Here is a 235,550-nt window from a genome sequence, read left to right on the forward strand (position 1 = left end):
GCAGAGCAAAGATAGCCCATTGTGTAGCTTTGTGCTTAATTTAAAACAACAACACGTGTTTCAATTTAATGATCATTTTCTTACTTGAAATAAAAAAGTAAGATATAAAGTCTGGATTTGTTGCAATTTTTTTGTTATTATTTCGATTAAAAACTGGTTACGAGTCCTGTTAGTGTGCTCATATAAAATGTATCACTTCATACCGGGATAGAGATGGGTATCCTCACATTATTGGTTAATTAAATTAATTTAAAATTAAGAAAACAATTACAAAAAAGGCGGAAATCTTAGAAAATGCTCGAAACAAAAGGCTTAGCCCTTGTTTAAAAAAGAATGAACTTCGGATTTATTTCGCGCGTGTTTCAAGTTTTTCTGAATAAGAACTTAAAAAAAAAACTGAGTCGTTTTTGCGTTCAATATGTATTCACATTGACTAAATTCGTTTCAAAACTTGAATGACTCAAGTTTGAAATCTTGACCCTTCCTTTCGTGTTTAATAATTTCTTTTAAATATATCCATGTATATCAGTCGTATGAGCGTTTGAAGTAACAAAATAATTTATCTACATTGGACATTGCCAGGAAACGGAATATATGATCAATACTTAGACCAAATGATTTAAACTGTAATCACACATCTTAGTTATTCAAACTGCTTCTTATAAATTGCCTGTAAAATCTTTGGCTCACTGCCTCAGATCAATAAGCAGATAAGTATATAAATATAGGACTAACCTAAATCTCCTAAGAGGAAGGCGTCTTATGTAACATTATCAGGATTATAACAGAAAGTACTGTTAACACTGATGAATCAACGAGGTATTAAACTATATATATTTTGTATTCGGTTGATTTAGTTTCTTATCTATTTAGGTATATTAATTGTATCAAGTCAACGATGATTATTTTGTATAGTGAGAATAAATAATGTTCTGTAGAGGTTAAATTGTTTAAAATATTATTAATTATATTGTGATGTGACATCGTAAAACCTTGCTCCAAAACAAGGGGGGCACAGTTTTGGTGTTATATATCCCATAATGTTCAGTAGTAGAGACGATTACTTTATAAACCAATCCGGCTCTAAATATGTTATTGGAATAACGGGCTGATAGTTTACATTATAACACACCCAGAGTGATCAGCATTCTATTGCTAAGAACTGTATATGTATCATAAAGTGTGAAAACTGCAAAAAAGAAAGAAAGAAAGAAAAAAGTGCGTATTATTCTGCTTTACGGTGAAATAATACATGTGTTAACTTTCTAGCCATTAGATTTTACTAATACTTTAAAGTGTTTATAATTTATAGTGTAATAATACAGGTGTTAACTTTTTAGCCATTACATTTCAGTAATACTTTAAAGTGTTTATGCTTTAGAGTGTAATAATATGGGTATTAATTTTTTAGATATTATATTTTTCAAAGGTCGTTGCTAAGTAGCTAGCTTGCCCGATTATTTGTGGTTCGCCACCTCTTGCAGCAAAACACATCATCTGAATTTGTGGTCGCGGGAGTACTGTAACCATCAAATACCACCACTGTTCCACCAGACAACAGCAGCGCACTGTTTGTTTGTGACTAATTAAGCAGAAAGCTACACGACGGGCTAGTTGCACTCTGCCGACAAGTGTACCGAAATACGATGTTTGTCGATATAAATCCGCAGTCGCACCACTGTGTCACTAGAGGGCAACACTAGTGCAAGGGTTTGGTAACTTTTTTCCGTTGTCAACTTAAAATTCGAGGCGGTTAGATGCAGATCTCTTGTGTAGCATTGCGTAAACTTCTAAAACAAACAAATTCAGTACTAACAGTATAATAATACGATATCTCTATCTTAAAAAAAACAATAAAAATATTCTAAACTATGTAAGGTATAACACATAAGACTTTTAAGTTCTGCACCTAAATTACAGAAAGTACACACAGATTAATTACGTATTTTCTTCACTCGCTGCTGTTTTACAAATTAATGTACTTAGAATGACGTTCTCTTTAACTTCAGTACAACCTTAAAAAGAAACTACTTTCCTTGTATTACTTAAGTGCTAAATGATGGTGTAATTATATTACAAACTCGACTTTATTTAAAACTCGTCCAATATATTTCATCTCTTTTCTTGAAGGACAATGTCTATTTTTAAAGATAAATCTTCATATCTGAAATTCAATTCATAATACTTTTTTTTTTTATCTGGACGGATAAATAAGTTAGTAAAATATTTATAGAATGGCAGATATTAAACCAAAAAATATTTGAAGTACGAAACGCTTATTGCAAGTCTCCAGTTTATCGAAAAACTTAACTCAAACACATACACGGAGAAGATGAGCAAATAGTAAATATGAAGCATTTCAAAACCAGATTTGCAACACTAAAATCAGAGGTTCGATTCCCCTCGGTGGACTTAGCAGATAGCCCGATGTGGCTTTGCTATGACAAAACACACACACTTCAAAACAGTTTTTAATTTTTTTCTTTTGCCGATAGCAGTGCTCTTATAGGTAGACAAAGACGCTCTCTAGTTCTACTCAAAAGAGCTGTTTACCAACTATCTCAAAAGATTTTGTTATTATTAAAGGACTCACTTCCACGATCAAGATCAAATTATTTGAGTGCTGTCAACGACTTATAGCCTTAAGTGGTCTTCCTTCGCGAAACGTGCAACGGTAGAGAAAAGAAAGGTGGATAGATATAGGAAGTTTGTTTCTCAAGAAACTGATGAGCTCTGTGAGATGAAAGTCTGTTCTACTCAATTATCGTAAAGGGTCTAACCACAACATAAAGATACAATATTGAACCGTAAGGGTCTCTCTTTACTCCGCCCCCTGCTGGTACAGCGGTTTGTCTCCGAATTCACAACACTAAAAATTTACAACACGTGAAATTCTTTTATTTCAAGAGTAAATAAAACCAGAATCAAAACTCACCTTTTTTTTTTAATTTCTTGCTTTGAAAGTTCGCACGCCATCTGGTGTTTTGGCTTACAGAATGTAAAATTATTCTTGTGATTCATGGCATGCACACGTTTTGGTGACGTCACGACAAACACACATTGCAGCGTTAAACGTCCTTTATGTGACGTCAGTTTGGTGCGCACTGATCTAAAAACAAAACCTTTTAAGGAAAGGTCTCACACTTTCCTAAACTGGGATGTTCAGGGACAGTATTATCCACCGGCGCCGCCCACGCGAAAGTGATATCTTTTTGATTGGTTTGTTTTGAATTTCGCGCAAAGCTACACGAAGGGCTATCTCTGCTCTGCCCATCACGGGTATTGAATCCCAGTTTTTAGCGTTGTAAGTCCGCAGACATACCGCTGAGCCACTGGGGAACGTGTATCAAACAGTAATATTTTATTGTGTATTAAAGTTCGATAATATTTTATTGCGTTTTAAAATGTAATGATATTTTATTGTGTATACAGTATAACCATATTCTACTGTGTATTAGAGTATAACTATATTTTATTCTAGTGATATTTTAATGTGTATTAGACTATAATGATAATTTGTTGTGTATTAAAGTATATTTATATTTATTGTTTGTTTGTTTTTAAATTTCGCACAAAGATACTCGATGGCTATCTGTGCTAGCCGTCCCTAATTTTGCAGTATAAGACTAGAGGGAAGGCAGCTAGTCATCACCACCCACCGCCAACTCTTTGGCTACTCTTTTATCAACGAATAGTGGGATTGACCGTCACATTTTAATGCCCCCACGACTGAAAGGGCGAGCATGTTTGGCGCGAACTTATGCGAACCCGCGACCCTCAGATTACGATGCGCACGCCTTAACGCGCTAGGCCATGCCGGGCCTTATATTTATTTTATTTTGTGTTAGAGTATAACCATATTTTATTGTAGTGATAATTTATTGTGTGTTATTAGAGTATAATGATAATTTATTATGTATTAAAGTATATTTATATTTATTTTATTGTGTGATATAATATTACCTTATTTTATTGTAGTGACATTTATTGTAGAGACAATCAACTCGTAATGTGAGGGTCGCGGGTTCGAATCCCAGTCACACCAAACATGCTCGCCCTTTCAGCCGTGGGGGCGTTATAATATTAGGTCAATCCCACTATTCGTTGGTAAAAAAGTAGCCTAAGAGTTGGTGGTTGGTGGTGATGAGTAGTTGCTTTCTGGCTAGTCTTACACTGTTAAATTAGGGACGGCGAGCGCAGATAGCCCTCGAGTAGTTTTGCGCGAAATTCAAAACAAACCAGAACCAAACCAAAGCCTTCAAACGTAAAATTGAATTAATAAACACTGATAGACATTTTATCAAATTTTCTTTAAAACCGAGCACCCATTAGAATATCTGTTTGGTTATTTTTCCAAATGATACAATTATTAGGAGTTCTCAATTTGAGCCATTCTGAGCTTTAATTACCTTTGTGCGAGTAAAGCGTATTTCTTCGGGATAGGCACCGACCCGACTTAATCCAGTTATGTTTGAATTAATTTAGCTGTTAGATAGGTAGTTAGATAACAAGGCCTGAACTATACACAGTATTCTAAGTCAGGCCTAACTAGTGAATTGTATATGGAGATAACTACAAGATTTGATTTGTAATCGACAGGAATATAAATACAGCTGTACAAGTCAACTAGTTTTACCATTAGCAACAGAACACTGCTTCAACATGTCACTACATTACCGTAGTGTTACCTCAATGGTTTGAATAATTTATCCATCTCTATTTCAAAATATGTTTTCTCTAGCACGGCATTTAGTGGATCTCAATTTATATGAAACGTCTGATACAAACTATGATACTCCAATGCACTACTCTGCATTAATTATAATTAAAGATAATTTGTTTAACATTTGTGCAAATTACAAATTAATTCAAGTCATTCTCTGAAACCTAAGCATTTTTTATACAGTTAAAAATACCCACTAATATAATTTTGTCAACAAACTATACTAATTTACTAATAATGCCTTTATCAATACCACTTATACAAAAGAGAAAACGTAAAGCCACACACAATGATCACTAAAGCCCTCAACCAGAACCAGGGATTCAGTTTTACAGAGCCTCATTAATACAATAATCTTTTGCTTTTGTTTGAACAAATGCATTACTGTGTAACATCATAATAATTCGAAATGCCAATACTTCTAGTTAGAGAATTGAAAAATATCTGTACAATTTGAAAATTGATTCATGGAACAATTTTATTCCAAACCACATTTTAAAAAACCTTATAATGAGCTAAGCTTTTATGCCTACAGTATTTGAATCAGTAAGGAAAAAAAAAACTATCAAAATATTTTAAAACGAATGTATTTTACTGCTTTTCAGAAATATCTCAATATTTATTTTATTGCTAGCTGGCTTATTCGACTCTCTTTGAGTTCAGATTGGTTCTGAAACTCTGATATAAAATCACTAGCGACCTTTAATAGAGTTTATAGCAGTCGAATTATTTCGTATAGATACATAAATTTATTTAGTAATTATAGTAGACTGGTTATGTTTGAAAGCTTAAACTGATTTTTATTAAAGTATTTAATTCCCTGTTTAAATATTTATCTTGTTTGTTTGTTTTTGAATTTCGCGCAGAATTACACGAGGGCTATCTACGTTAGCCTTTCCTAATTTTGCAGTGTAAGACTAATCATCACTAAATTGTGATCAAGACTAAATTGTGGTTACTCTTTTATCAACAAATAGTGGGATTAACCATCACTTATATCGCCCTCGCGGCTGAAATGGCGAGCATGTTTGGTGCGAGGGGGGATTCGAACCCCGAATACAGAGATTACGAGTCGAGTGCCTTAACCACCTGGCCATGCCGTGCCAGTTCGAAAACAAACACCTTAACGTGTATGCATTTAAAAATGTATTTTATATTTTAATTTAAAGAACCATACTTTTATTGAAGATATTCAAATATATTTAACCTTTCTTATTAGTACTTTACGTTTAGGATAAACTCATTAAAACACATTGTCTAAGAGAAATTTCGTTTGATTTTTTTTTTGTATCAGTGAAAAATTACACAATGGACTAGATATAGATAACTGTATCTTGTCTACCTCTGAGATCAGCGTTATGAGTCCCGGGGACGAGTTGAAGGGGCACAAACATCTAATCAAGGTTGGGTAATGTAACGTTATTTCAATATCACGATTTAAAGTTTTTACTTTAGTTTTCGTGATAGACGTGGCCTTGTAGCTAACATGTTAGACTTTGAATCCTTTTATACGAATAGTGTAACCAAAGAGTTGAATAGTGGGCGCTGTTGGCTACTCGCTTTCCATTTACGTTATAAATTGAAAATTAGGGACACTTATCAGCTATCTTCATATATAAGAAACAAGTAACTTAATTTCTAATCGCATGCCTTATAATAAATTGAAAACGCATGTTTCATAAAGTCAAGCCTTTGTTTGATTTCATGCAAAGCTGTGTCAGAGATATTAGTGTTAGCCTTTCTTAACTTTGAAATAGCAGCTAATCAACATTATCCACTGCCAACTCTTGTGATACTCCAGTGAGATTTAACCATCATTCTTATAATACTCCCGCGGTCCTATAGTACGATTTTATTTTAGTAACAATGAGTCACAAATCATACAAAAACCTGTTCCACAGTTGGGCACACACCAACCGTTGGAACACACATTCGTCTATTGTCTTTCAGGGCCGGACTTGGCCAGGTGGGTTAAGGCGTTCGACTCGTAATCTGAGGGTTGCGGGTTCGCATCACCATTACACAAAACATTCTCGTCCTTTCAAGACGTGGGGACGTTATAATATAACGATCAATCCCACTATTCATTGATAAAACAGTTGGCAGTGGGTGGTGATGACTAGCTGCCTTCCCTCTAGTCTTACACTGCTAAATTAAGGACGGCTAGCGCAGATAGCCCTCGTGTAGCTTTACACGAAATTATAAAACACACAAACAAACAAGCTGTCTTTCGTACTGGCTGGGTTTAGGGCATAACGTTCACATATTTAAGAACGTTGCTATAAAGCGTTTTATTTTACTTGTACACGTTACTTGTCTGAACGACTCGTTTATGTGAACGTACATAGGGTTTATTGAACTCTTTATGTCAAAATATAATTTACTTTATGTTTCTTGAATAAAGTTCAGAGCACCCTCCCCTTGGACATTTCTCATTTTTATTTGCATATCATAACACTTATAGATGCAGTGTCATAGATCTATTAATAGACTTGCCCTGAATTTTCGTGGTTCTATCACAAAAAGAAAGAACTCATTTAACTATATATATTATCTTCAATTTTAAATTAAATTAGATAACTTCTAAGTGTTCATATTCTGTACAGCAAATCGATCTTACATTACTCATAGCTTAGTTTTTATCACACTGTATGCTGTTTTAAGCCTACTACAGAATTATGATAATTTATGTAGCCATAGTTCCAAAAACTATTGAAGTAAAAGGAAAGACAAACTCCTTCTCTCTTTCTCATTGAAAAAAAAATGTAATTGAAAACTCATTTATATTAATATATGAAACAAGTTAATTTAACAACATTTTCGTGGTGAAATAAACTCTGGTATTTTACATATTTCGCTCACACTACTAAAAACCGGGTTTCAATACCCGAGGTGTGCTGATCACAGATATAACTCATTATGTAGCTTTGTACTTAACTTCAAATAATTAATCAATCAATCAATACATATTTTGTTAATAAAATTTGCCAATCCTGATACAAGAGATACAAACCAGCATATGATGCAAAGAAACTATTTTGTTTTTTTTTTGTTTTGATTTTACTCGAGAGCTATCTGCGCTAATTTCGCGCAAACTCACCGCTACTCTTTGGGCTACTCTTTTACCAACGAATAGTGGGAGCTATAACGCCCCACAGCTAAAAGGGTGCATGTTTGGCGCGATGGGGATGCAAGCCCGCGACCCTCGGATTACGAGTCACACACCTTAACCCACCTGGCAATGCCGGGCCAGAAACTATTTTCACTCAGTTTAATTAGGGTATTTCAATGTTACGATAAAAATGTTTTTTAGCATTTCAGGTACTTGTGTGTATGATTGATGAGATAAGGTCAGTTAGTAACTCAACGCCCATTCATTCATGAAGTTTTTTGGTACCAAGTATACCAATGCACGTTTTAGTTGACTAAGCGTCGGCGGTGGGAGAGCACATAATTTTCCTATTATAGTGTTTATATCACTGATTCGGTTTAACCTATGCTAAGCCCGGCATAGCCAAGCGTGTTGAGGCGTTGGACTCGTAATCCGAGGATTGCGGCTTCGAAACCCAGTCGCACCAAACATGCTCGCCTTCCCAGCTGAGGGGTGTTATAGTGTGACTGTTAATCCCACTATTCGTTAGTAAAAAAGTAATCCAAGCGTCGGCGGTGGGTGGTGATGACTAGCTGCCTTCCCTCTCGTCTTACACTGCTAAATTATGGATGGCTACCGCAGATAGCCCTCGAGTAGCTTTGCGCGAAATTCAAAAACAAACGTAACCTGTGCTTTTATTCAGACACGACAACTGTTGGTATTTAAGAACAAAGCTACACAGAAAGGTATTTGTGATCTCCCACATCCCACTGGTATCGAAACCCGGTTTCTATTGTTGCAAGTCCACAGAAATACCGCTGTGCCACTGGGGGACTACAAAACAACTCAACTGGTCGATCTTGAATAAAACATCTGTAAAATAAATGTTTTCCACAATATATTCTAACACTGATTGGAAATCATTTCAATTGAAATAATAATAATTTTGATGATATGAAATTGCTTTAATGTAAACCAGAAAAAATGATGTATAACTAAAGAGGTAATAATTTAGTGTTTTCTCACAAAATTAAAATATATTCTATTTAATATTTACTGACGAGAAGCTAAAGTGTTTCGTAAACTGTAGAAGGTATTTTATGTGTTTTAAAAGCGTTCTAGTTAATATTTTCAAACCTAGATGGCAACCTATTCTGACAACGGAATATAAGTAATAACATTTTGAAATGTAGATGGCAGAAAGCATTGTTAATTCAGAATACTATATATGTGAGCAACTTGACTGTAAATCGGCAAGTAATCTGCTAAACATGAAACTAACATATTTTGAACTATAAGTAATTTTACGATGAGGAAACTAGAACATTTTAAATGGTTAGTATTATAATTAGGTTAAAATACCTAAGTTTTTAAATGGTTAGTATTACCAATTATCAATTTAATATAACAAAAGCACAATGTTCATTAGATTTTGTTGGAGACGTGAATAGTCCTTGGTATCACGAGTTTTATTTGTATCGCAAATTGTAATTTAGCACACATTTTCAAATGTTTCAGTTAAGTTAACCAAAAATTATTTTCCTTTTAGAATGACAATCAGAAATCTTTGGTAATATTTTGCAATGCTATAACACTGGTATATTTTACTTAAAAAAAGATATTTAACTATAAAGTAAAGTCTCCCCACTATCAATTGCTCAACGGTAAGGTTATGTAACACAAAATTTTGGGTATTGATCCCTTCCATTGGCACCATGCAACTGTACAGATTTGCGCTTAAACGAACAAGCTAATCAAATGCAAATTGTTTCGTAACGTTCGTCTTGAATTTTGTGCAAAGTTACACGAGGACTATTTGCAATTTCCGTCCCTAATTTAACAGTGTGAGGATAGAAGGAAGGCAGCTAGTCACCATCACCCACCGCCAACTCTTGGGCTACTCTTTTACCAACGAATAGTGGGATTGACCGTAACTTTATAACGCCCCCACTGCTGGGAGGTCGCACACGTTTGGCGTGACGAGGATTTAAACCCGAGACCCTCAGATTAGGAGTCGAGTGCCTTATCCACCTGGCCATGCCGGGCCGTTTTGAACGTAAATCGCTTGTAACTAAAGTTCTATCAATATAAATAGATATAACTTTTAATTTTCATTTTTTGTTTATTGAGGAAACAAAACTTGTGATATCAGTTTTATTTTTCAACACGAATTGAAGCTTCTAGTAATGTCAAGAAAAACTGATAAGAATACGTTTTGGCGATTTTATAACATTGCGTAATAACGGGATTATAGTTTTTTGTTTATTGTTTCTAATTTCCCACAAAGCTACTCGAGGGTTATCTGTGCTAACCGTCCCTAATTTAGCAATATAAGACTAAAGGGAAAGCAGCTAGTCAACTCTTGGGCTACTTTTTTACTAAAGAATAGTGGGATTGACAGTAACATTATAACGCCTTAATAGCTGAATGGGAGAACATGTTTGGTGTGATGGGAGTTCGAACCTGCGACTCTCAGATCGAGCGCCTTAACAACCTGGTCATGCCGGGCTTTAAAACTGGACGTCGCTCTTGTTGTGAGAAAAAGCTAGGCCAAAAAGCTACAATTCAATATTTATTTTTACATCAAAAGTTCCTTTAAAACGTTCATATTTTTATTAAAATTGGCATGTTTTTTAAAAATATAATATTTTTGTGTGTGGGGTGAGTGTACAGAAATTAGTAAATACGAAATTGAATTGTAAATATACATTTATTTTTGTGACAATTCGTGTATTAAGAACACACGAATTTATAAACAAAGATGGATGTTCAGAATGTTGATGAGCAGTCACTTTAAATTCCACAATAACGCTGTTTTGAATTAAGGACAAAGCTCACGATGGGCTATCTGTGCTCTGCCACGGGTATCGAAAACCCGGTTTTTAGTGTTTTAAGTCCGCAAACATACGCTGAGCTACTGGAGTTCAAATTGCACAACCAACAGATAAACCTATATATATATAATAAATACAAACTTAAAACCAATGTCTAAAATAACCAGCTACAATATGAAAGTTTTCAAAGTGTAGGTCAACGTTAGAGGTGTATAACGTAATGCATCTCACACAGTGGTAGGGATATGCTGTTTACTGTAGTTAATACCTAAATCGTTAGCATAATAAAATTCATATCTGAAAAATAATAAAGTATAAACAAATATAAAGAACAGATAGGAGTATCGAGCACAATATAAATTTGATATTCTTATTATTCGTATACTGTTTCCAATAACAGAATATTTCTGGGTTTGCACTATTAGTGAACGAAGAGCGTCAAAGATATTTCTGCAATTAATGAACCTTTTATTTCAATTCAAGTCACTAGATGGCAGTAAAGTCAGAAACTTTATGGAATAAATTGGTTTGTTTTGAAATTCGCGCAAAGCTACACGAGGACTATCTGCGTCAGCCTTCCCCAGTTTAGCAGCGTAAGACTAGAGGCAAGACAGTTAGTCATCATCACCCACCGCCAACTCTTGGGCTACTCTTTTACTAACAAAAAGTGGGATTGGCTATCACATTATAACGCCCCAACGGCTGAAAGGGCAAACATGTTTGGTGGGACGGGGATTCGAACCTGCAACCCTTAGACTAGGAGTCGAGTGCCTTAACCACGTGTCTATGCCGGATGTGTTACGACCTCATAATATCAAACTTAGAGTATTTAGTCTGAAGTTGTTTCTTTTAGTTTGTTTTTTCGATTCATGCGGATACGTATTCAAAAATTTTCATATACAAATTTAAATTATTTATAGAACATAAGAAAGATCACCTAAAGATCCAGGAAAGCTGGAACGTATAAGATTCTAGATAAGTAAAATCTTAGACATTAGTTTGGTTTAGTTGTTCTCAAGTGCAAAAACTATACGGCAGGCTCACTGTGCTTTTCTTATTGTTGGTATCTGAACACGATTTTTGCGTCATAAGCCTGAAGACCTATCGCTCAGCCAAAATGTTCGACTCACTTAACCATTAATACTGCTCTATTTAGATTAAAATTTCAGATGCTTGAAGACAAAATTTTGGACGTGCTCTAAGAACTAACACTGCTGTATTTTGGACTCGATTTCTGTTAAAAGATACATTTTCTCTAATATAAGGTTAGTCTTTCAACCACAAACTGTCGCTGAACAAACCTTCTCGATACGCTGACAAACATCTCATGACTTATAATCGTCTAGTTTCCTCAACCATACAACAAACCAGTTACAAACCAAATTTTGTCGATAGTTCAAAGAGGAATTCCACTCTACTTTCGTTCTTAGTCAACTGCAACTCTTTCTTAGGGTAAGGGCCCGGCATGGCCAAGCGCGTTAAGGCGTGCGACTCGTCATCCGAGGGTCGTGGGTTCGCATCCCCGTCGCACCAAACATGCTCGCCCTTTCAGCCGTGGGGGCGTTATAATGTGACCGTCAATCCCACTATTCGTTGGTAAAAGTGTAGCCCAAGAGTTGGCGGTGGGTAATGATGACTAGTTGCCGTCCTTCTAGTCTTACACTGTTAAATTAAGGACGGCTAATGCAGATAGCCCTCGAGTAGCTTTGTGCGAAATTCAAAACAAACAAACAAACAAACAAATTCTTAGGGTAAGAAACAATCGTTGTAACATAAACTAACAACGTGTCTCCAGAACTTAATAATGTGTGAAATGTTTCGGGTGTAATATATTTCTTTGTAAACAAAACCAATAATGTATCTACAGGACTTAATAATGCGTGAGATATTTTGGGTCTACTACACTTTTTTTTTTGTCAACGTGAGCAAATAGCGTGTCCAAGGGTTCAATAATGCGTGATATGTTTCGGTTTTAACACACTTGTTTATTAACAAAAACTAATAATGGGCCTGCAGGAATGTGTTGGATATTTTGTGTTTATTACACTTTTTTTTTTTTTTTTTTGTCAACGTGAGCCAATAATGTCTATAGAACTTAAGAACGTGTGAGATAGTTTGGATTCGTTTATTTTAGAATTCTGCACGAAGCTACACGAGGACTATCTGCGCTAGCTGTCCCTAGTTTAGCAGTGTAAGACTAGAAGGAAAGCAACTAGTTATCAAGACCCACCGCCAACTCCTGGGCTACTCTCGAATAATTGGATTAATCATTACTTATAACGCCGTCACTGCTGGAAGGGTGAACATGACTGGTGTGACGGGGATTCGAACCCGTGACCTTCGGATTACGAGTCGATCGTCCCTAACCACCTGGCCATGTCCGGCCTATTTACAGAGATAACATTTAGGTTATTAGTGATATAACAACAATACTAAGCAATTTACAACGAAATAGCTTTGATAATTTATGTTGCAAACGTATATCAGATGAAAATTAAATTTTTATTGAACTATAAATGAACTTAATATCGACTTCGAAATAATCGTTACTAAATTTATTCCTAAATATTCTTCAGATAATAAACATAAATATAAACCATATGTGAACTAAGGTTGTTCCAAGTAATTCAAGTAAACATAATTAAACAAAAATATCTATAAAATGTTGCGTAACTTTTGAATTTCTACCTCAAAACTGCAATAAGTCAAAAATCTTTTTATATTGAACTGTGATGTACGAAAGGTAGAGTATATTATACTAATACGATTTCGAACATATCAAAAATTCACGTTACAACCAAAGCCGATATAAAGTCACAGTGGAATAGAATGTATCAGGAGTACGTTTTTATACTGTTTAGCATTTCATAGATAGTATGATGCTACTGAAAAGCGATGAGTTTGATAAAAATATTCATAACTATTCATAAACATAGGTCATATATGTGATTTCAGATTGGGGTTTAAAATGTTCAATATAGAAATATCTATTGTCAATATTGAATTGGAAAGCAAAGGAAAATTAATAAAGCTGAGAAGCTTGAGTCAACCAGAAAGTGACTTATACTCCAGCTCTGATAAGCACGACACAAATTAGCAGATGAGAGTTCACAAAAACAAAAGTTAATATAACAAGCTGTCCACATGTTCTAGACAATAGTGGGAAACTTGGTCAAGAAGGATATCCATCTGTATAGGTGACTCATATACAAGCACCTAAGTTGTTTTCTCGACAAATATTTTTATCCGTCACATACATCAAGCAACTTGAGAATGGAGTAAGTTTGCGTATTTGTACTATTCCGTATGAATACGTACAGTCTGTTGAAACAAGTGTCAAGAAACTTTTATTCTCGTATTCTAGATGGATTATGGAAAATAAGCAGGGAAGAGTGGTATGCGCTAGACAAAACAGCTTTACGTCGGATCCTTTTACAATGGACAATTTGATGCATTGTTATGTTCAAGATGCATAATCTTTAAAGAGAGCACGCAACACGAGGCAACATGGTGAGTTTCCAATATCGTGTCAGTACATGAACATAATGAAATATATTTTAGCTTAAAGTTGGTTATGCGTATTTTGATCTATAAATATAAAAGTATTACAACATCACTTTATTTAGTCCGTTAATTTCTTAATTATTTAGGTTTACATAAGTTTTTGTTATGTTTTTTGTTTTTTTTTACAGTTGTTAAGCACAAAGCTACACAATGGGCTATTTGTTCTCTACTCATCACAGGTACCAAAACCCGATTTTTAACATTTTAAGTCCTACTCTTACCGCTGAGCAAATAGGAGGGCTTTTTCATAAATGATAATATTTGTTCGTCGGGGTGTTATAGTGTGATGGTTAATCCTACTATTCGTTGGTAAAAGTGGATTGGCGGTAGGTGGTGATGACTAGCTGCCTTCCCTCTAGTCTTACACTGCTAAACTAGGGACGGATAGCACAAATGGCCTTCGAGTAGCTTTATGCGAAATTAAAAACAAACAAACAAACTAACATATAACAGCAGAAGTGTCTTATTTTATTGCGTAAATGTTAAGATTATTTGACTTATTTTAAAGTTTATATTTTATTGGACACATATTCCATATATTCAGTTAATTTTGTTTTTAATAATAAATGTTTGAAGAACAACCAGATGATTCATTAAGTTTACGTAACGTTATTTATTTCGTCAGTTATTTTTAAGTTATGTCAAAACGATAAAAATATATTAAAAAGAAGGCCAATATAGATAGCAGCAGGAACTTCCACAACATCAACCAAGACTGAACTACCTCACATAAGCCTTTTCTCCCTAGGAGTTTTCACAGTCGTGAGGAACTGTTATTAGAAAGTTCCTTTACAAAAATATACAAGTTTTTAATACATTTACATATTCGATTACAGTGCATCTATAAAAGTAGGGTTAAACGCTAAATACATCTAGATTAAAACTTCGCACGACAACAATATAATCACTAAGTAACGATAAACAACACACGTTTCAGTAGAACACAATTGAATGTAACGTCTACAAAGTAGGAAAAAACTTCATTTCGCTCAATTTGACGTTTCGGACAGACGTCCTTCATCAGGCCTGGCAACAATAGAGTCTAGAATGACAGTTAAGTTTTGACATAGATTTGTGAGAGGAAGAATCGTATAGCATTGCGTGAATAGGTAAGAGAAACAGCAGTAACAAAAAGGATTGCCCATCAAATTTACATTTATCTTGATGTCAGCTGTTAGTAAAAGACAAACGATCTTGACAAAACTAGTAGATAATCTAAGAATGAGTGATTTGAGAACAAAACCCAAAGCTTTATAAACTATTAAAAAGATAAGAAACATAATAAAATATGAAAATAAAGGAAACAAATGAATCAAAGTCAGAATCTCGAAGGGTAATAAATTTTCTGAAAATTAAGACTGCAAACACTTAACAAAATTGCTTATATTGCAATTAATATAAATCCTGCAATATTTCCAGACATTTTGTTTTATTAGATGGGTTTATGTCTTTGACGATATCTTTATAAAGCAGTTTTCTAAAAAGCTCTCTGATTGTATATATTACGAATCCATAGAGAGTCTCGCCTATCTCGGTTACAATCTATTTTCCCCAATAGAAATTAAAGTTGAGATTCAAAAATAAAATAATGACAATAATTAAGATCTTGTACCTCTGATAGAGATATTTTTATTTTTTAAGAGTGAAACTGTTCTGGTAATATTAGTACAGGGGTGAAGCCAGAATGTTCAATAAAAGGAGTTCTCTGAAAAGCTGAAGACTTATTGGAATTAAAATTTTTCTCAAAAACCAGTTCCTGACACTTCCCTTTGGTCTATGCCGATCAGAAATTAGCAATAGAAACGAAAGTGGTTTCGTGCTTCCATACGAGAACTTTTTTCCTATTATTTTTGGAACAGACTGTTGTAATTAAGGTTTCGAAATGTCCCTGGAATCAACTTACATCCAGCGCTGTTCACTTATTGGCTACAGAAAGGAATGATTTTTTTATTTGCACCAATAAAAAAGGGTTCTTTTAAAAATCCATATTAGGTTCTAAGACGATCAGAATATGTGCAAGAAAATACCCTTTAGGGTTATCTTCAACCATTTATACATTGTGAACAATCCATATCTCTTTCATATATGAATGAAATAATTAATTAACCAGGATGTTTTTTATAATATTTTACCCTTTTTTAATGTTTTTTTTTGTAATTAAAAGGGCTCCAGACCCTTGGACTCCCCTCGGATACCTCCTTTTTGTGCCAAGACTTTAACAAAGAAATTATACACACAAGACTTTGCACACAGATTTAGTCAAAATTGAAATCCAAAAGTGATATATTCACAACATGTTGCGCCCGGATTAGGAAAATACGTCAACGAAACAGTGATACACAACATTTTGATCCAAAAGTAATAAACACAATGTTTTGCACATGAATTCACCCAAGGATTCAAATAACAAGTGATATACATAAGTCTGCACATGGATTTAGGCTAGACTTCAATGAAAAACGTTACACATAACGTTTTGGACATGGATTCAGCCAAGACATATAGTAAGCCTTAAACCTTAGTTATATATATATAAAAACAACTACAAAAGTGCGTCATTATTTCAACTGACGTATGACTAAAGTAGTTTTGAATGACTTTACTTTAAACAACCAAGCTTCCTCTAATATTTATATTACACCTCTAAGTGTTTTATTTCAATGTAATAAGTGTGTAAGACATTTTTACTTCATACTGTAAATACTAAGTTCAATAACGAAACAACACTTTATAAATGCTTAATGTGCTCACGTGAAACGTTGCGTGATGGCTCTACAATACTGTTCACGTGAAACGTTGCGTGATGGCTCTACAATACTGTTCACGTGAAACGTTGCGTGATGACTCTACAATACTGGCAATACACCCCCGTGATCTTCTTGTCTCAAACTCAAATGAGTTGGATCTCACAGTTTACTGTTTACTGCATCTGTTGCTCTAGATGTGAGCTCCTGTAGAAAAGCAAATTAGATGACTAAATGATAAATTCCAAGACGATTAACACCTTTTTGCATGTGAGTTTTTACTGAAGAGCCAATGATAAAAAGTGATAGAAGTGAGTTCGGACTGAAAACCACGAGCAGATTCCGTGAGCACCGACACCTTGTACATGTGAGTTTGGACTGAAAAGCCAATGAGATGAAGAGTAGACTGATTCCGTGAGCGCCTACACCTTGTCCATAATAGTAATGGTGATGATTAATCTTCTTCAAGCCACTATAGTAAAAATATAATATTTCATTTTGAATCCATGCTTGTCACAACAAAACATGATGTGAAAGACACAAACACCACCATCATCATTATCGAGAGAAACACCATTGTTTTATCTTTAGGTTACTTGCATCCAGTGCCCGGCATGGCCAGGTGGGTTAAGACGTTCGACTCGTAATATGAGGGTCGCGGGCTCGCATCCCCGTCGCACCAAACATGCTCGCCTTTCTAGCCATGATGGCATTATAATATGACAGTCAATCTCACAATTCGTTGGTAAAAGAATAACCCAATAGTTGGCGGTGGGTGATGATGACTAGCTGCCGTCCCTCTAGTCTTACACTGCTAAATTAGGGACGGCTAACGCAGATAGCCCTCGTTTAGCTTTGCGCGAAATTCAAACTAAAAAACTTGAACCCCATATCAAAAACTGCATAAAAAAATAAATATTTGAAAACTAAAGCTGCAAGTTTATTTTAGTTCGAAAAATACACACCCTAGCCCCCAAGTGGCTGAGCGGGAAATTTACAGGCTTACAACGTTTGAACTCGGATTTAGATACACGTGATTTGCAGAGTTTAGAATTGTGTAGCTTTGTGTTTTACAACAACTTATCCAAAGCTCAAGACGCCAAGGATTTCATGACGTTAATTCTCAAGTAACACAAGGTTTATATTGATGGTAAGAATTATTTAGTATCTTCTTGATTTCGGAGAATATTTACTGAGATATGGAAACGTAACTTCCGGCTCGTGAGCGAAGCTCCACAGAGGTTTCAATGCCTACAGGAAACTATCGTGTGTGTTTTATTGTTTGGCTTTAACATTCTCTTATTGTTTTGTCAACGAGATCAAAAACTTTGTGTTCTCCATGCATGTGTATTACACACTTGACCAGTTAATTTATCATTGACGGCTTATTGTTCACTTACCTGAAAGAAAACTTATTTACATATAACAATACGGTTTTCACTAAATTCTGAGGTTAAGAAACGATCTATTATCAAAATGTTTTCAATAGAGCTTTGATTTTTTTGTTCATTCTGCATTAAGCACAAAGATACACAATGGGTTGTCTATGCTCTGCCCATTGAGGGGCTTAACGGAACTATTGAATATAGTTACCTAACATTAAGTTTAAGTTGAATTACCTAACAATCTACGATAACACGGTATATATTAAGTCACTTTGGTTTGCAAGAATAACAAAGGTTTGAATATATTTTTTAGGTTTTAAAATTCAATAGCTCAGCAGTGATTTTTTTCTGCGTTTGCATAATTCTTAAATATTAAATATCACGAGGAAGCTGCCAAGAAAACAAAGTTAACATTGAGTCGAATGTACACCTTAGAATACACATCAAAAGAAGAATCTTAGAGGGTCATCCAAAGGAAAAATTGTCAACAGTATTTGAAATTAATAAGTTGAATGCTTAGTTATTGAAGTTTGATGACGTAAGAGCAGATATCCTTAAATACTAATAGTTATATATTAAACCAGCAGCACGTGTGCGTGGCGTGTTATTGGCCGATAATAACTCACAGTTAAAGTTAATGATAGTTTGTTGTTTTCTAAAATTATTTGAAGAAAAACTAAAAGAAAATAAATTAAAGACACACAGAAACACTTGATAATAACCGGTTTGATAAAACGAAAAGGATGGATATACAGTAATGGCGTGTCTCCGTTTCTTCCTGTTCTGTAATTATTTATTTTAATATTGGTGCCTCAACCTATTGTTTTCCAATCTCTATTACGTCATGCGGATTTCAAAGTTTTCATAATGACGTTTTTCTGGTATTAACAGTTCAAATTCGTTTTTAGAAGCAGCCTCTTTGTGCACATTTGAGTCATTTCAAGTGTATTAAACACTCTGTAGAGCAGGACTGCTCATCAATCTTATTTGTTATGAAGCACAAAGCAAAATAATGGGCTGACCGTGCTCTGCCCACTACGAAAGAAATCGAAGCCTGATTTTAGTGTTACAAAACCTCGAACTTTCCTCTAAGCCACTGAGGTTACTTTTTTTTTTTTTAATTTCATGCAAAAGTACACGAGGGCTGTCTGCGCAGGCCATCCCTAGTTTAATATTGTAAGATTAGAAAGATGGCAGCTAGCGTGTGTGTATTTTCTTATAGCAAAGCCGATTCGAGCTATTTGCTGAGTCAACCAAGGGGAATCGAACCCTAGATGTCAGCATTGTAAATCCGTAGACTTACCGCTGTACCAGCATGGGACTGCAGCTAGTCATCACCACCTACCGCCAACTATTGGGCCACTCTTTTACCAACAAATAGTGGGATTGACCGTCACATTATAATGTCCCCACGGCTGAAAGCGTCAGCATGTTTGGTATGACAGGGATTCGAACCTGCAACCCTCAGATTGCAAGTCGAGATCCCTAACCACCTGGCCATGCCGCACCCTGCGGTTACTTAATAAGTCTATAAACAGGGTTAAAACAAGGCCCAATTAAAAATATTTTTCTCAAACCGTTATTTCAGTTTAAAATGTGGGCCCAACAAATGAGTTTACCAGAACAAGAACAGTAAAGTAACTGATAAAAGATGAACGACTGACTGTTTTTCTTGGTTTTTATGTAACGTTTATATTTGATTGATGGCAATTATTATCGAAGTAGCTAACCAAACTATTGAGTTGCAAGTCTAAATTACTATCTCAAATTGCTTTTAATTTAGGTTTTCTTTCTTTTGCTTGAAATCTGGTATGTTCGTCTGGCGACTCTGATAAAGAGACAGATAATAAATACAGCTTCTCGAATTCAGATTTCTCAGAATTCACTTCATAGGTTATTAAGAAGATAATTTAGCCAGACTCTTGGGGCATGTCATTTGTCTTGTAAAGAGCAGAATGTATTCATTGCTATATTTGGTTTTCTAAAGTATAGATACATTAAAGTCTCGAATTGATAATTTGTATCGAGTTTAGAGCAGCGCGAATAAACTGAACAAACATTTAACTTCTATAACAAAATATCCAAAATATCACATACAAAATACACTTAAAAACAATTAAAATAATGCAGTAGTTACTCAGGAGAAAACTAGTTTTAGTAATTTGAAGTATGCTTTCCTTCCTGAGTAAGTTTGTTTATTTCTAACTTTGCACAAGAGTCATCTGTGCTATCTGTCTCTAATGTAGTGGCAACGGGAAGGCAGCTAGTCAACACCACTCACTACCAACTCTTAAGTTACTCTTTGTACCAGCTAATAGCGGGAATTAACCATAATATTATAACATCCCCATTGCTGAAACGGCGAGCATATGTTTAGTATAATAACATCTGGTGCGGCCTAGTGAATAGCGTACAAAACAATGGATCTAGGGTTTTTGTCTTTTTACCAAAAAATCGAGATTTGCATTTTAGGACCGTAGGTGCGTTAAAAATGACGGTGAAAATTGTATTTAATTGGAGTGACTTAAGAGTTGGCGGAAGGTGTTGTTGACTACTGTCGGTTATCAACTGAAAATTATGAAAAACTAGCGCAGATAGCAAATGTTTGTATAGTTCTGATTGAATATTCGGAGACGTCAACCAAATAAAATGTAATATAAATTCTATAGTTGAGTTTTAACCGTATGTGTGTATAAAATGTATGCATTTATTTTAAAGGTAAATCCTAAAACAGTTTTTTTCGGCTTCGTTTCTTATCAACAAATATACACACACAAAAAAAAAACCTCTCGGAGTTAATGAAACGTAAAATAGGGACATTGTATGTCTCAAGTCGCACTCATCTGGTCGGGGGATCGAGATGTCATCGAACATACTCGCCCTTTCGGTCAATCCTAATTTCCATTTCTGAAGAGTAGTTCAATAGTTGGTAATAGGTTTTGTTTACTAACTACCACGCTTGTCACAATTACGGAAGACTAGAGCGCATGTAGGCCTTAAATAGTTTTCTAGAAAAACGAAATCATGAAACGGTTATACACACTGCTTGTGCACACTATTTTGAAATCAGTAAATGTGAGTGACTTTACATTTTTTATTTATTCCAAATGTGATAAAACATTTATCGTGTTATGCAGCTTTTTATTTTGATTTTTGATATTTTCATAAAATGACATTAATAATTCCACATAAAAAGTCCTCAGAGCTGTGCGACCTACAAAATAAAGAAGTCGATATTTTGCTATCTTATCCACGAAATTTTTATTCGGAGTAAGACAACTAAACAGGTCAATATGTGAATACTATCTCAGGTTACGAAGAAGCAATGTGCTCGCCAACAGTTCGTTGTGTTTGTAATCAGGCCCACAAGAGAACCTACTCCGTGTTTTCTTTTACTGGTGATTCTCAGGCTAGATGTTGGAAGGAATAAATTTAAAAGGTAAAAATTTGATGCTTATGTTTTCATATCATAGTTATTTTCTTATGTCAATATTGATCTAAAAAAGCAAAACCGAGCCAATGTAATAATAATATAATATCTAAATTTTCTAGAGTTTATGTCGTGTGTTTGTTTTCTTATACAAAGTCAAGTTGGGCTATCTGCTGAGTCCACCCATGGTAATCGAACCCCTGATTTTAGCATTGTAAATTCGAAGACTTACCGCTATACCAACGGGGGACAGAGTTTATAGAAAACAATGTTCTTCAAAAACGGTAGGTAGCATTAAATTTGTCTATTTATTATTTTAACAAAATGTGGGTCCCGGCATGGCCAAGCGTGTTAAGGCGTGCGACTCGTAATCTGAGGGTCGCGGGTTCGCATTCCCGTCGCGCCAAACGTGCTCGCCCTTTCAGCTGTGGGGGCGTTATAATGTGACGGTCAATCCCACTATTCGTTGGTAAAAGAGTAGCCCAAGAGTCGGCGGTGGGTGGTGATGACTAGCTGCTTTCCATGTAGTTTTACACTGCTACATTAGCGACGGCCAACGCAGATAGCCCTCGAGTAGCTTTGCGCGAAATTCAAAATTCAAATTCAATTAACAACAAAATGTACTTTTTATATCATAAAGACACTTGTCGATGATATTTTATTTTTGTATCAGCAAATTTAGCCCCCCCCCTCATTGGCACAGCGGCATGTCTGCGAACTCACACCGCTGAAAACACCCATTGTGTAGCTTTGTGCTTAATTCTAAACAAATAAAAAAAGAATAAATTTAGCTTGAACCAAACGTCAGTGCACACATGGATTGTACAGGATTAAGTCGGGGATAAGCACACACTTGTCGTCATCTACCGCCACAAAGCTTTAACCGATTAATGGGACTAACTCTTATAACGCATTTCCTCGACTGAAAATGTGGCGCGCGCTCAGAAACGTTCCACATCTTCAGATTCTCAGCTAAGAACACTGACTTTAAGCCACAATGAGCACAGCTTCTTTTATAAAAAAAAACCCAAAAAACTACGTGTACATAGTATTACTACAAAAACTTAAGTTTTGTGGGGCCTGGCATTATATCCAACACCATTTACCCACATACAGCGTTGAAGATAAGACCTGTGTCTAAGAATAGTTTCTTCTGGGTCGTAGTTTGTGTTTGTATTTTTTATTTCTGGAAACGTTACTAAAGCTTGTATGTGTATTTTGGTGCTAAGCTACAATGGGCTATTTGCTGAGTCCACTGAGGGGAATCGAACCCCCTATTTGTGCGTTGCAAGTCCGTAAACTTACCGTTGCCCCACCAGAGGAAGCTACCGAGGGGATTAGTCAGCAGAATCCTACCATTCGCCATCCAAGCTAAGATAATGACTGTTGCTCTTATAACGCACCCTAAGTTTAAAGATAGGTGAATGTTTTGTGACATCGCACATATTAGAGCACTGGTCATCAACTCCGAAATCTAGAGTTGTAGCATACCACAAGGTTAACCCACAGTCTCCGTGAAATCAGTAAAACAAAACAACATTTCTAATTAGGCTACTTAGTGCTATAATGAAATTCTCTGCTGTGTTTTTTGAAACACGAGCATGGTTACAGTTGTTAGCGTGCCTGACTGTGGGCCTAAGGTTCTGGAGGTCACAGTCCGTTACTGCACAAAAACAAATAATTCACGCTACATAGGTGCGTTACAAGAGTGACAGTAAAATTCTATTATTTAGTCTGAAAAGAGCAGCTTTAAAATCAGAGGTGGATAGTGTTCAGTAGCTGACTTCCTCTATTCCTTCATTACAAAATTAGGGTCTGATAAGCAGGTAATTTTTGGCGAAATCCAACAAAATTAATAAACATATGATTAATAGTGTTTTAGTTTAGACGACGGGTGGAGTTTTTTACCTGACCCAAACTATGAGTAAATTTATTTTTTCCAATAAGGCATGTTTTTTTTTTTTTTACGCGATTGCTTTCGCTAGTGGTACGTGTTATAGGGTTTTATATAACAATTTCAATTATTATTTGGTGTCATGCCTAGTAATATTGAATCTAACACACACAAAATTACTTTATAGATAACGGAGAGGTTACTGATTATAATTATAATAGCTTAAAGAAGAATAGATTTAGTCCCTGGAAACTGGTGTCTTCGAGTTCCTCATGAAATAATATTCTATGTAAAGTACAGTAATTTATATCTTAAAAATAAATAATTTTCCATGGAATAGTGGATATTTTGAATTTGGCGCAAAGTTACATGAGGACTATCTCCTCTAGTCATCCCTAATTTAGCAGTGAAAGACCACCCATCGCCAACTCTCGGAGTTGCTCTTCCACTAACGAATAGTGGAATTGATCATCATTTATAACGCCCCATGGCTAAAAGGTGAGAGCATCTTTGGTGATGGGGGAAATCGATCCCACCATTCTCAGACTAGGAGTCGATCGTCCTAACCAATGTGAACTGTAATGAAATGTAAACTGCATTTATCATCCATTGAAAATGCGGTTTTGTGTTATACATGTGACGTAATAGAGATAAGATAAAGGAAAATAGGAATTAACACAGGTTCTTCTCTTGCGTCCGTTCAAACAGTAACACAAAATTAAATCGAAAGAATATCAGTTAACACTTGATATGAAACCGATTTTCAAAAATCTGATAAAGCGAAAACACGCAACGTCCGATTTTATTCTGTTTCACTTCTGATGAGTATTTTGTCAAAATATGTAACATTCATTTCGGGCCCGGCATGGTCAGGCACTTAAGGCGTTCGACTCGTAGTCCGAGGGTCGCGGGTTCGAATTCCCGTCGCACTAAACATGCTCGCCCTCTCAGCCATGGGGGTGTTATAATGTTACAATCAATCCCACTATTCGTTGGTAAAAGAGTAACCCAAGAGTTGGCGGTGGGTGGTGATGACAAACTGCCTTCCTAGATTAGGAAGGCTAGCGCAGCGCGAAATTAAACAAACAAACAAACAAACATTTATTTCGACATGCCAAGGTTTTTTAATGGCCATGTAAAGACTTATCTCGAAAAATTGTGATGAACCTGCCATACCTGTTTCAAAATGTACACGTAAAAATGTTTAAAGTGTGTGGCATAGCGGTATGTCTGCGAACTAACATCCCCCCAAAACCAGGCCTCGACATCCGTAGTGGGCAAACCTGAGATAGCCCATTGTGTAGCTTTTTGCTTAATTCTAAACAAACTGTAGGAACTGTGCCATTATTCGCTTCTGGTGTCTCCTACAGACTATCAAATCATTTTGTTGCTAACAGTTATGACAACAGATAAATACAAGTATACGACGTGTGTGTGTGTTTTATCATAACCTAGCTACAATGGGCTATGTGCTGAGTCCACTGAGGGGAATATGTATAAGGATTAATAATGTTTATTTCGTGTGCTTACTTGTTTAAAATTAAGCACAAAGTACAATGGGCTATCTGTGCTATGCTCACCACTGGGAATCGAAACCAGGATTCTAGCTTTGTAAGCCCACCTACATATCGTTGTGCCACTGGGAGGAAGAGGGGAGGAGCATATTAATAGCTAATTATCTAAAGTACCGATTTAAAATTTCTAATTATTTATCTTATTGTATTATCAGCTATTGACTTTGCTACTGTGATTTTCTTATTAAGCACAAACGGTCGTAATGGACTGCCTGTGATGTGCCAAGCAAGGGCATTGAAACCTGGTTTTTAACGTTATAAATCTTTAGATTTACCGATGAGCTGCTGGGAAGCTCTTTTATTATAAGTAGTTTCTAAGGAAACGTTCATATAATTAATCAAACAATGTGTGAAAATAATTATATACTTTTGTGGCTTTGTGTTTCTTATAGCAAAGCCACATAGGTTATCTACAGAGCGCACCGAGGGGAATCGAACCCCTGATTTTAGCGTTGTAAATCCGTAGACATACCGCTGTACTCGCGGGGTTTTTTTGTGGCTCTCCACCTAACGTTAACAAGAGACTTGCAATTTTAGACGTTTAAAATATTCGTGTGTGGTAGTGAAGGTTTACAATTTGTTTATGATAAAAAATAATTCCATAGCCTCAAGTGTGGCGACATATGAAATAAATTAAAACATTACATCTCAGGTAACATTTATTGGATTAGAATACACGAGTATCGTGTCTCCAATCCACAATTCTCTCATAATTTGTTTCTTTTTTATTACAGAAAATACAGTTATCGTGTGATGTTTGATCTTGTTTTAAAAACAATTCTAGCTTTAAAATAACTGAATTAATCTCACAATCAAATTTTAAGTGAAACAAATGAGAGGTTCAAGTGGCTTTTTTCGTGGGACAACGGTAAATATACGGACTTACAACGCTGAAATTCAGGGTTCAATTCTTTGCGTTGGACACAGCGGATAGCTCAATGTGGCTTTGCTCTAAAATAAACGTTGAAGCATTTTAGAAAACAGAACAACCTGACTAGTCATTTTAATCCTTGACAAGTGACGTGTGTAGCTAAAATTTATCGTTAAACGACTGTTGCGTTTGGTTTTACGTGAAGTAATAGTCGGCTATATCTTCACAAGTGTAAATATTAAGTGCATTATAATTTATGAGCATGCACGTTTCAAACCCCTTACCGCAGAAATTAGCCTTAGAAGTTTAATATATTTCAAACTGCATTCATTTATTTGCGAAATGACTGGATGAAAGTCATAATTTTAATTTGGATCCAACAACGATATAAAAGGTCTTATGAGTGAGCCTAGAGACAGTTTAATATGCGCGTCTGCGATATAGTAAAATATACACAAAATATCGACGCTTATAGTAAAAATTAAGTTGCTTTTAGAAACGAAAGTTATAGCATTCTTGTGGAGAAATGGTTATGATAGGAACGATAGTCAGTTGGCGTCTATTTTTTTATATTAATTTTCTGTTGAGGCATAATAGTATAGAGTGGGCGGTTTATATTGCCTTTTAAAGTACATCTAACTAAAAAAATATTTTGCGAATTTATATAAGTTCACTGTACCATTAGTGCGAATCAATTAAGCTATTCAATATTTTCGATGTTCTGACAGAAGTATAACGCATACATTTTGACCCGGCATGGCCAGGTGGGTTAAAACGTTCGACTCGTAATATGAGAGTCGCGGTTTCGAATCCCCGTTGCACCAATCAATCATGCTCGCTCTTATAGCCGTGGGGGCGTAATAGTGTGACGGTCAATCCCACTATTCGTTGTTAAAAGAGTAGCCCAAGAGTTGGCGGTGGATGGTGATGACTAGCTGCCTTCCCTCTAGTCTTACACTGTTAAATTAGGGACGGCTAGCGCAGATAGCCCTTGATTATCTTTACGCTAGATTTAAAAACAAACAAACAAGCAAACTTTTTAAAGATCGAATGTTGAATACTGGAATCGTCTCTTCTAATACTGATAATTTCTCCTTTAGCATTCTGTTTCAGGAACTCCTTTGTAAACCTTAGGCTCTTTATAAAATCATATTGTCATAGTTTAATAGTTTTCATCACATGGCTGATTCTTAAAATGAAAATAAAGTCTAATAAAATTTTCTTGTTCCCTTTCGCTTGATATGAAAATAACACCAGATGGAGTTTTCGTTTTCAGTTTCTATTGATACGTAAATAACGCCAATTAGTTTTCTTTTTCGGTTTTTATTTACATGTACATAACATTAATTAGAGTTTTCGTTTTCTGTTTCAAATGCTACAAGTTAATTTCGTAATTTTCCCTTCGTATGTTGACAAGATTCATACTGAACAATATTTCGTATTTGTGCGGGTAGTAGTGCGTTACTTTTGCTCATGATAGTTTATCATCAGCATGTTATCACGCGAAGAAATACAACCCTGTATACTAATTACTTCACGTATTAACCCTGGATAGTTTTTTTTTTCATAAGTCATTAATTATTTCGGGACGTTCTCATTTCAGAGCGTTGGAGAATATATTAATATAATTTAATTCTAGGTGCTTTATAAAATCAAAATAAGATAAAAAAACGAGATATTATTTTACTTATTACATCAATATGATACAAGAATAAAGCTCTTTCAATACCTTTTTCTACTCGCATATAATTTAAAAAGTTATTCGATGTTATAGCACTTAATGGTAACATACTGCTAGTTAAAGGGAATTTCGACTTTACGGGGTGAACAAATGGCTCAACTAGCACTTTTTGTTTGGAAAGTGTAGAAAAGTACTTGACTTGCATATGAATAAGTAAGTTACATTAGGGTTGATTTACTGATGGGTGAATCTTCTGTAGAGAATGAGTAATTATGCAGGTTGTTTGATAACCTTATATTAATAATTATTATTAATTATTTGTTTATGAGCAAATACACAATTGGCTATGTGTCGGAACCAGGCGTTGTTAGTCCGAGGGACAGTGTTGAACGAAGTTGGTAACAATATGTTTATACTCATTGTGAAGTTGAAGTTAATACTTTTATTCATCTAGTCTTGAACATGACCAGTTGTTCCACGAGAGGGTGATATTAAGAGCACCTGTAGTCATGAGACCCAAACAATGAAATGACATATAAACAAGCTTTTATTTTGTCTTGTTCCGAATCAGTTGGGCTAAAATACCTATATATCTATATAAATACTTTTTACGTAATTAAAATTTAAATCTAATTAGAAAGTTTTTGTTTGTTTTTCGAATTTCGCGAAAAGCTACTCGAGGGCAATCTGCTCTAGCCGTCCCTAATTTAGTAGTGTAAGACTAGAGGAAAGGCAGCTCGTTATTACCACCCACCGCCAATTCTTGGGCTACTCTTTTACTCACAAATAATGGGATTGACCGTAACGTTATAACACCCCTACGGCTGAAAGGGCGAGCATGTTTGGCGCGACGGGGATGCGAACCCGCGACCCTCAGATTACGAGTCGCACGCCTTAACACGCTTGGCCATGCCGAGCCATTGGTGAAAGAGTAGCCGAAGATTTTGACAGTGAATGGTGATGACTTGTTGCTTTCTCTAGTCTTTCACTGCTATATTAGGGATGACTACCGGAGATAGCCCCCGTGCAGGTACACTCGAAATTCAAAAAATAAAACAAACCGCCTCATGCCAGATGCTAAAATTTAGACACTTTATGGCGCTACACGATCATCAATACGATATTAAAGAAATTTCTACCGTTAGATTGGTCTTCAAGAGGAACCTTACTCACCATATTACTACACGCATTTGATAATCGAATTGAGAACAGATTACCTAGGGTTATATTGTGTTATTATTACAACTTATATTTCATCTCAGAGATTAATTACTTTTAACTAACTAAGTTAAAGTAAAATCCAAAAAACAATTAATATTACAATTTGCAACGCCAAGGGTTAGTAAAGCAAGGAAATCAATATGATTATCTATTTGTTGTTACATGCAAAGCCACACAATAGGCTATTTGTGTTGTACCAATAGAAGGTATCGAAACCTGATTTTTAGCGTTATAAGTTTAGAAACTCCTCATTGGACCATTAGCGGGAGATAAAGTGTGTGTGTGTTTTTTTTTCTTATAGCAAAACCACATCAGGCTATCTGCTGAGCCCACTAAGAGGAATCGAGCCCCTAATTTAATTGTTGTAAATTTGTAGACTTATGGCTGTACTAGCGGGGAAAGGGGCGGGGAGATAAATGAATAATTAAAAAAATGTTGAAAATATACTTGTTCAGTCAGATTTAATGTGGTTTTTATTAGTATCGTTAGGCCTAACGAAAAATCGTATTTTTAAAAAAGAAAACTAATAAACAAACTTAGTAACAATAATTAATAATAAAATAAACAATAACTTCACTAGATAAGATTTACCTTTCTTTTTCTAGTTATTCTTGTTGAAACATGAGATGTCGCTTTAATAGTAATTGTAAAGAAAAAAATAAATATTTTCTAATATGCGTTTCTCTTTGATTTGGTTTTTGGTGCAAAGGCTAAATTATGAAAATATGCAAAAGTGAGCTTCTCGACAGAAACGCTGTCATTATTTATAAGTATTTATTTATTATTTTTAAACATTCAACCATTACGAAGTTTTGAGACTTAATATTTGATGAAAATGTATGATCGAAACCCAAGTTGAGCGTTTGACAAAAATTAAAGATAAATAATTAAACACTCGAAAGGACAGAGCAAGCAATCAAACAGCTAACGTAGTGTTAATAACATACAGTTTGTCTCAGGTATTCGTTTTATTTCGAAAAAACAAATATTAAATAAAACTGTATTGATACAGACAGTGTAGCCTAAATTTAATCTAATTTAAATTGCTTTTTGTTATTTGCTATCTTTTATGAAAGTTTTTATTACCATTTCAATGGAAAATTGTGTTAGTTATACACGGATCCTGGTAATAGTAACCATAAGTTTTAACTTTCCGGTGTTAATAATTCCTTGGAATAAAACATTTATTTTTATACAGAAAGTAGAATATGCGATACGGCTTGGGTAATTCCATATATTTTCGTACTTTTTTATGAATTTGTTCTGAACTTTTGAGGAAAGTTTCATTAAAACAGTTTAAGTGTTTTGTTTTAACGACATATAACAATAAGGACTTGTTATTTTAATACCACCACCACCCAAAGAAAAAAAAGGTTATGCACAGTATTCCAACACTCTGAATGTAATAAAATTCTTATAACTGTCAGTCGTTTGATTCGTTTACATCAACTATTAACTTTTATTAAACAGTTTGCTAAAAATTACTATTTGAGGTAGATTAAAACATGCACAATGGTTGATTTTAAGTTATAGAAAGAGTTTTTTAAGATATATCGCTATATTAATTTAAATACTAGGTATCAACTTCACTTATTAAGCATCAGTTGTATTTTTCAAAGTGGGATAAACATGTCTCGAAGTTTCTATCGCGATCATTTGTAACCGGAGTTGTTATCTACCTTAGTTTCTTAACCTCTCTCTTGGTGTTACTAAAACATTCGTTTGCATTAAATAATATAGTCGACACTAATTTCATTATCTCATAAACTACGCTAACAGAACATAAATTAAGCAATATATTACCCTTATGAGTCTTTCCTTATAATATAAAATATATTACCCTTATGAGTATTTCCTTATAATATAAAATTAATAACTTCTATTCTTAAAGTGATTATCAACCACAACCAATTTTTGGACTCTTCTTTACCAACGAAAAGTTGAATTGACCATCGCAGTATAACACTCAAACGAAAAGGTGAGTATTTTCAATAACGGGTTTCAATCCCGTATCCAACAGAATATGAGTCGAGCCCCCTATCCACTAGGCCATGCCAGGTTCTGTGGTTTAAAAAATGGTACTAACTGTACGGGAAGCTCTTTGGAGATGAGTCGCGTCTCTTCAGGTTTCTCCACACAATAAAGAGGTCTCGGAGATAGCTATTTTAGAGACATGGTCGAGGACTTTTTCCTACACGTTGATTTTAAGCTTGCAACATCGGAGTCAAGCTACCTTGGGTTTATGTTCATGATCGTGTTATATTTTGAAGTAAAGTCATGAAATCAACTCTGGCACGTAGTCATTTATTTTGACGTAGATTGGATGACTACTAAATTGTATTTTAAAATATATGACGGTTTTTCATAATCCTAGTTTTGAGAGAACTAATCTGATTAACTAACTGTAACAGGAGTGGCTTTGCCTTGCCATGGCTAAAATACCATAAATTTCAGCTATTCTTTGATGGTTTCTTTTGTAAATTACCTGATTTTATCAACTAACGCTAGTGTTATTTTTCTCTTGCGTTACTCAATGCTTTATTTTCTATTCTCGAAGAATGAAATAAACGTAGTATTACTATGAAATGTGTGTTCGTTTGTTTTTTACTAAAGCCACAGTGAGCTGTCTGTCGTGTCCGTTATCTGGAATCGAACCCATAGTTTTAGCATTCTAAGTGCGTATACTTACCGCTGTTCCACCGTAAAACATTGTACAATGAAATTGGTATCAATGTTTTTTTATGTCAACTGTGCAGTGGAAGTTAATGCTTTTTTATTGACAGAGTCTGGAATCTGCCAATAAACATTTCACTTCAATGTGCATATTTTGTTTTAACAATACGTATATATGATTATGGTGTGTTTTTCATCTGTTTCTCAAGTGGTGTAAAAATTCGATAACCGCCCTCGTATGTTGTATCAGGAATTGTTTGGGAAACCATTAAGAAATGAAAAAATTCATGGTCAGTAATCCGAATATGAAGTATATATTTTTCTCTATTGAACATTAATGTCTTAAGTTAGATAAAAAAAAATGCCTTGTTATTAAATCGATATCTCTACTCACGTACGATTCTGTCAAAATAAAAATAAATAAATATCCTGGTTGAGCTACAGATATACAATGTCAACATCATACCACGTTGTCAGCATTTATTTATTTTAAACGAATTGAAGTAACATATTGAACTCAGTGCTAATAATATTGTGGTATATCCTACATCACTGGTTGTTAAGTGTAGAAGAACATAAAAACGAAATAAGTTAAAATGTTTCGTTAAAAAAAAAACATTTTATGTGAAACCATTATCAGGTTCCCAGTGCGGGAAGAATTACGGTTATATATTTTTTTCTAAATTAAGGTTATGTGCAATTTTATATTTACCGTTACACAGTTGATAGGGTGTTTCAACCAAAGAAAATCAACCAATTTATTTTATGTTGTTTGATTCTTCGAAGTTGAGACGTTCGTTACACGTGTAAATGCAATGTGCCTTTGAAATTCCCCGAAGCTTTCTTAATCGATACGTAAGCATTTGACCTAAGTAGACGTGTGTAAAGAGAGTTTCAAATTTGATTTTGTCTTGTTTTTGTGTCTGTAATGATTTTATTTTCTTATTGTGGCACGTGTGTTGCAAAATTACCCAACAAACAAACTTGGACGCCCTAGTAATTGGTAGTGAAACGATAAAAAAAGCCCACAAAGTGTTATAATTTTTCCAAGAAAAATGAATCGTGCATTCACCAAAATGTCGGAATAACACAACTTTTTCCAGTTTACTATCAGGTGTAGGTTTCAACAGTAATTCTAATGAAATATACGATAGTAATTCATAAATATATATTAATAAAGCTAGGGTGGGAGTTACACCATCAAGTGAAAACTAAATACACAGCTACACAATGGAATATAAAACTAAATACACAGCTACACAGTGGAATATTTTGTGCTGTGTTCACCATAGGAAATTAAACCCGATATTTTAGCGTTGTAAGCCCACAGACTTAGCGTGTTAGGGAGGGTTTATAAAAATATAAAAAAAATGGTGCTTTTGACATTGTGAAAGTAGATAGAGTAATAGTGAGGTTGAAGGTTACATATTTTGCTTGTTACTTTAACAAGCAGGAATATTTTACTGTTATATCCGATAAATCAATACTGGCAGAGAGTTTAGATTTTGTTTTCGCTCAACCGTGTTATAAGGAAGAGAATGGCTTGTTATTCTTCGTAAGGAAAATATGTTACAACTAAAACAAACCAAAAGACATCTTGGATTGCAGAAAATAACTTTTCTCATAATCCGCTATCTGGTCGAGACGCCCTGTTGGTGATTGTCAAAATACCATTTCTTCAACTTGTTGAAACACATTGTAATTCAATACCACAACATTATTTCTTATGGAGAACGTGGAATATTGTAATATTTACATACAACGGCTAACGATATAAACGTATTTTTACTGTTAAAACATGTGAACAATAATGATATTAGTACAAACAAATTATTTCTTTTTTAAAACTATCATATAGAAACTATAGTATTTAATAATAACATTTTTGTAGTATAGCACATCACATAAGAATGATAATAGTTTAAATAATTTTGTAAGCATAAGTAGTTAAAATGCTATTGTAAATTATTTGTACTGGAATCCTGCGTCAAACCAATAAGAAATGATATGATTGATATCACCAGTCACATTGTGAATCTATATATCACGCACATATTCGTACTAAAACGAAATATCTCGTTCGCTAAGTTCTTCTACACTTTGAAAAAAAGATCCTCTCCATCAGTGGCATAGTGGACACATTGTGGGAAGACCACAGATAGCCCATTGTTGTGCTTTGTGCTTAATTTCAAATAATCAATTCACCAGAGCACAGATAGCTCATTGTTGTGCTTTACGCTTAATTTCAAATAATCAATTCACCAGAGCACAGATAGCCCATTGTTGTGTTTTGTGCTTAATTTCAAATAATCAATTCACCAGAGCACAGATAGCTCATTGTTGTGCTTTATGCTTAATTTCAAATAATCAATTCACCAGAGCACAGATAGCCCATTGTTGTGTTTTGTGCTTAATTTCAAATAATCGATTCACCAGAGCACAGATAGCCCATTGTTGTGTTTTGTGCTTAATTTCAAATAATGGATTCACCAGAGCACAGATAGTCCATTGTTGTGCTTTGTGCTTAATGTCAAATAATCGATTCACCAGAGCACAGATAGCCCATTGTTGTGCTTTGTGCTTAATTTCAAATAATAAATTCAATTAAACAAACAGAATGAGTTTTAACTTAAGAACAAACATATATTTCTATTCAAGATAAAATTATTAAATTGCTTAACATCCAAATATTTCTCCTTTTCTTTCCACTTTATTTCAAAACTCGTTTTCTTTAATTTATTTTATGGTTTAAAATTTCAAAATAAAACATTTTATCTTGTTTTATGCCAGATTTGCTCGATATCATTAAAATATACCAGTATCAAAGTATTTGATCTTTAATTGGTAACCATGTTTTTTTTCTGATTGAATTAAGAGCTGAAAAGTATTGAAAACGTATTCTACAGCTGTGCTCGTTTATTCTTCTCGAAAACCTTATGTCATTAATATTTATTTTTAATAGGAGAAAATGTGCATGCTAATTTGAAAGTTATATCACATATATGATATTTACTTATGTGAGATAATTTCTTTGCTCACATAATGTCAGTTTTTTTCACTGCAGTTTGGGATTTATGAAAAGATCAAATTAATGAAAACTTACCTGACATTTTATTTTGTGTGTAATAAAGATGTTATACTTAAAGAAGTGACTTACTTATCTTACTGAAATTGTAAGATAAAATTACTACAATATCTCCTCCTGCTATCAGTGGCACAGCGGATTGTCTGCGGACTTACAACGCTATAAATCGAGTTTTGATACGCGTGGTGGGCAGAGGACAGATAGCTCATTATGTAGCTGTACTTACTCTCAAGTCTTATGCTGGTACAGCGGTAAGTCTACTTATTTACAACGCTAAAATCAGGGATTCGATTCCTTTCGGTGGACTCAGGAGATAGGCCGATGTAGCTTTGTTATAAGAAAACACACAAACCTCTCTCTCGCACATTTCGTAACTCTTAAATTTGTATTGTAATTATTACCTTTAATTTCCAAGCGTAAAAATATATTTTTAAAGACATTTTAATTATCTTTTAAACATTTTATTTACGTGTGACCAATCGCTATTGTGCCATTATAATAAGTTTAATTCTACAAGCATTACCCAAAGATACGATCAAATTCAGTAATCCTTTCATTAGGTTCAAACATAGAAAATAGTGATCCATGTGACGTAAACACTGGTTTGATTTGAAGTTTTTTCGAGATAGAATAGTCCGGTACAGATGATGTTTCGGATTTAGCTGAATAATAATAAGATAAAAACATTGTTTAAAAAAACATAAAATATAAATAAGCCATTAATGTTTGGATCATTAAATCGATAGTATTTCATTCTTTGTTCATTGTTAAGCACAAAGTTACACAACGTGCTGTCATGAGTATTGAAACGTGGTTTTTAGCGTTATGAGACTTTTGGATTACTGCTTTACCACTTGGGGACCACCGATAATATATACGAGGTATTTTACCATCAACGTTTCACCATTCTCTTTTGGGTTTACTTTAAAGCGAAGCTGTGAAAAACACATCAAATACAATATATATCCTATTCCCAGGGTAAGCTTTGAAGGGCTTCACATATAAGCACAGTAGGTTTTAAGATTAGATTAGTTTTACTATTTTTAGACAAAACGTAAAAAATAAACTCATGTTAGCTTTCAGGTTGTCCAAGAATTCGTGTTTCGAAATATTTTGGTAAATATATATTTACACATTTGACCTGTTATTTTATGGGACATTCCATGAAGCATGTCGTAATTATTTTAACCATTTGGGCAATCTACAACTATTTTTTTGTTTTTTTTAAACAGTTGGTAAATCATGAAAATATATTATGAAACAGTCTTCATTGCAGCGGGTCGAGATGCTCTACGTTTATTGGTCTATAAAACTTATAAGCTTGTAGTAGGCGGGGCACGTTTTAGAAATTTAACGAAGAAAGTAAAAATCTCCAAGAGCACAAAACAGAATGTTCTCTCATCTTTTTTAACATTTAGATTACACATATCATTTATGTTATTCATTTCGTTTTTTTCTCTAATTAAATGCTAATGACATATTCTAATTAAATATTAATCAAACACCACACTTTGAAAGCGTAAAACAGTCGCATGTTTTTCAAAAATTTGTAAGTGAATAAAAACATAAAGACGATGAAGTAGCGACTTCGCCTTTTATTCTGTGCTGATAAAAATATTTCAGTTATTATTGGAACGTGTATTGCATATCTGGATAAAAGTAGTAAATAGCTCCATCGGGCTCTCAATACTATTGACTTAAGAAGATTGGCTTTATTCTCGTGATACAATTTTGAAACATCTAGAAGGTTTTAGCACTAGTGCTGAAACACAAACAGATGTCCTTCAGAGATTTATGTGGGACAAAGGTTTTTGGCATGTTTGTTCTAATTCAGTCTTTATTAAGACCAATATTCTTCTAACAATGGCTGTCAAGTTTATGGTGTCAGTTCTTATGGATAGCTAACATCACTTGCAATAGCGGTTGTCAGGACAATCTCCACGGATAAAAATAAAATAGTAATCATGAGTTTGGGCCCCTATTTCCTTTCCATTTTGTTTTCTTAAGTCATTACTGCGGCGTGCCTTCTTCAGATAAATCCTTTGGCTAACATAGACAGACCTTCAGCAGTTAACAGAATGAGAGCTTCTAGGCCACAACACACAAAAATCGATGTTCACGGAGGTTTCTTGAAGGTTAGCGGAGTCGGGTTTTCTGGTTAGTTTCTGTTTTGTGTTTATTGCGGTCACCATATTTATCTCAATTCTGCTCTGTTGTAAAGGCATAAATTACTTATCATACCTGTTATCGAAACGTATGTGTGACGAAATATGGTAGATTCGACAGTTGACTTAAAAAAAATACAACTGAAAACCAGCTGGTGAAATTAACCCTGGTTATTATTTGAAAATTTCAGGCTTCATTTGTCGAAGCTGAAATGAATTTTAAATTGTTTTTCAGACTGTATATTAAACCTATAAATTAACCAAAGCATAAAATAACGGTTCTGGTACTTTGTGAAAAAAAAACAGCAAAACATTTCGTGGCCACAACAGTAGCTCTGGGCTTGAAATATAGAATATAAAGTACAAATTTTTAAAGCTTGTCATAAAAGATTCCCTCCCCCGCTAGGAAAGCAGTAAGTCTTTGGATTTACAACTTTAAAATCAGGGGTTCAATTCCCCTCGGTGGACACGACAGATGGTACGATGTGGCTTTACTATAAGAAAACACACATACAGAAGCCCCCTTCAGTGGCACAACGGCATGTCTGCAGACTCACACTGCTAGAAACCGGGTTTCAATGACTGTGGCGGATATAGCACAGGAAGCCCATTGTGTCGCTTTGTGCTCAATTCCAGACAAAGAAACAAATTCTCATAGAAAATGCGGGCCGGTGTAGAAACCTTACAAAACAAAATGAAATGACAACAAAATCTTTTCGAGTAATTTGTATATCAATAATAATATATTGGGGTAGTTTATAGTTTTACTACTGTGAAAATTTAGTACTTTAAACTGGTTTATTCTGAAAAAGAATCTTACTGGAAGGCACAGTTTAACAAAAGAACCCTAACAGAAAATAGAGAAAACAGTAAATTCAAAAGTAAGGCATACTACAAGCACTAATACCGCACGAAAACTATTCATTAGTTTTATGAGCATATCTACTCTGATTAACATTGTCGACACTAATACCACAATAAAACTAGACTAGTTTTACTACTACTTTTACTCAGATTAACATTGTCAACACTAATACCACATTAAAACAATTAATTTGTTTTACTACTCAGAATAATATTGTCAATTATAAACAATAGCCACTTGTTAGCGAAGCAGTTAAACTGACTAATTTCATTCTAGGTCACTTATATGTAGCAGAATTGGCGAAAGTAACGTCGAATAAATTGTCATGTTCAAAGTGGACTATCTAACGCTTGGTGTGTAGCATTATGTCTGTACTTTTTTGTTTTTAAAACCGTGTGTTAAGACGTTCAACTCATAATCTGAGAGTTGCAGGTTCGAATCCCCCTGTCGCACCAAACATGCTTGCCCTTTCAGCCGTGAGGGCATTATAATGTTACGGTCAATCCCACTATTCGTTGATAAAAGAGTAGCCAAAGAGTTGGCGGTGGGTGGTCATGACTAGCTGCCTTCCCTCTAGTCTTACACTGCTAAATTAGATAGCCCTCGCGTAGCTTTGCGCGAAATTCAAAAATAAACAAACAAACAATTATAGAAGTAATTAATGATAATGATGGAAATTCATTAATAGATTGGTATATTGTATGTTTATTTGTTGAGTGTCACGCGAATCTACTTGAGGGCTATGAGAAATAATACACTACAAGAAAAACCAACGTTACCCATAGCCAACGTTTGAGTTACTTTTTATTAACGAATAGTTGAATTGAACTTCACTATATCACCTCTCACAACCGAAAGATGAGCATGTTCGGTGACGGAATTCAAACCTACAGATTGCGAGTCGCATACCTTAACCACGTCAGACCTTAAATTTTTTTTTAGTAAAGAAAAACACAACAACAACAAACATTACTTTCACATTACAACAGAGTCCTACTTGCTTTGAATCACACTTCATTTTTACACGCTACATAGAGGTTTACATTAAAACGCCCTCGCTGAGACAGCGGTAAATCTTCGGATTTACAATCCTAAAATCACGGGTTCGATTCCTCTCGGTGGACACAGCAGATAGCCGATGTGACTTTGCTATAAGAAAAGAAACACGCGCTCACACATCCTGCATTAGAACAGGTTGCTCTCAGTTACTTATTGTATGATTTGATTTAGTGGTTAGCGTGTCAGTGTGTGAATCTACGTGTACATGGTGCGTGTACCTTTGCCCCACGCTAGTACAGCGGTATGTCTCCGGATTTACAACGCTAAAATCAGGGATTCGATTCCTCTCGGTGGGCTGAGCAGATAGCCCTTTGTGGCTTTGCTATAAGAAACACACACTCGTGTACCTTTAGCACAAAAATAATCTTTTGCATTCTGTGACCGTGGGTGAGATATAAGAGCAACAGTCAAATTTTACTAATTAATATGAGTAGCCCATGAGGGGCGTGGTGGTGCTGTTGTCTGGTTGCTTTGCAATTAGTTTCTTCGTCCATAACTTAGGACGGCTAAAACAGATTACATTGGATACGTTTTTCCATAAATTTATCTTTAACGATTGATTAAAGTTTTCTTGTTTAAAAAATATCATCATTAAAAACCTCTTAAACGCAAACGATTTTGTCAAAATTTAACTTCCATGTTTTACATTTGAGTAAAACAGTTTTGAATGTACTGATCAATAGGTGATGAGATAACAATAGCCCGTATAAAGTTGTGGTTAAATAACACGTATAAGAACTATATTTAACATCGTTTGGAGTTTAGGGTAATATGATGCCATTGAACATTGATCGTTTTTTGCAAGAATTTGTGACAGCTCTTTTTATTGCAAAATATACAATAAAGTTGTAAAAATATATTCAGGGAGGAGAATTAAAATTTTCAAGACGGTATATTCCTTGTACTTGATTTCAATTGGATAACAAGGTGATGTGGATCATCTTGAAGTGTCAGAACCATCAAGGAATAGATCTGAAATAAGTCTTTATACTTCAGCTGTGTTATTGTTAAGATGACCGTCGTCAGAAGAGTATAATTGGACGTGGTGAGGCATCAAATTAGTTTTATTATAACGTACTCAACCAATTCTATAATTATATCGTAAGAAAGAAACGAAATAAAGTAACAAAGTTTAATTATCTTTGTCTTAATGCTGTGATATCATTATTTGTCTGCAAATTAAATCAGTTCATATTGGAGAGAACAGTTGTTGCGATCCACGAAAAAGTATACATATATTCATTGTCTTAGTGAGCTATATCACAATGAAGTTTTTAGACCGTTGTTCTCTTCATCTTATCAAATAGAAGAACTCTTTCGTTTAAGGACATCATTGGATGATTGATTCTTTAATTACGGATAATCTTTTATTCACCAAGGATTATCTCCCTTGAGAAAGTAAATCATTAGGCGATTAGCAAGAGACAAAATAATGGTTTGCTGTTCGTAGTCAATATCTTAACTTGAATATTATCTGATGTTTTATATAGTTATTACGAGGCTGATGTTTGTGTGTGGTGAGGTTAGAGTAGTTAATGAATAACATTTTGTTACGTACTCGCGCTTTAAGCAACTAAAGTCAGCTACAAGTATTTGACAGGAAAAGAGTGACCATTACTGTTTAAAGTTCTAACATCAATATTAACACTACAGCTATTTTCAGTTTTGAGAAAGAGAGGTTTACCATTATTTTTTCTTTGCTGGAAAGCCAAAGTTGTTTTTTGTTTCTTCTTAAAATAAATGAAGTGATCAATTTCGTAGAAGCAAGACACAATGCAGTTGGTAGTTTTTTTAAAGCTTCAATTGTGCATATAAAAAAAACAAAGAAGAAAACTTTATTGTTCGAAATTAAAGGATCTAAACAAAGGCTTCTTAGAGTTTTTCGAGTAATTTCTTCAAGTTACGGACGACTTTGAAATTTCATCAGTAATTCCCCGTGGAGATTGAATAGTCTTGCTTGTCTGAAGTGACTGCGATGATTAGGCTTAATATTTGGCAAATAAAAGCCTCAATTTAACTATGATGGTTTGGCTTAATATTTAAGAAATAAAAGCCGTAATTTATTTGAACCATAAGAAATATCGCTTCTCTGTTGGTGGATGCACTTTAGCTTCCTGAAACCAAAAATTACTAAGATTGGAAAAAATAAACCACAAAGTATTAATTTTCCTTAATTTTAAAACTGAAAATTTCAGGTTTTCTCTTTGTCTGTTATTAAGTACAAGTATAAGCAAATGTGAAACATACTACAAATTTGACACACCATTTGTTCAATGAACTCTACGACTTGTAGGTTTATTAATAAAAAGCCAGTATGTTTAATAATGTTAGAGATTACTCTAACATTGCTGCTCTTTTGTTTTGTTTTATTTTTTTTTTAGATGTTATATTAAAACTTGAATGCAAAATCGGTCAGATAAAGACAAGAATGATATATTTAATGGCGATGAATCGGAAAGTATATAAAAGAAGAAAACTGGGGAAGTTAACATTCGATATAAAATGAGTTGATTTGTTTTTGGCAAGGATTTCTACCTCCGCCTCTAATTTTGAAATGCCGACCAGATGGAAGTAAAGATAACCAACCGGCAGCGTTCATAACCGGCTATTGGGCCTGTCTATTAAAGAATAGTGAAATTGATTGTCATGTTATAACGACTCCATTGCCGAAAAGTGCGGATTTCGATCTGACGACACGCATTTTGCAAGTCGTGTGTCCTTACCACCAGACCTATAAAATGGTGAGAAATCAATAAATTGTATTACGCTTATTACATATTATATTAAAAAGGCTCAATAAAAAGATATAATTCTGTTTCAAGTATTCAACATCGTAAGACTGTGTTTTCAGAGGCCAGTATGTACAATGGCGACTGAACATAAGCCTCGTAATATATATATGGGGACATCCCCTGCTTCTCAGATACAGAAGTGTAATATCCATGTTATTCCCGTAACTTTTCTATAGGTTTTCGATTCATTATAAGCAAATTAAAAGATAAGTTAAAGAGGTGAAGTAATTTAGCCATTAAAATAATAACACTATGTAACAAAATTTTTACCTTTTCTTGTTCCTGCGCAGAAAGTGCTACTTCCCAATTGCTTATGCCTAAAGCAAATGGAAAAAGATCTATTTTTCTCTTCAAACTTTACTTCTGTGACCTAGCGCTGATTCAGCGCTGAGTAGCTGATGGGTCTCCAAGGAGGATTTACTAACCTTTCCTGTTATCTTTGACTTTGGGACAGCAGGGACACCGCAGCGCACTACAACAGGAAGCACTTGCCACAACGGACCGAGTTCTCTGTGGGGAGGCACAATGTCAAGTGTGAGCCACTAGTGGACCTCCAGAAGGTGTTGTTCCCACAATTGCACATGAAATTGGGTCGTATGAAACAATTTGTCACAGCTCTTGATAAGGAGTCTGCAGCCTTCAAGTACCTTCAATACTTCTTCCCTAAGCTGGTGTCTTCGTTAGACCACAAATAAAGAAGATCCCGGAGTGCACAGGATTTCCCAAGAAGCTCAGTAGGAAGGAAAAAAGCTTGGAGCAGCTTTGTCGGAGTGGTTCGGGGCTTCTTGGGCAATCACAAGGCCGAAAATTATGTGGAACTGGTTGAGGCTCTGATGAAGAACTACGGCAAAATGGGCTGCAGGATGTCCTTAAAACTCCATATCCTTGACGCTCATCTTGTTAAGCCCCCCGCTAGTACAGCAGTATGTCTCCGGATTTACAACGCTAAAATAAGGGTTCGATTCCCCTCGGTGGGCTCAGCAGATAGCTCAATGTGGCTTTGCTATAAGAAAAAACATACAAACTCACACTCATCTTGTTAAATTCAAGGAGAACATGAGAGCATGCTTAGAGGAGCAAGGCGAGCTCTTCTACCAAGACATATCGGACTTTGAACGAAGCTATGAAGGATTATAACGAAAACATGATGGGAGACTATATTTGGGGGCTGATACGTGAAAGTGATTTACATTACAGTCGCAAATCTCGAAAAAATACTCTTTTTTAAACATTTTTGTATAACTTTAGTATAAATACATCTAAACCTTGATTCACATGTTGTTTTATTCAGACCTTATGTAAATTTGCCCGTTTTGACATAGAAAATAGGTTAATTTCTAAATTTCATTATCCAGGTCATAAAAGCAAAGTTTGAAAGGAATAATGGCCATTTTCTGTACTTTTACAACATAAGCAATTAAGAAATAACACATACTATCCAGGAACAAAATGTATGTTAGATAGTGTAATTTCCATCTTAATTTTGCTTGAAGTTATCCATAAATTTCATCGTTACATCAAAGTAGGCCCAATGTTCTTCGATTCACTCCATTTGTCTTTCCCTAAACTAGAGGAAGGCAGCTAGTCATCACCACTCATCGCCAACTCTTTACCAACGAATAGTGGGATTGACCGTCACATTATAACGCCCCCAAGGCTGAAAGGGCGAGCATATTTGGCGCGACAGGGATGCGAACCCGCGACTCTCGGATTACGAGCCGCACGCCTTAACACGCTTGGCCATGCCGGGCCGAAAAGATCTATCATTAAAAACATTGTAAGAATTAACCTATGTTTAGAGGACTTGGCATCAGATTTTGAGAAACAGTTTGAAGATTAATATTAGCAAGTTACAAAGGTTTGAATTAATATGACATAAATTATTTTATCAGCTCTATTACATAAACAAAGCTTGATGCAATTCATTTAATTTACTTTTAGAAAAAGATGTTTTTCATTTTCATTGGGAAAAAATCAACAAAGAAATAATCTGCTATCCTTATCTTTACTGCTGACTTATATTGCTTGAAACCGGGTTTCGATACCCTTTGTGGGCAGAATACATATATATAACAAACAACAACCTTGAAAAAAAAAATTTATAGTTACGAGGCCAGGATATTTTCCAAACTTTTGACAGTGGCGCCCCTAGCTCATCGATGTTTCCGTCGTCCCAAGTGACGACAACAAAATCAACCTGTTCTTTACTTGTATTTAATATTTCTTTTTAACGAAATGTGCTTAGAAGTGAGTAAATGCGAAAGAGAGAAATAAAAAAAAATGTTTTGAAAGCAAAACGATAGTTTTGTTAATGGCGTCTCTAACTCTTCTGCTTCTTCCATAGTCATTTTTGGGCTTTCTCGTCAAAGGCTTTAATAGATTACCATGTAGATCTTCACTTAAGCACTTTCACTAGAAACAAACAGTTGTATTCGAGTATTTTTTTCTTAAAGTACTGTAAAGGAGCTGATAAAATTATTTCAAAACTGAAATTACTTCATGTGACGAATTTTTTCACGCTCAGAAAAGGTGTTTGGATACCAAACCACGTGATTAATCAGGTAAAACTATACAATGTATTATTATTGCTTACATAATAATTATCATATGTGCAATATAACGACACTTAAGAAAACAACGTTAATAAATAATGATATTTATAGAAAATAAATTGAAAGTTGCTTCCTGGACTTCAATAATAAATTAGGTTATTCATTTTTCACTTTGACAGCTTCAGAAGATAAGTTTTACGTCACTAGAGCATGGTTAGTTTTTTGGTTTTTAATTTCTTTGTTGACCAACCAGGTTTAAATGTATGTGGTACGACAAAATATACCACACGTTTTAAGACGTGGATATCTTATAAAAGTAACGGTTAATCTATTGGCGTAAATGATGGATGATAGAATGTTGTTGACCAGTTGCATTTCTTCTGGTCATTTGTCCAAAATTAGAGAAGGTGGTATCTCGCATTATTAGCTTTGCTATAAATATTAATTACGAATTACAAACTACTAGTTTTCACTATGTTTATAGTTTGCTTTAGTAATTGTGTTTATAATGTTTGTTTATGTTTTATTCATTTTTTGCTTTATTAGGGGCAACTACCTCCTCTTGAGTGACTACGGTTGATACTGTGGACAGTCAACATTAATATCGGATTCCAGTGTTTAGGTTTAAGTTTTGTTTCGCATGTGAAACTTAAGGATAGAAGGTAATAGGTTTTAGGAAAACTGTGTATCTTCACAGCTGCGTAAATCCTATCTATTTCGGCTACTACTCTTATATGAACACATTTTATTATTCTGTTCGCTGGTGAAGACGTTTCAGATAAAAACAAGAAAATATTTCATGCAGGGTAAAGAGACGTTATTGTATTATACACCATAACGCTTTTAGTATTTTGTTGTTATGGAGTGTTCGATTTTTTTTATTTATGTTTGAAAGTGCATTCCGGAGACCAATCCTATTTTGAATTCATAAAAACGAATGCATTTTTTTTCCAGAAATAAAACATCTGTACACGAGATGCAATCCCTTACAATAGAAAGTTCTTGTTTGGAAAAGCAACAAATATCTATATATTGAAAGACAGTTGTTAAATTATGCTTACAATAAACTACATACTGCTACTGCTCGTGCTGACGTTGGAGCTGATTTCGAAAGCTTTTATATGGAATATAATAACAAATTAACGTCACAATCATGAGTTAGAACATGAACTTTACTGGTGACACATAACAGTATGAGACAACCAATAAGTGTGACTGACACAAACATATGCCCCTCAGTGGCATAGTAAACGTATACATTGTTAGAAACCAGGTTTTCGATAACCGTAGTTGGGAGAGCATAGACAGTCCTTTGTGTATCTTTGTTCTTAAATACAAAAAAAACAACAAATACAAATATAAATAATTAAGATGCTACAACACACAATATCTTTCACGTCTTTTTAATTTCTAATTCTAGTGACTCAATGCATTTCCATAAAACTGTTTTTGTCACTAGCTAATATCTGTAGAAAAAATTCCAGTTCATGAATTGGTTTTTCTGAACTAATGTTGATCAAGAGTGTAAACAGATGTGTACAGCTAGTGCGGAGCGAGAGTTGATGTGGTTGTGAAGTTGAGAGTTGAAGATAGTATATCACTAGATTGAAACAACATCGACAGAGATGCGAATCTTGTTGGTTTAGTTGAAGCACAACGCGAGCTTACCCTTTCCTGTATAAACAGCGCTCGCTAATCAATGTTTAACATAACCCTCGTCTTATTATAATGGTGCTTACGACGTACACGTTCAAAACTCGGATCTCACAAACTACAGCACCGATCATCACCAATATAACATTTGTAATATTTTTTATAACTAAAAAGTATTTTTATAGCTGAGCAATAAAAAAAACAAATAAAATTTTCTTTAACAATGATACGTTTCAGATTTAACCAAAAACAATTAAAAATAAAAATGGAGTAAGTTTGAAATATAAAACAATCAAGAAACAAACTTAAAAAATATTTGTTTCTCTTTAGTGATAATCTCATGAGCATTGCTACAGAAAAGCAGGACACTTTCATTGGTAACTGCGTCTACATAGAAACACTTCAATACAATCTACTATGCGATGTAATGCTGTGATGGTAGATCCTTTTTTTATGGATCGTGAACATTGTTGAATGACAAGTTCGAGTGCAATGTTGTAGAACAGTTAGACAATTCTAGAGAAAAGCCTCAGACCCAATAACCTTCCGACAAGAACAAGCAGTTAACTGACAACTGGACATAATCTTTATAGAATAAATAAAACAAAACGATACTTGACGTAACAGATACAGTGTTAATAACGCACACTAGACAGTATTTCCTACATGAATAATAGAAACAAATATTTCATGTAAAATTTACAGCACAAATCAACTCATGACAGATTTGTTTTACTGAATAAACAGAGTTAAACAACATAAACAACACTGGTCAAAACATCCTTAAATATTTAGCATGATTCTATGTATGCGTATATGTATGCACAATATATGATATATGGTTTTATGTATTAACTGCGCGTACGAGCCAACACTTGATGATGTATTTACCGTATAAATCACGCGAATACTTGATATAGCGTCTTCATTGTAAACAACGAGAACCAGATCTTGAAATGCTTATTCTTGTATCAAAAATACATAGCAGTAATTAGCATAATTTTCGTTGTTTAGATACTCTGAAATAATACGTAATATTTCCTATACAGGTATAACGTTTACCAATCCCTGAAGTATTTATTTTTTAAATAACGTCATTGAACACCTGATATAACCTTTTAATTATAAATAACGCCATTGGACACTTAACATAACTTTATACTTATAAATAACGCCTCTGAACACTTGGTATAACCTTTCTTGCACACATAACGTTAATAAACATTTCACAATACTTTTTCTGGTTAAGCAATATAAAACATCATTTGACATTATTTTTTATATATGATGAACTGCATTAAGACTATATAAGAAACTCAGTACTCGTATTGTCCCAAATCCCTTTGTCATTTTATAGAATAATCGATGCAGCAATATAAAGTAATGTTTTGCATTCAGTACTTCACTCGCAAATTGCGAGTTATTGCCATTTATATTGCTCTGAGTAGATAATTTCATCCTGTTTGATCACATTAAATGGATTCAGTCTGTTATCTTTCAATATAAAATGTAATAAACTTTGTGTCCCAGTTTCTGTCTTTATGGCATTTCTGTGATGATAAAAGATTTACGACTTCGCTACTTTGTATGACATTTTAGTCTATTCAAGTAAATGAATGTAATAAACAAAAATATATTATTATTATTGTTTACAAAGAAACCTAAGTAGAATGATATGATTAATGTTGTGGATTAGTTATATTTTTCCATGTTATGTTTCTTTGTTAATCTTAAATGTTGAGGCAGTCTTCATCTTTCAAGATCAATCACTTTCCTCTATCAAGATCAATCACACTGCTCCATCAAGAACAGTCACACTGCTCCATCGAAATCAGTCACACTGCTCCATCAAGATCAATCACATTTCTTCATCGAGAACAATCACACTACTCCATCAAGAACAATCACATTCATCTATCAAGATCAATCACACTGCTCCATCAAGATCAATCACACTGCTCCATCAAGAACAATCACACTGCTCCTTCAAAAACAATCACATTCCTCTATCAAGAACAGTCACACTGCTCCTTCAAAAACAATCACATTCCTCTATCAAGATCAATCATATTCATAAAAGAATCTGAAGATCACAGGTTTGAATACCCGTCGCACAAAACATGTTTGTCTTTTCAGTTGCGGGGGTTTATAATTTAACAGTCAATTCAATTATTCGTTGGTAAAAGAGTAGCCCAAGAGTTCGCTGTGGGTGGTGATGACTAGCTGCTTTCTTTCTAGTCTTACACTATATATGCAATAACGGCTCGTTTGGGTTGAGAAAATATTTTATATAGAAGAGCGAACAACGTTTCGACCTTCTATGTAAAATATTTTCTCAACCCAAACGAGCCGTTTTTGTATATATATTTCTCTACAAGTGGGTTTTCTCGACATCACTGATTACACTGTTAAATTAGGGACGGCTAGCACAGATAGCTCTCATGTAGCCTATGTGCGAAATTCAAAAAACAACAACTTCTAATTATGTGCTGGAATAGCTAGGCTACTCTAATCGAAACTGTGACTTCAAATGTCAGTCTAAATTAAGGGGTTAGATGTAATCCTTTCTTACAAAGGACGTTTCCCAAACTTTGGCATCGTCCTCTTTTGAGGTAGCATAACTAAAGGCAAAGATTGGATACATATTCCTATAGTGTTTTGGGCTGATGTTTCGAAGCTGCTAATACACTTACATCGTTTATGTGGGAAATATTTCTTTCTTCTAATACAGTAAAACAATAATACATACGTAAAAACGGCTGGTTTGGGTTTGCATAAAAAAGTTTCTCAACCCAAACCAGCCGTTTTTACATATATATTTTCCTCTTCAAGTGAAAATGGTGTTAAAATTATCTTTAAAAAATAGAATTCTGACACAAAAGATATTACATGTAAAGATATTCTACACTGTACAGCTAAATGCGTAATCAACCTAGTTTAATTAGTTTCAAGAACCGTAGTAAACAATTCTCTACATTCGTATAGTAAAAAAAATTATATGGTTAATAGGTATTCAAAAATAGGTAAAGAAATACTACTGTCGTAGAGTAACCTTTTCTTAGTTGCAGTTATGCTGTACACATGGAAAAAATATGCTTGGATAATTTTGGTGGTTTTACACCTTAATATTGTTTAAAGTTGTATAGTGTAACTTGGAATATACACCATATGGTCAAAAGTGTGTGGACGCCCCTTCTAATTAGTAGGTTTGGCTGTTTCAGCCACACTCAATTCTAACAGGTGTATACAATCAAGCATAGAGCCATGCAATCTCCACAGACAAACATTGGCAGTGGAATGGGTCGTACTGAAGAGCTCAGTGACTTTCAACGTAACACTGTCATAAGATATTACCTTTTCAGCAAATGTGTTCATCAAATTTATGCCCTGCTATAGATGCTCCAGTCAACTGTATGTGCTGTTACTGTGAAATGAAAAAGTCTAAGGGTAACAACAGCTCAGCCACGAAGCGGTAGGCCATACAAGCTCACAGAACAGAATTGCCGAATGCTGAAGCGCCTAGCGCGTAAAAAAATCGTTTGTCCACAGTTGTAACACTCACTACCAAGTTCCAAACTGCCTCTGGAAGCAACATCAGCACAAGAACTGTTCGTCGGGAACTTCATGAAATGGGTTTCCATGGCTGATCATCCACACACAAGCCTAAGATCACCATGTGCAATACTAAGCGTCGGCTGGAGTGGTGTAAGGCACACCGCCATTAGACTCTGGAGCAGAGAAAACGCGTTTTCTGGAGCGAGAAATCACGCTTCATTATCTGGCAGTTTGACAGACAAATCTGGGTTCGGTGAATTCCACGATAATGCTACTTGCCTGAATGCATAGTGCCAGCTGTAAAGGTTTGTAGAGGAGGAATAACAGTTTTGTTTTGAATTTCGCGCAAAGCTACACGAGGGCTATCTGCGCTAGCCGTCCCTAATTTAGCAGTGCAAGACTAGAGGGAAGGCAGTTAGTCATCACTACCAACCGCCAACTCTTGGATTACTCTTTTACCAACGAATAGTGGGATTGACCGTCACATTATAACGCCCCGCGGCTGAAAGGGCGAGCATGTTTGTTGCGACCAGGATTCGAATCCGCGACCTTTAGATTACGAGTCGAACGCCTTAACCCATCTGGCCATGCCGGGCCAGGAATAATGGTCTGAGACTGTTTTTCATGGTCTAGGCTAGGCTTTTTAGTTCCAGTGAAGGGAAATCTTAATACTACAGCATACAATGACATTCCAGAGAAATGTGTGCTTCCAACTTTGTGGCAACAGTTTGGGGAAGGTCCTTTTTTTGTTTCAACATGACAATGCTCCCATACACAAAACGAGGTCCATAAAAACATGGTTTGCCGAGTTTGGCGTGGAAGAACTTGACTGGCCTGCACAAAGCTCTGACCTCAACCTAATCGAACTCCTTTAGGATAAACTGGAACGCCGACTGCAAGATAGGCCTTCTCGTCTGACCTCAGTAATGCTCTTGTGGCTGAATAACGGCGAATCCCCACAGCCGTGTTCCAAATCTAGTGAAAAGTCTTCGCATTAGAATGGAGGCTGTTATAGCAGCAAATGGGGAACCAACTCCATATTAATGCCCGTGGTTTTGAAATGAGATGTTCAACAGCACATGTGGGTGTGATAGTTGGGTGTATACATACTTTTGGCCATATAGTGTATTTTTTAATATTAAGACTTCGAAATTGAGGACGCTAAGGTGTAAGTATGTTTTGAGTTTCCAGTTATTTCAAGACCTCCACTTTCGTTGAATGTAAAAATACAAACTAATGCAATCTTTTTAAATATGAAATATGAATAATATTAGTTTTTGTACAGTAACTCACAGAAAAATGCTTTAATATAATGGTTTTGTAACAATGAAATGCAATTGCTCTTTTTTGTATCATTGTTTGTTTACTTACAGGCAAATCTATACAATAGGCCATCTGCGTTTTGCCTACCACAAGGATCGAACCCCGATGTTTTGTGTTATAAGCCTTCAAGTTTACCGCTGTGTTACCCTTTTATTCAAAACTCACTTATTAAAAAGCTGTACTTAGGGAATAAACATAACATTCACGGCATGTTTTTTTTTTAACACTTAACTTATTCAATGCCGTAGACGAGATAACTCATAGCCGATCGGTAACACAGTGCCACGGATGAGTTAATTCGTTCTCAATAATACCTAACTTCAACGATAGATGTCAGCACCATACATGCATTTGACCTACTTACAAATTGTTTCACTTTCGATCCAAAATGGCGTCACCAAAAAGTTATAAAATAAAGATGCATTGGAGTTGTATTTTGAACTTGGTTCAGAGTTGCCGTATCAGCTGAAATACTCGGCAGTCAACAGGTTAATGAACATCATAAAATTACTTAATTGTTATTTTAGTTCTTAGTTTCGTAAATACTTTCTCAGTCTCCGCCAGAACCTAGGATACATTTTATATTCCATATTATAGTTTGTATTCTAAGAATCATTTCGACTGGTGCAGCGTTTATGATAATATAATTAGTCAGAGGTTTGGATTTCCTGTTTCTAACGCAGTTGTTCCTTTTGACTTTGTTTTATTGTACTACACTGTTCAGTATTAATATTATATATGTTTATGTATGTACATAATAAGGAACTTATTAAATAAGGTGGCCTGCTTTAATTGGTTAAGTTTGTTGCCCACTTTCTGTATTAGAAATCGTCACATACTACTGTCGTTCAACGATCGGATGCATCCATTGATCTCAAAACCTCGACGAAACAATGTAAAGATTGTATCTTGGACGACACCTTAAATTCGTTAAAAGTGTGAAATCTGACTCTTGTATACAGAGCGTGGAAAAATGAGGCCTACGTTAACTACAATGATGACAACATTGATTTGCAAATGTTTGAACAAGACACACAGACTCAAGTGTACGATACGACTACACGATAGAAGAAGACAAATTATACAAAACAAATAAAATCAAACTTTCTTGTTAGATACAGACCCCAGAGAGGGCTTCGATATAAATGTGATGATAGATCTTATTACTTTCAGTACTTTTGAATTTAATGCATTTATCCAATATATTGTAGTTTTAAATGACTTCTTTTTTTAGCGTCATTGACAGATAGTATGTTAATGATTATCCAGGTCATTAGTTTAATGTCTCATTAGTTGGGACACTTAGTAACCAAAGAAACAGAGATATAGGAATATGCAATGTTAAGTCTCTAGTTCTAACTTTCTGTACGATTTCCAATCCTGTGAATATTGTATTAACTTTGTAGTACTAACCTTAAGATCTGCTTTTGGCGAAGTAAAGTAAAACTCACTTGTGCTATAATCTAGTTCTCTATTATGATATATTGGATGGTAAAATACTGAGTAATATTTGTAGGTTGCAAAACATAGCGTAATTAATCACCTAGGAAATTAGGGTTAAAGTGGAGCAGCCTATTTTGGTACATTTAACTCTTCTCAAGGTCTCAGTGCAAGTCTGTGCGTGGAAAACTAAGTCTTCTCCGTTATTTCTATGATTAGCACAGACTGAATCTTTGTCATGTGTATCCTGATACATGTTTACAATATTCTGTACAATTGGTTTGCTCTTAGTTTGTTAACGTCTTGGTAAAAAAAAATAAAGACATGGGAAGTTGTAAACTTGTGCTTACAGTCCGCCTAAGACATAACGGTTGATAAATAAAGAGATGGGAAGTTGTAAACTTGTGCTTATAGTCCGCCTGAGACATAACGGTTGATAAATAAAGAGATGGTAAGTTGTAAACTTGTGCTTATAGTCCGCCTAAGACATAACGGTTAATAAATAAAGAGATAAGAAGTTGTAAAGTTGTGCTTATAGTTTGCCTGACACATAACGGTTGATAAATAAAGAGATGGTAAGTTGTAAACTTGTGCTTATAGTCCGCCTAAGACATAACGGTTGATAAATAAAGAGATGGGAAGTTGTAAACTTGTGCTTATAGTTTGCCTGAGACGTAACGGTTGATAAATAAAGAGATGGTAAGTTGTAAACTTGTGCTTATAGTTCGTCTGACACATAACGGTTGATAAATAAAGAGATGGTAATTTGTAAACTTGTGCTTATAGTCCGCCTAAGACATAACGGTTGATAAATAAAGAGATGGGAAGTTGTAAACTTGTGCTTATAGTTTGCCTGACACATAACGGTTGATAAATAAAGAGATGGTAAGTTGTAAACTTGTGCTTATAGTCCGTCTGAGACATAACGGTTGATAAATAAAGAGATGGTAAGTTGTAAACTTGTGCTTATAGTCCGTCTGAGACATAACGGTTGATAAATAAAGAGATGGGAAGTTAGTTGTAAACTTGTGCTTATAGTTCGCCTGACACATAACGGTTGATAAATAAAGAGATGGGAAGTTGTAATCTTGTGCTTATAATCAGCCTGAGACATAACGGTTGATAAATAAAAAGATGGGAAGTTGTAATCTTGTACTTATAATCAACCTGAGACATAACGGTTGATAAATAAAGAGACGGGAAGTTGTAATCTTCTGCTTATAATCAACCTGAGACATAACGGTTGATAAATAAAGAGACGGGAAGTTGTAAACTTGTGCTTATAGTTCGCCTGACACATAACGGTTGATAAATAAAGAGATGGGAAGTTGTAAACTTGTGCTAATAGTCAACCTGAGACATAACGGTTGATGTGTAAAGTCTCATACTTGATTGATCCTGTTTCTGTCTCGTCGTTTCTCCGGAATGAGAATCGAATTATAGTTTGAGGGGGTTATGGAGACGTGTGGAAGTTATTACAGCTGGAGCTGCAGGTTTATCTTTCATAAGTATGTATAAAGGAAATGATCGATGAATTAGATAATAAAAAATATTGTACAAGAAACTTATTATTACTTATAACAGAGGTTCCTTCATGATTGATGTTCGTTTCTTCGTATCAGATAAACGTGCTTCCAACCAATGCAGCGGGCAGAAATTAGTGATAATAGAACATTCTAACAGGCAAGATTTTCACAAAAAACAGGAAACGGTAGTCAAGTTTTTCCTTCAAGAGAAAAATAAGGAATTTTAAAGTTAGCTGGCGATCATAGTTACTTTAAAAAAAACTAATTAAAGTGATAGATGAAGTAATAAAATGAGTATTAATATTTACTTTATGAGTGATGTTTCTGTTAGTGATTACAGCATAACTATTATTTTTCGTACACTTTCTGCCTGTTTTAGTGTGTATTATATGATACCTGTGTCAATAATTCTGTTCAGCACTATCAATTAAAACGGTGTTTTCACGTTCTGCCTTTTTAAATGTGTAAACCTTAATTTCTTAATTTCTGTCTCTATAATTCTGTTCATCACTTTATGTTAAAAGGGAAATATAACATGCAACTCTACAGCCACTTACTTGACGCCAATCGCATGTTAATATTAGATATATGTGTGATATTTTTATTTACTGTCACATGTTCATTCTAACTTTAGCCTTTCTTATCGTCTGTCCATGTAGTTCTTTTGTTATCTTTCACTTAAGGTTTTCTGAGGTTTCTTGCTAGTGTCGATATAGATATGGATTTAAGTTTTATGACTCCAGATTTCTATAAGATTTCTGATCATCCATCTACAATTTCTACAGGAAAATAAAGGAAATTTATTTGCCATTTAATACCAAAGACTGTTATATAGTTGATATCACACTACTTGGTGTCCCCCAGTGGGATAGCGGCACGTCTGCGGACTTATAACGCTAGAATCTGGCTTTAGATACCCGTAGTGGGCAGAATACAGATAGTCCACTGTATAGCTTTGTTCTTAATTACAAACAAACGAACAAACACTACTCAGTGTAAAATTATGGAAGAAATGAGTGAGGATGTAGCGGAACCCAGCCCAAGTTAAAGGAACAAATTACAATATTTGTAATAGTTTTTTGTGACGTGACACATATTGTATCAGAAATTCTGTAAAGAGCGAAGCCATTGGTATAAAAAAAACATAAAACAGTTTTAATACTTGAAAACGAAAGGTGGAAGACTTTCGAAACGTCGTCCTCAACACTTGTGTCAGTTGCCGTTCATTCTATAAAGTTTCACCACGAATACTCTGCTTAACCAATGTATCAAAGTTTTAAAATTTGTTTTAAAAATCAAATCAAAAAACGTATCAGATCCATAGGATCCATAGGATTTGAAGTTAAAGAATTGAAACTTATGTTAAAACTATCGATAGTGAGATGTTTATTAATGGAATGTGTGACTATCAGAAGCGTTATTTAGCTGTTTTAAAGATCGAATCACTACTATAATTTCAAGACAACTTTTGAAAAAAAGTTTACGAAAACAGTCGTGCACGACCTTCCTACCAAAAGCTTATCAGTGTAATTAATTTTATTTGGAAGTAATATGATACGAGCTGTGTTTTTTGTTTGGAAGTAATATGATACGAGCTGTGTTTTTTGTTTGGAAGTAATATGATGCGAGCTGTGTTTTTAATCTATGCGAGCTGTGTTTTTATCTATGCGAGCTGTGTTTTCTATCTTAATTTCATAGTGCAGAATGTAAAACATTGAATTAAAGTTTATCTAATTTAACTTTTTATTTACAAACTTTAAGGGACGAAACTTTTTTTGGCATTATGACAGAAAACAAACAGTTACAACACTAATAACGAAACTCTCTCGTTATTTCGTCCTGTGACTCTCTATACTTTGTAAACAATAATTATTTGTTTGTTTGTTTTGGAATTTCGCACAAAGCTACACGAGGGCCATCTGTGCTAGCCGTCCCTAATTTAGCAGTGTAAGACTAGAGGGAAGGCAGCTAGTCATCACCACCCACCGCCAACTCTTGGGCTACTTTTTTACCAACGAATAGTGGGAGTGACCGTCACATTATAACGCCCCCACGGCTGGGAGGGCGAGCATGTTTGGCGCGATTCGGGCGCGAACCCGCGACCCTCAGATTACGAGTCGCACGCCTTAACGCGCTAGGCCATGCCGGGCATAAACAATAATGAACTGACAAATGTAATTTATATTTCAAATACAACACTTAGTGTGTTGTTTTTTTTTATCTAATGTCAGTTTCTTGCTTTAAGCAAGTACTAATACACAGTGTTACTTTATGTGGATCGTTTATTTTATATATGCATATGAGAGAAGCTTAAAACGAGTTTAATAAATCAGATACTATTCAGTTCCTGACTTGAAAACGACCGCCTAACATAACTTATGATTAATATCACTAATATGAATTATGACGTACTACTTCTCGTCGAGTAACATTGTGGATACCAAAATCCATCTTTTTATAATTACACTTTATAATCAGAGTAAGAGAGGATCCAGTCTATTGGATCATAAATTAATTTATCACATTGATTAGAAGGTATTTTTTTACAATTTATTTTATACGATTTCCATATCTTAAAAACTTTAAGCAATAGGTTTGAATTTATATTCCGTTAAATTCACTAGTACCTTTAAATTTTTTTCACCGATCGAATTAATAAAAATAAAACTATTAATTTCCTCCACATGTGACTTAGATATCTCAAATTGTCATATTTCATACAGAAAGTTCTGGCTACTTAAAACACAACACACCAACCTTTCAGTTGTAATAGTTATACAAATCGACTAAAGTGTCTTCTTCATGGGTAGTTATTTATAATCTTCTTACAGATAAAGTGTACTTTACGTGTAAATACCTGTAATTATCCTTCAGATAAAGTGCCTTTTTCACGTGAAAATATTTGTAGTCCTTGTACAGATAAAGTGCTTTCTTCACATTTAAATATTTGTAATAATTCTGCAGTTAAAGCACCTTCTTTACTTGTAAATGTTTGTATTTTTGCTTAGATTATGTTGCTTAATACATTTCAAAGCATTACGACTCATGCTAACGTAAGCCTTCCGATAAAGGTAATTATTAATTTATTGTGTATTTCTGGTATATGCCAGGTGGAATTCTTCAGGAATCTGTTGTATCACACACAAGTACTCTGAAAACCGGTGAACAAATCTATTCATAACAAAACAAGGCATGATCAATATTCTCAGAATCTTGAGAGTAGACGCTGTATTACGGGATAAACAAAAGGTTTGGGTTTTCTTTTTCCCTGTTTTTCCGGAGTATTTTCGATAAATGTATAGCCCAAATAAAAGGTATATATATATATAGAAATAAAGAAACTAAAAAATAAAATGAAGTTAAAATTATTAAAATGTATCTTTATCGAACCAATGGAAAAGCAGTTGAAATGATACCATGTAAAATTAAACTTTGTTGGTGGTAAACAGTTTCTTATATACTGAAAAAAAAATGTTTGGTTTGAATTTCTCGCAAAGCTATACGAGGGCTATCTGCGCTGGCCGTCCCTAATTTAGCAATGTAAGACTAGAGGGAAGGCAACCAGTCATCACCTCCCACCGCTAACTCTTGGGCTACTCTTTTACAAAGAATAGTGAGATTGAACGTCACATTATAATACACCCACGACTAAAAGGGAGCGCCCGTATGTTTGGTGTGATGAGGATTCGAACTTTCGACCCTCAGATTACGAGGCCAGTGCGTTAACTACCTAGTCATGCCAGGCAGAAAAAATAAATAAAAGAAAAAGTGATATATTTATAATTCCGTTGTAATAAATATAGAAGTTTTGTTTTAAATTTTCACAATTACAATGAAAAAACGAATGTCTTTTGGATTAATACTAATTTAAGTATAAAAGTTTATGTTAGTAAATTATTTTTTTACATTGCTATACGTATTGTAACGGATTTACCGCTTTTTATTTATTCCAATACCTGCGGTTGTCTCAGTGTAGTTTTCCTTTTTGCATGTGACGTAGTTTGTTGATTATGTATTGCGCAAGTCCCACCTGTTATGTAAATTTGTAGCAGATTCTTGAGACTAAGAATCAACAGTATTTGTTTTACGAAAACGCTATAGACAGGAAGAACATTATTAGTCGGTTACAGTTAGTGTACTATAGGCCTATGAAGTTATGATTGTGAATAACGCCTGTTAATCGGAAAACTACATAATTGGACTAGGAACGTTTATAAATTTTGTACATTACAAACCGTTGAACTTCAGTGACTTGCTTCAGATGTTATTATTTTTACATGAACATTAAATATCTTCCTCGGTAAGAAGTGAACTGATAACCGGTGTATGGCCAACCGAACTAGCTAGGTCAAGAGAGTGTGACTATATCAACTGTGAATTACTTTGTTCGTCATAGACCTGGATCGTCGATAAAATATTCAACTCTAGACTTGGATATAAGAATCCGTACTGTTTGTAAGTTTATAAAACTATTGAATATAAACCATCATTTGTAATAACTATTAGTAATAACCGTTATTTTTCGTTTGTTTATTAAAATATATTTGTGTTAAAAAATAGAAAATTGTTTGTATGAATCTTGTTGGTAAATACCATAAACGTGATATACATTAACATTTAATTAACTTCTAAACTGAAATTAAAATTTCTGGATATTTGAAATAGTAATACATTAACATACGTTACATCGGAGACTCGTCAGGAGTAAATCATAATGTGTCACAATATGTATATATAGATATAGAATTTTTAGCTGTTTCTACATGTATGTATGTATATATTGGAATTTTTTCCGGCTTGCTGGTATTACAAAGATACATATAGCTTTAACTTGATTATAGTTGTCGCGAAAATACATAGGAAACCCGAGGGCGTAAAATAGGATTTTAAAGTCAATATTATTTTTTTCGAAGAATAAGCGAGAAACAACCTCGAAACATTTTATAGTAAAAGGTTCCTCCATTCTCCTGCTCTCTGTAGATATAGAGACATAAAGGTTTGTGTTTACTTTGATATATTTGAATTGAAGGTGCTTTTAACCTAGCGCGTGCAGTGTAAAACTGACTTTGCTGTGCACTATGAAGTCTGTAAAATGAAAACTCGAAGAAAATTTAATTAGTTCTTCTTAGAGATACGGGTTTATCAAATTACAAAATACTAAAGTTATATTTAATTTACGAAAATATAAGGTAATGTTGAACTTCGAGCGAGAGCTTTTTAAGGTTGCAAGAGGCAAATGACGATAAACATAAAAGCATGACCCTTTTCTCAGTAACCATAACAAAAGAATAACAAAGTTTTAAAGTAAACATCGAGTGGATATTACACGAGGCTAAAAGGAAAGGTATACGTTGAACTTTTTGATCAATCCTGGAAAGCGTTGAGAGATCGAAAAGCAATAATATTAGTGTAAAACAGCTTTGACCAACAGCTGCATGTTTAACATACATAGAAGTTACTGGTATATCTTTGACATCAAATATATATATACATATCTAATCAGAGTCTCTAGATAGAATAAAAAATAATTATATTATAACCGTAAATTTTAAGTCAAAAACAAAACACATTAAAGTTAAACAAAATACGCTGCATATTTTTAAAAAGATCCTAAAGTATAAGGGAAGGCAGCTAGTCATAACCCTCCGTCGCCAACTCTTCGACTACTTTTTTACCGATGTATAATGGGACCAACCGTCACGTTATATCGCATCCAAGGCTGAAAGGGCGAACATATTTGGTGTGACGGGGATTCGAACCCGCGATCCCGAGATAGCCCTCTTGTAGCTTTGCGCGAAATTCAGAACAAACCAAACCTAACTTTATTATGTGTTTTCACAAAAGCTAGGTATTACGTAGCTTTACTTTTTGGTTATTCAAATATCAGGGTATTTGTCTAGTTTTGATTTACCGTTTGGCCCAAATGTTTCGTTAGAACCAGCAGTAATGCACTGCTTTACTATTTGTTTCCACATATGCCAGGTTTGTTTTAACGCTCTTTGAGCATTTCAAAAGAATACGAGTATTGAATTATTCAAAAGAACTTTAAAAATAGTATAAAATCACGAACAAATAGATTGTATGATGTTTCAGATGCTATTACGCACTTTGTAATTTAAAACAGTAATTAATAAACAATATAAATTTATTATACTATAATGGAACTTTTGCTTATATGATACTGAAAAAAGTTTTTATTATGCAAAATGCAACCTCCAACTTCGCGGAATTTTTATTCTGTGTTTATGTAGATTTGCAATAGGGGGCACAATTTTCCCGTTTTGGCTCCTTTTACTATCACAGAGAACTTTATTTTTCTCCATTCTCAGGGTGCAGACATAATGCGCTGAAGCCATCTATATAAATATAATAGTTATGTCTGTTGTATGTACATGCAAATAATTCTCAGGGTGTGGATGGATTTTCACCAAAATTGATATAGAGGTTAGAGGTTTATTTGGTTCATGGGAAAGTACATATAAAATCTCAATTTTTGCATTATGCAGTTTGTAGGAGTGTTTTGGGGTTTTATTTTACCACGACTTCACCCCTGTTGATGGATCTCCACTAAATTTGGCATGAAAGTTTGTTGGGTCGACGAAGAGATACATTTAAATTTAGGGTTTTACATTTTGTGCTTTGCTATTTTTATGGGCGTTAAGGGTTTTTAAAGTATATATATATAGATTAATAATTATTTCATTAATCATGAATTTTCATAACTTCCGTCTGGGATACGTGTACCCCATCTAGTACACTTAAGTCAGACATGAAACATTCTCCTTTTCTCATTTATCGCAATTTCGAAAACCCCAAGAGGTAACACTGTAATCACACGTTAAAATTCTACACTGAATAAATTATGGCTTAAAATAAAGTGAAAATGAAACATCTTATTCAGGTTTAAAAATTGAAAGCTAATTAATCTGGAATTCAATCCATCAGACACTTAGATAAGACCAAAAACATACGAAGTTTATTTACTATTATTTATTGCTTATATCACACATGTTCAATTTGTGTTAACCAACCTATATTAATATTTCAAGGACTCAGTCCTTTGCAAGATTTAGAATAAACTAAAATACAAATAATGAAGCTAAAACGAATCTGATAAAGGCATAAAATCCTTTCTTTTTATCCCAGATTTATGAGTTATGTTGTTTAAAAAATATAACATTCTCAATTTAAAAGATATGTTCAAGAGTAAATTCTTTAAAAACATTTGTCTGTTATCTGTGCAGAAATCCGCCCAAGCTACACTAGGGCTATCTGCACACAGCTGTCCCTAGCCTTAAACTGGTAGTCTAGAGGGAAACCAACTAATAAATAGCTCCCATGACCAATCCTTGAGCCACTGAACAGAAGAATTGAGTGTCATTCTTATCACTCTCGCACAATCTCAATGTGTAGATCATATTTTGGCTGCAGCAAGTCTCGGACCACGAATCCTCAGCTTCATTTATAGTCCGCTTACGGGATCTCGCTCAGTCCACTGAAGAAGCGCGCGTGTGTGTTTTCTTATACCAAAGCCACATTGAGTCCACCGAGAAGAATCGAACCCCTGATTTTAGCGTTGAAAACCCGTAGACTTACTGCTGTACTGGTGGAGGACTGAAGAAGCACAATACGCTATGATATCTTTTGCAACTGATAATGAAAATGTATTGTCAGAGAGAATACGAGTCCAAGAGACTCGTGGTAGAGCTATTGAAGTAGAGCTTTATAGTTAGCCTATGGTATATTGCTCATGAAATAAAAAACCTCAGAAAGGCTATATGTATCTCTCCTCAATAAAAGAGTAAAAAAATTCTTGTTAAATTTGCCCTCGGAGAATAAAAAAAACTTTCTCCTGAGTGTAATTTTGTAACATTTATTTCTATTTCTGTAACAAAAGTGAACACTTTTTTACTTGCACATGAAGTGAAAACGTCACCCAAAAGGCCAATTCTAAAAGTTGACTCAAGATTTACGAAACAAAGGTTAGAAAAACAGACTTACAGTATCGTCATTACATGGTTTGATATTCAACTGTAAGACTGTGAAATACTGTTACTTAGGGCTTCTACAACGTCATTGGTTTACCTCCTACCGAATCATTGCTCTTACAATCTGTAAAAGAGTAAGATTGTGAAGTACATTTACTTAAAACCTTTACCATGTGGTTCATGTAAATTCTTCCAAATAATTATCTTAGAAATCTCCAATCTTTAGGAATCTCAAGTACACTTGCTATAACTTCAAAAGATGCAGTTACAATCCTTTAGTGTGTGGAACTTTTACGGCGTGATTCATGTAACTCCTCCTAAGAGATGCAGTTACTATATTTCAATCTGTGGAACTTCTATGGCGTGATTGTTGTAACTCCTCCTAAGAGATGCAGTTACAATCATTCAGCGTGTGGAATTTCTACGGCATGATTCATGTAACTTCCTCCAAAAAATGCAGTTACAATCTTTCAATCTGTGGAACTTCTACGGCGTGATTCATGTAGCTCCTTCCAAATGATTCAGTTACAACCTCTCAGTGTGTGAAACTTCTGCAACGTGTTTCATGTAACTTCTCCCAAAAGATGCAGTTACAATCCTTCAGTGTGTGGAACTCCTAGGATCTGACTGTTCTAAGTATTTCCAAAAATTACTTACAACTTGTTCGACATGACTCAAACAACCCTTTAAAATATTATAACAGCTTCTCAGTAATAAGGATTATGTTATAATGTTACGTCGAATTCTTGGGGTTCATACAAATCCTTCGATGATAGGGCTGTTGAGAATTCTTCAACTTTTACCAATTCTGAACCATGGTTTCGCAGAACTCCTAAAACGCTAATAATCCCTCCCCAAAAAACTTTGAAACAGAAAGTTTTAAGCAATCAAGTTTAAAGAAAACAAACTATCATATACAGAGAAGTTGTGTATTTTTATCGTAGATGTTTCGACTTTTTTACTCCCTGTGAGCCTATCAATTCTATAAATGTGTTTGCTGTTCCTTTTTAATTTATTTTTTACTATTTGTTCTAGATATTAGGGTCATGCATGGCCAGAGGATTATGGCACTCGACTCGTAATCTAAAGGTCAAAGATTCGAGTCCCTGTAACACCAAATATTATCTAAAATATTTTCTTACGTGAAATTGTATAACTGGTGGAAGCAAGTAGAGTATGACATCGTATTCTTTGTAAAGAACATATCGTTTCAACCAATTCCAGAGACATTTAAGAAAAGAACTTTGGAAAGCTGGTAGAAAATTTGTATGATATAAATCTGAATAAATTCAAATTGTAAGCATTTTAAATGAGTTTATATTGTTACATTTATTACAAGTTTTACGCCAAACAAGACCAAAGATGATAGAAACTTTAATATTATTGTTCCTTATATTTTTGTTATGAGTTATGTAGTAATGAGTTTTGCAGATAGCTTGTTGTTTTGTTTTCTAAAAGCCGGCCTACTTCACTTAGGTGTAATTTCGCACAATCCAAAAAGTGTTGTGTTTTAGGAGTTAGTGTATACTAACTGACAACTTATTATTATATAGTGGTGCGAATGGTTAAAACAGGTAACTCATCCAGGCGGTTTTTGACCCCATTGCGGTGAAAAATTGAACCTTATCAGGGTAAAGATTAAAGTGACCATTTTCATTTTATGGACAATATGGCAGTACAAACTTGAGACTATCATATGAGGTGGGTGAAAAATTCGTACACACATTTGAAAGCGTTTAGGTTGAACTAAATCTCAATACTTGTGTGTGTGTTTTCATATAGCAAAGCCACATCAAGCTATCTGCTGAGTCCACCAAAGAGAATCGAACCTCTAATTTTAGCGATGTAAATCCGTACTCTTACAGCTGTACCAGCAGGGTACAGTCTCATTAAGATGAAGGTTTTTACTTCAATTTTGGGGCCCGGCATGGCCTAGCGCGTAAGGCGTGCGACTCGTAATCCGAGGGTCGCGGGTTCGTGCCCGCGTCGCGCTAAACATGCTCGCCCTCCCAGCCGTGGGGGCGTTATAAGTGACGGTCAATCCCACTATTCGTTGGTAAAAGAGTAGCCCAAGAGTTGGCGGTGGGTGGTGATGACTAGCTGCCTTCCCTCTAGTCTTACACTGCTAAATTAGGGACGGCTAGCACAGATAGCCCTCGAGTAGCTTTGTGCGAAATTCCAAAACAAACAAACAAAACTTCAATTTTAAGTAACGGTCATTCGAAAAGTTATTTTTACTTCTGAATACACAAATATTTGATCCTAAATAAAAAATAATGTGTTTAGAAAGGTTTCGTCATTCGCTGCTTTCAACTGGTGTTTAACAGACTTAATTCTACCATTGTGTCCGTATATGTGTTGGGTGGTGGGTTATCTTTCAATACTTCCAAATTTTACAGAATTAATCTTTGTTAACTGATCACATTTCACAAACAGAAATACTCTCTGAAGGATAAGAGATTCAGGAGTGTGTGACGCAAATCCCGATATAGAAACTGAGAAAAGTTGTTGACACACTACTCCAATCCTTTCTAACATGACATTTGTTGAATCAGTGTTTGACGTCATTTCGATGCTATTTCAGAGTAATCTGAGATAATAACATTCTCCATTTACTCAGTTCATTGGACTGGTGCCACAGGTAGCCTGTAGAGTAACTGTTTCGTCTGATAATGATGTCAAAAGAAAAAAAAAAAAGAATCGAACGCACTGTTTCAACTTTTGTTTCATGCAAAACTTGGTAGAATGTGTAACCATACATTATTATTAATATATTCCTCTAACGCGTGAATTCGATAATCTTTGGCTCACTCCTTCGTTATTTATTAGAGAGAGCCTAGTATATTGGTTAAGCATGTTCAGATCGTGAATCGGTGGGTTTAATGTTCTTGGCCCGTTGTGACCACAAAGTGCTTATACTTTGGCGACATTGTAACAATGTGACAATGGAATCCTCTGTTCGGTCGAACAAAAACTGCCAAACAGTTGGCAGTTGTTCCATTAACTAGCTACCTTATCGCTAGTGATTAGCTTATGAGACTATGCTTATATAGCCCCATGTGAGAAAAGAGTGAAAAAAAACCAGACAAATATAGTAATATTTATTCTATGTTCTGGTGTTCAAAACATGAAAGAGATAATTACTTCTACTTTACAGCATGTGACCCCCTGGTGAAAAAAAAGTGGTAAACTTGCAAACAACGTCAACATCCTGGCTTTGATTCCACGCGATGGACATGGCAGAACTGTTAACATGACCTTGCTTTAAAACGAACAAACAGACAGACAATACAGCACATGTTCAGATGTATAAACATACATTTTTATGTTGGTATGCGTGTGTTTGCTTTCAATTTCATGAAACAAATAACCTCAGGAAAAAGGATTTGAAATACGAAAATAATTTCATACGTTTTCTCTTGAGTTAATTATACAGATGGCCAAGTGACCATCATAAAATAACAGCAGGAAAAGAAGGGAGTGAACAAACACGTAACAAAACTCATTTCAGATGAAGATGGACAAGTTGTTTTCTTTGTGTATTGTATTATTTGTTATGTAAAATCCTTCACTCACATGGTTTCAAAGCGAGTTCTGAGAAATTGTCAATGTCCATCGCGATTATTTATGTGAAAAATGAAAATGATTTGTCAATTATATTATTAACTATGTTTTACATATTTTCCCCTAGGTGGACTTAGCAGATAGCCCTATGTGGCTTTGCAATAAGAAAACACGCACACATTTTCCAGCTATTTCATGACTTTTTCTTTCTCATCTTTCTCACAAAAGCTATGGTTTATGTATATTTCTTTCACATCTTCGATTAGTACTTTTTGACACGTTTCCCTCATTGACTTCTTAGGGTGAATCATAACGACTATTGTTTGTTTTTGAAATTCATTCAAAGCTACACGAGGGCTATCTGCGCTAGCTGTCCCTAATATAGCAATGTAAGACTAGAGACCATTTACCACCAACCCTTGAGCTACATTTTTTACCAACTAATAGTGGGATTGCTGTTACATTATAACGTCACCACGGCTGAAAGGGTAAGCATGTTTGGTGTGACGGTGATTTGAGCCCGCGACTCTCGAATTATGAGTCGAATGCCTCATTCACCTGGCCATGCCTGGCACTGATTTAGTTGAATCAGCTATTATGTGTTTTGAAGACATTGTTTTCTTGTGTATTGACTTTAAATTCAAAGTTTAAACATTTTTCATGATCAGTAAGTTTCCAATGATACAAAAATATATTCTTTGTCACGTATTATCGCAAAATACTTCCAGCTGTGACGGTGTTGAATTCTGAACAGATGGGGCGTGGAACCTCTACTACACACAAGTAGCATTTCAGGAAGGACTTTGGGATCAAATAGATATGATAAAACTATCAGGTTTTGCCATCAAAAGGAACGAAAGATAAATTATACTTTTGATTGTTTGTTTGTTTTTGAATTTCGCACAAAGCTACTCGAGGGCTATCTGTGCTAGCCGTCCCTAATTTAGCAGTGTAAGACTAGAGGGAAGGCAGCTAGTCATCACCACCCACCGCCAACTCTTGGGCTACTCTTTTACCAACGAATAGTAGGATTGATCGTCACATTATAACGCCCCCACGGCTGGGAGGGCGAGCATGTTTGGCGCGACGGGGATGCGAACCCGTGACCCTCAGATTATGAGTCGCACGCCTTAACACGCTTGGCCATGCCGGGCCCTTTGAAATAAATACCCAGTGTACCAGTGAGAAAAAATATAAGAAGAATTATCTTAAGATCAACACGATTCTGATTTAATCGATATTGTCTGAAGTAATAGATTGTAAGAAGAAGGTCAATCTGTGGCGTAAAGTTAATCTAGACTTTGAAATTTTCTCTTGGATCTAATAAATTTGTGAATTTGAAAGATATATTTCGTAACGATTTACTACAAACATTTCTATGAAGACATGCTTATGTGTGTTTCTCTTTTCCTTATAGCAAAGCCACAAAAGGCTTTTTGCTGTGTTCACTGAGGGGAATCGAACCTCTCACTTTAGAGTTGTAAATCCGAAGATTTGTCGCTGTCCCAGAAGTATATGATCCTCAGTTTTTACACGTAAGCAGTTACTTTCGTAGCTTATTTTGTCTATAGAAACGTTTACTTACAGAAGACCTAGATTATAGCGACTCATAATTGTATTATGAATTTTACATTATAACTAAATACACTGGAGTAGTGGTTAAAATAATGTTAATGAAGTATTCAACACAACGGTACAACTGTTTAATTGTTCTTCAATACGTGGATAAATAATAGGTTTTGTTAATGAGAAGATTATTGTTGCTGCTTTTCTGGTACAAAGCCAAACAACAGGATATTTGTACTTTGACCACCACAGGTAATCAAACTCAGAATTTTAATATTATAAGTCGGTAAACACGCCTCCATCCCTAGTGGTCATCGGAAAGTTTTAGGGCTTATACTTTAAAATTCGGAAACTAATATTTCTGATTTTAGCTATAATAAATTAAAAGTAATTATGTGATACTAAAATACTCTATAACCCGAGCACTTTGAATCTACGTGTATTTCTAACATCATGTTACTAAGATACTGTGTTGTTTTTCTACTATTTATTGCTGGTAGTGGTCGGTGCGAAGTAATATATTCTTAAGCCTATTTCTCATTGTATGTGTGTGTTTTCTTATAGAAAACTCACATCGAGCTATCTGCTGAGACCACCTTGTCATTGTGTTTAATATGTATCATCTTTGCTTTGAGGATGTATGTTCGCCTTCAGACTCACCGCCCACTTACGATGGGCATTAGTTTAGTAACCTCTAATGCTAAAATTAGGAGTTTCCCTGCGGTGAACACAACGCAAATGTACCATTGTGTAGCTTTGAGTAACGTTTCTTTTTTTCTAACATTTGTGACAAATATGGTATCATACAATACTTTGAAATAGGGTTCCATGTTCAGAAAGCTATAAAAGTATCAGTAAGTTTAGATCAAAGCAAAGATGACACGTGTCACAGAAAACGATAAATAAGTGTAAGTATACATTACTTCCAACGAATGCGACCAATAAATATGGAAGAAAAGTAACACAGTGTGTTATGGTAAAATAATGACGTTTTACTTAACATGCTAAAGAGCAGAAATGTTTTGAAAAAAAATCTATAAATCTTGGACGGAAACTATGCTCGCGACATTAGTAGCTAACCATTGTTTCTTATTGCATGCTGAATCGAAAACGAATAAGGTATAATATGAGGAAAGAGAGAATTTCTCGGACGTTGATTGATTGAGAGTATTTAAAACAAATCGACTTTTTCTTCGCGTCGATCGAACAACTTTTGACTTGTTTTCTCATTCGAGTCTTCGCAGAGGCATTACTTGAATAATACAAAGTCAGCATAAATCAACAGTGATGATAGCCTTATAACCTAGTAATGTTCAAGAAATATTTATAGAATAATTTTATTTTTAATAGTAACATGAGCATAAGAATCTCACACAGCCCTAACACTAATAACAATTATAATGGCAATTGTAGTTTGATCAGGTCTGCCCGGAGAACAATATTTTAGCTCTCGCGAATAATTAAAAAATGTTATATTGATTATCAGGAGAACATGGTTTGTTCGTTAGTGTTAATCACAAAGCAACATAATGGGCTATCTATGCTTTGGCCACCAAAGGTATTGAAAGCCGGTTTTTAACGTTATAAACCTTCAGGCTTACTGCTGAACCACTGAGAGACGAGACTTATGAGGAAAACTTGGCTAGTTACTCACACAAAAGTTTAATCTTTTCATTACATTTTTATTTGAATAAGACACTATTCTTTTTCGAAGCTGTAAAGTTCACAATAAATACAGTCAGAATGTTCAATTATATCCAATCGTTTTCATCAATCAGACTTAATGTCATTACAATACTCGTTTCTTTTCTAGTGATTTTGTTTCACATTCAGTATTTCGGTATTTGTGGTTTGCATGTTCTGTCGACATTGTTAAAACATTTGCGAATAAAGAGGTTTTACAGTCATAAACTACCAGTTAAAATGGTTATATTGGCATAATTAATCAATTAATAAAACAATAAGAAAATATAATAAAACGATTGTTTTCATCTACCACATGCATGTCTTTGGTCCTACACCTTTCATGATCAGGTGGTTAAGGCGTTCGACTCGTAATTTGAAGGTCGCGGGTTCAAATTTTCGTCACACCAAACACATTTGCCCTTTCGGCCATGGGAGCATTATAATGTTACGGTAAATCCCATTATTCGTTGGTAAAAGAGTAGCTCAAAAGTTGGCGGTGGGTGGTGATGACTACCTGCCTTCCATCTAGTCTTACACTGCTAAATTAGGGACGGTTAGTGCAGATAGCCCTAGTATAGCTTTGCGTGAAATTCAAAAACATATCAAACCGTTACATAATGTCGGTATAAATAAATACTAAATGATCCAGAACAAGGAAAACAGAAATGTCCAGAAATTAAAGACAACCAATGAGTGTGTGTGTTCAGCCCTTCGACATCCTAGTTTAAATTATTATATATTTTGCTCATATCTTGTATACGTTAAAGTCAGTCCTAAATTTTACAGTTTTCTTAGTTTCGGGTTTCAGTTGACTATTACTATTCTTTATATGTAATATTTGTACTATATAAATATTTCTCTGTAATATGCACTCTCTTTAATATCTAAAACGTTAATGAGCCTTTTTTAAGATTTAAAGACCTCTGGGTTGACTAGTGTAAGGTTATAGACAGTAAAATAATGTAATATGCTAGATATCACTATAATGTAACATATTTCAAGAAATCTCTATAATATTGTAGAAAATTCTAGTGTGTAACATGGTGACTGGCACTATAAGTAATACTGATTCTAACCGTTATTTTTGTTAACATGGTGACTGGCACTATAAGTAATACTGATTCTAACCGTTATTTTTGTTAACATGGTGACTGGCACTATAAGTAATACTGATTCTAACCGTTATTTTTGTTAACATGGTGACTGGCACTATAAGTAATACTGATTCTAACCGTTATTTTTGTTAACATGGTGACTGGCACTATAAGTAATACTGATTCTAACCATTATTTTTGTTCACATTCTATTAACGTTGAGTTATTTCTATGCCATTGATTACAATAGTTCAATCCTCGTGTTTTCTAAATGGTGTATACAACAGAACAACGTGAAGCGTAGTTTGAAACATACATAATTTCGTTTGCAACATTTAACCAACGGAGAGGCTAAATTAGCTACATTAAAAATCGTGCTTACTGGTTGGTCTTCACGGCTATTTACTTTTAAAAGATGATGTACAATGTCATCCAAAGATGACGCCACATCCTTACCACGTAATCAAAGGCAATAAAACCGTACAAGTTCACGTTAGGAAACTAAACCTATACAATGACCAGCATAAAGTGCAACGTTTTAGAAATGTCTAGTCTAATCAGTTTATCAAATATAGATGATAATATTGGTGCTCGCTCGAGCTTTATGTAGCTTTCGACCTAGAAAATAGATTGTAGTGTTTTTATGTGCACACATAACTTCTTTATACAGTCAAACCGTATCTCATCAATGCCAAGATAAGTGTTTATATATATATAATATAACTACATCCTAAAATACCAACGTTAGCTCTCGTCTTTATAAAAGTATGTTTATCTACAAGCTGTACAAACTACATCTTTCTATAAACAACATGAACTCTTATCCGTATAAACGTGTGTTTTTATCTTCAAAACTTTTATGAAATATGCACTTAAATTGCAATATTAGCTCTTATTTGTATAAAATTGTGAGTTTGTTAGAAATCTATACAGACAATACTTTAATATTACAATGTTAGCTCTATCGTTTGTATAAAGATGCACATATATCTAAAACTATACAGACCACACCTTTATTTAGCAATATCAGATCTCAACAACATATAGGTCTGAAAGTTTGTGTATTTATCTAATAACTAAACACACTATACTTTCATATCATATCTATCATTTTTATGATAATTTAAGTACATCTGAAATACTATACTAAACTAAGTCATTTCTTAACAGTTAAAGAAGCTATCTAAAGATCTACTGGCACGAACCTCTATCGACCTAACTGGCTCTGTGATAGTTAACAGTGTCCGAACTGCTCTCTTAGATACTCATCTATTGTGTTAGTGTTTCATCCACTGTAATCTTTTACGTCTTTGTGTTACACCTCACCAAGGTGCAAAGAAATCTACACTGTTGAAGGTAGCTAAAATACTCACAACCTCTCTTCCGGAATGCAAGAGTGTGATGTCAAGTGTGTATTAAAATGACAGCAAAATAGAGATAAGGGTTTGTCGAAAGAGTTTTAAACCGTGTAACGTGATATCAAAAGTTACACTTTTTTTACTGAAATTGTATTTTCCTACGTGCTGGAAATAGACATGTCAATAAAAATTAGTTCAGTATTCGTTTTTCAAAAGATAAGTTTCCAATCTTAGTAAAACGAAGAATTACGTGGATTTCCTTTCGTTTAAACTTTGTAAGATAGCGCAAACTATACAGACACTGATTTATGAAGTGGAGAGAAAATAGTCTTACCACAATCAGTGTTATAAAACATGCCTGAGAAAAAGATACCTAGAAAAAAAAAGATATGTTTTTCTTATTCTGTTACTCTTCTAGATAGTAATTTAATAATTTACAGTTCTGTGCCATCAACGTTTAACTGAAGTTAAAAACAAGCTAAAATGAAGCGAGTGTATTCACAGGCATTTGATTATTGACTTTCAGAAACATTATTAAATGCTCCTCGCTAGTATAGCTGTAAGTCTACGGATTTAAAACGCTAAAATCAGGGTTCGATTCTCCTCGGTGGGCTCAGCAGATAGCCCGATGTGGCTTTGATATAAGAAAACACACACATTATTAAATTATGTTTAAAATAATATAACAAGAACAATATATACCGTAAGAAAGGGAAAATAATTAAAGTAACGCAGTGACATTTCACGAAATTGCACTGTGCTTACATGACACGGATACGCACTTCTTATTAGAATCGGAGTATCTACTTTGGCACAGTATCATATTATTCCATTATATTAATCTAAACGGTTCTTATTTTTAAAATGTTTCGCATTCATGTCCTTTATTGTTCTTTCAAACCATGTGAACAGCAATGATTCACGACAAAAGATGCATTAAAGACTATAAACAATCATTTAGAGCATCACTAGACGGAGATACGGGCAACATTCAAAGACATAGGCTGTTCACTAGATGGCGCTTCTCGAAAATACTCGAAGGTTGATCAGCGATAGACCTGTGCAAGAGAAACACAGTTTTCCAGCTGATAAACTTGGTTACTCCTTCTCTTACATGACGATCTAAATTCTGTGAGAGAACTTACAGAACTCCTGCTATTACACGCATAGATCTCACTCTGTGCATTGTCACAGAGGCCCTGAGAAACAGAAACATAATTTAGTGACATTATGGACCTCGCAAAAGAGTTTAGAAAGACTGGACGGTAGGTAATGTTTTTCTATCATAAGAATGTTTACAGATTTAATAGTTTCTTTCGGACACTAACTTTTATTATTATCAATATCGTAAAAGTTGTTTTATTCAATTGCTTAGATAACGCAACATTTATAAGACCTCTTTTAGGTTACGTTTTCTCTTTTATGTAACTACTATAATTTTAAAACATTTATTTAGTGCTGTATTTCACTGTGAATGTTCTTTAATCAATATTTTGTTTGATTTAGACTTATTTACAAACAACGTAAAAACTCTTATTATGCTGAAGAGATTTAGTGAAAGTTGTTTAATAGAGGGCTTGCAACGTTGGATAAATTTCTTGTGTGTAAAGTCAATGTATATTTAAATATTTGTTTCTCGATAAATCACGTCTACGAACAGCAATTTCTTATCAGCGAAATACTTAACAGTTGTAAGTTACTACATCTTTAAAAACACTACTTTCTTCGTGAACGCATATATAATATACAATTCCAAATATAACAAATGTGCCAGTGTAGGAACAACCTGCCTTTAAACATGGACTCCAGGCAAAAATTGTTTTAAGAAATCCAGTTCAGGCTTTGTTTTGTAAATTGTTATTGTTTTAGTTTACAAAACTACACCTGAAATATCTTTAATAATAATCTAATAATACATAGGGTTGAGTATTTTATAGTGAAACTACTTTTTAGTGTTGGTTGTCGTTACAATATTTGTTGTGCAGTCCGACCATGTTCTATCTGACAGTTGTGCATCTTGAGGATGATTCTGCAGCGCAAGTTCGATTGGAAAATGTTCTGTGGTAAAACTATTATGTTCAGAGCATACTACTCCTTCCTGTATATTTTTGATAACACATACACAAAGTGTAAGAAGAAAATAGTTTCTTAGCTCCCGTCTAAACAGAACGATTGTATAGAAATATATAAAACCTGCGTTCGGTGGCATGACATTATGTAATCGTACGAAATAGCATGATACTTATTTTATTCACTAGCTGCTTGAAGTAAACGACGATAAATGCGAGGTATAACTAGAAATGTTATCTTGGTGAACTCATATTCTGTTGGCCTTGTTTCCATACAGTTGTTTTTATTTATATCACATACCGTTGCCTAGAATATGCGAACGACGTTTTCCACCTGTTACAACACTTCAATTGGTAACGTACTACTTATTATAAGTCTCTTTCTGGGTGGCCCTGATGCCCTAAGTTGATCCATATTCCTTTGTTTCCAATGGCACCAAAAAAAGGACATTTCTGTTTTGAAAACTATAAATCTTCGATATAAGCACATATTTATGATTAAAGTGTATGACTATTTTTCGTGGAAAAAGACTGTTACATAACCGTCTTAAAGGATATCAAGTTTGGGTAGCGTCACAGCATCCAAAAAATACTAAACAATTATAATGTGTAGTTTTGATACAAATGTTTTCATAGCAACGGTATATCGATTGTAGTTTTATGTGATTTGCTTATTTAGGCATTTAAAATTAATTTAAAGTTGGTTAATTTCTTTGTTTTGGAAAGAAGAACAAAGCTACACAATGGGCTATATGTGCTCACGGGTATCAAAACCAAATTTCTAGCGGTGGTACTGGGGGGTGAATTGTTTTAAAATAATGTACTCAATCCTATGTACAAGGATGATGGTTTTAACATTATGAAAAATAAATTATAAATTTTTTATCTGATTATTTCCCCCACAAAATCCTTAATGTTAGAAATATTCTTAAATTTTAATACACTGTATTAACATTCACCAGTCATTGACTAGTATGTAATACATTTTAGTATTTCAGTTAAGAATGTAGATATAAATAATTTTCTATTTTGTGTTGATATGACTTTTCCCTTCTCGAATGATTGGTTTGTAAACCATTTATTCAGCGCTATCAACTGATTAAACAAGCTGAATAAAAAGAGATAATAACAATTATTTATAGAAACTGTATTATTTATAAAATGGAATATGATTTGTCAAACCCCGAAGTGGAGAAAATCTGATTGGTCCATTGAATATATATTTAGTCCTTCTAATGGCCTATTATCACCAAAGTATCGTATTGGATAGAAATGTTACATTAATCACAGATAGAGTTTGTTTTCGATAAACTAGGCTTAACAATTTAACAAACATAAAGAGTTTAATATTTCGCATAGTCTATCCAAGAGAAAGCCACTTGAATGTGGCTAAAATTAAAATCAAAAGGATAATTATCTTGCGTGTTTAAGTTTTAAAGTTCATATTGCAAGCTGGTGATTTCAATTCCTTGTTAAAAAAGGAAATAAAACTAGACCTATTACTGCTGAAACCATAACTGGTTTTATTTAAGCCAATGTTTCGACATTATGGCTTCATCGAGAGAAACAAGACACTTGCTAACAGATTTAGGCTTACACCAAAATTTCGAAATAATTCGAGTTTGCGCAGTAAGGAGGACTTCGCGTGTTCAGCTACAGTACTATCTTTACTATCTAACGTGTGCAGATATCAAAGATGTTCGTTGATCCTTTCCATAACAGTTATACTTGCCACCGATTTATATAGATCCACATGTTTACATGCCAAACTGTATACTACATTCTTGTGGTTGCAGTTTGCTCTTAAACCTGATTTACAGTTTTTTTTTAGAGTAAGATAAAAGATATATAACCAGTTTGTCGAGAGTACTATTTTCTTCATTTACGTATTCATCTTTTTTTCTGATTTACACGAGTCCACAGAACTAAGAGTTTGTTTTTGATTGTTTGTTTGTTTTTTGAATCTCTTTTTTACTAACTGTTGGGCTACTCTTTTACCAACGAATAGTGGGATTGATCGTCACATTATAACGCCCCCATGGCTGAAAAGGCGAGCATGTTTGGTGTGAATGGGATTCGAACCCGCGACCCTCGGATTACGAGTCGAACGCTTTAATCCACCTGGCAATGCCGGGCCTAATATTGAAAGTAGCTCATGAACTCTCCAAGGAAGGAGATCATTTAGGTATGACAAATACATGTGACAAAATTATAAGACGTTTCTTATGGTTAAACATTTGGCAAGACGTTTCTAAGTTATTGAAAATTTTTCATACCTTTCATTTGGTTGGAAAGTCTGATCATCAAGTTCCTACTTACTGTCTCGGTAACAAGAAGGAACGGAATAAATGAGCTAATTCGGTTCAGGAGCCTTTGAGTTGGTGTTTGGGCTTTCAGTGCGTAGTATTTTGAAATTGCTGAAGGAACAATAGTTAGAAGGTGACCAAAAAGAAATGCATTTATTCGATTACGTTTCCTGGTTTCCGTGCAGATTTTTACGTGCTTGTGAATTTGTTCGAGAATATTAGAAGTTATCGCAAGTTAAAATGATAGATGTTTATGATGGCGAGGCTGACATAGGATGATAAATTCTCAAACAACTTTCCAGCGAATGATGAATCAATGTCCTAATAATCTGTCAGATGTTGGAATTTATGTTGATGATATCGTAATTTACAATGACATCTAGAAAGAACATTTATGAGCATCACTTGATGTTTTTTGAGAGGTTTCAAAACCAATCTCGCTGTAAATTTGGCAAAAAGTGACTTTTGTAAAGCCAAAGTTGTTTATTTAGGTCATGTAGTAGGCCATGGTCAAGTTTTTCCAATTCAAACCAGAGTTGATTGCATTGTGAATTATTCAACTTCTATTAACAAGTTTGCTGAGATTTTTGGGAATGTCTGGTTATTACAGGATTTTTTTTTTAATTTGCTGACATCACTGTTCCAATAAAAAAGCTACTGAAGAAAACTCAAAAGTTCAAGTGGTATAAAACATGTCAATATGGTTTTGAAAAGGTCAGATTCTGTACTTACTCTGTATTGATGACACCTGACTTTTATAAACCTTTGTCATCAGATGTTGATGCCAGCAATTGTGGTGCTGGTGTTATTGTATTAGAATCAGACTACAATGGTAGTAAACATCCTGTTTGTTATTTTTTTCGAAAACAAGTTTAATTATCACTAAAAGAACTATTCTATTGTGGAAAAAGGAACATTTGTTTCAGTGTTAGCTTTAGAGCACGTCAATGTCTATGTATCTGTATCAAAACAAGTTATTATTATTTAGATTGATCATAACCCATGAACATTTTTGAAACAAATGAAGGGCAAAAACAGAAGACTGTTAAATGGGAGTTTATGATCACAAGAATATGATCTGAAGATAATCCATGATAAAGGTGTTGATCACATCTGTGTATGAGTGTTTTATTATGGGAAAGCAACGATCTGCTGTATCTACTAAGAGAAATCGAACACCTTATTTCAGCGTTGTAAATCTGTAGGCTTACCGTTGTTCCAGCGTAGGACAGGATTATCTGTGTTGATGCATTTTTACTTGCTACGTAATTTTATGATCATTAGATTATTTGTATTAATTGTGTAAAGAGATATCATAATTACTGAAGTTTTGTAATTCTTTGACAATGTATTATATTAAATGTTTTGTTCGAAATGTACTGATATATATATATCTTAGCTAAAAATTGTCAAACACCAATTTTGAATTCCCTAACGAGGGAGGTATGACAGATTTACTATTAGATATTTATTTTAATAGTGATGTTGATTTAAGTTAAATCTACATTTGGAAATGTACAAAACATATATTGTTAGATCTGTATTGCTAAATTTCCGACTAGTAGCTAAAGCTGCAGAATATTCAACAATAAAAATCAACAATACATATACGTACTAAACACTAGTGCATCGTCTGTATTGTTGACTTCCAAGTGACACAATGGAATGTCTGCGGACTAAACCCACAATAAACCGGGTTTTCTGACCCGTGGTGGGCAAAGCGCAGATAGCCCATTGTGTATATTGTTGTGCAAGTTGAAATGTCTAGAAATTCTCCTCGCGCATATAAATCTAATCAACTCGACGAGCCAAGAGCCACTATATGTTATTAGTTTCCTTTAGTTGGTACACTATAAACACCAGAAAGTATTACTGACCAGCGCTTATGAACAGGAAACTTCAAATATTTGGCCAGGAACGTTCATAATTTTCGAACATTATAAAACGTTTAACTTCAGCAGATTCACATCGAACACTAACATTAAAAAAAATATATAACATTTCGTATATAATTTCATGGGTGGAAAAACTCGACGTGTGACCCACAAAGAAAGAAGAACACAGAGCTAGCTAGCTCCCGGATAAGAAAGTTGTCTGAATACAAACTCAAATTGAACTCGCTCTTCTTGAGCTCTCAATAACATTACAAAGAAACTTCAGACCAGATAGAAGACTCGATATTGTTTTTAAGTTTGTAAACCTTTTCTACATAAATCATTATTTGTAATAACCCTTACCGTAAGTTGTGTCAATATCTGTATGTTAAAATATATTTGTATTAAAAATAAAGAAAAAAAACTGCGTTTATTATTCTTGCTGGCAAATATCATAAATTGATACACATGAAGATTTATTTCACTTCTAGATCTAAGTTACAATTTAACTCAGTTCTAGGACATTTAAAATTGTAATACGTAACAAGAAATAAAAGTTTATCAATAATGTGACAGTAACAACTATCACTAATTATTCATTACTTACCCCCTTCGTGGACTCAGCAGATAGTCCAATGTGGCTTTGCTAAAAGAAAACACACACAAGTCCATTACTTTTACTCAAAAACTGTTTATAAAACACTTGTTTAGTCATTAGGATACTAAAGCGAAGATAAACTAATGAAAACGGAAATTATCTGTGAAGGGATTTAGATAAAATTGTTAATTGAATATCCGGAGTCAATAAATGAAAAGTTATCGAGACTGCCTTTAGCTAGGTTTCTTAGCTGGTAGAAACCATGATGATTTCTGTCGGAAAAAAACACACAAGCCGTTCTAATTTTTAAAACCAAGTTATTATGTTTATATTTAATACAAATTGAGGCTTTCAGCATGAAATAACTGAAACATGCACACTCAAAATATGCGAAAGTAAGGAAAATGAACCTTCAGAAACGATATTGTATTACTATCTGGATTGAATATATTTTGTTTGTTTGTCTGTTAAGCATTAAGTTATACAATGAGTTATCAGTGCTGTGTTCACCACAGCTATCGAAACCCGTTTTCTAGCGTTATAAGCCTGTAGTTTTAACTCCAGCCACTGGAGCGGAGAAGAAACGAGTTTGCTGTTAACGAAGTTTAAACGCAATGAGCAGATCGTTTCTTCTCGTAACATATGAAGACTTTCTGCATCGAAAAACTTCTTTTTATCGAATTCACTTAACTTGAAAACGACGTACAAAATGAGTTTATCGTTAGTTAGGAGTGCAGGTACTCTGAATGAGGTCTCAATACTTACCTGAGACGAAAGTGTGTATTACATTTAGAACTCAAAATTACCATCGGTTTTAGTATTAGTTCACAAATCTGAAAACTACACGATCAAATTACATTTTCTGTGTACCACTGGACATCTTGTGGAACAACTTTAATATGCATTTAATTAACATTAATACGTCATTAAAAGGTTTGTTTGTTTTGAATTTGGCGTGAAATTTACACTAGGGCTATCTGCATTAGCCGTACCTAATTTAGCAGTGTAAGATTACAGGGAAGGCAGCTGGTCATCACCACCCATCGCCAATTCAGGGGTTGCTTTTTTACCAACCAACAGTGGAATTAACCGTCACATTGTAATATTTCCACAGCTGAAAGGGCGAGTATGTATTGGTGCGACGGGAAGCTGAACCTTCGACCCTAGGGCTACTACGAATAGAGCGCCCTAACCACATGGCCGTGTCTGGCCTGTCATTAATTCCTTCTGCTGAAAACATAGCGTGTTATGTATGTACATATGTTGATTAACACAGATGGGTAAGTTCGTGAAAACTACAGTATCACGTATTTAAAATAATTTGGGTTCAATAAGTTTATAATAAAAATGATAAATATGTGCAAACGTTTCAAAACAGTCGACTTTTGTCTTTTTTTCCAAAGTGAATGATGTTGTCTATATACCACTGTTTCAGCTTTATCTACATTTGGCCCAGCATGGCCAAGCGTGTTAAGGCGTGCGACTCGAAATCTGAGGGTCGCGGGTTCGCATCCCCGTTGCTCGAAACATGCTCGCTCTTTTAGCCATGGGGGCGTTATAATGTGACGGTCAATCCCACTATTCGTTGGTAAAAGAATAGCCCGAGAGTTGGCGGTGGGTGGTAATGACTAGCTGTCTTCTCTCTTGTCTTACACTGCTAAATTAGGGACGGCTAGCACAGATACCCCTCAAGTAGCTTTGTGCGAAATTAAAAAAAAACAAATTATCCACCTTGTTGCCAACGAAACGTCTCCCAGTAAGATATGTTGGTAAAGCCATTCATATTTAGTTGATCTTAACAGACGAAGATGTACTAGATAGTAAATTAATCTACAATTCTACTTTTATGATTGGATAAAACGAACAAAGGAAAGAGGACCAGTTTGGAATAACTAGAATATGATTATGAAAACACCACAGGTTATGGACATTTGTAGTTTTTGTTTCACGTTTATTTAAAAAGTCAACCGGCCTGATGAGACCAAGTATTATACGAAAGGCCTGAGCAGCACTAAATGTAGCAAGTATATTTCAGTTGATACATTGTTACTTTTTTCCTTATTCTCTCCTATAAATTATTCTAATTACTAATGATGAATAACGTTAATTCAAGTAAGATAAACAAATAATAACAATAAATGAGAATTCAATGTTAATAAATCATAAATATAATTTTGATGCCCAGTGACGTAAATAAAATAAATAAAAATTATATTTCACCGAGTGAACGTCATTCCTGCTGTGGCAGATATTGTTCAGAAGTGCAATAATGTGCAATGTGTTTTGAACATCAGTGTAAGTCTATTGTATCTCATCTGGCATGACGGATTTCGGTATTGGATGAAAAAACGACGTAGGCACTGGGTATCGCAAGTTTAGTGTCATTGACATGTTATTCTATTCGTATTCACTTCCACTCACAAGTGCTTGTAATACTTGACGGTATTCGTAATTGTTAGCTTTATATTAGCAGACGTGCAAGACGTATAACGTATTATATGAAGGAATAATATTCCATAAATGCTGATGAATACAAGTATCACGTTCAAAGTGACTTTACGTAAACGTAACTATTGTACAATACGCATACTTTTACTATTGGTTATTACAGCTAGAATAAAATAATCTTAACTAGGTGTGTGAAAGGTATTATACAATACATGTACTTGTTATATAGTTATTACAGCAATGAGACGATAATCTTAACTGGGAGTGTGTGAGGTATTGTACAATACATGTACTTGTTATATAGTTATTACAGCAATGAGACGATAATCTTAACTGGGAGTGTGTGAGGTATTGTACAATACATGTACTTGTTATATAGTTATTACAGCAATGAGACGATAATCTTAACTGGGAGTGTGTGAGGTATTGTACAATACATGTACTTGTTATATAGTTATTACAGCAATGAGACGATAATCTTAACTGGGAGTGTGTGAGGTATTGTACAATACATGTACTTGTTATATAGTTATTACAGCAATGAGACGATAATCTTAACTGGGAGTGTGTGAGGTATTGTACAATACATATACTTGTTATATAGTTATTACAGCAATGAGACAATAATCTTAACTGGGAGTGTGTGAGGTATTGTACAATACATGTACTTGTAATATAGTTATTATAGCCAGGAGACAACGATAGTAACTGTGGACATGTCTTGTTGCAATAAAAAAAGAAAAAGAAAAACACAAAATCAGAGAAGTGAGCAGATAATAAGACTCTCAGTCGTACTTCTTGTGGGTTGCATGCTGATAGCGCCCTCTCACGAGTTGCATATTAAAGATGTTTATCTTGTGTAGAGTAATTTCGTGACAGGCAATTACAACTCATTGCAGGTTGTATAAAACGTTGGTTATTTTAAGATATACTATCTGCCCGTCTTTTCGCAACGCCTAAGTAATTTAAATGTTTAACTATTTTAATTTCAATAGCACATGTATGTTGACAAAGATGGTGAACTTTACTTACCGGATCGAATCGATAGTTCATGTTTCATAAACTAGATGGCCAATTATAAAAATAATGTTGACATTAATATTATTATGAATTTGTTCATTTGTTTGTCGTTTTAGCAAAATGTTTGTTTATTTCTTTGAATTTCGCGCAAAGTTACACGAGGGCTATCTGCGCTAGTCATCCCTAATTTAGCAGTGTAAGACTAGAGTGAAGGCAGCTAGTCATCATCACTCAGAGCCAACTTTTAGGCTGCTCTACCAACGAATAGTGGGATTGAGTGTCACATTATAACGTTTCCACGGCTGGAAAAGCTATCATATACGGTGTGATGGGGATTCGAATCCGCGACCTTCAGATTACGAGTCAGGCGCCATAATCACTTGACCTTGCAGGACCCTTATATCTAGACCAACTAGGAAAAAGTAAATGAAAAAGAACAAGACATTTACAGAATTCATGGGCTGGAGAGAACGTTTGTTTGCTTGTTTTGTTATTAAGCACAAAACTACACAGAGGGCTATCTGTGCTCCGCCCACCACAGGTATAAAAACCCGGTTTATAGCAGTATAAATCCACAGATACAGCACTGTGACGCAAAACAATGATCACACAGGTCTGTGAATTTAAACTTCATAAAATGTTTCAAATAACAGGTTTTCCATAAATCACCTGCGCAGGTTTCTAAAATAATGTTTATTTTTTCTATTATGTAAGGGTTTTTTTTTTTTTACAAATTGAAAAGAAAAAATAAAATTAAACCTCTTACTTATATAAAATTTACCACAAATACACCAAAAGGTGTTTGGGTAATTTATGCAATCTCTTGTTGCCATAGCAACGAATACATAATATTGTAAAGAATAAAATAGTGTCAAAATGCACTCACAAATAAATACCATCCAGAAATGACACGTCATGCGACCTGTTGATCGTTTATATACTAGTGGTGTGTTTCTTGTTGGTTTTTGAACGATCGATAAGACTCTCACGTCGCGATTGGTCTAGAGAAATCTATAGCCAGTGGTTGTCAACATTTTAAGAATAATAAAATATGACCCGATTTTAATGAGCATTATTTGTTGATATAAAACTACATATGACGCTTTGTGAAAAATATGTACGTGATGGAAAAAAAGGATACCGTTTTCGGATTCAACGTACAATAATTACTATAGAACATCTAAAGATTTCAAAACAGTAAAAGCATCGCAGGCTTGTGTTATTAAAGTACACACGGTGTTGCTTGAGAAAGTTCAGAGTAATTTATATTGATTTCGCGTGCGGGTTTGCTCATGCATTGTCAATAGCTTTTTGTGATCAAGCAAAGACAATCAAAGTTTTTATTTTACATATACAAACCTTAACCAGCAGAGACAGCTAGGGACTAAAAGTTGATTGAATAAAGGTTCCATTTTCTCAAACTACTTTCTCTAATCGCTTTAAATTTCTCTACGAAGCATTTCATGCAAAACAAGCTAGAAAAAAGTGAAATCCATTATCCGAAATGAAATTCGTGTTAGTCGCGCATTACTGTATTACCAAATAACTTAAAGCCGAACGCGGGAAGTATGTTTAGTCTTAAAACCAACAGCTGATGATAGACGCACGTAACCCTGTTGTACCAATAAGTTTATTCATAAGGCAAACCTCACATGACAGCAGAAAAGAAATTAAACTTCGTGTAAGATGTCAGAGGAACTAAGCTAACACTAGTAACAAAATTAGTTGGTAGCTTAAGATAAACCTAGGTGAGTAATCTCGAATAATAAAGGTAAACTACCAGTGAAGCGACTGCAGATTGCAATTAATAATAAGTTGCAATCAGAGTAAGCTATGTATTTAGAGATACGAAACTAAAAATCAACCTGGTTGTCATTATGGATGATTAAATATACTTTTCGCAAGTTTCTTACAGAGATTAGGATGCAATGTTTTTTCTTCGGTTGAGTGTACTCGTTGTTAGTTATAGCTTCGGCAGTAAACCCAGTATTAATTCCCGATGATTGGTCAATTTAGGTGATATGAATTAGTCTTTAAAACAGGTTTTATGTTAGCAGTGGGAAGCAATCTATATAATGAAAGTGTGATAGTAAAATACAAAAAATAATGTAACTACATTCGATATAATAACTAGTATAACCGATATTATTAATGAAATACATAATAAAAAAATCTTACTTTAAGATCAAACAAAATAGTGTTTTTCTCTTGAACCATAAGTATATTTGTTTAGAACTTTGCTCTTTATGAAAAAAAAAACCAACAACAAAAAGCAAATGAAATTAAGGCACTCAAAATATATAGCACCATAACTTATCATATTGTTATACAGCACCATAACTTATCATATTGTTATATACCACCATAACTTATCATATTGTTATATAGCACCATAATTTATCATATTTTTATATAGCACCAAAATTTATCATATTGTTATATAGCACCATAACTTATCATATTGTTATATAGCACCATAACTTATCATATTGTTATATAGCACCATAACTTATCATATTGTTATATAGCATCATAACCTATCCTATTGCTATATAGCACCATAACCTAGCCTATTGTTATATAGCACCTTAACTTATCATATTGTTATATAGCACCATAACTTATCATATTGTTATATAGCACCATAACTTATCATATTGTTACATAACACCATAACCTATCATATTGTTATATAGCACCATAACTTATCATATTGTTACATAACACCATAACTTATCATTTGTTATATGGCACCATTACATATCCTGTTGCTGTATGGCATCACCATAACCTATATGGCACCTTAACCTATTGCTATAACACCATAACTTATCATATTGTTATATAGCACCATAACCTATCCTATTGTTATATAGCACCATAACCTATCCTATTGTTATATAGCACCATAACCTATTATATTGTTATATAGCACCATAACCTATCATATTGTTATATAACACCATAACTTATCATATTGTTATATAGCACCATAACCTATCCTATTGTTATATAGCACCATAACCTATCCTATTGTTATATAGCATCATAACCTATCCTATTGCTATATAGCACCATAACCTATCATATTGTTATATAGCACCATAACCTATCATAACTGTTATATAGCACGAGAACCTATTATAATTGTGAGAATTAGATTTTGTCAAACGTGTCCATTTGGTAGCATCGACTTTCTCACGGCACACAAAAAAAAAACTAACAAAAGAAATAAATTTAACGAATGTAAATGTTATATAGAATCGGAAGAAAACAGTCAGTTATACTTACTACATAGTTCACCTTAAGATTTCTGTCACGAGATTGACTTAGCTATTCCTTGTACCAAATACTTAGATGTGAATGCAGGAAGTAATACAAAGATAATGGGACTCAGATTGTAACTAAATAAGGAAGTAATACAAAGATACTTAGTGGTATGGGACTCAGATTGTAACTAAATAAGGAAGTAATACAAAGATACTTAGTGGTATGGGACTCAGATTGTAACTAAATAAGGAAGTAATACAAAGATACTTAGTGGTATGGGACTCAGATTGTAACTAAATAAGGAAGTAATACAAAGATACTTAGTGGTATGGGACTCAGATTGTAACTAAATAAGGAAGTAATACAAAGATACTTAGTGGTATGGGACTCAGATTGTAACTAAGTAAGGAAGTAATACAAAGATACTTAGTGGTATGGGACTCAGATTGTAACTAAATAAGGAAGTAATACAAAGATACTTAGTGGTATGGGACTCAGATTGTAACTAAATAAGGAAGTAATACAAAGATACTTAGTGGTATGGGACTCAGATTGTAACTAAATAAGGAAGTAATACAAAGATACTTAGTGGTATGGGACTCAGATTGTAACTAAATAAGGAAGTAATACAAAGATACTTAGTGGTATGGGACTCAGATTGTAACTAAATAAGGAAGTAATACAAAGATACTTAGTGGTATGGGACTCAGATTGTAACTAAATAAGGAAGTAATACAAAGATACTTAGTGGTATGGGACTCAGATTGTAACTAAATAAGGAAGTAATACAAAGATACTTAGTGGTATGGGACTCAGATTGTAACTAAATAAGGAAGTAATACAAAGATACTTAGTGGTATGGGACTCAGATTGTAACTAAATAAGGAAGTAATACAAAGATACTTAGTGGTATGGGACTCAGATTGTAACTAAATAAGGAAGTAATACAAAGATACTTAGTGGTATGGGACTCAGATTGTAACTAAATAAGGAAGTAATACAAAGATACTTAGTGGTATGGGACTCAGATTGTAACTAAATAAGGAAGTAATACAAAGATACTTAGTGGTATGGGACTCAGATTGTAACTAAATAAGGAAGTAATACAAAGATACTTAGTGGTATGGGACTCAGATTGTAACTAAATAGTTAATATATAATTTAAAATAATGAGCTTAAAAGTGTCTATCGTCTTCATGTAATAAACATAAGCATGGAATATCGTCTTCATGTAATAAACATGAGCGTGGAATATCGTCTTCATGTGATAAACATAAGCATGGAATATGGTCTTCATGTAATAAACATAAGCATGGAATATCGTCTTCATGTGATAAACATAAGCATGGAATATGGTCTTCATGTAATAAACATAAGCATGGAATATCGTCTTCATGTGATAAACATGAGCATGGAATATCGTCTTCATGTAATAAACATGAGCATGGAATATGGTCTTCATGTGATAAACATAAGCATGGAATATGGTCTTCATGTGATAAACATGAGCGTGGAATATCGTCTACATGTAATAAAAATAAACGTGGAATATGGTCTTCATGTAATAAACATAAGCATGGAATATGGTCTTCATGTGATAAACATAAGCATGGAATATGGTCTTCATGTGATAAACATGAGCGTGGAATATCGTCTACATGTAATAAAAATAAACGTGGAATATCGTCTTCATGTAATAAACATAAGCATGGAATATGGTCTTCATGTGATAAACATAAACGTGGAATATGGTCTTCATGTGATAAGCATAAGCATGGAATATCGTCTTCATGTGATAAACATGAGCGTGGAATATCGTCTACATGTAATAAAAATAAACGTGGAATATCGTCTTCATGTAATAAACATAAGCATGGAATATCGTCTTCATGTGATAAACATAAGCATGGAATATCGTCTTCATGTAATAAACATAAGCATGGAATATCGTCTTCATGTGATAAACATAAGCATGGAATATGGTCTTCATGTGATAAACATGAGCGTGGAATATCGTCTACATGTAATAAACATAAGCGTGGAATATCGTCTTCATGTAATAAACATAAGCATGGAATATGGTCTTCATGTGATAAACATAAGCATGGAATATGGTCTTCATGTAATAAACATAAGCATGGAATATCGTCTTCATGTGATAAACATAAGCATGGAATATCGTCTTCATGTGATAAACATGAGCATGGAATATCGTCTACATCATGTATCGTCTCATAAAAACATAAGCATGGAATATCGTCTTCATGTGATAAACATGAGCATGGAATATCGTCTTCATGTAATAAACATAAGCATGGAATATGGTCTTCATGTGATAAACATAAGCATGGAATATCGTCTTCATGTGATAAACATGAGCGTGGAATATCGTCTACATGTAATAAAAATAAACGTGGAATATCGTCTTCATGTAATAAACATAAGCATGGAATATCGTCTTCATGTGATAAACATGAGCATGGAATATCGTCTTCATGTAATAAACATAAGCATGGAATATGGTCTTCATGTGATAAACATAAGCATGGAATATGGTCTTCATGTAATAAACATAAACGTGGAATATGGTCTTCATGTGATAAACATAAGCATGGAATATGGTCTTCATGTAATAAACATAAACGTGGAATATCGTCTTCATTTAATAAACATAAACGTGGAATGTCGTCTTCATGTAATAAACATGAGCGTGGAATATCGTCTTCATGTAATAAACATAAACGTGGGCTATTGTTTTCATGTAATGAACATAAACACGAGCTACCTTCTTTATGTAATAAACATAGTGTGGGCTATTGCCTTTATAAATAATGAATATAATCTTAATGAATATAAACGTGGGCTTGTTGCCTGAATTAGTAAAGATAAGTCTATGGTTGTTGGAGCAGAAAATAAACATAAACAAAGGGTAGTAACTTCAGCTATAATAAACAAAACCTGATGAAGTATCTTCATGATGTGAACCTTAAACTGGGCAACTACAGAAAGAAAAATTATTTTGGATAACAGTTAAAGGTATTCCACACAAAAAACAGAACGATCGTCTTCAAATTATGAACGTCAACCAACAGGTAGCAGGTGTTAACATAGAGAAGTGAACAGCTATAGATATCAACGGTTAACCTGGGTAAGTAACAAAAACATAGAAAAACCATGAACATAGTTAATTTTTTTTCCTAGTTAATCATTTCATTATATAGATGTTATCTTTAGACCCATGTATTTACTAGAATATCGTTGGATATTATCTTCAGACTCATGTATTTACTAAAATCTAGTTGGATACTATATTTAGATCCATGCATTTACTAGAATCTAGTTGGATACTATCTTTAGGGCCATGTATTTACTTGAATCATGTTGGATACTATCTTTAGGCCCATGAATTTACTTGAATCTAGTTACAGTGTTATAAGCAATAACATCATATAGAAGAGGAAAATTTAATTTTCAGTAATCACTTTATTTCTTGTTTTAAATCCAGTTCGTAAAGAATAATTAATTTTTAAAAAGTTCAGTCAATTTCAGTTAAATATGATTTCGAATAAAGATAATTCGATATTCACTAAAGGTAATTTATGTCAACAATAATTTAAGGCTGGCTAAAAGACTCGTTTAATGAAACTCGTCTTGGTTATTAAGCAATGAACAACTTGTTCATTAACTTGAAGGAAAGAAGCTATTTTTGGTATCTGCTCAAGATAATCATATTTGAGCTTATATAAAAAAGTACGGTGGAAACTAAATAAAACACAATTATTTTCTACATGCCTTATATATAACCAAGTTCTATTTTTCCTTAAGAGCACTTATTAAATCGGTGGGTTAAATGTTTAATTATCATTTAAAGCACTTAAATAATTACCTGAGTTGATTAAAAATAGTCCTTTTGTTTGCCTTAGCGTGAAGCTACACGAAAAATTAATAGTGCCTTGTGCACTGCGGGAAATCTAACCTCGAATGTTGGAAGTATATAAACTTATCGCTTACTTAATAAACTTATTGATATTTTTTAAAAACAAATAAATACCAAGAATTTTAAAATCAGCACGTGATTGCGTCATTTACCTTCCATAATGGTTTGTTTGTTTTGAATTTCGCTCAAAGCTACACGAGGGCTATCTGCGCTAGCCGTCCCTAATTTAGCAGTGTAAGTCTAGAGGGAAGGCAGCTAGTCATCACCACCCACCGCTAACTGTTGTTGGGCTACTCTTTTACCAACGAACACCGAGATTGATCGTCACATTATAACGCCTTCACTACTGAAAGGATAAGTGTTTGGTGTGACGGGGATTCGAACCCGCGACCCTCAGATTACGAGTCGAGCGTCTTAACCACTTGGTCATGCCGGGTCCTTTTCATAATGGAATGCCATTTCTTTAGAAACGCTCTTTTATCCAGTTTCAGACAAAAACTTATTACCATTTTATTCATTTTTAAGCCAGAATTATTTGTAATTTTTATCATTGTATTTTATCGTTTGGGTAAAATTGTTGCCGAGTATATAAAGGAAATTAATTAATTAGTTCTTCAATTCGTCCATAGTTTAATAAACACAAATTTTTATTAATGTATCTTTTTTATAATAATAATGCCAAAACGTATGCAAATTATATTGGAAATATTATTTATCATTTATTTAGTGTTTAACAATGATCTTGTTGTGTTTATGTAGGACAAATTTTAGTTTTTCTTGTCACCTGAATCGTCGAGTCTGTAAACGCTCTAGTTATTTTATGTCCAAACAGCATGATATGTTCTGCCAGGGCAGAATTGCGTGGTTTCATCGGTCTCGTGAAGATTTCATGTTCTTGTACTCTTGTCTCAGAGTGTCTTCTTTGATTTAGGCTTGTTTACACGAACATTGCATCCCATAAATGACATTTTTGATGTTGGTCATCGTGTTTACGAAACTAGAACTAATGTGTTTCAAGCTACCCTAAAATTGCACTAGAGAGGTTCACACATTAACATCTCAAACCCATAAAGAAAATTAACAGTCTCATAGATTATGCACCTAAAGCGAATAGCTATCAACGTAACAGAGTCACTAGTGTCAGTGTATCCTTACTGAAGAAGCAGTTGTGTTGGTATTTTCACAACTGGGTCACAGCAACGTAAATATTTCCTAAAAAAGAAACCAACTCTTTATAAAAAATGCAAATTTTCATCCACTATTTGTCAGGAAATTATCAATTTTTCCTAAGACAGTTGTAAAGTACAGGCCACCACTGCTATCAACGATAACGTACTACAGAAGTCAATTATCATATTAAAACTAAGATATCCTTAACTGCAGCTTAACCTCTCTTTTTCCAAATCTTAAACGTAAATCCTGTTGATATACTATCCTGTTGTTATACTATCTCGTTGTTATACTATTCTGTTGTTATACTATCCTGTTGTTGTACTATCCTGTTGTTATACTATCTCGTTGTTATACTATCTCGTTGTTATACTATCCTGTTGTTATACTATCTTCAAAATATTAGTGCAATTTTTTTCTTTTCAATCCCGTTAATAACTTGGAAACTATAATGAGATCACTTCTCATGATTCTTTTGTCAATATAAAATAAGTTATGAGGTCTTAAACTACTTCCATAAGATAGTTTTTCCATTCTTGCTTATAATCATTCTAATAGCTCTCCTATGATTCCTTTAGGAAAAGTCAATATCCTTTTACTAGGTAACAAAACCAAATCTTTATGCAATATTCCAATTGAAGCCTAAATAGTAATGTTTCTATTTAGAAAGATAATTTTTTCACGTGTAATCAACAGTGTTTTTAATTCGTCATATAATTATATTGGCTTTACCACCATCAAGGATTCACTTTTTTAATGGCTTAAGTGGCTTTTGTATTACTATTCCCATAATTTTTTTTTCAGTCATGCTGTTGAGAAGGGGTTCTCATTTATATTAAAAGAAGGATCGAAGTTATGTTAACTGAAACATATTACTTTGTACTTATATTTACAGATTATTTGCCTAATATTTGTTCAACTTATTAATTGATTCAAGTGATTCTGTTGTATTTGAACATCCTCAATACAGCCATAAATGTTCAAGAGTTTAATGTCATCTGAACATTTTAATAATTTAAAACGCAAACTAAAGCTGCAGGGGTTTAGTTTAGAGATAGAGAAGTCTGAAGAATTCTCTCTCCAGCTGGGATGGTCAGGAACGTTGCGGTTCCTCTTCGTCCCCTCACATGAGATGTTGTTTAACTGTACTTCAAACTTTGCCTGTATTTAATTTTTCATTCTTACTTGTTTGAGGTATGATTTTAATAATTTAATAATTGCTCCACTTATATAAATGAGGAAACACAAACACCCAAGCATTGATTCCTGAGGCACTGCACTAGTTAACAAAGATTCAGTAAATAACGTTTTACTTCCTTCTATGTACATTAAATATGTTATATAGGTGTAATAATATCACGATTTCGAACAAATACCATAACAGCAACCTTAGATATTTTCAGTAGGCTATCTTACAAGTAATAATCTTGAAAATTCGTATTCTGGAAGCTATGAGCATCTAGTTAGCTTTTAAAAAAATTGACATAGTAAATGATTTAGTGAAAAAAAAACATGAAATTTCTTGCCGTTAAAACAAAACATTTCTAATAAAAAAAGACATTAGAGATTAATGTACGTTCCTAACTTCTCTGTGCAATAAATTAATGGTTGGATGGACTGGTGAATAAAGAAGACAAGAGACATATAAATGAGATCTCAAACACATTGTTCCACTCATTGGATCACATAACCTTCAAGTGAATTAGAACTGAGTAAGTCTGAAGATAAACTAATCTAGAAACTAACATTTTCTTCTTTTGAAGATAATTTTGGATTTTTTTTCAAAGCAGCACAAAACAAGCAATTAATGTATAAGGAAGGAAAACTAACGAATACTTGTAATTTTATTTGTAGAGTTGAAAGTTTGGACAAGTTCTCAGAATTATGCTTAGGGAAGCGAATCAGAATTAGAAAGAGGGATGTCATGTGTAAAGGTAACTGAGCGTAAGAAGCTGAGTTTTCTGAAGTTTCATGGGATAAGATAAAGATAAAGTCACGCTTGTTAATTCTCAATACATGACGGTTTGTTGTGTGTGAACTTTTCTTTCAAATGTTTATGTGTTAAAAGTCTGATATTTCTAAGAAAAAATAACTTATCTTTGTTTAAACTTATAATTGTTTAAACTTATCATTAACTTATCATTGTTTAAACTTATCATTAACTTATCATTGTTTAAACTTATCATTAACTTATCATTGTTTAAACTTATAATTGTTTAAACTTATCATTAACTTATCATTGTTTAAACTTATCATTAACTTATCATTGTTTAAACTTATCATTAACTTATCATTGTTTAAACTTATCATTGTTTAAACTTATCATTGTTTAAACTTATCATTAACTTATCATTGTTTAAACTTATCATTAACTTATCATTGTTTAAACTTATCATTAACTTATCATTGTTTAAACTTATCATTAACTTATCATTGTTTAAACTTATCATTAACTTATCATTAACTTATCATTGTTTAAACTTATCATTAACTTATCATTGTTTAAACTTATCATTAACTTATCATTGTTTAAACTTATCATTGTTTAAACTTATCATTAACTTATCATTGTTTAAACTTATCATTAACTTATCATTGTTTAAACTTATCATTAACTTATCATTGTTTAAACTTATCATTGTTTAAACTTATCATTAACTTATCATTGTTTAAACTTATCATTGTTTAAACTTATCATTAACTTATCATTGTTTAAACTTATCATTAACTTATCATTGTAACAAGTATTTTGGTGGTATATGAGTTGTATATTAAACTTACCATTGTTTAAACTTATCATTAACTTATCATTGTTTAAACTTATCATTAACTTATCATTGTTTAAACTTATCATTAACTTATCATTGTTTAAACTTATCATTAACTTATCATTGTAACAAGTATTTTGGTGGTATATGAGTTGTTTAAAACATTTCGTAAATAAAACTATATGTTTAAATAATTAAAGGAAGTACCCGATTATGTTACAATTTATTGTTTTCAAAGTAATTACTTAAATAGTTTATATATATATATATTTATGATATTAAGATAAAATATACTTCTATCGTACACTTAACGTATTTGAAAAATGAATTAACGTATTTGCTGTATTGCCATATACAGTCATGTGAAAAAGTTAGGACACCCTATGAAAGCCTGTGTATTGTTGTAATATTTTTGGATATATACATAGTTAATCTCAATTTTAACAATACTGAGAGATTATAGGAATATAACTAAACAATTAAAACTGAAGAAAAGACTTTTCAAGATCTTCTGTAAATGTAATTCTACAAAAATGCATATTCTAACTGAGGAAAAGTTAGGACACCCCACATTTATTCCCACTTAAAATGGCTCAACTCACACATAGGTGTGTCACACCAGGTGCACATGATTAAAAGATCGTTACTCAGCATTGTGAATGAGGCTTGTTCTATTAAAACCTCAGACATTTAGTTTGGTGTGCTCCTGATTGTTGAAGTGAGAGTGAGCATCATGGTGAGAGCAAAAGAGCTGTCTGAGGCCTTCAGAAAGAAAATTGTAGCAGTTCATGAGTCTGGTAAGGAATTTAAAAGATCCCAAAAGATTTTGAAATCAGCCATTCCACTATCCGGATAATAGTCAACAAGTGGAGGGCTTTCAAAACAACTGCAAACATGTCCAGGTCTGGTCGTCCAAGCAAGTTCACACCAAGAGCAGACCGCAAGATGTTAAAAGAGGTCTCAAAACACCCTAACATGTCATCACGGGACCTACAACAGTCTCTGGCTACTGTTGATGTGAAAGTGCATGCCTCTACAATCAGAAAGAGACTGCACAAGTTAAACTTGCATGGGAGGTGTGCAAGGAGGAAACCTTTGCTCTCTAAGAGAAACATCAAGGCTGGACTGAAGTTTGTCAGAGAGAATGTAGACAAAGACCTGGACTTCTGGAATAATGTTCTTTGTACAGATGAGTCCAAAATTAAATTATTTGGACAACAGAACAGAGGACATGTTTGGCGTAAAGCAAATACAGCATTACAGGAAAAGAACCTCATACCAACTGTGAAGCATGGAGGTGGAATTGCCATGGTTTGGGGCTGCTTTGCTGCAGCAGAACCTGGACAGCTAAAATCATAGAATCCACCATGAATTCTACTGTGTATCAGAAGGTGCTTGAGGATCATGTGAGACCATTTGTAAGAAAATTAAAGCTGAAGCGGAACTGGACCCTGCAACACGACAATGACCCAAAAAATACCAGTAAATCCACCAAGGACTGGTTGAAAACTAAGAAATGGAGAGTCCTGGAATGGCCGAGTCAAAGCCTAGATCTTATTCCCATTGAGATGCTGTGGGGTGACTTGAAACGGACTGTACATACAAGAAACCCCTCAAACATCTCACAGCTGACAGAATTCTGCATTGAAGAATGAGGCAAACTTTCTTCAGACCGATGTCAGAGACTGGTAGATGGCCACAAGAAGCGTCTCACTGCAGTTATTTCAGCCAAAGGGGGTAACACTAGCTATAGGGGGTAGGGTATCCTGACTTTCTTTTAGTTAGAATATGCATTTTTGTAAAATTACATTTATAAAAGATCTTGAAAAGTCTTTTCTTCAGTTTTAATTGTTTAGTTATATTCCTATAATCTCTCAGTATTGTTAAAATTGAGATTAAATATCTATATATCCAAAAATATTACACAAATACACAGGCTTTCATAGGGTGTCCTAACTTTTTCACATGACTGTCAGTAAATATTAAACCGACGATTAGTAAAGTATATCGGGGCCCGGCATGGCCAGGTGGGTTAAGGCGTTCGACTCGTAATTCGATGGTCGCGGGTTCAAATCCAGATCGCACCAAACATGCTTGCCCTTTCAGTTGTGAAGGCGTTATAATGTAACAGTCAATCCCACTATTCGTTGGCAAAAGAGTAGTCCAAGAGCTGGCGGTGGGTGGTGATGACTAGCTGCCTTCCCTCTAGTCTTATACTGCTAAATTAGGGACGGCTAGCACAGACATCCCTTGAGTAGGTTGGCGCAAAATTCAAAATAACAAATAACAAATAGTAATATATATATTTATATATGTGTGTGTGTGTTTTCTTATAGCAAAGCCATATTGAGCTATCTACTGAGTCTACCGAGGGGAATCAAACCCTTCATTTTATCGTTGTAAGTCTGTAGACTTACCACTCTACCATAACAGCGGGGACGATTAGTAAAGTACTCGAACTTTTTCTCTTTAATTCTAAACGAATATCAGACTGTTTTCTGTTTTCTCATCGTGTTGATATTTAATTAACTAGAGTCATATAGATGTATTTAATCGCTGGTATAATAAATATGTACAATGCAAACAGTCTAAAAATATTGTAAATATAGCTACGTATTCGTTGTCACTTTTGGTTCTCGGGAGATTCAGGTACGTCTAACAATTTACTTTTTTATGTTACTCCATGCATCGAAAATAATTAAGGAAAGAAAGCTTTGTAAGCCTTTATGTTTATAACGCGCATACTAAGTTTGTAAACTGGAATTAGCGGCCGCTCGCCACTCACGTTAAGGGATTGACTGTTATTTTTATAACACACCCACAGCTTACAGTACTGGAAATAGTTTGTGATGTCACATGAATTGGAAGTCTGCTAGCGTGCTACAAAATCCACATAATTCTACAACAGGGCCACTCTGAGCTGGTAGTTAATGAATTTGGAGCGATTTATTTTGTCAATAATGTTTAAGAAGCTTAAATGCGCAGTGGTTTGACGTGATAATCCATATAATGAATATTAGCATAATAAGAATTAGCATAAGTATTCAAGGTGTGCACTTTAATCTCTTAGCAATAACTTAAAAGCATTAATATTAAACCATCATGATTATCATTAGGTTTAAGCTCTTAACTATGAGTAGTTAATACTAGCTATATTACAGTTCCATATGTATGGTATAACACTGAACTCTTAGTTAAGTCACATTAGCTTTTACTAATTGCTTTAATGTTCATATTTTCCATTCCAGTAACTTTGTTTTTAAGCCTTACTAATTTTGACATTGCCTGAATCTTCACATACTCAGTTCTGTGTTGTTACATTTAACACAGTTATATTTTAATTAGAACACTAATATTATAGATACCTATTGTACGATCCAGGTATTTATTTAATTTCTCATTACCTATTATTGTGTATCTTCATATACAATAAGTTTTGGATATACTAAAGACACTGTTCCTCTACTTGACTCTTCATATAAACGACAAGTTTCGTAACGATTTATCTCAGATCTAAATCCCCCTTTCAGCCGTGAGGGTGTTATAATTTGACGCTCAATCCCACTATTCGTTGGTAAAAGAGTAGCCCAAGAGTTGGTGGTGGATGGTAATGATTAGCAGTCTTCCCTCCAGTCTTACACTGCTAAATTATGGACGGCTAGCGCAGATGGCCCTCGTATAGCTTTGCGCGAAATTCAAAACAAACAAATAGTTCTAAAATTATCCTGTCGGAGTCATTTAATGGAATTTTCTTAGTCACAATATGTTCTTATAGAGGATTGGGAAGTGTTTTGCTTGTACACAGTTTTACTGATCTTACGTTGTTTAATTAACGAAAATAAAATATACGACTGTACTTGCAGCTAATAACTAATATAAGGTAAAGTAAGGTATACTCTATTCTTTACGTTTACTTCTATTAGCTCCCTCTGTTGGAATCTTTAATCTGCCTAGTTTTACTGTTCTTAATTTATTGTTATTACACTCCTATTGTTGAGATAGTTTTGCACCGCTAGCTCAATATATGGATCTATGACTGGCTTAATTACCTAAGATGGTGAATTTTGTGAGATATTATTAGGTTTATGGACAAAAATGACGTTTCCAGCGATGGTTTGTTCGTTTACTGAATTTCAGGCAAAGCTACTCGAGGACTATCTGTTCTAGTCGTCCCTGATTCTGAAGTGATAGACTCGAGAGAGAAAACATTAACATAACCCGTCACCAACTCTTTGGCTACTCTTTTAAAAATGAAAATTAGGATAGACTGTCCTGTACATTAAACATCTCCACGGCGTAAAAGGATTTGAATTCTAATCACCAGACCATAACAGCTGTGGTGTCTATCTGATTAAAAATGCTCTATGATTCGTATAAGAATGTGAAAAGACCTTGTTTGATTAGTTATACACATTATCAGGTTGATCTAAGTAAACCGATTGTCAGATCACAAATTTACATTAAAAGACGATATGCTTAAATGACTTTTTGACTTAGTTCGAAAAGCCCTTATAACAATGTTGTATTTTAAAATATTAAAATTCCATAAATAAATATAAGAATTATTTTCATAAAATACTTTTTAAATGAGAATGATTTACTTCAAATAGTTTCAAAAATATGATAGGGCCTATCATGGCCATGAGGTTAGGGCGCTCGACTTGAAATCCGAGAATCAAGGGCTTGAATCTCCATTCCATTAAACATGCTCACTTTTTCAGCCGTGGGGGCGTTATAATGTGACGTTGGTAAATGAGTAGTCCGAGAGTTGGCGGTGGGTGGTGATGACTAGCTGCCTTCCCTCTAGTCTTACACTGCTAAATTAGGGACGGTTAGCGAAGATAGCCCTCGAGTTGCTTTGCGTAAAATTCCAGACAAACCAAACCAAATCCAAGATGTGAGAGAAATACGCAAGCAGCAGGAGTCGTTATGGTTACCGAACTAATCATACGTTAGATGAATCATGCATCGTTAAGTTTATCATAACATTACTTAAGTTACTCGACCTACGTAATACATAACTTTTACTTTAAAGGCACAACTTAACGAAGCAAAATGTCATGCAGTTTGACATGTATTTTATTTGTTTTATTTTGTAATTTCGCGCAAAGCTACACGAGCGCTATTTGCATTAACCGTTCCTAACTTTACAGTGTTAGACTAGAGGAGAGGCAGTTAGTCATCACCACGCACTGCCAATTCTCGGGCTACTCTTTTACCAACGAATAGTGTGATTGACCGCCATATTATAGAGCCTCCACAGCTGAAAGGGCGAGCATGTTTGGTGTGACGGGGATTCGAACCTTCGAACCTGTGACTCTCATATTACGATTAAATACCTTAACCACCTGGCCGTGCTGAGCCCTGACATGCATTTTGAACAATGTTACATAAATTAAACAGTTAAGCAACTGTCGTATTCGTAATGAGACCATAGATTAATTGCAAAGTAAATATAGTAGGGTTAACCGAGGTTAATAACATACAAATAACAAGTTTGAATCAACAATGTTGTGTGGTTAAGTGGTTTATTCACCCATAATTGGTTGAGATTTCGTAGTCAACCCCAGAATTTCATTTATTATTTAGTCGTATTATGATAAATACTTCAAATGACTTATTCTAATTAACAATAATGTGTAATCGAGTTGTTTAAGCACGTGTAATTAGCGTAAATAAAAGTTCGTGATAAACCGTAAAGTCTGATGAATTAGTTGAAATAATTATCGTAAGATGTCAGGATAAATTAAAGAGCTACATAAATATTTAATATGCAAGTGTGATTTTCTTTACTAACTACAACTACTCCTCTCACACAGTGGCACTGCGGTATGCCTGTGACTTACAGCGCTTAAATCTGGGTTTCGATACTCGTGGTGGCAGAGCACAGATAGCCTGCTGAGTAGCTTTGTGTTTAATTATAAACAGACAAGCCGCGGCATGGCCAGGTAGGTTAAGGCGTTCGGCTCGTAATCTGAGGGTCGCGAATTCGAATCCCCGTCGCACTAAACATGCTCGCCCTTCCAGCCGTGGAGGCGTTATAATGTGACCGTCAATCCTACTCTTCGTTGGTAAAAAAAAAGTAGCTCAAGAGTTGGCGGTTGGTGGTGATGACTAGCGGTTTCCCTCTAGTCTTACACTGCTAAATTAAGAACGACTAGCGCAGATAGCCCTAGCATAGCTTTGCGCAAAATTCCCAAAAGCAAGCAAACAGACAAAAACCAATGTGTATTAGTTTCATTATTACATATATGTATTTCAAACTAATACAAATTTCTCATTTTTTTATATATGAACTGATTGGCAAGATTTAAAATCAAGAAATCTAAGTATTGAAAATTAATATATATATATGTATTTGGACAAAGATATTATATGTAAACAAATTCATTACATGTAATTTTAATTTCTGAACAAAGCTCCGTGTCTTATCAGACGATAATTAATTGTTTCTGTAATTTTATATTCAGCTTACTCATTCTACATTTGTAGATTTCTCTACACTTGAATAGATTTTAGCAGATTCGATTGAAATTTTTTACCGTGTTTAGGTTGTAATCAACACTCACAATCTTTAGTGTGCTTTAACATTATTTTTGTCGGAAATTGGTAACAATATCTACACATAAACAGCAAACTTTGGAAAAGCTTGGCTGAAATACAGCTCTTTCAGGGAAGGATACCACCTATTCAGTAGCATATTCCACGTACCTGAGAGTATCAGGACTAAATGACACAACTGATTATGCCCCAACGGTTGAAAGTGTAAAGTGCGCCCAGCCACATACTACGGGTCGAACCTTGGACCTTTTGACATAACCAGCTACTAGGCCATTCTCAACCGTTTCAAATACTAAATCATCTTCTTTTAATTTTGTTTTGTTTTCGGTGAAGTATGTTCAGAAAGGCATTATTTAAACTTTCGTAAATGACTTCTTGGTACCATTTGATTTATTTAAAGGCATTATTCAAACTTTCGTAAATGACTTCTTGGTACCATTTGATTTATTTAAAGGCATTATACATATTCATAATCACCATTAGATTCCATCTAGGAACATGGGGCCGCAATCGCTTGCAGATTCTTCAACACTGTATTTAAGTGAGTAGGTTGTTAGCCCACTGCACCGAACCGTCCCTAATTTAGCAGTGTAAGACTAGAGGGAAGGCAGCTAGTCATCACCACCCACCGCCAACTCTTGGGCCACTCTTTTACCAACGAATAGGGGGATTGACCGTCACATTATAACGCCCCCATGGCTGAGAGGGCGAGCATGCTTTAGCGCGATGCGGGCGCGAACCCGCGACCCTCGGATTACGAGTCGCACGCCTTACGCACTAGGCCATGCTAGGCCTATGAAAATATTATGTGATTATCTCATCATTCAAATGTATTCTTACTGCCTATGAAAGTACTGTCTGATTATCTTGTCATTCAAATGTATTCTTACTGCCTATAAAAGTATTGTCTGATTATCTAGTCATACAAATGTATTCTTACTGCCTATGAAAATACTGTCGCATTAACTAGCCATACAAATGTATTCTCACTACCTATGAAAATACTGTCTGATTATCTAGTTATACAAATGTGTTCTTATTGTCTATGATTTTCAAATAAGTATGAAATAAGCATCGCTGCGAAACACGTCTAGCAGTTGATTAAGAAATGTTATCTTTAGACAAATATGTACTTTGAGTCAGTGTGGGCTTAGGGTCGAATAGAAGAAAAATAAGTACGTAACATAGCTGGAGAACAAGTAATAGTTAATGTTTTGATAATATTATTAGATTTTACGAAATATCAATTAAAAATACTATAACATACAATTGTGGGATATATTGATTTAAGGAACTTCTTTTCAACAACAGTTCGTATGATATTGTTATGTATATCGTTAAGCACGAGGTTGCAAATAAGGTTATAATGGAGTTTATTGTTACATATGTTATTTAAAGGAACTGTTGTTTTCACTACAGTTTATTTGTTGTTTTGCGCAAAGCTGAAAAACAGCCATAACTGAATTAACTGTGAAATGTGTCTGTATAAAGAAATTCCATTTTAACTGCAGCTTCGTTTTTTATTTCTTGTTTGCTTTTAAGTACAGAGAATATAAAAACTACCTGTGTTGTATTCACCACAGGTGTTGAACCCTGAATTTAAGCATTATAAATTTCCAGGTTTACTTTTACCCCACAGTGAGAAGATTTCTTATGCTAATTGGGATAAATGGGTCTTGTCTTTTCTCATCCATCACTAACGTTTACTAGATTGACAGTAAAATTCGGTAAATGTTCTATTGATTTTTGTTATTAATATCATGAGTTTCTTTACACATACACTATAGAATCAGTTCTTGGTTTATAGCAGTATTCCGTGAACGACCTATTGATTTTTGGTATTAATATCATGAGTTTCTTTACACATACACTATAGAATCAGTTCTTGGTTTATAGCAGTATTCCGTGAACGTCCTATTGATTTTTGTTATTAATATCATGAGTTTTTTTACACATACACTATAGAATCAGTTCTTGGTTTATAGCAGTATTCCGTGAACGTCCTATTGATTTTTGTTATTAATATCATGAGTTTCTTTACACATACACTATAGAATCAGTTCTTGGTTTATAGCAGTATTCCGTGAACGTCCTATTGATTTTTGTTATTAATATCATGAGTTTCTTTACACATACACTATAGAATCAGTTCTTGGTTTATAGCAGTATTCCGTGAACGACCTATTGATTTTTGGTATTAATATCATGAGTTTCTTTACACATACACTATAGAATCAGTTCTTGGTTTATAGCAGTATTCCGTGAACGTCCTATTGATTTTTGTTATTAATATCATGAGTTTCTTTACACATACACTATAGAATCAGTTCTTGGTTTATAGCAGTATTCCGTGAATGTCCTATTGATTTTTGTTATTAATATCATAAGTCATTATTGTATGGATACATAAATCAAGATTAAGATTTATTATTTCTATATTCATTTTAAAACGATACGTATTTTAGAGTTATTAAAACGAGTATTGGAAATCGCCAGTATGAGTAGAAAGATTTTAATTTTATTTGATAAACATGTATGGATCTTAAAGATATGCTTTATAGCAAAATCCACGTGATCGTTTCTAATGATCAAGGGAATGGCACAATTCGAACTATTTTCTTTGTCGCTACATCACTACGTACTTCAGTTGCATTGTATTCCAGTTCTTTTGATTCATATAAAGAGTAAATATTCTACTTGAAACAGACGGGCTGGTTTTATTATACAGTTTGAATTATGAGGCTTATGAGTTCAAATTCTTGTGATAGCAAAAAATATCCCACCACTTTAATTTAATGGTGCGTTATAAGAGCAACAGTCAGTTTCTTAGTGTGGATGGTGAGACTAATTAGTTGGTTAGTAGGTGAAAAATAAGGAAGGTGGTAGGTAGTCTTACTAGCTCTATCAATACTTCAAACAATTCTTCCGTTTACTGAAATGTTAAGGTATTCTTACTTCTAGGTAAGAACACAGTGAAACGCTCGTATCACAAAACACGTTGCTCATGTATTATGCATTTCGTTTACATGTACTACTGATATATAGAAACCCAATAAAGCTTTCTGATAAGGCCGTTAGGCAGGATAAGAAACAAAATAAAAACAGCGTTATCTTCGTGAAGAAAGGTCGTTCGAATCTCATAAAATATTATTCTAAGCTGGTGGTGGCTTACGTAAAAAAATACCCCTACAAAAACAGGGGTTTTCATATTCAGTTAACCTTTCCCAACGGTGTTGTCACTACTTGGTCCTAATCATTAAAATTTTTAGTATTCCTTTAATCATCTTCTGTAGAAGGTTTCATTTATACTTGGACAATTTTCAAGCATAATAATCATTGTGGATTAACGTCTGTGCTTAGTATCTTATTGACCTAAAATGTTGATAATGAAGCAAGAAGGGTGACTGTATCTTACACTAACTATTTTTTGTACTTGTGAAAATATACTTTATTTAGGAGTTTCTGGTACTTTTGGTATCGATCATTCTGTGTTGTTTTTCTTGTTTAAAGATATGACATGTAATAGGCCAGAAGAAAAAGGTATTAAATTGGTCATTGTTCTCTATTCATCCTTAACATTACATCACGTAGTTTTTCAACAACGTCCACAATAGCGATGCTAGTTTTCTCCTTTTTTCGCTCTTTGGAAAAATAACCAAAAATCAAATAATAATAATAAGCTGGGTTGTTTGTTTTGAATTTTGCTCAATGCTATATGAGGGCTGTCTGCGCTAGCCGTCTCTATTTTAGCAGTTCAAGACTAGAAGATGGAAAACAGCTAATCATTACCACCCACCGCCAACTTATGAAATAGTCTTTTACAAACGAATAGTGGGATTAATCGTCACATAATAACGCCCCCAACGGCTGAAAGGGCAAGCATGTTTGGTGTAGCAGGGTTCGAGCCCGCAACTCTCAGACTGCGAGTCGAGCGCCCTAACCACCTGGTCATGAGGGGCCTATAATAATAAGACATCACCTCTGTTAATTCACAGAACTAAAGATAATTCATGGTATAAACATGACAAACAAAAATATTATGTATTTGGTAAGATTTCATAGCTATTTAACATAAAATAGGTTTGTCAACCTAACTCTTCATATTTTTCAATAATTACTAATTATCTTATTTTAGAAATGACATTAAATTTAATGGCTTATGCCAAAACATTCTTATTCTATACCTACCTAACCATACATATTTTTCAATCATTACTAATTGTCTTATTTGAATTATGATCCCAAACACTAACGGCTTATGTCAAAACGCCTCTTCCTACATCTTAAGGTGAATTACCGAACCCTATTTTTGTGCTTTCCGTTTTCAAAAATGCCTACAACAAAATCTTCCCCACATTATTCATCCCCTACGTTTAACTCCGTACAACAAGAAACATAACATCTCAAGGTTTCGTCAAGGTTTTACCCCTACGTTTAACTCCGTACAACAAGAAACATAACATCTCAAGGTTTCCTCAAGGTTTTACCCCTACGTTTAACTCCGTACAACAAGAAACATAACATCTCAAGGTTTCATCAAGGTTTTACTACAAAACAAGAAAGAAGTATTAGAGTAGATATGAAATAAACGACTTAAGAAAATGCAATACAATTGGGTTAATCTTTGAGCTTGCTTTGAAAAACACTGATAAAAATTTCTTGAGCTATCATTACTCAATGTGTTCACGAGTAGAACAGATTTGTTTGGTTTGTTTTGTATTTCGCTCAAAGCTACACGAAGGCTATCTTCGCTAGTCGTCCCTAATTTATCAGTGATAAACTACAGGGAACTCAACTTAGGTTGCTTTTTTACCAAAGAATAGTGGAACCAACCGATCCTTATAACGTCCACACGGCTGAAAATAGTGAGCATGCTCAGAATAAGAGTCAAAAACCTTAGCTGCCTTGTCATGTCTAGCATTTCGCTGCTAAATTAAGGACGACTAGCTTATATAACCCTTGTGCAACTTTGCGCAAAATTCGAAAAACAAACATGCCAGGTCGAGTAGGAAAAAAAGGCACTAGAAACATTAAAGGATTTATTAATTGCTTGAAATTTTGATTTGAGAAAAAAAAAAAAACGTTTCGCGTACTTTAATGTGAATAGGTTTGAAATATTCTGATCGTAGTTTAATTTCTTTAAACTAGTTTTAGAAATATTTTGATTAACTAATTTATCAACTTGCGTTTTTGAAAGATCACTTTGCGTTTTTGTTGTTTCATAATATTTTCAGAAAACTAGCTATTCACCGGAACATTTAGCTTCAAAATTCAAAACAGTGAAACATATTTCGTTGGAGGTATTTTTCATCCTTGGTTCAAGCAACATTTACTCTGAAAACGTTCACTGTAAATATGGAAAGTATCTTTGTCTTAACCTGTTTTTATTAGCTCTAATTTTACAATACATAATCGACTAACATATTTTCATTACAAATCATTGCAAAGAATCCATTGAAGAAATGATAATTAGTGGTCCTTATATTTCCGAAAGTTTGTTTGTTTATTTTGGAATTTCGCACAAAGCTACTCGAGGGCTATCTGTGCTAGCCGTCCCTAATTTAGCAGTGTAAGACTAGAGGAAAGGCAGCTAGTCATCACCACCCACTCTTGGGCTACTCTTTAACCAAAGAATAATGGGATTGACCGTAACATTATAACGCCCCCACGGCTGAAAGGACGAGCATGTTTGGCACGACCGGGATGCGAACCTGCGACCCTCAGATTACGAGTCGCACGCCTTAACACGCTTGGCCATGCCGGACCATTTCCGAAAGATATTTCAGACGAAATTAGATTCGTGTCATCTACAAATAACATTTATCAATAAGAAGAGGAGGTGGATATAAATTATAAAAAAACTTCTCAAATTGTCCTCATTCAAATGTTAATATCAGATTAACACAATTATTTTTTTCCTCATTATGCTTACATAAGCATATTGAAATTGACTCAATGTTTCAAACACCCTTCCAAAGATGTTTCGATATGTCACTACTGTACAAAAGTATTTTATGTTAAAAAAGTTCGAACACTTAATATTGTGGGTTTGGAATTGCGTTAAAATACAACGAAATTCTGTAGTTCTATGTTTCATTTTTACAAGTGTATCTGAGAAATAACACAAAATATTCAACTGCTTCATAGCGTACATCAGTGTCTCGTATAAATACAGCGGTCAAACAATATAAAATTAGATTTGAAATAATTTTATCTGCATGTACAAAAATCAAGTTATTTCTTGTATTGTTTATTTCTTTTTACAGAAAGTCATCTTTTCTAAGCAAAATATGATTTAACGGACTTGAAATTAATGTAAAAATGTCAGTTGTCATCTGTATGTCATCAATGAGTCAGTACTTCAATATTAATTCTAATACTGAATTTTGATCTCTGATTTTCTCGGAATTTCTAAGTGTAGTAGCCAGCTCCTTCTCATTTATCTGACGAGTTTCTTTCGTCGGTTGCAAATCAAACGAAAATCCATTTCAAAGTGATCTTAGCCTTTGATCAGTGTTTACTGGAAGCAGTAAATGTAAAAATGCTAAACACTACTTGAATATTACATCAGGTAAAATTAATTCAAATGTTGAGACGTACGATGTCACACCTTTAATCGTACTGTAATGTATGCGAATTTATTTTCTTAATATCCTTAATAAATGAGATCCGTTTATGAGAAAAACATGCATTTTTTTGGCCAATCGTCTTTCGTGTTAAGTGATAAGTAACAAAGTCATTGAATAACAAGTTGTCAGAAAAAGAAACAACAAATGATAGCAATCTATTGTTTTTAACTTTACGCCAAGATTGATTCTCACATTATAACGCCCCCACGGCTGAAAGGGCGAGCATGTTTGATGCGACGGGGATCTAATTACAAACAACTTATTCTAGCAAAATATTATTATTAATAATAGAAGCAAATGCTGAAATACAGACAGTTATATAATTACATTATCATTCCCTAAGTACTTTGTGGTTTCTTATAGGAACGCCACATCTGACTGTCTGCTGAGCCCACTGAGGGGAATCGACCCCCTGATTTTAGTGTTGTAAATCGGTAGACTTACCACTGTACTAGCAGGGCACTTCCCTAACTAACAAATCTTATTATGACTGATGAAATTTAGTTAATGATACAAATCGTAGATTTTAAGAAACAAGATAGTTACCATTCAGATAGTTACCAGATATATATCTTAAGATCTTCCACTGTTTCTCTCTCTCTCTTTTTCTCTGGAAAGATCAAGTTTTTCTCAGAATCAATAACGAAAGAAAGAAATTGAAAGAAATTTCAATTGCACGAAGAACACTTAGATCGTGGTCTCCCAGAGGCTTATCGGTAAGTCTGGGGACTTTTAAAGCCAAAAATCGGTTTTCGATATCTGTTGTGGTCATAAGACCCATAATCCGTTATGTAGCTTTGCGCTTAACAACAAACGAACTAAAAATTAGGTTATGGTGTATCGTGTATGGTATTATTACTGTCTAAAAGGTTTATTTTTATTTGGAAAGCTTATTTGTTATACGGATTTTCTTTTTTACGTAGTTTTGAAGTGACAGACCAAGCGAAGGCTAATGCTACCAACTAGCAACTTTTATCTTACGTTTGATAGATAAAATAGCGAAATTTGATTGCCACTTTTCTAACGCACCTCAGGACCCAAAGTGCAAAACACCTTTTTGTGTTTTGTTTTTTAGGCACGAATAAAGAATCTTCAGTTCAATAGCCAGGATTGTTAACTAGATGTCCTCCATTTTAAAATGAAACAAAGTTTCACTGTCATTATAAGAAGTTGCTGGTCAGATAATCCAATGTTCGAGTCAGTTACGTGCTGTAGAACGCACTTTGCATTTTTAGCTGCACGTATTTTATAAAAGTGACAGCCAAAGCAGCGACCAAGTTAAAGGTAATCACGTGATCTGCAGGTACTGCTATCTGCTTATATCTATCCAGGAATTTCAAATTAAGAACTCCAATTCTGTCTCGGAGACTTAGTCCATGGATTCCATGAGGTGCTGGTCAGGTTGGAAGCATCAGATGCAAGCACCAGTTTAGATTACGTTTTTTATGTACATATTCCACCCTTCCTTATTTTCAAGTGTTTTTCTATCGTGTTTTAACACGTTAAGTCCTTCAAGATGATGGATTCAGGCAGGAAAACGAGAAGGATTTAATATTCCTTACCATGACTGATGGACGGTTGAGTTCATGGGAACAAAAAGAATATCAGTATACGTGCTTGAGTTATATTAATAATCCCATAAAAATGAGAAACACACAAGATAAGAAAAAAGGAAAAATAGCATAATACATTATTCATGCTAGTACTTTAAAACTGGCGAATTTTTCCAATGTTAAGCATACTTCATTTTACCAGTTTGGATCGACAACTCCACTGAACTAAACCTCTCATTCTCTCTTGAGCTTTTTTAAAAAAAATATCATAAGCTTAAAAGATGAATATGCTTTACTGTTCAGAACAAAAAAACAACAATAACAATAAAAAAGAAATAAAGATCCCTCTGGTTCTCGCATATAAAGAGAATTTTGAAAGCAATAGGATAGTCAATTTATGGGCTATTGCAAACATTCGATATTAATCGAAGTTTAAAGCAGTTAAACAGAGGAAAGAAAATTTAAGCTTCTGTGTTTCCCGTTGTTTTACGCTTGTCAAAGTAACATTTTCTATTCCTTTCCAGTGTTTAGTGAGCACTTCATTACTGAACATAGGTGTTTGTGAGCACTTCATTGCAAAACTTGTGTTTTGTTTGCACTTTTCTGCTAAACTTAAGTTTTTGTTTGCACTTCTCTGCTAAACTTAAGTTTTTTGTAACCATTTCCCTGCTAACATAATTGTTTTGTGATTACCTCCCTGCTAAACTTAAATGTTTTGTGAGCATTTCCATACAAAACACCAACAATTGTTAATATATCAATTGCCGTACTTGTGCACATTGATTAATCAGTTCCTGCTACAGAAGATACTTTGGTGTCAAATGATATATTAATATATTATAGATGCACTGCTGAACGATACTTTGGTGTTAAATGATATATTAATATATTATAGGTGCACTGCTGATAGATACTTTGGTGTTAAATGATATATTAATATATTATAGGTGCACTGCTGATAGATACTTTGGTGTTAAATGATATATTAATATATTATAGATGCACTGCTGATAGATACTTTGGTGTTAAATGATATATTTATATATTATAGATGCACTGCTGATAGATACTTTCGTGTTAAATGATATATTAATATATTATAGATGCACTGATGATAGATACTTTGGTGTTAAATCATATATTAATATATTATAGGTGCACTGCTGATAAATACTTTGATGTTAAATGATATATTAATATATTATAGGTGCACTGCTGATAGATACTTTGGTGTTAAATGATATATTAATATATTATAGGTGCACTGCTGATAGATACTTTGGTGTTAAATGATATATTAATATATTATAGATGCACTGCTGATAGATACTTTGGTGTTAAACGATATATTAATATATTATAGATGCACTGCTGATAGATACTTTGGTGTTAAATGATATATTAATATATTATAGATGCACTGCTGATAGATACTTTGGTGTTAAACGATATATTAATATATTATAGGTGCACTGCTGATAGGTACTTTGGTGTTAATGATATATTAATATATTATAGATGCACTGCTGATAGATACTTTGGTGTTAATAATATATTAATATATTATAGATGCACTGCTGATAGATACTTTGGTGTTAACTCATATATTAATATATTATAGGTGCACTGCTGATAGATACTTTGATGTTAAATGATATATTAATATATTATAGGTGCACTGCTGATAGATACTTTGGTGTTAAATGATATATTAATATATTATAGGTGCACTGCTGATAGATACTTTGGTGTTAAATGATATATTAATATATTATAGGTGCACTGCTGATAGATACTTTGGTGTTAAATGATATATTAATATATTATAGATGCACTGCTGATAGATACTTTGGTGTTAAATGATATATTAATATATTATAGGTGCACTGCTGATAGATACTTTGGTGTTAAATGATATATTAATATATTACAGATGCACTGCTGATAGATACTTTGATGTTAAATGATATATTAATATATTATAGGTGCACTGCTGACAGATACTTTGGTGTTAAATGATATATTAATATATTATAGGTGCACTGCTGACAGACACTTTGGTGTTAAATCATATATTAATATATTATAGGTGCACTGCTGATAGATACTTTGATGTTAAATGATATATTAATATATTATAGGTGCACTGCTGACAGATACTTTGGTGTTAAATGATATATTAATATATTATAGGTGCGCTGCTGACAGATACTTTGGTGTTAAATGATATATTAATATATTATAGGTGCGCTGCTGACAGATACTTTGGTGTTAAATGATATATTAATATATTATAGGTGTACTGCTGACAGATACTTTGGTGTTAAATGATATATTAATATATTATAGGTGCACTGCTGATAAATACTTTGGTGTTAAATGATATATTAATATATTATAGGTGCACTGCTGACAGATACTTTGGTGTTAAATGATATATTAAGATATTATAGGTGTACTGCTGACAGATACTTTGGTGTTAAATGATATATTAATATATTATAGGTGCACTGCTGACAGATACTTTGGTGTTAAATGATATATTAATATATTATAGGTGCACTGCTGACAGATACTTTGGTGTTAAATGATATATTAATATATTATAGGTGTACTGCTGACAGATACTTTGGTGTTAAATGATATATTAATATATTATAGGTGCACTGTTGACAAATGCTACTTCAGTTTCTATCAAGTAAAATTGCTAAAATAACTTAATCTTCACATTTGGACACTGATTTTGACAAATAACATGTCGTCACATTGTACTTCACAGCAAAGCACTAAAGTAGTGTTAGTCAAGTGTTTATTCACTATATCTAACTGTTTTGCATCTTTTCACGCAGTTTGATATTTTCCTATGTTGTTTCTTACAGTTTTTTCGGAGAATATTATGGGTTATTTTCTCAAGGCAAACTTACAAATATACAAAAATTTAGCAATGATTTTGTTTAATTTTTTAATATTTCGAATGACGTAGAAATAGAGTAGAGGCCTCAAGTAGTAGAATGTTTACTTATGTTCTTCATTACCTTTTGTTTGTTTTTTGAATTTCGCACAAAGCTACACTAGGGCTATCTGTGCTAGCCGTCCCTGGTTTAGCAGCGTAAGACTAGCGGGAAAACAGTTAGTCATCATCATCCACCACCAGCTCTTGGGCTACTCTTTCACCAACAAATAGTGGGATTGACCGTTACCTAATAACTCTACCACGGCTGAAAGGGCGAGCATATTTGGTGTGACAGGGACTCGAACCCGTGACTCTCAGATTACAAGTCGAGCGCCATAACCACCTGGCCATTCCAAGCCTCTTCATTACAATCAAGTTATATTTTCACTTTGTAATCTAAATGGTATTTATGGTAAAGTTTAAGAACAGTACGAAAACACCTTGTGTGTACAGCCCATCAAACCATCTATAACGAGCCGGCGACAAATTAACCTGATAACGAGAGTAGATGTTCACCGTAGAAAATGAGTAAGCTGTAGGCATGTAAACAATATTTCACAGTTTATTTCGCATGTACACTGTCTTTAATGCAGTATTTTTTATTCGCGTACAAACATTTCCTTGTATAACACTGACTTCCATCCTTTCCTATGATATACAGTTTAACTATAGTTTACTAATGGTTCATCACCATTTTCTACTTTTCTTGGGACTAACCAAAATTTTGCTCTTTTCTTTTGAACGCTTCATTTAGGGCATTTATATCATTCTTCCTGGTCCACAGAAACTTAAGACGAATATTATACCTTCCAGATGGTCAGTTAAACATTTTCTTTGTTCCTGCCACTCACCAAATACTGAGACTTTTCTGATGGTTCATTGCATATAATTGTTCTCTTCCTGACCTTTATAAAACTCTCAGACCTTTCTTTAAGTTTTTAAACATTATTTTTCTCTGTTTACCACTTATGGAATACACCCACGACTGTTTATGACTTATTTCTTACATGAAGTACTTAGCGATTGTTCAGTTGATCAGAATTAAGACAAGCCTTTATCATTTAAAGTTCACAATAAAAACATACACTTGAATTGTACGATATTTTATAGCTGATTACATGGTTTCATTGAAAAGTGTTTTTCAGGTGATTCCTGGTAAGTTAGGGGTTGAAAACTCTAAAATGTGGAGTTCGGTTTTTGTAATAGGTAGAGCACTTATCGTGTAACTTTTATTTTAACTAAAAACAATACACATAATAAATAAATTGATCTATAAATAAACTTTATTTTTTGTCAACATATTAATGAGATTTTAACATCAAAGTTGTTTAAAGATGATAAGCGTTAAATAGAAAATATGTTAAATTAACATATATATATGTACAATGAATGATAATTTTAGAATTGTAAACTACCGTATGAAATGATAAAACATTATAATAGAAGAATTGAATGTTACGTGACTGGTATAATGTTATCGTAGTGTGCATTTCGAATGTTCAGTGTTTGTTCCAAAGCATACACACCTGAGATGGTTTAAATATATAAGGTAGTTTGTTTGCTTTTTGAATTTCGTGCAAAAATACACAGGGACTACCTGCGCTAGCACTCGCTAATTTAGCAGTGTAAAACTAGAGGGAAGGTTATTTACAATAACCACTTCTTTAGGTATTAAAACACTTAGAGATGAAAATAAGTAGCTCTGGTTTATTGACTTATTTTGGATATTAGCGCAAAGCTATTCACGAAACGTCTGCGCTAAAATGTTCTTAATTATTGACTGATATACCAGACGAAAGGCAGCTAGTCAACGTTACCCACTTCCGACTCCTGGAATCCTCTAATCGAATAACGTGGAGAGTGATTTTACAACAGCGGGACGCATACCTAGAACCATCAGATCCACAATCCGCCACGTCAGACACAAATAGATAACATATTATAAGAAAGATAAAGGTGAAACATGCTCATTACCCACTACATAACGTAATACAGTAAACATGATAGGTAATTTACTCTTATGACAGCTGAACTACCTTATATAGCCCGGTATGGCCAGGTGGTTAAGATGTTCGACTCGTAATCTGAGAGTTGCAGGTTCGAATCCCCGTCGCACCAAACATGCTCGTGGGGGAGTTATAAAGTGACGATCAATCCCAAAATTCCTTAGTAAAAGAGTTGGCGGTGGGTGGTGATGTAGGTTTGTGTTTATCTACACACAAATAACCTGATACCTTCAATAACTGATTTTACATTCATTGTATAAATGTATTAATCCAACACTTTTATTCCATTAAAGTCTAAAACTTTTAAACATATTGTTTAGAAAGTAACTGCTATATGCCTATTTTGGTTATTGCACTTGTTGCACCTGAAATATTAAATACAATCAACTTAGTTTACCTACTAGTGATTCACCTAGTTCAACAATACTCTACTTACCTACTCTACTTACCTACTGATTAATTAGAGTAATTTAGTATTAAATGGACAATAATTTCGGTTCATGTGAAGTTTCTGTTTTAACTATGAAGACAAAAGTTAAATAAAACTGCTAAGCCTAATCTTTGTATTTGATAACAAAACAAAAAATACTGTGTTTTTTTATATTCAGGAACTTCAAAATGCTAATTCATATATGTATTACAATATCCGTCGTTTTAATTTCAGTGTATGGAAGGGCATTACATCTTCCAATGGTATGTTTGCGGACTTCCACTACTAGAGAGTGGGTTTCGATACCCGTGGTGGACAGAGCACAGATAGCTCATGGTGTAGCTTTGTGTTTAATTTTAAAAAAGTACTCAATTAAAAGTATTAGAAATAAAAAGTAATATTTAAGATTCAGTTGAGTTTCGTCATGCGATAAATACGTGTGAGGGCCAATAGCTCGTGGAGTGTTATCATAAATGTTTAACTTCTTGTTTTTAAATAAGTTGTTAGTTACAGAAAAAAATCCTTACATAACAGGGGGCGTTAAACTCGTTCTCTGTATTTTAGTATTAAATATTTGGCTCGCCATGACAAAGTGGGTTAAGGCATTCGACTCGTAATCTGAGTGTCGCGGGTTCGAATGTCCATCACACCAAATATGCTCGCCCTTTAAGCCGTGGGGTTCGTTATAATTTGACGTTTAATCCCACTATTTTGTTGGTGAAAGAGTAGCCATTAAGGTTGCAGTGAATGGTGATGACTAGCTTGTTTTCCCACTAGTCTTTCAGTGCTAAATTAGAGACGGCTAGCGCATATAGTCTTCGTGTAGCTTTGCTGCGAAATTCTAAACAAAGCAAAATAAATTTAATACACTTGCAGATTGTTAGAATAGTGTCTCTCATGCTTTCTTCCTGAGTATAATAGATCAAACGACTTATTCGTTTGAGCTCCGCTGCGGAACAAATATTGGTACATCAAACTCCTTTTAAAACATAATGCTAGGTGACCGACAAACAGAGTGTTCACATAATGGTCTTTGATAACACGTATCGCGAATGAGATATATAGGATATCTCGCCTAAAGACAACATTAATTTGCTTGGTTTAACAAGAATATACATATGTACATATTAAAAGAATACTGAATTACCAACTCTTCATCCAAAGTTAGCCAACGCATATGCACGTTCAGCACACAGTTTTATTGCTGTCATTTGGTTTAAAGTTAACTGTGCCTCCAGAGTAAATGGGCCCCGGCATGGCCAGGTGGTTAAGGCGTAATCCGAGGGTCGCGGGTTCGAATCCCGGTCGCGCCAAAACATGTTCGCTCTCCCAGCCGTGGGGACGTTATAATGTAACGGTCAATCCCACTATTCGTTGGTAAAAGAGTAGCCAAAGAGTTGGCGGTGGGTGGTGATGACTAGCTGCCTTCCCTCTAGTCTTACACTTCTAAATTATGGACGGCTAACGCAGACCCTCGAGTAACTTTGCGCGAAATTCAAAAACAAACAAAGAAACAAACAAACCAGAGTAAATATCTGGACACGTATCCTTGTAACCTCTGTACCCTGCACATAACCTGTTCCCGAGTAATACTGATATTTTACTTATGTTTTTAATAAACTTTGTACTTTTTTCGAGGATGAGCATTATCATAAACAAAACAATTCTAAAAGTAGTTCATGCACGTGGACAAATCCACTGAATTCTGTGAAGATCGCGCGCTCTCTGCACTCCTTGATCTTGAGGATTTGTATCGCACAAATTCTGATAATACATTGAGTGACTTTACGTTTAGAGAAAATCAAAATATTCAGAACATAATATTTCGTGATGAGTTGTTTGGTCGTAGTATGATTGTTTATAATTCTAACGTGGAAGTAGCAAGAAGAGATAAAACTCGTTCTCTGAATGTGCTGATGAAGAAAAGCCACAGAGATTTTTAGGTATTTTAATTCTAATTTTAGATGTTTCGCTTTTAAAGCAACTCTTATGTTTTTCGTTAACTAAAAGCCATGTTAGTACTAAAAGAAAAATGTTAGCCATTAAATCATTCTAATGATTACAGCATGTATTCAAACACTATGTAAGTTTCCTTGATCCAGAATGTTCATAGTGATATGTATACAGATTATATGACTGAGAAACGTTTTGAACATTGCGAAAGCATAGATGCAGAGGTAACAATTATAATAATTCAATTGTAAGTATCCTCGATTAAGATGCATTTAAATGTTTAAACAACCTTGAATATTTCTCGATATGTCTTTAGGAGTTACGGTACTTGTTGGAAAAGTGTAACAACTGATTATAAAAACAAGACATTTGATAGTTTTCCTGGTTTTGTATAATCGTTATGTTTGTGGTCGCCCTGTTGCTTTAATAGCCCATATAATTACTGCACTTCTTCCGTGGTGTGTCCATTATAGGGATCAAACTCCGATTTTTTGCGTTACGAGACCTTTAGCTTACATAGCTAATTGTTGAGTATGGATAAGAGTCTTTTAAGAAAGGATAAAAATTAAAAATTTGAAATTTTATTATTTGAATGTTGGAAAGGTGAGTTTTGCTAATATCAGTAAAGTTTAGAAATAAGAGATAATGAACTAATGCTATATCGTAACTTTAAATACGGCGTGAGAAATTAGATATAAGTGTTAAGTATAAAAACTGAAAAATCTCCATTTACCCAGTTGAGAAGTTCGTTACATAAAAAAACCGACGAGTATTCTCATGATATAGATTTAACAGATAAACAATAAATGAGAAACATAATAAACAACTCAATTTATAACCTTCCACATGAACATATATCATTCTGAAAACGAATAAAATTGACGAGTCTTAAATCAGGTACAACTGCTAAAGGTCTAAAGTTTTCATTGATTTTTAATGCGATTTATCAGTGTTTTTTAGCTTAGGTCATTTACAGTAAATGTATTTATCTTTGGGTCTAAACGTGTCATCAACAACTAGAAAAAATATTTGTTTTAAAGCACTTTTCACTCAAAGTCTATGAGAGATGGGAAAGCGTTTCTAATGTCTAGCAACATTAGAATTATTATTTTAAAAATAAAGATACCTGTTTCTAAAGTTTAATTATTGTAGTCTTTTTAAAATAAATATTGTGAATCATGCACAACTTTTCTAAGTGTCAGATGATCCTGTGAACAACGACTGGTAAAAGAAACTTAGTCGGTTTGACACAAACTCTCACAAGAAATAAAATTAATGTAACGTCATGTACTTCTCAAGTTGAAATCCTTTCACAAGACAAAATCAGCATAGTATGGTCGACATCTTCAAACAAGATAAACATCAAGATAATCTAATGTATTTTTGAAGTCGAAAGCATCACCAAGATAGTTTGTTTGTTTGTTTTGGAATTCCGCGCAAAGCTACACGAGAGCTATTTACGCTAGCCGTCCATACTTTAGCAGTGTAAGATTAGATGGAAGGCAACTAGTCATCACCACCCACCACCAACTCTTGGGCTACTCTTTTACCAACAAATAGTGGGATTGACTGTTACATTATAACGTCCCCACGGCTGAAAGGACGATTATGTTTGGTGCGACTGGATTTCGAACCCGCGATCTGCAGATTACGAGTCGTACGCCTTAACCCACCTGGCCATGCCATGCCACCAAGATAGAAACCAGTATATTATTATGCCCTTTTGAAGCTAAACCTATCACAAAAGGTAAATGAGTATAGTGTTATGTACTTTAAAAGTCGAAAGCTTCACGGAAGATCAAATGACATTATCGTCAATTGTTAATGTGGCAATATTATGTTTCCACTTTCAGATAAACTTCGAAAAACAAATGGTGAATAATAATTTTAATCAACATACATATATTTTAATAACATTGATAGCGAAAGGGAAAAAGGGCAGGAATTACCTACCTAAATGTCCTGAATAATTTATTTCAAGTTGGTAAGTCTGAGAGATTTTCACCATAAAGTATTAGTTATAGTACCCTCAATACGACGTCTTTTTGTAGAAGCCGAAAGACTGAAATTAAGACGATCGCAACATGTGTTGAAGGCAGGACCGTTAAAACTATTTCAACGTTATGATTAATCAAATATTCAACACGCTACAACTGTTTAAACAGACAGAAATTTCGAAGTACATGTCAATCATTTGACATCATGGTTACGCATATTCTAGTTGCTATAGATCAATATTTCATGAACGAGAAAGAATAATAAAAGGTGTGATTTAAACTTGGTTAACTGATACACAGACGTAGTTTAAACTTGTAGTTTTGGTGACTTAATATTAACAGAAGCAGAAACATTTACATATGTAAATAGTTCATGTACTGTTGTATAACTGTAGGTGTTACTGTATGTAAATAGTTCATGTACTGTTGTATAACTGTAGGTGTTACTGTATGTAAATAGTTCATGTACTGTTATATAGCTGTAGGTGTTACTGTATGTAAATAGTTCGTGTACTGTTGTATAACTGTAGGTGTTACTGTATGTAAATAGTTCATGTACTGTTGTATAACTGTAGGTGTTACTGTATGTAAATAGTTCATGTACTGTTGTATAACTGTAGGTGTTACTGTAGGTAAATAGTTCATGTACTGTTATATAGCTGTAGGTGTTACTGTCTGTGTTTGTACTAAATTATGATCGTACTTCCTTATCATTCTATTTACCCTTCAACGGCTTCAGTACTTTTGGATAAAGGATTAGTTCAAGTATTGAAGGCCCGGCATGGCTAGGTGGGTTAAGGAGTTCGACTCGTACTTTGGGGGATGCGGGTTCGAATCCCGGTCACACCAACCATGTTCAGCCGGTCAATCCCACTATTCGTTAGTAAAAGAGTAGCCCAAGAGTTGGCTGCGGGTGGTAATGACTAAATTAGGGACGGATAGCGCAGATAGTCATCGTGTAGCTTTGCGCAAAATTGAAAAAGTAAACAAATATTGAAGAGACAGGGGAGATCACAACATTGACAAGTTTCATATTGGAACTAACGCGTAGGGACAGAGGAAACACCTAAAGGAATAAACAACAAGGTGGAGTCTGAGACACAATAGAAAAGGTGAAGCGTGCGAAATAGCAAGTGACTAGTGATGTCACAAAGATGGCGGAAGAGAGATGAAAAAAAACTAATAATGAAAAAGATTCATGTTGGTCAAAACTTCCTGGAAAGAGAGTTACGTAACAGAAAACAACATTAAAATGTTCTAAGAAATAGTTGTATAATAAACTATTTTATTATATGTATATCTTATTATCGGGTAATAAAGATTAAGTGAACGTTATCAGACTTTAGCTCTGCAAATATAGAAAGAGTAATGCTGAGATATACCGGGAAATGACAGTTTAGATTAGAGATGTAAGCTAACATCTTTAGATCAAAAATCGTGAAAAGATTGAAATAGATAATATGTAACCATCTTTAAAATAGTAAACAATTTTAGCTTGAAGCCTCATATGTAATTGTTTTGAAGTCTTACGTTTTCTAATACGAAGTCTATTTGTTTTTTACGAAAACGCTCTATGTAAGGTTTAAGAACGATTCGATAACGTTTACTTGTTGAAACTTATTTACTGAGTTTCATTTATTGAAAGAGTAAAACCTCCATGAAAATGTAGGCTTGCTTTCCATAGGATATTCTATAAGATACAATTTTATCTACCAGAATCAGATGTTAATCAAATTACCACAGAAAATTAGTAATGACCAACTTTCGTAGTGATATGGTTATGTATCAGGAACTGAGTAAATCAGCCGATTAAAACATTTTTTAAAAGTAATACAACTTAGTGAATGTGTTCATTATACTAATTCTGTGATAACTTCAAGATTGTTAAGTTGTGTGATGTGTATTTTCACACATACGGTTAATTAAAGTAGAACCTAAATAACAAAGACAATTCATAGAACCACTACAAGAAACCTATTTTTATTTTGCGATTCGTCTTCGTCCAAGATAAATTGATGATGCTACGCTATATGGGTTGGCGTTACGTTTGAGGGCTTACAACTCTATAAATCGGGTTTCGTTACCCGTGGTGGGCAGAGCACAGACAGTTCATTTTGTAGCTTTGTGCTTATGAACAAACGGAAACTGGGGATGGACGCAGTCTTAACTCAGCGACAAGTGTTGAATTGATTGCGAGTTTGAGCTGCATGTGACGTTGGAAATAATGCTTACAGGGTGGTATGAAATTGTGAGCCAAAGTGACGAAGTAAAAAAAAAATTATATGACAGCCTGTTCTTGGAAGGGTAAGTGGCGATGACATTTTGACATGTTAGTGTGTCAAAATGTCATCGTCGCTAACCTATTTCAACAGGAGGCTTTTCATATATGTGTCAAAAGCTATATGTTTGTCAACGAATTATCACCTGCAGACCACGTGTTTCCAACAAAATTTTAATTATGTATCTTTTCCAAAAATAATTGTTTCAGAATTTACAGGTAAACTAAGGTTCAGACTTTTATTACTTCTCCATGTTCTAAGTTTTAAATTGAAATTTGTTTGTTGAAGTGAAAAAAACCCAAAAAAAACACAAGAGTATAGGATAATCTGCTGTGTTTACTGCAAAGAGCCAAATCCCGGATTTGAGCGTTCTGTATCCGTAAACTCACACCTGTCTCACTAGCGTTCTACATCCGTAAACTCACACCTGTCTCACTGGGGGAAGAACAAAAATATAGAAGACAGATTCTGTTAAGTACAAAGTTACATAATGGGACATCTGTGCCGTGTCTACTATGAGTATCGAAACCTGGTTTCTAGTGTCGTAAATCTGCAGAATTATCAATCTGCCACTAGGGTCTAGAAAGAAAAAAAACATGAAAAAGTATAATAATATAACTATAAATGTAATAAAATTCTATCAACTTATGTTCCACACATAAAGTCATATAGACCTCCGTTATGTATTAATATTTCGGGCTGATGAGAGCTGACACTGTCTGGAAATTGTAGATCTTGTTTAGTTTGGTTTTGTTTCACGTTGATCTTTATATTTTATTTTCAATAGATAATCCAGTGTGTAGAAGAAAACGTAAGAACTAAATTTAGCTGGAAATAACAAAACCTCAATCTCTCTTTCGAAATGGAAAAGTATAAAATTTCTGTGTTTGTGTTTACAAAAAACACTAGTTACATTTAAATGAATGTTAGGACAACAGGATAAAATGCGATTTTAGAATTTGATTATAAATACTAGACGGAAATAACAGTGGCCTGGTGGCTAGAACACTCGGCTCGCGATCTACGGGTCCCGGGCTCGAATCCCTATCAGTGATCATGTAACAGTCAATTCCAATATTCTTTGGTAAAATAGTAGGTGGTGCTGACTAGGTGCCTTCTGTAACTGTGTAATTATGGACGAAACTGAAATCACAAAAAAAAAATAAAAACGTTCCCTACATTGTTTATTTGTTTCATAATTTTCGAGAAAAAGATATAAGTAAGTGTGCAGTTACATAATGAGCTATCTGTGCTCTGACTGCCATGGGAAGAGACTGTGTTTAGTTAATCACAAAGCTGCACAATGAGCTATCTGTGCTCTGACTGCCATGGGAAGAGACTGTGTTTAGTTAATCACAAAGCGACACAATGAGCTGTATGTTCTCTGACTTCCACGGGAAGAGACTGTGTTTAGTTAATCACAAAGCGACACACTGAGCTACCTGTGCTCTGACTGCCACGGAAAGAGACTGTGTTTAGTTAATCACAAAGCTGCACAATGAGCTGTATGTTCTCTGACTGCCACGGAAAGAGACTGTGTTTAGTTAATCACAAAGCTGCACAATGAGCTGTATGTTCTCTGACTTCCACGGGAAGAGACTGTGTTTAGTTAATCACAAAGCGACACAATGAGCTGTATGTTCTCTGACTGCCACGGAAAGAGACTGTGTTTAGTTAATCACAAAGCTGCACAATGAGTTAACTATGCTCTGACTGCCACGGGAAGAGACTGTATTTAGTTAATCACAAAGCTGCACAATGAGCTATCTGTGCTCTGACTGCTACGTGTATCGAAACTCGTCTGTAAGTCCGCAAACGTAACACTGTGGCACAAGGAAGAGGGCGGCAAGAGATTGTGTTTATTTAATCACAAAGCTACACAATGTGTTCTGACTACCACAGGTATCGAAACCTCGTTTATAGCAGTGTAAGTCAGCAGACATTGGAGGGCTTCGATAAAAACTACTCAAAGAGTTACCTGCGTATCGTGTCCATAATTTTTAACGGATGTACAGTGAAAAAGCACCGACATCATTTAAAAGTCAAGGGCAGTAGTTATATCATCTCTTTAAAGTTCAATTTATCATTGCCAGAAGTGGGATAATATTAATTCGTTTTTGCTTAGCAGAATTATAAGTATATGATACTGCTAAAATTGTTTATTATAAAATTATGAATGGTTTGAAAGAGTTTATTTTAACCAAAGAAATAAACGTAACGTATTTACAATTTTCGAATTTTACTCTTTGTATTTTATTATTATTTGCCAAAAACGTGTATTCGGCCTGTGGTTAAACTACACTTTTAAATTATCAATATCCGAAACAAATTAAGTGTTCCGGTCATAACCTTTGACATGTTGGCCGTACATAACATTGTACGGTGTGCTACAGTATGAAGATCTTTAACATAGCGTTGTTCCGAATATGATATGACGCCAAAAACATAACATTTAAATGCACAGACTGAAATAATGTTTCGTTTGTTGATATAAAAAATAATTACATGGTATTTAACTTGCGGGTTCTATGTTCGCGTTGCTTTACAGTTAAAAAATGAAGATAACAACAGAAAAAAAAAGTGGCGTTCTGCTGTTGGGGTTAAGGGTGATTCTATTAAAGTGTATCTTAGCAGTGTATCATGACTATTCTAAAGGGGTAGGGACTCCAGCAACTAATGAAGTAGGGCTCTGTCGGAGAGTCATGACATTTCCTTTTCAGGATGTGTTCATTTATTGTTGATTTTACAAATTTGGTTAGAAAACTACAGCTGCATAAAAGAAGGCGAATAATTTTATTTTATAACGTTTAAATATTTACTATTATTATTATTTTCACTCTGGCATGGCGCCAAAAATTGTTTTTCTTGTGAGGGCTCCCGTTCAGAAGTAAGATCAGGTGGCACTTTAAAAGTAAAACCAATAAAGGCGCAGCCAATAAAAATGATCTTATAAACAGACCAGAAAGATTTACTGCGATTTTTTTCAAAATTCTATTTCATACTAACACCGTACGGTAGATCAGAAACAATTATATGAAATAATATTTTTTTTCGCTGTTAACTGTTTTTGTTTTTCGCACAAAGCTACTCGAGGGCTATCTGTGCTAGCCGTCCCTAATTTAACAGTGTAAGACTAGAGGGAAGGCAGTTAGTCATCACCACCCACCGCCAACTCTTGGGCTACTCTTTTACCAACGAATAGTGGGATTGACCGTCATATTATAACGCCCCCACGGCTGAAAGGGCGAGCATGTTTGGCGCGACGGGGATGCGAACCCGCGACCCTCAGCTTACGAGTCGCACGCCTTAACACGCTTGGCCATGCCGGGCCTTCTCTCTTAACTAGATACTTTTACAACTATAAACCAATTTATAGTGTAAATCTAAGTCAAACTAGGCCACAAAAGATCTGAATTATCAAGTGCACATGATGTTGTTGAAGAGATGGCTGCCATTATCTCATTACTAACATCCAATTTAAATATTTATTGTTTTACTAAATTTTAGTTTTTATTTGACACGTTAACTAACACTTCCTACAAGGTTAAAAAGTATAGAACATTTTCCACAAATTGTCATTGATAACGAAAACATTTTAAAACAGTTTTTAAAGCAATTTCACGAAATCTGACAAAAAGCATGAACTCAATAAACAATCCTACTTCCAGACTCCTGGTAACTTACGGTTTGAAGTTAAAGAGAGAACCATAAGTTACATGCATTAGTTTTGTTACGTCTCGTTAACCTTGGCTGCTCATTCAAAGGTTAGCTCTTCTTGACAGCATTCATCATGAGAAGAAAAAAATCCGAGAAGGTACAAACAAGAAATATTCCAGCATTATTATAAGACGTTTATCATTCTCACGATAGGGCTCAGTTAATATACTTTTTGGAGAAATGTTTCATACATTTGCTAAAAGGAATCATGTGACCTATTTCAGATGCAAGTATTGGTGAAGCAATTTTATATTTTTACTCAGGGGAGATAATACTTTTATCATTCGAATGTAATATCTTGGATGAGGGGTTGAGCTCATATTTTTAGTATTATAAACCAGTAAGCTTCTTATGTTCTTTATCTGCATAGTTATATAAACATAATCAGAAGTTAAACACTCGAGCGCATCAAATGCATGTTCATGTTATCGTATTTTAATATCTTATTTGTTTTGCATTTCGCGCAAAGTTACATGAGGAATATCTGCGATAGCTGTCCTGAATTTAGCTGTGAAAGATTAGAGGGAAGGTAGCTAATAATTACCACCCGCTGCCAACTCTAAAGTTATTCTTACACCAAAAAATAGTGAGATTGATCGTCACATTATAGCATTCACACGGCTGAAAACGTGAGCAAATTTGATGGGGCGGAGATTCTAACCTGTGCCCCTCAGACTGGAAAGTTAAGCGTCCTAACCACCTGGCTATGTCGGACCTGGCAGTTAACAAGGCTTGAAATTTATTTGTAGGTTAGGCAACACGAATTATGTTTCATTTTAGAAGTTCTAAAGTAACAAATAATATTATTTGTATGTTCAATATTCCATTTATTATTTATCTCTGTTTATCTCTTGCTCTTCAGGGAATATAAAATCCTGTAACCGTTGATTTTGGATTGAACTGATTAAAAAGAGCAAGTTATTGTTTAACAGCAAAAATGTTGTAGGTAGCAGCATCAGTTGCTGATGGCTACTGTTTAAGGGTTAAGTACCGATGCTGCGGAGTGACTTATTCTAAACACGAGTGCTTAAACCAGGCTAACGTGTGAGTCATGCTTTCATAAGCCAAACATAGTATCCAAGATACAATTGTCTTATTGTAGTTCAAAGTTAAGTGACCCAGAGGACAGCATATTAGTTAGTCCGTGTTCTTGAATTTTTTTTTAAAGTTATAAAGAAGTTTATTTTCATTTCCGTTTGGTTATTTTGTTTTTTTCTAAGCATCGAGACGCAGACCTCCCAGTGGCACAATGGTACGGACTTACGCTATTAGAAACCAGGTTTCGATGCCCGTCTTGGACAGAGCACTCAAAGCCCTTTCTATAGCTTTGTGCTTAATACAAATAATAACAAAAGCAAATCGAGACTCAGTTAACAAATAAACTTCAATCCAATAGTGAATTTTCGAATTATAACTGTAATATTTCAAACCTTCATAACTGTATAGCAAATAAAATTGACTTTATTTGGTATTGGTCATTTGTTTCAAAAATCGTTGGAATAATTTTACATAAATTCAAAATGCTGCAGTTTTATCCCTGAATATCAACTCTTATTATGTAAGTGCTATTAATGGGAAAATAGAACAGCATTTTTCTCAAGAAGACAAACGCTGTTATTGATGCAATACAAAGTTCGTGTCCTCGCTTAATTTTCGTGTTTAGAGTCAATAAAAGGAAGTTGAGCAAATCTTTCCACTACAACTTGTAGCAGACGTTTTGACGAGGCCAAACTTTTACATGAAATTAAAGATTAGATTATTTACGAAGACAGAATTGTTTTTACACTAACTTTCTCCTGTCGCCGTTCTTGTTTTCTAGAAGACGTTATGAGCTCCATGTTAATTTGTTTATTAGATCTACCATGAAGAATAGCATAGCGGCAAGAAAAGTTAGAATTCAATTTCAGTGCTCACGGAGTACAAATTGACTAACTCGTCTGTGACTTAGATTGTCTAATTTCCGTTTTTTTTCCCACCTCTTTCTACTTTGCATGTAGTGAAATGTTATTGTTCAAGTTACGTGCACGCCGTCAGAATTCATGAGTTTTGAGCGTTGCGTGACGTTATGACTCATGTATTGTTAATCTCGTAACAAGCCTGTTTTCAGTTAAGCATTACGATACGACAGTGACCCAACTAACAAAGCGTTAATCATATTCTATGATGACTTCTATCAACTTTAGAATAGATTCTGTGTTTATTCGATTACATGGTTAGTAACGATAGTTAGTTGTTTGTCTCTTATTGCATCTCGTACACCAAGTTCAGTTATCGAGTTTCTGCAGTAGATACAATTTTCTGTGCCTATTGTCATTCCGTTCGTGTGGAAACATGGTGGAAATCCCTTAATGTACACCCTTGTGCAAATTAATTGAAACAAATGGTCATTTTACAATATTTTCAGCATGGCAGCTGGTGTAGGCTCGCTGGACCCGCTGATTTCCTTTAATAGTCATTTTTTCACATAAAAAGAGATTTTAAGGTCAAAGGAATAAAAGTCAGCTCTTCAACGATTCGTCGTAGGCTTCTTGATGTCGGTCGAAGGGCAAGAAGACCAGTCAAAAAACAACTTCTTACCAACTCAATGAAGAAAAAACGATATCAATGGGGTCTGAAATACAAGAACTGGATGCAAGAACAATGGGGGAAGGTATTATTCAGTGACGAGGCTCATTTCTTCGTACAGGGTCAAAGAAGTCTGCATGTTTGCAGATCTGCAGGTGAGAAACTTCGAGAATCTCACCTCAATCAGTTCGTAAAACATCCCTTGAAGAAGATGTTTTGGGGCTTTTTCAGCTTCTATAGCGTTGGAGGATCACATATCGTAGAAGTTATGATGCGAGGACCACAGTACATCGAGATTTTGCAGAGAAGAGTTGTTTCAGAATTAAAAAAGAGATTTCCAGATGGGTCTGGCATTTTTCAGCAAGATCTGGCTCCGTGCCACACATCGAAACTTGTGAAGAATTTTATGACTACAACGCGAATAAAGGTGCTGAACTGGCCTAGAAACTCTTTGGACTTAAATCCTATTGAAAATCTTTGGACGATTTGTAAAGAAAAACTTCGGGGAAAAGACTGTACTACGAAAGATAAGCTAATTGAAACCATAATTGAGGTATGGTACCACGATCTAAAAATTAGTAAAGATTGCAGTCAACTTGTGGACTCGATGCCAAAGGGATTAATGATATTCTGAAAAATAAAGGTGGTCATATCATGTATTAATGTGTGAGTAATTTTTGGATTCTCAGAAATAAAACGAAAAAAATTGAAAAAATCGTAATTTTCCGTCTTGTTTCAATTAATTTGCACAAGAGTATATGTTTTTTTTTCTATTGTGTTAACAGTGTTCCTTATATTTCACATTGTTTGCATATACGAAATGCTTATTACAAATGTCCTCTGCTTAAAAGTGTACAAGTCCTATCTTTAATACAATTTGTTAGTTATTTAGACAGCTACGTAACTGAAGCCGGTTTTTTGTTTGATACGTGATGTGTTATTACATAAATTAATTGTGAATCAATTTAACAGTGTAATTATGCGTCATCTGGTTGTGGCACAGCTATTCGAAGTAACATTGTAGTTGCGAGTCATCAGATCATGAGACAGTTATTTAACATAACAATGTAGCTACGTGTCTACAGCTTGTGGCAATGTAATTATGAGTATTCGAGATATAAACTTAATTGTCTCTCATGACATTAAAGAAACCGAGCATAAATAATAAATCAATGCGATGTATATTGCTGGATATTTATTGTGCAAGCCTGTTCTCTAAATTTGTACAAGATTCTTGAGAGTAAGAATGAATAATATGTTTTAAGGGAACAGTAGCTTATCTTTGAACATTGTTGAATGTTCGAGAATCTCGTCTAAGTAGTATAAAAGCTAGCCAAGATACAGTAATATAATATTGCTGGTCAGCTGCAGTCAGTATGCTATAAGTCTCGAAACTATAATTGTAATTTACGTTTATTAATCGGGAAAATATAGAAATAGACCAGTAACGTTTATAGCTTTCGAACATTACAAACCATACAACTTCAGTGAATTAACTTCCGACGTTAATATTTCTAGAAGGACATTAAATGTTTTCGTCGGAATATAAGTCAGTTTCTAAACAGTTTGAGACTAGCCAAGAAAAGAGAGTAGCTAGTTTAAGCGAGGTGTAACAATATCAGTATAAAAGTAATTTGTGCCTCGTGGATTTGAACCAGTGATAAAATATGAAGTTCCATACCAGATAGAAGACTGAATATTGTTTGTGAGTTTGTAAATTTTCTGTATATAAATAATTATTTGTATTATATATTTGTCATAACCGGTTTTTAAATTGCATTGTTTTTTTTTAATATTAAAGCATATTAGTGTCAAAAAAGAAAATTGTGTATATCAATCTTGTTGGCAAATATTATAAAGTTGATACATATCTACATTCAATTAACTTTTAAATTCAAATTTCCGGTTATTTACACGACAGCGTATTTATAGAAACAAACGGCTTTACAATCACAGGCCAGGCCTGTATTAACCAGGAGCAATGTCTCCATCTTCCAAATTTCTTGGTTATGAAAGATAATACGTCATCTAAATGAAATAAAAACAAAAAATAGTGATATTGTTAAAAAGATAATAAACAAAGAATTAAAGATAGTTCACAAACTTTCAACCACATCATGAAATCGATGTTTGTTTACTTGACAACTTTTGTTATTCTTTTGTCTGATAAACAAAGATGTTGCACAGCGGCATGCCAGCGGACTTGCAATGTAATAAACCAGGTTTCGATACCCGTGGTGAGCAGAGCACAGATAGCCTATTGTATAGCTTTGTGTTTAATTACAAACAAGCAAACGAAACTCGGCAACAGCTGACAAGCGTGAGTTAATCCATTGATTCTGTTTTTTCTTACTTCAAAGTGTCAGACAAAAGTTGATGCAATAGGAGTGAATATGTGCACTGATACCTAAATTCATTTGTGAAACATCATGTGACAAAGTGTTGCATTAACGTGATTAAACCAAATTTTATCAACACAGTAAAAATACTTACTATGTTGAAGTGGTATTTAGGCGCGTGCTAAAGATCTCTTTGCCTATTTGCTTTTCTAAGATAAACTAATCTTTGTTGTATAGTAATAACATAGTCTTTTGAAAGAAAGTTGAATAACTCACAGTAGAGAAACCGGAGATTTTTCTATATTCAGGTTAATAATGAACTATGTTGAAGAAGGATTAGATAACCGAATTAAATCTTTATTTATTCTATATTTGAGGGTTCTACACGACTTCGCTATAGGTTCTGCGTAACCGCAATCTGACACTTCTGTAATCTATCTGCAATACAAAATTTATTGAAATTCTCCCAAGTTTCTGCGGAATGTTTATCATGAATCTAAGACGACTGTCAGTACACTAAACTCATCAACCAAGCTTCAAGTTCTCAATTAGGTTCTAGTTCTGAGTCGATACTCATATAATATTTACCTTAACTCTTCGTCACTCAAGTCTGTGTTATGTGTAAGGAGGTAAACCTAGAGTGTAGTGTAACGTTCGAACATATAAATATTTAGAGCTGGTCTTGGCTGTATGGTCGGAAACTTATTGGATTCGTTCTCGTCTTTGATAATAATTGTAATTATCTCACTGGAAATAGTAACTACAGTTCTAGTAACTTAAAGGTCGTCTTAATATAAATGTTGTCAAGATGAGTCCGGAGTTATCAAGTTAACCTCTTCAAATAAAACATGTTTCATACCATGAATCACTGCAGTTTTTTTTTTGTTCTGTGTAAAACGTTTGTGAGCTGTATAAATCTGCGAGTTATCTCTATTTTTATCAGGCAGGTGGTAGCACTGCCTATGTAGGGTTGGGTCGGATTGTTCATCGAAACAGTATTTTACATATCTCCTCAACAGGTCATCAGAACTTTACAATACTCTACAGTGTCTCCTTTTATAACAATGTTCACCTATTGACTGAGACACAAGTTTTAAGAATGTCTGTAAGTACCGAATAATAACTTTGAAATACCGGTTTTTATTTACTTTTCTTATTTATTTACCACAGACCAACTCAAAAACCAAAATAATGGTGTCAAACAAGTTCACTGAAGCGACAGTTTCAAACATAGCACCTGATTTTATGTGTATTGTAAATAACTTGTAACAACTAAAACAAATAATAATTCTAGTGAAATCGGCGTTATAAATATCCCCTTAAAGTTAGCTTTCTTACGGATACTTGGTGATCCTTGAAAAACTTAAGTACAGGTTGAAACAGGTGTTAATAGCCAATGATAGATAAGCAATAAACATTACAGTTAGAACTTCACTGTATTTGGAACTTGGTCTTGAATACAACATTTCTATGTCTATTGTAACACTGCATTAAAATCAACAACAAGCAAACAATTAAAGAAACACATTTTAAAGAGGAAATGAATGTAGGGATGACTAATATCAGTCGTTGAAAAACAATGGAAACAAGACAGCAAGGATGGCATTCGTGTCATACCTATGTAATAAGTTAGACCCTGACTATGGTAGTTTCAAATTTATGTGATAACGTAATTACAACCTGTTCTATTTGATCTGTTTAACCGCGGTTCTGGGTGCTTTGTGATAATATTCTCAAGATATAATTGTATTACTTTTCTTTAGAAATTTTAAGACTGTTTATAAAACCGCTTCAACAATGTTCCTTCTAACTATTTTTGTTCAGAGTCTCTTTATATTCTATCCCGATTCGAAGTCTATGTCTGTGTAACACTGTTAAAACTGCCTCACGAACGGCTTCTGACTAAAGCCTTCCAAATAATAATAAAGTTTTGTTTTAGACGTTTGATTTACCAATAATAATAATTTTTTGTTCTATACATGTGTTTTATCAATAGTAATAAAGTTTTGTTCTAAAAGTTTGTTTTACCGATGATAATAAAGTTTTTATTCGAAACGTGTATTATACCAATAATAATAAAGTTTTTATTCTAAACGTGTGTTATACCAATAATAATAAAGTTTTAATTATAGACGTGTGTTTTACCAGTAATAATAAAGTGTTTGTTCTAGACGTGTGTTTCATTAATAATAATAAAGTGTTTGTTCTAGACGTGTGTTTCATTAATAATAACAAAGTGTTTGTTCTAGACGTGTGTTTCATTAATAATAACAAAGTGTTTGTTCTACACGTGCGTTTTATTAATAATAACAAAGTGTTTGTTCTAGACGTGTGTTTCATTAATAATAACAAAGTGTTTGTTCTAGACGTGTGTTTTAATAATAATAACAAAGTGTTTGTTCTAGACGTGTGTTTTATTAATAATAACAAAGTGTTTGTTCTAGAGGTGTGTTTCATTAATAAGAACAAAGTGTTTGTTCTAGACGTGTGCTTCGTTAATAATAAAAAAGTGTTTGTTCTAGACGTGTGTTTTATTAATAATAACAATGTGTTTGTTCTAGACGTGTGTTTCATTAATAATAACAATGTGTTTGTTCTAGACGTGTGTTTCATTAATAATAACAAAATATTTGTTAATTTCATTAATAATAACAAAATATTTGTTAATTTCAATTATAATAACAAAGTGTTTGTTCTAGACGTGTGTTTCATTAATAAGAACAAAGTGTTTGTTCTAGACGTGTGTTTTATCGATTTTAATTCTTTTTTCGTTATTTTTCCGTGTATTTCGGTCTTTAATACTCTATGAATTGATTATGAAACACTAGATTTAAACGTATTGATAACTGGTTAAACGGACATGTTTTTACTACAAATGGACAATTGTATAGCTTAGTGTTACATTCGAGATGTATGTAACAAAGGTCACGTATTTCGTTCATAAGTTGTTACTTATGGATAAGAAGTGTTGAAATCTCACAAAAGAAAAACTTTGAACAATGTGTAACTCAATAGCAATAAACTTTCCTCGAAATAAAATATAGTTTGTTTGTTTTTCTGTTTGAGCAAAGAGTGGTTAGTACTTAAAATAGGCATACTGACTTTCGCAGTAGCAAGTGTAAATATTTTCTTATCTGGTGGGTTGATATGAAAACACTTTATTTTAAAACACGAACCCTGTTTGAATTCAAACACAAGACAATAATAATAAAACGTTATTAATTTTGAAATGCTCAAGTACTTTAAACCTATAGCGAGAATTAGATTGGACGTAAAGCTTCGTGGTGATAAAAGGAATAATAAAGTAGTTAGACATAACATCATAACACGTTAGGAATATCTCGTTCTACGAAACAGCAGTAATATAGTCAGACAGTCTTAAAATTGGCACAGATTCGGCGGCCTTAAGAGTAGCTTTGTGCAAACTAGTACGTCATCAGAATTTTTAAACTCTTGCCTTTGGTAGTTTAGTGATTTGTGACGTTGGGGAAATAGGCACGAAACTTTTCGTATATTTTTTACACTGTCTTATGAGCCAGGAAGTTATATTGGAATTGTTAGTGTGCGAAGTGTAAGAAGCTCTTTGTAACTGTAATATAAACGCGACAGACTGTGAAAGGTTATGGTTAGGCATGATGTGTTTCATATGAACGTTGAAATCCCGACTGAATATTTCGCTGTCACAGGTACACTATATAAGCGGTTAAGTTGTTTTAGAATATCAAAGTAATAATAATGTTGTTTGCACTAGTAATTTTCACACAGCTCTAATAAATGCTTAATGACGTTTATATATATCGATATGTAAATTTAATCGAATTTCTCGTAGATAGAAGAAATGTAGGTCGTATGTCAAAAAATCTTGGATATTAAAAATCATTTACGTTTTATTATTCTTTTCTAAAGAAAATTTTGTTTCTTTGTTTTAAATTTCGCGCAAAGCTACTCAAGAGCTGTCTGCGCTAGCCGTCCCTAATTTAGTATAAGACTGGAGAAAGAGCAGCTAATCATAACCACCCACCGCCAACACTTGGGCTACTCTTTTATCAACGAATAATGAGATTGACCGTCACATTATCAGGGCTCAAAGAGCGAGCATATTTGGTGCGACGGGGATTCGAGCCAGCGCCCCTCAGATTACGAGGCGTAAAGAAAAATATTAATCTCGAGAAAATTATTTTAATGTTTTAATTAATTCTTTGTGACAAAGTGAGGAGCATTGAAATTTTGATCATTTTGTCAGAGGATAAAAGTGAGGAGCAATGAAGTGTTGATCATTCTGTCAGAGGACAAGAGTGAGGAGCATTGAAGTGTTGATCATTCTGTCAGAGGACAAGAGTGAGGAGCATTGAAGTGTTGATCATTCTGTCAGAGGACAAGAGTGAGGAGCATTAAGTGTTGATCATTCTGTCAGAGAACAAGAGTGAGGAGCATTGAAGTGTTGATCATTCTGTCAGAGGACAAGAGTGAGGAGTATTGAAGTGTTGATCATTCTTTCAGAGGACAAGAGTGAGAAGCATTGAAGTGTTGATCATTTTGTCAGAGGACAAGAGTGAGGAGCATTGAAGTGTTGATCATTTTGTCAGAGGACAAGAGTGAGGAGCATTGAAACGTTGATCATTCTGTCAGAGGACAAGAGTGAGGAGCATTAAGTGTTGATCATTCTGTCAGAGGACAAAAGTCCCGGAACATTGAAGTGTTGATCATTCTGTCAGAGGACAAGAGTCCCGGAACATTGAAGTGTTGATCATTCTGTCAGAGGACAAAAGTCCCGGAACATTGAAGTGTTGATCATTCTGTCAGAGGACAAGAGTCCCGGAACATTGAAGTGTTGATCATTCTGTCAGAGGACAAAAGTCCTGGAGCATTAAAGCGTTGATCATTTTGTCGGAGGACAAAAGTTCCCCTCTAGTACAGCGATAAGTCTACGGGTTTACAACGCTTATATCAGGGATTCGATTCCTTTAGGTGGACTCAGTAGATAGCACAATCTGGCTTTGCTATAAGAAACACACACAGGGGACAGAAATTATATTATTAATGTTGAAGAAATAAACAGGTTAAAAAAGAGAAGATGATGTTCACAATATATCAACGACTGGTTTTTACTCTTAACTTAAAAATAATTGATAAACTTTGTTACACTTGTGTGTCAAAGTTCGAGTTTTACGCGTTATCTATTAATCCTTTTTTTCTAACAATATAGAATAGTTTTTAAGATCATTTACAGGTTAAGAGCAATAAACCCAAGCAAAGAATTTTTCGTTTCTTTCACATTAAAACAACGTGAGGAACCTCATCTATTCTTGACTTTAGGGATAACTGGAAATAAACTGTTATATTGGCGGGTTTATTTTTCAACTAAGAAGGCAAATCTAGTATGCAATTTTGGTTAAATTAATTCAGGCAAGTTACTGATGAACGGTATGAGTTTTATATAGAAAAGTCAAAGATTGAGAGACAAGTATAAGACGTTAATATCTCCTGATTCAATAAGCACGTTGTGGTAAATAAACCATATTGCTGTACAGAGCAAGGCCAATTTGATAATTAGTTAACAAAATTTCATTCAAGCTATTGAATTACACGTAGACTAAAACAACCTTACCTACAACCATCGATTTATTTTACTTTGCTAATATTTAAACAAAAATTACGTGTCTATACAAAAAAAAAAAAAAAGATTACTTTCTATGTACCTGCGCAGTGTCCGCGAAAGTGTTCTGTTTTAAGGGTAAATAAAAGCAATATTAAGAGTAACGAATATTTTTATTTCTTGTTTCTGAAGCTCATATATAATGTTGTGTTGTAGCCTATAGAGAATATAATCCTTCTCTTGATTCATGACATGCGCACGTTTTACTGACGTTGCTGTAGTACAAATTGTAAAGATTAGAGTTTCTTGTGTGACGTCATTTAGGTGTGTACTGACTGACAGACAGATAGATAACATACTACTCTATAGAGGTGCGAGTGGTTAAAACAGCTAACCTTTCTTCGACCTCTCTTTCGAGTAAAAATACACTGATTGGGGTAAACAGATTACTCCGTAAGTATTTCTTTTTCCTTTAAGAAATTTAAACTTTGATTTCAAGCACTTTGACGAGTATCAATGATTTTCTAAAGGTAATTTTACGAGTAAGATCCATCACTAATTGTAGAGTTTCATCGTAAAGAAGAGTGCTTATTAAAATCTCAAATATCGCTGAACGAATTCATAGATACAAGAAAGTGAATTCAAAGTATGCATATGAATAGCTCTAGGTAATGTAAAGAAAGTAAAAGTACGTTAATATCTCGTTAATGTTGACAATTACGTCACATTAACTGAAAGGCGCCCACCCTATTACAAATCTGTTAATGTTATGAATCGTCTATGTTTGAAATTATTTCATTTTATTTCAACGTTTTTCAGTAAGTTAGTTTTACTATTTCTATTTGAAGTGTAATTTTTTAGGCCGGTTTTCATAAGCAACATCTTATTAATTGGTGCGGGCGTTATAATGTTACGGTCAATCCCACTATTCGTTGGTAAAAGAGTGCCCCAAGAGTTTGCGGTGGGTGGTGATGAGTAGTTGCCTTCCCTCTAGTCTTACACTGATAAATTAGGGACGGCTAGCGCAGATAGCTCTCGTCTAGCTTTGCGCAAAATTCAAAACAAACCAAAACCAAACTTTGTAATTGTATTCTTAGATCTCAGAGCTAGTTAATCATTTGTTAAATATTACTATACGACGGATAGAGTTCTTGAATATTTCACCTTTATTCTCTGACTATGTTAGGACCTTTTTGACATAATGGACTTACGTTAGTATTCGTGATATAACTCGTAATTTTTTAATGCCCAAGTTTCGAACTTTCTCTAAGAAACTACTGATCTGGGTTTTCAAAACATCAGTATTTATTTGGATGAAGCTTGAATTGTTAGGAAACGAATTTATTAGTTTGTCTCTGAATTTCGCGCAAAGCTACACGAGGGTTATCTGCGCTAGCTGTTCCTAACTTTGTGGTGAAATACTAGAGGAAAGGCAGCTAGTCATCACCACCTACCACCAACTCTTGCACTTTTATTTTACTAACGAATAGAGGGATTGACCTTAACATTATAACGCTCCCACTGATAAAAGAGTGAGCATGTTTGGTGTGACGGAGATTCGAACCCGCGATTCTCATATTACGAGTCGAGCGCCTTAACCACCTGGCCATGCCAGGGCAAGAATCTATTAAACGTTATAAAGCTGTTCTTGTTCAGTGAAATCTAGCCAAGTGACGTACAGTTAATACAAACTAGGATTCTTAAAATTGCCATTTCAGAGAAAGCTTGTATTTATACACTGAATTAGAATTGAACATAACAAAAAAAACAGCAGATTAATAAGTAATACTATCAAGAGGAGAAATAAAAATCAACGAGTCTATAGTGAAGACGAGAGATGGTCGTTAGGGAGTGACTTACGTTTGCAGATGGTTCTTTCACCAGTTCTCTTACTGATTACGAAAAAAAAAAAAACGGCATAATGGAATTTTGACGAAGAAACTTACATACTTATAGCTTTATTTTTGTTCTTGTAATGATATATTTTACACTAATGTATTGTTATCTTCTTTTCACTTGTTTTATATATTATGATTAGGCGTGAAATTATCTCGTTTTATAGCGGTTTTTGTTTCACTTTATCAACAGTTTGTTTGAATTTCGAGCAAAACTACACGAGGGCTATCTGTGCTAGTCGTCCCTAATTTAGCACAGTACGACTAGAGGGAAGGCAGCTAGTCATCACCACCCACCGCAAACTCTTGGGCTACACTTTTACTAGCGAAGAGTGGGATTGGCTGTCACATTATAACGTCCTAACGGCTGAAAGGGCGAGCTTGTTTGGTGCGACCGGGATTCGAACCCGCGACCTTCAGATAACGAGTCGCACGCCTAAATTCATCTGGCCTTATTAACAGAGCTGGAGGATAGATAAAATAACATACTGCGATCATTGACGCCAGCTAGTTCGGTACAGTAAATTATTAAATTAATGCTTATAAATTATCATTCAGTATTATTATGTATAAATAATATAAAATAATAATTATATATATATGTATGTGATATAGGTTCGAATCCCCGTCACACCAAAGTTATAATTAATGAATGTTAGAACTTTTAAAACTTCGATAAGCTTTTAATATATTGTTGTACAAAATGTTTGGTAAAGTATATTTGTGTCTGCCTTTTGGTTCATGTCCTTCAAAATGAGTGCTCAAGCATGCGTATTTAGGCAGTAAGGTGCTCGTGCACGTTTAGTACAGACGAAAACTGAGTATTATTATAATAGATAAGGGACATTGTATAATAGACAGAATGTTGATTTACATTCAAAATGCGTGTTTGTGTGTTTCTTCTAACAGCAAAACTACCTTTATATGTTATGTCTACCGAGGGGAATTGAGTTCCTGATTTTAGCGTTGTAAGTTCGTATATTTATCGCTGTCCCAGTGAGGGACTGTATTCAAATTTCGACGTGGTTATAATCAGTAATAAAATATTTTTTTCGACTTATCAAATTGTCTGTTAATTTCGAATGTTTGCATAAGCTACACAAGACATTCCTAATTTAAAATTGTTTGTTCGAAGACAAGCACAGAGCAACATAATGGGCTATCTATGTTCTGCCCACTACGGCTATAGAAAACAGGATTATAACGGCGTATATGCAGAAATACCGTTGTGCACTTGGAGAGCACTTCAGAGTTGACATATTTCAGGAAAGGCAGCTAGTAAAAAATATCCACCGATAACTCTTGCGTTATTATAATCAAATGGTGAAATTTAAACGTCACTGTTGGTGTCACACCAATGGCCCCAAAGTGCGGACCGTGATTTTACGACAGTAGAACAACAGCCTGGCACTCTAGCAAATTAGCCACGCCCAGCCCTAATCAGATGGAATGCTGATATTTTTGTAATTTTTTACGAAACATATCTCTTTAAATAGTGCACCAGGGAATTATTTAGCGTAAATTCAGACCAATAGATATTTCACTGTACGGTGGCCCGGCATGGCTAGGTGATTAAGGAACTTGCCTCGTAATACGAGGGCCGTGGGTTCGAATGCCTGTCACACCAAACACGTTCGCCCTTTCAGCCGTGGGAGCTTTATAATTGGACGGTAAATCCCACTATTCGTTGCACTGCAAAATTAGGGACGGCTAGCGCAGATAGCCCTCTAGTAGCTTTGCGCGAAATTCAAAACAAATCAATCCAATTTCACTGTACGAACGAACTCTTCTTGCTTGTTAGAATTGTTGAGTTTCTAATATGTGTGTAAATAACGCATCTTAAGAGAAAAGAGAGCTTTTAGATGATTCGAACAAATATCAATAGTATTTATTTGTGTCTGTACTGATAGAGTTTCTTTCTTTGTTTTACTGCTAGGCTACTACGGAATAAACATGACACCATTATATTTTCACTAGTTATGAAATACTTAAAACTGCCTTTAAGAATTTGTAAGTATAGAATATTACATAATTATTTTGTCGGAAAAAGAACTGCCGAGAAATTCGTTTATGTAGAAGATCAAATTACGTAGAGAGACAAACGTCAGTTGTAAATAAATGTAAAAGAGAAACAACGAGTCTTGTAGAACAGACCAGCTGGAATTAATTCGACGTGTAATGTAGTTTTTAGCAATAACCTACAACAAAACTTCCAGAAAAGCGAAAACCTAAAGCACTTTACGTAATTAGTGCTTATCTTTACCTAGGGCTGTCTTGACAGTCATATAAACTTGTACTCTTTTGGAATTACTCCATAATGTGTACAACACGTAAAATGTAATAATTTTTGTAATCTCTTATCTATGACCGCCGGTGGTAGAGCGAAAAGTCTTCGTACTTACAACGCTGAAATCAAGGATTCGAGTCCTGTCGGGGAACACGGCAGATATCCCAATATGACTTTGCTATAAGAAAAACACACACACCTTTATCTAATCTTGAGATTTCTTCATTTTCATAAAATTATTATGTTTGAAGATAAAGATTTCCCTTATTTTCTTGTTGTAAATAAAATCTTTTGGGTATAATTAAGTTAAGAACTGTTCAACCATTTGTCCAGAAGCAGATCCAGCTAATGTATTGTAATTTTAAACAGCAAACCAATTCAGTTCTACAAATAAAATTTCCGTTTCGTTACAACGAGACCAGTAGTTATTAGATTAAAGTGCAAGTGCATGGCTTAATTAACGGATGGAACAGAAATAATTGATCGTATTTCTAACTTAGGCATTGGATGATATAATAATTAATTTAGTAAAAAATAATTATACGAGAATTGTATTTGAGCAGACGTATTTAAATTAGGTTATTTATAACAGCAAAAGATCTCGGAATATGTGACGTACTTAATATTTGAATAGTTAGCAGCTACGAGATGCTTATAATAAATACTTCAGTTCAAGAGATTACAGTTTTGACATTAAAAAAATCCCCAAAACTATTGGTAATTATTGAAAAATACTGCAATTCAGAAGACGTTGAAACGTAGAATCGCCATTTCAGGAAAAGCTGGAATTCTTCATTTTTTAATCCCCGATGTCTTTAATGATCTGAAAGACATGATATTTTGAAGTATGCCATTTTTCGCGTTGTGACTTTTATGTTTATTATTCATTGAACATATATTTCTTTCATTGTGAAATTTATTTGATGAATTAGAGACTTGCAACGTTAAAACGTGGAATTCGATTCCATTCAGTGAACAGAACGCAGATAGATAGTCCATTATGTAGCTTTGTGCTAAAGGAAAAAAGCAAAACAAAATAATAAAGAATAACGATTATTGTGAAAGAAAACCTTTATCATTGATTATTGTGAAGGATTACCTTTATCATTGATTATTGTGAAAGAATACCTTTATCATTGATTATTGTAAAAGAATACCTTTATCATTGATTATTGTGAAATATTACCTTTATCATTGATTATTGTGAAAGAATACCTTTATCATAACTCTGAAGGTTTATAACTTTAAAAAGCAGGCTTCGATACCTTAGGTAGACACAATACAAACAGTTCATTGAGCAGCTTTGAGCCTAACTACAAATAAACAGCGAGAAATAATGAATGTGTTAAGTGTTGGAGTTCTGAATTAATTCAATAGATTAAGTGAGAGTATTATGGTTTCAGTAATGTTTAAACAGGAACTTAACTGAATGAGATAATAGTCAAAAGATTTTAATTCTTGGAGGTGAAACGGAAAATTACTATTCTGTGTTTTTAACAAGACTATTTTTTCTTCTATAATGCTCCCCAGTGGAACAGTGACGTGTCTGTGGACTTACAATGCTAGAATCCAGGTTTCGATACTATTGGTGGGCAGAGCGGAGATAGTCTCTTATGGAGCTTTGTGCTTAATTTCAAACAAACAAACCAACATTCTATAACGCTTTGCGTAATATCTTTTTCTGCAGGTGGCAGTACTTTTAGTTTCGCCACGGGGTATAGCGTTTCACTATCACACAGTGTATTTTTTTGTTTGGTTTGGTTTAAGCGGATACACTGCTAAGCATGGCGTTCACAAGTTTATAATATTGTAGAAAGGAAGGTTTAAAATTTCAACTACACGTTGTAAAAAGAGGTTCATGCGTTGCAGTACGAGGTCTGTTAAAAAAATACGCGGACTGTTTGAATTGCGCGGCTCCAGTTGGTTCCAGGGGAATCCGCTTGGTGTCGCTAGGTTCGCAGAGATAAGCTGATTACGACGCCATTTCCCGGTTGCAGATATCTTCATTTGTGTATTAGCTACGCGGTTTTAAGTGAAGTGCGATTTTTTCGTTTGGCGGATTTCAGAATGAATGACCTGAAGGAGCAACGACTTGTTGTGACATTTTGTGTTAAACTTGGAAAATCTGCGACTAAGACTTTTGCTATGCTTAACACGGCTTACGGTAATGTTGCTATGAAGCGTGCGGCATGTTTCAAGTGGCATGAACGTTTTAAGGATGGTCGACAGTCCATTGAAGATGATGAGCGTCCTGGACGTCCTTCCACGTCAACTGACGACCCACACGTCAACAAAATCAACACCCTGGTGCGGACAAATCGACGTCTGACTGTCAGGGAGCTTGCTGTAGAGTTTTGGATATCAGTTGGATCTTGTTACGAGATTTTGACCGAAAAATTGAAGATGCACCGCGTTGCTGCGAAATTTATGCCTCAGAACTCGTGAGTTTTTGGCCAAACACTCAATCACTGTTCTTCCCCACCCCCCACCCCTACTCACCTGACCTTGCTCCTTGCGATTTTTTCTTGTTCCCCAAACTCAAAAGACCCTTGAATGGAAGAAGATTTGAGACGATTTCCGAGATTAAGGCAAATGCGACGAAGGAGCTGGAGGATATTACAAAAGAAGTGTACCAGGACTGTTTCAACAAGTGGAAACACCGTTGGGATAAGCGTGTGCGTTGGGGAGGAGAGTACTTTGAAGGGGTCCCAGACCTGTAACTTCTAAATAAAGTACATTTTGTTTTATGACGTCAGTCCGCGTATTTTTTGAACCGCCCTCGTATTTTGTCCTTTTGCTTAATACCCTGTATTTATTTATTTATTCTTTTGGTTGTTCCTATGTAAGAATACGGGTTGGGTTTTCAAGGAAAAATCTATAGGATCATATAACAAGCTGATGACATTTATTTCCTGTCGATATTATACGAAACATAAAGTAAGCACATTAAGAGAAAACTAAAAGTGACTTTTACTGTTACTCTTATTTTATCAATATGTATGTAAGAAGAGTAAGTACGTGAAATACTGAATTAAAACATAATAATAATAATAATAATAATTAATAATGAATTAAAACATTCAGAAAATTCTCCACTGTAAAGAAAAGAAAACATATTTTCCAATAACACGAAGTTCTTTATCAACCTGTTTAACTTAACACAACCTTTAAGTGGAACGTGTAGTCAGTTAACCATTGATCAACTTAACACAACTTTTAAGTGGAACGTGTAGTCAGTTAACCATTGATCAACTTAACACAACCTTTAATTGGAACGTGTAGTCAGTTAATCATTGATAAACTTTGCACAACCTTTACGTGGAACATGTAGTCAGTTAATCATTGATCAACTTAACACAACCTTTAAGTGGAACGTGTAGTCAGTTAACCATTGATCAACTTAACACAATCTTCAAGTGGAACATGTAGTCAGTTAACCATTGATCAACTTAACACAACCTTTAAGTGGAACGTGTAGTCAGTTAACCATTGATAAACTTTGCACAACCTTTAAGTGGAACATGTAGTCAGTTAATCATTGATCAACTTAACACAACCTTTAAGTGGAACGTGTAGTCAGTTAATCATCGATCAACTTCACACAACCTTTAAGTGGAACATGCAGTCAGTTAATCATTGATAAACTTTGCACAACCTTGAAGTGGAACGTGTAGTCAGTTAACCATTGATCAACTTAACACAACCTTTAAGTGGAACATGTAGTCAGTTAACCACTGATCAACTTAACACAACCTTTAAGTGGAACGTGTAGTCAGTTAACCATTGATAAACTTAACACAACCTTTAAGTGGAACGTGTAGTCAGTTAATCATTGATAAACTTTGCACAACCTTTAAGTGGAACATGTAGTCAGTTAATCATTGATCAACTTAACACAACCTTTAAGTGGAACGTGTAGTCAGTTAATCATTGATCAACTTAACACAACCTTTAAGTGGAACATGTAGTCAGTTAATCATCGATCAACTTAACACAACCTTTAAGTGGAACATGTAGTCAGTTAATCATCGATCAACTTAACACAACCTTTAAGTGGAACATGTAGTCAGTTAATCATCGATCAACTTAACACAACCTTTAAGTGGAACATGTAGTCAGTTAACCATTGATCAACTTAACACAACCTTTAAGTGGAACATATAGTCAGTTAATCATCGATCAACTTTACACAACCTTTAAGTGGAACATGTATTCAGTTAATCATTGATCAACTTAACACAACCTTTAAGTGGAACACGTATTCAATTAATCATTGATCAACTTAACACAACCTTTAAATAGAACATGTAGTCAGTTAAACATTGATCAACTTGCACAACCCTATTTCGAACGCATAGTCCTGTTTCATGAGCAACTTATTTTTGATCGGTGAATTTCAAGTTGATCTTTAAACATACTTTGCAGATTAGTATGAATTATTATTTTATATCAAATTATCGGTAATGGTCTGGAAAAATTGTTCACTACATGATATTTCCCACCAGTGGGTGGCACAGCGGCATGTCTGCAGATGTACAACTATATAAATCGAATTTCGAAACTCAATGTGGGTAGAGTACAGACACCCCATTGTGTAGCTTTGTGCCCAAGAAACAAACTAAGATATACAAGAAATTTCACAGCTTACTACAGGCCGATTCTATATAAAAGTACTTAATATGACTAATAAGTACGTATGTAATACACAAGGTAAAGCGTATCTAGGTAACGGATAATATTGAAGTTGTAACCGAAAATTGGTTTGTTTTTTAGTTTTATTACTCTATTGAGCATGCTTATAAACAAGTTTTTCAAAGAGAAAATGAAGAATTTGTTGCTTTTGCTGCTCACAAATAGCTTCTGTTTGCTTAAACATGAGGCAGTTTAGGATTGCAAGCCGACGGAAAACATCCATGACTACCTGCTTAGAAAATCTAATTTTTGAAAACTGGGGACATCGAACTTCTAAACTGACATGTACTATTAAAACTTAACTTCAGAAAACCCTGGAAGAAACAGCGTTACAAGATAAACAAGTAATTACGTGAATATAGCTAAAGGGTTAATCAGCTTATGATTGTATTATGTTTACCAAAGATATGTTTTAAATCGTTATTAACTTATTTGAGTAGTAATTGAAAAGTGCCAAGATTAGTCCTATTGAAACTTCTAACTTAAGACTGCGGTGAATTTCACGTACAATGAAATATTGACTTATTTGAAGTAACAATACAGGAGTTAGTAATATATTAATTTCAGTATTTATTTAGTATGAAGAATGCATCTCAGCAGCTCAGTGGTAAGAATGTTTGTTTTTAGAGCTATAATAGGCTATCTGCTAAGTCCACGACAGTGAATCAAACTCCGGATTTTAGCTTTGTAAGTCATTAGACTATCTTTTGTCTCACTGAGGGACTCAAGGGTAAGTATGAATGTTTAAATAAACCTTTCAAACCTGGAATACGAAACTTTGCATTTTGGAAGATTCACTTGAAGAAGAAAAAAATGAAAAGAAAGGCGCCCTCCATAAACTAACAGTGGTTTAATAAATGATTGCAGAATAGTGTTTGCCATAACAATAATATTGTATTTGCTTAAAACAGTTTTTTGTATGAATCATTAGTTATCCTTAAAGATATATGCATTATGAGAATAAGAGGTCAAAGGTATAACTGGTTGGAGAGTTATTTAAAAAGCAGTTTCCCAACAGATTATATTGATAACAAATATTCTGATGAATTAATAAATACCAGATTTGTTCTCCATAGCTCTGTTCTTGGTTCCACTGTTGTTTTTATTATAAGTTATTGTTTGATATAAAAACGATTTTATTTGCAGAAAATATTAAAAGTTAATTTTATAATAAGTTTTCTTTAATTTCACGCAAAGCTACAAGAGGGCTATCTGCGCTAGCCGTCCCTAATTTAGCAATGTAAGACTAGAGGAAAGGCAGCTAGTCATCACCACCCACCGCCAACTCTTGGGCTACTCTTTTACCAACGAATAGTGGGATTGACCGAAACCTTATAACGCCCCCACTGATGAAAGGGCAAGCGTTTAGTGCGATGGGGATTGGAACTCGCGATCTTCGAAATACGAGTGAACAGCCTTTAACACACATGCCCATACCGAGCCTTGTTGAAGTTTTATTTAACTACTTTTAATATATGCAAATATTTGATGGAGAAATTCGTCGGAATTTTATAAAAAATAGTTGTTCTTGCTTCAAAAAAGCTCTATGAAAGTAGATTTGAGTTTCAACTATCGAGATTTTATATTTCAGCTATTCCATAAATATTACGTATTAAATACCTAGGAAGGATAAATATTTAATATGTAATTTGTTGTTTCTGATAATCCAATAACTATACAAATATGTTTATCCTCTGTTCACACTTATTTTAACAGTAATCAAATCGATCATGTGAATAAATACTAAGTTACCACGTTTTAAGGATATCAATAGATGGATTTTGCATAACTTATGTAGGGATTCAAATATGGAATGCCATAACCAATAATACACAAAAAATAACTCTTTAGAAAGTTTGTAGTATGTTTAAGAAACTGTTATTAAATTTATGGTTTACTGAGTTATTTTTATAGATAATTAAAAATACAAATGCCATGATAACGTTTTCAGTTAATGTTATTAAATGTATAATATACTGTAACTTTTTATTTAAAATTCGGTATGTGTTTAGTTTCACGAGACGGCGTAAGAACACCGAGGCCCGGCATGGCCAAGCGTGTTAAGACTCCTAATCTGAGGGTCGCGGGTTCGCATCCCTGTCGCGCCAAACATGCTCGCCCTTTCAGCCGTGGGGGCGTTATAATGTAAAGGTCAATCCAACTATTCGTTGGTAAAAGAGTAGCCCAAGAGTTGGCGGTGGGTGGTGATGACTAGCTGCCTTCCCTCTAGTCTTACACTGCTAAATTAGGGACGGCTAGCACAGGTAGCCCTCGAGTAGCTTTGGGCGAAATTCAAAAATAAACAAACAAAATGAACACCGAAACATGTTTTTTAGGGCTGGCCTCCGTTTTTAATAAATTATTTATTGTGTAATTATTTTAGTATTGTACTTTTTTATTGTATATATCTTTATATATTACTGATATTTACACTGTAGTGTGTGCATGTATGTACATCATTGTATATAAAAGTCCATGAAGAGGTTCGATACTTAATGTGTACCTAAAGTCCCTTTAAACTTAATGGTTTTATATTTACACTTATTAAAACAAATTCATTTGAGCTTAATGGTTAGTATAAAACAAACAATCTTAACTTTAAAAGGGGCAAAGAAGAAATGTCTCCACACTCATTTTTTTCCTCTTTCCTACGTTGCCGTTCAAGGATTGCTGGCCCTTGCATGGACAGGTGGTTAGGGCGCTTGACTTGTAATCTTTAGGGTTGTGGGCTGGTATCCCAGTCACACCAAACATGTTCGCCTTTTCAGCTGTGGGAGCGTTATAATGTGACAATCAGTCTTACTATTCGTTGGTAAAAAGAGTATCCCAAGGGTTGGCGGAGGGTGGTGATGACTTGTTGCCTTCCCTCTGTTTTACACTGCTAAATTAGGGACAGCTAGTGCAGATAGCCCTTGTGTAGCTTTGTGCGAAATTCAAAAACAAACAAATAATCAACGAGTGCATCTTCTGCTATGTATCCCTACATTCCAGTTCCGAAACGAGAGCTCTTGACGTTCCACCGGTTTTGTATCCCGCATACCTAGAAATTTGTTATTTCACCACCCAAACATTTTTAGTTAAGAGTTACAGTAAAATCTAAAGAGAGGTAAATAGTTTATTATCTGGATTAACCTATTCATATGTATATTATTTGTTTTTACTTAAAAATTGCATTGATCTAAGTTGTTTCAACACCACAGATTTAAACAGCACTATGATTGTTAAAGCTAGCAATGGAAGAATGTAAAACATTTGTTGATGTTTTATTTGAATGGTGCGACTATACACTTTGTTTCATTCAAAGCTGGCTTCTGGTACGTCAGAAGTAAGTTTATGGACTTTGAATAGTTAAACTCAGGGTTCGATGTTCTGCGGTTGAAGTAGCAAATATACCTTATTGTGTGGACTTGAGCTACACATTAGTATTTGATTATTTCTTAATTAAAATTAAGATTATATATATATCAAAAATAGTTTTCCCTAGAGAAATAATATCAACGTCCTGTAACAATTCGAGAGAAAAAAAAGTAGTATATATATATATATATATCGGTAATGCAATTTTCCATACAAATTGGATAATAATTGTCAGACAGAATACAAAAATACGATCATAGTTAAATGTATATCCAGTAATGAACATACCTAATTAAACATAATGTTGAAACTATCTTGATTATAATGAATTTTCTCATTAGTTGAGTACCCTTGCCGTCAGCGATATTTTAGGCTGTAAACACAATATCTCAAGGTTCAGTCAGTCCAGGAGAGCTAGGTTAGCCCTAAAATCATGAATTATACATGCTATTCTGTGACTTAACTGTAACAGCTCTTTTAAAAGCAGGTGTGACTGTCACACTGATTCTGAAAAAAATATATATTAAATTTAATCTCTGTAATAATAACTAAGTAATAATAACTTACAAAGATTTAACTGTTAGTTGAAGAGTAACCTTTGTAGTCACATGAACTCCAAATCAACATAAGTTGAAACCTTTCCTATGACAGGAAAGTATTCAGACTTACAAAACAAAAAACCGGGTTTCAAAATCTGTGGTTGGCAGAGCAAACATACCCCATTGTGTAGCTTTTAGCCTGGCTGAACCAGGTGGTTAGGGTGCTCGACTCGTAATCCAGGGTTCGAGGTTCGAATCCCCGTCAAACTAAATATACTCGCCCTTTCAGGCATGTGGGAGTTATAACATGACAGTCAATCCCACTATTCGTTGGTAAAAGTGTAATCTAAGAGTTGGCGGTAGGTGGTAGTGACTAGCTGCCTTCATTTTAGTCTTACACTGCTAAATTATGGACGGCTATCGCACATAGCCCTCGTGTAGCTTTGCAAGGAATTTATAAACCAACAACTTTAGCAACAGTGTTTGTTTCCAATTAATTATAGAATTTCTTTCATTCTGAGGTTGGTATCTTTTATTCAAATTATTTGTACAATGTTACAAAAAGTGACAAACAAATCTATGATAAATATTTATTACACACAAGATGTAATTATATATCATAATATTTAGATGAACACTTACACAACAGTGCTATAACTCCAAACTGTACAGCGACATTACCCAATCTAATCTAATTCATACACTTAAGTTTAACTAAAGCGTGAGGATACTGTCCAAACAGAAATTTATGTGTCGTTCTTTTCACAACGAGTTGGTTTGTTTGTTTGTTTTGAATTTCGCACAAAGCTACACGAGGGCTATCTGCGCTAGCCGTCCCTAATTTAGCAGTGTAAGACTACAGAGGGAAGGCAGCTAGTCATCACCACCCACCGCCAACTCTAGGGCTACTCTTTTACCAACGAGTAGTGGGATTGACCGTCACATTATAACGCCCCCATGACTGAAAGGGTGAGCATATTTGGCGCGATGGGGATGCGAATCCGCGACCCTCGGATTACGAGTCGCACGCCTTAACACACTTGGCCATGCCGGGCCCACCACGCTAAGAATTTCGAAGAAAACATCTGTATTAAGACATTCAATTTTTATGTTCGGGATATTAAATTTGATATATAATAAAATATTTTTCTCTAAAGACAGCTGTTCAAATATATATTTGACATCTCTCCCTCTGAAATTGAACTACTGATGTTTCAAGCGTGACAGTTCCTTATAAGGTGTTATTAATTGTGTGTTTGGCTATTAAATGTATATGTATATATATATATTATAACAATAAAAATTTTCGAGACATAAACCGAAATACATTAACATGAAATGAAGTACGCTGCATATTTAAAAAAAAGGATCCTAGAGTACAAGCTACAAAGTGGAATTATAAAATGTATCATAGGTTTTGGAAGTGACTGGGAAGTAGAACCCACATAGCGGTGGGGATACACCGTCTATCAGTCTTAACCTCCAGCCTCGCTAGTCTCACAAAAGAAAATTAGAAATTAGAAGGGCGAGATATGAGTGCTCAGGCCCATAACATCCCACATCTATATTACTCTTCACATCCTGCAGAAAGTTGTGAGAAGGTGGCTACTCTCCAAAGTTAAAATAAGAATAAACGTAAAGAGATGAATAATAATAAATAAATAAAAGATGAAAAAAAGGTACCACCATTTGGGGTGAGTAAGATAAACTTACCTCTTGAAATGATAGTTTGCTGTGACTGTCGTGCTTTTATATGCAACTTAAGGTGTGCATCCGCATAAAGTAGTGCCAAGTTTTAAGATTACCTAATTTTTAAACAAAAATATTTGTAGTAACATTTCTCTGATTTCACTTTGTTTGTATTTATTTAATACATTTTTTTGCATTTATTACAGAATAGTTTAATGGTTTTGTTAAAACTTTTTATTAAATCCATATATATATATGTACGTGTATAGGTTTGTGTGCGTTTGGGCAAAATAAAAAAAAGAAAATCATAAAATGTATATTTTAAGCCAATATGATAAGGTATATATAAATATACGTGTGTGTGTGTGTTCTTTTTTCAGTTAAGGAAACATAATTGGCATCATACGGTTGTCAAACATATTATGTGTATCTGAAGCCAATACGAAAACATTTTGATAATTTGTGGGGATCATATAACTCTGGACCAATGTCCTTAATGCCCTCTTGGAGAGTCGAAGTTGCTTCTGATGAAGACCAAGATGCCGAGGAAGCATCTTTATGCACAACAGTGACAGAAGGTAACACTCATTTAACCTTTTCTGATGTGAAAGAATGGCTAGACGGTCATCAGGAGAAAATGGCGGACTATTTTGTAATGAAAGCTGACATCAATCTGATTAATCGTTGGCTGGTTCTGCATGGATTTCTCTCTATAAAAGATTACGTGAGCTCACGTCGAAACTCGGCCGTATTAAACAACAGCGACGATTCGTCTCCCATTGAGAAATGTTGTGGATACTTCAGTGACGGGGCTGATGCTACCATTCACAAGAAAACAAATTCCAAGAAACATTTACGACAAACCTACGCTCGCTCAAGAAAGATGAACGTATTCCGTACCTGCGACACCCTTGGCCAAACCCCTGATATTTCCTCTACCCAGTCACGAAGAAATAGCTTGAAAGACATGAGAAGGTTTTTGTCTCTCCCTTCTAGATCCATTAATATTCTCAACCTGCTTATAGAATCTAAAGTTCGAATCCCGCGTGTCCCATCAAAGTGTCGAGATTCAAAACGGGAACTGCGTTTCTCCAACGAAAGAAAATTTTTTCTGGAGATAGTTCAAGAGATATCTCACGATCTGGACGTCAAGAGCTTGACTCAGAAAATTGTCGTTAACATGTCAGTCTTAGTTGACGCTGATGGAGCATCCCTGTTTCTTATTGAAGGACCCAAAACACGCCGAATGCTGGTGTCTAAGATATTCGATGTTCACTTTGGTACAAGTGTGATCATTCCATGTCCAACTGATGACAGCGAAATCCGAGTTCCATGGGGAACGGGGATCATTGGCTCCGTGGCAGAGACTGGAGAGACTGTCAACCTGCAAAATGCAAGTGAGGTATGTATGTGAATCTTACGAACATAAGTAGAGTTTAAAATTTGTGAATCTAAAATTTGCTAGAAGACACTTAATACATCTCTTCATTACAATGATTGAACTTTGATCTTTATATTTATTTTTTTCTTTTGGAAATGACGTTTAAAAGAGATTGCATTATTTAGTAACGTTCACTAAATCACCATCCTTTGTTCAAATAAAAGAAATGTGAGGCTGTTTCCTTAAGTCATTGATATTAAACTAGATAATATTCTGAGACAATTGAAGTAAAATTACGTTTACACCACTTCTCAAGGGGAGTGGGATCGAGGATATTGCGTGTCTGTGTTTCCGCACGCATATCTCAAACTAATAGACCCCTTCACGCAAACTTTTACAAAAGACTGGAAGACAATACAGGACAGTCCCCCCCTCCCCAAAATTAGAATCTAGACTTGAATCACTTTGAAGAATGTTTTATAATAAGGAGATAGGATATTTTATAATAAAGATATTTTCGCGGTTACGGATTATTAACTTTGTAGAGAACGATCGGATTTGTAATAAATTTCGCTGACACATTAACCTAATACTCCTAATACACCACAAAAAATAATCCAGATCCTTCATCGTTCTGAATCTGGGAACGATTCTCTGCGTTTTCGAAGCTGGAAACTTTTGATGTTATGCAATTTAATGCCCCCCGCTAGTACAGCGGTAAGTCTCCGGATTTACAACGCTAAAATCAGGGGTTCGATTTCCATCGGTGGGTTGAGCAGATAGCCCGATGTGGCTTTGCTACAAGAAAAACACACACACAGTTATGCAATTTAAATGTATTCAGTATCGAAAAGGAGCGACAGGGCGAGGATATGCAATCTTTCTGATTTCCCTTGTTTACAATATAAAATAATAGAAAATTACTATATACAAGTAAACAGCAAACTAAAAACAATATTAAATTTTCATAAGTTGCACTTCACTATAACAGCCATCAATTCTATCCATACAAAAAAGCATTGCTTCTATTAAGTGAGTAACCGTTTTATATTCTAATTGCTAAATCTCAAACAGGATGCTTCGTTTGTGAGTTGACTCAGTTGGCATTCATCAAGTTCAGATTTTTCAAAATTAGAACAACTTTGTTGAAAGAATGCACGTTAATCTTGTTTCAGGTTTATATAATGCCTACACAACTGAAAGAGTTATGAAATAACTAAGGTAAATATTTAAGTTAATTTGATTTGTTTGTTTGAATTTCGCGCAAAGCTACACGAAGGCTATCTACGTTAGCCGTCCCTAATTTAGTAGTGTAAGACTAGAGGCAAGGCAGCTAGTCATAACCCCCCCCCCCGCCAACTCTTGGGCTACTCTTTTACTAACGAATAGTGGGGTTGACCGTCACATTATAATGCCCCCACGGCTGAAAGGGAGAGTATGTTTGGTGCGACCGGGATTCGAACCCGCGAATTACGAGTCGAACGCCTTAACACGCTTAGCCATGCCGGGCCTTTCACTTAAGTAAAAATCCAGGTTTAAGTTTCTTTTGTAAAAAAACGTATCGTAAAAATCTACTTTTAGCTGCTTGAAAATGTGTTTTACTTTTAAAGGGAACAAGGAATTACTTTAGTATACGAACGTTTAATTACAGTTGTTTAAATAGACTGTATAGAAATATTTTATAATGAGTAAGTAAACATCAGTTGACAATTCATTCCATGATGTGTATTCATTAAATTTTGTTAATTTAAAAGAAACACGTTTCGCTGTTAGATATAAACAAAATCAAATGATGTAAACTAGTACTTTTGTAGTTTAAGAAAAACAACTAAACTGTTGTGCTAGAAATTAAATTATTGTACTAATATAATCAAAACTGCTTCTCGCGATTAGAGTTTCTTCAGGTAGATCGTAAGGAATATTAATAATTTACTTTTAAAAGTTTCAGCATTAAAAAAAAAAATCACTGAAACAATCGTAAGTAGCTTGTCTTATAAATGTTGTCCTCCCACTGGCACAACTGTATGTGTGTGGACTCACACCGCTAGAAGCTGGGTCTGTGTTTAATTACAAACAAACGAATTTATAAATTTTTAATTAATCCATTATTTACAGATAATAAAACAATCATGCTAAATTAGAAATGCAAAATGCCCGACAATGTTATTCGTTATTTCTAGATGAAAGAAAAAAAAATGGTTTCATTAAATAGAGCTAAAAGAAATAAAAAACCAGCACTATCTAGTACATCATTTTTACATTTTTGCGGACAGTTTATAAGTTTTTGTTTGTTTCTTTTAAATCAAACCCACATTGATCTATCTGCTGTGTTGACTGTCTATTTGTTATTATGCACAAAGCTACATGAACTACATATACTCTGACCACCACTGGTATCGAAACGTGGTTTGTAACTGTATAATTCCGTAGAAATACCAATGTGCCACCGGGAGGTCGTAGTAACTCGAACCCAGGACTTTGTCATCATAAACCTACTGCTTAGTAACTCTTTTGAGAAGGGAAAATATGAATAACATTGAATTCTTCATATATATATATATATATATATCACGTTGATTTCTATGGAAATATAAAATACTGTGGAGAACTTAGGATTATATTTAGAATTTTCGAAAATTGTTTTAAAATAAAATTGTTTAGGATTTGACTGACCGATAATTTGAATCAACAATGCATAAATAAAGAAGAACTAGAAAAATGTATTAATGTATTTTCCCATTGGTAATGATATTTTATCATCAGTTGTTTGAAATAATTAAATAATTTTCATTATTTTTCCAACCATACAACTCAAGATGATATTATCCAGCTCTGGCCCCTTATGTATCCAATGAGCTTATTAGTATAGTAGGTTCAGAAACGTTTTAATACAATAACACTATCAAATCCACATCATCGAAGTCCTTTTTTGTTCAGACTTTCCAATCTTCTGTTTCTCGTAGTTAGAAACGCAATTTCGAACGAATTTTTAGAAATGTTTCTTATTGAGTAGGTTTATAGTTTTTTTGTTTTTTTTTAATTTTGTGTGAAGCTAGCCGTCTATAATTTAGTGTAAGACAAGAGGGAAGGCAGCTATTCATTACTGCTCACAGCCAACTCTTGAGCTACTTTTACCACTGCATAGTGACATTGACCGTCATACTGTAACACCCCCACGGCTGAAAGGGCGAGCATGTTTGGTATGACAAAGGTTCGAACCTGCGACCCTCAGATTGCGAGTCGAGCACCCTAACCACCTGTCCATGCTAGACCCATGATTTAGACTTATTAATATTCACGTAACGCATCACAAGGAGTATCTGTGCTAGCCGGCCCTAATTTTGAACTGATAGAGTAAAGGGAAGACGGGTAGATAACAAAACCCACCTCCAACTCTCGATCTGCTCTACTACTCGAATAGTGGGATTTTACTGTGTCTCTTTAAACGAGCTTCTGGTCCAAAAGTGGCTAATGGCCACGAAAGTATCCACGAATTAGGACGATAAACATTAGAGTGAATCTGGTCAATAGCTTTTATAATTTACTACACTCACTCTAGCTTTTCTGTCTTTACATTTCTTCATAAGCCATTAGATGTATTGTTCTTCATAAAAAAAAAAACTGCTTTAAGGAAAGTGAAGAAAAATTGCTCATCATATATATATATGTTAGCTAACACTATGTATACTGATTTATTAGGTAATTTTGTGTAAAACAAAGTCCCCCCGCAGGTACAGCGGTAAGTCTACAGATTTACAACTCTAAAATTAGGCGTTCGTTTTTCCTCAGGGAACACAGGCGATAGCTCGATGTGATTTTCTGTAAGAAAACAACGCACACTGTAGAGCAAAATGCTTTGTTCTACATGTTTTCATAAGTATGTTCACATGCCTAGTGTTTCGAAACACTCACTTCCTAGATATTTACTCATTACTAATCAGCGTTATATTCGTTCTATGTGCTTTTCCCTCTTTAAACCGAAATACTTTATTTACTGGTTTACTTAGATTCTTGGCCATAATATGCTGTTTTGTTGATATTCAGCAAATTTTTTACCCATCACAAGGATCAAACCAAAAATTGCAGCAGTATACTGTTCACTGTTCATTTGTTCTTTGCTATTAAGCACAAGAGTGAAGAAAGGGATATCTGTGGTCTGCCTGCCATGGGTATCGAAACCCGATTTTTATCAATATTTTTGCTGCATATCATATGTTCCCGACATCAGCGGAAAATAACAAGCATTTGGAAAAAAAACATAACAAAACATAACATTCCAGTAAACACCAAATATAAAACAAAAGTTTATACTATGTAAAACATGCACTGACAAAACACAACATCTATATTATTTATAAAATGCAATGCAACAATTGCCACGATTTCTATATTGAATAAACAAGCAGAAAAATGGAAAATAGATTCAAAGAACAAAAAAAAACACCTTCACACGTTTTTGAACACTGCAAATCAAATAAACACAACATAACCATAGAAAACACCCAGATATTAAGTAGGGAAACAAATATAAACAAACGCAAAATCGAAGAAGCCTTACTTATACAGCAACTAAAACCAAAATTAAACCAATATAAAGGATCACCTTTATACATACACTAATTAATAACCTAACATCCAACTGTAACGCCCCTATAATCCTGTACCCGTTTATACTCTCGTTTCTAAGCCATGTGTCCGGCAAAGGTCAGTTGCAAAGTCCCTTTGTTAATCTGAAGATGACCTAGGAAGGTCAAAAAGTTGTTCTCTAATTATCAATAAAAGTGTTAATACCCATACCAGAAGTTCTGAGATACATTTTTATGTTATCTATTACACTTTAAAATAGTCTAAAACCGAGTTAAATTTTAATTTTAATTCGGAAATTAATTAAATTTAGAGATGTATCAAATTTATGATGTTTTCCACAAGACTGATACACACAATATTTTAATATAAGAACAACAATACAATTTATAATAACGGTTATTACAAATAATGATTTACATACAAGAGTTTTACAAACGTACAAACAGTATTGTGCCTTCTATATGGTCTGGAACTGTACGTTTTACCAACGATTCGTGATGAGCGAATTAATTTCGAGTTAATCTCGGAACAGTGCACTTACCGAGTAGCTAGCCATTCCTCATTGATAACACGTGAGTTTTTTACAGCCGAAGTTATACAATGCTTCATAAAAATCTAACGTCCGATGGTAATTCGCTGAAGTTAAACGGTTTGTAATGTTCGAAATCTATAGACATTCCTGGTCAATAAGCATTACTTACACTTATAGTTTCCGATGTTTATAATATATCAACAGTAGCAAACCAACAACATATACTGTCTCTTGGTGCGTCGGTTTTTAAGCGTTAGGCAAGGTTCTCGAAATTTTACTTCATAACAATACTGGTATTTACATACATTTATACATTGTTGATTCTTACACTCGAGAATATTCTATATAACTAGCGAATAGGCTGAAATTTCACGATACACGTTTAACAGTGTGTATCTATATATTTCACTAAAACAAACATCGATATTAAAATAAATATATCGTATAAATCCGTTACAATTTTATTAATCTCGAATACACCAAGAATCTTTATAACAGTAAAAATTCTGCGTATACGAAAGATGAAAGAAGAAAAACTTAATTAAACGCTTACCTTTATAAAGGAAGATTGTTACGTTATTAATTCTTTAATGAGATTGTATAATATCAGCTAGCTAATTATTGGAACACGGCGTGTTTCATCTCATTTCGGTTTGTTCTCATCACCTCACAGCTGTTTTAATTATAATTAAGGAAGGCAGACATTCAGCTTATGGACGGAGATTTGGAAGAAGGCAGTTTCATTTTTATCAAGAGGCATAAACACCTTTCGTATTACTAGATGGGTAAAGTGTAAGTTGGATGTGTTAGTGACATGAACGCCTCCCTGAAAGAGAGCTATTCAGGTATAATTGACGAAAATATTCTAGTTAAGAATTTTTTGCACTCGAGGTATTACTTTAATGTGTTACTGTCTTAATATTGGACATGTGCTGGAACTGACATATTTTATTTGTTATTATAATGGATTTAACGTAGTATTGTACTCTGAAAGGCTTCATTTTTTAACATACTTCTGTCTCATAGTTTTCTAAAAAAGCGTATTAAACGTATATGCAGTGATTTTTGCATTTTTTTTATTCCCTGGTAAGACATTCATTAAGTGACTGTCTAGCATTTCATGGCACCTTGAATGCCAGTCATCTATATTTCGTTTAGAAAACCTTACAAGGATAAGAATGGGAGTTACTTTTATATACCAAACATGCTCTCCCTTTCAGCTGTGGGGGCGTTATAATGTTACAATCAATCCCACTATTCCTTGGTAAAAGAGTAGCCCAAGAGTTGGCGGTGGGTGGTGATGACTAGCTGCCTTCCCTCTAGTCTTATACTCCTAAGTTATGGACGGCTAACGCAGACCCTCGAGTAACTTTGCGCGAAATTCAAAAACAAACAAAGAAACAAACAATTTTTATATAACTCAGCAGATAGCCAGATGTGGCTTTGCCATATGAAAAACACACATACTTTTATATAAATATTTTTCTGAATATATACATTTTATAGATTTATTTATAAATGTAAATTTAAATATATAATTTATATAATTTTTCTGATAAATTTCCATCAGTATACGAATTAAGGTTGTTCCAATTAAAATAAAACCATTTCTTCTTCTATAATGTCTAAAGAACTGAAAGGAGTTAACGCCGTATTTGGTCCTTTTCTTGTCCTCTTGCAAGCTGAAATTATTGTTATTTTCATCCTGAATGACACCTTGATTTAAAGAACAAAAGTATAGGTTTCTAACTATTGTTAAGGCGTGCGACTCGTAATCTGAGGGTCGCGGGTTCGCATCCCCGTCGCGCCAAACATGCTCGCCTTTTCAGCCGTGGGGGCGTTATAATGTGACGGTCAATCCCACTAGTCGTTGGTAAAAGAGTATCCCAAGAATTGGCGGTGAGTATCCCAAGAATCAACTCCCGTTATTCGGTTAGAAAGAGTCAAATATAAAGCGGCTGCTGATGGCCCTCTTCCTAAATTGAAGTTGCTTATGTTTGAACCTTAGAGGTTTCCAGCATGAATGTTTATCTCATGCGTAACGTAAGTTCTGTTCAGTTTGAAATTACCAACGTCAGTATTAAAAATATTGTTCAGAGAAAGTTTAGGAAACTGACGTAATTTCTCTTCAGTCATCTTAGCAATTACTACTAAATAAGTTGTGTAAAAAAAGGTAAATAGTTTTTTCTTATATATAATTTTTTTTAAATGTTCTTTAAAGACGGTATCAAAGCGTAAAATAAATCACTAGTAGGAAAATGTTTCCACTAATAATCTAACAATAGTGATGTATTTATTACAAGAGCGAAAATATTAAAATATTGGATGGATAACGATTTACTTGTAATGAGATCTGAGACCTAAATCAATTTTTAGTAATGTTGTAATATTATTTATTAATGTGTTAATGTTGTGAAAAATGAAAATGAAACAATTATGAGAATCTTTGAAATAAATATTATATATGAGAATCTTTGAAATAAATATTATATATGAGAATCTTTGAAATAAATATTATATATGAGAATATTTGAAATAAATATTATATATGAGAATCTTTGAAATAAATATTATATATGAGAATCTTTGAAATAAATATTATATATGAAAAACCTCCAATTTTTAATTAAAAATCTATGGATAAATTGTGTTTGAATGTCTATTCCATACATTATGATTATTGTTTGGATTTCAGCATCCTAACTATAATGATGAAGTCGATAAGATTTGTGGTTATCATACCGAAACGTTACTTTGCATGCCTATATGGAACGCTGACGATGAAATTATAGCTGTTGCTCAGGTAATTAATAAGAATCCTGAAAGCGACGGAGGGATATTCACCGCAGAGGATGAAAAGGTAAGGAAAAATAGGGACTAGAGGCTGTTTTTCTTCGTCACTTCCTGGCTAGAAATTTTTTCTACGTCATTTCCTGATTTTTTTAGAAAAATATTTTGTAATAAATGTGTGTTTTATTAAAGTCTCAGCAATGATAATTGATGTAATGAACATTTATTTAACGACGTGTAAATCAGGTGGATATTTGTATGTTCTGACACTATTGCCATTCACATGAAAATTATAATATTTCTATAAAGAATAAGATATTCAGACAACTTCCATGTTCTTACACAATATGCTGAGAAACATTTTGATTTTTGTTATAATGTATGCTTGATCTGCAAGGAGTTTTGTTCCTGAATCTGATATTTTTATGCAAAAATGAAACATACGAGTAAACAAGAAACTTTTCAAAAATGCAAGTAAATGTGAAGAGGGCTAATATGAATTATTTAAACAATCATAATAATAATGCATAATTGTAATAATACATAATAGTAATAATAATAATACATAATAGTAATAATAATAATAATAGTAATAATACATAATAGTAATAATAATAATACATAATAGTAATAATAATAATACATAATAGTAATAATAATAATAGATAATAGCAAGAAAAATTGTATTTATAAATAAGTTCTAAGTACAGAGAGGTTCCAACTGCAATATTTATTGTTTATCAGACAAGCGGCAACAGAGTTTTTCAGAACTTTACAATACTATACAGTTATGGGAATGTCAGTAAATATTATAGCAAATTGTTAGAATTTCTGCTTCTTTTTTCTTATTATACGAGAACTCAAAAAATGGTGTCAACCAGTTTCACTGAGGTGACGTTGATTCAATCGGAAAACCTGCTTTTGTAAGTGCTATAAATAACTCGTAGTAATTTATAAAAATGATTCTGGTGTGAAACGATGTTATCATTACCCCTTGAAGTTAGCTTTCTTATAGGAATTTATTGTTCCTTTTAAAAGCTTAAGCACACGATGAGACAGGAATTGTCAGCATAAAATAGATAAACAATAAATATTACAGCTGAAACCTTATTGCATTTAGAACTAAGCTCTAAATACGCCCTTCCTACATCTCTTGAAACAAACAGTGCATTGAAAAAATCACAAGCAACAAGTGAAAAAAAAGAAACTTCCAGAAAAGGAAGTAAATATAGAGATAGTTAATGTCCATCTTCCAAAAACAATGTAAACAAGATATTACAGATGATATTTGCTATTATGTAGGGATGATACGAATGTCAAATTGTTATAAAAGGAAACACTTAGTCAGTATTGTACCATTCTTATGATCCGTTGAGAAGATATTTAAAATACCTTTTCGATGAACAACGTGAATCATCCCTAAATACAAAGTAATACCGATTACATGGTGCTTTTTGATGGTTCAAGAGTGGATGATAAAATAAAAATCATTGTAATTTGAATTGTAAACAGAAGGTGGAACTGCCCCCCGCTAGTACAGCGGTATGTCTCCGGATTTACAACGCTAAAATCAGGGGGTCGATTCCCCTTGGTGGGCTTAGCAGAGAGCCCGATGTGGCTTTACTACAAGAAAACTCACACAGAAGCTGAAACATTAATGTGGATGCATTAAAGTTATGTCAGTTTTAACCCTAAGGAAATAGCAGTTCGAGGGTAATGACAACATAGAAACCATATTAACAATAACTTAACAGAGCAGTTATATTAATGCTAACTCTATAGGGAAGAGAATAAACTCAACAACATGTTTTACCTTGCTGATTTTGTATTGTTTTCAAGTTCAGAACATTTAATCGCAAAACGAAAATAAAATATGATAAATAAAGGACAGGCGTATAGTAAAACAATAATTCTAGGCACACAATAAAACAATAATTCTAGCCATACAATAAAACAATAATTTTAGGCATATAATAAAACAATAATTCTAGGCATACAATAAAACAACAGTTTTAAACATACAATAAAATAATAAATCTAGGCATATAATAAAACAATAAATCTAGGTCTATAATGCAACAGTAATTCTATGCATGTAATAAAACAATAATTCTAGGCATATAATAAAACAATAAATCTTAGGTCTACACTACCTTGCGAGAAGAGTAAAACGCAATTTCTTTTTCTTAGTAGTCTGTGTCAAATAACCTGTTTTTATTATTATTATTTTTACCTTTTCTGTATTTTCTGTTATTCTAGAAGCAAATACCTTTTCAGAAGTTACTGCTGAGGGTGAATGGCTGTTTTAGTGCATGTTACGTTACATTGTGAACTTGGGTAGTCATAGCAACTGATAATGTTTAAGTTCTGGTTTCATTTCACACGGGAGGCTTAAGGATAAAAGTTATATCTAATAACAGACACATCACTACACATATCAACCTTGTTCCTCAGCTGATTCTCTCTTGCTAGAGTATATTTTGTCTTTCCATGTAATATTGTGTACCATACTGTTATTGATCTGCCCATAGTGCATACAGCTTTTATTTTTGACCTAGTTTATGCAGTTTCTATTTCTATTTCCAGAAAATAACTAATGCAAAGAACTGAGGCAAAGAGGAAATTACTATAGATTAATTTTGAAACATCGTGTGTCATCTAATAAAATAACGCTGTTCATTAGCCATCTGTGGTAACTTACCAGCAGACAATGGCTAATCTTATTATCTTCTGTTTGTGATTGAAATAAAAGTTCGTTATTTTTATTAGCTTTAAGTATTATAATTTATTTGTATTCCACTCACCAGCTGGCTAAGACGTACCTGGAATTCTGTGGAATAGCTCTTACCAACGCTAATTTATTTGAAATGTCCAGGAGAGAATATGAAAGAAACAAAGTAGGTATAGTTGTTTCCGTTATTGTATTAACTTTAACTTTCTCTTGAATTTTATAAAACATTGTATTTGCTCTTGTCAATTATGTGTTATTAACATACTATGTTGTAAATTTTGACACATGTATTTTTGATAAGTAAACTGAAGGAGTGAAACTATAAATACCACCTTTATGTTAATATATATATACATATATAACTGAAAGTTCTTCAAACAAACTCTTAGTATTCTACACATACGTTTTAAGGATAATAGTAACAAAACTAAATGCTAAACAACGCATTATATTAGGTTGTTCAGAAATAAATGTCGTTTTTGAACTGTAAAGTTTGGAAAAGTATAAACTAGTGTTGTAAAACTTACTTTAATCAAAGTAAGTACTATTTGCTTCAACACACTTTTTCCAATGCGTAACGATACTGTTTATGCCTTTAATGTAGAAATCAGAGTTTTTTTGGTCAATGAACTTCCTGAAGGCTTTTTCTGCAGCTGCCTAGTTTTGAAAGTGTTTGTTTTCCAAAAATTGTTAAAATGTTTGAAAAATGAATATTTGTATGGGAAAGTTCTAGGGAAATAAGGTGGATGAGGCAGAACCTGGATTTTTGATTCGTTCAATTTTTGGAACATCATCCTTGACAGGTCTCATAACGCCGATTTTGTTGATCTTCACTCAACTCACTCACTTATTCAACTCTTTAGTCTTTCCAATCGCACTCAGGTGGTTGGCAATGTTTGATTTGTTTGTGTCTAGCTTTTCTGGAAGCTCACCTGCTGTTGTGCGAAGGTTTGTCTCAACTGCTTCCCTTAATATGTTATCATCTAAGAATGGCTTCCTTCCACGATCTTCGTGGTCTTAAAGACTTTCATCTCCACGTCGAAACCTTTGGAACCAATGCTGAACTATACATTCAATAACTGATCCATGGTTGGTTAATGTTCTATGTAGTTTCGGTTGCTTTTCTTCAAAGTGGGAAGTCGTAGAGGAAATTCAGACGTAAGTCTTTTTTGTCCATTCTGCTTTGGGGGGTTGCGAAACTTATTCTGAGTAGAGTTGAAATAGCAGACAATTAAAACACCTTGTAAGCGACAAACGTGAATTAACCCAACCGACCAACCAACGATAAGTTATTCAATATTCAGTTTCTAAATGTCATCGTGAGAACTCCGACATTTATTTCTGGAGAACATAATACTTCGATTGAAATTTTCATGTTAATAATAAACACACTTGATAAATAATTATTTTAATTTTCTTTGATAGAAATTTTCTTTTTCTATGTTAGAAAATATCAATATTCAGGTGTGAAATAAACAAGTTTGTGATAAAAAAGCACTTCAAGAAATTAAACGATATAAATTAATAATTGATAATGGCTGATAAACATATTACAGATATTTCTTATAAACCTACCAGCTCACATAAACATTAACATTTTTAGCCGTCACTTTAGATATTTTGAGTTAAATATATCAGTATGTTTAGCCCAAAGCATTTATACCTTAGTTATTTAACAATGTACTAGAGATATAATCGACAATCTTTAACTTTTTATTTTATTGTATTGTAAATTTTAAGTGTATTGGAATTTTATATAAGACTTCTACATGGTTAGCCTCCAAATGGCTCAATTATAAATCAAAGAGCCTGTACCACAAGAGATTTGGTTTATGTACTAATGGTGGACAAAGAACACGTAACCCGTTGTACAACTTTGAGCTTAACAACAAACGGACAAACTGAACGATTAATATGATATTACATGGGCTACACTTTACTATGCAAGTAATCATTCTATTTGTATTTTTATATTAATCAGAGATCAGACAGTTTGTTGTCATTATACGTATATTAAGTTATTTTTGAGAGACAACATTTTACATTTAAATTGTTTTGTTTTTAAATTTAAAAAAAATATCCCGGCATGGACAGGTGGGTTATGGCGTTCGACTCGTAATCTGAGGGTCGTGGTTCGAATCTCCGTTGCACCAAACATGTTCGCCCTTTCAGCGGTGGGGGCGTTATAATGTGATGATCAATTCCACTATTCGTTAGTAAAAGCGTAGCCCAAACGTTGGCAGTGGGTGGTGATGACTAACTGCCTTCCCTCTAGACTTACACTGCTAAATTAGGGACGACTAGCACAGATAGCCCTCGAGTAGCTTTGTGCGAAATTCAAAAAACAACAATAAACCAAAAGTTGGCAGCGGGTGGCGATGACTAGTTGCCTTCCCTCTAGACTTACACTGTTAAATTAGGGACAGCTGGTGCAGTTTTTTTAAAAATGTGGTTTTAAATAATCTAAGAAACTAAAGGAAAAATAAAGCAAATTGTTGCACAATATACATACATGCATACATATATTGAATTTGGAAAATATATTTAATTATTGGTTTCTCAGCTCTGACACTAGGATAACAAATTATTTCAATATAACTTAAAATATTTCAACTAGTGGTAATAATATCAGCATTAAATATTTTGGCTCTGATAACATTAAAATTATAACTATCTTAAGTTGGAACACTCCATTTTCATTCAGGAATAAGCGAAACGTAGAAATATATTTTCACTTGATCGTGAATTATTTTTTATTACAAAATTCAATTTCAGCCTTAGATCTGTCATGGTCATGAAAGCTGCTATATCTGGATTTGGTGACTTTTATCACTTTTATTGACAAAAAAAAAATTTAGCTAAGTACCCAAGGAAAATTTCATATGAATTCCTTCATAAACACAACAAAAGTTTTCTGAATTGTTATACATAATATATTTTATAAAATGTTCAATCTGATATCACTGTTCGCTTTTCCGGCCTTATAAAATAGTTGGTATTTTTATTCAAATGTGTACTTCTCAAGTAAGCCTCTTAAACTTTCTGAAATAAGAACCGAGTTGTACGAACAAGAGTAAAAGCCAAAGTGATAAAATAAGAGTTTTTAATAAAAAGCAAAACTGAGTTTTCAGTTTTACTATTTAAATTATATAATATCATTCGTATTATAAATGACAGTTTTAGTTGGTTGTTATTCAAAACGTACGAGGAGCATTGTTTTCAATTAACTGTTCGAGCAATGTTTTACGTTGGATGCGAATATTAAAAACAAAATAACAGATTTGTATTTATTACTTACTTAATCAGGCAATTTGTTGATAAAATTAAAATAATTTTGTTTTATTTTATAATGATTTGTTTATAAAAAAATGGCTAAACAGCGATTTAGGCAGTCTAACAATAATTAATTTTTAAAAGACATAATCTGGAATTCAGGCAGTCTAAAACAATAATTTAGACAGAGATACAATGTAGAATTCAGACAGTCTAAAACAATTATTTAGACAGAGATACAATGTAGAATTCAGACAGGCTAAGAACAATTAATTTTTGAGGGACAACATAGAATTCAGGCAGTCTAAAACAATTAATTTTAAGAGATATAATCTAGAATTCAGGCAGTCTAAAACATAATTAGGTAGAGATATAATCTAGAATTCAAGCAGTCTAATAACAATTAATTTTAAGAGACAACCTAGAATTCAGGCAGCCTAAAACAATTAATTTTAAGAGAGACAACCCAGAATTCAGGCAGTCTAAATCAATTAATTAGACAGAAATGTAATATAGAATTTAGGCAGGATAAAAACAATTAATTAGACATAAATGTAATATAGAATTTAGGCAGGCTAAAAACAATGATTTAGGCAGAGATATAATCCAGGATAATTTTTAGAAATACTTTGAACATAGGGTACTATAATATTCATGAGTTTCAGAAAACTTCGTCATTTGTATTATGATGTTGTTCAAACAAATATTTACATCATCTAATGAATATTATAAATAAAAGTTTGGAGATTTATGATAACTTCGGATGCTGATGAACTTGCACTGAGAAAAGTTAACAGAAAAGTGCACCGGTTATATTCTGGAAATCTACAGATAAGTTATGCCGTTAAAAACTATAAGAAAATTTCTGTTGCAACAATATCTGAATCCCAAATACACATCTAAACTTGTAAAAGGCTGGTTGGGGGAAAGTAATGTGAGATGGTTGAAATAATATACCTCACGCTCACCTATTGTTCATTTGTGCGATGAACTAGGTTCTAGAATGAAGTCAAATCGAAGGATGAATTATGAATAAATTTGAGATAAATTAGTAACAGCAATGACCTATTTGCTTGCATGAAGTCGGTGCGTGGCATCACAAAGCAATTGTAAGCTGTTACTAAAGTATTGTGAGGTTCTGTATAAACTACTAAAAATCTAAATAAATAATAACATAAAAATATGATACATATTTATCCAAGAATGTTTAACTTTTGGTTTGTTTCAAGTCACACACAAAGCTACGTAATGGACTGTCTGTGTTTTTCCCACCACCGGTATCGAAACCCAAATTCTCGCGATTTAAGTTCATAGATATACTGCTGTGCCAGTGGAAAGGGAGGGGGCGAATGTTTAAGTGCCTGCATAATTATTCAAGAACATATGATATAAAACTTTATTTAAAATATATTTTAGTCGAAAATGTACTAGAATTATATTTAAGTTTCCTGAATATACACTAATAACAAATAACCTGTTCTTTGCGACATTGACGTTCAATATAAAAGTATTGTAAGAAAAATAAAAATTTGTGGTACTGTTTGAATAGCTGTTGTAGCCATCCCGATGAATCTCGCCCGCTAGTAGTACAACGACATGTTTGCGGAGTCACACCACTAAAAACCGGGTTTCGATACCCGTGGTAGGCAAAGCACAGAGAGCCGATTGTGTAGCGTTGTGCTTAATTCTAAACAAACAAGCAAACAATACAATGAAACTCTGAATATTTTATGAGATTTTTTAAAACATTAACGTCTGGAAACAAAATATAAAAACCTATTGGTTTATGACTGGTTATTTTTGTGATATTTTCTAATATTCTAGTGTCTTAAAAGTAATAAAAACAACTTTTCTTCCGTTTCACGTATATGGGCTCGGCTTAAATATAGTATCTAAATTACACCCATGCGATCCCTTTGGGTTTTGAGCGTTTATAATATCTACGTAAGCACATAAAATGAAGCGTCTCAAAGTACAAACTTTGTCTTAAATTGGCCGAAAGCTTTAAGAGCGCACGTAGGAAGCTTTCCTTTGGATACAAAGTACATGACGTCCGATGACTATGGTAATACATTTACTCCGTATATTTCGAAAGCAGCGAGGAATTAGATCAAACAACACTGTACACATTTTATGAGTTGGCTCACCTGTCTTCATTGGTCTAAAGAAAAAATACGCTAGTAGTCATAACAATAGAGACTCAAGTTTTCTGTTTCTAACACACTGGTTTAAAATAGTGTTTCTGTGTTGTTCTTATTTTGGTTTGAAACATGCTTAGAATCTAAATTTATAATATTTGTAGAGAGTTTTCTGTTATAAGCATTATAACTTAATAATTATTCAGATTTTGTAATAATAATAAATTATAATTATTGTAATAATAAATTACAATGTTTTATTATTAATGTTGAAAGAGTGATACAAAAGGCCCCCCAGTGGCTCAGCGGTATGTCTGTGGACTTACACGCAAAAATCCGGGTTTCGATACCCGTGGTGGGCAGAGCACACATAGCCCATTGTGTAGCTTTGTGCTTAATTCAAAACAACAACAACTGATACAAAAATTAATACTTGATGCATTTAATAAATAATCTTTAAATAAAAAATATTATGCAATAAAGAATGTATTAAAGAAATAAAAATTAAATAAATTTTACTAAATATTTATGATAACTATTTCTATTTGTGAATAAGATCATTAAACAAGTTGGCACTACTTTATGCGGATGAACACCTTACAGCATATACAAAGACTTGTTTAGAGTATGAAAATTGATAGTTACAGTAGATTTAATGGGTGGTGGTTGGAAGTTATACTAGTTAGTTTAGATAACTGGTTGGGTCGGGCCCTTCATACTACTATAATTGGTCTACTAGGATAGTAATTAGTACCTTACTACCATAATGGGGGCTGGAATGCTAACTTCAGGATGTAAGTTTATTTAACTTACATACTTCAAAATGGTAAAACATTATTTTTATTTTTATGTATTTTTTCTGTGGAAAGCTAACTTCTTTCCACAACTGTCTACAGGCAGTGAAGGGTGATATAGGTATGGGACGTTGTGGGCTTGACACCTACATCTCGCTACAACTTCTATTTTATTATTTTAAGTTCTATTGTTATTCCCTTATCGGCCATCTCTCGGTTAAAACCGATAGATAGTGTACCCCCACCGCAATGTGGATTCTTCTTCCACAGTCACCTCCAAATCCTTGGGTAAATTTTATATTTCACGTTATAGCTTGTACCCTGGAGATCCTTTCAATTGGTGGAGTGTTTTTCATTTTTGTTTTGGCTTGTTTTTGTTTACAACAAACCACACACACACACACATATATATGCTGAAACGTGAATTGTACTTCATCTTTTTACGTGATGGCTGATGATATCACACAGCAGTCTTCCAGCTTATTTTGAAAATACCAGGTATCTGGATAGTCTGGAATTGCATATTTTCTTAATTTCAGATACGTGACTGATTATGGCGCTGTCAAAGCATGAAAAGTCGAGTTAATCCTGCTGTTAATCTAAACTTGTTTCGAATTACAAAGACAACAGGAAATTTATTTTACAAAATATACTGTTATGAATGTCACTCATGAGGCTAAGAAATGTATTTCCTTTCGCGACATGAATGTGTAATTTGTATTCAATGGCGGCATGAGAGTCACATTGCTGGCAACTATTTTATACAATTGTTGAAGTTAAGTGTATCCTGTTTCTTCTGACAAATAAAGTTATTTAACTGCGTATTTCTTTATTTTGTTGGCAGGATGTGGTCAATTGGCTAAAGTGCCGGACTGCGGATACGAATGCCCAACGTTTGCGTTGCAGTGCCGCTGAATACACTCCAAACTTTCAGCTCAGAGTGCATTATAATAGTAATTGCCAATTCTGTTATCCTGTTAAAAGTTCAAAAATGCCCTTTTGGCAACAGATGCTGTTGACTGTTGGTCTTCCATTTGGTCGGTAGTTAAAAACTAGATAATGTTATGCCTGAATTATAGGCTATTTGACCCCAGTGTTCCGCAAATGCTATTCAAATTTAAAGTGCAATTATTTTTTCTGAGCTTTATTTGTAATGAATCTTTATAAAGCATTGTAGCAACTAAGAGATTTACAGAGTATAAATATTCCATTTATACTTTATATATTCCATTTATATTTACTTCGTAAAGGATATAATCAAGCTATGTTTATGAAAGTATGAACAACATGAACACAATACTTACTATGATATTACGGATTGTATGTAATTACACAAATTCATTTCAGCTTTAACAATTGTACATATGTTTCATAACTGAAGAGCTTCTTTCAAGTTATAGTAGGCAATTATGTTAAGCTGTTTGTCTTTGTTTCTTAAGCAGCCCGGTATGGCCAGGTAGGTTAAGACGTTCGACACGAGGGCCTGTCATGGCTAAGTGAATAAAGCACCCGATTCGTAAAGTGAGGGTCGCGGGTTCGAATCCCCGTCGCACCAAACATGCTCGCCCTTTCAGCCGTGGTGGGTTATAAAGTAACGGTCAATCCCACTGTTCGTTGGTAAAATAGTAGCCCAAGAGTTGGCGGTGGGTGGCGATGACTAGCTGCCTTCCCTTTAGCCTTACAATACTAGATTAGAGATGGCTAGCGCAGATGGCCCTCGTGTAGCTTTTCGCGAAATTTCAAAACAAACAAACAAACCCACGCTTTCTTAAGCAAGGTTTGTCAGTCAAGTACTTGTTGGTCATGTTTCTGTTTATGACTGAGTTACAACACTCAGAGCAACAACGATGACGAAGTAAATAAGCAACAATTATTACAAGGTTCACGAATTTAATTAAAATAAATTGGTGCAATACTACAGGACAGTGTTTAAAATATAATGAGCTACAATATGAGATACGAGTTTACAGAATATGGAACCTGATGAGATCTGTGGATATCTGTAATTAGTTTATAACATTTCATAACTAAGAACCATTGCGTTAATCAAAACATTGAATACCAGAAGATGGGTTTGTTAGTGAATACTGTCCAGAATAGAACATTAGTCTCAACAGAAGATAATAGAAGCATGGTTCTCAAAAGAAAGCTTGAATGCAACTTTATTCATTTATTTAAAATGTCTTTTTACTTTTTTTTACCGCGAACTTTCTATGACAGCAGGCTAAAACAAGTAGTAGTGGCTGCGTTATTATTGTTCTGGCTAGGATAAACTAAACTAAACTAAACTAACGTGGCAGGGTTCAGTTTAGAGAGAGAAACTGAAGAGTCTCTCTCAACTAAAAGTTTGTAGTTCCTCTTCGTCCCCTTTCGTGAATTGTTATTAGGATTAAGTGGTGGTTTTTTTATTATTATTATTTTAATAAATTAATTATCGTTATTATTCTTGACTTTTGGGTGGGAATGTCTCACTAAATGGTCTTTGGGTGGAGGCAAAGGTGGCAGTTCGGGACCTGTCTCGAAAGGTTGGTAGATGTGAACATGAATGTAATTCATTCAAGTTCAGATCAAATCAAACGGCCCGATTCTGGGTCTGGCTGGGATAAAAGTGCGTACATGAACCTTTTATGTTATTCAAGGACATAACTATGCTTTTTACTGTTGTTGATAGTTTAGTGCCGTGATTTGTCCCTAATTTAGTAGTGTAAGACTAGAGGGAAGGCAGCTAGTCAACACCACCCACCTCCAATTCGTAGGATATTCTTTTATTAACGAATAGTGATATTGACTGTAACATTATAACGCCCCCACAGTTAAAAGGGTAAGCACGTTTGGTGTGACGGATAGTTGAACCCGTGATACCCAGATTACAAGTGGAGCGCCCTAACCACCTGTCCATGCTGTTATGAAACTATAATAATGGGTCTCTGTTTGAGCTAAGTATGTACAGTAAGATTGCCAACAGTTTTCATGACTAGCAGTCTGTACGGTCATCTAATTCTAATTGTTAATTAGTTTGTATATATATATATATGTAAATACGGAGAGGAATACAATTACCCGGTAAATGACATTTGGCAATAACATCCGAAAGTTGACTTTATGTCATTTCAGTGACCGTAAGGGTGCATGCCAAGTTATTTTAAATTGGTCAAAGCCTAAAACTGAGAATGACAGGTAAAACGGGGGCAGACTCAAATGCCAATCCCCTAAGACTGAAACACATAAGGTGACAAAGTGTATTAGATCCGAACGCCAACATCCTATGTCAATTCCAGGAAGGTTCTAGGTCAAATCAAAAAGTGTTGATGTGAAAAACGGACTCAGAGATAGAAAGAGATGGTTTTTTGTTCTTGAACATCGCGTAAAGTTACTGTAGGCTTATCTGGGCTAGCCGTCTCCAATTTTGTAGTAACAGACTAAAGAGACAGTAAATACTCAATACAGCCCACCACCAACACCTTGTGGTTGTAGATTCCAATGTATTAGAAAAAACTCATGAAAACGATAAAATATAAAATTCAGGAGCATAATAACAATATTACTCCATAATACCAGTCTATCTCCAATGGGCTATCATGCCAGCAAAGAACGTCACACATGAAACGTAAACCACACACTGACAAAGAAGCCTTGTATGTCCACCTAATGGATAGTACACTCAGTCACTCTAGCATAGATGTCAGGAAAAGTTACATACTATTCTTAAAAACATTCAAATAGTTGATTGAAGTTCTAAAAGAAAAGATCCCTGTTGAGTGAATAATGCACTAAACTATGCATCAAGATTGTTCGTTTGTTTAATGTTAAGCACAAAACTACACAATGTGCTCCGACCACCAGGGGTATCGATACCCGGTTTCTAGCGTTACAAGTTTGAAGACATACAGCTGCGCCACTAGTGAACATCTATGAAGAAGCCCTAGGTTCAAATCCTAGTTATTACCGAAACAAAAATAGCCCTAGGTTCAAATCCCAGTCATTACCGAATCAACAATAGCCCTAGGTTGAAATCCCAGTCATTACCGAAACAACAATAGCCCTTCTTAAAACCTCCCAGGAGACAGCAGCAAAATGGAAATTGCCATGTAGGTATAAAATATAATTAAGTAAATGATATATAATAAAATTAGCCATTAATAAGTAATTATAGTGTTTACATAGGCTACTAACCATTACAACTACAAATTTAATCTGTTTAGCTTCTAGAGAAATTGTTTATTACATATGCACCACACTACACAAGACAATGACTGTTTAGAGACTATATACGGTTTTTGTTTTCCTTTGTAAATATCAAAAGAAATAAAGGGGACGATCCTTAAGTTCAACTTGTTTTAAATTTTTATTTAACTTTATAAAAATCATCTAATTAAGTGAAAGAAACATCTCTTAAGTTCATGGACGGATACAGTTTATTTTTAAGTTATTTTCTTTCAGGAATACCTAACTAAGTAAAAAGGACAATTTTTGCTTGAACAATTAGCACTAAGTGTAGATGGTGTTCCATTTTTCAGTAAAACCAATTTAAAGAAGGAAAGAAATCGGATGTTAACTGTAATGTTCGTTTAGGAGAAAAATACTTCTTCTTGGGCACCACCAATTGTACCCAAATTGTTCTTATTCTAAACTTATTTATGCTCTGACAGACATACTGGGTTAGATTCCTTCTTCGCAAGGAAGTTATTAAGTAATTCCTAAGATTTGTTTTATATTAACACGTTAAAATGTTATTTTTGTTTCAAGTCTTTATTGGAGGTGGTTCATGATTTGTTTGAAGAGCAAACGTCGTTGGATAAAGTTATCTTAAAGATCATGCAGCGAGCACAGCGACTGTTGAAATGTGAACGTGCTGCCTTACTATTGCTCCAGGAAGGAGGAAACAGCGAGGTAAGAACGAAATTGTATTTGAACATTTTTGTCTCAATACATTTTTCACATTAATCTGATGAAAGGATAATGTGGCGAAACATTAAACGACGTTGTAGAATAGAAGTCTGATTTACACGAATTTAATTAAAGTGAAAGGTAATTAGGTAAGGACTTTAAGACCGGTTTGAAAAACAAAGAACGTTTCATTGTATATAATTACATAATATTTGTACCCTGGCGGGTCAAGGGGTTGATTTCTCGTTGTGGAGAGAGTTCAAATACCCCATTGGTTGTTCAAACAAACATATTCTCATTTTCGCAACATTTTACGAAACCATTTAGTTTCTCTAATAATTATCTCGCATATTTGTCAAAAGACAAGAATATTAGGATGATTGTATTTGTTAAATACTTCAACTTTCACTCTGCACCTTATGGATGGTTACCGAAAATAAGAGTGTATGGAAGTATTTCTACAGCACTGTGCCCACTACTGTCGATGATGTTTTTCGTTCAATACCACAGCTTGTTAAATTGGTTGAGATACTAAGAAACAGACAAGTGCTCGTAACTTTGTTTACTTAAGTCATTTATCAGAATAACAATTGATATGGTGCAAACATTTTCTGTTGATGAAGCGTGATTATTGTAAATTATATTTATCTTACGTATTCGGCGGACATACGGCTGAAATACACATATTGTTATACACTTGTTTCTTTGTAAATACTAAATACTGTTTTAAAAATACAACAAATCTAATACTGTCGTCTGACGACAAATATAACTGTTTCCCACTAGTACAGTGGTAAGTCTACGGATTTGCAACGCTAAAATTAGGGATTCGATTCCCCGCGGTGAATTCAGCCCGTGTCCCGTAAGAAAACATACACACAAATATAATTTATTATAATCACGCTTTCCTATGCAGCAACAGGCGTTTACGCGATAACAAAGCTTACGTATCAGGAATAGAAGGTAGGAAAGTGTTCATATAAACAAGATATATACACGTTTCTAAAGACACATAGAGTTAATTCGATTTCCTTATCACCGACCTACGGGGCGAATCCTGCTTTAAACAGCAGTGCTAAGCTGATCACGGCATTTCTTATCAATATGAGCAAAGATGTTTCATGTTTTAAATGTTCCAGTTATTTACATGGAAGTCAGTAATACTTATTATTATCAGACTTTGGATCTAGTCCAATAACAATATGGACTTCATAATTCATTATATTTTATTGGATTGTGTAAATCTAAAGATAAGCACGCTAAAGGTGCTCTGGTTTGGATTTCATGTAATTTAAAACTAACTGAACATTTAAGTGAAGATGTATATGAAAACATTGCATTGTTTTAAACATTATACGAGTTCACTTGTCATGTTTACATGACGTTTTCTTCACTCTCTTACATCTTAGTTAATGCATGTTAGCTTCTTCGACCTATATTTTAGTACAGCACTCATTATACTAGACCTAAGAGACACTAACTGAGAACCAGTAACCAAACTATGTTATATCATAGTATTCTGTTGCAAAATTGGTCTCTAAGTTTGTTTAATGTAAATGGCATTTTAGAGTGTGTGTGTGTATGATAGTTTTAGCAATGACTTTTCTGAATCAACAGCAATAAAACAGACAATTAGAAAAACACATAAATTATATGACAACTCACAATAATATAAAGCTCATGTACTACTAGTCCTGGAGAAGTCGCAAAGGGAAAATGACAGCTGAATGTTTTTTTATTATTATTATCTGGAGAGTAAAGACTTTCTGAATTTATTACCAATATCTCCAGATGCTTCCTGTATGCACTACAAGTTCTGAAAAACAATATAAAAGTTAGATAATATCACATAACTAATATTCTAGACTCACAATATATACAAATATCAGCAATATATCAGTAATAAAACCACCTACGAGATAAATTTATCAATGAACACCTACAAGATAGTTTAACACCTCAGTTAACAACATGTGATGATCATATTCCAGCTGGTTAGCAATCAATGAACAACAAATGCGCCATTTTGAGCAGACTTTACATTGTTTTGGCTTAAAATATATGAAACGCAAAGTCCTAAACGTACAGAATACAAGCTTTATAACAGTTGATGATAAAATGTAATATCACAACAATACAGAAATACAAGCTTTGTAACAGTTGATAATAAAATGTGATATCACAACAATACAGAAATACAAGCTTTATAACAGTTGATGATAAAATGCAATATCACAACAATACAGAAATACAAACTTTATAACAGTTGATGATAAAATGTAATATCACAACAATACAGAAATACAAACTTTATAACAGTTGATGATGAAATGTAATATCACAACAATACAGAAATAGAAGCTTTATAACAGTTGATGATAAAATGTAACACAGTATCTATGACCTGACGTGTATACAAAATATATTATAAAATAATTTATTCATATCTTTTCAATAAAATTAGAACTTTTACTTTATTAAGATCTATTCAATTTTCAATAATAAAAAAGAAGCATATGAAAGCTAAATAAATGACATTTTACTGAAAATAATTAGTGTCCATGAAGCATTTAATTATCACCTTTTAAGAAAAGAATACAAACCGAAAATGATTTATTTTACCGAGAAGAAAGACAGATAATACATATTTAAAAAAATAAATGAAAAGGCTTAACAGTCATTTTTACATGACTTTTCAGAGTGTCAAGTTTAGCCGAACGTTTGACTTAGCATCACCAGCAGGAAGTCACACTCTCTCGAAGTAAGTTGTCTTGTTAAACTGATATAAAAATACGCAAGCAACACCAATCTTATAATCTTAATAACAACAACAAAAAATCGATTTAATAAGCAGGGAGTTAAATCTCTAAATAACTTAAACATTGCAGAAAATACGTTATACCAATATAACATGTGAAACAACATTTTAAATTATTTCAAATGACTTATCGTGCGAGATATAACAAAGATTTTAAAAATGTCATGTTTAACGTGCGTTTGGTGTTTTGTAGTTAATTCTCAGTTACACGTGCAAGTTAAATACAAGAAATAACCCGCAATTATCTACTGCTGTAATTTTAACTTCTTGAATTTAGATTGAAATATCTTAAGTTAATGACATATTGTTATCAGATTGTTCTCTCTTTTCAAAGACAGTTTATATTCATCAATTTATTGGTTAGTACAAAACGTACATTAAACCTTTTTTGTGGAATTCGTTATTATAAATTAACAATTGATTGTAAAGTGTCAGAATCAGTTTGTTACACTGGTAGTGTGGTAATTAAGAAAACACTGATGGCACTAAAATAAAAAAAAATGAACAGTTATATTACAACTACGAGTTTTGATACTATATTAAAAATGTATCTTAAAAAGTAATTTGTCACAAAATCTAAAAGAAGCTACGTATGTTTAGACACTACGTGGTGTTAGAATTTTTTTTCCCTTCACTTAGTCATGTAATATTCAAAGAACCGTCGGAAAGAGGTATAATTTTCAAAATTTGTTTTATTTAGACTTGTCACAGAAGTGTAAGAATTTTTTTATTAGAACGAAGTAAATATATGTTATCAGATTTTGTTATAAAATGTAAACACAGTGAGATTATCATTTAATGTTCAGTTGTTGTTCAAGGTATTTTCGAACTATACTGTAATTTGTAGATAACACAAAAGTATAAAAACATAAAACACGATACTAACTGGCTTCAACAATAATATTTAGTTTCATTCCAAGCCGTGGCTTTTGTTTTCACGAGCGTAATATTTTATTTATCACACTCTCTGGTATTGTAAGCCAATAAATTGCAAGTTCAACTTGAACTGTCCGAGTTTTCTTACAAGTTTAATCTGTTACTCCACAGATGTTGTTAAAACGCTCACTGTATAAAATGTATAGGATTCTGCGCATTTTATTTCTTGTCTTATTCAATATTTATAGTAACCGAGGTTGGCCTGAACTTAATACCTCATCAGGACTTCTACAGTTTGCTGAAAGGGTGGCGTGTACCGGTGAGGTACTTAATTTAACCGACCCCCCTGAGGTGAGGTTTCAACTTGTTTTGTTTCTTTTAGAATTTTGAAACCTAACGCTTTCTATCAGTTAAAAAAATATTCAATTGTCGTTTTCAGAAATTATTGTGGATTAATAAAATACGGTTTTATGCTGGCTAGGAACTTGATCTAATTATTACCTGAGTGTAAACTTTAAGTGGGACACATTTTATATTGTAATTATCGCAAGTTGTTGATTTAGCATTTCAAAATTTAGAATAGATGCACATCTGAATGTGACTAGAGACGAGAAACGATGTTAGCGTATGCTAAACAGACTTGATTTGGTTTGTTTTGAATTTCGCGCCAAGCTGCTCGACAACTATCTACACTATTTCTTAATTTAGCGGTTGTAGACTAGAGGGAAAGCAGCTACTAACGATTTTAACCACCATATCGTGTAAAACAAGTTGAGGTGAGATAAACCTGCTTCATAGTGCCTCAATTAGCATTATGTTTAAGCGAGACATTTAAGTACAAGTCTCTCAGTATGACAAATAACATTTAAATATACAGGTATCTATAATTTTAGGCTTACGTGAAATTTTAGCTATCGGTTAATATTATAACTGATTCTTGTTATTGCATTTAACATTATTGATTATAAAAGGAGAATTTAAAAAGTTGAAAAACCATTATATTAGCAAATACAGATAAAATCTTAATTCGATTCTTTTAAAGCAGTATATTTTAGGGAATACTAAACTCTTCTATATATTGGGAACCGTGATGTCTGTCCGAGCTTTCGTTTTTTTTACCTTTTATAGAGGTCGCTTCCCGTGAGGCGTTTGAAAAGCTATGCACTCAGGCAAAGCTGAACATTTACTTTTGAAATTACGGTAGAACAGAAATGAATAATGTTTACGTCAAGTTTTACTTTGCAAGCAGGATATTCTGTATTTAGAATAGCAACAAGGATAGAAATGAAAAAGCAGATACTAATTGTGAGTGTTTTACTTAATGTTTGAAAGGAATATCCTCAACAATTCCATTGAAATTCGTGACAGGATAAGCCACATTTTCGTAGACAGCTCTTAATTAAGGTTTCATAGGTTATGGCATTTCGGGCAGTAATTAGACTCCTTATAAATACCACGTAATCACAAGTACATCGCTTTAATGTTTGCTTCTGTACATTAGAAACCAACGTGGGAAAAATGTTCTGCAGATACGTTGAAATTAAATATATATATACGACAGAGATAGCCACTGAGGTACATAACAATACACAAAAGTGTCATTAATAACACTTAAAAGTGCTGATGGTGTTCATATACATTTACGTTGTTGAAGGACGTAGATATATTGATGTAGACTTTGCTATATATCGTTATCAAAATAATGAATGATGAATTTGTATGCTTTTGTAATGTTTGTCAAAAAATATATTTTCTGCATTAATTATGTTGATTAAATGGCTTATTAGTTAGATAATTTGGTAACTTAGTGCGCGTGTCTGCTAATTAAAAACATTTGAAAAACACTTAAACTATGTAGAAGGTTTTTTCCTTTCAGGCGTGTTTTACACCAGAAGTAGTATAGAGAAGTGTGTCCTTGTTTTCTTTTAAGTTTAATCATCGGTAAAAAAGAATGGGTTAACGGGTTGACAGACAACCCGATTCACACATCGACTACAATATGGAGTGAAACTGAAGACCGCTGTAATGCTTGTGGACAGATTATACTTTCTGTCTGTTTTCAAGACACATTTTGGATTTTCTGCTGGAAACCAGTAGACCTGTCTGTCTACGAATCTAAAAGGTCACTTCTAGTAGAAGGTAGAGCTATCTTCAAAGAAACTATTGAACATGGAAATTTACTGCCTCAAAACTTTCTTTAAAAACTCTTAAATCGGAATTTGACTAGTTTTAACAAAATTAAGAATTAGAACATCCATGTCGCACGTTGAAAAATATAACACATTAAACTTTCGCAGACCATATAAAGATAATCATATATATGATATTTAAATAACCATTCAAAGGTATAGAATAATGAAGAATTAGTCGGACATCTGGCTTAGGAAGACACAGTTTCGATGTCGCTGGTAAGCACAACACAGATATCCCATTGCGTAAATTTGTGCTTAATTATAGAGACAGACTTAGGTAGTTTTGAATGTTTCCATTACAGGCGTTAAGTATTCTGTTTATTTATACCTGTCAAGTACTTTTCTCGAGCTATATTTCAAACCTACTAAGCTCAATGAAGAAATTATATACACAAGACCTGACTTACATGCACACATTTTAAATGAAAATTAAAAGTGTGATTAAGTTGGATGTGGATCTATTTACCCGTTAATAAGACACGTAGTTTATTTAAATAACTAATAGAAACCGGATAAAAATACACAGTTCACGTGTTTTGTCAGGACTCGCACGAGAAAGCTAAAACTGAAAAACGTCACCAACAATTTTCATTATAGTTTAATATATATATATTGGTGAAGACGTCGTTTATGATATTGACAGAAACCACATTCTGCATGCTTTTATCATTTTACTCAAAACTTAATCCAACGCTCATAGCACGTTTCTTGGCGGGTTATGTTCATCTGTAAATTCTGTCATGTCAGATGAAAAACAAACAGTTTAATTTTCAAACTGCTTGCAATGAAAGCTAAGAACGTGACGTTAATCCTGAAGCTTATGTCTACATAGAAGACGGCTAGCAGCAATAACAATGATCGCTTTCGTCTAGGGCATATACTCGTTGTGGATAAAATAATACATTGTGACGTCAATAAAAAAACAGTACGTCTAGTTTAATACCTGAGGAAAATGTTCATAAAACAACAGTCGCATCGGACAAAATTGTTTTTTTTCCCCATAAGGAATTTAAGTCATTTAAAAATAAAAACACTATGATTAACTTGACCTTTACTTATCGTATTTTTCGGTGTATAAGACGCATTTTTTATTCCAAAGGGGTCTCATAACACTTCGTGCGTCCTATACACCGAAGATCAACGATTTTATGCCTCCACTACTTTTGAAGTATTCTAAAGAATAATAAAAGATTATACTGATGTTAAACACATAAATAAGTGATCACTGTGAAAAATGTTTTTCCCAAAATAGCCTTGAAAATAGGGTGCGTCTTATACACCGAATAATACGGTACTTAAAACATGCACCCGCTTGTACAGCAGCAAGTCTACGGATTTACAACGCTAAAATCAGGGACTTGTTCCCCTCGGTGGACTTAGCAGACAGCTCGGTGTGGCTTTGTTATAAGAAAACACGAACTTACAACATATAGGTTTTGAAATAAAAGACTACGTTACATAATTTAATAAACTCGGCAGCAGTAACGAAAATATAGTTTCAAAAGATTCAAAACTGGTCAATATATATTCTTCTATGAAGGTTTTATGTATTGAGTTTAGCTAAAACTAACCGTGAAACTTAAACATTATGATTTCGCGGTGTTATTGAAATTACTGTTAAATATTTTTAGTTTTTACTGACTACGGTATTTAAATATACCGTAAAAAATAGCACTTAAATAGTGGACTTGTTAAATAGTTTACTTGTTAAATAGTGGACAAATTTACCCTAAACGCAATATTTGTTTATTTGCCCTAGAATATCATAGCATTCCATTCAAGTTTAGTAGAATAATATATAAATGTGAAATGTGCTCGCTCATGTATAGTCATTTTAATTACAAATTTCCTTCCTTAATTATTAATGTGCTGTTTACACAGATATATTGTAGATGTAAATTAATACATTTGAAAGTGTAGGAAGGAGTTACAAAGAGAAGTGCTTGGTTAGACAACGCAGATTTAACAGAGTTTGAAAACATAAGAAACTGATAGAAGGAGATCTCGTGCTGTTAAAAGCATGTTCCCAGAAAAGTAATACATGTATAACAATATAATTTTTAGCCAACATATAAGTGAAATACATAATGTTGGTGGTGTTTCAGTTATTCCGGTTCCGACGCCTTTGTTTTTTACCCCTCACCCCCAGTATCCTGTTTTTAGGATACTATGTCAATTTTTATATTTCTGTTTCATTGGCCAGAAGTACCATCCTACGGCGTTACATTATAGAATGACTGGTATCATTAAATTTGAGACGATGTGGGCTAATAAGTCTTCCTTGTCCTTAACTTTGAGTTATAAGTTGATTTCACATGGTAAGGATGGTGAATTAAGGTCAGATTTAAAAGATCGCTGTGCTGATCCAATATCCTTACATACTCCTGTTGCTAGGAAGCATCGTTCTCAGTCTGTTTATTCCTAGATTTATTTATCTGTTCTAAGTGTGCGACTTTTTAAGTTCATTCTCTTGTCATTATAAAATCATAGACTTTTTTTATGTTTCAATATTCTCATATAACTAAACTAGAACTGTTTGTGCTAGTCGCCATTAGTTTCAAACCACTGGACTACAGGGAAAGCAACTATTCAACAGCACCCGTCGATGACGTTTGCGCTATTCTAGCCTGAACCAATAAATGGATTTGACAGTCTTTCTTATCACGCACATGCAGCCCTATAGTAGAAATTGTAGAATTGCAGTGCGTCACGCTAGTCCTATAGTGGCTCAGTCGTAAATATAAGGGTTCCTAACTTTAAAAATCTGGTTTTGACACACGTGGTTAGTACAGCACAGATAAATTATTGTTACTAACTTCTTACTTTAAAACAAACAGATAAAAACCATCACTGTAACTATAGGCTACGCTTATTCCCTCATCCTAGTTTATTATACTTCAATTGGAAATCTTCAAAATTTAAAACTAGGAAGACCAGGAGTCAAGCTTTAGTTTGGTAAACAGTACTACGATAGGACATCGCTCAGTCTATCGATGTACTATACTAAAATCAGGTGTTCGGTTCCCGCGGTGGACACTCTGTTTTTTTTTTTTTTATTTTAAAACACAAAGAGACAAATTTTCTTGTCGTTTTTTCCCGCGGAAAAGATGCACATGTGTGTGAATATCTATATATTATTGCATCTTTATAATACGTTAGAATTTTATGGAAACATGAAAGTCATGGCAGAGTGCATTAAAATTTGTTCTCTGACTGAACAAAATATCTGCGCGAATTTCATGATTATAAAAACATTTAGATAGGGCTGAGAAGCAGCTTGGGGCTTATATAAAAGCAATACGTTTTAAATTTACATAAAAGTTTCGTCTAGACATTGTCTTTTTATTGCAATTTTTATCGTAAACGGGATCGTTTCGGCACAATTATAGCTTCTATTGAGGTACCGGAAATTAATTGTTGTTGGATTTACATAACTTCCTACGAACCTTTCATCTCATTTATATTATTAAGATCCTACACAGCAACTGGTAGGCTAAAACGTTATAACGTTTCAGTCAATCTCACTATTCGTTGGTTAAAGGAGTAGCCCAAGAGTTGGTTGTTGGTAGTGATGACTAGCTGCCCTCCCTCTAGTTTTACACTGCTAAATTAAGAACGGGGCGCGCAGATTGCCCTCGAGTAGCTTTGCGCGAAATTCAAAAAAAAAAAAAGAAGAAGAAATCATTAAAATTACTCGTGTTCCTAATTAAATTCTCTCCAGTGATACAGCGGCATGTCTGTGGATTTTCAAAGCTATATACCGAGTTTCGATACCCCTGGGGGCCGAGCACAGATACCCGATTTTGTAGCTTTGTGTTTAACTTCAAACAAACAATTAAATTAAATATTAACAACATTACGTCTTAATTAACTATAAACAACACTATGTATTAATTGAACAAAATGCAAATCGTGTTGAACGAGTAATTCTGAAGCATTAAAACGCCTGTGTTAAATGGAAAGAAAGTAATTGAAACAAGTTAGGTTTATTTAGTTTCTGTTAACCAAGACACAAATCTAACGATATTAGTTAAGTACTTAACGTACTGTGTTGTTGTTTTTTTATTGTGATAACAGTTTCTTGTAAGTGTTTTCAATATGGACTTGAACATTGAAATTATAGTTTTTTTGGTTTTTTTTTCAATTTACTAAACGTGTTACGTACCTACCAGTTGTTGAGTAATACATACAAAACGCGACTGCCAATAAAACGTGGTTTGTTTTTAGCGAGGCCTAGCTATTAAGTAGTTTAGCCATATTAAACCTAATGAAAAAAACCGACATTAGAATTTAAAAGTGTTTCCTTTTATATTGATATCTTTTTTGATAATATTCAGGATTTGTACCCTGATGTGTTTTTTTTTTCTTTGCTTACTACCTGTTTCAGACACAGCAGGTGCCTGGGCGTCATATTCGATCCTTATTATGTATGCCGATTAGAAACAGAGACTACAAGATTATTGGTAAGCGAATCAATTCAGTGCTATCCAGTGTTTGTTTTAAGATTGTAGTTTATATCTTGTAATGTATGAGACTGTTAGTCATTTTCTGCTTAAAAACAACAGTTTATAACTCACCTACAAGTGTTAATCACCTAGTGTGAAAATAACACTTTGTAATTCACCTACGGGTGTTAATAACCTAGTGTGAAAACAATAGTTTTTAACTCACCTAACCTACAGAAATCAGAATTTCCTGTTTAAAAATCATGGTTTATAACAAACCTACAAGTGTTAATAATCCACTGTTATGAAACAATAGTAAGTAGCTGTTTCTATAGTTTAAAGGATTCTAAGTGTTAATAGTACAAAACATCAAAGGTCCACGGTAGGGTAAATAGACGTCCTATTGAAGGTCTCAATGTACCATTAAGTTCTTCCGTTATCCCAAATTACTTGAAGAGTCAATGCCTTCAAATAAAAACAAAATTAGGACATTCCCCCAAAATAAGTTCCGCTAGCCTAGACACATTCGGTACCAGTTTTTTTTATGTCGTTGAGAACCTGGGAGGGTCAGATACATTTTCGACCTTTTTCAAATGCTACTAATAGTATTATAACACAAAACACTGGTTTAACTTTTTTGCGTTTTCGGAGCCGTGTCCTTGAATATAATGGCAAAATTTTCACTTTACCTGATCAAAAACGGCTCGTACCGTAGTATTTCGCTTCGTTTGGTTGTGTAAGGCCACAAACAGTTACGAAATTAAATCACACTTGTTCACAAGAGATATTCACCAGCGCGTATTTACACACAAAATATCACGATCATTTCTAGCAATTGGTAAAACTATTTTTAAGGTTTAGTGCAGGTGGTCTTATTTCTAATGTAGAAATTTAAGGAGAAAGGTACTTAGCTCTATTAACATCATGTAGGACATAGTGATCTATTTGTGTTAATAAATCATTTTTATATAAATTTGTATTAAAGTAGCGAAACGAGCAATTTATGAATCTGCCTTTTAGTGGGAATAAGTTTGTATAATTATGTAAAATGGTAGCTCGCGAGGTGGAATTTGACTATAATTTCAAACATGGCGCTGCCAGAATCCCGAAGGGGGCCAGGAACATAAAAGTAAATGCCATATTTCGATTCAGTGACTCTGAAAACTTAGTCTTAGACGCTCATCACGCTTGGTTGATCTGTGAGGTACGTTTTAGTCCTCCTTGGTACCCCGAGGGTATGAGTCTCTTCTATATCATTTAGGGCAGAAACAACAGTGGTGACCATTTAGCAACTCTTGATCGATGACATTTATGATATCAATTATAAAATCATTGAACACTAACAACCGCATGGTATATTATCAGTTTTCTTTTCCTTTCAAATTCTGGTATCGATTTCATTAGTGTGTTCGAAGAAAATAGTTCCCTGCTGGTACAGCGGTAAGTCTATGAATTTACAGCCATAAAATCAAGGGTTAGATTCCCCTCGGTGGACTTAGCAGATAGCCCAATGTAGCTATCACACACACTCACACACACAAACATACATTCGAAGAAAATAGTTCCCTGCTGGTACTGCGGTAAGTCTATGAATTTACAGCCATAAAATCAAGGGTTAGATTCCCCTCAGTGGACTTAGCAGACAGCCCAATGTAGCTATCACACACACTCACACACACAAACACACATTCGAAGAAAATAGTTCCCTGCTGGTACAGCGGTAAGTCTATGAATTTAGAGCCATAAAATCAAGGGTTAGATTCCCTTCGGTGGACTCAGCAGACAGCCCAATGTAGCTATCACACACACAAACACACAGTCGAAGAAAATAGTTCCCTGCTGGTACAGCGGTAAGTCTATGAATTTACAGCCATAAAATCAAGGGTTAGATTCCCCTCGGTGGACTCAGCAGACAGCCCAATGTAGCTATCACACACACTCACACACACAAACATACATTCGAAGAAAATAGTTACTCATTTAAACCAAACTTTATTCTCACTGATTTAAAAAGTAAATGTTCGTGTGTTAATCTGTCGCCACCTGGATGTCATAAGAATAAGTTAGGATTAATTACGAGTAGCAACAACAATTTTTATTTTATTTTACGAATTAGCTGAACTATTTACCATTGTCCTCAACTTTAACGGTCTTAACTACTGGTTTAAACATAATCGGCGATGTATTAAACGAAGAAAATACTTGATTTTTCCACAAATTTCAGGTTGTTTAAGTTTTCATTTCAGTAACTCAGAATTCCTTGATTAATTTCTGATGGAAAGGATCTTTCTGGCTTATCCAAACGTAATCTTAAAGCTTTGATTTTCACCACGTAGGCGTCGCTATTATCATCAACCGTATAGATGGCCTTTCTTTTGATGAAAACGACGAGCAATTGTTCGAGGTAAGACCTAATAAATCCGTAACTGAAAATGCTCAATGGATGCTTCAAACCATTCACTGGAAAATCAGTACACTTGAAATGTCGTTTATTAAGCAGAACTCATGAGACATTTGTGTCTGTTTCAGTTAAACCAAAGAAGATCTTCAAATCGTTAGAGATTTTGACAAGTTCCTAATAAAACTTATCTATTCTATTTAACGTGCAAATGAATATCTAATTGAAGTAACGACTTGCTAAGGAAAACTATGAATGGCAAATGTCAGTATGTATGTCTTAGGAGAAACTTAATATATATATATATATATATCGTATAATATTATTTTAACGACCAGCTCAAATTTGAGCATTTCGGATTTTGTTAGTAAGTAAACAAAGTACATTGTATTCCTGAAGGAACAAAATTACATACTAGTGAATTCAAATATTTAATGGTTTCTTGACCATTAGTATTTAACCTGTATAGATTATTTGTAGTAACTATGCTAATGTACTTTTGTTAACGGTTCAAATGTGGCTGGAAGAAGCTAAAAAAGGGAAATTTTAAATTAAATTGCTTTTAGCTCAACGTGTACAATTAATTAATAATTAAAACTTAGGTATTTTTATATTTCCTAAAACACTTTACAGTCTATGCAGTTTCTATGGTTAGACTTTAATTTTATGTATTTTGCGTTGAATAAACAATACTAATTATTTAGACAGTATTACATCTAAATGATGTATTGCTTCTATTGTTCATCCTTGCATTCTGTTGAATACGTTTCTGTTTCCATAGGCATTCACTCTATTCTGTGGATTGGGTATCAACAATACCTTGATGTACAGCGAATTGGAGAAAGCCATGGCTCGTCAGAAAGTTGCTATCGAGGTTCGAAGTTCACTACTAAATGTATTGAGCGATATTTAAGACAATATACGATATTCTAAGTAGTTTACAATTAATTTAGAGAAATCAGCTACTTCGTTACAGAGTTAATACACATTGTTATGTGAAAATAGTTGTTTACAATATTAGTTGTGATATTATTAGTTATTAGCACAACCTAGTACTCTAACATTATAGTGTCAAATGAGGTTTACTTTATTAGTGTTCAGATAATTGCATTTTCCTCTTCAAATTTAAATATCGAGGTAATTATTTTTAATGTTAAGCTCTAAGCGAAATGTAATGATTAGAGGAGCTGTTCCATTCAAATGTCTCGTACGATGAGGTGAAAATCAGGGTACACAGCAGAAAGAATAACATTATTTAGGTCATGCGCAGCTGATGTTGTCAAAAGATTGGTTAAATAGTTCCGAATGACAGGAGGTGTAGCGCAATGCTACACCTCTTGAATGATCTCACCACATAACATCTCTTAATCTCCTCGGTTTCCTGGCTTGTTCATCTCTCAAAACAAACAACAAAAACACGAACAAAAGACAAGAAGCAACCCATGATATAAACAAAGGAAGAGAAAAAGACGAAGAATGAATTCGTGACCACTCTGGTGTTAAAAACTTAAAGATCTAACACGTTAGAATGTATTAAAAGCAAAGCTGACCATTCAAGGTCAGAGTTCTACAAACATTATTGGCAACATATGAAAGTGGTGTACATCAGTGAAACTCTTGCTGAAGGGTCCGCTCATTGTCCGAGATATTCCTGATGTGAAAATCGAATTAGTTTACCACAGATCGTTTGAACATTATCTTTGCATTGCATTCCCATCTGGAATGTTTAGGTGTTAAAACTTAGCAACCATCAGTACCGATGCGCATATTGAAGTTCATGGCATGCATTACAAATGACGAAAAACTAGTGTGATACATAATTTGAGAATATGATGTCTGATCCTCTCTCTTTATAGCCATGCATATTCATAAGTGTATGATCTTGACCAATAAAAGTCCACAAGCCAGAACACGACAACCTTGGCATATTACGTATGCCACAGCTTGCTGCAGTTTGCCCAATAACTTTAACATGGGGCCATTTTCTTCCATTAAGGAACAAACTTTTGGGTGATTGACTAAACATAAACACCTAAATGGCTGTACACTCGTGTCACACAAGAACTCACACATTTTTAATGTCTCTAGGATGGCTAATTTATTCTTTACGGCTCTGTGTCAGTAAAGACATTGATCTAAAATATTTTTGAAGACTAGGTTCTCATCTGCACAAAACTTCTAACGATAACTGGTTCTCAGCTGCACAAAGAATTGTGATAAGAACTGAGCTCTCAGTGCGCGTAAACTTTTGTTGAGGACTTGACTCTCATCTGCACTAAAACTGTTAACGAAGACTGGGCTCTCAGCTGCAGAACGAAAACATTCTATAAAGATAACGTTACTTCCATCATGTTTGGCCACCTTTTACTTAACCTTTGCTCTCTACTGGAAAGGTATTTTGTAAAATTCAAGCCTGCTATCATAACCAAGCAATCATTCCTCAAAATGACGTTCTTGAATGAGAGACTCAGAACAATTCCTGAATAACTGTTACCTGCTCCAATATCGAATACCAGTGTTAAGGTGGACACATAAGCCTAATATAATGATGGCAATATTGAACATTTTTTACAGTATGCGTTCTAGTTCCATTTTTTAGCACCAGTGGAATCGCATGGTGATGTTATATGCTTGTGAAAAACCTAATTTGTTCTCATGTTCAGCAGTTTCTCTTACACGCTGTTCTAAATAAGAAACATTGAGTGAAACTTTGATAATAGAAAAATAACAAATACAAACATAGAAGCTGAATGATTAATGCAAAGTAAAATACAATTATTAGAAGGGAAAATTCTATATTGATTTATCTGTCTTGGTTACATAATACATATAAACGTAAGTAAAGTCTCGAGAGTGAAAGTTTAGAAACTTATGGAATAAAAAAAATGCTTTTTCGTTAGCACTCTGTAAGTTGAAGTTTGTCCCAAGTTTTCTGATTTTTTTTTCTACAGTATCACTAGAATATTATCACCGGAGTTTTAAAGATTACTATTACAGGACATTAATGTAAAAAAACTAGAAGGAAGAGCCGTGTAAATTGGTAAGACGTAAGCGTCACAAAGTGAAATATTATTACTTACCTGTATAGTGTCATAAAGGTCCGTAAGATTACGTACGTTTATGTTGTCACTCCGTACGTGTCACAAAGTTTAGTAGGGTTACTTATGTGTATATTGTTTTGTTTTCTTTAAGTGTACAAGATAAAAACCTAATTCCGTGGTTTCATTTCTCTAATCTTACATGTTCACACACATATTAAACCTAATGCTGTGGTTTCATTTCTCTAATCTTACATGTTCACACACATATTAAACCTAATGCTGTGGTTTCATTTCTCTAATCTTACATGTTCACACACATATTAAACCTAATGCTGTGGTTTCATTTCTCTAATCTTACATGTTCACACACATATTAAACCTAATGCTGTGGTTTCATTTCTCTAATCTTACATGTTCACACACATATTAAACCTAATGCTGTGGTTTCATTTCTCTAATCTTACATGTTCACACACATATTAAACCTAATGCTGTGGTTTCATTTCTCTAATCTTACATGTTCACACACATATTAAACCTAATTCCGTGGTTTCATTTCTCTAATCTTACATGTTCACACACATATTAAACCTAATTCCGTGGTTTCATTTCTCTAATCTTACATGTTCACACACATATTAAACCTAATTCCGTGGTTTCATTTCTCTAATCTTACATGTTCACACACATATTAAACCTAATTCCGTGGTTTCATTTCTCTAATCTTACATGTTCACACACATATTGCACTTATTATCTCTGCTAGAATATGTCAGCCTTTCCTTTGGTCTTTCTCTGCTTGCAACCGACCCACCAACCAACATTCCCACCGATGATCCAACATACTGACCAACCCAGCCATCAACTTACCTATGCTTATGTCCTACTGATCTACTGACTGAAAAACTTACCTACTTACTTCTGTGTCGTCCGATCTACCTACACGTAGAAGTGTGTTTTACTAATTTCTATGTTCTTTTTGTATGTGTTCTTTTTTCTTTTTGTGGATCAGGTCATTTCTTATCACGGAACAGCACCGAAGAAAGAAGTGAAAAACTTTCTGGTAAGAAACTGAAGAGTTATTTTGTGTTAGTTTCTGGAGTTGAAATAACCAGATTTCATACGACCAATTAAAGACATCGTACAGATTTCGAATGACCAATTAAAGACATCGTACAGATTTTGTATAACCAATTAAAGACATCGTACATCATTAACGAGTTTCATTATAGAATGTGGTAGTATTCATAGGTGCGCTGAAGATTCTGAGTTAGTATCTGAGAAGATTAGGAGAGTGAATAGCAAACACGAAAACTGAATTTTGGATGTTAAAGAAGAAATAACAAACACACAACACATTATTAATGTCAGGTCAAACTATATTTTAAATTTACTAAAATATAAAGAGATGAAACATAACATTTATGTTGGGTTAAAACTGTTTTTTTTTAATTCAAATATAGTGAGCATGCAATGTAACATTTACATCAAGTTAAACTGTATTGTAATATTACGTAGATATAAAGAACATGCAACATGACATTCATATCAAGTTAAGCTGTATTGTAATATTACGTAGATATAAAGAACATGCAACATGACATTCATATCAAGTTAAACTGTATTGTAATATTACGTAGATATAAAAAACATGCAACATGACATTCATATCAAGTTAAACTGTATTGTAATATTACGTAGATATAAAGAACATGCAACATGACATTCATATCAAGTTAACCTGTATTGTAATATTACGTAGATATAAAGAACATGCAACATGACATTTACATCAAGTTAAACTGTATTGTAATATTACGTAGATATAGAAAACATGCAACATGACATTCATATCAAGTTAAACTGTATTGTAATATTACGTAGATATAAAAAACATGCAACATGACATTCATATCAAGTTAAACTGTATTGTAATATTACGTAGATATAAAGAACATGCAACATGACATTCATATCAAGTTAAACTGTATTGTAATATTACGTAGATATAAAAAACATGCAACATGACATTCATATCAAGTTAAACTGCATTGTAATATTACGTAGATATAAAGAACATGCAACATGACATTCATATCAAGTTAAACTGTATTGTAATATTACGTAGATATAAAGAACATGCAACATGACATTCATATCAAGTTAAACTGTATTGTAATATTACGTAGATATAAAAAACATGCAACATGACATTCATATCAAGTTAAGCTGTATTGTAATATTACGTAGATATAAAGAACATGCAACATGACATTCATATCAAGTTAAACTGTATTGTAATATTACGTAGATATAAAAAACATGCAACATGACATTCATATCAAGTTAAACTGTATTGTAATATTACGTAGATATAAAGAACATGCAACATGACATTCATATCAAGTTAACCTGTATTGTAATATTACGTAGATATAAAGAACATGCAACATGACATTTACATCAAGTTAAACTGTATTGTAATATTACGTAGATATAGAAAACATGCAACATGACATTCATATCAAGTTAAACTGTATTGTAATATTACGTAGATATAAAAAACATGCAACATGACATTCATATCAAGTTAAACTGTATTGTAATATTACGTAGATATAAAGAACATGCAACATGACATTCATATCAAGTTAAACTGTATTGTAATATTACGTAGATATAAAGAACATGCAACATGATATTCATATCAAGTTAAACTGTATTGTAATATTACGTAGATATAAAGAACATGCAACATGACATTCATATCAAGTTAAACTGTATTGTAATATTACGTAGATATAAAGAACATGCAACATGACATTCATATCAAGTTAAACTGTATTGTAATATTACGTAGATATAAAGAACATGCAACATGACATTCATATCAAGTTAAACTGTATTGTAATATTACGTAGATATAAAGAACATGCAACATGACATTCATATCAAGTTAAACTGTATTGTAATATTACGTAGATATAAAGAACATGCAACATGACATTCATATCAAGTTAAACTGTATTGTAATATTACGTAGATATAAAGAACATGCAACATGACATTCATATCAAGTTAAACTGTATTGTAATATTACGTAGATATAAAGAACATGCAACATGACATTCATATCAAGTTAAACTGTATTGTAATATTACGTAGATATAAAGAACATGCAACATGACATTCATATCAAGTTAAACTGTATTGTAATATTACGTAGATATAAAGAACATGCAACATGACATTCATATCAAGTTAAACTGTATTGTAATATTACGTAGATATAAAGAACATGCAACATGACATTCATATCAAGTTAAACTGTATTGTAATATTACGTAGATATAAAGAACATGCAACATGACATTCATATCAAGTTAAACTGTATTGTAATATTACGTAGATATAAAGAACATGCAACATGACATTCATATCAAGTTAAACTGTATTGTAATATTACGTAGATATAAAGAACATGCAACATGACATTCATATCAAGTTAAACTGTATTGTAATATTACGTAGATATAAAAAACATGCAACATGACATTCATATCAAGTTAAACTGTATTGTAATATTACGTAGATATAAAGAACATGCAACATGACATTCATATCAAGTTAAACTGTATTGTAATATCACGTAGATATAAAGAACATGCAACATGACATTCATATCAAGTTAAACTGTATTGTAATATTACGTAGATATAAATAACATGCAACATGACATTCATATCAAGTTAAACTGCATTGTAATGTTACGTAGATATAAAGAACATGCAACATGACATTCATATCAAGTTAAACTGTATTGTAATATTACGTAGATATAAAGAACATGCAACATGACATTCATATCAAGTTAAACTGTATTGTAATATTACGTAGATATAAAGAACATGCAACATGACATTCATATCAAGTTAAACTGTATTGTAATGTTACGTAGATATAAAGAACATGCAACATGACATTCATATCAAGTTAAACTGTATTGTAATATTACGTAGATATAAAGAACATGCAACATGATATTCATATCAAGTTAAACTGTATTGTAATATTACGTAGATATAAAGAACATGCAACATGACATTCATATCAAGTTAAACTGTATTGTAATATTACGTAGATATAAAGAACATGCAACATGACATTCATATCAAGTTAAACTGTATTGTAATATTACGTAGATATAAAGAACATGCAACATGACATTCATATCAAGTTAAACTGTATTGTAATATTACGTAGATATAAAGAACATGCAACATGACATTCATATCAAGTTAAACTGTATTGTAATATTACGTAGATATAAAGAACATGCAACATGACATTCATATCAAGTTAAACTGTATTGTAATATTACGTAGATATAAAGAACATGCAACATGACATTCATATCAAGTTAAACTGTATTGTAATATTACGTAGATATAAAGAACATGCAACATGACATTCATATCAAGTTAAACTGTATTGTAATATTACGTAGATATAAAGAACATGCAACAGGACATTCATATCAAGTTAAACTGTATTGTAATATTACGTAGATATAAAAAACATGCAACATGACATTCATATCAAGTTAAACTGTATTGTAATATTACGTAGATATAAAGAACATGCAACATGACATTCATATCAAGTTAAACTGTATTGTAATATTACGTAGATATAAAGAACATGCAACATGACATTCATATCAAGTTAAACTGTATTGTAATATTACGTAGATATAAATAACATGCAACATGACATTCATATCAAGTTAAACTGCATTGTAATATTACGTAGATATAAAGAACATGCAACATGACATTCATATCAAGTTAAACTGTATTGTAATATTACGTAGATATAAAGAACATGCAACATGACATTCATATCAAGTTAAACTGTATTGTAATATTACGTAGATATAAAGAACATGCAACATGACATTCATATCAAGTTAAACTGTATTGTAATGTTACGTAGATATAAAGAACATGCAACATGACATTCATATCAAGTTAAACTGTATTGTAATATTACGTAGATATAAAGAACATGCAACATGATATTCATATCAAGTTAAACTGTATTGTAATATTACGTAGATATAAAGAACATGCAACATGACATTCATATCAAGTTAAACTGTATTGTAATATTACGTAGATATAAAGAACATGCAACATGACATTCATATCAAGTTAAACTGTATTGTAATATTACGTAGATATAAAGAACATGCAACATGACATTCATATCAAGTTAAACTGTATTGTAATATTACGTAGATATAAAGAACATGCAACATGACATTCATATCAAGTTAAACTGTATTGTAATATTACGTAGATATAAAGAACATGCAACATGACATTCATATCAAGTTAAACTGTATTGTAATATTACGTAGATATAAAGAACATGCAACATGACATTCTTATCAAGTTAAACTGTATTTTAAACTTATTTTTTTGCGCACACTGCAAACTTTTAAAAATGTTTCACATTTACTAATCTTATGTGCAGTAGTATACTCGAGGATGGACTTTCAAAAACATTAATAATCCAAGATATTTTTTATATACTCCCCTGTTTGCCACTTTGTACGTGTCATCTTCGTGTACGAAGAGTAATACAACTGCAGACATATTGATTAATAAATAGACTCTGAACACATCCACCAAAAAAAATGACATGTTTGATAAAAGGGAAAATTTATGAAAATTCGATATTCAATTTGAACTTAAGAACTTGGCGATTTACCAACTCAATTTATTAGTTAACAGCTAAGTTAGTTATTGTCTCATTTAGGGTTTACTTTTTATTTATTTTTATTGAATCTCAACCTCCTTACGAATACTGTTTGGAAGAAATTAATTCATTGTAATTCTTTTTTTTTTCACACTTCAATACTAACATATTACCATACAAAACCTTACCATTCGCTTCAGGCCTTCTTCACAGGATAACGCGGATTACATTGTGCAATGTATTATTGCATTGGTTGTTATTATATCCTATCTGTATTTAAACCAAAGGAAGTAATTAACACGTTTATGTCATAGTCTGAGGAGTGTAATTACAATTGTCACATTTTTGATCAACTGTCATAATTACAATTTCCACATCTTATAACAAAATACTCTTAATCAAGATAACTAGTTACAACTTGTGTTTTTTTAAACATCAGTAGAGATTAAGAGCTCCGATGTTCGATGTACTGCTTTTTCAAACATTATTCAATGTGTTCAACCGACTGATTTCTAACGAAAGTCGAAGTAAATTTTGTTTTAAACGCACTCTCATTATAATAAGAGAAACCAGACATCAGATATTATCTCCAGCCCACTTTATACATTATAATAAGAGAAACCAGACATCAGATATTATCTCCAGCCCACTTTATACATTATAATAAGAGAAACCAGACATCAGATATTATCTCCAGCCCACTTTATACATTATAATAAGAGAAACCAGACATCAGATATTATCTCCAGCCCACTTTATACATTATAATAAGAGAAACCAGACATCAGATATTATCTCCAGCCCACTTTATACATTATAATAAGAGAAACCAGACATCAGATATTATCTCCAGCCCACTTTATACATTATAATAAGAGAAACCAGACATCAGATATTATCTCCAGCCCACTTTATACATTATAATAAGAGAAACCAGACATCAGATATTATCTCCAGCCCACTTTATACATTATAATAAGAGAAACCAGACATCAGATATTATCTCCAGCCCACTTTATACATTATAATAAGAGAAACCAGACATCAGATATTATCTCCAGCCCACTTTATACATTATAATAAGATAAACCAGACATCAGATATTATCTCCAGCCCACTTTATACATTATAATAAGATAAACCAGACATCAGATATTATCTCCAGCCCACTTTATACATTATAATAAGAGAAACCAGACATCAGATATTATCTCCAGCCCACTTTATACATTATAATAAGAGAAACCAGACATCAGATATTATCTCCAGCCCACTTTATACATTATAATAAGAGAAACCAGACATCAGACATTATCTCCAGCCCACTTTATACATTATAATAAGAGAAACCAGACATCAGATATTATCTCCAGCCCACTTTATACATTATAATAAGATAAACCAGACATCAGACATTATCTCCAGCCCACTTTATACATTATAATAAGAGAAACCAGACATCAGATATTATCTCCAGCCCACTTTATACATTATAATAAGAGAAACCAGACATCAGATATTATCTCCAGCCCACTTTATACATTATAATAAGAGAAACCAGACATCAGACATTATCTCCAGCCCACTTTATACATTATAATAAGAGAAACCAGACATCAGATATTATCTCCAGCCCACTTTATACATTATAATAAGAGAAACCAGACATCAGACATTATCTCCAGCCCACTTTATACATTATAATAAGAGAAACCAGACATCAGATATTATCTCCAGCCCACTTTATACATTATAATAAGAGAAACCAGACATCAGACATTATCTCCAGCCCACTTTATACATTATAATAAGAGAAACCAGACATCAGATATTATCTCCAGCCCACTTTATACATTATAATAAGATAAACCAGACATCAGATATTATCTCCAGCCCACTTTATACATTATAATAAGATAAACCAGACATCAGATATTATCTCCAGCCCACTTTATACATTATAATAAGAGAAACCAGACATCAGATATTATCTCCAGCCCACTTTATACATTATAATAAGAGAAACCAGACATCAGATATTATCTCCAGCCCACTTTATACATTATAATAAGAGAAACCAGACATCAGATATTATCTCCAGCCCACTTTATACATTATAATAAGAGAAACCAGACATCAGATATTATCTCCAGCCCACTTTATACATTATAATAAGATAAACCAGACATCAGATATTATCTCCAGCCCACTTTATACATTATAATAAGATAAACCAGACATCAGATATTATCTCCAGCCCACTTTATACATTATAATAAGAGAAACCAGACATCAGATATTATCTCCAGCCCACTTTATGCATTATAATAAGAGAAACCAGACATCAGATATTATCTCCAGCCCACTTTATACATTATAATAAGAGAAACCAGACATCAGATATTATCTCCAGCCCACTTTATACATTATAATAAGATAAACCAGACATCAGATATTATCTCCAGCCCACTTTATACATTATAATAAGATAAACCAGACATCAGATATTATCTCCAGCCCACTTTATACATTATAATAAGAGAAACCAGACATCAGATATTATCTCCAGCCCACTTTATACATTATAATAAGAGAAACCAGACATCAGATATTATCTCCAGCCCACTTTATACATTATAATAAGAGAAACCAGACATCAGATATTATCTCCAGCCCACTTTATACATTATAATAAGAGAAACCAGACATCAGATATTATCTCCAGCCCACTTTATACATTATAATAAGAGAAACCAGACATCAGATATTATCTCCAGCCCACTTTATACATTATAATAAGAGAAACCAGACATCAGATATTATCTCCAGCCCACTTTATACATTATAATAAGATAAAACAGACATCAGATATTATCTCCAGCCCACTTTATACATTATAATAAGATAAACCAGACATCAGATATTATCTCCAGCCCACTTTATACATTATAATAAGAGAAACCAGACATCAGATATTATCTCCAGCCCACTTTATACATAATAATAAGAGAAACCAGACATCAGATATTATCTCCAGCCCACTTTATACGGTAATTTGTTCCGAACGTTTCGATCACACTCCAACTTTACCAGAAAAATATCCAGAGCGATGGAGATTATTTATGCAAATTGTGAGCTTTAGAGATTAAAATCTTTGAAACAGAATGTAAAGCATGACGTGTCGCGTTAATATTTTGCTGGTCGCCTGATACGCCATCTGTAACTTTCAAATTATTTTGTTCTAGCTCCGAGAAATGACGAAGCATTGAAAGTCAATAAGTTGAAGATTTTTTTTTTCATGCGTTCGTCTTACTTTGTTTATATTTCTCTAAGCAGACAAATTAAAATAAATGTAAAACATATATACTGTCAAACGTGAATTATATCTTAAATATTAGGTCTGTAAGTATGAATGGTATTTGAACAAAATATAAAAATAGTTATTTAAATTAAACTACAACCATAGTTCTCAGTTTTGGGATCGAACCTAAAACGTAGCTAGTCATATCTTGAATTGTATTAGTCGCATCAATTACATGAAGTGCCAGGTGTCGTGGATTCAGATCCCTGTAGCACCAAACGTGTTCGCCCGTTCTGCCGTTGGGACGTTACAATATGACGGTCAATCACACTATTTATTGGTAAAAGTGTAGCCCAAGAGTTGGCGGTAGGTGGTGATGACTAGCCGCCTTCCTTTCAGTCTTACACTGCTAAATTATGGTCGGCTAGCGCAGATTACCCTCGTATAGCTTTGCGCAAAATTGAATAACAAATAAACAAACAATTACATGAATAAAATTATAAGTATACTAAACCATAAAAGCCTAAAATGTGGTGGTTCGATGTCTTGTAGTGAACCAATAACTTATTATGTAGCCTTGCACTATAACAACAACAATTAAACCGTAGCGCTTATTGGACGGTTCCTAGTCAAAGTTTATTTGGTTTGTTATGAATTTTGCGCAAAGCTACAAGAGGGCTATCGGCGCTAGCCGTCCTTAATTTATCAGTGATAGAATAGAGAGAAGGTAGCTAATCAACACCACTATCTCATGAGTACTCCTTTACCAACGATAAAGATAAGGCGAGATTGGCCTTCACGCGTGTAACGATCCCATTGCTAAAGGGGCGAGCATGTTCAGTGCCAAAGATTCGAACACTCGAATATTCTATTGCAAGCCGAGCGTCCCAACCACCAGGCTATGGCAAACCCTGTTAGTCAAACTAAACCACAAGAAACAGTTCTCTAATCGCTAATGTTCCATCAAAGATTGCTCATATATTTTATAATTACAAAGTGTATTTTAGTAATTCTCTAAACTATTTATTCACAGCACAGTCATAACTTTACACAATTCATAAAAAAACCTGGTTCTATTTTTTTCAGTAATTCAAACGTAAGTCACCTTCAAACATTTTAGGAGTTTATCCAAAACAATTGTAATTAAAAATATTCATAATAATATACATTTTATTTTCATACAAGTAGTGAGCATAACATTTAGTTATTTTGAGAAATAAAGAATATTTGTTATTGACATTAGAGTGAGCTTGAATTTGTTTGTCGTGTTACTCTGGTGTCACTCCATCTAACCTCTATTCCCACAATGGTTGCTAAACGGTAAGTGTGAGGGCTTAAATAGGCGCTTTGAGAAGAGAACGGATAGTTAGCTCATTGTATAGCTCAGTGCTTGGCGACGAACAAATAAAAAATCTATACTCTCGAGCAGGTATTAGGAAGCAATCTTAATCGTTTCTTCTTTAAACTTAAAGCGAAATCGTTTCTCATTTATATTGGAAACTTTGGAAGAGAAGTAATACAATAACAATAATGAACTAAAGTAGAAATGAATAAACAAGTAAAAACATTAACTGTAGAAGCAGCTGAACTGGCTACGCACTAAAACACGTTCTGGGACGGGACTCTTTAACTGGATGGAGGAGAGCATGTGCTAAAAAAGGCTAAGGTGTAATTATAACTTTAGTAAGCAATTTATTTGAACGTTCACAGTAAATAGTTTGTAACACATACATATTTACTGTTCAATAGTTTCAAATCTGCTTTTGAGATGAATGCTGTATTACTACTAACATAAAAATAAATTACGTTGTTGAAAAGCAAACTATTTTTATTTTATTTTAGATTTCTAATAGAACTACAACGTATGACAAGCTACACTAGGTTAGGTGCCGCGTAAAGAATGTACATGCTGTTTCAATAATTATTATCACGAGCCATTAACAAACTGGCTAACAACAACATATTTAGTTGGTCATTATTTCAAACTTCTTGCGTAAAATTAAATATTGAACATATTAAAATACATTTGCTTTCTAGAACAACCTAGTTTTACTGCGGATACAATCATACAGTATTGTGTTTCTACACGGTGAGAACACATTCTGACGAATTTAACAGTTTTACCTTTCGTTTCGTTCCACAGATCACAAGTCAGTGCCAGGCTAGAGGGATTAATAGATTTATGAATAACATAACACACAATAATTATCAAATGTGTTTGAATGTTATTCATTAGTTGTGGCTATCGTGGTGTCAGCTATGTGGGAAGTGAAACCTTTATAACATTTGGTAAAAAGAGAGGAATTTTAATGGTTTGCGTCTTTGAATTACTAGAATTTTTGTGTTATTTAAAAAAAATCTATTTTTGAACTGTTTCGTACTATTTTATTCCCATACGTCGGAAACTGAAACCGAAAGGAATATTATTCTTATCTTTTTTTCATTTAATTTAACGTTCAGATTAATAGATGGAGTATTTCTTACGAAAACAGCCATGAGGTGTCACTCTACGACCATAAATCATTGTTGTTTTTTCTTCATTTTGCTTTTCAGGACGCCAGGATACCAACTGCTGTGGAATGGCACTTGGAAAGTTTGCAGTTTGACGATTTTTCTTTAAGTTCCGACGAAATGATTTTTGCTTCCATCAGGATGTTCAAAGATTTAGGACTAATATCCAGATTTCGAATCGATTATCAGGTATTGTTAAACCTAGAATAGAAATTGCTACTTCTAAGAATGGACGCCATATTACACGAGTAATGATTAATTATGCTGTTAATACAGAAAATGAATGGATAAAATACAAAGTGCAATATAACGCACTAACTTTTTCTATCTAGATATAATTTTGCACACGCATAAAAATATTGAACTTTCTCTTCGCATGATCCTGTCTGAAACATTAATCTTATCTGTACTATATTATTTATTTGTTTTGAATTTTTACACAAAGCAAGACGAGGGGTATCTGCGTTGTCTCTAATGTAGAAGTGTAAGGCTCAAGGGAAGGCACCTAGTCATCACCACCCACCATTACTTTTTCACTATCCAGTAGTGGGATTGATCATTTCATTATAAGACCCCCAAGGCTGAAAGGGCGAGCATGTTTGGTGTGACGGGGATTCGAACCCAGGACCCTCAGATTACGAGTCGAGCTGACTAACCACCTTGCCATGCTGGGCCACGAGATATTATATATATGTGTGTGTGTGCGCAATTAGTTTACAAGTTAATAAGCCTAAATAAGGTTGTTATAGTTTTAAAATTTTAAATCTCACGTTAGTATATAGATTTACTGAAGATTATTTTGAGCCTAAATAAGGTATTGATATTTAAAACTTATTTTGCGATAACATGAGAGGCTACTTCTTGATTTATGATAATTCAGATCTACTTGAAAGGTTTGCCACTCTTTCAGGGCACGAGCGATTTCTAGACATATTTACTTTATCATATGTGAAAGTTCGTTATTTGTTACTGCAGTAAGCGTTACCATATAATTCTAACCATTTACTAGATCGTCCTATAAAACTTCAAAGGCCGAGCGTGACTCACGTCGATATTTTAAAGAAGTTTGGATCCGAGTAAAAACGTTTTACGTTTTATTGTTTCAAAGTCGTACTGTGCAACTTGGTGCCAGGCGCGTTATAAGAGTGTGTGTTTTCTTATTGCAAAGCCACATCGGGCTATCTGCTGAGCCCATCGAGGGGAATCGAACCCCTGATTTTAGCGTTGTAAATCCAAAGACATAACACTGTACTAGCGGAGAGGGGCGTTATAAGAGTGATAGCTAAATCCAACTATTTGATTAGATTTTAGTAGGTGTTGTTGGCTGACTGCATTGTTGACCAGTTCAAAATTAGGAACGACTAGCGCAGGTATCCGATTACACGGGTAATCGAAAGAAATAAGATTTAAAAAATGAACATAAGCCTGGGTATAATGCAATTAATACTTTATTTTTAAAGAATTTTTAAAAAGCTGAAGGTAATTACAATCATTAAGGAAAAAACTTTGCCTCACAAACACCTGTAATATATAGCATATAAACTTATGTTACACGTATAAGCGCATGCGTATTATGAGTTAAGACCGTGCTATATGAGCTTCGTCAGGAATATTAAATTCTCTTTTATACTTAAGATTGTGTTCTAATCTCATTGAAATAAGCCGAGTTTAAGAATTATGTTTCTTTAACTTCATGCAATGTTTGTAAGGGCATGGTTTTGTTTTTCTACAGAGTGTTAATTATGTTAGAGTAAAATGATGTAAAAGTTTCAGCACGTCATTAAATTTCCTGTCGCTTTATCAGGTCATGTTCTATCTGTATAGTTTCCACATCAAAAAGATTCGTCATGTCCAACTAACAGTACACCTCACTGCATGCTTTCTATATTCTTCATAGCCTAAGCGGGCGACCATTTTCCAGCTACTCTTTTGATAGTTCATACGCATAGAAATTGTTAGATTTTGCGTCTCGGATGTCTTTACGGAATAGCATGAAAGTCAGTTTTGTACTCTAACTTCTTCATATAGCCCACATTTGAATGGATATATGTAATGAAGTAACCTTGTGAAGACAGGATTGTGTTGCTTTTCCCCACGGATATTATTCCTTCTTAGTCATGCTACGTAATATTACAAAGTGACTGGTAATAAGTTTTACCCTAAACATTGTTTTTGTGTATTTGCAGAAGAAAATGGAAGCGACCTATGTTCTCTTTCTAAATGATCCCTCTGATCAATAGTCCTTTACTTACCAAACAATTAAATAAACAAAGCCCTCATCTTAAATTCTAAATTCTTTATCTGAAGACATAATTATTATCGAAGAGTGTAAACACTATGCTCCGAAATGGACTGTTACATTCTCTTCCTAATAATAAACGATTATTAGCAGAATAACCTTTGTTAAAAACGCGGTATTTTATAACGACTGTAGTTGTGATGTGACTCAAAGATTTACGTATTCAAAATCGATTTAATACCACTCAATTTTGTACTTACAATACTGTATTTTAATTAATTATGAAAGATGTCTTTTCGTATTCATCAAAAAATTGGAAAAATAGGCATAAGTCTTTTCGCTATTATAGTGAACAAGTCCTGTAACCAGTGACGGAAAAGTTCCATTTCTTTTATCAATATAAATTATTTCGTGACCTTTAAAAGTTAATCCTTTTGCAATCTTGGTTTTCTTCAGAGCCAAAGCTCTGAGCTACTCATACCCCACCCCATGAATAGTAGTTATTGATTTGAGTTTAGTTTGAATTAAGCACAAAGCTACACAATGGGCTATCTGTGCTCTGACCACCACGGGTATCAAAACCCGGTTTTTAGTGTTGTAAGTCCGCAAATATACCGCTGAGCCACTAGGGGGCGAGTTGTTATTGAACATTTCAGTCATGCTAAGATCCACTCAACAATAACATACTGTAACTCTTCATTTTTTATTCTGTAAGTTACATTACATTTTGAAACGTTAATGACAGTGTGATTAATTACTAAGAGTTTGATATAGAATATCCTGATAGCGAAATAAAATTTCTCATCAACATTATTCATGGCTGTTCTAACGTCATTTTAAAAGTGAATGCTGAGCTTTGCCTGCGTGCGCAGCTTTTCAAACGGGAGACAGACAAAAGTTCGCATAAGAAATCACGTTTCGCAATATGTGTAAGATTGTGATCTATGGATGTATTATTTCCATACTCTATTATGTACTACTGAAATACTTCTAATATTTGTTAATATATCAAAACCGAAAATAAATGTGTGTGTGTGTATGTTTTCTTATAGCAAAGCCACATTAGGCTATCTGCTGAGTCCACCGAGGGGAATCGAACCCCTGATTTTAGCGCTGAAAATAGATAGGCTTCGAACTGCGGAAACAACTTTAGCGAAGAAAGCGACCTTTTGTTTCAGATCAGACTAATCAGTTGCATTTTTTTTGTTATTAAACAAGGAATATTACAAGACACTTGATCATCGGTTATCGATTGGCTCGCAAAGCTTAAAACCTGTTTATTACAACTTTTATGGCTGGACACTGAAAGCTTCGAGAAAAGCAAGTTTGACACTGAATTGACTGTTCACGAAATTGTTTTAACAAAGATAGTTCTGGCAACACATTTAAAATTGGTATTTAAAACACATATTAGTTAAGTTATATTAATTACATGGTATATCACAAAAACAATGCGGGTCAGTAAATCCGTAATTGAATACGTATTAGCTCGTATGGAAACCCAATATTTCTATTAGCTACTCAGGACAGTGGTAACATTTACGTTTACATGAGGGTAAAAGTGAAAGACGTTTATAATGCATTGTTCTGTGCGAGTGTAAAACTGCGATGTTTATAACATTAACTTTCAAGACTATTACTTCAGTAAAATAAGCAAACACGTAAGGAAACACATTCAGTTAACTTGTTACCTTTCCGTAGTTTATACATAACGCAATACCATTACATATTAGTACAATTATTAAGCGACAATTAGGCCGATAGCCCAAGAGTTGGCGGTCTGTTGTGATGACTAGCTGCCTTCCCGCGAAGTTCAAAAACCAAAGAAATTAGGCCAAAGGTATAAATAGTCCTGCCCCCCGCTAGTCCAGCGGTATGTCTTCGGATTTACAACGCTAAAATCAGGGGTTTGATTCCCCTCGCTGGGCTGAGAAAAGGTCCTCCTAGTTGGGAGTTGTGCAGTAGACTAACAACCTACTCACTTAAAAACCAGTCTGTTATAGAAACCGCAAGTGATTGCGGCCCTATGATCCTTAAGGAATTTAGTGGCAAAATTAAAAAAAAAAAAAAATATAAATGGTCCTAAGTACCTCTATCCTATAAATATATATTTAAGAAATATAAATCAAGCTGGCCACCATGCACTAGACGCTTAAAACAAGTATAATATTTATTATTAATTTCATTTTTTATCATTATTATTAGTTTATTTTTTCCGATAAATATATATGGAAAAAGGGGGGGAGAATTTAAAAAAATACAAGAATAAAAGTGAAAAAAATAAAAATAAAAGAGGGAAAAAATAACAAATAGATAAAGGAATAAAAGGGCAAGTGAAGACAATACGCGGACATTGCTCTGAAAAGGGCCGCAGTAGTACTGTGGGATAATCTGGCCCAAAAGCACCACAATAACAACATAATAGTAGACGACATGAAAACCAGGGATGTAGGAAGAGGTCTTGTGCACCTGACCCTCCTGGGTATTTAAAACTTCAACATACCCAAATACTTACAAAGAAGAAAGCGAAAATATGAATAAGTTTTGTACTAGAAGAAGAAGATTACACCATTACCGTTAGTGTTAGAAGTAGATTACACCATTACCAATCGTGTTAGAAGTGGTACGGATAGCGCAGATATCTCTTGTATATCTTTGCCCGAAGTTCAAAACAAACAAAGTTTCTTGAAGATTGTATGGCCCTGCATGACCAGGTGGTTATGGTACTCGACTCGTAATCCGAGGGACCCGGATTCGAATTTCCGCCACACCAAACATGCTCGCCCTTTCAGCCATGGGGGCGTAATAATGTTACGGTCAATCCCACTATTCGTTAGTAAAAAAGTAGCCCAAGAGTTGGCGTCGGGTAGTGATGTCTAGCTGCTTTCCCACTGCTAAATTTGGCAGATAGCCCTAGTGTAGTTATGCGCGAATTTTAAAGGTATATTTTTAAACTTAATAACAAATGAATTTATCAATTTTGATTATATTTACATAGAATTTAGTAACATTAACTAGTATAAACAGTAATTTTTCAATCGTATTCATCCTCAATAAGGATAATAATGATACTTAAATCAATCTGTGTATTGCAATAAACAGAGAAGAACAAACTATGTTTTACATGAAAAATCTTGAGCTCTCGATGAACCTGCGGTAAAATATCTTCAATTAAGTTTAAAACATTCTGAAAACAGATCAGACTATCTGGTAATACTCACTTAATTACTTATGGAAAAACTGTTAAAACGTTTACGTTTATTTATATCGCTCTTTCTAGGTGTGATTGTTTTCATGTTTCAGATACTTTTAACTCTCGTTGTTGTTTATGCTTCAAAAACTTTTAACTCTCATTGTTTTCATGTTTCATATACTTTTAACTCTTATTGTATTTTTAAGTTTTAAATACTTTTAACTTTCATTGCTTTTATATTTCAGATACTTTTAACACTCATTGTTTTCAACTTTCAGATACTTTTAACTCTCATTGGTTTTTATGTTTTAAATACTTTTAATCCTCATTGTTTTTATGTTTCACAAACTTTTAACTCTCATTGTTTTTTATGTTTCAGATACTTTTAACTTCCATTGTTTTTATGTTTCAGATACTTCTAACTCTCATTGTTTTCATGTTTTAGATACTTTTAACTCTCATTGGTTTTTTTATGTTTCAAATACATTTAACTCTCATTGTTTTTTATGTTTCAGATACTTTTAACTTTCATTGTTTTCAAGCTTCAGATACTTTTAAATATCATTGTTTTCATGTTTCAGATACTTTTAACTCTTATTTTTTATGTTTCAAATATCTTTAAGTTTCAGTGTTTTCATGTTTCAGATACTTTTAACTCTCATTGTTTTTTGAGTTTCAGATACTTTTAACTTCCATTGTTTTTTATGTTTCAGATACTTCTAAGTTTCATTGTTTTCATGTTTTAGATACTTTTAACTCTCATTGGTTTTATGTTTTAAATACTTTTAACTCTCATTGGTTTTTTATGTTTTAAATACTTTTAACTCTCATTGTTTTTTGTGTTTCAGATAATTTAACTCTCATTGTTTTTTATGTTTCAAATACTTTTAACCCTCATTGTTTTTTATGTTTCATATACTTTTATCTCCCATTGTTTTTGTGTTTCAGATACTTTTAACTCTTATTGTTTTTATGTTTCAAATACCTTTAAGTTTCATTGTTTTCATGTTTCAGATACGTTTAACTCTCTTTGGTTTTTTATGTTTTAAATACTTTTAACTCTCATTGTTTTTTATGTTTCAAATACTTTTAACTCATATTGTTTTCAAGTTTCAGATACTTTTAAATATCATTGTTTTCATATTTCAGATACTTTTAACTTTTATTGTTTTTTATGTTTCAAATACTTTTATCTCTTATTGTTCTTTATGTCAAATACCTTTAAGTTTCATTGCTTTCATGTTTTAGATACTTTTAACTATCATTGTTTTTGTGTTTCAGATACTTTTATCTCCCATTGTTTTTATGTTTCAGATACTTTTAACTCTCGTTGTTTTTTGTGTTTAAGATACTTTTAACTCTCACTGTTTTCATGTTTCAGATACTTTGTCAGTTCTTATGTACCTTGAGAAAAAATTACCGCAGTATTCCTTACCATAACTGGCGTCATGCTTTTAACGTTGCTCAAGTGATGTTTGCCATCCTTACGGTTAGTATTAAGTTCTATAGGTATTTCTAAGTGGAATGAACGTAATTATTTTGTATTTTTGTTCTAGCTCTGAAATCTTACGAAGAGTAACTGTAGCCTTTGTTCGCTGTAGTAAATAGCGTAGAAACTCAGATCGGTAAAGTGTTGGAGAGTTCTACGGGTCTCTAGAGTCCTACTGTAGTTTATGGTTGGAGAATACTAAGTTTCTCTGGAGTTCTTCTACGATATACATCATTATTAAGGTCGTGTCGTTCCAGTTTGTGTGTTAAGCTAATAACTGTTCTGTGTAAGCTCAACGTTTCAGGATACAAAGTCCGCCCTTGAAACCATGATTTTTATTACACTTGAAAGTACTCGATTTCGATGAAAAGTGTGTACTTGGGCGCTGTTGTGATCCAGCTTGTAAACTGGGCGTCGAGGTGAAGTTTGCAGCACCTTCTACTTAGCTACTTGGTTCGCTTGCTAGCTACGAGAGTTTAAAATGAACAATACGTTTGGCACTGATGATTTAAAACTAAGGGATTCAAAACGTGAGAATAACTGTTTAAATCAGGCTGATAATTCATACGGACGTATGAGATTGTTCAAAAGACGGATGAAATAGGCTTAAGTGAAAGAGAAACAAAACAAAACACGTTAAATATATATATATACACACACAATAAAAATACTGATATATATCCCAGGGAAATATCACAATAATGAAACTGCACAACTTTATTATAGACAAATTCTGGTTTCTCACTGATGAGCTTGAAGTTTCGTGATGTTGCAATCAGGGTTTCATACTCTCGTGGCAGATAATTTTTATAGCAGACGAACAAAGAATAAACTGTAAATGTCTGTTTGTTTTCTTTTAGCAAAGCCACAAAGGCTATCTGCTCAGCCCACCGAGGGGAATCGAACCCCTGATTGTAGGGTTGTAAATCCGGAGACATACCGCTGTACTAGCGGGGGGCAACTGTAAATGAAATTAAGGCCTAGCAAACTGAAATGAAACAGGAAAATAATCTCATTTGTCCTCAGACAGAATATCATTGACTAAACTTTAGCTCTGAAATAAACAAAAAATGGCTCCTGTTAAAGTACCACTAGTCAACTAAAGAACATATTTTACTAAACAAAAATTAGAAAAAACGACATGCCACATATGATGCCAATCAAAACTAAAGTGGAGTAGTTATCTATTTTGTAAAGAACTTTGAAGAGTAACTTTTTCATATTGAGAGTTTTAAAACTTAATATAAAAGTGAAGTGAAACTGGATCAGGACACAGAAAAAAGAAAGGATAAAATGAAGTTTTAAAACTTAATATAAAAGTGAAGTGCAACTGGATCAGGACATAGAAAAAAGAAAGGATAAAATGAAGTTTTAAAACTTAATATACGAGTGAAGTGGGACTGGATCATGAAAAATAGAAATGAATCGTTTCGAAACTGTATAAATTTGGCAAGGTATCAGTGGTATTATAAATTCAATTAAGGGTTAATATTTTAGTTAAAAACAAGAACATATAAATCATGTATTAAGTTAACTAACGCGCTTTCAGAGGTTTATTTAATTTAACGTTCCAGGAAAAAAAATCAGAAACATATATTTCATATTCTCAACGTAATACTCTTTGAACTGTTAATTATTGAATATCAAATATTAGATCAAAAATGTATTGTATTTTTAATTGTTTATCAGTTACACTTACGTTTCAGTTCCTTAATTTTTTAAAAATTTTTGAGGTGGTTAGTCCATTACAGTTTTCTATAAGTAAATTATTAAACTTATCGATCAATCAGTTAACACAAATCTAAACCGCGTTTAGCAAGGTGTTATATTAAATTATGTAAAATGTCTTTGTTTTTATAATTTTAGGTTAAGGTAAGTTTGACAATTGAACTCGTCTTATTGTTTTAAATGATATTTGAAGAGTTGTTGGCCATATTTAACATTGTATTTACATTCACAGAACTGTGGTCTAAAAGCTATTCTTACTGACTTGGAGATATTTGGAATGCTAATTGGTTGTCTATGTCACGACCTCGACCATCGAGGCACGAACAATGCCTTTCAGGAGAAGTAAGTGACCATTAGTTTGAGATTGTAAATAGTGTTTAAAGAATTGTATATTTCAGAAAAGAAATCCTTTTGTAACCTATATGTAAATTGTTCAGATTTCTATTGACTCCATTTGCACAATCTGTACAGTTATAACTTGTAAACTCTTTTGTGAAGCTAATTTTACTGGATTGGTTATATAAATTCTGCAATTTAAAATTGAATTGTGAGGAAAACAACTATTTTTTTATCCGTGCATCTTAGAGCACAGTCTTTCATTTGATTGACGCAACAGGTATTACAAACTTTGTTTTGAAGGCAATCTGTCTCGCATAGTTGTTGTTCACTATCGATTTGAACCTCTTTTGGGTGTCAAAAGATATTAGAATAAAAGTTTACACGTCTCATATGTGCTGTATATGTTAATTCAGTAGTTTAAATAAAAGGAGATCAAACTTTAAACACAGTTGTTCAACTAAATGTCACGTGATTAGTTTTTCTTTATTCTTTTACAGAGTAAAGTTAATTAAATTTATCTATTGCGACTCAACCTACTTACTCAAGAAAAAAAAGACCAAGTTATCTATGTGTTAGTCTCAAAACTTAAAACTTGCTGTAGCTCAAGTATTCTCTTCAACTTGCAGAATGGACTGGTATAGAAATAAGTATTTACTTTCGAAAGTGTTTACATTCTAAGAATTCATAAGTAACTTTAGTTAAAGTAGGAGACAGAGACACTTCTATCACATTAATTTACATGTGTTGAACAAACAGTCATGATAATGTTAAATATAGGTCTTTTTTTCTCACATAACAATAACAGATTTTAAATTAACAAGATATATACATACAAGGCAAGCCAGCTAGTGTACTAATGTTACAGAAATAGTTAGAACTAAGATTGTAGTAAACCTAATGTTCACTCAGGTTTAAACTGAAAAATAGTGCAATATCGCATGAATTATGCTTATTTGCATAAATTGATTTAAACGAGTTTCTTCAAACTGTAGTTGAACATTAATGTTTGTAAAATACATTTTGTTATTACTTTCAAATCACAAGAACAGTGAATTAGTTTCGTTGTGTTTTTCATTGAAAAACACAAAACAAAAACATACTTGTCATCGCAAATAGATAATTTATAGGAACGTATCAAATAACATAATTAAAAGCATATTTTGATTACGTGTCTATATAAATGTTAAAACTTTTTTAAGTAAAAGGAAACGGATTAGGTAAGGATCACACTAAGGTCATTACGATGGTGGATTGTGAATGAAATGTCAAAATGACCCACTGAATGGTCATTACCCATCTTACAGCAACCAAAACTTTCTTCACTTAATTCTCCATTATGATAAACATGTTTTAAAGATACAACCTGATATTTAGCGAAAATTCACAATAAACAGCTCGTCCATTAGCGTCAAAATATTTGAGTTTTACAGGCTATCCGTGCTACTCTTTCAGTAACTATTGCTCAAGGTTAGCTTGTTTAGATGCACCTATAAAACGCATTCCATGAAAACACTAACACGCCGCCTAGGCGTTTCATTTGACATTTAAGAAGTAATAAAAACTTCTTTGGCTAAAAATATAATTTTCAATTACAAACAAACAAAATAGAAATCATTAGCTGGCTTACAAACGATGTACAACGTTTTACAATTTGCTTCATCTTAATTATTTGTTTGTTTTAAAGCCACATTTGGCTATCTCCTTTTTTCAGCAAATTTTAGCATTGTAAGTCTGTAAACTTACCGCTGTCCCATTGGAGGACATAAAGATAAATCCAAAAAGGTTGAATTCTGACACAAACAAGGATTTTACTGTTAGAAGTTAAAAAATCTCCAAATTTTTAACTGTCTCGTACTCCTCTTTGTTGTTCAAGTTACTAAATGTTCTAACAGATGGTCTTCATATTTACAACTCTAAGATAACTGGTTCGATTCCCCTGGGCGGACACGGCAGATAGCACGATGCAGCTTTGCTATCACAAAACACCAACTCACTTAAACTGATGCAACAGAAAGCGTCAAGTTCTTAGCACTTGAAACTGAACCCAAACGTTATTAAAAATTTTTTCAATGATATTAGATAAAAGCTCTGTCCTCATCAGACAGATTCTGATCGTAATAAATGACTTGGAATCCAACTACTAATTTCATTTTGAATCATAATGAAATACAAACAGCAGTAAGCGTCGTGAACTGTGTGCTTAGGGGGATAAAAATGTTCAGTTCGTTTCCATTAACACTATGTGGACCTAAATCTTTCAGTTCATGTTTCACCTCATTTGTTTGTCTTTTAACTACAGCAATAATACCTTATACCATAAACCTGATTTAATTTTTTCATAATTATTTCCTCATTTTAATGAAATAACTGTGATAAGTAAATATCTGTACAATTCAAACGTACAGTTAAATTTAGTAAGTTTGTCTTATTTAAAAGAAAAAGAGCTCTCTCAGTACACGTATCGAACATTCTCCGGATGTGTTACTGCAGCGTGTTATTTTAAATATTTGTATAAGTGACAGAGCAGGTGGTCGTAAAATTAAAAAAAAATAAGAAGTTTTAAAATTAATTAAAAATAAATCTCGTGTTTTCACTGAGTATGTTATAATAGCAGACATTTATAACGATCCGAGTGCTTCTATATGTAAACTTGATTAAGCAAACGAATATTTTGTGTATGTGTGCAGAACAAAGACTAAATTATCTCACATGACTGAAATAAAACTTTTAAACTTCACAGAAGTGGATCTGCACTTGCATTGCTGTATGGAAGTAAGGCTACAATGGAACAGCATCATTTTAACCACGCTGTAATGATACTGTCAAGTCAGGTGAGGTCTGTAAGATGAATGGATATTTTACTAATGAATGGGTATTTTACTAATGAATGGATATTTTACTAATAAATGGGTATTTTACTAATGAATGGGTATTTTACTAATGAATGAATATTTTACTATTGAATGGATAGTTTACAAATGAATGGTATTTTATTAATGAATGGATATTTTACTAATGAATGGGTATTTTATTAATGAATGGATATTTTACTAATGAATGGGTATTTTACTAATGAATTCATATTTTACTAATGAAAGGATATTTTACTAATGAAAGGATATTTTACTAATGAATGGGTATTTTACTAATGAATGGATATTTTACTAATGAATGGGAATTTTACTAATGAATGGATATTTTACTAATGAATTAATATTTTACTTATGAATGGATATTTTACTAATAAAAGGATATTTTACTAATGAATGGGTATTTTACTAATGAATGAATATTTTACTATTGAATGGATAGTTTACAAATAAATGGGTATTTTACTATTGAATGGATATTTCACTAATAAAAGGATATTTTACTAATGAATGGGTATTTTACTAATGAATGAATATTTTACTATTGAATGGATAGTTTACAAATGAATGGGTATTTTACTAATGAATGGATATTTTACTAATAAATGGGTATTTTACTAATGAATAATGAATGGATATTTTACTAATGGAATATTTTACTAATGGGGTATTTTACTAATGAATGGGTATTTTACTAATGAATGGATGAATGAATATATTTTACTAATGAATGGATAGTTTACAAATGAATGGGTATTTTACTAATGAATGGATATTTTACTAATGAATGGGTATTTTATTAATGAATGGATATTTTACCAATGAATGGGTATTTTAATGAATGAATTTTACATGATATTTTACTAATGAAAGGATATTTTACTAATGAAAGGATATTTTACTAATGAATGGGTATTTTACTAATGAATGGATATTTTACTAATGAATGGGAATTTTACTAATGAATGGATATTTTACTAATGAATTAATATTTTACTTATGAATGGATATTTTACTAATGAATGAATATTTTACTAATAAATGGGTATTTTACTAATGAATGGATATTTAACTAATGAATTAATATTTTACTTATGAATGGATATTTTACTAATGAATGGGTATTTTACTAATGAATGGATATTTTACTAATGAATGGGTATTTTACTAATGAATGGATATTTTACTAATGAATGGGAATTTTACTAATGAATGGATATTTTACTAATGAATTAATATTTTACTAATGAATGGATATTTTACTAATAAATGGGTATTTTACTAATAAATGGGTATTTTACTAATGAATGGGTATTTTACTAATGAATGGATATTTTACTAATGAATGGATATTTAACTAATGAATGGATATTTTACTAATGAATGGATATTTTACTAATGAATTAATATTTTACTAATGAATGAATATTTTACTAATGAATGGGTATTTTATTAATGAATGGATATTTTACCAATGAATGGGTATTTTACTAATGAATTGATATTTTACTAATGAAAGGATATTTTACTAATGAAAGGATATTTTACTAATGAATGGGTATTTTACTAATGAATGGATATTTTACTAATGAATGGGAATTTTACTAATGAATGGATATTTTACTAATGAATTAATATTTTACTTATGAATGGATATTTTACTAATAAAAGGATATTTTACTAATGAATGGGTATTTTACTAATGAATGAATATTTTACTATTGAATGGATAGTTTACAAATAAATGGGTATTTTACTAATGAATGGATATTTCACTAATAAAAGGATATTTTACTAATGAATGGGTATTTTACTAATGAATGGAATTTTACTAATGAATGGATAGTTTACAAATGAATGGGTATTTTACTAATGAATGGATATTTTACTAATGAATGGGTATTTTATTAATGAATGGATATTTTACTAATGAATGGGTATTTTACTAATGAATTGATATTTTACTAATGAAAGGATATTTTACTAATGAAAGGATATTTTACTAATGAATGGATATTTTACTAATGGATGGATATTTTACTAATGAATGGGTATTTTACTAATGAATGGATATTTTACTAATGAATTAATATTTTACTTATGAATGGATATTTTACTAATGAATGGATATTTTACTAATAAATGGGTATTTTACTAATGAATGGATATTTAACTAATGAATTAATATTTTACTTATGAATGGATATTTTACTAATGAATGGGTATTTTACTAATGAATGGATATTTTACTAATGAATGGGTATTTTACTAATGAATGGATATTTTACTAATGAATGGGAATTTTACTAATGAATGGATATTTTACTAATGAATTAATATTTTACTAATGAATGGATATTTTACTAATAAATGGGTATTTTACTAATAAATGGGTATTTTACTAATGAATGGGTATTTTACTAATGAATGGATATTTTACTAATGAATGGATATTTAACTAATGAATGAATATTTTACTAATGAATGAATATTTTACTAATGAATGGATGTTTTACTTATCCTCCGTTATTGGCGGTGGCGTAAAACCAACAAATAAATGTTCACCATTCTTGATGTTTCATCCTCAACCACAACAATAGTCACCCTACAAACACTATATTAGGATAATGGAGTAACTTGCATTATTGGTTTTTCTATTTAAGTTGAAATATTATATTAATAATCGTTTGTTAATTTTCACACTCGTAAAGTATAAAATTTCTTTTTTACTTTTTCAGTGAGATCATAGAGATAACGTACTGCATTAAGATTTCAACATAAACACATTTATGAAAAATACAGTATGTTGATTTATCGTAGTCAGTGTATGCTTATTAGAGCGTTGAAATACAATTCACCGGGAGATTTGACTTATAAAATTGCACTACTTAGCGTATATGTAAAATTATCTATCTATCTATATCTATATATTATATATATATCTACGTGTGCACAGTATGTTGAGGTTTCTATGCTAAAGATAGTTCATATTTTAACCGTTAGATGGCAATACAGTACCTGGAGTTAAGATTAATTAAACTAATTTATTTCTTAAATCTTTTCCAGGGTCACAACATATTTTCACTTCTTTCTGCTGATGACTACAGCCGGGTCATGAATATCTTAAAACACGCTATTTTGGCGACTGACTTGTCTACGTATTTCCAGTAAGTTTCATTTGAATGATTCATAATCAAGACTACATAAAGTGTTCTTTAATGTTATTTCAGGCTTGAAATTTCAAATGCGAGAGAGAGGGTAAGGGTTGAATGCAAACATGGTAAGTCTATAAATTATATAAGTTATTATCACGTATAGCATTAATTAACCAAAATCAACACCAGTAGTAATTCACAACAGTGTTACTTTAATTGCTTTGAACTGTTGCAACCATAGTTTAGTGATATTAGTCAAATAAGCGTCAGTCTGTTATAGCAACAGAGCGAAATGAGCTTGTAAAGTGTGGTAATGAACGTGTAAGTAATTAGATCGAAACGCCAGCAAAATATGAGCACTGAGCTCTAGTTTACACATTTGATTTTGTACTTCAAAAATGTAAACACTATTAGCTTAAATTTCGTCTTCCGTTAGTTCATTGGTAACTGCCTGGATTTACAATGCAAAGATGCTTGGCTCAGTTCTCTGCTGTGGATAGAGGGTAGGTAGCCCATTGTGTAGCTTTGCCTTAAAAAAACCAACAACCAGGAGTGTTAAGAGTTGTAAATTTAGGTGTGACAGGATTTTGTTACACGTAGGTAGTTCTTAAAAATATCCAATACTGGAGTCTGTTATCGTTGGTAAAAAATATGACTTGCAAACTGTTAGAGAAAGTAAAACGTATTATAGTATATAACGCCTTATACAACGTGATCTGTCGATGCACAATATAAATGACATTAAAAATATCACAAGATTCATAATAATTTTTAACACATCGTTCTTAACTGGTTGTGTACGTATTTGCAGTAAGAAGAAATAACAGCTTAGTACCGGAGATCATAATTCTTAAAACTTTTCTTGTGATGTATGAATCGAACAGTTTGTTAGAAGTAAGCAATAAAATAACACAGTTTCTGAAAGCAAAAGATTAAATAAAAATGACCTATGATGACATATGATAAACTTACAAGGTAACATATGAGATTGTAACAAATAGCACACACTATGAACGAAACGATATCTGAGAAGCATATTTCTTTTCCAGCTTTAACTGTTAATGTATGACAATCTTCAAAGCTGACTGATGGCCCGTCTTTCCTGACAATCCTCCAATCACGATGGTGTTTAGCGCCGGTCATAACTAAGTTTTCTGAGCCCTAATTTTAAAATTGGTTGAACAACATTTAGTGAAAAACGGCCACGAGTGTGATTCATTCAAATGGGTATTTCATTATCAGTTACTACGTTATTAAATGAGCTAAGATTCCCTGATCTCAACATTTATTTTGTTTCTTTTAGAATAAAGCCACACTAGGTGTCTTTTGCTGTGTCTACCGCAGGAATCGATCCCATGATTCCATCATTGCAAGTTCGTAAAATTACTGCTGAATGATCGTGGTGGTGTGGGCATATTCCTTTATAAAGTCTTTGCTTAATCGCTTCAAGCCTTCGTCAAACTCGATTGTTGTTTTCTTCACTCATTTCAGAGTTATGTCCGATTGGCAAGATGTAGGCGGTTTGAAAAATTAATTTATCTAATTCGAATCATGCCAGATTTATGATTACAAACCGTAGTGCAATTGAAGTTATTTTTGTGTGTGTAGAACGTACATGCAAGATGGACATTGTTTCATCCAACAATGTGAGGAAATTTTCGAAACTACGACTGATATATTTTTGACTGGAATGTCTAATGTCCTTTTCTTTTAGGAGAATACTACGCTCTAGTTTAACGAGAAACAAAATATCTTCGACGAAGAGGTTGTTGTTTTTTTACTACAATACTGCTTGGGACAAATATATGTCTTTAAAGAATATTCATTTGTGTTTAATGCGTATTAAAGGACAGAACTACGTTTTGGTTGTTAACCTAATCGGTTTGACACTAGTTTTAGTGATAACAATCTGCAAGTCTACAGCTTACAAATTGTGGTTAATATTAAGTTTTTAAGATCTGTTCCATTCTAAACTGTTATCATTTAATAATAACAATGTTAGTCTTTACATTTATTTATTTATTCACCGGAACAGGAATCTGAAAATTCGTACAACTGCTACTAACAAAAACAAAACAGTATTCCGTCAATGTTTGTTTTGGAATTTCGCACAAAGCTACTCGAGGGCTATCTGTACTAGCCGTCCCTAATTTAGAAGTGTAAGACTAGAGGGAAGACAGCTAGTCATCACCACCAACTCTTGGGCTACTCTTTTACCAACGAAAAGTGGGATTGACCGTCACTTTATAACGCCCCGACGGCTGGAAGGGCGAGCATGTTTGTCGCGACTCGGGCGCGAACCCGCGACCCTCAGATTACGAAGCGCACGCCTTAACGTGCTAAGCCATGCCGAGCCAAGTATTCCGTCAAACAAAACAGTATTCCGTTAAACAAAAGTAGCCCAGTAACTGGCCATAGGTGATTCATTTTTTCTTCTCTATTTTTTTAATTCAAGATTAGAAACAGCTGTCCACAGTTGAGTATCTCCCCGCCAAAACTTAACAAATATGATTTTCCTCCACAGTTACTGGCTTCAGTGGGGGACAGAAAAGTCTACGGATTTACAACGCTACAATTAGGGTTTTCGACTCCCATCTGTGGACATAGCAGAGAGCCTCATGTGGCTTTCCTATAAAAAGCACTCGCACACTCCATAGTTACTAAAAAGTTGGTTCTTTTTATTACTTGGCCTAAACTCGGGTTCCAATACCCGTAATGGACACAACAACATATAGCTCGTGCTTAAAACCAAACTGTAAATTAAAAATAATTTAATTAACTTTTGTGTATAATACGTATTTCTGTGGTTGTAAATACGTTTCTAGCTTTTTCTGCCCCTCCAGCCCCTAGTGACACAGCAATATATTTGCGATATTTTAACGCTAGAAATCTGGTCTCGATATCCATGGTAGGCAAAACGTAGATAGCAAGTTATCTTTGTGCTTAACTACTAACAAGGTTTTCTGTTACCTCAGTCACCTCTCAACCTTCTCGTGTGTCATTCTAGTTTTCTGTTATTTGATCGAGTTTCTCAGCCTTCATAAACTGCTACTTAAGGTTTTGTAGTAATGATTGATATTCCCTTTGTAAATATCTCGTGCAAACTTTTGTTCAATTAATCCACCACGTTCACAGCTGCCAGCAAGAATTTGTAAAGGTATATTAAATAGTACATTTATTAACCATGACAAACCTAGGCATAGAACAACCAAGGGACTCAGAAGTCACTGTCTCACAGTTAACGTATTTTGTTCAAGTCAATGGTATTTCCACATTGATTGTCTTACTGATTTTATGTCCAGTTTTTTAAAATGTTTCAAGGCAAAAATAGCTCACGAAGTTTCCGGGAAAGCCAGCTAATTCTACAAATATCCAACTAAATGCATTTTCCCCAAACTTCATAAAACTGTCAGCAGTTGCCCTCTATTAACCTCTCCTTATTATCTATCTAATTACTGAGGTCTCCAAGAAGCAACTTTATACACATGTATTTCTAGTTTAAGTAACGAGAAGTAAAATTAAATTAGTAGTTTACAGCAATATGTTTAATACAGCAATAACCTCACACTCGGTTACCAAATGTTTGACTGACGTGTGTTTTATTTCAAAAGGAAAATATGAGCTATTTTGAGTCATGCATAAATTATCACTGAACATTTTGTACCATGAATAAGACGAAGGATATATTTTAAAACATCAAACCTCAGTTTTTTTCCCAGAGACTTAGAGAAAGAAAGATACACCATCACACATTTTTCATAAACTCGAATTTAAAAACATTTTGAGGAAAGATTAATTACTGTTTAACAAATCAGAAAAAAATAATAATTTAAATTTAAATCATGAATTAAAATATGTCGCGTTTGAAAACTAGTCGTCACGATTGTTCACATACGAATGTAAGATAAGAACAATGTTTTAAAAGGTGATTTATTCCGTATAATCGTATGTTTGTGCCATGAAAGACGAGAAACACATTTGACCAAAGCGTATCACAAAAGTAGATTTGTGATTTGTAGGATTTTCATGTGGAATTGATTGGAATTTTAAAATACTTTCTCTGTAAGGTTTTTTAAAGTATTAAATAACTTGTCATGCGATCAGAAATGCAAATGATTTACATTTATTATATGCTATCTTAATATCGAGTTGTCTCACACATGATTTTCTCATTGATATGAATAATTGTTTAAAGTGGTCAGATTTTCAATGAATAAAAGACAACTTTGTTTTACTCTAGTGAAATACCATAGGAGAACGAAAGCCAATCATACAGGTCCTTAGCAGAATATGGAACAAATTAAAATATTATACATAATACAAACAGAGACAGGTTATCTGCAACTCCTGTTATGTAATGATGGTTAGATATCTACTCAAAGACTCTATCATATGTTCGCACCTGCATCTGGACCTCTGCTTTAGGAGCTGCTAAGGTTCCGCTGGGTTTTATCGACACTCTGGTTTTATATATGTAATATTGGTGCCAGTCTGACATTGAAATTTGATGTGAACGTACTCTATATTGAAGTTAAATATCATAAACTCTAAAGGTGTAAAAGACCTGCCATGCCCTGATGGTTATGACACTTGACTCGCAATTCGTGGACCGCAAGTCGAATTTTCTCACTGAACGTACCTGCTCTTTCAGCCGTGGAGGTATTACAGTGTGACGAACAATTCCAATATTAGTTGCTGAGAGAGTAGTCCAAGAATTTTCGATGGGTAGTATTCACTAGTTGCATTCCCTTTAATCTTATACGTTCAAAATTAGGATCAGATGGCATTCCTTTGTAGTACGTTCGATGACAGAGATTCGAACCCATCAGCCTCAGATTGCGAGTGAGACACCCTAACCACCATGCCATGCCACGAGGTAGATAAATAAGTGTGAATATTTTATATCATATGACAATTCAGGGTTATACATACACAGATATCATTCAAAATAGTTACATAATTTTTTTTTTCACAATCTAGGCAAGTATATGATAGAAATTGCGTTAGGAATTTTATTAAAGTGGATGTTTTTCTTAGGTTACGAGGAAAATTCTTTTCTTTTGTAAACAATGGAACGTATAACTGGGATTTTGAAGACCACAGAGAGATACTACGTAGTATGTTGATGACAGCTTGTGATCTCGGAGCTGGCACTAAACCATGGCACGTTCAAAGAAAAGTATGTAACTCCTTCAATTTTAGTTAAGTGAAAATATACTTTGTGATAGAAATGAAATAAGCATTAGAACGGTCTAGGATTGATTAAATAGAAACGTTTCTTTCTTTAAAAGATCTAACTCCTTAAACCTTGTGGTCAGGTACGGCCTAAGTGTTTGAGTGCCAGACTGCCTATTGAAACGTTTAGTATCGTTCTACTCGTTCATTTGTAAGGGCTTTAATCTCGTTATTCGGTTAAGAGTAAGCGTATAAGACACGGAGAATGCTGCTGACTGGTTGTCTTCCTTATGGCCAGCAGCTCACAGTTAAAGACAACTGTCCATGAACTTGACCGTTCATTTTAGTCCACGTATCGCTTAAGGTGCTGTAAACTGTTCAATTAAAATTAGTAACCCTAGACCATTGAAAAAAAACACAACAAAAACACTTGCAAAAAATATATTGTTATAAAGCAACTATTAATGTTTCTTTCTTATTTCAGAATAGCAAAATATCTCAAAACTCTCTGATTATTTGTAACAGAATCGCTCCAAATATATAGATTCTTTCTAGTTTCTTGTTTTGTACTTCCAATCTCCTGATTTGCACATTATTATGTGTTGTTTTTAGGTGGCAGAATTAGTTACAAACGAATTTTTTGAGCAAGGAGACAAAGAGAAGAAACAGTTGAAAATTCAACCTCCGGTAAGCTAGGGTTTATATATAAACCATTCTTACATATTATAATTTATCTCGGACAAATCTCCGATTTATTATGTTACGGGTTACGACTTCAAATAGCCTGAAATCTTAATTTAAATTTAGAAATTAATTAAATGCAGATATGTAACAAGTTTATGATATTTGTCAACAAGATTGATAAACGCAATTTTCTTTCTTAACACAAATATATTTTAATATACAAAAAACAATACAAACTGTAATGACGATTATTAGAAATAATGATTTATATACAGAAGTTTTACAAACTAACAAACAATACCGAGTCTTTTATCTGGTCTGAAATTGAATATTTTTATCGACGTTTCACGATGAGAGAGTTAAAGCTGACATGAGATTGGTACAGTTTTTATAACGGCTAGCTAGCTAGCTGCTTCAGTGAGCACACGTAAATTTTTCACCGACGAAAATATCTAATAATTTGTAGACATACCAACATCCGAAGCTAATTATCTGAAGATCAGCAGTTTATGATGTTTGAAATCTAAAAACTTTGCTGGACAAATACTTGTAGTTCCCAATTAATATGCATTAATTACAGTTATAGCTTCCGAGGCTTATAATATGCTAACTATAGCAAACCAACAATATTAAACTCCCTTTCCGCATGGTGGTTTATAAACGTTAAGACGCGATTTTAGAAATTTTAGTTAACAACAATGCAAAATATACATTGTTGATTTTTACACTCGAGAATATTCTATAAATTTAGAGGATAGGCATAAATTTCGGAAAACATTTAATACTAGTTACACATATTTTGAAATACACACAAAACTAAAACGTAGATATTAAAATGAATGTATAACAGTAAATCCGTTACATGCCCCCCGCTAGTACAGCGGTATATCTCCGGATTTACAACGCTAAAATCAGGGGTTCGATTTCCCTCGGTGGGTTGAGAAATGGTCCTCCAGATTGGGGGTTGTGCAGTAGGCTAACAACCTACTCACTTAAAAAACCAGCCTGTTACCGAAACCGCAGCAATTGCGGCCCTATGTTCCTTAAGGAATCGAGTGCCATATGATGATGATGATGAAATTCATTACATCGTGTAGTGTGATAAAATCCTCCGGTAAACTAATGTTTATATATAATCCTCTCTGAGTGCAGGAAAGTTAATAATTAATGACTTTTTCAAAACAAATGGTTGTTACTACTTCATCCTTATTTCTCCCACGTGTCCACTTAGAGTGAAAATTTGTGTGAAGATAAATTCCATTTGTTGTAATTTAAAGATAAGTCAATTTGTTAGTTCTGCTTCGCTTTTGATTTTAATCATTGTGAGGGAAACATCGTGATGTCATTAGAAACTGGTTAAAATCAAAGATATGGTATACATTCACATGGAAGTTTCTAATAGCAATCAATTTACTTTCTCTTTTTTCCATCTTATTGGTGTTTAGTTTACGTTACTTTGCCATTTTAATAGTGTTTGGTTTACATTCCTATGTAATTTTAATGGTGTTTTGTTTACGTTCCTTTGCCATCTTAATAGTGTTTGGTTTACATTCCTATGTCATTTTAATGGTGTTTAGTTTACGTTCCTTTGCCATGTTAATACATTATGGTTTATGTTTCTTTGCCATTTTAACATTTTAATCATTTTTGGTTTACGTTCCTTTTATTTTTTTGCCATCATTGTGAATGTAGAAAAGACGTTTAATCAAAAATACGATTCACTTTGCGCAGTGATTAATTCAGTAAGTTGAGAAAATTCGAAATTAAAGCACTTTTTTGTTATAAATATTTAATAATAACATAAAGAAAATTTATATTATCGTTTCTACGGCTTTACGTATAAAAATTAACATACTTGGTTTGGATTATTTCAAAGTTAAGTTTCATTTTTGCAACTCAATAGTAACGCTAAGTTTTAGATGAAATAACATTAATTTCGTTTATATTTCTTCTGCAGTCAGTCAATGTAGATGATGTTTGAACCCTTCTTGGTTATACTGACAAAACACCTTTGGAACTGAATGTTTAATTACGGTGTTATAGGTACAATTGGAAGGCAATTTAATATTTTATACATCAAAAGCTGACCCGACAATCGATTCATAATCTGAGGGCCACGGGCTCGAATTTCCGACACACCAAACATATACGCCCTTTCAGTCGTTGGGGCGTTATAATGTGTCGGTCAATCCCACTGCTCGTTGGTAAAAGAGTAGCGCAAGAGTTAGCAGTGGGTGGTGATGACTAGCTGCTTTCCCTCTAGTCTTACTTCGTTAAATTAAGGAGACGTCTGGCACAGATGCTCGTGTAGCTCTTCGCGAAATCCAAAAACAAACAAACAATACATCAAAATCTGATAAATCAGAACTTTTTTTTGTATAATTTATAACAGGAGAACTGGTGATAATACAGCTATGATAAATACTGTATTTTTAAGACATAAAAGAGATTTATTTATTTTTATATCGAGAGTACCATCGGGTTGATTTCTGTTAGTGAAAGTATTAGCTTTTTTATTTAAATGATATAGTAATATACAATAGTATATTTATCATAACTATGTTAAGGTAACTTACAATCATAATACTGTAATATATTTTTGCATTCAGGCTTTGATGGACAGAGAAAAGAAACACGAATTGCCTCAACTTCAGTATGACTGGATTGATTCTATATGTCTGCCTTTATATAAGGTATGCCTTTCAAAAATACAACTAAAATTGTATTTTAAACCAGTGTCATACAATAAGGAAACGCTATTCGTTTAAAGAATGTAAATTAAAAGAATTTTACGAATGACAGCTCAGCATCAAATGAATCAACGAGATCAAATAAGAAATTTAAAACAATGTATATTCAAAGGGTAAAATTACAAGGTTGCGGGTTCTAATCTCTGCCACATCGAATACGTATCCAATGTCATTAGTTGGGGCATCATAATATGACGGTCAATTTTGCTATTAGTTGGTAAAACAATGGCCTTTGATTGGCGGTGGATAGTGTTGACTAGCTGCTTTCCTTCTGTCACTGCCGTTTTGTACTTACGTGCGAAATTCAAAACAAACCAAAAATGTAGGAATATTTTTGTTTGTTTGTAGTTAATCACAAGGCTACACAGTGGGCTATCTTTACTCTGCCCACCATTTTATCGAAATCGGTTTCTAATGGTATAAGTCCACAGACTGTCACTGTAGAGCAAACACAACAGAGATATTAGGCTAAATGATCATTTTTAGCTCTCTACTCTACAGGTAAAGTATTTATTCTTTGCTTCAAGGTGTTATTTTTCATTATATAATACACCTTCTTTGCACGTTACTTCGTAATTTCTTTATATTATATAGGGTATTAACCCATAAGACTATTTCTGAAAAGCATTAAGTTTATATATTTTCAGGCTTGTACACACAAACCAACTCGTCATTGTTAAGTGTTAACGAGTTTAATTTATTAACGTTTAAAAATGTTGTCATTTATTTTGGTTTTTAAATTAACGTTTTCCTGGTTATTAGCGTATCTCTAAAGTCTAACTTTTTCACTCAGGAAAAAAGGATGATTTAAAACAGATATAAATTCATAGTTACGTTTATATTTCCAGGTGTTTTTTATACAAATAAGATGTTGTTTTTATTAATATAAATTATGGAAAACATTGTACTTACTTATAACTATGAAGTTTCAAATGAACAATATATTTTCTCCTATGAATAAATAATTATTAACTCGCTTTTTTATCGTATTACTCGTTAATCCACTTTATTTTATTGTTCCTTTGCTTCACTCGTTAGCTCACATTACTCTATCGTAGCTTTACTTGTTAACCCATTTTAATATGTTGTTGTTTTACTTGTTAACTCACTTTAATGTATTGCTGTATTGCTCTTTACCGTACTTTAATGCATTATTGGTTTACACTTTGATGTACTTTAATGTACTGTTGGTTTACTCTTTAACGTACTTTAATGTATTGTTGGTTTACTCTTTGACACACTTTAATATATTGTTGGTTTACTCTTTAACGTACTTTAATGTACTGTTGGTTTACTCTTTAACGTACTTTAATGTATTGTTGGTTTACTCTTTAACGTACTTTAATGTATTGTTGGTTTACTCTTTAACGTACTTTAATGTATTGTTGGTTTACTCTTTGACGCACTTTAATGTATTGTTGGTTTACTCTTTGACGCACTTTAATGTATTGTTGGTTTACTCTTTGACGCACTTTAATGTATTGTTGGTTTACTCTTTGACGCACTTTAATATATTGTTGCTCTACTCGTCAACTCACTTTACTGTTGCTGTACTCGTTAATATATCGTTGTTTACTCTGCAACTCACTTTAATGTATTATTGCTTTACTTTAGAGCTTGGTAACTATCAACCCAAGGTTTATGGAAATGGTGGACGGAGCAGAGTTAAATCGGGAAAGATGGGCAGCACTTTCGACACACAGTTTTTCCGTCGAAGAATCCGAAGTTTCTAACGGAAACGTGCCTCAGGTTTAGAAAGAGATTTCATTATCAGCCGGTCAGAAACTCGTCGCTGTTCGTTCTTTTCGTCTGTAACAGGAATTTTAATGTATATATAATTATAAACATTACAAGTGAAGGATAAAAAAGAATGATAATTTGTGTTTAATTCTCTTCAATTAAGTTTTCAGATATAATATTTTAAAATGTAACAAAGAGAACTTGTAACTGCAAAGTAATTTCACAATACATAAAAGAGAAAATTAATTCAGAAACTGTTTCGCAGTTTGTCGACACTGAGAGCTCAGGGTTGTTCTTGTAAACCAATCCGCATTAGTTACCAGCTCTTTCACCAATTTACTTTATTACTTCAGTAACTTCTATTGGTTATGTAATGATACACGTGCTATTACGTAATCTTTTGACCTTAGATATATCTCGAGCTACACTTTTGAAATAATAAAGCGTGTGGTATTTGTTGACAGCTGTTGATAAATGTATGAAAAGTAAAATTACTAAAGGAAGTAACTGTTTATGTATATAAACAATCTTAAGAGTCAGTTTATTAAACTGATTACTATTTAGAATAGGGAATACAACATTTAAATACGTTCTGAAGTAAACCACTGAAACAGAATATTGTATTGTATTGGTGAACTTAATACTCGTAATATTAAATATGTTATTACTTTACATAAGGGAAGGTTACATTTAACATGCATCTCGAGTTAAAATATTGTAATAAAGTACTATTGTATTGGTTAAGGGCTGTAAATAAATCTATAAAAGGCGAAATTTCTATGTTAAATATATGTTAATGTACATAAATGTTTTCATTAATCTGTTTATTAAACATATTATTATTGATATGAGGAAATATTACATTTAACATGTATTTCTGTCAAAATGTTGAAACAGAATAACATATTACATTGGCTAAACGCCGTAGAAAAGAGAAAGATTACTAGAGGACTTGAGTATTTATGTTTTAACAATTACGTTATGAAATAGATTATAATTTATATGAGGAACAATTACTTGTAACGCAGGTTATAATTAGTAAGTGTTGGTACATGGTATTATTATCATTACACTATCTGAAAATTCGTACAATTATGCTAATTGTTTAAAACCTGTATTATAGTTTCCATCTATTTTACACTTCTATGTAACTAAAGCTACTGTCTTATATTTATACATACAAGTATATTTTCTGTCACAAACTCTTATATGTACTTACTATTTTATATTGCTAACAGTTAAAAATGACTAACAAATTACTTAATACATTATTACCTACATTCTTAGCCTAACGCTAGGCTTGTGTAGTTAATTTATCCGCTTAGCTTAATGCTCAGTCTCGAAGTAGCAGTTGTTTTCATTACTGTATTCTTACGTTTGTATTTCTTGTAATTAGTAGCTGTTTTCGTTACTGCATTCTTACGTTTGTAGTTATTGTAATTAGTAGTTGTTTTCGTTACTGCATTCTTACGTTTGTATTTATTGTAATTAGTAGTTGTTTTATTACTGCATTCTTACGTTTGTATTTCTTGTAATTAGTTACTGTTTTCATTACTATATCCTTACGTTTTTACTTATTGTAACTGATAGCTGTTAACCGTTTTATTACTCTTACTGGTTCGAATCAGTAGTTACTTCCATTAGTTAATCTTTTTACTTATCATAACTGTTTTAAACCATTAGCTGTTAACACTAACTTATTTACTGTCTTCATTTTAGAGTACCTATTACTTTATTTACCCTTTGTCTAATCCTCAAAAATTGTTAGTTTTGAATAATACTTGTTTGTACTTAAACTTTGAAGATGTTTCCTAAGTAACAATAACTATTATGGAAAAAATTATTGAAGTTTTTTTTTACAATATCCACACAGACCTTAGTTTTAATTTTGCAAGCCAGAAATATAATACTCAATCTTAAATAATTCTAATATTGTAATTAGTACTAAATATGCCTGTCGAAACTCGCTTAAGGCATAATAGTATTATAAAATAACAGAGTTTAAAATCAATCTGCACGAGAATGTTTATACGAAAAATTGACTTAAATGAAAATGTTCATGAAATATTGCATTGTAAAAGTTTATTTTCAATTAAGATACAGTTTAATTCATTAAAAGTTACAGTGTAGCTAAATGAGACATAAATGGTAGAAGATTATGTGGTAATCCTTGCCAAAATATTGAATCAAAAGCATACTCAATCACGCTGTTCCCCTTTAAGGGAAATTCTCTTAAAACATGATTTTTGTTTTGATTTTCTAATGGAAATATTTACGATACACAAAGGTTACTGTGCGTTTCCTTAGTGACAAAGTATGTCCCAGTTTGTAATCCAATAATTATCGATAAGCGCCAGCTGTAAGGTATGTGGCGAAAACAGTCTCTTCAATTCATTAATCCAATTCGAAACTTCAACCCAAATAATCCGGTAATCCCACAACGTTAGGGAAACGTTCGCTAGGTGGCATATCCATAAAACAGCTTTTAAATGATAAACCGTAAAGCATTTTGACGTGTGCGTATCTTGTTTTCGAAACAGTATGTTTGAAGTACTTTACAACGCTGATACTAAATAAATGTATTTCTGATAATTGTGCGTGGTTGTACGTGTCTTTTAAACTGGTTAAGTCAGGTTCACGTTGCGCAACATCGCGTGGCATCTTAAAAGTAGTATTTTCTATTTCTGTATAACTAATCATTTATAAGCGTCATATTTATTTGACAGTTTGAACTATATTTTAGTTGATAGAAATTGTAGGACATTACAAGTAACCTGTAGCAATGGTTTTTCATGCAATACTTTGAATATTTTTCAGAATAGATAGAGTGCATTTTCATGTGTAAAGAACATTTCAATAACGATTTAATAAAGGAGAAAATTCTGAAAATGTAAATGCTGATTTTACTGAATTAATCCACATATTTTCCAAACAAAACTAAACATCATTTCTGAATAATAATAAAAACAGCCTTTACATTTCATTTGACAATAAAAACTTTATTTCAGCAAATGTTTCGCTCTCTGTCTCCATCAGGGCTCGTATCATAAGAACTCAGCTGAAATGAAATATTTTTATTATCTAGAAGTAAAGACCGTTTTTCTTTCGTTTCCTATTGTCAAAAATGACCAAATTCCTCCAGTATTTTTTACAACTTTTGAGAAAAATAACAACAACAAACAACACAACAAGCTATCTATAAACATTTGTATACATCTCTAGTAAATAACGTTTAATAGTGCCACGTTTGAGTATACTGTTTGTGAATTTTCACGATAATCGTAAATTAACAAGAATCCTGAGTCTAATTTTGTACCTTCATATTGTATGTGATGTGTTTTGAATGGACTTACGAAGTCTCAGAAACGTACAAAACATTTTACACGAATTCTCATTAGCCGTTATTAATTAACTTTTCTGATAAATGACATTAGGTTTATTGCTTAATCATGATATAAAAACGTCACCGAATACCTTCTTCATTGTCTTGTATATCTACTGTTTCCGTACGATTGATTCTGCAACTATGCTTCAGTTAGCACAATAGTCTGTGGAGTCCTTGCCTATGCCTGCTTAAACGTATGTAAAAAGACAATAACATAAACGTGTAATATTAAATGTTCTTTGAAAGATGCATGTAAGCGGTAAGACTATAATCCGAGGCTCGATTTCTTTGTGATGAACAGAACGCAGATAGCGTATTGCGTAGCTTTGTGCTGAAACAAACAATCTCTAAGTGATAAAATTAACCGTACAATACTCTTTTATTTTATATTCAGTACCAAAACAAGGTGTGTAACAAAAGTCTTCCTAAAAATAAATAAAAAATAAACATTTTTCTCACACTTTTGTAAATGAAAATGAATCTTATGGAACTAGTCTAGCTTTGTTCAAAAGGAGCTAGAGGGAATCATCAATTGCTATGGCTGTAATTAGATATCAATTCTGTCAACAGATGGCGCTATAAGATAATTGTTGTTTGTTTTTTTAAAAACAAAACATCCATTTTATGAGCCACTGTGCTTCTGTAAAATATGTTCTGATTAGTCACTTGACACGCTAGCTGTTATTTTGTTATTACACGACTACCAGCGATAGATAATTTTATAACAGACAAAGTCACATATTTCCTATCCTTCACAGTTCCTCAAATAACACGAAAAATATTACCACTAATATATATATGCACGAATAATAACTGTTCTGATAAAGTTTGTTAGAAACTAATATATTTTTATAATTTAAAGTAAATATTCTCATAATATTTCAACCATATCACACGTGTTAAAATGTAGATTTGTTTTATATAGTACGTTGTTTTAAGTGTATAAAATTTATATCACATACGGCATGAATCGCTTCATGAAATACAGTATGTGAAAAATATAAGTTTAGAAACTGTCCAGATGTAGTAATACGTTAAAAGTTGACCCCACCTCACAACTCAGGTTTCGATACCCGTGGTAGACAGAGCACAGATAACCCATTGTGTAGCTTTGAACTTATTTCAAACAAAAAAATTAGAAGCTTGAGCATTCAAGAAATGTTTTGATTGGTTGATTTTAAATCTCATTTGTGATATTAAACCTATAACTGTTTTAATTTGTTTCTTAGAAATAAATAGTAATTAGGTACCATATCTTAGAGATTCTGTCCCTAAAAGATGATAAATAAAGTAGACAATTTTTCAATAATTTTGTCTTTTCTGATAATTTATTTTTCTACCTATTAATATTTTTATCTTTTGTAGCTCTCTTATCTACCTTTGTGGTTTGGCTTGGTTTGAATTTCGCGCAAAGCTAGTCGAGGGCCATCTGCCTTAGCCATCCCTAATTTCGCAATGCAAGACTAGAGGAAAGGCAGCTAGTTATCATCACCCACCGCCAACGTTCTTGGACTACTCTTTTACCCACGAATAGTGGGACTGACTGTCACATTATAACGCCCACACGGCTGAAAAGGCGAACATTTCTGGTGTGATGTGGATTCGAACCCGCGACTCCCAGATTACGAGTCGAGTGTCTTATCCACCTGATCATATCGGGTCTCTGCCTTTGTGTTTGTCATCTTTCTGAACCTCTGGTTTCTTCCTTTCACGCTTAATATCTATTGGGACTTCATTTCCTAACTTTCTCGTCTGTCATATTGTGCAATAACTAGTTTATATCTTTCACACTTATCGCATTTTACTAAGTCGTTTTTTTCTCGTTTATCATATTTTGAAGCACTTATTTTCTTTATTTCACACTTATCGTATTTTGGGACTTCATCTTTCTCTTTTGTTGTATTTTAAGGCACCTATTTTTTACCTTTCACATTCATAACACTCTGTAACACAAATTTTGTTCCTGGATAGTATGTGTTATTTTTCAATTGCTTGTGTTGTAAAAGTACAGAAAATGGCCATTATTCCTTTCAAACTTTACTTTTGTGACCTGGATAATGAAATTTAGAAATTAACTTGTTTTCTATGTAAAAACGGGCACATTTGCACATTTTTATTTACATAAGGTCTGAATAAAACAACATATGAATCAAGATTTACATGTACTTATACTAAAGTTATACAGAAATGTTTAGAAGTGAGTAGTTTCTCGAGATTTGCGACTGTAATGTAAATCACTTTCACGTATCAACCCCCAAATATAGAGTCCTATCATGTTTTCGTTATACGCTCCCAGGTCACAAAAGCAAAGTCTGAAGAGAAAAATAGGTCTTTTCCATTTACTTTAGGCATAATTAATTGGGAAATAACACTTTTTGCCCAGGAACAGGAAAAAGTAAAAATTGTGTTACATGGTGTTATCAATTCGGATTTAAAATTCTTTCTTGTTTGTCATATTTTGAAACACCAGTTTTCTATCTTTCACAGTTAACATATTTTGCGACACTTCTAACTGTCAGGTTAAACTTAGTGTTGTAATGTCATCATTATTGTTGCATAAAACAAGTAAACGAAACATATTAAGACAAACAGTACTATCCTTGAACTTGCTTTTAAGAAAGTTAGGCGGTGTAAATGGGCTAAACACGTTTGAAGAACCAGGAACTATGGAGGGTCGAGAATGCATTGTAAGGTCAAGGTATTCTGTTTCTAAAATACCAGCCAACAGAAATAATTAAGAGAAGACTTCTTTGTATAATATTATTTTCATTATTATATATTTGTAAAAATTATAAAAAAAATTAAGAAATTGTAAAGAAAAATCCTTCTGGCTTTATTGATGATAAACAGGAGAACTGACATTGCTCAGTACATATATCCAGTTGGTAATTTTGGTTGGATCGCCTTTCACCATGATAAGAGCTTTATCTGCAAGAGTTGACAGAAGGTGTCTTCTTCAGTAAGAACAATAGAGGTATATGGCTCATAAGTAATTCAGAGATTTCAGCATGACATCATGGGAACGAATACAACATTAACACTAATCCAAAAGACGCTGAATGTAATTGAGATCCGATCATTTTACTGGTGAAGCAGAATGACTGAAGATACTGTTACATATTTGGAACAATTTTCTTGTTTATCCAGGTGGAAGTGGATGACTGGGTAGGTAGAGTTAAATGGCAAAAGCGTTCACGTATACTGTGGATGTTATTCATTTTTCTAAGCCTAACCATACAACACTTCCCACTTCACCTTTAACAGACTGTATTATCAAAATAATTCAGGTAGAGTCTCCACATATGTTTTTCCCTACTTTTACTCTTCTATCAGAACACAGAGGAGTGAAAACATTGTACTCTTCTAGAAATACGTTGTTTACACTTTGACTCCTGCATGGTATACCTCCCTTGTGTATATGATATAAGAAGTGTTTAGACTGTTTGTTGAATGTAATATGACAATTTGAACATCTGTCACATGCTATGTTTGAAGCTAGTCTTGACCACTGTTAAAAACATCACTTGTTTGAGAAACACTCTGACATTTCTTAAACACTACGTAGTTGTTCTATTTTTTCCCCAATATGTTTCCCGACTGACGGCCACAAGTTTCATAGAAGTATGTATATTATTGACTTTCAGTTGTTGTTTGCGATAGACCCCAAACAGCCATCCAACTAAATATCTCTATATCAATGCTTCTGCTAAGTGGGCTTAACATCACGGGTCTTTGAAAGTCTGTGAGATCCTTGCTCTTTCTCATTGTCTTGTTACGTTGGTCTCAAGCAACCACCTTACAGGTAACGTGAACAGTATTGTTTTCACAAGATTATAAGTTCATAGAACAAATAGTATGCAGCGAGATGATAAGCTAGTATGCGTGAGACAAATAGTTTTACTTTAATAATGGTGAGAAATAACTGAGGGAAGTCAGGTGCCTATAAGAGCAACGTGCATGCGTATTGTTGCATATTTAGAAGATAGGAGAATGAAGATTTGTCTTTGTAATATCAAGGAACAACTAACCTATAGATGGGGTGATTCAAGAGCAAACACTTGAAACACACGAACCGTAGATGATAACGCGGTAAAGTCAAACTTTGTTAGATTAAGATGTGAATCTGTAGACGATAATCTGGTAAAGTAAAATCTTGTTAAATGAAGAGGTGTTCATTCACTTGAAATACGTGGTTCTGTAGACGATAATCTGGTAAAGTAAAACCTTGTTAAATGAAGAGGTGTTCATTCACTTGAAATACGTGGTTCTGTAGACGATAATCTGGTAAAGTAAAACCTTGTTAGATGAAGAGGTGTTCATTCACTTGAAATACGTGGTTCTGTAGACGATAATCTGGTAAAGTAAAATCTTGTTAGATGGAGAGGTGTTCATTCACTTGAAATACGTGGTTCTGTAGACGATAATCTGGTAAAGTAAAATCTTGTTAGATGGAGAGGTGTTCATTCACTTGAAATACGTGTTTCTGTAGACGATAATCTGGTAAAGTAAAATCTTGTTAAATGAAGAGGTGTTCATTCACTTGAAATACGTGGTTCTGTAGACGATAATCTGGTAAAGTAAAATCTTGTTAGATGAGAGGTGTTCATTCACTTGAAATACGTGTTTCTGTAGACGATAATCTGGTAAAGTAAAATCTTGTTAGATGAAGAGGTGTTCATTCACTTGAAATACGTGGTTCTGTAGACGATAATCTGGTAAAGTAAAATCTTGTTAAATGAAGAGGTGTTCATTCACTTGAAATACGTGTTTCTGTAGACGATAATCTGGTAAAGTAAAACCTTGTTAAATGAAGAGGTGTTCATTCACTTGAAATACGTGGTTCTGTAGACGATAATCTGGTAAAGTAAAATCTTGTTAGATAGAGGTGTTCATTCACTTGAAATACGTGGTTCTGTAGACGATAATCTGGTAAAGTAAAATCTTGTTAGATGGAGAGGTGTTCATTCACTTGAAATACGTGTTTCTGTAGACGATAATCTGGTAAAGTAAAATCTTGTTAAATGAAGAGGTGTTCATTCACTTGAAATACGTGGTTCTGTAGACGATAATCTGGTAAAGTAAAACCTTGTTAAATGAAGAGGTGTTCATTCACTTGAAATACGTGTTTCTGTAGACGATAATCTGGTAAAGTAAAATCTTGTTAGATGAAGAGGTGTTCATTCACTTGAAATACGTGGTTCTGTAGACGATAATCTGGTAAAGTAAAATCTTGTTAGATGGAGAGGTGTTCATTCACTTGAAATACGTGTTTCTGTAGACGATAATCTGATAAAGTAAAACCTTGTTAAATGAAGAGGTGTTCATTCACTTGAAATACGTGGTTCTGTAGACGATAATCTGGTAAAGTAAAACCTTGTTAAATGAAGAGGTGTTCATTCACTTGAAATACGTGGTTCTGTAGACGATAATCTGGTAAAGTAAAACCTTGTTAGATGAAGAGGTGTTCATTCACTTGAAATACGTGATTCTGTAGACGATAATCTGGTAAAGTAAAACCTTGTTAAATGAAGAGGTGTTCATCCACTTTAAATACGTGGTTCTGTAGACGATAATCTGGTAAAGTAAAACCTTGTTAAATGAAGAGGTGTTCATTCACTTGAAATACGTGGTTCTGTAGACGATAATCTGGTAAAGTAAAACCTTGTTAAATGAAGAGGTGTTCATTCACTTGAAATACGTGGTTCTGTAGACGATAATCTGGTAAAGTAAAACCTTGTTAGATGAAGAGGTGTTCATTCACTTGAAATACGTGGTTCTGTAGACGATAATCTGGTAAAGTAAAATCTTGTTAGATAGAGGTGTTCATTCACTTGAAATACGTGGTTCTGTAGACGATAATCTGGTAAAGTAAAATCTTGTTAGATGGAGAGGTGTTCATTCACTTGAAATACGTGGTTCTGTAGACGATAATCTGGTAAAGTAAAACCTTGTTAAATGAAGAGGTGTTCATTCACTTGAAATACGTGGTTCTGTAGACGATAATCTGGTAAAGTAAAATCTTGTTAGATGAAGAGGTGTTCATTCACTTGAAATACGTGGTTCTGTAGACGATAATCTGGTAAAGTAAAATCTTGTTAGATAGAGGTGTTCATTCACTTGAAATACGTGGTTCTGTAGACGATAATCTGGTAAAGTAAAATCTTGTTAGATGGAGAGGTGTTCATTCACTTGAAATACGTGTTTCTGTAGACGATAATCTGGTAAAGTAAAATCTTGTTAAATGAAGAGGTGTTCATTCACTTGAAATACGTGGTTCTGTAGACGATAATCTGGTGAAGTAAAACCTTGTTAAATGAAGAGGTGTTCATTCACTTGAAATACGTGTTTCTGTAGACGATAATCTGGTAAAGTAAAATCTTGTTAGATGAAGAGGTGTTCATTCACTTGAAATACGTGGTTCTGTAGACGATAATCTGGTAAAGTAAAATCTTGTTAGATGGAGAGGTGTTCATTCACTTGAAATACGTGTTTCTGTAGACGATAATCTGATAAAGTAAAACCTTGTTAAATGAAGAGGTGTTCATTCACTTGAAATACGTGGTTCTGTAGACGATAATCTGGTAAAGTAAAACCTTGTTAAATGAAGAGGTGTTCATTCACTTGAAATACGTGGTTCTGTAGACGATAATCTGGTAAAGTAAAACCTTGTTAGATGAAGAGGTGTTCATTCACTTGAAATACGTGATTCTGTAGACGATAATCTGGTAAAGTAAAACCTTGTTAAATGAAGAGGTGTTCATCCACTTTAAATACGTGGTTCTGTAGACGATAATCTGGTAAAGTAAAACCTTGTTAAATGAAGAGGTGTTCATTCACTTGAAATACGTGGTTCTGTAGACGATAATCTGGTAAAGTAAAACCTTGTTAAATGAAGAGGTGTTCATTCACTTGAAATACGTGGTTCTGTAGACGATAATCTGGTAAAGTAAAACCTTGTTAAATGAAGAGGTGTTCATTCACTTGAAATACGTGATTCTGTAGACGATAATCTGGTAAAGTAAAATCTTGTTAGATGAAGAGGTGTTCATTCACTTGAAATACGTGTTTCTGTAGACGATAATCTGGTAAAGTAAAATCATAGATGAAGAGGTGTTCATTACAGTGTGACGTGATTAGAAATCTGTATAATGAAAATATCTTATTGGTGTGGCATGGTTAGTTTCTTCGTTGCTAAGCACAAAATCTACGGACTGAGTTCTGCTTTCCTCACGTATCAGAACCAAACTTTCAGCATTATACGTCCTGAGTTTTTCAATAAGCCACCAGGGAACAGCATGGTGAGAAACAAGCAGAAACATCATATGTAAGGTAAAATACGTAACATGCCTACTGAAATAAAAATATATATAATTGTGTATAATCTACTGCAGAACAATATAAGTCACATATTGTTGCACGCTCATAACATAAGCGATAAATACGTACTTTAAAACATAATATCCTTTTTGATTTTCTTTCTTGTTTCCTCTTCTTGTTTAATGTTTAAATAACAATTTTTCTTAGATGTATCACTATTTGTTACTACTTTTCTCCAGTTTATTTTACAGTTATTTGATATTATGATATTAAAGTTTTCTAAAAACAAAACAATGTGAAAGATAAAACCTAGCCTTAAATTCTTAATGTATCCAATGTGTATGTATATCTAACAATGAACAATCAAAAGCATAGATATTAGAATATGTAAAAGTTATGTTGCATAACTGATGACATGGAACATAAGATACATAAATGTAATGCTGTAGAGTGAAGTATGTAAATGTTATGTTGCATACTTCTGGACATGCAAGATAGAAAATAAACAAACGTAATGTTGCATAGTCAACAAACAGCAGAATAAGGTGGTATATAAATTTAATGTTGCATAGTCAACAAACAGCAGAATAAGGTGGTATATAAATGTAATGTTGCATAGTCAACAAACAGCAGAATAAGGTGGTATATCAATGTAATGTTGCATAGTCAACAAACAGCAGAATAAGGTGGTATATAAATGTAATGTTGCATAGTCAACAAACAGCAGAATAAGGTAGTATTGAAATGTAATGTTGCATAGTCAACAAACAGCAGAATAAGGTGGTATATAAATGTAATGTTGCATAGTCAACAAGCAGCAGAATAAGGTGGTATATAAATGTAATGTTCCCTTGTTGGCGACCAGCAGGATAAGATTTGTTGCTGTAGTGATGTATAATTAAGGAGTAACAAACTTGTATAGGATGTTGTGACTGGTTAAGGAATACTTGTAAAACAAAGATCATGTGTAAAACAAAAATCACGTGTAAAACAAAGATCACTTGTAAAACAAAGATCATGTGTAAAACAAAGATCATGTGTAAAACAAAGATCACGTGTAAAACAAAGATCACTAGTAAAACAAAGATCACTTGTAAAACAAAGATCATGTGTAAAACAAAGATCACGTGTAAAAAAAAGATCACTAGTAAAACAAAGATCACTTGTAAAACAAAGATCACGTGTAAAACAAAGATCACTTGTAAAACAAAGATCAGTGTAAAACAAAGATCACGTGCAACAGGAACAATAATATACAGATTTTTAATAGTTATTCGAAATCATACGAAGCGAAATCTTTACAAACTATGCATATATGAATTGACGCAAGTTTCATTTGGATCCCGTTGTGCATGACATTGTGGCATGACCAGGAGCATGATGAATGAAGGCCACCAACCCACCGAAGAAACAAAACATACAGATAACACGTATATCGTAGTCCTGAATTTATAGGATGAGAATATGTAGAGGATAATAAAACTGAGTACTAATACGTGATTGAGTAACTGGATCTGGAATTTGATATTGACAAATAGTCATGAATCAGGATACAGAGGGTTGTAATACAGAGGA

The 235,550-nt window shown here is 33.5% G+C and overlaps 1 protein-coding gene across 1 annotated transcript; it reads left to right on the plus strand.

Moving 5' to 3' along the window:
* The first annotated feature begins 72,045 nt into the window (after positions 1 to 72,045).
* Positions 72,046 to 226,664, plus strand: LOC143225037 (dual 3',5'-cyclic-AMP and -GMP phosphodiesterase 11A-like). Its single transcript, XM_076453700.1, has 20 exons — positions 72,046 to 72,221; positions 147,834 to 148,855; positions 156,649 to 156,813; positions 159,551 to 159,640; positions 170,426 to 170,569; positions 173,266 to 173,327; positions 174,509 to 174,611; positions 180,840 to 180,915; positions 183,234 to 183,301; positions 184,077 to 184,169; positions 187,349 to 187,399; positions 197,954 to 198,100; positions 204,725 to 204,832; positions 206,793 to 206,902; positions 209,640 to 209,730; positions 212,836 to 212,936; positions 217,962 to 218,103; positions 218,712 to 218,786; positions 221,393 to 221,476; positions 223,148 to 226,664. Exons 2-20 carry the CDS (start codon positions 147,941 to 147,943, stop codon positions 223,286 to 223,288), a joined length of 2,766 nt encoding a protein of 921 aa, XP_076309815.1. The 5' UTR covers positions 72,046 to 72,221; positions 147,834 to 147,940; the 3' UTR covers positions 223,289 to 226,664.
* Positions 226,665 to 235,550: the final 8,886 nt, after the last annotated feature.

This window comes from Tachypleus tridentatus, chromosome 9 (genome assembly GCF_004210375.1).
Source record: "Tachypleus tridentatus isolate NWPU-2018 chromosome 9, ASM421037v1, whole genome shotgun sequence".
In the NCBI taxonomy this organism is placed as follows: Eukaryota; Metazoa; Arthropoda; class Merostomata; order Xiphosura; family Limulidae; genus Tachypleus; species Tachypleus tridentatus.

Excerpts from the sequence above, each read along its gene's own strand:
- LOC143225037 (XM_076453700.1), top strand. The coding sequence starts at position 147,941 with ATGTCCTTAATGCCCTCTTGGAGAGTCGAAGTTGCTTCTGATGAAGAC. Across the intron at positions 174,612-180,839 it reads ATTTAACCGACCCCCCTGAG|ACACAGCAGGTGCCTGGGCG; the intron begins GTGAGGTTTCAA and ends TACCTGTTTCAG. Across the intron at positions 218,104-218,711 it reads CATGGCACGTTCAAAGAAAA|GTGGCAGAATTAGTTACAAA; the intron begins GTATGTAACTCC and ends TGTTGTTTTTAG.